This window comes from Thunnus thynnus, chromosome 4, assembly GCF_963924715.1.
Source record: "Thunnus thynnus chromosome 4, fThuThy2.1, whole genome shotgun sequence".
NCBI lineage: Eukaryota > Metazoa > Chordata > Actinopteri > Scombriformes > Scombridae > Thunnus > Thunnus thynnus.
In genome coordinates, this window is record NC_089520.1 from 6,685,545 (window position 1) to 6,964,017 (window position 278,473).

At 38.6% G+C, this 278,473-nt stretch overlaps 2 protein-coding genes and 1 long non-coding RNA gene across 5 annotated transcripts; 2 read left to right on the forward strand and 1 right to left on the reverse strand.

Annotated features, from left to right (window-relative positions):
• Positions 1-44,020: 44,020 nt before the first annotated feature.
• asip1 (agouti signaling protein 1) lies at positions 44,021-72,185 on the forward strand. Its single transcript, XM_067588548.1, has 4 exons — positions 44,021-44,390; positions 70,440-70,611; positions 71,038-71,087; positions 71,604-72,185. The coding sequence occupies exons 2-4, from the start codon at positions 70,446-70,448 to the stop codon at positions 71,766-71,768; spliced, it is 381 nt and encodes a 126-aa protein (XP_067444649.1). The 5' UTR covers positions 44,021-44,390; positions 70,440-70,445; the 3' UTR covers positions 71,769-72,185.
• Positions 72,186-90,963: 18,778 nt separating this feature from the next.
• Positions 90,964-238,529, reverse strand: raly (RALY heterogeneous nuclear ribonucleoprotein). 3 transcript variants are annotated; one of them, XM_067586317.1, is made up of 9 exons: positions 238,425-238,529; positions 157,619-157,946; positions 150,489-150,561; positions 148,660-148,707; positions 135,332-135,495; positions 117,720-117,839; positions 114,018-114,211; positions 112,960-113,007; positions 90,964-95,366 (listed from the first exon to the last, which is right to left on the reverse strand). In XM_067586317.1, exons 2-8 carry the CDS (start codon positions 157,872-157,874, stop codon positions 112,963-112,965), a joined length of 900 nt encoding a protein of 299 aa, XP_067442418.1. In that variant the 5' UTR covers positions 157,875-157,946; positions 238,425-238,529; the 3' UTR covers positions 90,964-95,366; positions 112,960-112,962. The 3 variants fall into 3 exon arrangements, with proteins under 3 accessions (XP_067442418.1, XP_067442416.1, XP_067442417.1); XM_067586315.1 differs by lacking the exon at positions 238,425-238,529 and having other exon boundaries at positions 157,619-158,406; XM_067586316.1 differs by lacking the exons at positions 90,964-95,366; positions 238,425-238,529 and adding an exon at positions 109,735-110,596 and having other exon boundaries at positions 157,619-158,406.
• LOC137182218 (uncharacterized) lies at positions 105,984-109,446 on the forward strand. The gene is made up of 4 exons (XR_010928283.1): positions 105,984-107,718; positions 107,882-107,936; positions 108,044-108,155; positions 108,314-109,446. It is a non-coding gene; the product is annotated as an uncharacterized lncRNA (long non-coding RNA).
• Positions 238,530-278,473: the final 39,944 nt, after the last annotated feature.

A 278,473-nucleotide genomic window follows, 5' to 3' on the forward strand; every position in this document is an offset into this window, starting at 1 on the left:
GCTGTATATCAGGTTCATCTCTCTGCAGACTGGCATCAATAAAAAACTTTGGACTGGTTTGTAAAACCAAAACCAACACAAATATTTGCTTGTGTTCTGTTTGCCTGCATTCTGATATTGTGTTGTGGAGTCTCTACCGTGAAAAATCAACAAGATTGCAATATTAGAAAGAAACACAGTGATCCAAAATGAATTGGCAATGTTTGTGGATGAGAAAGGTGAAGAGGGTTCTTATCCTCACTGCGGTTTGGTTATTTTTTGTAAAAAAATTTAAAAAAAAAAAAAAGAAAGGAAACAAAAAAACACTGATTTTCATAACAGCTGCTGTTCCTTGGTGGAAACATCAGCAACAGTTTCATTTAATTTTCGCATAAGCAGAAATAATAAACCAATAATGTTTATAAGTAATTTTCTTGCAGACTGGCACTAATACGACTGTGATTGGAAAATAGACTGCAGGTTTTACAGTATATCACCAATTATTGTCTTTCAGCTTCTAGTAATAAAATACCAGATGTTGAGTTTAGCAACAAACACGCAACCCGCTCTGACCCATCACAGCTCCAGCGCAGAACAAAAGGGTGTTATTGTTTTGTTGTTTTTTTTTTAAAAAGGTGGACGTTTCATACTGTTTTCATGTTAGTTTAGAAAGTGTTTTTGAATTACAGGTGAAAACTGAATTATCATTTCAAAGTAGGTGTGAATGACTGTAATTGCTCCTTTAAGTACAAATTAACTTTTAACTATCCATAAGAGCCAGAGTAGCCAAATATCTGCACTCCAAATATCAAATATTTGGAGTGCAGTTTCAAAGGATTGAGGTCTGTACATAAATTATTCTAGTATTAAAAATATTTTTTTTATACATATATATTTTTTTCTGAGTTACATGGATGTGGATATTAGAGCATGTCAGGAAATGTGATAATTGTAGCTTCATCCACAAGATGGCACTGGAGGGAGTTTGTATACGCTAAATTAACAATCCTAACCAGCCAATCCCAGCAGTCCGTTGGAAACGTCAATGGTTTTACAATGATGTCACTTTTTCAAGCTCTCTGAGTGGCTGGACAAATTTCCCCCATTTCTACCCTGAATGAAAAGAGTTGCCATATCAGTGGGAAACAAACTATATAGAAAAAGTAAAGCCCATCAGAATGCAAAATGATTTACACAACGCACCGCACATTCAATGGTCGACGGATGTTAAATTTGGCCAGCTTCCCTTATTTCGACACCAGGGAAGTGCTCTAAATGAAGTCTGAAGAAACGAGGCGCCGGGTCCTATTTCGAAGCAGGATTTGTCAGCATAATCAAAATCATAAGGACTAAAGTCATATAGTTGAAAGGCAGCTGGTGTGACTGTGTTGGATTAGTCCATATTGTTTTCTGAATTTCCCGGAAAACCTCCACTGAAGACAGTGGGGACACAAGCTGCGTCCCAGTTCAGGAGCTGGATCCCCGAAGTGTCATGAATGGGAAAGTGTCATGAACAAGTTGGAGAGGTTCAAATTCAATGGCTCCTTTAGATGAGGCAAAGAAACAGAGAAACAATTGTTTGTAGCCTTCAGCATCCTATAATTCACTGTACGCTGGTTATATGTCTAATGGAGTATTCAGGTAATCCTACTTCAAACATAAACTCAGGAAGCAGCATCTCACCACATTGTTTTTACCAGATGTTTGTGTTCAGGTGGGGAAAAAAACCCCAGGTAAACCCAGAAATGTTTTATGAGTTGACAAACTTGTAACCCGTCGTGCCTGAACGCACAATTAACATCGGTCTCTGTGAGGCCGCATTGTCTCATTTCTGAAGGTGGAAGAAATTCAGTCTGACCTGAAGGACACAATTTCATGGGCCAAGTCCTTCAGTACATCCGGTTCCTGTATTGGGACACAGCAAGAGGGAGGAAAATGTCTATAAAGTGTCACGCAATGCCAACGCCGCCCTCAGATGTAGATTTTAACGAGCCATTCAGGTCTGGACAGTATTCTTAGACAGCTCATTATTCTCTCCTCTGTGTCTGGCGTCCCACCAGATCTACATCTGCAGCCAAACTGGCGCTCTTCCTCACGTCTTGGCTGTCCTACATCCCTCCCCGCCCAAGTACAACTGTCAGTGAGCAGAGTCCATGTCTCATATCTGGTTATAGGCACAAAAAACAATCTTTCTAAATGAAAATTGAAGGCAGACTTTGGAAGAAGCTCAGGCGCATGGCTGTAATTATGATACGGGTGGAAATCCAGTGAGTTGTGTTTGAAAAGTGAGAAACTGAGAACCCCATTTTCTTTTTGTTGGATTGTCTTTTATATGATGAGCTGAGTGTTGCGCTTTACGTCAAATGACCTTTGTGTTTTTCGGATTTTAACAGTGTGGTTTCCTCCTCCTCCTCAAAATAGGCTGGTGGATTCCAAAATCACATACACTAAGCTTTGTTCTTCCCTTTTATGTTAACATATGGTTATGTTCAGGCGGCAAAAATTACTTGGTCACCAAAACTTATCTGTACAAACAAACACATTGAGCCACATTCCCCTAAAACATGTTTTGCTAAGGCTACATAGCTAAATTTGTATAATTGTATATATATAATTTAATTTTAGAAGTTATAGTCACATATTTAGTCACATGTTGGCTTAGATTTTTAACTGTGACAGTTTCCTTTTACATTTAACCTCATCTCCTATGAAGCTGATTCATATATAATTGAAATATATGTATAAATACAAATACTTTTTTCCTTTTTGTTTCTAGTGTGATAAATAAAATTGGTCTGTGGTTAAGTTATGATTAAAGTTAACCAAGTGGGTGTTTGGTCAGGTTAAAGCTCAACTATTTTTTTTCTTTATGTTCACAGTAAATAAAATGACTCTTTATAATATGTGGTTTACTTGATGTGAAAAACACTCTAATGAGCTTTTTAAAGCCTCTTTTAGCTCATAGTTTTAGTTTTAAGACACATTTACTGAGATGTTGGGTATCACTGCTTTCATCAGTCCTGTGACCTGATGGTGGCACGTGATGAAAAGTCAGGTGATCACTAAAGTGATTACAGTTTATTCTGAGAGGGACATGAATATCTGAACCAAATTTCACGGCAAACCATCCAATACTCGTTGAGACATTTAGCTCAAAACCTCAATCACAGGAAAAGTCACCAAAATCATTAGGATTCATTGTCTGGGCACCAATCCAATCCTTCTAGTACATTAGGGATGGGTGATATGGCCCAAACTGCCAGGTAAATCTCTGTGTATTTCACAGTATACCAGAGTCTTTAATCTGGTGTCGGGTTTGACATTCCTGCACTGGCTGGATAAATGCATGAATGCAGACTTCTGCCGGCCATGTGGTTAACTTGCGGTTAGCTTTCTGCCAACTTGAAGGAGGACAAAATAATTTAATTGTGTGCCTCTTCTAGACTTTCCAAATGTTATTTGGACTGCATGTATCAAATTCTGATAGAGAAACGAGTCATTTCACGGCGGTTGTGTGATGCTCAGAAACAATTTATTCACTGTTTTACAGCCACATCAGTAGTGACGGAGTAGGTTACGGCGGAGCCTATGATGTAAGCGTGTGTCGACATTGTTTTTGTAATTATTCTCACTGCCAGAAGGGGGAGACAAAGGTCCTGCACTCCAGCTTTAACTAAGCCCTCAATGCAGTGACGATATTCTCTGCTGCACTGAACACCTGCTTAGATGCAGTGTTGGTGGCGCCATATTGCCATTTGATTTGTTTCTGATCACATAACTTTTACAAGCAAAAACATAACATAAACAATAGGCCTAAAGTAAATGTGGTGAAGCAGTGATCATCTTGTGGTTTATTATATTAAAGAGAAGACGTCATAGTCAGCTGGTTTCAATACCAATATCATCAACCAGAATCCTGTTATGAAAATCCCAAACCAAGTGTTATGATTCAATAGAAATATTTTGATTAAGGATAAGCCTTTGTTTATGGAATCAATGTTTGAAAAACGAATATCATTTAAAAATGACCTTTTGAACAGTGAGGGTGAAATTATATCTTATGATGATCTTATTGTAGTATGCAATAATATTGTGACCATCAATATGTACAAAACAAATTGTTGCTCCTACATTAAGGATACAACATGCATTTCACAATTACTTTTGATGTCTCCATTAGAATTTTAAAACTAATCTACAGATACTTGTCTACTAAGAAAATGCTAAAAAAATAAAGTTGCATCTAACAATGTGACTTATGTAGATTTTGTAAGAAGGAAGAGGAGTCAGATTTTCATTTATTTTGGTATTGTAAGGAAGTTGCAATATTTTGGATTAGTTGAAGTTGTTGAAGTTGAAGAGTGTATCTCAGTTTACAACTCAAATTTTCATAGTTGTCCTTTAGCTACAATGTTGAAAAAGACCTGAACAACATCATCATTATGAAGGGAAAAGCAATTATATTTAAAGCTACAAAAAGACAGCCAATAAACACTGAATGTTTCAAGTATCAGTGGATTCTTGAAAAGGATATTAATAGGGATAAAGAACGATTAAATTTTGAACGTGGGTAGGATGTTTTGAGTCAAGATGAAGGCTGGAGTTCAAAAAATAAATAAAATATTGGAATATCAATAAAGGTCAACTAAAGGGATGCAAATATGTTCATTTTTTGGCTGTATAATGGAACAAATAATTATGTATGGGAGTGTGTCTATGTAGATATGTATATGAATATATGTGTGTGTTTATATGCAATGTATATATGTTTATGTGTAGATATAACTATATATATTTGCATTTGTACATATGGGTTTGGTTGTATGAACATAGATATTAACTTACCTTTTGTCCTGTGCTTCACTGTTACAACAGGAAGCACTTTTTTTTTTTCTTTCTTCTTCTTTCGCCGTCTTGTCTAATCTGTTGTTGTTGTTGGTTGTTGTGTTGTTATTAAGCCCCCTTTACGTGTATGTGTATTCAAAAAAGTATTTCAGCGCACACCAGGATACTAGGCCAGACACTATTTTATTGGCGGATTACATTAAAAAACAAAAGGACGGAAAATACGCGTTTTGGACATTGCTTCATTAGATTAATTTTGTGCTTGATTGCTATCAGGTGTGTCTTTAAATAGTCAGGTGCTGAAAAACAGAGGATCCAACTGGCTTACACACAGCGTCTCATTTTCTAATGCAAATGCACGAAAAAGTAAACAGGAAACAGTGACTATTATAACACCTTACAAAATCAGACGTAAACATTCATTTCCATAAGACTCATTTCCACAAGATAATGAGACGCAATTAATGTCAGAGTGCACAAATGCACAATAAGGCTGTCTCATCTCTAACACTTCAGAGGATTAGTAGGTTCATGCACACCTTTACATAAACACCATGTATCATAGAGTACAAAATACAAAAAAAACTTTTATTTTTAGTTTTTTCTACATAGTTTTATGTCACTGGGGTGTTACTGATAGTTTACAAAAGCAGTGTACCGGGATCAACAGAGTAATGCGGACCAGGTAGGAGGCAGGTTATCTGTGGTCATGACAGTGCACCGAGCAGATGGACACAATCAATACTTGACACATAAATAATGACTACAGTGTGTGTGTGTTTTGACTTGAACACACTCAGCAGAATGATCACCAGCTGTATAGAAAAAGTTTTCCCTTTTTCCAACTTCACTCCTCGGTTTCTTTTGTTCGTACTTGAACAAAGTTTGTGTTGTCTTAGTTTTTTACCACTGTGTGATAAATAACCGTTTATAACCCAAAACGTAGCCTGATCGTTTCCCCCAATGAACAACAAAATTAGCTCTGTGTCATAATCGTATGATTTGTTAACGGGCTGTGAGCTGTTATTGTTCTCTACTAAAAAAAAAACCCAACTAAAGCATTAATTAATAAGTAACAAATAAAAAAGTGAAAACGAACAGTGATCAGTGATTTGTGTGGAGTCATATGAGACTTGTTTCTGTCCCAGCTGCTCATTTTAACCACAAGAGAATGGACTGAGCTGGATGTTCAGATATTGGCAGTACGGTCGGTGTTACTGTGTTTCATAAGTAAATTGTTCTAAATCTTTGTTTAAACATCAAAAAACTGTAACACTGTTTTAGTGAGAAGTTAATTTGTTTTTATAACATGCTGCTGGTCGGACTCTGACAAAGAACAGAGCAACATGACTCTGTTAAACACAGTCGCTCACCACTTAATTACCATATAAACTTTGGGCGCGCACACACAGATACGGCTGTTTAGTAGCGGCGGTGTTACATTTGTATGTACAGGCGTGAGATTGTTCTTCAAAGAACAACAAAAGAATAAATTGTTTTAGCGAGTCCCCCAAAATGACGGGCTGTAATAAGTATTTCTGGAACGGAGGTCGGAGGTCGGAGTGGATGGACGGATCAACAAAACAACAAAATATTGAACTTCAACACGGGAGATCGCTGTTCATTTCCTCTTTCCAACTGCGAGTTTTGTTTGTTTTGTTTTTTTTAAACCCATGCCCACGATATTTCTCTAACTTTCACCACATGGTTGTTGTTATTGTAACCATGATGACAAAGATCCCTTAACCTTAACAGAGCAATCATTTTAATCCAAACTATGATGTTTCCTTAAGCTTAAAAGACAACCGCGGTCTACGGCACAGAGGAATAAGATCTATCAGGCTTTGGATACACACACACACAATACTTGTAAGTAAATCAATTCATTGTTGGTTTGGCTCTGCACATGATTTCTTAACAATAAGAAAAATGTGAAAAATTGCCAGCATTATACTTTAACAAAGTACTTATTTAAAGCCAAACCATGAACTTGCCCTAAACTTAACCAAACCTTAACCACATCATAAAACTAAATTATTTTCAATTGACAATGATTTGTAACAGTTTTGGAGGGCACGGATCAGAAAACGCTTATATGTATCATCCTGGAGTCCAGGGACCAACTATATATTTTGTTGTTTAATCTGGAGGATTTGTTGGAAGGCGTCTTCAGGTGCAACTCCTCTTTCCTAGAAATTATGTTTGTATACTCCTAACCGCAACAGCAAATACCTTTTTCAGGAAACGTCATGCTGGCCCTCGTCTCCTGTATGAAATACTGTGTACTTAGCGTGCAGCCATTTCCTACAGGGGACGATGGTATGACGTGGATCTGCTGATATGGAAAGCATCAGAAAAAAAAGTGCTGAAAACATAACTGGACAGTTTTGTCTCTTTGCACATCATTTATCAGTTTAAATTACCGTACTGGACCACACTTCATCTAAAATAATAGCAGACTGGATGTTCTCGGATTACCTAAAAGTTCCAAGTCTCTGCAGATTAATTTATACGCTGCGATGAAATGAATAAAAGCCAACAACTGCCTGGAGGGAAGGAAACTAAATCTAAAATGCGTTCTTTGAAAAATGGTCAGCAATATTTTAAGGAGTACATAGTAAATGAGCTGAAGAATGTCCCATGAAAACACGGTCCAACCTGCTGTGTAAGTAAACAGATCCATATGTCAGCTCCGTCGTGTCCTTCACCGCCTCGGTATAATGCACATTAGTGGTTGATGAGATGCGTGTCATTGTTTGCGTTCCCGCTGTGCCCTCACAGCAGCGGTCAACCCCACTTACCCCTCGCATTACAGCTCTGCTGGGTCCTCTAAGGTAACCGGAGTGTTTCAACATATGTGGTCATGTCTTCAGTCTTTTTCCTGGAACACAGTCGGGAGATGCAGACAGTTTATTCGGCCTGTGAGATGGTACTATAAAAACATCACCATCAATGGTAATAAATCCTACTAATAAACATTTTAGCTATGCTAGCGATGTGGCTCTCTAGATCAGTCCAGCACTTGGGTCTGGACTGAAATATCTCAGCAACTATTGATTAGATCGTCATGGAATTTTTTGGACAATCATGGTCCCTAGAGGATGAATCCTACTGACTTTGGTGATCTCCTGGCTTTTCCTCTAGTGCCACAATGAGGTTGAAATTTTGAGTGTTGAGAAAATATGTCAGCAACTATTGGATAGATTGCCATGAAATTGTGTACATTTGTTTCAGATATTCATGTACCCTTGTAATATCTTTGGTGATCCCCCTCGTTAAGCTCCACCATCAGGTCAATATTTTAATTTGTCAAATACGTTGGTTTATGAGCAGATACCTTTGGGTGTTTTCAAACCTACAGTTCATTTGCTCTGGTCAGAATCAGTGGATGAGTTGGTAAATAGGGTGTGTTTGTCCCTTGGTTCAGTTTGTTTTTACACAGAAAAAAGTCAAGGAAACCGAAATGCATCTCTAAAGCCACATGACAACATTCACTCCACTCACTAGTCAGAAATGGTTCCAAAGAAATTGTGGTGGACTTCATGCGATCCGGAGACATCCCTCCCCACTCTCCATGGTGGAGAGAATGGCTGACACCAGATTCCTCAGTGTAAACTTCACTGAGGATCTCACCTGGGGCTACTATGTCACATCCATGTCCAAGAAGATGCAACAACCACAGATGTACGGCAACAATGCCTCTACTTCCTGTGTCGCCTGAAGCGAGCAAGCCCCCTCCACCCCCTCATCCTCACCACCTCCTACCAAGGCACCATTGAAAGCGTGTTTACGAGCTGCATCTCCACACGGTTCAGGTCACGCACCTCTGCGGACAACACGACAGTAGGAGAGGGTTGTAAAACTGCTAAGTGCATCACTGGATCCTGCCATCCAGGACATTTTCCACAAGAGCTGCGTCCGCAGAGCCAGCAGCATTGTATTGGACAGTTCACACCCCTCCCACAATGTCTTCACCCCCTCCCCTCCAACAAGAGGTTCCACAGCCCGAAAACCAGAACCTCCCACACAAGCTGTGAGACTCCTGAGCACCCTGCTATCCCCCAGCACCCGACGGACGCTTTCAGACACACACACATACTCATACGCACAAAATCCAATTGCACCACCTCAACAACATTGTATGGTCAATTACTGGATCACTTGATCCTCTTGCGCTCTACAGTCTGTCTATTCTGTATTATAGAGCATTAGCCAAATGTACACATATCTTTTTTGCAACATGAATGCTGCTACAATTTTTCAATGCCTGTATCAATTCAATCTTGCATACTATATTCTTTACATTCTATATTATCTATTCTTTCTTTATTTCTTTATTTTTTAAAATATTTTTTAAACCTTAATTTTACATTTTACAAGTTTTAATACCTGTTGCATTAACGCAACCTTTTCACCAAGCCCGGGAAATTCAATTTCATTTCTTCAGACATAGCATGTGGAAATAAAAAGTATAAATGTAACTGTGGTTAGATGACAATAAAGGTCTTCCTTGAAATCAGGGGGGGCTGAGTGGTAGAGTCGCCATATTACATGTGTGCCTTTTTGTCAGTTTAGCCTGCTGTGAGTAGATACACTTGAAGTGCTCTAAAACAGTTTTGATTCCAGTTAGTTTGTGTGTAGTAGTGGTGATTTATTCACAATCTGCCTACATATTTTGTGACAAATTCCTCTTTTATGCATAAGCGTAGCCCTACATTGTTTATTTTATTTCCTTATTTGTTTATTGTGGATTTGATCCATGCATTTACTGTACAATGTATTCTATCCCTCCTTTATTATGGCCTGCATCTAGGCCTTCTATTGAAACCACCTTGCTGCCACGTAGTTGGAGTAACGGAGAAAAGTCTTTTATTTAATGCATTGTAAATGAACCAGGTTATTATTTTATTAACAAAAATTACAAAGGGAAAATTATGATTATCAGCCTAATTATCCAGCGTGTCAGCACCAACTGTGCCAACCAATCACACTCACTGAGGTACTGTAGATTATTTAGATGTCAGTAAGGTCACAAGTGGAAAATCACCCTGCAGGAAATGGCTCATCAGACCTTATTTAAACCACCTCCTGAACGGCCGAAATAGGATTAACTCACCAACATAAGATCCAGACCTTTTTCCTGTCTTACTGCATTAGGGTTAATTACAGTCAGCAGTCTCCTCCTACTACAGATGAAGGTAGTCTGTGTGAATGTGGAAGTTATTCAGTCTCTAATCACTAGTCTGAAATTAATTATGCAGGCTTTGTAAAAAAAAATAACATTAATTTACCGCAAACTGTCCGTCATCCACAGTCTGGATGTTCAAGTTCTGCATGGAGTCGCTAATTTAACCCAGCAGGGATGATTTGCTAGCTAGCTTACTGGCTCATGATTTCATTCATCAAACTCCATGATTTTTTTGCATTTTAATCAGCATGAAAGTATCATTTAAGCTGATAAAGATTGGAAACACACAATGCTGAAAAAACAAGTGGAATTTCGGGGTAGGAAATGTAATAAAGTCACCAAGCTAACAAGAGATCAGTGGGGTGTCAGCTCACTGTCAGCTCTGTGTAGGCGTCACTCGGTCTTTAGCCTGGTCGGTCAGAATGTGACTGAAACATGAGGATTTAATGGAGATACATGAAACTAAAATTGTTTTCATGGAACAGAGGCTTGTGACTCATAGTTCTTGTTTTTCCAAAGTCTCAGTTTCTTGTCAGAGCAGCTGATAACAGAACAACTCACAGCACAATAAAATACAGTCTGTAAAAACTAAACTGAAAAATTAAGTTTCGTAGATTATAACCTGTATTTTTATGGTATATGATGACTATATTTTCAACATAACTGCCTTTAATAGACATATTTCTTGACAAAAGCATTAAAACAGTGAGATCCTTTTACACAAGTGTTATATGTGGGTTTACAAGTGAGTTTAATACTTCTGTCTGCAATGCATATTCATCTATAGTAAAAAAAAGAATGGATGTATTAAGTGTCAAGGTCTTGACTATGTAATATACAGTACCACTCATTTGAATATAGTTGGTAAAAACAAATAATACATCTTTCTGAACAAATATGTTTTTCTTGTGCAACTCGAGGAGATGTTTTCATGTTTTTCGAGTTTCTCAATGACCGCGTTAAGAAGTCTGCAGTTTGCAGGGCAGCAGTGGTGTGAAGGGTGCTGACGGGGAGGCAGGGTGGTGTTGAAAAGCAGCTTTCATACTCACTTAAACTTCCTGATGATTAATCAAAAGGGCGTCTACATGCTGACATGAGAATCTGCTTTACACGGCATATTTGTCCTCCAGCTGTGGCATTTGATAGAGAGTGTTGGGACTTGGATGGGTGAGTTTTATTGCGGCGTCCATGTGTCGCTGAGTACTGCATTAATGTGTGAATGTTTTTATGTCTGCACCTTAACCACAAATAGATATTCCAGCACTTAGCCAAGTTGACAATTGGGTTATTTTGTCCAGGAAAATACCCATATTCTCTTTATTTATTTATTTGAATTTTTTCTCTGTGTAACTGTTGCCTTCACTGACTTTATCTGAGTTGCACAATTAGCACATAGATGCTAAAAAAGACAAATGGTTGTTATAATATACATCACAGCTCTAGGATGGAAAAATGGAAAGATAGATTAAGACCCACTTAAGTCATACTTTACAACTCTTTTACAGCAAAACATGAAGTGTATGTGTTAACTTTATTTACCTAATAATTGCTGTTTATATAAAAACTCACTGAGGATCTTCACCACTGCTTTTTTTTTTGCCTTTGAATGTCTCAAAATGAGTGTCAACAAATTCATGACATTTTTGTTGATGAGCAATATTACCATGGCAGTGATAGAACAAGAATGCAATGATCACTCAAAATAACAAATAACAATAAAAATTGTGGCAAAAACTATTTTTAAACCAACCTTAAAATAATAACTTATAAAATACTGAACAACCACTATCGGAAAAACAAAGCAATGAAAACAGTGTTGTAAGGGGAACCTGTGTCACAGTGTCAGTCAAGCATAGATGAGAGAGGCTGCTTTCCACTATGTATTTGGCTCTCTGCAGGAAGATAATATAAAACACACATAGAGTATATTAACAACTAGTTTGGAGCCAATTGCGGTCCAGTATTCAACTTACACAAGCAGAAACATGTAGAAACTTGAGACCTACAGTGCACATTCACTGAGAATTGGCTTTTCAGTGAAGAAGGAGACATCTTGTGTCCAGATGTAAAACTTGAGAAATTAAAAATATTTGTATATTCATAGATCCTGGAATTTTTAATGATGGAGAAGGTGTGATGTGATTGTAAGGATTTTAATGAGTTAATTGAACTGTTTTTGTATAAAAAACATATTAGACACAATTGAGTGTTTTATGCACATTTTTAAAAACATGTCTGAAAGGGATCCTTAAGATTCTTCCTGTAACAAATGTTATGATCTACCTAGCGACTGAAATGTCAGAGTTCGGGAAACATCTATAAAACTAGTACTATTATAAGTAGTGGTATAAGAATACAGGGTTTCCCCTAGGAAATTACTTTATGTCAGGGCTGAGCTCCTCGGATGATGTAGCATTTCATCTTATCAATGTAGTTACTAGATAAACAGTTTAAACAATTGCCTCAACTCATTTAATCCGTGGCCTTTACTGTGTGGTGTAGTACCACTGCTTTTTCCCCACTGCAGGTTAGTAACTCTGATATTCTATTTCAGAGACAGGTCTATAAAATCCTGCAGGAAACCCTGAGAATGGGTGCGGTCGGTTAACAAAAAAGCATTGTGAACAATACAGATTAATACACACTGATGTAACACAGCTTCTTATGACTGAATGTAATTGACAAAAAGACACTGGAGTGTATAAAACACCACAAAAGGTGTTGAAAGATGAAACTTAACCACCTGCTGCTGTTTGACCGTCAGCCGATAGAGATTCAGCATCATGTCTGCTGCCTTGTGCCACCTGCACTCCATTTTAGCTACTTTCCTCGCCCTAGCCACTATGTAACAAGCAGCATGGGTACGGCCAAATGGAGCACATCCAGTATTATGTTAGGCAAAATTTTTTAAAGGTTACAGCTTCTGTGACTTGTTTTTCTTGAAAAAAAAAACAGTAAAATAGAAACAGTATTGTTCCATGACCCAACTTACCCTCCTCAGTGCAAAGCAGCACTCAAGGGCTAGAGAAACAGGTACATTAAAGGGGTCATATTAAGTACATTTGCAGGTCTATTTTTTTTTTATGCTGGGGCTCTACTGGAACATCTTTGCATGATTCACAGTTTAAAGAATCCTCCTTATTTATCTTATATTGGCCCTTTATGCAGCCTCCTCAGTTCAGCCTCTGTCTGAAACAGGCAGTTTTAGCTCCTGTCTCTTTAAGGACCCCTTCCTGCTGAGAACAGTCTGTTCTGATTGGCCAGCAAACAAAAGGGTATCAGTAGGATTTCTTCTTCTTCTTTTTCTCATTCTTTACTCGAAATGGCAGCCTCTGAAACACATCCATACATGTTTGAGCCTGAATCTGATCCAGAATATGAGAGTGGACAGCGCCAAAAACCTCAGCAACTCCGTATCTGTTTCTGTTTGAGCTGTTAACCAATCAAAATCCATGTCCCACCAGCAGAAATTCCTGTTTGACAATTTCCATTTAACATTATGCAGTGTTGTTTGCGTGGCGATCAACCAACTGAAGGTTCTCAATTTGAGAGGTATTCTGCGGTGTTTTGTCAACTAAATACTTTGATATTTGTCAAGTGTACTAAAGTTGAGGACACAAAGAACCCAGAAAGTGCTTCTAGCGGTACACACAACACCCACATGGCGGCACAGAGCAGGCATGAAGCACGAAAAAAGATTTTTCCACTCAGATGATGTATTCTTTACTGATGTAGGACTGATACGGATGTGAGTGACCTGCTTTCCATCTATGGAAAGCCTACATGTATCTTTTGTCTTTTATCACAAGATAACTGACTTATATTTCTGTTAAATTTCACAAGTCATAAGACTGGAACTCTTAAAAGCAGAACAAAGACACCTTCAGACGCTGTTCACCAATCAAACAGACACTGCACACGGAATATAAAAGGATCAAAGATACAATCCTAGGCATTCGAACTAGAAGCATGTGTGAATGTTGCATTTCGGTTATTCAGAAAATGCTCCAAATAATACATAAGTGTTGCTTTATCCTGGCTCCAGACCTCTGAATTGCCACCATTCCCAAATTTGTAAGCAAAACAAAAAGGTCTGTTGTTGCTGTCATGAATGATGAACGGAAACTTTGTTACTAGGACAAAAGCTGGCAACATCACTAAGATCAGTACTAGTAGTAGTGCTGTCAGAATCAGACTACATCTACATTATTCCCTCTCTGCCTCATCTAACTGTAACATACCATCTACTCTAGTTACCATGAGCTAGACTGATATCAAGCTTTCAAAACATACAGAACAACACTGATGTACAATTTCTGTTACTGTTGACATTCACAATTTTCTATGGTTACACACACACACACACACACACACACACACAAACACATACCAGTGCACCAACTTCACAGTGCCTTGTGACTTGCTGCTAGCGAAAGATGCACACCTGTTGTCACTATCACTGATTAAGCAGATGATCTGCCTTACTGTTATGAAACTCTCAAAAAACATTGTGAAACACAAACCACCCAAATGAAACCCGTGTTCCATTATTTATGCAACATGACTGATCAATTACAGAAACATTGGACTGAAATTAATGATTTAACACAAAACACTAGTAATGTTGGGAACCAGGGCATAGTGAAAAGGGAGAGGAGCAACCTTTTCACACTGACTAAAATGCCATTTTCAAGCAAAAACGACAAGCGCCCACAGCAGGGGTTTCAGCTACTTTCTGACACCAAGAAGGGTAATTCTCCTGCTAATGGGGATGCACAGTGGACGGACGAAAAATTCAGCCACAGAAAACCAGTGAAGAAGAAATGATATACTATTTCTGTTTCTGTGGCGGCTTCCTGACAATGTCAGTGAGAGAAAGGTGGTAGATAGCCACATTTAACTCGAGACAGCTGTCAAAGGGGACAATAAAAGAGAACAACACCGTCAACACCGTCCACCATTGTTGTTATTGTTGTTGTTACTTCCTTGTCCTCTTCTAATGAAAAACAACAAAATGTCTCACTACTGCCACCATCTGTTTTGTTATAGATATGACAGCGTTTCTACAAAGCTCTGTTTTCCCCGTACACACTACAACGCCAAGCCGGTGTTTTCAGATTTACACACTCTGGGGGACATTCTGGGAAAACTACGTTTTCAGGGGAGAAAAACGCTGTATTAGTCCTGACGGAGGGCCAAAAACAGAGAGAAAAAGATGCATTTATGGATTTAGCCTGCTTAGTGTGGGCATAGTCTCAGACAGGTGAGGACACCTTAAGCGCTGTATTTTCGTGGAGGTGCAATGATGCTCTGACAGTTTGGTATTTTCCTGACCAGTAAAGAGAGAGGGTGTACTGGCGCAGGACATCATTCCTCCACCTGACAGAGGAAAAATGTTGCAGTAGCAGTCTGTAGTAACCTTGTGCAGGATTTTGGGTCCAGATCTGGAAAAGGACTGTCCAGGTCAATGTTCCCTCCCTGTTACTGTGAGAATAACACCTGCCCTGGCCTTCTTTGCCATAGGGTAATTTCAGCATAAATTGAGCTATATCACCAGCATATCTCAGGCTGCTGTCAGTTCAGCCATAAATTCGGTTACCTCTTGGCTTGTTCAAAAAACTCCTCAGTTCATCCACTTTCTGGTGGATGCTGTCACAGGTGCTGTGTCCACGTTGTCAGGCCAGGGAGGTGTGGAGGTGGACTGCTACTCCACTGTGGTGTTGAGTCTTTCCAGGCTGCTGCTAATTGAGACATGCAGTGGATGTGCTCAGGAGTCCATCCAGTGGAGGGGATTGTGAATAGAGTCCACGGCGTGCGTCAGTGCGTGCAGCTCTCGCTGCACTGTGGTGAAACCAGCCCGCTGGATCTCCAGAAAGGGTTGATGTGATTCCCTCACATGTCGCCAGCTCTGCTGGTGGCTGCCTCCCCTCTTAAGACTTTGTTTAATTCTGCATGTTAAAACATGTGTCTCAGTCTCTGCCTCAGTCTCTTCTCTCTCCACAGCAGTCTCTGACCCCATGACTGAAGCAGCTATGGAATTGTTAAAAAAAACAAACAAACACATTATATGGACAGCTGCATATTATTTCATTTTCATTTGTAATATTCAATGTTTGCTGAATAAAATTTCACTTTGGCTTCTTGTTTTGGAAATATGATTTATCCCAAATTCTGTCAGTGACACTCACCAAAAAGACCACCAAACCCCTCCACAGATTCCGCAGGCAGTGTTGAGGCTGCCAGATTTCCTGGTCAGGTCAGATGCTGGCTTTGTGAGGGACCACCTCCATTTGTCCTTCTCGCAAATTTGAGGCAAGCTTTTTCTTCCCTCTCCGCCTGATATCACTGAACTGCAGTTTATAAGGTATGTGAGGGGCACTATGATTGGAATAAAAGACAGCAATTCATTGACACACCCTCTGCATATATTCCACTTCATCCAACCCCTTTGCGAAGAGTGAACCTGAATGCACTTACCAGATATTGAACCAAAATAGCAGGTGTGCATGGAGATGCCCACACTGTCTGTGCACCTAAGACCTACCATGCTGTGCTTTTTGTTGCACTTAAAATAGAAATATAAGAAATATGCAACTAAAAGAAACCAAGTACTCCTCTTTCCTCTGATACAAGTCCCCCAAATAAATTTGTACTTCCAAAGTTGAATCATTTTCAACATTTCAACCTGCTTTCCATCAATGGAAATCTGACATTTTCTTTTATCACGAGATAACTGACTTATGTTTCTGTTAAATTTCACACATCATCAGACTGAAACTCTTCAAAAGCAGAACAAGAACACTTTCAGATGCTGTTCACCAATCAAACAGACACACTTTGCAGACGCAGACACTGCATATGGAAGATAAAAGGATCAAAGATACAATCCTAGGCATTTGAACTAGAAGCATGTGTGAATGTTGCATCTCAGTTTTTCTGAAAACCTTCCAAACAATCCATAAGTGTTGCTTTAGCCTGGCTCCAGACCTCTGAATTGCCACCATTCCCAAATTTGTCAGCAAAACAAAAAGGTCTGGTGTTGCTATCATGAATGACGAACCTAATGGAGCCTTTGGTTGAATCCAAATGTCTGGACTTCATTGAATGAATTGAATTTGAATATGGTATTGCAATAAACACAGATATAGGGTTTTTACGAATATATATTTCTTACAAATATTTTGGAAATGATTCGTTTTCGGAAAGAAAAAAAAAAACATAAGTAAAATAACAGCACGCAGGTCGGTTACATTGCTGTCTCTGTCTCCCTCCTCTGCTCCGCTCTGTGTGTAACAGATCTATAAACAGCTGCAGGTCAAGCTGAGCTTTAGCTGAGTAGTCAGCACAGTCATCTATGGCCTGGGAGACCCAAGTTTGAGACTCAGTGCAAGGACCAAGATGGCTACGGTCAAATCGTTAAACTCAAGGTCTCAAAATGGCAGTCCACAAACCAATGGGTGATGTCACAGTGACTATGTCCATATTTTTTTTACAGTCTATGGTTTCTACAAAGCTCTGTTTTCCCTGTTCACATTACAACATACTCTTGAGGCGGTTCTGGGAAAGCTCAGTTTTTGGGGGAGAAAAATGCTGTAGTAGTCCTAAAGGAAGGCCAAAAACAGAGAAAAAGTTGCATTTAAGAATTTTGCCTACTTAGTGTGGACATGTCTCAGACAGATAAGGACACCTTAAATATAATATCACTGCTCTAAATCCATATATGAAACACGTAACTAAAAGAAACCAAGTACTCCTCTTGTACGTTCATGAAGTGGAGTCTCCCAGATGAATTTGTTCTTTCAAAGCTGAATCATTTTCAACTTGCACAGCCACGACTTTGCACTAAATTTGCACCACATAATGGACTGGTAATGAAAGGGCAGTTCAGTCTGAATATAACTCAAAACGATTTCACTCTCATCATCGTGAACCACTTCTGCTGTGTCACCAGCAGTTCAGTTGACCATTTTGTTGCTAGTAGCAACTCCGACTGGCACAGTTTTACAGCAGCTCACATTGCATGCAAGAACCGCTTGTACAAACACATTTGTTGTAGAGACGCACGTACGAATGATATAAGAAAATTTGTGGCATTTATCAAATTTCTCATACTCTTAATTTTCAGTTCAGTTCAGACCTGTCGTCCGAGTCAGATGGAGTCTTTCTTCACAAGGGTAGATTTATGGTTCATGTTTTAATCTGAGTGAATTTGGAGTTTAAATATACCAGAGTCAACTAAAAATAAAATATATAACTAAAACAAAATGAATGCAAAATATTCTATTCACCATATTATCATCATCATGGCTGCCAGTTTACTGATTTTTTTTTCATCTAGATTATAATTTTGTGTATCCAGTTTTCTTTTTACTGTCCAAATTCTTTTTACAATAATTTTAATCCGACCATTGTTCTTTTTCTGATTTGTAACCACCGTCATTGAATTTGTTGTTTAGTTTCACAATTGCTTCCAGTAAAAACTTCAAAAGGGCAGCCCGCTGTCTTCAACCTGTGTGTGTTTAGCTCGCTGCATAGCGATGCACCTACACGCACAATGAGAGCAGAAGAACATCTTTCACTCAAGAAAAAGTAAACAGGCAGCATGGTTTGACAAATTCAAATGCAGGCATTTTATATGTAATTTTTGTATTTATTTTATATAATCTAATAATTAACAAGACAAGTGTGGCATGCAAACGTGGTCTTGTTTGAATGTTTTATGTATTTGTATATAAAACGTGCATCTATGTATGTATATGGGTATATATACTTATATGTACAGAATGTGTGTACTGTGTATATGTTCATATATACAGTATATAACACATAGCTTATTTTCAGTTGACCGTTAACCAGAACAAGTTTAATCTTAAAGGATAAGAATAATGATTTTCTATCTGCTCATGAGGTTTGTTGACAAAAAGAAAAATATAGAAAATTGCTAGACTTATCCTTCAAATACGTATCATTAAAATTTATGTCCATGGCTCTTCAATGGTACCAGAATGCATTAAAAAAAGGAATATGCAAATAACGTTTTATTAGGAGGACATGCATGAAAAAAATGAATCATCGAGATTAAGCGTGTGGTATTTTTAATGCAATGTTAAATCCGTAATAACCTGATAATCACATTCGTCAACAATTCCATGAGCCCATAAAAGACTCCAATTAATCCCTATTCCAGTAGATGTTTGCGAAGATGGTGCTTACTGCTTACCGCTGAGTCTTTTACTTAAATTTTAAGTATTCACGAACCTGATAATCACATCCTTGATGAGTCCCAGAAGTGTTGCAAAACTCTGTAAACAACGATGTTCCAAATTAACCAATTCCTTGTTAACAGGATTTTCCATTATAAAATCATGTTTACAATGTTGGAACAATATTCCAAGAGAAAAGCAACAGATGTTCAAGAGATTTTCCACGTTGTTTGCATGTTGACCAATGAGGGGCAATTACCGGCACTACAGACAGGAATGAAAAAACCTTTTTACAACTTATCCCACTGTTTTGGTGTTAGACAGAAGATTTGAGATGATCTAACCAGAATCCCGTTGTGGGATGTGGGAGTTCCAACAAACAAACACATTATAACAACAATGTGGGATCAGAATTCCAACAGCATGTAAATGAAATACATGTCAACAATGTTTTACATGATAAAGCATAAAAACACAGCAATAATACTAAATGTTTTTAATATATTTCTTCTCCCATGGGTTGTGTTCTATGCATTTAAAATTGCTGTTTCTAAACACCGGCCTTAAAAAGCCAAATCTAAATCCAACCATCCATAATAATGTCACAAATTTCTCCCTTGACAAAAGCCTCAACAGTCAGCGCCAAATCTTATCTCAGGGTCCTGGAGTTTGGCTCAGTGTTTCCAATTATAATTACGTCTTCCAACATAAATAAATTTTATAATTTTGGAATTTTCGCCTATTTGGCATACCCAAATGGAAAAGCTCATAACTGAAGAACTGTAAAGCCACAATGCATGTTTTAGGCTTCATTTGACAAGTGACATCTTCTAGTTTCTGGAAATGTGCTTGTTTAGCATGTGGCTAAAACACAACCAAAACTACATCAGTTCAAATATAGCTCAAAAAAGTGTTTTTGGTCATCATCTATAATGAGTCATATTTTACTGGTGTCTTCGCACCTCTCCAATCATCTTCAGTTGACCAAATTGTACCAATTGCTTTTACTCATTACTGTGTGATGCTGCCGCTTACAACTGGCTTAAGCGGGTCACTGGCGACCCAGTGGATGTTAAGAGGTTAAAAGCTTTTAATATGAAGCAGCAGAAGCAGGAAATGTTGGGTTTTTATCAGCAGTAACTTAACACAGCTCTAAAATGACTATAAAGGCGGTCAGTAAACAGTAAAATAAGGAAGATATATGAAAGTACACACAGGAACACAGGAGAGAAACTAAACCACAAAAAATCAGAAGCTACAAAAATACTGAGAGCTGAACATAGAGAGACTTTTAAAAACATCTTTCTCTCTGGTCTCCAGTACAAACATGAGTTGAGTCTCACAACACCACTTATTTGAGGGGCAGCAGGGGGGGTCATCATGGGTTGGTTGCAGTCTGCAGTCTGACAGTAAGCAGGACCACAACAGTGTGGCTCGCCATGGTTACCCCTTGCTGTGAGGCTGTAGTGGAAACACATTTCATCACGGATTGGCTTGGCATGGTGCGGCTAAAACGGACCAACTAGTGGAAAAACCCTATTAGGCTAAATTGTGCTAACATGGAAAGAATTGTAATCAAGTAACATTAATCTCAATGAAATATTCTGTGACAGCATCCTTTCACCACAAACAAAATAGGACTGTCTGTCTGCAGTCAAATCACTGTTTATTCTTTAAACAGAAGCTCTGAAAGTCCGACTCAGTGTGAGTCCCAAAGGCGGGGAGAGCAGCAGGCGAGCGAACTGTCAATCACAGCTGTTAATCAACACCCACACGGCCAACATCAAAGCCACTATGAGTCCTCCAATCTTATTAATGGAGCAATAATTTCCAAAATGATCAGCAGCACCTTTATTAGAGAGAAGTCCCAAAGGGGGCTAACTAGCTAGCTGCTTACAGAACTGAACATAGCTGAGTGGTGTTTCTTAGTCCAGTAAACTGTTTTTGATAAACTTTACAGACACTGGAGGGCTCAGTTTAAGTTTTCAAGTCTAATTTTCACAGACAACAGCCAAGTTTAATTTTGTAGTCACGGCAACATTGACATTTATTGTCCTGTGTTGTTACAAGTGATGTTGGTAAAAAAGCTGCATACTTAACCTGTTACACAACACCCATGGGACACTTAAGCCTTTGTAACATTGGTTCAGGATCACTTATACTCATTCTGACTTTTTGGTTGTAAAATTTAAAGAGTTGCCTTCCAAATGAAACCACAGTTAGGAACAGTAAACTTTTTGTTTTGGGTACATTATTTTCAGGCTGACGCACAAAAATAGGGGTCTTGGTAAGAAGTTAAACATCCAGCATAGACAGAGCAACATTATCGTCCCTTTGGTCTTTTTTTTCCAGCGGTAAGTCTAGTATTTAATCTCCTTTGAGCTATCCATTGTTCTCCACAAAGTCCCGAGAAAAAGATATGGTTTTCAGATTGAAAATGTATTCAAAATGCTAAATACTATTTTTTTCTCTCTGTTAGGTTCTGGGCAGGAACACTTGTCTGTCAGCATGACCTGCCTTGCAATGAAATCCAATCTCTGTGTTACACAATTACATCAATAAATTGACTTTTGCTTGGTTTCTTGTTCACGCTGTCACAAAGACACAGTCTCCCAGCTACAAAACTGGAGTCATCTAAATAATGGCCAACTCTCTTCTAATAGCCTGAAATACCTAAACGTTTAGATTTGCAATATGTCATCACTTTGTAATTAGCGTGTGCTAGCCCAAAATTGTTCACATGTGGTTGTGACTAAGTCAAGTCTGCATCAGGCATGTGGAAAAACAACTACAAAGAAAAAGAGTGAGAATTTCATATGATATGTCATTTTAAAAAGTGCTGTCATCCTGTGCTAATCTACTCTTTCTTCTGCGGGCTTAAGTTACGGCTGCACCTGTTTTATATTTTTTAATGTGGGGAAGAAGATTTGCTCTTACAGCAAGGTGTCATCACATGAGAGCCGAGGCCGAGTAGAGTGATGAAAACTCACTTTAACAGTGATTCATGGGTACATTACCTATGGCAATATATGTGCTGTATTTGACAGCCTTTTTATGTAGACAAAAAAGCTGAATTGTATAAAATAAGCACACATGCAATTACACACAATGAATGCAGTCATTTTATTTACAAAGAGCATACAAATGAAAAGTAGGATATTGTAAAGTGGCTGGCAGGGCTTTTTCATCCTTTAACTTTATTTAGTTGTTTTTCAAGCTTACTAAATATAACAGGTAGCAATTATGCAGTTTGTATCAATTATTGCAAAGCTTAAAAATATTTTGTTATTGTCACTTTTAAGTTGAATTTAGTCCCGATTCCAACTTCAAATTCCACAACAGGCAGAGCATTTTCTGTATTTTGATACCAAAGTATGCCTGGCATTAACATCTTGAAAATATAAAATTACACAACACATTTTAGAGATGGTCCACCTGAAGTACTTTATTTTTTCACAGTTGTCAGGACTAACAGAGTTTTTGCCTGTCCTACAGCTGCCTTCCATCCGCAGTGTGTCTCTACTTGCTTGAGGTTTTACTGAATTGCCATGTGGTTATAGTTTTGGTTGACCAACTCAGCCAACAGAAGGCTTTCTTTCACACACTAATGTGGTTTTAATTTACACTATTTTGCCATTAAGTGTCAGTATTTGCTGGTGGAAATGTGTCAGTTATTAGACCTAATAACTTGGAATTGCAAATTAGAAACCCATGTTTAGAAAATGTGTGCATTATTAGGCCTAATTACCATGGCTTGTAAACTTTTGAACTTCTGTGAAGAGTTCACAGAAAAATCATATTTTAAAGAAATACAGTCAATTAGCAACTGTGATCAAAGAGTTTAATGTGCATGTTTGGATCTCAAGGATACAACATGTTAACACAACAACTTTAAGCACCAAAAAACAATGGAAAATATTATATGTGTTCATTTACTCATTTGTCACCAATGTTTGAGGAAAGTTGAGGAAAAAATTACCTTAATGAGGTGTTTCCTCATAATAACATTTAGACATGTTTAAATTCCTCTGTCCTCACATGTCATTCATGAATCTGTCCCACATTTCATAGGAAGGAGAAACTAAAAAGCAGGAAAAGAAATGCAAGTAGATTTTTGCATTGCAAAAAAAATGGCATTTGACAACATAGTTGACAACAGTGTCAAGCATTTTAGTATTTTCACACGGTACATGCACAGATGTGTGTATGGGGGTCTGGTTTGTGTGCTGTTTTGTCATGTATTGCTTGATTGCAGCTCTGCGTAGCTATTTTGCCCAAGACAAATTTCCTTCAGGACATTAAAGTTTGTCTCATCTCATCATCTCATGCTACATTATGTGAGCTAACTTCTAGGCTACGTTATGCGACCTAACTTCTAGCTATCTAGTCGCCCATCTCACCCTGTTGCGATGGACTGTTTTCTGATCAAGAGAAGAGTGTGGGTAGAAAATGAAAATCCAGACCCAGAGCTTGTCTCCGAGGGGGCCAAAGAAGAAGAGGGAGATAAGAAAGATGAGTTATAATCACTAAGATTGTGATGATAGCCAGCTCGTTATACACCATGTGTGCACAGTTAACAGGCATGGGGTAAATCCACTTGTGGCTGCGCTTTGGATATTATTTCTTTCATTTCTGACGTTGTGATAGACATTTAACTCTTAACATTATAACTAGTGCACAGCAGGATGCATGTATATCATTGGCCTACAAGTTATTTTTGTTTGCAATACAAATTTAATCACTAAGATTGTGATGATAGTCAGTTTGTTTTACAAGTGTGTGCACAATTAACAGGCACAGGATAAATGCATTGCACTTCTCGTTGTGGCTGCACTTTGGGTGTTATTAATTTCATTTCTGACATTGTGATAGCCATTTCATCCGAAACATTATTACCAATGCACAGTTGTCTGATTATGCATATGGGATAAATACACTTCCTTGTTGTTGTCATATTTTTGGATGTATTGTGTTAATATCAGTTGTGGCTGCATGAGCGCTGTCCATCTCTGAAGTCTTTGCCTTTGCACATGAAAGATATTTTTATCATTGGCTTGTGATCACTTGTATAAGGCTTATAGCTATTTTGTTGAATATTCTTTGGAAGAATTCAATTAAAAATCTGCTTTTATTAGAAAAAGAGGATTTCCTCATAAAGTAACTCTTAAGTCATGAAAATCGACTATTTTTTTAGAACCCCATGTATCGGTCAAGCTCCCCCTTGGCACTGGGAGAGAAAAAGTCCTGGCGCAGGCCCTGGATGGACTGGCTGCAGCTTCTCATCTCTGAACATGATTAAGCTGGTCCAGACAATGACGGAATGGATAATTGAAACAACGTGAGTTAAGAAAAAGTGTTCACAGTTCATTGAGATGTATTGCAGTTGTCAACACATTTGTAGCTTGATAAATCCTCAAAGACTAAGTGAGGCTTGACTGCCAACAGTGTAAAAGGTGTTGAATTCCTAATCACCTTATAGAATTTATCAGTGGGATTATAGTGTTGCCATGAAAGAGGTTGTCTAATAGCTTTCATCTGCAGCATTACCTAGTTTAAAACATATGAAGATTTGCTTTGGATGGTGAAGTAGAAACCACTGGCAAAAAAGTTGATTGTCAAAGAAAACAAGCAGGTTTATTTGAAAGGATGATGAAAACATTTCTGACTGAGAAATTTCTGACACTGGAATTTCACAGTTAATGCTATTTGTATGAATGGAGCAACAAAGTAAATATGTGCTCAACTTTAGTTCAACTTTAGTGAAGTTTGAAATGGAAATTGACATGTCAACAAGTAGCCTAACTGTCTGTCTTGACTCTCTAGAGTCACAAGGTGGGGAAAGCAGTGGGTTTGAGGCATTTTTCACACTGTAAATTCTCATTTAAAAGTTTCCTTTTAATGATCACAATATGTCACAGCATGGGAGGACACAGGAGATTGGTGGAGGACATAGGAGGTGCTGACAATCTGAAGGATCAGACTCAGAGCTCAGCCAAATCAAGTTTGTGACAGCAGTTATTTAGTCCGTGGTTACACAAGAAAGTGGCTCAATGACATTCCTGTGTGTTTCATTGCAAAATTAGTTTTGCTGGTGATTAAGTGACGACGTGCTGGTTAGCTAATTGGTAACATGCTAGCTGGCTGGGAGCATGCTACTGCTAGCCAGCCACAAATAAAGCTAGCCAGTTTGCTAACTGCCAATCATAGATATAAGTAGATGCCACATTGGGTGCTGTGAGTCATTGTATCAATCAACACGGCAACCATATTGGAATATAGTAACAAAAAAAGTATAGAAGTATATCGTGGGAATATATACAACATAACTCGCTGAATTGTTGTACACATTGACATGTAATACAGAATACTTTGTTGATCAAAAATGATGGTTTTCATACCTAAATACTTCCATTTAATGCAAAGTAACAATAGGCTAATACTACTACAAAAAATTTAAGTTGAGCCTATGTATTGTAATTATTTTGTAAGTATATTCTGTTTTCATTTTGCATTGCTATATGACTACTATGATGATGATTTAAATAATACAAGATAGAAATTACAATGTTTTTAGTTTGTTACATTTAGTTATGTCAATGCATGTCAACATGCTTAATTATTCTATTTTAATGATATTCATATTTTCACACACACTCTACTGACATTTTCCCCACTATTTACATAACTAATGCATACAGTAAGTTATATAATCATTTAGAGCAAGTGCTTCCAATGTAGCCATTACAGATTCTTCTCAAATTGTAAGGCAAGGAAAGTTTATTTATAGCAACACAAGGCAACATAAAAAGACATTTAAATATTAAAAAGTGTTCAATTGGAAATAAAAATAGGCTAAGATAAATGTTTTAACGATGATAGAGGACTATCAATCAATCCTCAAGTGAAAGTGTTCAACGGTCAATAAATTCACATGAATTTCAAAATCAAGGTGGGGGTTGATGAGCTAGTCACACCATTGCAATGCAATACAAAAAACAGGACGCATCCATTTTCCAGTTCATGTAATTCAAAGCACCTTTACATTGGTAAAGGCGCAGCTGTGAGCCAAGTATGTTTAAATATGAGCCAATGGCCACTGAAGCTTTGACTTGTCAATTTCATTTCAATTTTATTTATATAGCACCAAATCACAACAGAAGTTATCTCAGGTCACTTTTCACATAGAGCAGATCAAGACCGTACTCTTTAATTCCAACATTCCCCCATGAATTTTCAATTCAATTCAATTTTATTTATATAGAGCCAAATCACAACAGAAGTCATCTCAGGACACTTTTCACATAGAGCAGGTTTAGACCATACTCTTTAATTTACAGAGAGAATTTAGAGAGAGACCCAACAATTCCCCCATGAGCAGCACTTGGCGACAGTGGTAAGGAAAAACTCCCCTTTAATGGGAAGAAACCTCAAGCAGAACCCGGCTCTAGGCGGGCAGCCATCTGCTTTGACCGGTTGGGTTGAGAGAGAGAGAAGGGGGTGGGGGGTTGGGGAAACAGAGAAGCAGAACAACAACAGCAACAACAACAACAACAATAGATACATGACTAGCAACAACGGCAGGAACAGCTGGAGAAGGACAGAAGAAGGACATCCCCACGTCAGCACAGTTCATGTGGTTTCCTGCGGATGAGAAAACACAAAGAACTCCGGGGAAGAAGTCAATTTAGTAACATGCATTAGTGGTAAATGAATACATACAGATGGAGAATAGGAGAGAGAAGTTTAGTGCATCGATGGAAGTCCTTCGGCAGTCTAGGCCTATAGCAGCATAACTAAGGGCTGGTCCAAGGCTGGTCCCTGACTATAAGCTTCATCAAAAAGAAAAGTCTTAAGCCTACTCTTAAACGTAGAGAGGGTGTCTCCCCCCGGACCAAATCTGGAAGATGGTTCCACAGGAGAGGAGCCTGATAGTTGAAGGCTCTGCCTCCCATTCTACTTTTGGAGAATCTAGGAACTACCAGTAAGCCTCCATTCTGGGAGCACAGTGTCCTAGTGGGGAAATAGGGTACTATGAGCTCTTTAAGATATGATGGTGCCAGACCATTAAAGGCTTTGTAGGTGAAGAGAAGGATTTTAAATTCTGTTCTGGGTTTTACAAGGAGCCAGTGCAGAGAAGCTAAAATGGGAGAAATATGATCTATTTTCCTAGTTTTTGTCAGTACACGTGCAGCTGTATTCTGGATCAGCAGCTGTATTCTGGATCAGCTGGAGAGTCTTTAGAGACTTGTTAGGGCAGCCTGATCATAAGGAATTGCAATAATCCAGCCTAGAAGTAACAAATGCGTGGACTAGTTTTTCTGCATCATTTTGAGACAGGACATGCCTGATTTTTGCAATGGTGAAAAAAGGCAGTCCTTGAAATTTGTTCACGGACATATCCTGATCAAAGATAATTCCCAGATTCCTTACGGTAGTGCTGGAGGACAGGGCAATGCCATCTAGAGTAGCTATACCATTAGATAATGTGTTTCTAAGGGGTTTAGGGCCAAGCACAACAGTTTTGTCTGAGTTTAGTCGCAGAAAATTGCAGCTCATCCAGGTCTTTATGTCCTTAAGGCATGCTTGGAGTTTAGTTAACTGTTTGGTTTCATCTGGCTGCATTGATAAATATAATTGGGTATCATCTGCATAACAATGAAAATTTGTGTACTGTTTCCGAATGATATTACCTAAAAGAAGTATATATAAGGTGAATAGTATTGGTCCAAGCACAGAACCTTGTGGAACTCCGTGTCTAACTGTCTAATCAATCTGATAAATAGGACTTAAACCAGCTTAATGCAGTTCCTCTAATGCCAATTAATGTTCCAGTCTCTGTAACAGGATGTGATGGTCAATGGTGTCAAATGCAGCACTAAGATCTAATAAGACAAGTACAGAGACAAGTCCTTTGTCTGATGCAATTAGGAGGTCATTTGTAACTTTCACCAATGCTGTCTCTGTGCTATGATGTGCTCTAAATCCTGACTATAAATCCTCAAATAAGCTATTGTTTAGTAGAAAGTCACACAACTGATTGGCAACTGCTTGCTCAAGGATCTTGGAGAGAAAGGGAAGATTAGATATAGGTCTATAGTTGGCTAAAACACCTGGATCAAGAATAGGCTTTTTAAGAAGAGGTTTAATTACAGCTACATTAGACTGTGGTACATAGCCTGTTAATAAAGACAGACTGATCATGTCTAGTAAAGAAGTGCTAACTAAGGGTAAGACTTCCTTAACCCACCTAGTTGGGATAGGGTCTAAGAGACAGGGTGATGGTTTAAATGAAGAAATTGTTGAAGTAAGTTGAGGAAGGTCTATTGGAGAAAAACAGTCTAAATATATATCAGGTTTTACAATTTTTTCTAAGGTTCCTGCGCTTGTTGAAGGCAGGAAGTAATGAATTTTATCATTAAAGAAGCTCACGAAGTCGTTACTACTGAGAGCTATAGGAATACATGGATCAATAGAGTTATAACTCTTTGTCAGCCTGGCCAAAGTGCAGAAAATGAACCTAGGACTGTCTTTATTCTCCTCTATTAATGATGAGTAATAGGCAGCTCCAGCATTACAGAGGGCCTTCCTATATGTTTTAAGACCATCTTGCCAGACTAAGCGAGATCCTTCCTGTTTGGTGGAACGCCATATCCTTTAAAATTTTCACAATGTTTGCTTTAATTTGCGGGTTTGGGAATTATATCATGGAGCTGACCTCTTTTGTTAGCAAGACTTGTGGTCTGCAACATGTCTAAGCCACAACTCTTTGCAAATAGGGTTAGCCATGGGACTCTCTGCTGGTCCTGCCCTATGTCACAGAGAGCCTATAAAAGTGTTTACAACGGGAGGTTTTACTTGGCTCAGCTGTATAATTTAAAATATAACGCATAACATGAAAGCTGCATAAAAGTGTGACAAATGCCATGTGACTTGCATTCACTTACTGTCTTTCATTACTGTGGATGGTTTTTCAAATTTTATCATGTTAGAGGATGTTTTGTTTATTTGCCAGACTCTATCCAGTTTTTTTAGTTACCCCATTGGCAACAAAGAAAACTAAGAAAACTGGATGTCCCTTACTGACTGGTAGGGATATTACATAATTTGTGATAATACCAGTATAAAGTATGTGATACAAATGTCTCACATCAGGATATTGCAACATGTTAATGTATTTACCTCATTAGTATTCACAGCAGCAACACACAGTAATGAAAGTCATGTTGCTGCCGTCTTGCTGTGGAGGAGTTGATTCCACAAAAGAACAGCTGTGGTAGTGTGGAAGAGGTTTGATAACATTAACCTTCAGGGCAGAAGAGCAGAAGCACTACATCACACAACAAATATGTTTAAATTTTCATATTTTAACTGAGGTGTGTAGTGATGGGAGGTGGGAAAGATTTATAAAGCCGTGTGTATGCATGGTTCTGTGTCATAAATCTCAGTCATTGTGGAACTATTTCCATTCCCAAAATTAGTCATAAATTGAAGAAGACATGCCCTTAATCTTCTGTTTCCATATCAATATGCTGCCTGCTCCACCAGTCTTTAGACCTGCCAATAAACCAAATAGTGTCACACCTGCGATGTTCAACAGTGCCAGAGCAGCTGCTGTCATTATGCACAACCATTAGGCACATCTATGCAGTTATTTATAGTATCAATATCATTAATTTACCACATGGACCTGTAAACCGTCATGAGCAATGATATCTCGTCATTATTAAATGTCAGAAATGTAATCAATGATTAGTTTGTAGCGCTCATATTGTAACAGACTTTACAGGGTGTGTCACAGTTAAGGGTAAAATAAATATTAAGTTATTGATAATAGAAACTCAAATGGACCTAATCTTTAGACCCTGTTGTAGAAGGAACCTTTTGTTGAAATCTACTTTTAATCACTTTTCTATATTTCAGTTGAAATTATGATTACATGGTGCACATTTGAACTTGCTCAACTAATAACCAAACCAAGTTGGGTAACATGGGAGCTCAACAGGTTCCCATGGCTCACTTTTGCCTCGGGGCAAGCTAGAAGATATTGAACACAGAGGATTGTTTTTCTAGCATCCCTCTATCTTTCCCCTTGACTGTCTATGCCAGTTCAGCCACAGTTCAGCCATGTTTATGCCTGATATACATTTGGTTGTCATCCAGAATTCATAGAATCGTACTTGCATACAAATTGCCATACTGGCCGTGCAATGGTTCACGTTTGACTGACACAACTTAAAGCATCCCTTGTTTGTAGGTGTGATATGACACAGTGGAAATGAAAAAATAAGATAAGAGACCAAATCTAAACCGAAATCTACCTTATTCTTTTAGGTTGAGTACAATGTTTTGTAGTCTAAATACCAAACAATCAAAATTATGTCCATTGAAAGTCACTTTCCTGGCTATTGCGTGCTCACTTGAATCACTTTTTAAGTTTTGTCTTTTCTTTTTTGAGTTTTAGCCTTGTATCCACATCAAGTTTACACATCTGGCCTGGTTTGCGGTGAGATCTGAAAGAAATCTTCTCAGTTGTGCCGGAGTAAATAAACTCTTTAAACTTCAGTAACTAACATTTGAGAAGTTCAAAAGCAACCTGTCTCTCCGCAGTTACAGGGAAATTTCGGTTTATTTCAACCTGTTGTATTTCCCATATATGTGGCCACTGTGTCTGTGTCATGCTAACTTTGCACTTGCCATCTCTGTTACAGAGATTTGGGAAAACGAGGACTCGCATTAAATGACGTATACTGAGGCAAGCTGGGGACCTCCTATAGCCTTGAGCCTTGATCTGGGTGGTGAGCCGCTGTATACATCTGCTTTTACAGGAATAAATAAAGTTGAAAAGGGTACTATGATCATGAACTGATGGGTGTGTCAGATACGAGCGCTTGTATGGGTTTTTAGGACGGCAATGACAATGAGTTTAGAAGATTTTTTGCTTTTGTGAGCTAGAATTCTGTAGTTAATTCAGGAGAGAAATCCACTACATTTGTTGCTTTTTAAAATTAATCAGAAGTCCGAAAAGTTAAAGGGGACATAACTTGCTTTTTGTGATTTCTGTCATTTATATACTGTTATAATGTCAGTGGTCTATGTTAAAGCTCAAAGCTTGAGGTAAACGTTTGTAAAAATGTTGCCTTTAAGTCAAAATCCAGGGCTTGAACATGCTTTGAACGCTTGAAAAGTTACCTCTCATCTCTCTCTCCTTGTCACCTTTTTTCCAGCCTCGTCTCCCCCAGTATTGCTCTGCTTGTCTGGTGTCTCTTCATCGTTATATCCTGTCTGTACATTTCTCTGTCCATCCTCAAATTTGTTCTCTCTCCTGTCCGCCTCTCTCACCCCGTGTTCACTGCCTGTCCCTTTCTTTCTGACACCTCATTGTGTCTCCTGCCAGAGTGATAAAAATAATGTAGTAAAATTAGATACATGTTCTTTATTTCATTCTTTTGTTTGAGATTGCATTGTGTGCCGTACCTGCTGCTCTTCCTCTGTCATCTCCATCGCCTTCTCTCTTTCTCTTTCTCTCATTCACCTCTGATCCCACATCTCCTCCCGTCCCAAAACTCAGCTTTGTCTGTCTAAATTTTTTCACTTTCTTCTCTGTCTCAGTGAAGAAAGTAAACAAAGGGTAACACGCTGAACTGAAAGAAAAGCATTTCACTTAAAATGTATCTGTCTGCCATCAGATGACTGGCTACGTTAACTAGCTAAATCACTCAGGTGAAACTAGCTGGCATTAAATGTAATGGATAGCCACTGTAGCACGACCACACAGAAGCTATTTGGCAAATGATGTCTGGGGATGAATGACACTGAACAGTCCACTAGTAAAATTAAGTAAAAAGTCAGTAGTTTGTCTGGTTACCCAAAGTATGCTTCAATTCAACGTGTCTGTCAACACACGTAATGAAAGAGGTGCCTTGCTGAGAAAAAATATTGTAGTAACGACAACAATATCCACTCGCCCCACGCACGCACACACACACACACACATACACGCACACACAAGCACCGCTCAGCTGAAGAAGTGAGTGATCATGGCACTGTGTAAAATCTTTCCTACACCAACGTTAAGTCATTTTAAGCAGTTATTTCACAACTCTTTTTAATATGCACATTGGAAAAAATACCAAGGTCCTGGCCTCAGGGACCTCAATGATGCATACAGCCATGAGTGTGCGTGTCCCTATTTCTAATTTTTGCATTGTGATATGATTTGTTCCTGATGATTGAATCGTTCATAAATAGGTCTTGACTACCAGAGATGATCATTTAGCTGCACAAATAAAATGTTCCATCATGTTCCCACATAAGCTTCCAAATTCTCCAGTCATGCGTCCATGGAATTTGTTTTTTATTTCTTGTCTTGTTTATGGTGTGTGTGTGTGTTTGTGTTTTGTGTGTGCATGTGTGTGTGTGTGTTTTGGGCCCCATGAGGCTGCACATGTTTCCATTTGTAGAAAATATGTGCAGGACAGCAATTATGTTGAGGATAAGAACTTCACTCAGAGTTATGAACTATGATTACGTCATTACTCTGGAATGAGAAAACCAATACCAATGCATGATACTCTGAAACTTTTACTCTCAGTTAATGTAATTCCCTTAATGACAAAGTACTCAACTAAGGCTTTTTTAATTGTATTTAAGTCTTTTTAGCCATGCTAGTGGTGTGGCTATATACAGATGGAAATGTTGGTCTGTTGATTGATCCACTACTTTGGTCTAAACTGAAACATCTCAACAACTATTGGATGGATTGTCATGAAATTCTATACAGACGTTAATGGTCCCCAGGGAATGAATCCAAAGCACTTTGGTGATCCCTTGACGTTTCTTTTGGTTGACATTTTTGGTTATTAGTGAAAAGTAACAATTTCAAAGATCTCCACATTTATACAGATCTTTATGGCAATAAGCAGTAAAACTGCAGGTGCGTTTTTGGACCTCATTTCCCAGAGATCTAAACAGTGTTGCCTGTGTGATGTCAGTCAGTTGGCAGTTGAAGAGTGAGTCTGTTGCATTATCTCTGCATACACTCTCTGGCGGACCGACCACTCCAGGGTGATGGAAAACACATAACTGAATGCCGTCCGTGATTGTTCACGGGAATGTTGCCACCAACACCCAGTTCGCAATACTTATAATACTGCAAATGCAAGGGATTTCATCAGTGGGCCATAAAGGCTCAGTCACCATTGTGTTACCTCATTTGGAGATAGATAATGATGTAACAGATGTTTATTTAAATGAAAATCTTCGAGATTATTACTTTAAATCTCCCAACAACTATTGGATGTATTCCCATGAAGTTTTGTACAGATATTCATGTCCCCATGTATAGCACTATCATCAGGTCAAAATTTTTATTGGTACTAAATACTTTCATTTATGTTTGTTGTTTCCATACACATTTAGACCATGATTAATTCTCGCGTATATGCTTTTGTTCAGATTTAAATGTCAGGTTTGAATGATGATTTATAGCTTAATAGAAGCAAATGATGCTGTAAAACTTTGTGTTCCAATTACATTTAAATGGAGTATTTTTAATATTCATGTGAAATCATGATATTTTTATATGATTGTTTGCTATAGTCAAACAATCTTATTGGTGTGAGATCCTTTCCAGTTAGTCAGACAACCCCCATAAAGAAAAGTTACGATGTCAAATACAACCAATAAAGCAAAATGGTATGTTTAATGGGCGTATCGGCATGGCAGGAACATCATGTCTGACCAACCAGACAGCTTTGGTGAAACCATCTGTTGTTTAATTTCTCTGTTGTGCTGCAACTCTTGAAAATTAAGTCATAAACAGCAATTAACATGTCAGCTTTGCAGTGAAGCTCTTGCGAAAGAGTGTTTGGCTGCTGCCCGGTACATCCCTCCGTCTTCCCGACACAGTTTTTGGCTCCTCTGACTCTCTCTCAGCACCTACTGCTGCCAGCTCGCTCATCAGCGTTTGATGTGGCTGAAAAAAAAGCCGCTTTGAGTTTGATTCACCAAAAAAATAAGCGCGCTAACATCTAGCCAAGCAGCTGTGATGGTCATAAATAAGTTAAAATGAAGTATTGGTCCTGTTTGGGGCTCCGAGCAAACATAAAGCACTTCGGAGAACTTCTCTGGAAAATGTCTCCATCCACAAGTATGACGCTGGCAATTGTTACATGTCAGAATGAACTCTTAGAGGAACGTACACAGTATCATGCAAGCAGTTTATCATCAAGCTTGACACACACTGGTAGAAGAGGTAAAAGAAAAAAACACAATCCTAACCAGGTCCTCACAAATGATTACGGGCTGATCTAATGTATACTTCACATGCTGATTTAAAGTAAGAAATCAATCATAAATGGTGATAAATAATAAAGAGCAATAAACTCAGTATATCCATAAAAGGCAGAATAATGTCAGATGCACTCACGTAGCAGTTTATGAAAGGTGAAAGGTCCCAAAGCGAAGCTGGCTGTGAAAAAAAAAAAAAAAAAAATGGAAATCAACAGATGTGATAACTTTATGATTTCCCAGATGCTCAGTCCCATGCTTTACAGACTTTATGTGATACTTACCACCAAAATATGCATTTAACTTATCAACCACTCATCCCCTGTACACTTGAAAGGTGGCTGTAAAAGTTTATGGTTTTCTTTCTTTATTCAGAACAGTTTTGGAGTTAAACGTACTCCAATGGTGACATTTTCACAGAGGAGAAAGTATTAGAACATCCATAGGAACCTCTCAAACCACTCATCCAGCAGCCATACGGTGCTGTGAAAAAGTATTTGCTTCCTTTCTTATTTCTTTTTAAATGATAATTTTATATATTTAAGCAAAAAGGTTATCCAACACCTGTATCACCCATGTGAAAAGTAATTGCCCCATAAACTTAATAGATGGTTGTACCACCTTTAACAGCAACAACTGCAATCAAATGTTTCCGATAACTGGAGATCAGTCTCTCACATCGCTGTGGTGGATGTTTGCTTTAATTGCTTTAATTCAGCCACACTGGAAGGTTTACGAGCATGTAACGTCGGTTTAATGTCCAGCCACAGCATCTCAATGGAGTTCAAGTCAGGACTTTAACCAGGCCACTTCAAAACCATAATTTGTTTCTTTTGAGCCAATCAGAGGTGGACTTGCTCTTATGCTTTGGATCATTGCCTTGCTGCATAACACAGTTGCGCTTGCGCTTCAAATCACTGTCTGGACATTCTCCCTTGGGATTTTCTGGTAGAGAGCAGAATTCATGTTTCCCTCAATTATGGCAAGTCTCCCAGGCATTCAAGCAGCAAAGCATCCCCACATCATTACATTACCACCACGGTTCTCGACTATAGGTATGATGTTCTTATTGTGGAATGCTGCATTTGGTTTACACCAGATGTAATGGGACCCCTGTTGTCCAAACATTTCCACTTTTGACTTAACTCTCTGTGGAACATATTACCAAAAGGTGTGAGTGTCATCAAGATGTGTTTTGGCAAAACTGAGATGAGACTTCATGTTCTTCTGAGTCAGCAGTGGTTTTCATCTCACCACTCTACAATGGATGACATTTTCGTCTGGTATCTTTTCAACAGTTGAGTCATAAACTTCAACTGAGGTGAGAGAGGCCTGCAGATCCTCGGATAATGATGACGGATGATGACTTCCTGGATCACTTGAAAGAATTTTTGAAGGGTGGCCACTCCTGGGAAGGTTCACTACTGTGCCAAATTTTCTCCATTTGGAGATAATGGCTCTAAATGTGGTTCTTTGGAGTCCACAGCCTTAGAAATGGCTTTGTAATCCTTCTCAGACAGATGCATTTTAATCACCTACTTCCTCATCTCTTCTGGAATTTCCTTTGATGGTGGCATGGTGTGCTGCTCGTTGAGACCTTTTAACCAATTTCACATTGCTGAAAAAGTGATGTCTAAATTGTGCAGGGCTGGCAGTAATCAGGCCTGGGTGTGTTTGGTCCAACTGAACCCAATTATCAGTGAGGTTTGGTAGAATAGTGGGTACGGGGGCAAATACTTTTTCACACAGGCCCTGTTGGTGTCGGATAACTTTTTGGCTTCAATAAAATAAAGTTATCATTTAAAAACCATGTTTTGTGTTTACTCAGGTTGCCTTTGTTTTATGTTAAATTTATACTAATACTTTTTTACGGCACTGTATATTCGCTAAAATATGTGGGATATATGTGGGAATACACTGATTCTGTGTCTCTCAATGAACTTCTTGCAGTTTACGTAATTTTTCATAGTCCCCAGAGCTTAATTCAATAAGACAACAACAAAATAGTCAACAGAAGTCATTCATATATTACTACATTAATGGATTTTTTTAAATTTTTTTATTTTTGCTGTCTGGAGGTGACAGATCAAGCTGGTTAAAGGATAGGTTCACAATGATTCAAGTCTGTCTAAAACAATGGACATTGAAACAGTTTTTTTCTGTAATAATTCCTCCTGCTAATACTGGCCAGTAAAAGATCCCTTCCAAATGCTTACAATGTAAGTGATGCAGGACAAAATCCAGTCCTCATTTTGTGCAAAAATGCATTTAAAAGTTTATCCGAGCACTATATGAGACTTCAGCAGCCTGAGTTAGTCAAATCAAGTGGATGTCTTCCAGCGTATCATACCAGAGGCTTAAAATGATCATGTTTTGAGGAAAATTATCATAAGCAAGTCATAACCAAGAGAACCAATAGGTGCAAATGTGTAATTTTCAGATTGACTTTTTGACACCATCTACAAATCTAGCCACATCGTTTAGAAAAAAACAATTACTGATGTATTTATATGATGCGTGTGTATGATGATAGTCTGATTGGCTGGAAAGACATCACGTCAGAAAAGATGCTTAAACACAGACGTAGGATTCATATTTTATTATCCTGATTGTGTTGGGAAATTAATTAAAATGAGATAGCCTAGACTGATTACAATTACTAATACTAAGTGTCACAAAATGATCAAATTATTGTACATTATGGGAGTTTTGGTATTGATCGTACATCTGGCAACGCTGATATCCTTTAGTGTAAAAATTCCCTTTTTGTGTTTCCCAGGACAGCATTTACCTGTTATAGTAATAAAAAGAGGGAATTTGGCAGTAAAAAGACTGTAACTCTGGAAGATATCCAATTGATTTGACTGAATTTGGATGGCTAAAGCTTCATATTAGCTTCAGGTAAACTTGTAAATACATATTTGATTTTGTCCCCCATCACTTACGTTGAAAGTGCATTATGAAGAGGTCATGGCCAGTATGAACAGCAGGAATGATTACAGTAAGAAATCCTATTTCAACTGTTTTTTTGTTTTCTGTGGAGGAATTTAACAGCAAATAATTTCCGAATTCACAATATTAATATACACAGTCCTTAAAATATCAGTCTCCTATGTTTACATGATAAAAACCAAATCATTAGTCCTTGCACTAGTAGATAAATTTGCCAACAGTAACAAAAAAAAGTTTTCACCATTAGTTTAAAACACAGAAATATTTTGGTAGAACCTTCTGCTCATTTAATAAACATTCCCATTACCAGTGGGAGTTTTCCCAATGGACGAATTGCAATAAAAATTTTTATAGGCAAGTGTTCGCTGGCACTCTGTGTGAAGGTCAGAGGTCAGCTACATTATACCGGTCTCCACACTCAGAGGACTGACCGACTACAAAACAAAGGTCACATCTCAGATCTCCTTCCTTACGATCCAGGAAACCACTGGTGAAAAGGTCAAAGGTCAAAGCCTGGATAATTATCTTGTGTCACCTGACGTTTCTTTCTTGTTTCGACAGACCTGTGAAGACCAGACCCAGGAATCTGAAAACTGAGGAGGTTTCCTCCGTCAGTTATCTCTCTCTCTCTCTCTTAGTCAATGAGGTTACTTTAAAGGAAAGACGAAAGACTTCTGACAGATTTCAGGGGACGACTTCAGAGAGATAAATCAGCCTGACAGTAGCTTTAACGTCTGTGTCACGTCGATTGTCTGATTTGTGGGGCTGCTCCAGATTGCCTGCCTTTTATCTGTTAATGGTTCCACAAGTGGCCATAAATTAGTCAAATCAGGAAAGTATTTGGAAGGGGGACTCCATTATTATTACAAAAGTTTGACATTTTGTCAAAAAAATAAATAAAATAGAAATGCTGTCTAATCACTTACACTCTCTAATATTTTGCTTTTTTTATTAGAAAACCTGCTGGGACTCCAAATAATATTTTATTTCTTACATGTCAAGATTTAGACCTAACTCTACGGGGTAGCTCAGATCTGGGAAAACGCTTTAAAAATAGAAGAACAACTGGAGGCCACATGAGGAGTTTCATTCCAAAATGGGATTTATCACGAGAGAGGGGATGAAAGCCTGCCAGAAATTTAAGGGCACACTACTTCATTATAGTCCAAAAAAAAATTAAAAAGCTTTTATTCACATGGTTAAATGAACAAGAACAAGATCAGTATGTATTGAATGCACAGAGTAGAATTATTCATCTTTGATCCATGACATAAAAACATAAAAACACTCAGCAGGCATATTGTAAGCACAGTTGGTTTGGCTTTATGTGGGATTTGCTTTTTTTCCCCTGAAAACTGAGGATGCTGCACATATGTTTAAATATGACTGAGTATTTGGGCTGAAAAAAATTCCAAGATTATTGAAAATTAAGTCATATAATTATGAGAAAATTTTTAAGAAATAAAATATTTTTTGGAGGAAAAAAAGTCATTAAATTTCAAGTAAATAGTCATAATTTTTTGAGGAAAAAGGCACAACATGATACATTTGTTTGCTTTGAGAGTTAAATGTAATCTGCTTGGATTATATTGATTTGATTGCATGTTTTAACATTTCCTAACCGTCCATGTACTATTGTGGTCAACAGTTACTTTAACCTGTAAAAGACTTGTGTGAGAAATGCAGTGTCACTGGTAGCTCTGTGTTCCTGCTGCCTGGGATAAAAACTTGTGTACACAAGGTTAAAATAAATTTTAAAAAACGTTTCGGATTACAGGGTTTCCACACATTTCATCTTCTCACAAGAGCAAATTTCATGCAGTCCAGGTTAGTGTTATTACAGCTAATAGCTGCTATTTTCTCACTGAAATGCCATGTGTTACATTAACCAGCTTGAGGTGACAATTGTCTATTATTGGGTTTGGACGAGTGTTTCATTCAAGATTTAAAAAAGAAAAAAAAAAAGAGCAGCAAAGGTCTGCGAGAGACTGCATTATTTATAACAATTATTTGCGGCACTCCTAAAGAAGTACTGGAGCAGCAGTAAAGTAAAACTGTAAAGTTACAGTCGCGGTGTAGAAAACAGTATGTACTGGAAGCTGTTTGTACCACTGCAGACCCTTCTCGATGGTGAACTACCATCAGAAGTTGGGGATTAAAGGTTTTTCAAAGGCTCTTAAATTAGACGTTTTTATAGGTACCGCAGTTTGTTTACATCAGCACTCTTGCAGCCTGCAGCTATCAATCAACCAATCCTCCAACTGGGAAAAAAAAGATCCAAAAAGCATCATTTCCAGTGTTTCCCCAAGGACATAGTTTCTTCAGTTTAATGATACAAAACTATTACCAATATGTTATAAAAACATGTTGACATTATTTTTGACTGCAAAGGGATTAATTGTGATTTCAGTTGGACTTTAAGGGAGGAGCCACAAGCTAATCATTGATCATTTCTTCTAGTATCTTACTGATCACTTTCGGAAACACAAGAATGATTGTAAGATAGATTTTACAATCATTTTAGTTATAAGATGCTATTGGCAAACAGGGCTGCAACTAAAAAATGTATCAGTAAATGACTTGGTCATTCATTGCACTTTGTGGCCCTCGAGTGACCTGAGACACTAACAGGGAACCAGCAGTCAGGTTTTCTGAGGCTGATTCCAATTAGTGATCCAACAGTGTTGTAACTTACCTACTGACTTTTCATTTGGAGGTCTGGCGAACAGTCAGTGAGACCTGATATGTCCTCTATGTGTGGGTTTGTCCACCTTCAGTTGGAACCATGTTTTAGATATAAGATATAACACAATATGTTTATCTTTGTGTACTATATAACTATACATACTGTACGGCAAATTCATTTAGCTATTTTATTAAACGGTCAGTGTGTAGGATTTAGTGACATCTAGTGGTGAAGTTGCAGATTGCAACTAACTGAATACCCCTCTCCAAGCATGTAGAAGAACCCACGGTGGCCATGAAATTCGTGAAAAACACAAAAGGCCCTCTTTAGAGCTCTAGGGCCAGTGTTTTGTTTGTCCATTGTGCGCTACTGCTGAAACATGGTGGGCTCCATGGAAGAGGCTCTGCTCCTTATGTAGATATAAAGGGCTCATTCTAAGGCGACGGAAACGCAACATGTCTCATTTTCAGGTGATTATACACTAGTTAAAACATACTTATGAATATTATATTCCATTTCTGCCAAGCCTGTTCCACTTGATGCCAAGTGTCTCCTGGCAGCAGGTAAGAGAACTTTTTTTGTCTGATGGATGAAAGAAGTCAACTGATCAACACTCCCTGCTTGTCTTACTGTAATATTGTAATTTTTTAACAAACATGTGAGTCAAATATTATGTTCGGGTGAATATCACAAAGTCTTATCTAAAAGTCCCTCATAATGTCAAAACAAACAGAGCTATTGTTCAGAAATACACTAGAAAAAATTGTGTCAACAAAGCTAAAAGAGAAACTTTAAAACATGCACAATAAAAAGTTTTGTTGTTCCATCTCCAAACACGTCTCTTGACACATGTCTCACAATGTTAGCAGTGTGTCTCTTGGGATGGCGAAGTTGTTCCACCACTTTGGTCCAGACTGAAATATAACTCAACAACCTTGAAATTTGGTACAGACATTCATGTTCCCCTTAGGATAATGTGTTTCCTGTAGTGCTGCACACAGGTCAGTACTTACAAAACTAATGACATTGGAGAAAGATGACTCTTTCTCCAATCATACTCTCAATCATCATACTCTCTTTAGTATTGTAGTTTTCGAACAGTTGCAGTTTGTAGAATAAACAATGGTAAAATTCAAAATGCAGGAAACAGCACTTTTTAAATGCAGCCTACAGCCTTTATGTGTTTAGGCAAATATTATGAAGGACTGATGTACTTCAAAAAAGAAAAAAAAAGAAAAAGAAAACATGTAAAAAAACATTAAAAACATAGCAGAAAGGATCTGTTAGAAGAGACAAATCAGATGAAAGAGATAAAATTAATAGTGAATAAATGACAATTAATACTGAGGGTGAGGTCAAAATATAGTAAAAGTTTCTAAGTACAAGTATGTTTGAAAAGATGGGGGCTAAGTGCAGTATCACCGTATGGGTTAACAGTTAATGTGAGAGCGCAGTGATGTGCTCGAAACATAAATCGTGCAAAAATCAGTGATGTAGTCTGGAGGGAGGCCATGAAGTGATTTGATACGTTGGGTGATGCGTGCACGCTTTTCGAGCTTAAGTTTTTGGTGAGGATCCCGGCTGCAGTGAACAAATTATTAAATTAACAAAACCACAATTTGCATGAGTGCAGCTTGTCTTTCCTAACGTCATGTTGAGTGGTGGGAAATGTGTGAATCTGCGCATAGCACTCAAAGTTTGATTTATTACTGCAAGATATTATTTGCGATAGAGCCAAATCATCACCATCTCTTGGCAACTGCTAACAAGTTAAAAGACCTCTGGAGATCAACTAAATATCAGCACTAGCAGCAGTAATAGGAGTAATTTTCTGCATTAGGAAAGCCGATAAAATGCTTTTACTCCAAAGAATGTGGCCCAAAAAATAACGTCACTCGTAAAAATTTTGGCCAGTTACGACTGATTTCCTTCTCTGATATGATTACCACACACACGCGAGCCCTCGTTAATTTAATGTTCTCCTGTGAGGTTGTTCTTCAAAAATGTGAAGGAATGAGACATTTGAACCACAGATTGCAGAGTCTCCCGCATATGTTCGAGAAGGGTGGGATTATCCCTTATATATAATAGAGTTCAGAATGTATATGTAATTATTGGGGGTGACATGTCTCCCAGTCTCCATGAAAATACACCCACATCTCAGCCTATCACTGTCGACCGAGCCGGTGGCGCCTGCTCGCCCCATCTTATCTCCACCCAGTATTGCCAACTTCAAAAAGAGAATAAAAACATTTAAATCTTATTTTCCTTTTTTAAAAAAAACCCCATAAAACAGAATGGATACATTTTTTGTTGTTATTTAAAAAGCAGGGTTGTTTTTCCTCAGGATATTAACGTCCTTCAAGTTCAGTAGGAAGCTTTTAAGTTTTGTGATCACTGCCTTACTTGATGCCGCTGTATGCACGCAGCACTTCTGCCAATGACAGATTGACAGAAAGCATTACAAAAGGTTTTGAGGAGCACTCAAACCATACTTCAGTTTGCAGCTCACCTCCGGTTTGGTGTTTTTTTGTCTAAAAGTCTAAAAAGTTTGTTAAGTGACCGGTTATGGATGCTATGATGCTCCACAAAACGGTTTAGAAAGTCTTTTGTTTCAGCAGTTGTGAAACTCATAGCTCATGTTCTGAGCTATGATTTACATTCTTGGCATAATTTCTAAAGTTTCATTACATATTTATTGTTTGTTATATTGGTCCCGTTTCTAGGTACATCTCTTGGTTGGCCTGTTATTTTAGTAAAAGATTATTGCATTGACATTATTTTTAAATTTTGTGGCCAGGCAGGCTTCTGAGCTACACTAGAATCCTTGTGTTTATGCGTCGTGTTAGTTTGTGTTGTACTGTGTTGTCACAGGATATCTTTCATAATATTTCACTTCTTTGCGGCTGCAAAATGCTCTATTTCCTTTGTGCATTGCATTGCGGGACCATAGATAGCACACTCAAAAATCCAGTGTTTTTTAGTCTGCATTAGTCAACCAGTCCACCACGTTGGTCCAGACTGAAATATCTCAACAACAAATGGATGGATTGTAATTAACTTTTGTGCAGACATTCATAGTGCTAAAAGAAGGACTACTAATGACAGCTTTACATTGTGTTTAGTGCTAACATGGTAAACATTATACCTGCTGACCATCAGCATTTAGCACTGTAACTGTTAGTATTTTACCAAGCTAAAGTTAACATGTAGCACAAAGAGCCCCCTGTGTCTAAATGCAACCTCAAAGAGCTGCAGGCATCGTTGTAAATTCTTAGTCTTGTTTGACGTTTGTCCATTTTTCAGTGTGATTAAACTATAAATTGTTACTCTTTACATTTGTACCGTTTTATCAGCTTGACGGTCATCTGTAAAGCACTTTGAAATGCTCTAACCTGTATGAAAGGTGCTACGCAAATAAAGTTTGATTGATTCAATGGTTGATTGGGTCAACACATGCTCAGAGTTTGTGTGTTTGTCAAGAATTGGGACACAGTTTACGTTGTATGTCCACATGGCCACTTGAATTAAAAGCAAAAAGGCCACACCCCTCCTCTCAGGCTTGTTGATTGGCACTTTTAGAAACATAGGAAATCAAAAACTGAATCATATTATAAGTGAGCATCTCAGGCAGAAATGACAGGTGAGGTGGATATGAAGCAGGATTCTCTTAGGAGGCCTCTCATATTGACACACGGTTAAAGTGGTAACATCTACCAGAAACAACACTTCACACGAGGGTCTGGTTCACATTTATCTGTCCATCCTCTGAATAATTTGACCTTTATCCCCCAACCCACTGCAGCGCTGGCCCCGCCTCCAGTACAAACCTTCCAGTATGTCTTCATTATGAACAGCAGAGCAAGGTACTTCTACTTAAGCAGTGATAAAAGAAGAACGGAAGGAGAGGGGGATAAAGGGAGGTTTGGAGAAAGAGAAAAACTAAGGAGAGAGAGAAACAGAGACAGAACAACAAAGACAGCGAGAGAGGGGAGAAGTAAAACTAGGAGAAAAAAAAAGAAGATACTTGGAGAAAAAACAATCAGAGGTAAAGTGTTGGGAAAGAGAGGGGGAGGAAAGGAAAGGAGAGGGGTGACTTTTGGACCAAAGAGGACCAAATAAAGACGTCTAGCGAGAAAGAAAGAAAAGGGGGAAAAAGAAGAGCGGAGAGCGGTATACCATACAAACGAGAGAAAGCGAGAAACAGAGCGTGTGACAGACTGACAGAGAGCTGGCCCGGGAACCAAAGGTAAGGTGAACGGAAATTTTGATCCTATCTTGTCTTGTTCAAACAGTTCCTGAAATGGTTTAAAGCAATGGAAAAAGCACGACAAGGAAAGTTCAGCACGGAGACATGTGAGGCTCAAACACTTGGAGCATGTATCAGAAATATCAAAACATAAGCTCTTTTATGATCCTCATGCCTTAATCTTGGATGTCAGAGGAAAAAACAACTGAATTTAGTGGAAATCATCTTCCAGCTTGTTAAAAAAATTCCTCAACAAAATTTTTCTGTGTTCCAGCTGCTTTGAAAGGATTTCCCCATCTGTGGCCTGTAAAGTGCAGTGGGTGCAACGAAAATGACACGGTTAAAAATGAAAATCAGGGCCCAAATGATGAAAAACTACTTTGTCACTGATAAGCTGTAATGTTGCAGTTTTGTCAAGCTTTCAGATCGATTCTGTGATGCGAGAGCTCCGGCGTGTTTATGTTCAATCACTGCAAAAAAAAAAGCGTGAAAAATCAAGTTGTAAAATGTGACTGAGCGCTGTCGTCATTTAAACTTCAACTGTAAATGACGGTCGAGTCGAGTTAATTTTTTTACATCTTTACGTGCGTTTATCGCAACATGTGTGGTAACAATGTCAGAGAACATGAGCGTTTTTTCTTCTTCTTCGTGATTCTGTTTATCGCAAAGCACCAATGCTGTCAACGCGCCATTTATTGACTAGACGATTTTAGTTTAGTCGTTATCAGCTGTCGTCAGGGATCGATGTTTCAACAGCCTCGTCGAAATTCATAAATAAAGAGGTTAAAAGTTAATATACAGGTAGCAGCAGAACAGCATGCGATTTCTGATTAAAGATAAGAACCTGCTCGCTGGAAGTCAGAGTCAAAGCTGCTGCACTGACTTATTTTCATCACTCAGGATTGATTTCCACGCTTGATATGAAGCCTCTGTCTGCAACACACATTATATTCATGGCAATTCATGGCACAATATTTAGTCATATTGCATTAAAAGTGTACTTGTAATTCCACTAATACAATCATAATGTTTTAAAATGATAATAAAACGTTATACTTTTTTCATGACCAGTAAAAATGAATGTCAGTACAACATGGTGTGCTTCATATGCAATAAAAGCTGCACAAAAACTGCAAGTTGAACAAAAAAACAAGCATTAACGTGATCACAGGTAGTGAGGATTTTCTTTTTTCTTTTGGGGGGGAGGGAGGAGGTTTGAAGTTATTTTTAAGGTTGAATTTTTGACACCTGAGCACTGTGATTCTGTGAAACTGTTGTCACTTGATTAAAGGAGAAACATGTTTTCAGCTCACAGTGACTTATGATACGTAAAATACTGTAAATTTGCCTCTTCAGTACTTTAACTGTAAGACATCACCTATAACTTCTGATAACAGCAATTCTTTAGATACTAAATAATATTTACATTGTGCGGCTGGTGTTTTACAAGCTGTAATTATAATGTATAATATAATGGCTGTTTTGTCATTATAGTATAACTTGTATAAATGTTGTCTGTAATTATAGAATAATTAAAAAATTACAAAAATTAAGGATTTAGCTATAAAAACATCAACATTATGAAGTGATAACTGTAAATGTATAATTAAAACTCTACCTGTAATTCACAAAAGTAAAAATGAATGTGATATCAACTAAGATTTATTGATAGTAAAGAGTCACCGAGCAATGTCTTAAACACTGTAAACAGTGATTATGATTTTACTGTCAGTGCCTGGAGTGCTGTGTTATACATTGTGTTGTCAGGAGGAATTCTGGGTAAACAACATAATTTCAGTCAGCAACTTGATGGTTGATTTAAATCGCCCTGCTTTTCCTTGAGGCCCTCATCCCGTTGGGGTGAAAAGAGATCCAGGCACTTATCTGCTGTTAACACACTTAGATGACCAAAACATATGTTTGAAATTTGTCTCTTACTAGTTGATCCTCATACACACACACACTGCTTCTTACGCTGTCTGCAGTATAAAAGATATGTATAGATGTATAGATAGTATAAATGATGTACGGACTCTTTGCATCCTTTGCTGTGAGCACTCTTATCATCCTGGAAATTCACGTCCTCATACTGTTCTTTGTTTGTGTGTGAGTGTGTGTGTGTGTGTGTAGTTAAAGTGCATTTACTGTGTCTGAATTTAGCTGACCTATTCAAACTTTCAAACTACTTAATGTCAAACTAAGTTTTAGCCAGATTTAGTACTTACTTATGTTGAATACAAGGGCGTATTGTTTTGTGTAATGATCTGTCTTTTCCTCCCACGGCTCTGCCCTCACAGCGATATTTTCCCTGTCTGAAGTTCTGGTCGTGCACACGTACGCAAAGACAGACAACTATAAAAACACCATTAGAAACCCTCTTAAATGTATACACTGACAAGAAATTGGCTTTCTCCTAGAGAAATTTAGCCGGGGGAATCAGGTTTCTCTAATCCCCTACCCCTAAAAAAAAACAGGTCTCTTGTTTACATGATATTTGAAGGAAAAGTGTGATGATGTTCTATATTTTTCCTCTTATCAACAAATCATATGAAAAGTAACCAATACCAAAAAATTAAATAGTAACCAATAATTAAATGAATACAACTATTAAACAACAATGAATTGATATTAACAAGTACAGTCTGTTCCTTCATTACCATGAAATTACCATGGTAATACTCACTAGATCACTGAATGTGGATTAATCCGCCATCAAAAATAGTCCCCAATACATGCCCTATTTCAGCCTGTCCTCACAAAAAAACAACAGTATTGGTCTGAAATTCAGCCGGCAAAAATGACCTATCGTTATGTTTATGCCATCTAGCGGCCATAGTAATTATGACCTGAGGTAGTGATGCAGTTCAGATGACATCTTTATAAGGTGACCTCCTTATTAGGTGGAGGTTAGCAGGGCGGGGGGGGATTGCTAGATAGTTTAGTCAGATGGCAGAAAGGCAGAAAGTGGGTGTCAGGTTTCCAACCACAAGTCAGGACATTTTGAACCCAAAGCTGTAACATGGTGTTAACTATTGCCATGACAACAAAGGTTGTCTAACTTTAAGGAAGTACTAAACACGTTTCAAGTGACCATTTTAGCCCAAACCATGATCTTTCCCTAAACCTAACCAAGTGGTTTTTGTGTCTAAACCTAACCAGACCTTAATCACAGCGTTGTCACACCATAAAACATCATTATTTTTTGATTGATGATTTGTAACGGTTTTGGAAAGCAGCATATTAACGTTACGCTGCTACCGGCCTTTCTGAACACACCATCCATACTATAGAGGGTGCTGAAAACACTCATATTTGTTGTTTTGGGAGTAATTGGAAATAGACCTATTCTGTCGTTTTGGTGAATATGTTGCCTGTTTACTCATTTATTAGTAACACTTGATAAAAACTACAGTACCCAGCTGTTTACGGAAAATACTGAGCATTTAAGAAAATGAAGCTATATATTTGTGAGCTGTTTTTAAAGATTTACACTTTTAGTAGGAACCACAGACAGAGTAGGGAAGTCAGAGTATTGAGAAATGGACTGAATGTTAGTTTTCATGAGATTTGTTGACAATAAAAAAGTATAGGCAACACTAACTCAGTGCATGTAAATACACTGAAGGCTTTAAGACTCCAATGTTGTGTAACGTTGGCCGTGGCAGATGTGTCAATCGCAAGCCACGCCCAAGCATGGTGGATTGGCTCGTCTGTTATTACTCACTAATTGGGCATACAGTTTTAATGACCACACAGCAGAAGTTAATTTATCCTAAAATATCCAAAACCTTTTGCTACGTGTCATTTCCACTTGTTCTGATGGATTGACTTCATTCATTCATGAGAAATGGAAACGCGGGTCAGGTGTGTCCAATTAGCAGATAGCTGATGAGTCATGAGTGTGATTTCTTATTGACACATTTGTCAGCACTGGTAAATGATCACACTACTGGAAAAACGGAACAATAGACGCTGCTCGGTGCGTTTAAACTGCTTAAGATGTCCATCAAATCAAGTTCAAACTCAAGCAAATTCATCACTCCAGTTATGATTCTAACAATTGTTTTTTATATTTATTTATTTTATTGAGGCATAATATATACAACATATAACATATGCGATACATACACACATGTACACTCATGTATCTGGGGGTCATGTAATATGGCCAAAGCTCCTCCTGGCCGCCAGTCTAGACACACCATTTGACTTTCATGTCCAAAAAAAAAAACAATTTAATTCCCCCAAAACAAATATCATAACATATACACATATATAATACATACACACACACACCGACAGACACACAGATAATGTAATACATAGCTTAATGGTACACACATTCATGCTGACACACACACATACACAAATGTAGTTGTGTTGAAAAAAAATAGATAAATAATAATCAGAAAGCGACAGAGCGAATCTGATGAAGCAATGTGAGAAACGCCTAGTTCGCTCCTTTTGTTTTAATGTAATTCCCTAATAAAATAGTATCTATCTTAGTATCCTGGTGTGCACTGAATTACTTTTTTGATGTTTTGTAATTTGCCCTGCGTCAGCTGGCACCCAGGAGAGAAGCGCTGCTGTACACGGGGTATCTTTTTTGACTAGATAAATAATAATATCTGTAGTTATAATGGTTGTAATAATAATAAAAGTACATAATTAGATAAGTCGTCATCAGTATAATGAGGTCCAGATGGGGTAAAGACGGGTCCACCGGGCACAGGGACAGCACCAGGGGTACGGGGGTCAAACAGACTAGGTCCGGGTACCCCACAACAGCGTAGCATATTAGTTACGCTGTGATACCTCCGGTTACACCTACGCACGTGCATACGCAGTCAAAAAACAGAAGAATACCTACATCTAACAGCCCCTTGGTCCTCCATGACCTTATCATCCGCAGCACTACACCAACAGAGGGCAGGGAAGGAGAGCATGTTTTATTTGTTCTTTTTTTCGGCAGGGTCTGTAGTTTTCTTTTAGACGTTAATCTTTCTATCATCCAGTGTGTTTTAAGGTTTTGAAATCTGCTGTGTGCATATTTTCTGCTTTAATATGAATGCTTTCCCAAACAGAATTACAATATTACTGATATCTGATTTGCGGCTACTTAAGTCTCCTAAAATTACAGTTTGTAAATTGATAGCATATTTTTTATTATAGTTCAGTATCCACTTTTGGACTTGATCCTAAAAAAAAAAGCAACAGCAGGACAATAGCGCATCAAACGCACGATCGCTTCCTCGTCGTTATTGCAAAACCTACACAAGCAAGTTTGTTCAAGGCCCCAGAGAGACAGCATCTTTTTGGTGGGTAAAAATGTATATATTTGTATTTGTATTATACATATGGATTGTAGATCATATAGATAATATTAAATACATCTTTCCATGGAATTATTATATTAATTTTATTTCCATTCATCCATGATAGGGCTCTATCATATGGACAGCATACCAGTTGGTTTTTTAGCTATAGTATTTTTCCAGACATTAGATATTGATGCAATAATTTTATTATACTCTAGTGTTCTTTTTTTCTTTTATCGTTCTACTGCGCACCATTGTCTCTTTCTTTTGTTTCTTCTCACACTATTGATTCCAGACAAGCTGTAACAGAATAGAAGACAAGGCATATTGTATCTCCAGGAAACTCCCAGTTGTTGCCCCTTGGCACTGTGACCAGTGTCTGGTTGTCTGTTATGGCATGAAAGGATGTGAGAAATTAAATATCAACAGTTTGTAGAATGGGATGCTTGCTTGAATATGCTGGATGGCATGAAAGAAACCCCAACAGTGGCATGTTGTTACTCAAATCCCTGAAGTCACGGAGATTATCTGCAATTTTGAAGCATGTTTACTTAAAAAACAGCAACATAAACATTGTAATTTAAGTATTTAAATTACAAACAGGACACCCCGGTAAGGTTTGATGTATTTTTTTTTCCAACATGAGAAGCTGCAGGAGTCACAAAAGGAAACTCCTCTTTCTCAAATACTTTGCTGATTAGAATAATTTATGTGTATCTGTGGAACCACTAACAGATAAAAGGCAGGCAGTGTGGAGCAGCCCCAGATGTCAGACGATAGACGTGACACAGACGTTAAAACTACTGTCAGGCTGATTTATCCTCCTGAAGTCATACCCCCAAATCTGCCAGGAGTCTCTTGTCTTTCCTTTAAAGTTGCCCTGCTGACTGACCAGAGAAAAGTGATGGAGAAAACCTCTTTACTTCTGTTTCCTGGGTCTGATCTCCGTAGGTCTGTCTAAACAAAGAAGAAAGGTCACACAGGGTTAATATCCAGTAGCTCACCTTTGACCTCTTCACCGGTGCTTTCCTGTATCATTAAGTAGAAGATCTGTCTGTGGAGGGATTATTTTATTTTTTAGTGATGTTTGTAGGGAGCGTTATCGCTGAAGAATGCGTAAATACGCATACAATACATCATTCGCAAGTTCCAACATTGGTTTCATGAAAAAACAAATGTATCAATCATATATCATTACAATAAAAATACACATGAAATTATATAATACAGGAATAGAAAATACACATTATAATTAGCGTACTATAAAAATAAAATCCTAATGATATACATCTAATTGTTTTAACAGCTTATTTATACATTACGATCCATTTTGGGTTCCACATATAGATGCTTTGGACACAAAGCTGTTTGTCAAAAGTGGTTTTATGCGCTGAGTTAACTTTGAGTTGCTTTGAGATCGTTGTGCCAGACAGACAGAAAAAGACACAACAGAACATACTAATAAAACTTTATTATAAATGAAAGATATTAAAATAAAAAATAATACAAAATACCAAAAATAATAGAGAAAACACATGTTAAAATATGCAAAACACAACAAATAATTACAAAAAAAACAATTAAAAAAAAAAAAGTGCCTTCAAATTCCAAAGGTTTACCATTATTCAATGTATTTCTTTTAAGCTGTTCAGATTTAAAATAAAGTTATTATCTTCTTCCAGATGGCATTTCTTCAAAGAGGGATCACAGTGTGAACATAATTTTCAACAATATCGAGACGCTTTTGGTAAAGCTGAACCTTTATAATTTGAAGACAGAGATTGGAGCGAGTGGCCAGTCATTTTAGTGTCAATCAGAATTATTTATAATCACTATTAATGCCTTTCTTTTAGCAGTAATCACATAACTAAACCGAACTGTGATGGAGAAAGTTGGCACTTCCCACAACTCTTAAGGAGTAAAACTGCTTCCCTTGAAAATTCAAATTAACTTTTTCAAAAAATATCATCTCTGATGAGCCAATTTAAGATTTTGAAAACAAAGCTTTCCCATTAAAGGTTGGCAGGGATTATAGTGCAAAAAAAAAGAAGTTCAGACTCTTTCACATTGTTAGCTGATTTTCTGGCTCAAAACATGAAAGAATTTAAATTTCTGAAAAGGCATTTTACAGTTCCCCTGAGATGCGCCCTGAATAACTAAGCCAAAAAATGTGTGAGCTTTCACAGTGTCACTGAACATCTCAGGAGCTCAGCTACGCACACATTCATAGATACTTTACATCTTTATTAAACGTGTGCTTGTTTTGCTCTTAATGTTTAATGACATTATTAAAGCTAAAACCTCACATTAATCAATATTTGAGGTTTTTTTTAAGTGTGAAAGGGGTTTTAATTTTCTCAAACTCTGCAGCTCTATGAAGCCTTTTAACCTATTTTAGCTCGTAGTTTTTCGTTTTTTTCTGTTTTGGTCTCATTGCTCTCATCAACTTGTATCTTGCAGCAGCTTTTTTCACCAAACAAGCTCTGATAAGCCCACTGTTCTGGTGACAAATGGAGGCTTTTTATTCAGCAATATTTTGGTAAAAATATGTTTTTGGAACATGCTGAGCATACAGATCAACAGTGGAAAAATTGATTACTCTGCAGGAGTGTTTAAAAGGTTTTTATGGACATTTAGATTAAAAAAAAAAAAAAAGGTCCTAAAACTGGGTTGTTATTGGTGTCCAGTTTAGCGTTAATCATTCTGGAGAAAGATTGATGATTTTTGATCTAAACACCCAAACAAATACACCCCTCCCTTAGTGCTCCTTCAGAAGCGTCACCCCCCCAAATTCATGGACGTGCATTACCAAGGCAACAACCACAAGAGAAAAATGGCGGAATCCACAGCGATGCGTCAGCTCTAAGTCACTTCTGTTTCCTCTCACACATTATCACGGGCAGAAAAAAAACATTTCGTGTCTTGAGCACAACGGTCCGTCCCGCACTCTGCGCCTCTCTGTGGCCTCTCCACTTCTCACTCGACCTGCGTTCAGCGTCTCTGTCCACAGAAGCAGCCGTCTGTCGGTTGCAGCTCCTGGGAAGCTGAGAGGACAACGGCCGGACAAACTGCCTTCGCTAGGCTGACTGACTGACAGCAGAAATTTACTGAACTTAAATAGTTTGCATGTCGGCTCCACAGGAAGGAATCGACAGTGTTTGACAGACTCGGTGCATAAAAGAACTTGCATTCAGTGTGGATTGATACATTTAATAAAATGGGAGCGTATCTGTTCGGTGAGAAAACACTTCCTATGTGAGCTTGTGAACTATCCACGGCTTCTCTCTCTCCAGTTCGCCAGCCCTTCCCCCACCATTCAATAGGGCGCTGGAGACGAGAGACTGTCATGTCCTCACACTGACAGCTGCTCTCATGACCTCCCCCTGTCCTGTGCACGAACATCAATGCCCTCTGTTGCTGATTGGGCGGAGTAGTGTTGTGTGGTTTGCGCTGAGCCACTTTTGTTGTTTCCCCATTTACAGAGCCAGTGCTGTGTATGAACACCAGATTTTTTTTCAGCACACACACAGAATGGACAGCTAGAGGACCCCGTGAGGAGATATTTGCTGAATTTGACAAAAAGTATATTGGATTAGACTTTACCTTTAACTGCTGCATATCAAAGCAGACAACAGTTGCTGTTCCCCATAACAGAGCAAGAACCACCTTTCAAGACAACAGGGGGTGAGTGTTTCACGCTCAAAATATAGATTTTTGGTGCTTTGTTGTGATGGCCCCATCACACCTGGAAAGATGACAGTGCCTTCCTGTCCTGTTTATGTCCACAGTGTCCCTGAACGGAGCTACAAAGAGATACACAAGTTCTGATGGTTACAGACAGACTGCTGTGGTGAAGAAGAAACATCAACAACTTACAATAGTTCTTCACATAAGTTAGGCCACAGATGTGACCACAAACAGATCCGAAAATACTCATTTAAGTTCACATGTGTACACATTTAGCAAATAACAAATTAGGATGAAATCGGTTGTCATGTTTTCAATAATTATTAATATATAGTCAATTAAACTATAATTCCTCGATTATTAATCATGGACCCAATTTAACATCATGTTTCATTTTCAAGATAGAGACCCAATTCTGTTGTATATGCATCTTTACTACAAAGAAAAGCATTTATCTTTGATTAATGTTCAGTTGTGTCTTTTTAGGAGAACATTAACTAACCAAAAACATGCATGTTTTTTTGGTACTGTAGTAGTACTGTAGTCTTCCTTTCAGTCTGCCTAGAGCCCCAAAAGCCTTCATTAGTAAAAATGTATGGATTTAAATGCAGTCTCGTCACAAGCCAGCAGTTTGTTTCGAATTAAGATGCACTGGATTAAACAAATAAATATGCATTGACATATTTTTTTAGTTAGTTTGTTTGCCTGTACTTGTTTTGATGTTTTCTATTTAAAGTAAAGAACAATTAAGAGTTATGTCTTACAAACCTTTTATATATTTTCAAGAGAGACAGGTTTGAAGGTTTTCTGTAACCAGTGTATCAACTACTGTAAATTATAATTTTATACTGTATATAAAATATAAATATTTTTGTACAGTGCACAGAGTTTGATTTACAATAAAACAAACAAAACAAAACCCTGATAAAAATGCTTTATGTTTTTATCTCTCAATCAAATATATCAATGAATATGTATTTTAAGATGCTCATTTTCATTGTTATGAATAGAAAATCAAACTTGTAGGGTGAAATATTGCAGGTCGACATGTGTTTTCCTGCGGTTTCTGATTCATTGCCTTTTAAACCAGATAAAAAACGGAGAGGAAATAATGTGGGCCTGTGTGTGAAAGTGGAGCCAGCAGCCTCTGCAACAGAGCAGATCAATTTAAAAAGGAACCCCATGCATTTATTGCCGACTTCCACGGCGATGGAAATTACTGAAAATTATTGCAAAATGAGAACCAGGCCGCTGAGGCGCTCTGATCACACTTGGGAATGCTACGACATTAGTTCCCCCCATGTGCACGCTGCAATAGCTGCTGCTGCTAGCTGGCAGTGAGTCTGGGTGGTGTCATGTAAATCAAAATACACCAGAGTTACCAAAGCCACCAGAAAAGCCTCCCCGGAGTAACCAGTTGTTAACATCGAACAACTGGTTTATTGTTATAATGCCCTTTGACGACTGCTTAAAAGCACAAAGAGACATTAAGAAAGATATCTGACAGCTCTCAGATTAACTGCAAGAAAAGGACTCTCTTTTATCCAATTTTATAGACACCACAGCCACACAGTACAAAACAATCTCAGTCATGAACTCAGCCATCTTGGATACTGCCCTCTGGGGCCCATCATCACATTGCGAGCCCTCCTCCTGTTACACTCCAAGGTCACAAGCTACCTGGTTGGAGGTGGTAGTCAGACATGGCAAGGCAGGAAGACTTATAAATCTCTAAAACCTCTCTATAAACCTCTCAAATCGCTTTGCTGGCTGATGCTTCAGCTCACCATGCTTATAGTGGCAAAATTTCAGGTCTTTGTTCCCGTCTTCTTAATTAAGCCACTTATGTCAATGTGGGCAGTAGAAAGGTTCTGACTCCTATCCAAGCAAACCAATGATCCACAGATGTGCTATGAGGCATATAACTTTTATAAGACTTAAGTATTGATGACATTTTATTTCAACTTTCCAACAGATTTCGTCAGGCAGTTCAAATTCTTTCTCTTCAGATATGGCAAAAAGAAACTGTGCTTCCAAACTACTTGCACATTGTCTCATCACTGACACCTGTCTTATCACTAAACCAAAAAAACATGTTCATGCGCAGTAGGATCTATATTAACCAATAAACTATCAATCACCACAGGAAAACTAAACCTTAATCCTCAATTCTTACAGATCAAAATACTTTGACTGTGCAAAAAATACTAAATAATACTATTCAAAACATTCAAAAACATATTCAGTAGTTTTGGTTCTTACATGGCTTATGTCCCCTTCCCATGTGGAACCGGACCCTGCTCCAGCTGGGACAATTCCTGCTGCCCCGGCTGTTACGGCTCCATAGTCCGAAATGTCTGTTTTGTAACACGGTCATATATTGCTTTCATGTAGCTACTACCCCGACATCCTGGAGAAACCCTAACCCAGGACTCCTGGATTCATTCCCGGCAATTATGAAAGTATTAGTCCACGTCGGCACCAATGACACTGCTCGTCAGCAGTCTGAGCTGACAAAAGGCGATTTTATTCGTCTTTTCAATCTCCTCAACAGTTCTGGAGAAAAAACAGTGTTGGGTGTTTTAGCAGGATTCTTGGTCTTCGTACTTGGTTCCAGTCCATGTGTACAGCGCACAATAATGGTTTTATTCACAACTTTGACCTGTTCTGGGAGTGATCCTCTCTGTATAGAAGAGACGGTCTTCACCTGAACATGCTAGGTAATCACATGCTTGCTGCTAATTTGCAGCATGCTGTTCTGTCCTCTACACGTGATTGACTATTTACATCACACAAATGCCTATTTGAACTCTTTTCCTTCCCCGTCCTATGTGCATTGGTGTACAGACCACCTAAAACTAACAGTAATTTCATTCAAGAGTTTTCTGAACTATCATTTATGGCCTCTCGCTCTGATAAACTGTTGATTGTAGGGGATTTTAACATTCATATCTGTTGCCCATCGAAACCTATATTCAACAAGTTTTTATGCTTTGTGGACTCTTTTAATCTCATTCAATCAGTGTCAGGTCCAACACATCAGAGTGGTCACAAACTAGATGTTGTGTTATCTGGTTTCTCTGTCTCCAACCTTGAAATTGTTGATACCGGTGTCTCGGCTATCTCATGTTGTCTAATCCCCTTCCCACCCTCTCCCAGCCCCACTCCCTTGTCCAATCTATAAACTCAACCTTAGCCACAAATTTCTGCACCAACCCTCCCCTCCTGCACCAACATTGAGAACCTAGTCACTCTCTTCAACTTATCCTGCTCTGACACTCTGGACTGTGTAGCTCCTTAAAACTAAAAAGACCCAAGGCTAACAGTGTTGGTACCCCCTGGCTGAGCAACTCAACCTGTGCTCTTAGACAAGGTTGTAGAAGGGCAGAGTGCAAACGGAAAAAAAAAAAAACATTTCTAGGTCTCATGCTAAATTTTAAGATATTGTTTAAAGCTTAACCAAAACTCTGTTAAGACAGCTAAGGTACAATATTATGCCGAACTAATTAATGAAAATGCCCATAGAACTAAAAGACTGTTCAACACAATTAACTCTCTTAAATCCTGTTGCTGATGCTACCCCTGCCTTCACTACTAAAGAAACCTAGCATAGACCCAATTGAGTCAATGGGGGCCCTTGGCCTTAAGATTTATTATTATCTCTTTTTTTAATGTATAAGTATTTTTGTTTTTAAAACATTTGGGTAAATGTGATTTTGAAAATGTAGGATGATAGCTGATTAGCTGATTAAATCACTTAACGTGGTAATGACGTAGGCTATAGGTCAAATGTCAATTTTGCGGTCAATAGGGAGAAACGTGCACCTAGTGGGTTGGCAAAGCGTAAACTCTGGTTATTGATGAGTTAATAAGCTGTCGTGGCAACAGACTTGATGCATACAAGCACCTATAATATCTGTTTGAGGTTTTGTTCATGCCAGAGACTGCGTCAGACAGTGAAGTAATTGCCAAAGTAATCACGCTTTCCTCTGCCTATCCGTCTGATTTGGACAGAAGTCTTGCCAATGAACTGATTCACTTCAGATCTTTCATAAGACCTGATGGACTGATGGACTCCATCAAAACTTCTGAAAACAACGCTCCATTGTGGATACAGCCAACATTTCACAAAGTATACATTACCTTAAGGCTGTATCCGATGCTTCCTGTTAGCAGCTGTGAGAGAGAATGGTCCTTTTTATAAATTTCAACTAAGGACAAACATCTGAACATGTTGTCACTCAATGGCCATTGAATCATAACTTGTCCGGGAGTTGGACTTTGACAAATTGATGAATGACTTCTCTTCAAGGAAGGCCAGAAAAAAGCTGATGGTTTAGATAGTATATTTCTCACTGGTCGTAGCTGTTGCTCTGTACTACATTTGATGATCATTTGTGTATTCTTTCATGGTTTGTTGCTGGTGTTCATATTTAAATTAAGGTGTGTGTTTTGACTCCTAAAGATGCATATGCTGTGCCAACATGGCATGTGTAGAATGAAACAGACCTAAAACATCAGTAATTTAACATGTCAAAGTAACAAATATAATTTAAAAGTAACACATGCTGTGTGGTTGTGGGTTGCCCTGTGCTACTGTACGACCAAACTACGTGTGCTTGGGGAGGGCACACACAGCGCCCGTGTACTATTTACATGTGTAGGTTGGGTCTGTGGCGTGTTTGTGTCCAGGGTCCATGGTCATGATAATCCATTCATGCCTAGACCCCAATGACCATAAAAACTACAGGCCCATCTCCAAGCTACCATTCATTTCTAAGATTCTGGAAAAAGTTGTCTTCTCCCAGGTCTCCTCCTACTTGGACACATTCAACACCTTTGACAAATTACAGTCTGGTTTTAGATCTCTGCATAGAAATTAATCCACTCTGCTGAAGGTACATAACAATATCCTTCTCTCTGTCGATTCTGGTTCTCGTGCCATTTTAGTCCTAATCAATCTCAGCACAACATTTCATACAATCGACCATGGAGGGTGAAGTCGGTCTGCAGGGCTTAGTGTTAAAATGGTTTACCTCCTACCTAAGAGAAAGAACCTTTTCAATCAGATTAGGAAACTGTCCTTCATCCCCTGCTCCCATTAAATGTGGCATCCCTCAAGGTTCAATTTTAGGGCCTCTTTTATTCTCATTATACATGCTTCCCCTTGGCTCTGTCTTTGAGAAATACAATATTCTGTATCACTTTAATACAAATGACACATAGTTTTTCCTACCAATTACACGCAGCAGCGCAAATGCTGTATGGCGAGGAACTTCCTTCAACTAAATGAAAACAAAACTGAAGTAATTCTATTTGGCCTTCCTAGCTCTGTCACTAGCCTAAGCAATGCGCACGGTCCCCTGTCTGCAAATTTGCACAATGTAGTACAAAATCTTGGTGTCTTCTTGGACACTTCATTGAATTTTAACAAACAAGTCAGTTATGCTGTGAAGGGCGGCTTTTACCAGCTTAGAACCATAGCTATATTAAAGGCATTTTTACCTCATAAGGACCTGGAAACAGTTATCCATGCTTTTATCACCTCTCAGCTGGACTACTGTAATTCTCTGTATATGGGGTTGACCCATTCCACCCTTTCTCAACTCCAAATGGTTCAAAATACAGCTGCTACACTTTTAACTGGAACAAAGAAAAGACAACACATCACTCCTGTTCTGGCTCACTTCCATTGGTCACCAGTAAATTCAGAATTGATTTTAAAATATTTGTTTTTAAAGCCTTTTTCTGCCCCCAGGTCACTTAGGTCATCCTCATAACAATTACTTTAATTTAGTTTCTCTTAACTTCCTATTTTATCACTTTGATTTTAAATTGATCATTTTAGTTGTTTTCAGATGTTTTTCCATTTTAGTCTCGCCTTCTATGTATTATATGTATTATTGTATTATATTATGTTATTGCCTTTTATTACTCCTTTAATCATGTATACCTGTATTGAGGCAGATGTTAATCCATCTGCCTCGACTGGAAAGCACTTTGGGTTAACTCCTGTTGTTTTTAAATGTGCTATATAAATAAAAGACTTGACTGTTATTATTCTCTCTCCAGTTCCACTACAGTTTCCTAGACATGTTTCTTCAGAAAATATGAGTGTGTGTGTGTGTGTTCGAACAGACAAAGCACAGAGGAGGATCCTCAAATTCTAGCCGGTGCAAGTCAGATGTTTTGTCTTGGTGTAGTCAAAAAAACCCTCACCTCATCATGTTTGACGTAAGAACTAGTATTACTCAGAGTGTCTCTGAGTACAAATGAAGTTTGTTTTCCCTTTTTTCACCTTGCAGGGCCCCTTCATACATGGACTTTATATAAACTGTTTATATTTTATATATACATACATACATATATATTATCTTATTACTGAGGTTCAGAAACTATATGCATGGTTCAAAGTTTTTATTTTTATCACTATTAGTAATACTATTAGAATCATTACACCAGTATGAAAACTGCTGTTTAATAGCAAGAGCCAATTATTCAGAAACACATGAGCTGAAACTGATACCATCTGTTTGATTGTTCTGCTTCGAAGACTTGTGTTTGCCTACTTTCTTCACTTTAAGCTAATAAAAGTGTGCCTTATCTAATGAAAGTATGAACCTCTTAAGCACACCTGCAATCCCTTTTCCCCCCGTCAAATCGGGGACAGTTTGACTGAGGGGGCTTTAATGCTCACAAATCAAAAACAGGCTGAGGTTCTAAATCACAGGATCAGGTTCAGGAACAGACAAGAACAGGTACAGGTGGGATAGGGACCGGGATTAGGATCAGAATCAGAGTCAGGTTGCCTAGAACTTGAGAGTCCATGAAAGCAACTATGACAAACTGGCAGGGAATGGATGATAGAGACTTGTATTTGTACTGAGGGGCTGCTGAGAGAATTGGCAGCAGGTGAAGACAATTCCTGAGTGGGAACAGATAAGCAAGTGGATGTGGTAAACAGGAAGGAAAGTCAGGGGGCATTGGGTGGACAGATGGAGAAATGGCACACAAGAGCAGAGAGTGCTGAAGGGCTGAAAGCAGGGACAGAGACAGAAAGGGAAAGGGAAACACACACAGGGCAGGAATTGTGACCATAACCCCCACCACATTCCTCCAAAAACAAAAAGGAGAGATCAAACTGAGCAGGGCGGGTGGAGGTGGTCTGGAGGCAGGATTCAGGGAGCAGATGGACAGAACAGGGGCAGAGCAAGGACCCTCAGTTTTTAGCCTGGAAACTATGACCGGAAGACTGGGCAGAGTGGGAAGAGAGTCATGATGTCAGATGGACGGGACTGCTCGGGAGGTCGACCAGGAGGCAGGACAGATGGGCAGAGTCGCTCAGGAGGGTAACCAGGAGCAGGACAGATGGGTGGAACACACTCGAGAATAGGCTGGACATCAGCAGGGGTGGCCAATGGCTTGGGAACAGGCTGGACTTTGGCAAGGGTGGCTGACTGCTCTCGAACAGGCTGGGCCTTTGTAGTGGCGCTGGGCAGCAGAGACTCAGTGGTGCTGGGGAGCAGAAACTCTGAGGAGCTGGGCATCGGAAACTCTGCGGCACTGGGCAGTAGAGTCTCTGTGGTGCTGGGCAGCGCAAAGGCAGAGGAGCTGGTCAGTAGAGAAAGCAAGACGAGGGTACTCCCCGAAAATGGCAAGGCAAGACCAATAGAAAGGAGACTGGGGTCTTTATGGGCAGGATCATGCAGAAGGCTAGCTTGAAGAGAAACTGATGGCTAGCACGTCCAAAGCTAGTAGGCTGAGAAACAGGCTGGTGGCTAGCAGGCCCAAAGCTAGAAGACCAGTAGACAGGTTGATGGCTTGCAAGCCCAAAGCTAGCAGGCTAGGAGACTAGCTTGCTAAAGACAAAAAAGGCAAGGGAAACGCACACAGGGCCAAAGCAGGAATCATGACAAGAACATAATCAGGGCTAATGAGTGCCAGTTTGGAAATGATCAGGAGTCTCATTTATAACCATTGCATACATACAAAACAGAGCCTGAAAGAGGTGTACGCCACTTCCAATGTAAAAGTTGTGATCTAAAAACAAACTTGACAGGAGAATGTATGCTTCTGTACATAAACTCTGACACATGTGTATGAACATTTTGGAGATGGGGGAAATTGGTGACGCAGATGGTGAGATGGTGAATTGAAGCCCGATTGTTTAATGATGCATTCAATTTTACATAATATCAAACGTTAATTATAGATCCACTATAAACAGTCAAACCAACAGTGTTATCCGTACTTGTAGTGAGTCATGAGTATTCCATAAAAATCTTTCAGTTTGAAAAGATATAAACCAACTCAAATCTCATATCAAAGTCCGCTCAACATTTCATCAGCGCTGTTTCATCTGGAGTGCAGAGGAGAGGGCTGGGCTGTATGGTGCTCACACTTGTGGTCAGTTGTGAAGCAGCACAGCAGCTGCTGAAATGAATGATGCCAGGATGATGTCAGGATGTCTCTGCTGTTCCCTGATATTACTGTAAGCATGAATATACTGATTCGTTTTCACCTCAAACGCGTTAAGTAACTGATGAAATTATCATCATCGGTTGTAGAAATCCAAGATGACATCAAATAACTTACATTATTTAAAATTACGTAAATAACGTAAAAAAAAAAATAATTGCAGGACAGAGGGCTAATAGATTTTTAATAATACCTTATAATACTGTGCATACATCAGCAGATATAATTTCAGTTTCCATATGTATTTATGTGTGTAAAATCACTGCAGTGAACATGACTGTGCTGTCAGGTGCACCGAGCGCTGCCACATTAAATTAGAGAAACACCTGTATGCTGTAGTAGGAGTAAATATAAATAAATAGAGTGCTTATTGTATTGAAGATTTTGAGTGTGTGATGTGAAAACTACCTAAAACTGTAAACTAGGAACGGGCCCGCTGCAGGGTGTCCGCTAAGAACTGAACCAGAGATGTCTGACTTTATAATCCACAGGTATGTTTAGTGCAGTTGTATATGGTTGTTTTTGGTTACACACATAATTTCAAGAAGTCCAAAAACGGGAAAATAAAACAGTAAAAGTACGTTCATGGCTGCAGCTGCCTGACCACTTGGAGCAAGAGAGTTCCATACGCTGACTCTCAACATTGATTGATCACGCGTCTTGAGACAGAAAGACTGATTGGTAAAAACACATGCCCATCAGTATTCATGAATACTTTTGCATTGACCATTTATGGTTGAATGTGTGCATGTAGAGGGTGGGATATGAGGCTGATCCACATGTGCACATTTCCAGGTGGACTGTGATTTATAAAGGGGAAAATATGTGCATTTGTGCATACGCACGGTTTTATAAATCTGATTAATTTTTGGCGCACGCCATTTTGGGCTTTTGTGTGCACGCACACTTTTAGTATGGATTCTACTCACAGTTTTATAAATGAGACCCCAGATGATTTACACTTTTAAGTGGAAACATTGATGCATCTCTGCTCTCTGTATTTCACAGCATTGGCAAACTGACAGACAAACAGAGGAGAAAGGAATGAGGAATAGTGTTGTGTCTCAAATTTTCCTCTAAAAACCACACTGTTAATGTGCTGTACAACTGTTATGATTTTCAAATCAACTGAATCCCATGTATTTATTTTGCTTTCTTATTATTCTACTATTTAACTTTTACCAAAAGCAGTTTCTTGTGGGACTGGTGTGTGCATGTGTGTGTATTTCATTTGCAGTGTATAATACATCAGTTAGTACATGAGCACACATTCGCATATATACATCCAGTCACATACACATCTAGGGAGTGTGTGCAATCCTGTGCATGTTTGTGTTGATCAGTTAATTGGTACATATAATAAATACATATATATATATATAATACATAATTACGTAATTACATAATCCAATAAGTATGTGATAAAACAATAACAAAGAGAGATGAAATGAGGAGCTGTTGACTAGTAATGTCTGTAGCAATCTTCAGTCATTTGTAGCATTTCCAAAATGCTGGTGAGAAGCCATAAAATGTATTTTTCCTCCTCATCTGCTTTTCACATCTCTCATTTTTAAACACATTTATTGGGGTTTGGTGCTGTAAAACTGTCGCATTTTTTCCATCAAAGAAAGGTGGAAAATTTGCATATTTATTAACTTTCTGTTTAAATAGAAGGTAGTGTGTAAAAAGTTTATTTTATTATTTTCATGTTCACAGATGAGTAAACAACACTAAACATGTTAATATGTTTAAGGTCTGTAGTTCTGCAACTTTGATGCATATTTGAAAAACCTCATTTAAGTCAAGCATCAACATGTCCACGTGCAAAATAAAAGTCCCTATATTGCCGAACAAACTAATAAAAAACAAATATTTTTAACAGATGCAACTGTGCTTGTACTAGGCCATACCTCCACCATTAGTTGGAAGATAATTTCAGAAAATGTCCTCGCACTTAAAAACTTGTTTTCAGAAACATTTCTTATTTTTTCACAGCTGTATACTGTATAAAACTATAAAGCATATATAGATCTTAAAATATACTAAAAATATACAAAATCAGAAAAACTGCAACACAAAGAAACATCTGGTTGATTTATTATTATGAAATAATTACCTCCTTAATGACAACACTGTAATAAACAGCTATTGCACAATGGCGTCACACAGAGTCACAAATACAATTTAAAGATGCAGCGATAGTAAGATGCTCTATTCAGCCTACATACAGTAAAGAGAGAGATAGGACTACAGCTGTACTACTATGACAGTAAAAACAACCTCTATGACAGGAAGAAAGAATACTGTATTGTGTATAAAGTGCACTTTTCAGGAGCTTTCCATTCAGCACCACAAAACTTCAACATAAGCAAGAAGACCAGAGATGCAGTACAGTTTTTCACATGAGAAAACAAATTGATTATTAACACATCAATTACAAAATAATTTCATATTTCTGCAGCTTTTCTGCAGCTGTCTTCTTCTTGGTGCAGACTGTGGTGGCAGACAGTAACAATGATTCTTCTTATGTTGTTTTTCCCAAATCCTTTCTTGGCTTTTCTTGCTGGCAGCATCTACAGAAAGCTGCAGTTGGCTGTGAAATATCAACTTTCCAAAGCAAGACTCCTCATCCTCGCTCCACATCTTTGCTCCTCCTAAGCAGAAAAAGATGCCTAGATAAATGACTCTATTTCCAGCTTCTAGTTAGGACATGCTAACAGTGTTGGAAGAACTTGAAGCCCAACCATAATTGTTGCTCATTTGACAAATAAAGACCTAAAACCTTGAACCCAAACATCTAAAAACATTCACTTTTAAACCAAATTTTACCTAAATTTTTTTGACCAGCAAATTGCCTGGAGATTGTTTGATGTTTCTACAGAGAAAATATGGCAATTATATGATATTTTCTTCACCCTGCACTGCTCTACAGTCTGCATCTCATATAAGGAGAACAGTGTTAAAATCAACTACATACACTTTATATTTTGCCCAGACATCTGCACATGTTTTTGTTGCTTGTTAACTTTCCCTCCTAGTTTTCTGTCATTGTTTCACCTCTTTAAATCATTCTGCTTTGAAATGGATCAATGCATCAAAGTGCGGTTTCCAAAAGCTCATGAAAAACAGTCACTCCGAGTCTTTGTTGACGCCTTAAAGTCAAACCAGGCGCTGGGCAGGATACGCAAGAAGGCGTTTTGAGGTGCTATTTGACTTATACAATGTGTTTGACTTTCTTGCTTGATGGCTCCACTGCTTTCAAGGAAACTGCTTAAAGTTTAAAGCTATATATTAAAATTGTGTATCAAACACCCCAGTCAGCTTCAGAGGTGTCTGTAAAGAGTTTGTGGTTTCCTGTTTCACAAAAAACTGTGAATGTGGTCGGTTCGGATTACTGTGAGTTACAGCTGATTCCAAAGTTGTTATGGAGGAAAAATGAATCAAAATGTTAAATCCCCTATGTGAATGGATACAGAGTCCATAATATGTCTCAGTTTTTGTTGTTTGTTTTTTTGTATTTTTGTTTTTTGTATTTTGTCCAATTAGTACCACTACATTTTCTAAATGTATTAAAAAAACATTTACTAACTCTTGTTTTGCAACAGATTGCAACTTGCATATTGTTTTTCCTAAACTGCTAGCAGTGCTGATAATGATCAGATTAGGAATCTCTACCATCAATCATTATTATTGCAGAAATCACATGCCAGACATTAAGTTGAACATGCTTGTGTTTTTAATTTGTTTTGATTGTTTTTTGTTTGGCAGAACAGATACAGATTTACAGGGTAAACACTCTTAAATTATGTTTTTTTTTTGTTTTTTTGTGATAATTACTTTTTTAAAATTGAGATTTGACACATGATATAAAAAAAGAAATTAAATGAATATTATCTCAAATGCATGCATTAGTCAAAATAAGATTCACAAATAGGCAGAAATCAAGAAATAGAAATACTGTTGTATTATTTTGAGAAAATTTCCCTTTTTTGCAGTTAGTCAAGGGGAGAGTCCAAAGAAAATATTTATATCTTGATTTTTTTTGTCTCGTTTTGTCCAAAAGTGACAGAAAATGTTCAGCTCTCCTCCCTACCCAAACTAATAATTTATATACAGTCTAGAGCAGCTCCAACAAGGCCAGACTCATCTGTGCCCAAACTGCAGCTGCAAAATGATTTCATTTCCTCAAAGGAAACAGTGTTGAAAATCATGATATGCGCCAAACACCAACTCAATGGTCTACTAACTCTCCAACCAAGAATAAAGTATGACAGACAGTATATTGGGGAGTGGAGAGATACAAAATACGACGACAGGATTGTGTCATGGCCAAGGAGTAAAGAATGTGTAGGGTGGTGATTTTAAAACAAAAAGTACAGATACATTTAAAGCTGAGATGGATAAAAACTGACTACATTTTTATGGAGTCCTGGATCTCCAGCCTACATGGATGGCACACAGGTTCTTTATAATCGAGAAAAGAGCCGCATAGCCCTCCGTTTAGCAGTGCTGATTGCCACATCCAACCTTTAAATTAATTCAGGTTTTAAATCCCTTTACATGCGGTGTTTTATTACCCCCTAATACAAAACAAGGACTGTTGCCAACAAGCCAGGAACCAAACTAAATTAAACACAGTCTCAACACAACTTGACTGTGAGGAAAAGAGTAAACAAATGGTCCCATTCAACAACTAAATACTAAATGAAGTTAAAATCATGGAAAAATGATGCTGGAACAGCAGAGAAACAGGTGAAAGAAATAACACACCCTGGATGAACCTTACATTTGGCCTTCATACAGTTCAAACTACACTTCCCACAGTGCTGCCCCTCTACTTAGCAACATCCTACAGTGTTATTACCATTAATTAGCATTTGAACAGTGGGAGAAAGGTGGTAGAGTTCTTCATAGTAAGCCAATTTATGGCCAATTTATCTTTCAGCTGGAGTTCTAGTGCAGACTGAAAAACATTATTTCTGAATGATAGTTCTGTATGTTTTGGCATTAAATGGAGATTGGATAAAACCATGTAATATGCCAACTCCCTGCTGACATAATATCATGTGTGTGATCTTATATTTGACTGTAATAACACAAACTGGTGAAGGAGTGCTATCCCAGATTAATGGCTCGCGGTTCAGTTAGAGTGCAAACAAGCGTAAAAAACTGGCATTGCTATATATTATGATGGTAAGACATGCCCCTAACAGCATGTAATTCATATTTGTCTTGTATACATACATATATATTGTACATATATATTTTTATTTATAGGTGGTAACATATGGCTCTTCAGTAACATCTAAAGGCAGCTGTGGGGACTGTAACATCTACAAAGTCACGTTTTGAAAGCTATTCTATATTGAGATTACATTAGCTAACTGTTAGCTGTGTACTTCAGCACAGTACTTGAAAGATAAGACCTGATCAGATGCTAAATAATGAATCTGGCAATTGGCTGCATAGCCTAACAATGACTAGTGTTATTACATTTTACAAGCTGCCACTGCTTAAGTGAGCACTAGTTGGTAAAGTTAACTTCACATTGAAGTCTCACATTTTTTTGCACTATAAATGGACAAACAGTCAGAAATGTAGCACACAGTGAGTTTTGTTGGATATAATGAGCCACTCAGTAATGTGCAAGGTGACTTTTACTAAGCTGCGTCAAAAAAAGAAAAACAAAGCATATGTGGCTGGTAGAGAAATTAAACCAGGTGCATAGCATACAGTGTGTTGTTCAGGGGACTTGCAGATTAGAGCATTCACAGACCTAAACAGACTAAGCTTAATACAAAGGCCTGACAATTTTAAGCAGCCATTGAGGTAACAGAAATTACATTATTATATATAATATATGCAAATCCTCACTGATGAATTATGGTCATATTGCAGATTGCACCTTTAAATTGAGATAATATCTAAAAGTGAATGAAATTTAGTGAGTACCTTGGTTGTAAGGTCAGTGTTCACTTTACTTCTTATTTAAAAAAACAACAACAAAACACTACACTTAATGGTGACTGGTGAATACACACAATCATTTCAAGAAATGTCATATGAGTCTGATGTTCACTGAAAAAATTGAATTTTTTTGCTTTCCTCTAATCACCTATCTAGTCATTGCCTTTTTAAAAAGGATCTTCAGTAAAACTCCTCTTTCCCCTCTCTAATATTATAATATGCAATATATATAATAATATTCTAAACAAACCCAAGTGTTTGTTAGACAGACAAATGGCTTCAAACAATAGAGTTGCTTAGTGCGATGATCCACCCTGATCCAGATACAAACTTTTCAAGATTACCAAATCTGGATTACAAGTGCTCTAAATGGGACTACATATCACATTGGAGGTTACTAGCTATTTAAAGAGCAGGAGGAATAGTCAGTGTGGGGTCACTTTAAGTGTTTTTATTTGAAGAGACAGAAAACTGCACAATAAAACAATACAAACATCCCTTTCCATTTTCAATTTCTTTTAAACAGTCAGATCCCTCATCTGACCCACAACAAATAAATAAAAACAAACAAATATACATTACATACATATTATATACATATATACTGTGTATATATACACAGTGGGCATATATATATGTATAAACTCCAGCGTTCTCTCAGCATGAGGGACTGACTGGCTGTGCAATAAGGGATGCCATTCTTAGGAACTACTTTTGACTGGTTCATCTCTGATGATTTATTGTAATTAATATACAGTGATAAATGAGAGTTAAAATGAAAATATAATAAATATTATTTTTGTTTGATATTGACAGCTGTTTGGGAGATTATTTTTCTTTTTTTTTGGTTTACTGTAATGAAAGGCATGATAGGTAGCCTAATGTCTACTATATCACTGTAATGGTTAAAAAAGTCAAGTGCAAAAAATATAAATTCAATTTAATTCAGTTTTATTTATACAGTGCCAAATCATAATAGGTTATCTCAGGGCACTTTTCACATAGAGCAGGTCTAGACTGTACTCCTTAATTTACAGAGACCCAACATTCCCCCATGAGCAAGCACTTGGCAACAGCAGCAAGGAAAAACTCCCCTTTAATGAGAGGAAACCTCCAGCAGAAACGGGCTCTAGGAAGGCGGCCATCTGCCTTGACTGGTTGGGTTGAGAGAGAAAGAAGGAGGGGGGAGAGGGGAGAGAGAGACATAGCAACAACAATAATAACAATAACACCGATAATAATAATAGAAATATGACTAGTAATAATAACAGCAGGCGTGGTGTCGAGGCAGGACACCAGAGAAAGCACAAAAACTCTGGGGAAGAAGCCAAGTTAGTAACATGCATTAATAGTACATGAATGCGTGCAGATGGAGAGGAGGAGGAGGACAGAGGAGCTCAGGGCATCATGGGAAGTCCCCCAGCAGTCTAGGCCTATAGCAGCATAACTAAGGGCTGGTCCAAGGTGAGCCTGGCTGGCCCTAACTTACAAGCTTTATCAAAAAGGAAAGTTTTAAGCCTTCTCTGAAATGTAGAGAGGTTGTCTGCCCCCCAGACCAAATCTGGAAGATGGTTCCATATAAAATAAATGTATATATATACTACACCATACAAATGTATTATTTGATCAATTTTAAAGTTTTATTACATTTTGTTCCTGGCATTCACCCTGAAACCACCCTTCTGCTGGGATCAGGATAATCCTGATGTTTTGGATCAAAGGTATCCCAATCCTACTAAAAAGTTTTGAACATATACTGAAGGTTTGATCCAGATCAAAACCAAGACTGGATTACGTGATCTGATCTGATTTCAGAATCTTTTTTTTCTTTTGAGCAACCCATTTTCAAGCTTTGATCCAATCCGATAGCTGAAATCCGATCAGATTACTTATGAACAACTGGGCTGGTGATCTGCACTTAGAGGCCACTGGGTCAGCCAAAGCAGAAACAATCACCTGTAAGACCTGCTGCCAACAGTCAGAGCTGTGTCCACAGGCAGGTCCTGTTAGCCCACAGGCAGCAACATCGCTGAAACCAGTGGCTATGTTGGCTGTAGCACCAACATCACCAGGCAACAAATGTCAAGGACAGAGAGAACTTTATAGTAAACATGAATAAATAGTTATCTACAACAAGTATTGAGAAGCATTTTGTCAGATTTGCAAAGAAGCACCAGGGACTGGTTATTTTTTTCAAGGAAACAACACCTGGCATGTATTACCCGAATTTTGCGAATGGCAACACATATTGGATCAATTCAAAAAGCAGCAGAAGTCAGACTGTCACTGTAAACCTGCTTCCAAAATTTCAAGCAAACAAGCAACCAATTTATGGAGTGTTCATTAAGGTTTTCCATTGCACAAATTCAAAATGTACACTAAATACAGGTGGATGGAAACTGATAATTTTGTGGTTGTTTTCCTGTGAGTGTCCAGTGACCAAATCTTGAACTAAGACAACAATTGAAACTCACTCACTGATTTATGAAAAGTAAATATATTCTAAGTGTATGATTTTTCCTTCCTGCTGGGAACATTGAGCCTCTAACTTGCCAAAATAAACATTAACATGTATCCATTGTTGTTACTTTTGTTCCAGAGAAAGATGCATGCTATCCTGATGATCGGCTGCTTTGTCCTCGCTGCAACAGACTACTTCCTCGGCTCTGCCCACATGATCCCTGATGAGAGACTCTCCACCAATAGGGTCGTTGTAGCTAATGCTCTGTCTCAAAGCCTTGACATGGGCTCACCGCCTGTTGTTATTGTAGGTAAGTCTGCGAGTTTCAATTTGAAACAGAAAAACAAAAGGGTTTGGTAACTTTATTTGTAAAGCCACAGTCCAGAATAAATATTACTGATTAAAATCATAAATTACAAAAATGCAAGATAGCTATTAATCTAACCAGGGATCTATGAATTAAATGGTGGCAACAAAAACTGTGGTAGACTAACCTCCACCACAAGTTTATTGCTAGAAAGCACATGAAAGTTGACTCACTGTATTTGTGAGATTGGATGATGCACCCTAGGATGGGCTTTTAGGATGATATTTAACAGAATCCCTGCCGTTGTGATGTATAATTGACGTATCAGTATCATTCCAGTACCATTTATCATCATGTATGCTGATGATACCTTTTTTTACTGCTGTGAAAGTTTCAGAAGTATCCTCGTTTACGAATGTTGTCTTTCAGAGTTACCTAAATCAGTGAAGAAAAACAAGAAAACAAAGAAACAAAAAAAGGTGGGCCAAAAATAAGTTTTGAATCCAATCAGATAATGATTGATAATGTGATAACTATTTATACATTGTGCTAGCTGTATTTATTGCATATTTATTGAAATGTGTTCCTTGTGTGACAGTATAATCTCAACTAAATGTTCAATTTACTAGCTTTTTTTAAACTTCAACTACTTCTTATGGTTCTGACCATGAGATGCAGTTAAAGGCCTAAAAAAAGCTAATAAGTGGACCTTTTGAGTTGAGATTATCATGTCTCACATACTGTTGCCAAAGTCAAGAATGAACTTCCATGTTTAAAACTTGTTTCCTTTTCTCTCATACATATGCACGATTTTTACCCAGAACACATTTTAATATTTCCATCTTTTTCTGTACTCATATTTTCTTTTTTCTTGCATGTTTCAGTCATTTTTCTGTCTTTGCTTTATCTTTTTTTTGCTTGTTTTTCAAATGACAGCGGCAAACTGTAAAACAATATGATCTCATGTATTGTTACCACTTCTCTCTTTCTCTCAGACCAAATTTAGTGTGAAGAAACGTCCTCCTCCTCCTGCTGACTGCATTGCCCTATGGGGAAGCTGTAAATCTCCAGGCAATGTGTGCTGTGATTTCTGCGCCTTCTGCCAGTGTCGGCTCTTCAGAACTGTCTGTTACTGCCGAATGGGCAACCCTCGCTGCTGAACAGCCGGCCGCAGCCTGAACCAGCTCAGAGCTAACAGAATAAAACTTCATGCTAAAACAAACAACTTGAAGTGAACACTGTGAGAGGTGAATCATTTCTAGTTCTCGGTTTGTAACTTTGCCTAAAATTCACTGCATGAAAGCACTTTATCACAGACGACTGCACCACAGTGAACTTTCCTAAAATCTTACAGGGTGTAATGCTTATAGCACTTGATGAAACTCACAAATAAAAAAAAAAAGTTTTTTTTATTTTACTTTGAGCTTTTAGCACGCATGAATACAGTATGTCTGCTCAAAACATTTATATATGTTTTATTTTTTACACAGATACATGAATGTGTATCACACTTAATTAACAATGGGCATCAAACATTTTTATGAAGCTCTGTAAGAATAAAGTTCCTGTATGTTTTATATGACAGTGTTTTTGTTTTATTTAAAGTTTCTATACTTAAGGGCCAATGTCAAGCATTTAACTCCTTCTTAGCTGTTGGCTAGAATTTTCTATTGATTTCTCTACCAAAGGGAAGTCATATGTATTTGTGAACTATGTGGGATTGAGTCAAAATTAACAACATTGTGTGTGTTCATGAAAATGAAGGAATACAGTACATGGAGTGGCTCACTGATGTGTTTTTGGACAACTTTTGGAGCTCTGTGGCTAAGAGTAATAAGATATATCAGATTTAGATAAGCAGACAATACCATCTTGGCTGATGGGGAAAAGAAACCAACTTTATATGAAGTGTAACATTCCTCTCTGCCATTCTACAAATGAATAAGATATGTTTAGCTCAATAGAAACTTAACTGAGACAAAGCAGAGGATGTAGGGCCTGTCTCAAGTTTATCCAGAAGCTGCTCCACTGTTTATTATCTTGTTTAATCAGTGCTTTAATTTTCTTATCATCTGTATTTTATCACTGAAGAATGTAAATTCTGCTCAGGAGTCAGCTACTTCAGTTTTAAATCACTGCCTGACTGTTTGGTAGATAACATATTTCCAGGGACTTCCAGGCTGTGATTTCCAGTAGGTCATTGCTACATTATAATAAACACATGAGTGTTCACATTCCCTTTGGAAATAATAATGAAGAATGATGAGATGTTAGTGAGAATTGTGGTCTTTAAATGATTGCTTGCACTGGATGTTAGTAGTCTGGATGATCATCAGTTTGGACTGGAGGGAAAAATCTGGCCTCAAAGAGCAAAAAGAAAACAAAGCTTCTTCTCCCTTGACAACCACCAATGGAGCAACTTTGACAAAAGCGGCTTCTGCGGCTGCTCAGCGGCCAACAACAGATAAGAGTTGTAACTACAGAGGTTTAAATGCTCAAAGAGTTTAAAGGCTGGCTTTGTCTCTAAGAATTAAGGTTTAAAGGGTGCTCATAGGATGCAGGACATTTAGGAAAGTACATTTTGTAAAATAAATATGTTACTTTTTTCCTTCTACGAAATGGTAACACTTTTTAGCTGAAATTACTGGCAAATACAGATAGTTTTTGGTGGCAGGATATTGCTTTACCAATCAGGAGTATACATGTTCCTTTTTAATTGTTGATAAAAAATTATGAGGTGATCAACAAATAGTTTTTGTTGATGAAATTAACTTGCCTTGCGAGGCAGCTGGATTCACAAGATCACATGAGAATCCATCTTGTAAGGCTTCAAGTTATAAGCCTGTGTCTGAACCACCAATGGTTCGAACCAATTGGCGTCCTATGAGGATTCTCAAGTGATCTCGTAATCTCATGATCTCGCGAATCCAGCTGCCTTGCAAGGTAAGACAATGATAGACAGTGAAAGACAGATGGTTCATCCATTCACCAGCCAAGTATTTTTTGAAAGTGCCTGCCCTTTTCCAAACAGTTTCCAAGGATGAGTTCTCAGATGGTTCTGTGTAACAAACCATCTGGTGCGTTAGGTTAAAAATGAACACTGATTAACATGGAATAAATTGACCTTTCGCTATTGTTAATGAGTTGCTTAATATATTGATAAAATACTGATATTTAACAAGGGTTTCAAGGTTTTTATTGTCATTCCGGCACATGTACATGTAAAGGAATGAAATTAATATTGCTCAGGTTCCAGGGCAATACAAAACTCAAAGCTCATTATTTTGTTTTTACATATAGTCAGTAGAGTTGAATCTCACAGCTCTCATCCACCCCTCTAAATAAAAACACTAGTTTTAAAGGTGCACTATGTAAGATTTGGCCACCTACACCAAACAAATAGAGAGGAGCATGTCACCAGAAAACACAGCTCTCCCCACCCCACCCTTCCCCTTACCCCAAAACACATCACCCCACCACCACAGAATTATCACTCATTGAGTATTGCGTAAAGTTTACTGTTTACAGTGAATCTGACATTAGAGCCAGCAAAAACTGCCAAAGAGCTGCACAGATCAGTTCATTGGATCATGCAGCTGATATGACCAGCTGTATCACCCGGCCAGTGGTTGCAGCAGCAACATCTCCCGACAACATTGACACAAATTTCCAAATAGGCATTATTTGGATAAACTGACCACATATTGGAAATCTAAATGGTTACTGAAAAAATATTAAAAGTTAATAAAGTGACATATTAACAGACCTACGGCGAAACTTACAGTAGCTTTCAACCTGGCTTAAAATCTCCACCACTGCTGCTGTGGTGGCTCGGGGCAGTGCTACTTCTTCTTCCTGTCATATTGGACTGAGGGCAGACTGGACACTACAGCGACTCACTATCGCCCTTGAGGTACAAAGTGGTATTACAAGATAGGACAGGCATGCTAACTTCAGTGGATACCTCTGCAACACAATATATAGATGTCTTTGACATAATATCAAAACTGTTATTTCATCATGTTCTGTTGACAATTTTAGTTAATTTTTGAGTGAGTTTAAACTAAAATTCTGACCAAATCTTACACAGTGCACCGTTAAGCAACTGTTTTCATCAAACAAGCCCATAAACCTATTGTATGTTACCTAGTAAATAGCATACAGGTAAAGTTAGAGACCAGTTGATGAAGAAAGTGGAAACCCTAGCAGCTAAAAAGACAGATATTTTTCTAAGGAGTTGGTGGAGACCAAAACAGAGCTAAAATGAGAGTGATTACTACATTCATCAGGACACAATCGTGACTTTAATGAGATGATAATGCTGCTGCTGTTTGTTATCTATGACAACAACAGGAGTATTTCTGCCACCTAGTGGTCAGAAAATCCTCTAATGTACCTTTAAAGTAATATTAATATATAAGACAGATAGTACAGCAACTTAAAAACAGATAAAGATGAGGGGAAAAAAACAAATTAATAGATCTGACATACAATTGGAAACAGGATGGATCAGACACGAGATATCATTCATCACATCACATTAAAACATGCACCTGCTCTTAAACATGAATAACAATAATAAAATTCACATGAGCTGAGTTTCCAGGAACAACAGCAAGTCCAATAATATCTAAGCAGGATCCAAGTCAAATAACCATAATAGCTTGTGTCAAGTAGAATGATTGATAACTATTAGGTAATATGTAAGTAAAAACATCAAAACAACCCATGATGTATTCCATCTCGCCAAGATAGTTTCATTATTTAAGAGGACCTCAACGTTCTTTTCAGACTGACCGTTTTAGGCCTGCACCTTTATGCTCTTTCTTGTGTTCACATGTGAATTGTACATTGTCAGTATTGGTATTTTTGTACATATATAATTTATATTCTCCAGTGTAAATGAACAAGAAGCTGTTAAATAGTTTGACTTAAGCAATATAACATAACAGCATAGCATTATATTAATCTTTAGATTACTGTCTAATTTATAGCAATGGCTTGAAATTTGAAAGATTAGCCCTCTACTTAAATTTGTTTTTTTTCCCATCAGTATGTGGTATGTATGTAAGATTGTGGAAGCTGTTCTCCTTTCAGATTGCCAGATTGTAAGTATTACTACCAAGGAGGATTTGCCCCAACATTACCGGGCTTGAATTTATTTGGTCGAGGCAATTTTGCAACATTCCTAGTCCTTCCTGAAGTGGGCTTAAGGCATCTGGTTTGGAGAGAAGTGGGACAGAGGAAGAAGGATTATCACAGACAGCTGGGAGACAGACAGACTTCTGAAAGGACAAGAGAAAGATGCTGAAATACTGACAGAGAGCAGATCACACCACATCAACTCAGGGTCTGCCATTTTGTGGATGCTTTTATTCAAAGCTCTTAACGGTTCAGCGAGAAGGAGGTCAGGGGAACTCCACCACGTTTACACTTCAAAGTCTGTTTACAGGTCTCAGGGAGCACTACTACTTTTGTGGCTCCAGAGTGAGGTGAACAAAATCTGATAAATTGCATCAAGTGGTGTCACTTGAGTCAACATCGGTTGGAGCTGCAGACTATAAATTAGCGGCCAGGTTGCATTGTGGGTAATGTAAGCCAACCCTGTCTCCTAGAAATTACGTTCATGTACGACTAAATAGCAACAGCAAATATGTTTTGCTAGAAACGTGATGCTTTTTTCTCAACATTAATTAACATATTTGGCGAGTTAGAAAGATTTTGATACTGAACATATGGGTGAAATTTTCCGTGACAATGTAGGTCTTTTTTTTCCATCAAAACATCTGATGGTGCAGATAAATATCTGATAGTAATAACTATGGTATCATTTAACTTTTTATGGTTATGTTTAGGCACTGGCAGCACTTCATTAAGTGTATGGAAACATTGTGGTTTGGATTTTAATTACCACATGTTAACACTAAGAGACCTTGGTCGTCACAGTTACAATAATAACAATGTGGTTAAGGTTTGGGAACAATCGTAGTCATGGTTTAAAAAAACAATACTGATTGGAAATTCAATCTTTCATGGTGAAGCCTGATATTGTTGACCCATCCATCCACCCTGACCTCTTTCCTACACATACTTTATAACTTTAAAGTAATCTGATTTCCTCTTTTGCTCCCATCATAATTACTACGACCACTAGAACTTTGTCACTTGAACATAAACATATGTCGCTCTGGACAAAGAGGCTTGTTTATTGCCACCCATAAAGTCATGTTAAACCACCTTCAATCATCTGCATGCTGAACACATTATTCAGTGATGCAATACCAGTCAGAAGTGGACATAAATACCGCTGTGCATTGAACATCTGCTCCCCCAAAGCAGTAATAAAAGCAGCCTGTTTTTCAAGGAAGACGCCCACGTGAGGGGAAGAGTCAAACTGGAGGTCTAATCCTGAGTATTTTTCCAAGCGGAAAAGCAGAATCCTTGTAGAGTCAGAGATGACGATGTGTTGAAGTACTTTGAGACACAAACAGTACACAGTCCTGCTGTCACCGGAGCCAAGGGCCAATTAACAAACATCCTATGACATTTAACCTTACTATTTTGTACCATAATATTTCCAAAGTTAAAGATTGTTTCTTGAGAGGCAAAGCTCTACATCACATCTGGGATTTTAATGAATCTTCGCAGAAGTAATAACACATAATACACTAAATTGTGAAACAATATTGTGACAGAGTTAAGATGTTTTTCATTCACAGCCTCTATACCACTTTAGTTGCTGTTAGCAGTGAGAGAAAATAAGAGTTGCTAGTGACGAGATCTGGCAAGACCAGCATATGAAGGAGACAAGCACAACCTGTTTTTGATTCACGCCCTCTCTACCTCTCTAGCTGCTGCTAGTGGTGAGAGAAAATAGGAGATGCTAGTGACGAAATCTGGCAAGAGCAGTATGTGAAAGAGACAAGCACAACCCGAAATATAAGGTGTAATGTCTGAAAGTATTTTTGGTCGAGTTGAACTTTTTTGCTAGGTTCCAGAGTGGCTGCAAATGGCCTGTCCAAAGCTCTGGCATACTACAAGGTATGTATTTGTTGTAATATAAGCTGTTACATTGGATTATGTTGTATGGTTATGGTGAATCTATTCTGTATTTCAGGGATGTTCTGAGCTCTAAGCAAGAGGCCCTTAGAAATCATCTAAATGTCATAAATGTATCCATCAAAATCTGTATGTGTACTGTTACTTTCCTTTTACATTTCTCACACAAGTGACTTTTGTCTTCATCAGGAGACACATTATTTCCAACACAATTCTTTCTTTTTCTCACCAGTTACAATAGTTCAGTACAATAGTGCTATAACCATGTACCACTAGTAGGGTGCGCTGAAGCAACACTGCTGAGCAAAAATAGACAATTTAACCTCTCTATATAAAGCAAGGAATCTCTGTCTGTCTGTATGTATGTATGTATGTTTGTCCTTTGCATATCTTGAGAACCGTTCATCTGATCGACTTCATACCTGGCAGGTGGATTGCTGTGGAATTGAGGAAGGACAATGTTGATATGTGAAGTTATTTAGATGAGCGGTTCTCAAGGAATATATAAAAAATACCTTATATATGAAAAATTTCTTCTTCTGCCCATGGAGTCAACGAGCAGAAATACAGACAGCGCCACTCTGCCATTGCAGTCCACATTGTGGTTGGATGTGGGATTGTAGTAGTGTTAATGACTTGAAAAAATATGAGATCTAAGCTCTACTTTTGAACTGTGTAATGTTACTGTGCATGAAGCTTGGCATGTATGTTCAAGACTTGTGCTGGATGTCTCAGGCACATTCAGAAATATATAAAAATACCTAATAAACAACTTCTACAACATTGATTTGCTTCTTCTTCTGCCCGTGGAGTCAATGAGTGGAAATGCGGACAGTGCCACGCTGTCATCACAATCCACATTGTGGTCGGAGGTGAGATTACATCTGTAGTGATAAGAGCTACCATAGAGAATGAATTGAAAAAGGTTGGAGAGTTCAGCTCTATTCCTGTTCCTCACACATGGATCTTTGTATGTAGACATAATGCAAGATGTCTCAGGCACATTGTGAATGGGCACTACAGTTCATCCAATCAACTTCAGCTCAACTCAAAATTGTAGTCTCCAGATATTCTGCATGTGAGGTGTTTAGGGAGCATTGGTAAATTGTAGCATCTACGGATAGCCTGCATTTGAGGCGTTTAGAGATATCGGGTCAATTATGGCATCTACTGATAGCATGGATGTATAATAAGCATTTTCTCCATAGACCACCATCATAAAAGAGACTGTAAACAGTTGACAAGACAGTCTGTAAAACTGTTGACCTTGAAATGCGAACAAGGTCAATTATGACTCTTTCTATTATAAATTTTTGATCCATGGAGGTTTTACATTTGTAAAACTTTCCTCGAGCTGAGAAAAGCAATTTCAAAATCTGTGATGTAAAGTCTATGGGCCGAGTGGGAGCTCAAGGGCAGGGCCAACGGGAGAAACACTACTGCGCATATTCAGTGGGCCACACAAAACGGAAGTAAACCCGGAAGCTACAAACTTTTTTTTGGCATATGCACCAGGAAAGCAATTCTCATTAGATCGAATGGGCGCCATTTTTGGTCCAGTGTCGAGCTCTTATAATACATCCATGACTGATAGCCTGCGTGTGAGGCATTTAGGGAACATCGGTAAATTGTAGTGTCTACCAATAGTCTGCATGAGAGGTATTTAGGGAACGAGTACTGTTCTCTCTAGGTATTGAGAAATCAGCCTGTTCTGAAGAGGCACGTTTTGGACGGGCACTTCACTAGTACTGTTAAAGCAGCACTAAAGTGCCGCCAATCATTGAAATTGAATTCTATGTGAGTTTATTATCAACAAAATTAAAATGTGAACACCATCAAACCCACACAAAACAAACAAAACGTTAACATATAACATATTCCACAGGGTTAGCAAACATGTACTAAGGTATCACACCAGTGTATTTAAATAAATGAAAATAAAAATACTCTGCTTGGAACAACAATGTGTGTCTGATATGGTTTTTCCACAAAAAAGTATAACTACCAAATTAAAATCCTTATAATCACATCTCCTCCTTCACCCTCATTAAAAACTCAAGAATCTATTTGTTTTTATTTCAGAAGTTTAACTGCAGACACAAGATTTCTAATACTTTATTGTAAAGTCCATTCTCAGTGTATGTGCACTGGAGGCTTCAAGTTTCCATATCACACTTGTGTAAGTTGAATAATGGACCAAAATTGGCTTCCTATTTGTGATGTCACAAATCCTGCTCATAGGCCCACCCCTTAAAACCAGATTTTCAGTGAGCCCAGAGAAACTTTCCACATTCAGCAGATGAATGTGAAAGGAGCTTTCTAGTGTCAAATTCTGCACATGGCGCATTTTATCATAGATGTAAGTATGTGATTCCCAGCTCCTCCTGTCCACATGTTGAAATGTCCTCAGGCAAGACACTGAAACCCATAGACTGTATATAAAGATGGATGTAGCGAGGTGTGACATCACCCATTGGTTTGCATTGGAGGCAGTTTGAAACCCAGAGTTGCTTGCTTACTGGGAACACAGAGCAGTGCACAATTGAGCTAACGTTAGCTACTTTAGCTAAATTGTGCTAACAGGGAAGGTGTCATAATCAAGTGCCATTAAACTTACCAAAATATTGCTACAATAGTCCGACTCAGTGCGAGTCCAAGAGCCAGGGAGAGCAGCAGGTGAGTGAACTGTCAATCCTAACTGTCAATCAATGGCTTCATGTGGACATCAAAGCTACTATAAGTTTTCAAATCTTATTAACAGAGCAATCATTTCCAAAACGACACCAGCACACTTATTAGAGGGCCTGAATTTATTATTTAATTTAGAGATCATAATGACTCATTGAAATAAATTATTGACCTAGTATTTCTAGAGAGAAGTTGATGCTTTTTGAATGGGAGTCAATTGGAGCCAGGGATTTTTTTTAAGATGACATCTAGTGGCTGTCGGTGGCATTACACTTTAAGGTACTTTTGTATTGGGTTTTGCTCCAAGCTGTCGTAATTGCCAAACCCAAATTGCTTTTGGCCAGTGTTTTGTAGTATACTTTCCTTGATACCTGTAGAGACAAATAAGAAAATATGTTGTTTTGAATGAATGGACAGTTTACTTTTAGTGTCTGAGTGCAGAGCCAAACAAAAGTACAAATGGTACACAGATATACAAAATATTACTTTGAAGCTCAGTTTTGGTTAAACAAGAAAGCTAAAAGCATGAAGTAAGAAAAAAATTAAGCCCAGAGAGACCGCATTTAAACCATTAAGGCCTGGTGGGTTAATTAACTACACATAATGTCTTTAGTTACGAAATCCACGTGTTTGCCAGTTTCAAGAACATTTCAAGATAACATGCAGATGAAAAGATTTTAAAAAAAATCTTTTCAGGGAATAAGGTCAGGGAATGACACTCAGTGGATCAGCTGTTATGTTCAGATTCTGTCTCTAATTTCAAGTACTTTTTGAGGTACTTTCTGAAAGCCAATATGTTGATGAAGGACTGCAAATAAGGTTTTAAAGCACTTAGTGGGTCTAACACCATGTGATGGTGTTGAGGTGCACTTTCCCTGTACATTTTAAAAATCAGCTAAGAGTGCAATGTCTGAAAAGCTCAAAGAGAATACATTTAGAAATAGAAACAATAAGTTCTTCTGTCATAATCTGTCATCTAGAATTACTTATTGGCCATGGATATCTCTGTACCCTGTTTGTACAGGATTATGATGAGAAATAAATTGACCAGAATGTCTGAAGGACATAAAACACCTTCAGAAAGTGTCAATACTCAACTTGTAATGTAGAGAGATAGATCTTTTATGCCTGAAGAATGGGAACAGCCACACCAGAAGGTCCTGTTTTATCTTAAAGTATTGCCTGTTCACCCCAGATGCTAATCATCTGGGGGGACCCAGAGGCTAATCATCTGTGATCATACACAATTAGCTGATGAGTTCTGGTAATCAGAAACCCAAAACCTGTCAGTCTTCCTTTCATATCTACACTGACAGTCAGCCAGTTTTTCGTGTCTAATTTCAACATACAATCTGCCAGATTCAATAGTGCATGCAGAACAAATTTTCCCCGATGGACTTTGATTAAAAGAACATCCACCATGTGTAAAGGCTTTATACTCAAGCACAGAGATACACGAGGAGCTAATTGTTGTACCTAAAAGTACATTCTTTCCAGATGTACCGTCACGTTCCAAGCCCCCACAAGATCAGATATGTCCCTTTTGATCCACCCTTCCAAGTTTTTTGTTCCAATTTGTACTAACACATTCTGAACTAAAACTACAACACAGCTTGCAGTAGTCAGACCATGACGGTGACATCTTTGTCATATTTAGGTTATCTGATGCGAGCTGTCATGGAAGGTGGAATGAGTCACACTTGATGTGAAGAGCAGCAGGTGCAAGCAGTTAAAGAGGCTGAGCAGGCAGCAGATGTTCAAAAGCATTACAAGTTCAAAAGCATTACTGTGGTTTAAAAAAATAGAAAAAAAAAACACTGGGGTAATGCTATTTTTATCACACAAGCATTGCTCTTACAATAAGAAGTATACAGCCCCAGAGATAATCACTTAAAAAAATTGCTCTGTCAACCAGGTTTCTCTTAAAGCTCCTGCACAATGTCCTGGAAATAAAACTTTCTGTGTTCTGACTTTTGGGAACAAAATCATGAATACAATAATAGTGTTGTTCAAATGGACTCTTCTTGTGATCAATGTAAACACGACCAAACTTCAAAACCAAAATTCATAGGTGACAACTGTTTCATGTCTTAATTTTAATGAATTAAATAGTTTCTTCACAAGCTAGTTACACAAGTCATGGCAAAAACTTTGAGTTTTCATTTGCCGATCTACAATTTTGTTGACTAATGACGATGATTGCAGCTGTTGGACAATATGAATATATAATACATAATAACTTTATAGTCCCTATGACAACTGTTATGTGTTCTGTGGATTATAGTAGGGTGTTTCAATTCTGTAGCTATAATATTACGGCTTTTCTGTAGTTAGTGTACAAGAACCCAACATAGCACGGAGTCTGGAAATGACCATTCGCTAAGCTTCACCACATTTTTGTTGGTCCTTGATTCTTCCTATTTCTGGCTGGCGACCTTTGATTTTGCTGTCTGTAATGAATGTTGTCACTTAGAGATTTAATTTTTTGAGCTCAGCATCTCTTACACTTACAAGAGAAAAGTCTTTGAGGATAAGGACTAACCAGTGAGAAGGCTACAGGAGTGTAAATCTCCCCAAATCCATGTTGGACAGGGTTGCTAACATTACCCCACACTCCCTCTGACATAGTAGCACCCAGGACTGGCTTCCATACAGTAGGGTAATAGACTACTAAACAGTGGATGTGCTAACTCTACTTACTTTTTAAGGCCACAAATGTAGGTATTTTGCCAAGGAAGTAGGCATGTGCTGCGTTATGTCACTACAGTAAGCTAGTAGCTGGACATGCTAACGTTTACAGCTTACTTTACAGTAGATGACCACGCTGTCTAATTCATTCCTACATTTCTGCTGTTGTGTTTTTGGTCTTTGAAAGGAAATAAAAAAGAATCGACCCCCAAACTCTTTAAATGCTCCTGCTGGCACTCTTGCCTCATTTACACAGCTTTAATTTGTGGAGAAATCCAAAGTTTGACAGACCTGCTGTAGCATTGCACAGTGGGAGTGGCTGCTGGTTCCAAAAGTATTTTTCCCCATTCTGTATTCCCACTTCAAATTCTTTTTTAGATGATATGATCAATATTAACATTGAAACAGTCTCCTGGATAATGTAACGATCCTTGGTTTATTTTATGACCACCAGTTTCAATGATTTCGACTTAATTTTTGAGAAATCACATTTTGTGCATGATGTTGGTGGACGACAGTCAGAGGTGCAAATCAGAGTGGTAATGAATTTAAAATGCTTTGTTATTGAAGTTGTAAACAAAACGCGTCACTGTAGTCGCTAAATTCACTCAAAAGAGGCCCAAAAGTGAACTCATTTAATATGCAACACCATAATCTTTAGCTTCTGCCCACTGTTAGTGGCACACATGACCAAGTCTTAAGCTTGGTGATGGTTACTAAGCTAAGCTATGATTGGATAATCGCCATTTTCGGAGAGGGGTTGAGCAAACAGTAAAATGGGACTCAGGTCTACTCTCCCTGCTGTGACAATCTTCTGGACTAGTTGTGGGACGTTCAAGTGTTTGAACTGTCTCTGTATTCAAAATGTTGAGTATTTCAAGTTTTCCAGTACTGGGTGCTGTGCACCTCTCAGCCCAATATAATGCGGGACTCCCTAACCAGATGTGTGTGTATCAAATGGTCAAACAGTAGATCAGAATGTATGGGATGTCTCTGTTGTTCAAGATGACGCTCACCGCAGTGTAACATGCGAAGCTACAGCATGGTCTGTAAGCACTGATGCTGTCGTCATTGTGCTAGGAGAATAATTGCAATCTGAAGTCTGTTTTGCCAAAATATGAACAATATATCACCTTTCTTACCAGGGGAAATAACGCACTGGACCAATGCTACAGTAATATCAAAAAGGCAGTCCCCGAGTTTAACTTTGGTAAATCTGACCACATAACCATCATGCTGCAGCCCCACATACCAAGGAGCTTAAAGCTGAACCAATCACAGTCAGGACTGTGCAAAAGTGGTGCAAAAGTGGTCAGAAAATGCATTGGCGGAACTCCAGGACTGCTTTGAGACAACTGACATAGGAGTGTTTAGGGAGGCCACAGACAACATCCACAAATGTACAGAGACTGTTAGCAGTTACATTAGCTGGTGTACATCCATGTGTGTGTCTCTCAGGACTATCCGGGTTTTTCCTAATCAGAAACTATGTTTAATCAAGATGTCCAAGTTAAGATCAGGGAATGCAACATGGCCTTCCAGTCTGGCAATAACCAACAGCATAGGTTTGCTTGTTATGCTCTGCTGTAATCTGCAGGAACAAACTGCGGGCCATTCTCAGAGACCCACATCATCCTGGACAATCTCTGTTTAGGTGGAGAAACTCCAGACACCAGCTAAGATACCACCGAACAGTGAGCATCAAAACAAACAGGAAGTGCTTCCACAACTATTTCTTCCCAATGGTCATCAGACTACCTGCAAAAGACATTCAAGCTGGTGTGAAATACCCTGCCTGCCTTTAGTCTTTATACTTTTTTATACTTTACTATGTACATCTTTTATTATCTGTTAATTGTGTTGTCTTTTTTATTAATATGTGAATATTTTATTTAATATTTTATTGTATTTTTATTACTTTACGTATTCATTATTATGTCTATGTCTTTATTGTATTTTTTATTACTTGACTGAGAGATCCGCACAAGAATTCCAATGCCCTTGTACACCTGTACCTGAGAAAATGGCAAATTAAGTCTTGAATCTTGAATTTTTAATCTTGAATTTTGTGTCGAGGGCAGCGAGTCTGTATGAGAGCTGCTATTAGTATCAGCAGCAGCTGAGTCGAGTTTATAAGTTTTTTGTACAGAACGGTCTCAGCACAGTAGCGAAGCATGTGCACAGTGTCATGTGTCAGTCAGTCACCACCTGCACTGCTTAAAACAAGCTAAACATTGTCACACAACACTCGACTAAGTGTTTGATAGTTTAAGGTTGTAATGCTTCAGGTTTTTATCACTGGCAGTTTGTCTGGTGACATATAAAACAAAGTATGCATGAGAAAACGAGGGCTTTAGAGTTTGAGTACGCAGTACATATCAGTAGCTTACAGACCTGATACATATGGAACCCACAAATGAATTGGCACTTTGGATTTGTTCGTTCATTTTATGCTAGCACTACTCTGGACAGAGATGTCTATCCTCTCCCTGCAGAAACTTGAGGAGTGGATAGTCTTCATAATTTGGACCACCTTGTCTGGCTGCAAGACTATAAAAGCTAATGTCAGTCAGCCATTCTTTCTCCTTCTCTCCCCTCGCCTTCACCCATTTGTATTATTTTCATCTGGTTTACTTTAACTCATTATGTCCAACCAAACTTCAGTCAGCTTAATTGGTGGAATTGCTGTGTTAGATGAAGCAATACACTACATTACATCGCATTAAATATTTTGGTTTAACAAGAGAAGTAGCAGCCAGAGGGAAAAAATAAGAGCCCAAAGAGACCAAGTTTAAACAATTAATCTCCAGGGGTTTAATAAGCTACATCATGCATTCAAGTATGGAAATCCATGTGTTTCCCAGTCTCAAGTACATGCAGATGACAGGTTTTAAAATATCTCTAAGATAATAGGTACAGAGGGACTAACAGTGGATCAGCTGTTAAGCGTGTACAGGTGTCAAGGTTGTGGGTTCAGATCCTGCCTCCAATTTGAAGTGCTGTCTGAAAGTCAATATGGTGATGAAGGACTGCAAAGAAATTTTGAAAACATTTAATTAGTTCAAGATCTCAAGTGTTTACAGATGCAGAGGTCGCAGGTTCAAATTGTTGACAGCCAGTATGCTTTCAAAGCTCTCAGGCACATGAGGGCAGTTTTGAGAGTGGAAACTCAAGCAAGTTTTTGTTCTATGTAGCCCTGAGATTTTGAAAATGATGGAAGTGTTTTAAGTAGATGCCATCAAGCAATCTTCCCACAGGAGTAAAATAGATATTTATCTTTCCTTTCTTAGAGGGTTCTGACACACAATACAATCACTGGGGCATTTATAGCTCTAATTTTGGCTCTTGTGTCTGATCTCACCAAGTTGCCCGTGAACCATTACTTTTTGAGTCAGGTTCAATTGCTGTTGACAGTTATAAAATCATACAGTGTCTGGTGATTAAAGATTCTAATTGCATGCTATGTGATCCAATCACTTGTTTGATTATTTCACACGTTACATTTTTACGACTGCAACTGTGTGTGAGCAGTGTGAAAGTGATCATAAAAGGCCACCTTCAGGCATGTTTTCGGACATATAAAAACAAACTGCTGAATAATTTCTATTGTTTTTCCATTAATAAAAATTATACAAATTCTTCAAAGCACATGAGTCATTCTCTCTCATTGAAAAGTGTATGAATATGCAAATATGCAAGTTGTCTCCCACTTCACTGAAATATTGCTTCTCAGTTAATGTGCACTGGAGGTTTCAACGTTCACACACTTGTGCATGTTGCATTTTGGACCAAGATTGGCATCCAAACAAGTAAAGATGCCACAAAATCATTCTTGGAGGTCTTAAACTGAGATTTGAGGTGAGCACGAAGAAAGTTTCGCCCTTCAGCAAATTAATGTGAAAACAACCTTTTAGTGACAAACACTGCACAGTGAAGGTTAAACATCCAGGAGGAGCAACAATAAGTAAAACACATCTTTTTGAGTCAAGGGGGCCAAAAACAGCCAAAGGAAAATTGAGCGGTGTGGCATGAATGAGGGGCTATTATAACTCAGGTTTTAGCTTCTAGCTCTCTCTCTGCAGAGTTTACAATCCTCTCTTTTCACCAATTTACCCAAATTTGCCTTAAAGGGATGTATTATGCACATTTCCAGGTCTATATTTATATTTTGGGGCTCTACTGGAATATCTTTGCATGATTTATAGTAAATAAAAACCAATGCTACCAATAGACGGCCATTTGTGGGCATGTGTGATTGACTGATGTCAGTTTGATGTGGAAGTAGAGGTACTGTAACTTTGCAAACATAGCGTTCACAGCAGGCTGAAGCTCTGGCTTTTGACTTTCAGGGAACATTTTTACATACATCCAACTCAAGTTTTGGGAATTTTGACCATGTTTAACATAGACATTGGACATCATAACAGTAGACTATATAAATGACAGAAAATTTTTAAAACGCATGTTATGTAGCAAAAGGAGACTTGTGGGTTTTGGCCCCCATCACTTCCATTTTAAGTGCATTATGAAAGGATCTTCTAATGGCCAGTATGAACAGGGGGCATGATTATGGCAAGAAAAACCTATTTCAATGTTAAGTTGGGCACCTGAGTAAGACATACTTGAAAAATAGTGAACCTGTCCTTTAAGCAGTTCCAATGCTGAAGATTAAATACATCTGTATATTTTTCTGTACAATCAACTATGAAGATGATTATATAAAAGCCAAGAGGTATTCAGCACCTGACAGTTATCTTGTTCCTCAGTGCTGTGTAGAGGTCACCTTATATGTTTTTTCATCCAAGCAGAACCAATATACATCGATAAAATTGTTCAGGTTTTCCTAATTTGGACCTAAAACCTACAAACTGTCACTCAGGCAGAGGCAGACACAGTGAGCTCAAAACTCCTGTTTATCACCCCCTTTATATAAGATGAGATTTATGAGTTGGCTCTTAAATAAGCATTCTGGTGGATTACAAATTGAGCTTATCTCTCTCAGCAACAGCAAAGCCCTTCTGTCAGCACCCTACATCATAAATTATTAATTCAAGAAAGCAGGTATGAGAAACAAGATTCTGTGTTTTATCAAGACACCAGCTCTCTACAAGCTCTGCTTCTCATTTCAACAAGCTATCAACTATGCCAATTGAAGAGGTATTCCAGAAATGTAGTCTTTCACTTTTATAAAGTTTGGGGAATTCGAAGAGACAGATTTTTAAAAAGAAAACAGAGGAGTGATCAAATGTAGAGAAATTATAGCTCTTATGGCTAAAGCTTCTTTCATTAAACCCTCCCTGCCTACTAATTGCCCATGTCTTTGTAACTCCATGCCGCACAAACTCCGCACCCCAGGCTGTTACAAATTTGTAGTGTCTAAGCTGTAGGTGAGCTAACCGTAATGATATTATATGGGGTTTATTTTCTTAGAAAGCTCCTCCAGAGCCACAGAAGATATTACAACTATGTTCACAGGCTGTGTAGTACTCCTCATGATGAAAAAATTATGACCTTCACATGTAAAATCTGTGGAATGCCCCTTTAGGTGTAGTGAATAAACAAATTAAATCCGCGGATGACCAACCATGTCTCCTTGAAATTACGTTCTTATACAACCAAATTATTTTCCCGGCTATGTTGCATTATTGAACTGCCTGGATTATGTTCACAGGCAATGTTTTTTCGAAAAATATATATTATATATCACACTCAAGTCGGAGGGAGGAGGTTGAGATGAGTGGGGGTTACAAGATACAGGATTCTGACACTAGAGACCTGGATTTGCATCCTGAGTCCTGCATGTGGTTATGTTTAGACAACAAAAGCGCTTTAGTGGAAGATTGTGGTTTCATTTAAATGTTAATAAAAATGTTGTGCTTCAAGTTATTGCAGACTTTTTTCTGTATTAAAGCAGATCATCTTTCTCTAACGTTGAAGGGGACATATTATGTTTTTTCTTGTTTTCTGTTATTTATATTTTATACTGTTATGATGTTGGATATATATGCTAAACATGGCCAAAATTCCAAAAGTCAGTTACCTTTTCCCTGCAAGTCAGAAGTCAGGGCTTCAACCTGCTCTGAACACTTCGTTTGCAATGTTGTTTTCTACCTGTCCAATGAGCTGATGTCAGCTTGTCACAAATGCCCATAAATGGCCTTCTGTTCTGTAGCTTTGGTTGCTTAACCCTCCTGTTGTCCTCGTGTCAATTTTGACCCGGGAGGACAACAGGTGTCATTATGTGCTGTCATCAAAAAAACTGAAATGGTTTTAAAACAGTATCCTGACTAGACTTTTATATATATCAGTCTACCATAATCCATCAACATATTTTCCTCTGATCTCAACTATAGTTAAAATAATTCATAATTTCTTAGTCAGGATACTGTTTTGTTGTCCTCCTGGGTCAAAATTGACCCAAGGACAACAGGAGGGTTAAAGTTCTTGCTAAGGTTTTTCAATGTGTTGTTTGCATTGTCCACTTTCATATTTTGGCATTTTATTCTGTGGCTCTACTGGAATATCTTTGCATGGCTTACAGTTTGAAAAACTCCTTATTTATCTCATTTATGCAGCCCATCAGCTCGAACATATATGGATTTATTTGAGTTGACATTTTGAATAAAGAATGAGAATAGTGAAATTCTACTACTATAGTTTCTTTCATGGTTTGTTGATGTAGCCTCCCGAGTGGCCGGACGTCGACCGTGACACAGCTTCCGGAAGCTAACCAATCAGAGCAGAGTGGGCTCATCGTGAGGGGGGCCTTAAAGAGACAGGAGCTATAACGGCCTGTTTCAGACAGAGGCTGAACTGAGGGGTTGTGCAAAGGGTCAGTATAAGATAAATAAGGAGTTTTTTAAAACTGTCAATCATGCAAACATATTCCAGTAAAGCCCCAGATCTAAAATATAGACATGTAAATGTACATAATATGTCCCCTTTAACCAAGTGTTGCCAGCAATCAAGATCAGATATTTTGGTGGGAAAAAAATAACTACATTGTCATTGAACATTTCACTCATACCCTCAGTATCAACATTTTTGCAACTTTCCAAATACATTTTCATAATTAGTTAATCATAGTTGTTCATATCAACAACATTTTTTCTAGCAAAATGTATTTGCTGTTGCAATTTAGTAGTGTATGAAAGTATAATTTCTGGGAGACTCATACAATGTGCTTTTTTTCTGGCCACACTATGGGTTAACAGGAATTTACTCATGATTTTAGAGGGCTGCAGTCTGAAACATAACTGGCAGTTAAATCAGTCTTTATGTCTGATAGTAACATTGACAAAGCATGCTGCTTGAAACATGTTGTTGGTAATAATTCAGAATCAATTTTGAATTGAATTGTGATGCAAAAAATGAACACCAATCAAATTGTAAGATTGTGAAATTGCATTTGCTACAATTCATGTAATGATGGGTTTTGTGCTATTGAAATAGTAATATAGTGCGACTTACTTTCTAAGCATAGAGGTGAAACTCGCTAGAGAGTGGTGGATTACAATTACAATTCCTTACTTTTACTTTATGTTTGTGCACAGAGGCAGACTTGTCGAAGTCTGTATCTGTCATTGATTTTAAAACCAAATAATCTCCATTAAGTAGTTTAACCAAGTTAATGACTGTTTCTATTATTAACTGTGCAGCTCTGTCAACCGAAGATGCATACCTGTTACTTAAGATAATGTTTGTGATGGACAAGTGTGAGAGTAAAGAAAGAAGAGTTGAGAAAAGATGTAGAGAAGTTGTTTTAAAGGGAATTAAAATAGCAGAGGAAGAAATAGAAAAAGGTTTGATTCATAGGATAGTTTTCAGGTTATGGCCTGTGATCATAAAAGGCGTTGGACAACGGTCACAAGTTCCAATTTTTTTATTTGGATTATTTACATGTGTTGTAAAGGCCTCTGGCACCTTCTCATTGGAGACAGAGGAGTCAGCATTATTACCTTCATCGCACAGTATGCACCAATCATTAAAAATAACAGCAAAGCTTATTTAACATCATAAAAATTAGACAGGGACAAGAGGGGGGAAAACAGGGAAAAGGCGGACAAAAGGAAGGAGGAAGGAAAAGTGTAAAGAAGAGGAGGGTGGAAGAAATAGGAGGACTGAGGAAGTGAGCTAAAAACAGAGGAGAGAGAGAGCCTACGGTACATATTTACCTTCAAAGGTAAAGGTGGTTAAACAATAGCCTTAAGGTTGGTTTAAGGAAGTCCAATTCAAGCCCAACATTCCTGAGCTGCTTATTTGGGAGGGAAAAGTAAAGTCAAAGATAAATCTGATCGTCTGCAGTACCATGTTTTGGTTGAACGTTCATCTGTTCAGCTCTTTTTACAGTAGCTCTTTACATAAACTGACGTGTAAAAAATCTTAGTAAACCTTCTGTAATGGCTGGTTGTGCACGGGATTTTAACAAGTATATAAATATAAATGTAGCACCATAAACAGATTTACTGTAAATATGGCAAGTCAATCCTAAACTGAACAAAAAAGTTTGGTTTATCAGTTATTTTCACTCCCTAATCAGGACAACTATCAAGCAGCTATTCGCTGGCTTCTACAAACTTTAGCTTCTCCTGGAGCTGTTAAGTTTGTGGGAATACTCAATTTTTGGGGGGAAATGCACTTGTCTTCCAAGTCAGTTTGACCCAGAAACATTTGAGCAATTTAAACACTAACCATCAATAGAAGATCAATATCAAGTAAGTTGGCCTCCCATTCTGTCACATTGGAAAGAGTACAACAGAAAAAATAGCGACGAGACTAATTCACATTATGAACAGCAGCAGCAGAACTCCTTCCATGTCTTCATCCATCACTTCAACCTGTTATTACTGAAATGTACAACACAGTGGCAACATACTGAGGACTTCAGCTCTTGCAAAATTACTCAACCCTGTCTCCTAGAAATTAAATTTATATACAACTAAATTGTAACAGCAAATACATTTTGCTAGAAACGTAATGCTGGCTGAATCAGATTTTCCCTCAACATATGAGAAAATGTTAATTAACGTATTTGGCAAGTGTATGAGTGAAATGTTCACATACAACATACCTAATTTTTTTTTCTCACCAAAATATCTGATCTTGCAGTAAAATATTCACTAGTAGAAACCATAGCAATATTAAACTTTTTATGGTTATGTTTACTGCCAGACACTGGCAGCACTTGGTTACAGTTAGGGAAAGATCGTGAAACTTAAGAGCGATATATAAATGTAGCATCATTCGTTAGAAAAAAATCTGTGAACATAATGCAGGCAGCAATTATGTTTGTCAGTGCAAAGTGATTGGGAACAGTTTCGTTTAGTATCTGAACCTAATTTCTAGGAGACAAGGTTGAATTACCTTACCTTACTGCCTACAAACTCGTAATATGCTTTCATAGTAATGCTATGCCACCCAACACCCTCAATTCAATGTCATGTATTTTATGTTGTTGTTGTTTGATGTTATTGTTGTGGGTTGTTCACTTAAATTAGGGACATTTGTGAAAACTGAACAGCAAAAAGACTAAATTCACTCCTGCGAGTAATGCTTTCAGCAAATGAGTTTCCATTTCCAGATGTTGAAGTATCCTTGAACACACCAACAAGAAGTTTGAAAACTGCAGCAAAGGCAACCTTAATACAACTTTAACCAAAATAAACCTTATGATTGATGACCTGTAAAACAAGTTTCATGTCTTTTAAGATTATTTTCATAATGTAATACACTGAAGTAAAACCAGTGGCTGCTTGGAAGGAAGCAAACTTATCTAAAAACTTATGGTATGTTTTAAAAAAAAAAACTATCAGCAGCCATATGAAGTTTAGCAGTTTGTAGACTGAAACACGCAAACTACAAGTATGATATTTACTGTGCATATGAATGTAGCCAATGTGGACCAATGTCTTGTGTAATGAGCAAATTTAATTTCACTGCTTTTCACTTCTACAACAACAACAACAACAACAACAATACGAATAATAATAATAATAATAACAATTAAAATAAAAACTAATGATATAATAATAGTAACAAAAAACAAACAAACAGGCAAAACAGGTTTTGCACAAGTGTTTCAGACAGCTTCAGAGGTCATTGAACAGAGCTTTGCATAGTGATGTCATCACATAAAACATTAGGGGTTTTGTTATGTTTGTATGAAAGCCTCATATTTCCAAAATTGATCTTTATTTTTGTTGATTTGAACCTTTTTCAAGGTTGTGTAGATTCATGTGTAATAAAACCCCATATGTTATTTGTTCATAACTCACTATATACTCAAATGCACAAGTAATCATTTGAAAACAAATCAAAGTTGTAACAAATGAAAATATAACTTTAAGACAATGAACATTTGTTCATAATAAATGCCAAATAAATTAAAGTTTTAGAAAAATCTTATGTAACCACCTCTGAATAACAAACAACTCCATGTGGGGTCCTGACTCCAAGGTTGAGAAATGATCCATTGTTGGACTGAAGTGATAAAGTTCCATCCCAGCTTAAAAATGTGATTATTACGTGATGGGGTCACTTATTTCTGATAATGTAATAGTATTAATAACCAGAGTGATTGCATTAATACATTACTATCACGCCATCTGAGAAATGTGACAAAAACAGGTTTTATTAACATTTTCAAATCATTTTGAAAGACGTATTTGGACGAGTTACCAAACATCCTGCTGTTTAATACACTACATTAGAGCTGGGCAATATTTCAATATTATCATAAATGTATCAACTTTTAGTGCAAAAGTATCATCATCATATGTTCCAATTGTAATTAATAAAATGTGTTCTTAAAGTTTTTGTTTTATACATGTGATTCATTGTATGATATAACAGTGGGAAATATAAATTGCATTTAAAGGTAATGCAATATTTTACATTTCCATAATGTCCTAATGATACTGTTATTTATCATATTGTTATTCTTAAAAGAGCAGCTGGAAAAAGCCCAAGTAATTTTAATTTGTCACTAGAAACAATTCATACATAGTATGTTGAATTATATAATTGCTTGTAGACAAATTTCACATATTTGCACAGCTGACTCGCTGTGCATGGATTAAAAGACTCTTATGCTACTGTAATTAATCAATTCAAAGACATATTTAATTCCAGGCAACTTCTTAGGAAAACATTCTGAAACTAGAAGAGTGCACTCAGTAAAGTGCAGATCTCTGCCAGGAGTGTACAGCCAAGATGGTGGCGAAGATAACAAAAACAGGGATTCATTCATCTCGTAACTTTAGTGGATCATAACATATCAGGTACGGAATTAATCTGCAGATGCTCCGGTTTAAGATGAGACCATATTTTTCTATGGATGTCAGTTTTTGAGCCATGATAAAGGCTAAAATATGGCCTGCCACAGACCAGGTAAGCCTCGTCTTTAGCCTAGCTGATTGCCAGAAATGCCTTTTGCTATGTCATAACACATATCGTAAAGGGGTGAGGGCTGCTGAAAAGACGAAAGTCTGAGCTTTATGATAGGCTCATGAGGAATGGCGTTATAAAATAGATTTTTCAAAAATTGTGACTCACCGCTCCAGGCTTATGCCCGGCAGATATAGTTTATGTAACCATAAAAGAAAATGTTTCCCATTCAACATTAATTTGATTATTTTGATTATCGTGACTCCGTCTTAATCCGCTAAATTGTGATGTTTATTTAAATTAACATTGTAAAAATTTGATGAATATCATGTTGTTTGTTTTAGCCCAGCCCTACAGTGCATTGTCAGTTTATTTTTGCAATTTGTTTTTCATTTAAAAAGAATCTGCACTATGAAGTTTTCAATCAACAACCAGCTCTGCCACAGTATGTTGCCTGTTCAGTCATGTTGTTTAAAGTCCTGTGAAGCAGCAGATAATGTTCTGATGAGCTCCGGCTTTCCTAAACGTGGCTGCCGTCAACTGCAGAGCTTCTGTGTGTGTGTGTTTTTGTGTGTGTGTGTAAGACCCGTCAGTTTAAGATGCATTTTGACAGCAGCCTGCTGTTTTACTATCTCCCTGTGGCTCTGATACAGCATCGAGTCTGTCTCCATTTTTTCATCTGTGCGTGTGCGTGTGTGTAACTCATCAGTTTATGATGTGTTCTGGCAGTACCCTGCTGTTTTAGTATCTTCCTGTGGCTCTAACAAAGTGTCAAGTCTTTCTCTCTGCTGTGTTTTTAGGGTTGTGTGTATGTGTGTCTGTGTGTGTGTGTCCCGCTCCCTGCTGTTTGATGGCCTTCCTGTGCTGTTATCCAGTTCTCTGTCTGTCCATGGCTCTCTCTCTCTCTCTCTCTCTTTCTGTCTCTCAGTTCACACTACCTGAAAGACAGGAAACAGACACAAGGTCATTATTGACAGAAACACAGATTAACTGCAAAACAAACATTTGCAATAATCAATCACAATCACAAATCAAGATTACAAGGACAGATTTTGTACAAGACTGCCGTCCTCTGAAAAAGTACAAACTGCTTGAAATGACATTCAGCAGCAAAGCAGGAAGTGGTGTGGTTTTTTATATAAGACAGCAAAAAAGATTTTGGGCCCACAAAGTGAAATGTTTTCTCAAAAAAAGTGGGAGTGAAGCATCATAACAGCTCCTTTCAGACATGCACTTTGACATTAATCAGATGATATATCACCTCTAATATCACTGTAATACATTTATTATCTCAACGTTCAGCAGCAAATCGGCTTCCTGTTTGTCAAAGAATTGATTTTAAAATGTGTTGTTGGTTTATAAAGCACTGCATGGTTTAGGACCAAAATACATTTCTGATCTGCTGCTACGTTATGAACCAGCCAGACTTCTCTGATCATCTGAGACAGGTCTGCTTTTTGTCCCCAGAGCCAAAACTAAACATGGAGAGGCAGCATTCACTTTTAATGCACCACATATCTGGAACAAACTCCCAGAAAATTTGAGGTCTGCTCCAACTCTCAGTTCTTTTAAATCAAGGCTGAAGGCTTTTCTGTTCGCTGCTGCCTTTTATTAAATCAAATTTGGGTCAGTCTAATCTAATCTTGCACTCTAATGTAATTTTTTATTCTCCTAATCAACCTATTTTATTCTGTTTTACCTTATTTTATCTTCTATTTTATTTAATTCCTTTCAAATCCTATTTATGTATTTTTTATTGTCTTTTTATATTGCATTGTGTTTCTTTTCTCAATGCCTTTGATGTTTTGTGTTGTTAAAAACTTGCCTTGCCATGTACAAATACAATAAAATAATTTTTAATACTCTATGAAACACTGTTAAAAAGCCAAATTAAAGTTGTTGAGCTTCTTGTCTTTTTTACCCCTTATGGTGTGACTCGGGCAAATAGGAATTAGATCAGAGTCTCATGTCTGAAAAGGGCTTAAAAGGCACATATAATGCTTTTTGTGATTTTCTGTCATTTATACAGCATACTTTTATGATGTCAGATGTCTATGTTAAACATGGTCAAAGCTCTAAAACTTGAAGTGAACGTACGCTCTGTTGTAGTGTTACCTCTACTTCCTACTCGTGATGGCATCAGATTATTCATGCGTGGCTACAAACAGCCGTCCGTTCTGTAGTCTTTGCTGTTAAGGTTGTTGCTAAAGTTGTTCCATGTGTTGTTCAAATTGTCCACTCGCATATTTTGGATCGGATTCAGGCTCAAACATGTCATTGAGAAGTTTCAATTTTTGAGTAAATAACGAGAAAACAAAGTGAAAGCCAACTACTATTATTTGTTTACGTATCATCCAGAGCCGGCAGAAGTCTGCTGAGGGGGCAGCTTCCAAGAGCTGGCCAATCGTAACAGAGTGGGCTCATCAGGAGGGGGGCCTTAAAGCAACAGGAGGTAAAGTTCAAAGTCATTAACAAGAGGCAGAGGCTGAACTGAGGGGCTACATACAGAGCTAGTATAAGATAAATAAGGAGTTTTTTGAACTGTAAATGATGCAAAAATATTCTAGTAGAGCCCCAGAATATAAATATACACCTGGAAATGTGCATGATACATCCCCTTTAAGTAACATCAGGCTACTGATCTGTCTGCTCAATCAACTTGTTAATTTGTCTACAAGGCAAGACAACTTTTTAATGGCAAATTTCACACACAAGGTTTACATAAAACTGAGACTGAAACAAGGAAATATATAAATGAAACAATAGACTGAAAGAAATGAAAAAACTAAAAAAAAAACAAACAAGACTAGAATTTTTGGCAGGCAGTTATTTATTTATTTATTTTGTGAATATTCACTGCTAAAGCATAATATCAACTGACATGGTATGGTCCTTAAGGTGGGTCCTACATTATAACTTGATCCTGTGGGTATTAAGGACTTAATTGATTCAGTTTTGTCTTTACAAGTTGTATATTCCTAAATAATTGTGTTTAATCAACATACTCCATGGTAAATCTTGAGCCAGGCAGTATTTCAGCATAGACAAACGCTATCCTATGCAAAAAGAGTCAGAGAAACGGGAAGTTAATGGGAGCCCAGCGGCTCCTTTCTGTCCCACAGCCTCATAGAAGGTCAATTTGGACAGGCACAATAAAATATGTGGGATGGGTATAAACATAAACAGCTGAAGTGTTTCAACAGCTCACTTCATCATTAACAGTTAGAGAAAGCTTTGGGAAGATGTTTTGAAGTTTATGGGCACAAAATCAGTTATTTTCACTGAAAACTTGTTTTGTGCTCTCAGTACCTGTCTGTTCCTGTTAGCTCTCAGGTCTTGATTTGCAGATTGATTCCAGCTTAAATAGTTTTTCTGTTTACAACAGTTTTTCTCATTAAGAGCAGGGTAAAAAAAGTCTCCTCTGTGTGTTAGAAGCTGTGAAAGTGAAAGGTGTAAATGTATATTATTTCTAAAATCATCTACTTCTCTTACTATCATCCTTATTATGACAGTATTGACTTTTTAACTGATGTTTATCATTTTATTCTTGAGAGTGTGAGAAACCAGCCAACTGTTTTCTCCCTAAAACTGAACATTTAAAGGATTAGTTCAACGTTTTGGAAAATAAACTTATTTGCTTTCTTTTCGGGACTGAGAAGAAAAGAAATACAGACAAACGCATAACAATGTAACATGTTAAAGTAATAGAGGTGTTGGTTGCATTTTTTACTTTAAAAATAGCCAGGGTAGCTGTTTCTCCTGGCTTCCAGTCTTTATGCTAAGCTAGGCTAACCATATCCTGACTCCAGTTTTGTATTTAACACACAGACAAGATTGATATCGATCTTCTCATTGAACTCTGGAAGAACCATACGAGTATCATCTAAAATGTTGAATTATTCCCTTTGATATTTTGCACAAAGAGAGACAGAGAAAAAGATAGATGGAAGAAACAGACATTTTGGAGGATCCTGCAAAGCTTGACAAAGTGGAGCTGAGCCATTTTCAAATATTCAGAGAATCCAGCTCAGATTTACAACTGTTCCTTTGGACATGATGAACTGTAGAAGGTGTGTAAATCAGAAATGCTGGGTTTAAAATATTTGAATCACTTTCTGACAGACTGACTCACTTCCACTCATTTCTCCTCCTGCTTTTAAAGAAGATGATGTTTAATGCCAAAATTAATCCTCCAACATTAAAAAAAGGGCAATGTTCTTATTTGAGATAAAGTTTTGGATCAATGGCTTTAAAATCAGTCCATGGTAATATTTAACTTGTTGAACATAAATTGATGAATTCCAAGAAAATATGCAGCTTTGTCAGTCAGGCCTGCAGTATGTCCACACAGTGTTTGTCCTGTCAGTCTATGATGGATGGAAAACAAAGATGTCTGATGGTCGCTGGTCTCTCAGTCGGTCTACCACAGTGGTCCAGACTAAAATATCTCAGCAACTATGGAATGGATTAAGATGAAATTTTGCACAGACATTCATGGTGCCCAGAGGACAAATCCTCATGACTTAGGTGATCCCCTGACTTTTCCTCTTGCATTGTCATCTGGTCAAAATTTGAATCAGTACTTTGGCTTGTGACCAAATCGCTGCAAAATGCTTGACATTCACATCATCCACAGCTGTCGTTTTTGTCTAGTGCTGATTAGCATTACATCCTAACACGCTAAACTAAGACGTGTTAGCATTTTTCTGCATGGCTGTTTATGTATTTCAATGTTTATTTAACAGGGACAATGCACAATACATTTACTGTGCCAGATAGCTACAACTAATTTCCATCTGTAGTCCCTAACTGGAGGCTATCTGTGTTGGTGAATTAAAACATTAACAATGAAAACTGACACGGTAAAACATCAGTATTAGAATCAGAAAAAAAACCTCAGAATAACAATACTATTCCCCAACTACAGAGTTGAACATCAGCAATCTCAACATCTTCAAAAACAAACAATTCATCATTACAAGACATTTCCGACTAGACTCATTGTACCAATGCTTAAGAGAGACTGAAAAAATTGCAAACCTATCCTTTCACCCGTAGTCAGCACTACAGGTTGTTACAAACTGTTAGGAGGTTGTGGTGCAACATTGGCACAACTGTGCTAAGCCAGCTGTTAAGTGTTTCTGGTTATTGGGATGTCATGGTAATGTTCTAAGACACAAAGTGACACATAGTGTCACATAATTTTAACAACCATGTTTTGAATCTGACAGGACCTTTGTTGCAGATAAGATAAGATAAGATAAGATAAGATAAGATAAGATAAGATAAGATAAGACAGACTTTATTGTCCCAGTGGGACCTTGGACATCATAATGTCTGAAGTGTAAAATCACAGCAAAATAACAGTAAAAAAACAAAAAATACATTCAATACAAGACTATTACTAAAAAGATAGTAATATTAATAATATTTTTATAACTATTGACAAGTTATAAAAGTGTAACTTATCGTTGGCCACAAATTGCGCAGTAGAGTTATACTGTTGCATCTGGGTGAAATATTCCTTCCTAGTTTATTCCTCTCAGCTCATCAAACTGGCAAAGCAGCATAAACGCAGATGCTCAGCACGCACAGGGACGTCAGACATGCAAATATTTGTAGCGCACACTCAGTAGATCATCCAAGATCAAAGCCTCCCCTCATCCATCAATTTAATCACTGTACCACAAACACATAAACAAAGAGGCTGGGTAAAATCATAATCTGACCTCACCCCATTCACTGCCTCTTCCAGCTTTTGCCCTGTGGGAGGCACTCCAAGTCCCTTTCTACCAAACACCATAGACCCTATTTACACAATGTGTTACTTGAACATGCAGTTAGTCTTTCTGCCTGGGAAATACAGTTTATCGTCTGGCATGACTGTGTATGATGCTGTTGACACTGTGAACTGAGCTGACTACTGTATGTGGGTGCTTGGGAGCTCAGGCTCCCAAGGGCAATTGTGAGCACTGATGGGAAACTGATACTGTATGGTGACCAGAGCAGGAAAGTAGTCTGTGTGTTAAATATGTGTCTATTCCTATATTTAGCTTTCTTTCTTTCTTTGTGTCATCTGACCTGACTTTTGTAGTAGTTGTTTTTTCTGTTACTTTGTATAGATACTTACAGGTCTGAAAAGTTAAACTAATGCACAAGTAACTTAAGCCTGCATTCTCTCCAATGGCCAGCAGGGGGCGACTCCACTGGCTTCAAAAAGAAGTCCAATTGTATGAGAAACTTCTCACTTCATTCATTACCTCAGTAAACACTTTCCTAATTAGTTTATGGTCTCAATCCCTAGTTTCAAGTCTTCTTCAATACGCTATGATGTTCATTTTGTAAATTATGGTCCCGTTTAGAATAAAATAGACAGGGTATGTTTTAGGGTGTGGCTACATTGTGATTGACAAGTCACCACCACAGCGACAACGTTGGTTAGGTAACGTAACCATGGCTTAACCACAGCTGTAGCCATTGCTATTTCAGTGTTTTTTCAGTTCATGAAAGTTGATTGTGACATTGTGGTCGCATAAAAAAGTCTTGTTCAGCATTTGGTTGTACAAAAAGACCCTCCAAGGAGTCAGATGATCAGTTCTGTTTTTCCAGTAAGTACATTTTGTTTTAATGGTTGCCTGTTTTTAGCAAGTGAAAATTAGCGTTAGCATTATCACAGTAAACCATAGACTTTAAATGCACCATGCTAACCAAGCTAGCAGCTGGCGTTACAGTCAGGTCCACCCTCTTGTCCAAATATGGTCACTTCTGGCTCCAAAAATCCAAGATGGCGACGGTCAAAATGCCAAACTCCAGGCTTCAAAACGGGAATCCACAAACCAATGGGTGATGTCACGGTGGTTATGTCCATTATTTTTTTGCAGTCTATGGTGCAAACCAAACATACATATATCCACTTGATTTGACTCATTTTGATGGCTGAAACTTCATATTACCTTCAGACAAACATTGGAGTATATTTTTATTTTTACACAAAATGAAAATTGTAGATTTTGTCCCCCATCACTTACATTGAAAGCAAATTTGGAAGGGATCTTCTAATGGTCAGTATGAACAGAAGGAATGACTACAGAGAGCAAAGTCTGTTTCAATGTTCATTTGGGCTCCACACTATTGAAAAATTGTGAAACTATCCCTTAAGCATGTCATTCTTCATCACATTGTGAACCTGCTGTCCAACTTAATCAACACCAGGAAATGCACGTTAAACAAACATGCAGTAGGTGTAAAACCAAGAATGCTGAAAAGTGAGTTAACAAGGAAAACAAAAGGTTTTTGATATGTTCAAGAGCCAGATATTTTTTTCAGCACTTTATGGAGACTAAACTAGAGCTAAAAGGAGAGAGATTATTGAACTAACATTCATCAGGTAGACACAAAACACAACACAACCACGACTCAATGACTGTTGGATGTGTAAAAAGGCAACTATTTGCCAACACATTCACCACATCAACTTTATAAGGTGATAATGTGTCAGGTGTTTTTACCCTGTTTCACTGCTCCCAAGATGCCAAAAAATCAGTTAGTGTGGATTTTAAGAAGGAGACTTTGTCTGTAGTCAAGAATCTGTTTCTGTTCTGTTTCTGCTGTTACTTTGACACTTACTTTACTTTGACAGCAGTTTGTTTTCAAGCTTTTGTGTTGCTGTTATGGCCCATGTGTGAACAGTATGATCGGCTTGATGCTTAAAATATAACGTGGCGTGTTATATCTGAACAGGGTGTGTGATCCTGAACAAATAAAGGCTTTGATGTGCAAGTGTGGAGAAAGTGAAGAAGCTGGACAATATAAAGATAACAGACTACTATGTGGAAAAATACTGACTGTCATCAGCAACATTTCTACTTAGAAGAGCATCAGGCTTCGTGATGCTGCTGCGTCTTCTGCTGGAGAACAAAGTATTTCTCTTTTGTGTCAGGAACACCACACAGTGCAGAAACACACTCCTGCTGGGACTCTCCTATGTCAAACTCACTGCACAGACGTTCAAGTCCTGTCGGAACCGGAGGGTACGAAGGCAGCAGTTTGTTTGATGCAATGTTCTTTAGGGCTTTTCCTGCTGCTTTTCATGCACAGAGAGTATAAATCAATTTCACCCTTCAGATAAAACTTCAGCTGGAGTTCATTCTTTGGCTGAATTTTTACACCTTTTTCAAATTCTACTTCACCTGAGGAGTTTACTGCCAGTGTGGCCGGTTAAATTCCTCTCATGCTAAAAATATATTAACTTGGTGTTGTATAGCACTTTGGATAAAAGTATCCTTAAAATGTTATGTAACTATAATTGACATATGCTCTCCATTACCACCATGTCCTGCTTCCTTCCTTTTGTCTAACCTACATGAAACTGCAATTTCTCTCACCTCACATCAGCAAAATCCAAACAGTATATCACCCTTTTGAACTCCAATGGATGCAGTTTGCCTGGAAAGGTGCAGTCATAACACAGTCAAAGAGGAATGCACATACATCATACACATTCTGCTGAATTCAGCTTAATTTACTCTTTAAATTGTATAAAAATACTTAACTTAATAATCATCATGTTTTGAACTTTAGTATCAATATAATCGATTGTTATGGTGCAATCAGGAACTGCTGGAAGATAATGCAGCATCACCTTTCATAGTGCAGATTTCTCAAAATGTAAAAAACAAAACAAAACAGGGCTTAGATGTAGCCAACAGCTAACTATACAGTATTTTTATGGAGACCCAAAATGACAATTATAAATAAGATATTATGAAATAAATAAAAATCAACATATAAACACAGACACAATAATCTAATAATGTAAACACTTTTAATCAAATAAAAATTACCTGCAACAAACCGTTATCATTGAAATGAGCAGGATGAAAGAGCATTTTGTAATTGGTCTGAGATGTTAAATTATATTGAATTACTACAAAAATGTCATGGTTATTTTGTATATTTCTTCTGCATTTACTCATATCATTATTTATTTTATAATGTCTTTTTAATTTAATATTGAACACTTTGGTCTCCATCTCTGCATCACTGACAATTCTCTATCATTCAAATACAAATATTTGCTGTATTTGAAATGGACATACAAGCAAAAACTGTCATGTACAATGCCACTGACAAGTCAATTGATGGCATATCTATAAATAATATGGCACAACTAGCTAAGATGACTCTATCATAGGCTGTAAATAAAGGAAGTGAAAACAATGGACTGTTGTCAGAAGAAATACTGTAATAATAACTGTGTGGATGGAGTCCAAGGACTTTTCCAACAACGGCTTTCTCTTTAAGTAGGAGAGATGTTTTCGCTCCTAAAACATCAGTGAGTAAGGGACGTAAAAGAATTGCAGAGGGGCAATTCATCACTTTGCTAAATAATAAGAAGAATCCATCCAAGTCCATGCCTCTGGTCTTAACTTAACTGAGGGAAAAAATTGGAGAAAGCAAATCTCTCCTTTAAACTCCACAGGAGTATGTCCGATGGGAGATCTGTGCTGTGATGTGCTGGTCAAACTACACAAATCAATGCCACAGAACTGATTTGTGATCAAAAGATGTCTAGACACCCAGATATTAATGTTAAATAAATTCTTAACTTGCATAAAAGAGTTTTGAGTCAGTTTGGAAAGTCTTTATGAGGGCGCCTCCATCAACTGAAGTGACAAAAATATCAGAAAACAGGTGTGTGTTGCACCTTTGACTTGCTTTGAGCAGACAGGCAGCAGAGAGCTCAAAACAAGGTTAATCTTCACACAAATATTGAAATGCACAGTTGACTGTGACACTCTCCCTGATTATAAGTTACCAATCTGCTGAACAGGTGAAGAAAAAAAAACCTGACTGAGCCTTGAGAAAATGCCACTTTGCCAGCTCAAAACTGCATCTCCAGTGTGTGAATTTATTCTTTTCAGTTATGTTATCGAGTATGAGCAGTGCTGTAATAGCTTATGTCTTGTAAATTGAATAAAACATGCAAAAACATTGGTATGGTCCTTTAACCTGACCTTTACCCGACTGTAACAAAAATAAGCCAAGGGTTCAGCTCACACGTCACTTTACAGACGCATGTAACTACAGTGTCCAATCCTTGGTATTATCATTAAGCCCTCTCTTGGCAGAGAAATGTATCCTTGACGTTATATTTTATCCCAACACATAATCTTTGTGAGGAAGTGTGCACTTTTGTTACAAACTGCTGTTGGCCTCTTCCTGGAAAGACCTTGAATCAAAAACAGACAATCTACTCTAGGAGGATTTGGACTGTATTAGGATTTTATTTTTCACCATAGATAAGGAACAAAGAGTGAAATTCAGAGAAGGAATGGGAGACTGAGGGAGTGTGTGCATTGTAGCCATCGCTGGAAGTTAAGCTGGGGTGTCAGTCAGAGTCTCAGTCTGACAAAATAGAATTTGTAGTTTACAGCCAGCAAAACCCCACAAAAGAATTGATACAGCCCCTTGAATTACCAGCACACACAAAATACGTTAGCAAACAAGAAACACAACATGGCAAAATTCAATGTTCCCCACAGTGTATTATACAGACACTGACAGTGCAAAATTCCACAATTACTCTGCAGAATTGGTGTTCCCAAAATTTAGACAAAGTGAAATCTTCTTGTCAGATTTGCACCTTTGAAATTTGCTCTGGGAATTCCAGAGTCACCTCCTGTCCTATGGTCCAGACGAGGTGCAAGGCCCCCAGGAATAAACAGCCAGGGAGATGAACGAATGGTTGGTGGTTAATGGCGCAGTGAGTGAAGAGAAGTCGGATCCAAACTGCAAGGATGGGTAGCCTAACAAACGGCAGAGTTTTCTGATGCACTGCCAGGGGTTGGCAGACTGGCGACAGACACTCTCGGATGGTCTGACCTCTTCCCTATGTGTGTTGGCTCGTAAGTATGCACCATACTACTTTTTGAGCTCAGTCATTCATCTGTCTAGGGGTGTGTGTGTGTGTGTCCTACAAAAGAGGCAATCATTGTTTTTTTAATGCTTGGTTTATTCTCTTTGTCATATTGGTTTGTGGGTGGTAGGCTGAGGTCATTTTTGTTTCACGCTCCATTTTTCACAGGTGGCTTTGAAGATGAAAGGGGATGAACTGGCTTCCCTGGTCCGACAGAAGGTAGTTGGGGACTCCCTGTGTGTTGAGGATTTCCTGGGTAAGTATGCTTGATATAGTCTCTGCTGTTGCTTTTCATAGGGGATATAGTTCCAACCAATGGGTGTAATCAGAAAATAGACATTTCCCTTGGAACTCCTAGGAAATCTATCTTTCCTAGGATAGGTGGTTTTATAAGGCAACTGTAGCTGCCTCCAAAATCGTGTTCTTTGTGGAGTCCGTTAAGGTGACTTCTCCCATGTCCATCACAGCCTGGTACAAGTACTGGCAGTCTTGGTCATCTTGCTGTGTTGCCCATATCTGGTTATCCAAGATGAGCAGATCCTTTCCTCCCTCCCCTTTGACTGACTCCTTTCCTGTATTCCGCCATGAAAGTAAATTCCTGTAGCCGGATGGCCCACCGTATGAGATGTGCACTGGGTCTCTGGATTTTAAAGACCCACTGCAGCACTGAGTGGTCGTTGGCTACAGTGAAGAATCTTCTGTCCAGGTAATATCTCCACCTTTCCAAGGCCCACACCACAGCCAAATACTCATTTTCAGTGGCTGAATAGTTGCGCTCTGCTTTGTTTAGGCTCCTGATGCTGCCATATGCCAGAGCTTCTTCAGTTCCAAGCCCGGTTTTCTGGGCAAGCACGGCTCCAAGGCCCATGTCACTGGCATCAGTGTAAATGTGACACTTAAAAATGTGACACTTAAAAATGTATGGTCACAATTGTTAGGTTGGAATTGCTATTTTATGTATTTTTCTGTGAAAAAGGGCCAGATTTAAACATGTTTTCATTATGGATTTAAGCTTTATCTAAAAGTAAAGTGTGCTCCTTCTGCTCCACCACAAGAGGGAGTAGCTACCAAAACAAGCCCTAGTTGTAGACTGCGTAAGGCTTCCTTCCACACAGGGAAGACAGGGAACAGCCTGCTGAATGAACACAACGGACATCTCTTGTCTCTGTTTTTCCTGTATAAAACAGGTTAGTAATGTGTGTAAACTTATCACAACTTATCCGTAAGGACTTTTTAAGCCTCTCTGATGTAGTTTGGACCAAGCGACGATAGAAAACTGTGTGTAGAGACTTTTTGAATTCAAATGGAGCAAAACAGAGTTTCACTAGCTCCCATGAGTAAATGATGACACAAAATGCCAGCCTTGCTATTGTTTTTTTCATTTGCTAGTACTGTATCTCCTCGACATCTGCCTTATAACAACTGTTTAGCCAAAGGTTTAGTGTACAATTTAATGGTGTATGTATTATTGTTTGTATTTTGTAGAGGTGTTCATGTCTGCAGTAAAACAGAAAAGGCTAAACAAAACAAACTTAAAAACAGTGTTACAGCAGCAGTAAAACAGTGTAAGTTTTAGTGTACTAAGATTTTACAGCAATATTTGGTAACTTAACTATTACTGGTAAAAGTAACAATGGATTGGTGTATAGAAGTTGTATGCTGCTATTGTAGCAGTAGCTGGTGACAATTCATCATTGGTGTATTGTGAATGGATGAATTGTGGAATTTCTTATGTGAAGATTATTGTGAACAAGAAAGTTCAAAGTTAAGTTTAAAAGAGAGAAGAAAGATGAATTCTGTTTAATAAAGACAGAGAACAGCCTGATGAACAAACGCATCTAACATCTCCTTTCTCTGCTTTTCCTGTATAAAACAGGACACATCATCTGTTCACAGGTAACTCATGTCTGAGGCCAGTAACATAAACAACAAAATGGAGGTCAAAGCTTAAATGCCCTTGGATGAGTGGGGAGACCAGACACATTTTCAGGGTTTCAAAAGTAGACTGGCACTCAGATATCCACTTGACTCTGGCTCCCTTGCACTTCAGTGCATTCAGGGGTTCTGCCAGCTGAGGGGAAGTTTAGGACAAACCAGTGGTATCAGCCAATGCTACCAGACATGCTTAAGAACCACTGGACTGCCTTAAAGTTTGTTGGCACTGGGAATTCCTCTACTGCCTTGGTTTTGTCTGGATCTACCTGAATACCTATGGCAGATACAAAGTCACCCAGGAACTTCAGGGAGGTTTGGAAGAACCTGCACTTTTCCATGTTGATGGTCAGCCTTGTATCTCTCAGTTTTTGGAAAACCACCCGGAGGTCACTAAAGTGCTGTTCCCAAGATGGAGAGTAGATGATGATATCATCCAGGTAAACAAAACAGATGTTGCCTCTCAGCTCTCCCAAGGTCATTTCCATCAGCCTCTGAAAGGTTGCTGGTGCATTTTTGAGACCAAAGGGCATGACATTGAATTGGTAGAGTCCAAAGGGACAGGTGAAGACTGTTTTTTCCCCTGTTGTTCTCATCCATCAGACACTGCACTAACCACAGTTACGGTTGATGGTGGAGAAAATAACAGAGCCAGCAAGTGAGTCCAGAATTTCCTGTATAGGGGCAAAGGGTAAATATCGGTGTATGTCACTGTGTTAAGTTTAATGTAATTCACACAAAACCTGGGCTTCCCATCTTTTTTAGGAATGAGTACCACAGGAGATGCCCAAGCCAAAGATGAGGGTTTGATGATGTCAGCTGCCAGCATGTCCACCACTAGCTCCTTCATCACCTTGAGTTTCACTGGGGAGACTCGGTAGGATTTTTTTTTTATTGGAATGTCCTGATTGACAAGATTTTATGCATCAGAACATTTGTTCAGCCCAGTAAGAAAGAGTACACATGTAGCAGACTGCAGATCTGACTCTTTTCTCCTCCATCCAACTGAGCTCTCTCCACTTCCTTGTGCAACAGCTCTGCATCCAGGCTGGAGAGGATAGGATGAGCAGCACTCATAAAAGGAAGTAAAAGTAAAGCAGGCCCTTCCCAGTCCATTTGGTAAAGTAATTAGTGTCCTTTTTCCTGCTGTTGCTCCTGAACCAGTACAAATTCTGTCCAACATCCATTTGCAGTCCACTGAGACTCAGGAAGTTCAGCCCCAGGGATGTGGGAAAGGCAAGGCTTTGGGATGAAAGCACTACCACTGGCAGAGTACAGGTATGATCCTGCAGTTCCACTACAATGTAGTAGTTATGCTACCCCGCATTAGCAAGGCATTATGTTTGTGAAAGAGACTTTTCAGATTCAATCACTAACGATGAAACCAGGAAATCCCCTGATATTTGAAACCTAGGAGTAGAGGCATTGTTGCTGTTTACCATCACCAGGGACAGGTAAAGGTGTCAGGAAACAGTTGCTCAGATTGCTCAGTTGCATCAGTTAGGCTGATGATGTCACATGGCTACACTCAGTGCTCTCCCCATCAGGTAAACAACTTCAGTTACCTAAAAGCTTTTAGACCACTGTTCATTGAAGGTTTCTATCTGCAAATTGTAAGTAGTTTTTCAATAAGAAGGTTGTGCGCATATTTACTTTGGTCAATTATCTCAGCTTTTTTACAGTATATTGTCCATAAGCGAATGTCTTATATACAAGATACAAAATATATTGGCAAATATTGGACATCTTCCTTCTTATAGATATTTCAGTCCAATAATCTGATATTGGAGATCTGCTAGGTTGTTTAAAAATCTGTCCAGTATCCACAAGAAACCAAATATAATTGTGACTGAGCAGGGACATGCACAGAAATTTTAAGAGATAGTGGCAACTGACTGTATTGTCCCCATACCCTGATGCTGGAACACTATATAATATATAATGATACACATAGACACAAAAATGCACCTGTTGTCCATAAATTCACAACTACTTCCAACTTTAATAAAAGATATGGAGACAAACCAACTTTAACCTCATTAACTAGTATGTCCCTTGCTCCCTTTATTGCCTCACTACATCACACCTCTTGTGATCTTGTTTTAATCTGAAAGACTTCATGTTAATAAAAATATGGAGTCTCCAGGTGTCTTTTTTGGAAATCTGCCTTGGCCTTTTCATTAAAAAACACTGTAAAATGTCCATACTGTGTTCTATCTTCTGTATGTATGTATGGAGATTATATCTACATACATTTATCTCATTATTTAACACTTGGCCACTGTTAATATGAACATCCAACATTGTGACATTATATATATATGACTGAAAATAAGGAAAAGCATAATAGGTCCCCTTTAATGAAAGCTATGATGTCCTGTTCAATAAAAGCAGCAGGACTGCTGAGTGATTACCACAGGAAGACTGGCCTCAACCACAGAGAAGAAAATAATTAGACTACAAAGAGCAATAGGAAAAGGGTTTATTTGTTTTAATTATGAGTGGTGTGATCAAGTTCACAAGCTTGACTTGTGACCGCATTTCTGGAAGAACTTGGTATCCTGTGTAGTCAAGCAGCAGCCAAGTTGTTTTTTTTTTGTCTTTTTCAGTTTTGCTCTAATTTCTTGCCAAAGCAATTTGTCTTTTTGTTTACTTACATGATCATATGTACAGATATTCCAATAACAGCATGATTCATAAAACCTGGGGGATCCTTTTCACCAAGATATGTGTTCAACTTTTGTTACATTATCAAACATGAGCTGGCAGGGTCAATTATAAAAATATATATCTGTGCTTGCGTTTCAGATATTATGCAAAGACAAGAGTCAGTGTTTGTTCAGTCGATGAGTTTCCTGCCAATTTCAGGAATCAGATACTTTATCAGCATTTAGATCCAGATGTAAGAATTTCTAAGATGTTTAATGACAGAACATCCACCGCAGAACAACAATACATTTGATGCCATCGATATCATTATGCAGTACACAGGGTGGACATATTTTTGGTTCTATTATTTATGTAGTTTAACTTTAATTTAAACATACTTTCAATTCATGTTTTCATGTTTCTTACAAAGTTCCCCAACAGTTCCTTTTTCAAGGACCTGTGAACATTAGATTAGACCCTGTTAAATTGTATTAAAAGGGTCTCTTTACCCAAATCGGAGGGTAAGATACATGCATCAAAAGCAAGTGCAAGGATATTAAGAAACAGCTAATATAAGATGAAAAGAATAACACCTACACAGTGCCTCCAAACCAGTGTTCAAATGACAAGAGAGCCAGAGGGGTTTAGCTCCTGTAAAAGAAAGAGATCCTGGAAGCAACAAATTAAAAGGATAAATTAAAATTATTGACAGTACTGCTCCAAACCACAAATTTTTTTAAATGGACAACATTTCAATCCCAGAGGGATCTTCATCGGGTCAGGTTTGTGTCTGGAGACAGTGTGCAGGTACTCTGTTCAATCAAATCACAAAAAAGATAAAAAATGGTATACAATGGATTTCAGATCTCTTCTGCTGAGATTTCTTTTGTTTTCTCTACTGAGTCTTCTGCTGCTGTCCCTACACAATAAGGTAAGATTTAATTTGTGCTGCTCAAATCATTAAAAAAGAAAATCTCAACAGCAATATTTCTCAGCAATCTCTGAAACTACTTAAATCATTGTGTAGTTATCTGAGCTGTTATTTGTGTTATTTTATGTAACTGTTTGATGATGTTCTTTCAATAAAAAACATAGATTTTAGAGCGCCCCAGGGAAATCCAGAATTTGAAGCTTTGTGATTGGCTGATCAGAGGACCCACCGCCCGGAAGTATTTTCCTAACTGTCACTGTGTTAAGGTTTTCTTTGAATGACATCTTTAACATTTTTCAACACAAAAACATAAAAGTGCCCTTGATAACTCAACAATACAGCTATATGAAATCATCTTTCTTAAAACATAGTCTTCCTCAAGTGTTGCACTATGTTCTTCTGTCGCTCTGGAGCTTGTTTTCTGCTCCTTTGTTGGGGAAATAATGTTTTAGCTGTGTGTGCTTGGGAGTGGGTGACTTGCATCACTGCGGGGGTGTGTTGTTGTGAAATGTGTAGCGGTTGACGGAGGCAACTAGCTGTCTCAGCTGGAGAGCTAATATCTGCAGGGTGTTTCTAGTCAGATAGCGCTGTTTTTGTTGTGGTAGATGCTGGTCGTTTGTTAACGTTAGCGGCAGAGAGGCAAGGCACTTGGGAATGTGCAAAAATGTAACATCTTTTGGATTTTTGCGGAAAAACTGGCCCAAGTCCTTAAAATAGAAATCAGACCACAAGCTGTTATGGATCACTAAGAAAGTCAGTGAAGGTCCCATTTTTTAAGTGATGTTACAACCCGTTCCCTCATTAGCAATAATACATGCAAATTGCTTCACGATTCTTACATATAGGACCTTTAAAGCTGTGGATGATTTGCCAGCCAATATCTGTATATTTACCAAGGCGTGCAAGAGATTGTGTGTACATCTGGCAGCATGTGAGTGTGTGTGCATGCAACCGTATGCATGGTAATGTGTTATTTTCATACTTTTTTGCTCTCAGCAAATTTCCTCCTGTGTGTAAAAACAGTTCCAGTTGGTTGGTTAAATTTTCTTGCTGAAGATTGCATTTTTCACCTGTTTCTGATGAATTCTGGCTGTTTTTACATACTTGGACTAAGATTAAATTCTCATTCACTGTCATTAAATGATAATCAGCGCAGACTAACAAACAAACTAATTTGTTTTAGAATATTTACTTAAAAAAACAACAAATTGAAAGAGACAAATAACTCACTATGGCTAAAAGATGAAAAAAAAAAGTGGTGGAAACAGTAAATAAAATAGAAAAATGAGAGGGAACCTAACAAACTGCACAGGCTGTTTTGAAGTGTGTGACATGTTGGAATTGCATCAACATGTCCTGATAAATTATGATGTTTGGCAAGGAATTGTACCAGAATCATCTGTGTCTCGGCTGCTTTAGCAAAGTAAAAAAAAAAATTGTGTGCAAATGTGGCTGATTTGGTCATTTTTTCATCCTTGAAGTCAAGGCTGATTTATGTCCGATTTGCCCCTTCAAAGCACTACAGAGAGTTGTGCTCAATGTTCTGAACAAAAAAATCTGGCAATAAGAGCAATCAGGCTGCCCCCAATAATTTCGAACCTGTTTGATATTTGTTTGAATATGGATATCACTGCTTTGCCTGCATGAGTCCCCATTACATTTGGTTGAGAGATCTACTAACAGGCCAAAGCTTTTACTTGGGAATTTTCAAACAGATCTGTCAGATCAGTCATAAGGAGCTATCTTTATCAGACAATAAACTTTGAACTCAATAAACTTTACTATGCCGTCATGTTTCAGAGAGCTGTCTCCTTTCATACTGCAATAGGACATTTAAAATGGCAGCTGCTAAGAGTTTGCACGTTTTATTGCTTTTTTGGACAGCCGGAGAAGGAGGAAAACCAAACTGAGATGTGTCAAGGACATGACTATAATGTATCTGAAGCAAAATACCCTAAATGTAGGGACAAAAAGAAGACCTGTGGAGAACTCACCTTGTCTTTGTATATAATATGTAAGAGAGAGAGATACATGTCTTGTGGTTTTGTGATTTAAGAGTGATCATTTGTGAATTTGTGAATTTCTCTTTGTGAATACTCACCTCTCATGGGTGAATGGAGTCCATCTCTGATGATAGGCGACTGTTCTCCTGGACAAACAGAAAAACAGACCAGAGTCAGAGCACACACACACATATACACACATATACTCACAAATATGTACTGTAAGTATCCAAGTATTCAGTGAAATTGGCTTCAGATTCAGATTCTGTAAAATTTTAGCTCACATAAGGGCAACAAGAGAAGGCTGCAATTCAGAATATGTTCATACAAATTTGTATGAAGAAACCCCCTTTAAGTTTTTATGCTATTTACTGCAAACCTCTAAGAGTCAAACCAAGTTTATCTGTCATCTGTAATCAACTACTGTAGAATTAGAGCTCATCAAAACACCCCAAATACCACAAGCAAAATACAGTGCGTCAAACACATTGGAGCATTAGGTATTATGATGGGAAAGTTTTATAAGCATTTGAGCCCTATAATTTAAAAAGCATTATATTATATAAAAAATAAAAAATAATGCTTTTTAGCCTGGTCTGAACAGCGTACTCTCTGTTATATACTCCCACCCACTAAGAATAATAAGCCAGAGGATAAAGGACAGTTTTCCTCTCTATGCAGTGGCTGTTGGACTTAGCCTCTGCAGGTTTTTAGAGGAAAATAAACTCATCATCCACTAGAAAATGCTGGAAAATTGAGGCTTAGCCCTGATCTTAACAATAACTTCTAAAGGGCTGCAGCCAACAGTTACTTTCAGTGGAGGTGTCTTCAAACAGTCCAAAACCCAAAAACAAAAATTTATAATAAGAAAAACAACAAATCAGACCATGTTTGGAATTTTTGCTTGATAAATAAATGATTAAATTATTAATCAATCCATCCCCTTATTCTCTTGCAAGCATGGCAGCAAGGGAACAGGATGACTATGAGGCATCAGGTTGTTGACGTCCGTTCTGAAAATCTGTTTTTACATCCAAACGTCCTCATAAAGCAGGAAGCTGACAGACGTCCTTGCAAGTCACAATTTTGCTTCATTAAACACTTTATTTCTCTCACTTTCCCTCACAGCCACACATACACACGTGTAAATACACACCATGTGGTCGTCGGTGTCGTCCTGTGTGTGTTCTCCCTCCTCCTCCTCTTCCTCCTCCTCTTCTTCCTCCTCTTCGTCTTCCTCTTCAGCCTCACTGTTCTGTCTCTGCTCCTCCTCGTCCTCCAGGTCCGAGCTCGACTCCTCCCCGTCCTGCCACGCCTTCTCGCTCTTACAGTCGTCTGACTTCCTCAGCTCTGCACGAACACACACACAAACAAAGACACAAAAAACCTAAACATTAGAACAAATGAGATGTGTAAATTGACATAGATGTGTCAAACTGGTGGCCATGAAAACAGCTGGTTCAATTCTCCAATAAGCATAGGTGGTGCTAATTTGGGCTGAATGAGGCCCACTAAGAATTACCAGACATTTAACATCCAAAATCCTCTTTGATTCCCTTTATCCGACTGCTGTTTCTCCCAGTTGATCCGGTCCAATTGCATGCCTAATTTTCATAGCAACCTTCTTTGCACCGGGATCACCTGGGTGAGTTCACATTTAGAACAACTGGGGTAGACCACCACCTGTGACAGGCTATAGTAACTCAAACTCACTCCTGGCAGAGCTGTTTGTGATGTTAACCAGCTACCAACCAGAGGAAGGACCCCAATGCCCAACAGCTGTCACTACAGATGTAACATTTTATATACATTTCCTTTATATGCATTTCCTATTTGTGTTGTTTGTCTGTTGAGATGTGAGTTGTGCAGTTTCTCTGTTATTCTGCCTATTTTTTAGGTTAGTGAAGTTAAAGTTAAATGTCTGCATCTGTCTGTTTTCTGTTTGCAATTTCAGTCTACGCTATCTACCAGTCCTATCATATGTTGTTTTTTTTTAAAGGTGAAATACCATTCACATTTACAGGCCTTTATTTATACTCTGGTGCTCTATTGGAATATCTTTGCATGATTTACAGTTCGAAAAACTCCTTATTTATCTTATACTGGCCCTTTGCAGCTTCTCAGTTCAGCCTCTGTCTGAAACAGACCGTTTTAGTTCCTGTCTCTTTAAGGACCCCCTCCCGAGGAGCCCAATCTGTTCTGATTGGTCAGCTTCAGGAAGCTGCGTCTTGCTAGACTTCACTTCTTTTTGTCATTCTTTACTCAAAATGAACAACTTCTCAAATACATCTGTACATGCTTGAACCTGAATCTCATCAGAAATATGCGAGTGGACAACATGAACAACCCATGGAACAAGCTTAGCAACAAAGGCTACCAACGGACAGTCGTTTGTGGGCATAGACGAACGATCTGATGTCATCACAAGGAGGAAGTAGAGGTAACATTACAAACAAAGCATTCAGAACAAGCTGAAGCCCTGGCTTTTGTCTTACAAGATGCCTTTTTTCATATGTTCACCTGAAGTTTGGGAACTTTTACCATATTCAACATAGACTTCCAAAAGCATGATATGTCCCCTTTAAAACATATATTTTTAAAATGTTTTTATTGTTAGTGAGTAGTGCTGCTTAATCAACAGAAGTGCCTGTAGTACATATATCTATCTATTTATCTATCTATCTATATATATATCTATATATATATATATGTGTGTGTGTGTGTGTGTGTGTGTGTGTGTGTACAGTATATAGTTGGTATTGACTTTCACTGATTTGTTTATTCATGTATTTACTACAAATTTTATATCTCCACCAATAAATAATAATAATAAGCCTCCAACATGTCCCAGAAAGAATAAAATCTGTGTGCCGTCTATTCAGAGACCTCTGAATTGCTTGATAAAGTTTCAGATGTGGGCAGCGATTCAGAGGTCTGGAACTAGGCTACACAAACACACACACACACTTTTTTCATACTTGGTTGTGTTCCCTAAGCTGCATCACAGGCTCTTGGTGCAGATACAAGTTCAGCGTTGAACACTGTCCAGCACCACATGCTTTCAGAGCCACTCGGTCACAATTCAACACTGTACAGGCTGCTTCTGCTTTCTTTTAATCTTGGACTCTGTTTCCATCCACTGGCTCTTACAGTATCTGCGGTTTTGTATTTAAAATTCATACACAAAATACAGATAACAAAACATGCCTATGATGCTACATGGTAACCTGCTCTTCAGAGATGCAACCCGCAGGTTGACACACCCCTCTCAGAGATCTGAAGCCTTCTGTTCATCGCAGCGGTCTGAACAGCAGCCTGACAGCAGATGGGAGAAATATTTCTTGGCCTCCCTCTGGGCCCTTCTGCGTGCTGTTATCCTCTGTTTTCACCATAATTGTACTTAACATTAGAGCCACTAAACAACATGGGCAGATGTCAGAGTGATGATTGCCCCCAACTGCATGCTTCTCCAGCAGAATTTGACCTTTTTGTGTGATTTCAATTTTCAGTTTTACTTCGGTATGTGGTTGTAACACATAAAGCATCCGTTCTTCAGTTGGTTTATCCGTAGCCACTCTTGGCTATAATGTTACTGTTCTTTTTTATTGTTTCGTTGTTTTTGTTATATAAATTTCTTTTTTGTGCAATGAAATAACAGCTGGTCCAGATGTTCTTTTAAATAATCCATTAGTTGGTGATTACTGTGGTTACTGTAAGTCATCATGATCATCATCCACTCAACAATAGTAACCTCAACAATATCATTGTTGGGTTCAGTCTCCCCAAAACCATGAAATGCTTTAATAGATGAGCTGTAGTTTCAGTTATAGGTTCATATTTCAACTGAATGTAACTCACAGCACCTGCCAAGATATGAGTTCAATTGCTTGCATGCAACAACAACAGAGTGCCTCTCAAAACTGCTGGGATTCATCCAAAGTGCTGTAGCTTCCAAAAAATGTCTTCTCCTCCCAATCCAGCAATTAGCTGTAACGATTCTGTATTGCACGTATCATCCTCACCACCAGATATGTTTTGGTCATTTTTAAGTCAAAAGATATCAAGATGTTTTGGTTAAAACAGGGCTATATTGTATGGATGAGCATGTTTTAGACAACTGAGTTATACTCTATATTACCCTTATTTCATAGAGCCCTTGAATGACTATATATTTCAATTAGTAGTTCAGACCTGCATCATAATGAAATATAATGTCTGAAAATGCTTTTTCATGGCTACTGTGGCTTTATCAGTCTTATATCACACAGTGTTTCAACACTTGAAGGTTCAGTTGGGCTGTAGATGAACCAGGCTGCTGAGCGAGAGACTGTATCCTGTGTCGTGCTTCATTTATGTACATAATATACCAATACAAGCATAATATAGCTTGGTTTAAGGCTAAAAAAAACCTTCCATAATGACAATGACCTTACAAAAAAAATAGCCTTCCACCTTGAACCTCATACCTGATTTTTGACCACAAGGCAACTGTTTTATAACCTCCTGGATTATGCAGTAACTGCATAAGCAGTAATATCTTTGTGTGATATTACCGCAAAATGAGCTCTAAGCTATCCTTTGAGTACTTTTAGCATGCATCACAGTTGGATAACAGTGTGTGCTGCAAAAATGTGGGTTAGGGAAACAGTAACAGCTGTATTGGTTGTATTTGTAGGTGAATGGGAGTCCCTCATATTTCTGACTGTGATCATGTTGAACTGCCGGCAATGAGCATCAGAGTATATTGTTTATATGGGCTCCACCATGCTCTCATTACACCCATTATGATTATATGATGATGATTTGTGTGTGTGTGTGTGTGTGTGTGTGTGTGTGTGTGTGTGTGTGTGTGTTTCACCTGTGGCGGTAAAGTGTGTGTCTTCTGTGATCTGCTCCAGTCTGCCCAGCAAAGCTTCGATGTTGGCTTTAATCTGAGTCAGCTCTGACTTGATCGCCTGGAGCTCTGTACCTTTCACTGCTGGTAGACAGACATAGACAGAGAGAGAGAGAGAGATGTTAGTGTCCATGTTCTGATTAAGAAGTCTGCTGAGAGCAATCCAGACATTTACATTTTCAGAATCTTGTTGAGCTGCCATTATCTGATGAATTAAAAATGTTGCAGTCCATAAATGATCCTACTCAGTGTCACATGGGGCTGGAGAGGTGTGCTACATCCCGGAGCGGTCACCAGTCCATCGAAAGGCAACATTCACAACTAAAAAGGCGCTTGACTGTCCAATGCAATATGTTGCTGGATGATGCTGCATTGCGTTTTGCTCTGATTTGAAGCAGGTTTAAATTTTTAACCACTGGGACTCCAAATACCTACATGCCTTTTGGAGCAGCCAGAGGACATACATGCACACACAAGACGGGCATGCCAACTCTCTTTGTCTGCATGTTCCTCTCGTGTCTGCATGCAGGGAGTTTGCACACTTTGGGAGAACATGCAAACTCCTTCTCATAGAAGTGTATCAGTCACCTGAGTAAGGTGTGAATCCAGGACTTTCGAGGCTAACCACTGAGAAACAGATTTTCCCAAAATAGTGTGGAGTTTGGTAAAGTTTTCTACTCTATTGCTTCTTGTTCTGTGACTGTTCATAGGTCTAATGGCTTCTGGGATAAAAAAACAAACTTCCTTTTTGGGGTTGTTGATAATCTGATTTATGTGATGAGGACTTGTTGAGTATATCGGTTGAACTAAGGATCTTTGTGTTTTTCCAAATTATAGAGCTGAGGGAAACCTCAGCACTCAGTTCTTGTCCTTATGAAGGATGAAAACAAGCAAATAAATGAAAAATAAAGGGATAAAAAGGGAATGGAAGATGCTGTCAGTATTCTCTGATCTACTCTAAGGGACTTTAGTTTACGTAGGCAATGGAGACCCTGCTGAGCCTTTTTCACAATAAACATTTATGTTTTTACTAAATCAAACACCGTTCCCAACTATTTGTAGGTATGGAGGATTTTAATACTAACACTGTGAATGAATGTCAGTTAGATTGTTGTCTATCATGAGTTCATCTTCATAGTGACTATTTTGATGCCTTTTGGCCTCTGTTCACCTGCCTGATCACTAACTTTCCTGTCATTACAGATCCTGCCCTGCAATCACCTTATTCCCCTCACCTGAGTGCCCCACCCATCTCTTCACCTGGTTCCCATCATCCTCATCAGTCAACCTTCATATACTGGCCTAGATCCACTTACACCTTGCCAGATTGTCTAGTGTTTCCCTTGACTTAGACTCTGCCTGTTTCCTGGTGAAGATTTTGTCTGTTACCTTTGGTTAATCTTCCTGATTTGCCTGCCTGCCTGGTTTGTGACCCTTGCTTGTTTTTTCTGGACTGAATTAAAGGAGAATGGACTCTGCCACTGTGTCTAAGCTTGAGCATTTGAGGTCTGAGTCATTACAATTGCCTTTGTGTTTTGGTGAGATTATCATTCCTTACATCTAGACAGCTTGTCCACTTTTGGTATGAAGTTGGCCCTCAAGGAAAACTTGTGCTATGTCCAAAATGGAAAAGGGTTCATCTCTGAGGAGCATCAGTGTCCCCCAATATGACTGAGATCCCAACCCCGAAATCCTCATATTAAGGCCTCTGAATGGTTAAAATGTGGCGACTGAACTAAATTCAGTCATGTTTCTGAGATGATGCCACACTGTAACCCTGAACATTTCTATTAGACAAAAGCTGAGATGGGCAACAGCATTTAGAAACACTTCAATGTTCAAACGATATTCTGATGTAACAGACAAGTCTAATAGAAATAATTTGCCACACCAGGACAAAACCAACAGCAGCCTGAATTTTTAACAGGCAGCAGGGATTTGTGGATCAAAACTGGATAAGGTTCACAGAGTTTTCCCTACTATTATAAGACATAGGCGCAGCGCCTAAGTATTTTTTCAGAGCACCTAAGCCGAATGAACAGGAAAAAAGTATGCTGAGAATTCCCTACCGCGTTTCAGCAAAACACACTCACAGCAGAACAGAGAGGCTACAGTGGAGACAGTGAACCAACTCCATGCTCGTTACTGTAAGTGCAATACAAGCTTTGCAAGTAAAAAGCAGTAAGTACTTTATCGAACCACCTGTTCAAAAAGCATGAGCATGTAGGAAAGCAATATTTATCGATAAGATAGTATCGATAAGAGAGATAAAATTCTAACCATACCTGGTCCTACAGCTGGTTAGTAGCTACACCCAGACTGTGGGTGGATGAGCAAATCACAGTTCAAATCCCTTCACTATAAGCCTTTTTTTAACAATGTTATTTTGTGAATATTATTTTTTATGGCGCACAGTGCAAAAATGTGAAGGATTACTTCAGGCCATAGTGCTTACTTCATTTGTTTTGTTTCTCTTCTTGCTAAAGTCTTCTTGAGTGTACTGTGAAAAACTACAACCTGTGTTGTTTTTAATAAATATTGTGATGATAACAGTCCAAAATTATGTGAAAATACATAGTTTTTAGTCACATGACATCAAAATTTCTTTGGGGAGGGCCACCAAACTCCCCAAACAAACTGGGGGAAAAAAAAAAGAGAGAGAAAGAGAGAGAGATGATGGATGAAGGGAGGACAGATGAAGTGATGAGTACATTAAGTGGCAGCAGAGAACAACTGGAGCCATGCAACACATCTGGTGGTTGTTTTTGTTTCACTACAATGAACTCACAATTACTCCCACATTTCACCAACTCTGTGTGTGTGTGTGGTTGTTGCTCAACATACATCCACCGCCATTCCTCCTCTTCTTCTTTTCTTCTCCTCTCTTGCCGCTTCTTCCACTTCCTCATTTTTGCTTTCTTTCCTTTCTCTCTTTCCCTGTTACTATACCTTTAATCTGCTTCTGTTTTTCACTCCTGGGTTTTCTCTCTTATTTCGTCTTTCTCCTCTTCTTTGCCCTCTCTTCTTCTTCCTATTCCTCCTTCTCTCTCTCTCTTTCATCTTTATGCATCTGTTTGCATCTTGTCTTTATGTTCACTGACTTTACTTTTTCTCTACCTCTCATGTCCTCACTCTATCTTCTCCTTACATCTCCCTGTTCCTTTTCTTGTCCCCGTCAGCTTATGTTTTTGACAATTTTTCTTCTGCTGTCCTGTCTTTCTTCTGCAGTAAGAGCCTTTCCCGCCTTCTTGTCATCTCATCTCTTTATATCCTCACTCTTAACTCTTTTTTTTTTCTTTCCCTGTTGCTGTTTTTGCACTCTCAGCTCATCTCCACGTCTCTATTAGCTTTGTCAATAGAAATGTCTCTCTGCGGGAAACCATCTGAGTTAAAATCAAACCAGCTGAGAGGCATCTGTGTCTTGGTGGACAGTTGTATACTTGCGCACACACACACACACACACACACACACAAACACATGGCTTACTGGATAACGCAATTCAAACACATAAATAATAAAATCTGAAATCTTTCAGTAAAACTGAGCACATAACACATGCCATGAAAATCTTTCATCTTACAATGAAATCACAGTACTATTGGCTGAATGTCTTGTTATTGAAAACCTGAAAAAAAAAGTCTGTATAACATGATGATATGATGGCGATTTGGGGTATCAGACACAGTATTTGGCATTTTGTAATAAAAGCTGTGATCCTGTCCTCTCATGACTTTTGTGCTTGTGCTTTTATTTATTTATTTTTTATTAAAGAACAGCATTTTTCTTTTACCTTAAAGAATATGACTGGAAATTTTCTACATTTTTCTCATTGTCAACAAATATCATGTGCAGAGCCTTACAAGTATTGTGTGTGTATCCAAAGCCTGATATATCTTATACCTCTGTGCCCTAGACCTCCGTTGTTGTCCAAAAACTATTAAAAACATGTCAGTGAGCCACACCGCTGCACTGGGTAAAATGTTCCTTCACCACTAAGAGTTTGTGTGTATGGCAGATGCCACTGCGCATGCACAGGAACACTTCCGTTTACAGTGTTTCACTAACTTTCTGTGCTACACATCACAACCTCTTGAATTTATACTAAAGTTCTTTGAGAAACTCACAATGTAGGATAAACTCAAGTGTGATATGTAGCATAACAAGTGAATCTTTGGAGCTGTTTCTAAACAAACTACTGTATTAGTAGTCTTTGGGATGAAGCATCATGTCACCTAGTGCAACGGTGTGGCTCACTGATGTGTTTTTAAAAGTTTTTAGACAACATCGGAAGTCTACGGTTTACTAGAAAAACATAAAATCTATCCAGACTCTGAATAGACACTCCTTGTGGAGGCTTGAAGAAGACAAGGGTGTTGAAACATGGATCTATAGAAAGACTGCATCTGACTTATGTGTGTGGTTTTCCCCTCTTTTTTTGACATCTACCTGTGAGACAGCACCTCACTAGATCAGGTGTGAGTTTTGCTTTAGTTTTTTATTGAAAACTTGGAGGATGAAAGGAGAAAATGATGCAAGTCCTACTGAAAGACAGGTAAGAAAAACAGGAATAGACGATCAATCCATCTATTCATTATATATATATCTGCTCATCCTTTGCAGGACTGTTGGGGGACTGGAGCCTATCCCAGCTCACGCTGGGTGAGAGGTGGGGTACCCCGATACATGTCATCATTTCTACTGCAGAGCTAACACCACACACTCCCACATTACACCTGTGGGCAAATCACTGATTCACCTAACTTGCATGCAGTACTGGAAGTAGTATTGAGACCTTTTATTTAAGTAAAAGTAGCCGCACGACAGTATATAACACTCCTTTACACATTCAAAATCTTACTAAAAGTACAGAAGTATTAGTTGCAAAATGTACTGAAAGCATCAAAAGTAAAATAACTCGTACAAAATGCCTCCGCTCAGTGTTATATTTATTATGTAAAAACTGTTAACCGCACTTAGAATTTTTCATGTTTTATTGCTTTACAACATGGACTCAAAGGAGTTTTATTGTTGCTTTTTTGACGCTGATCAACAGAACAAGACCCTTTAATCTCAAAGTGAAACCAGATCTCTTACAAAGTGATCTAAATGAATAACAAATATAAAACACATCTGTTTTATTTGTAAAAATCGAGATCTGAAAAGCAACTATAGCTGCTGTGAAATAAAAGGTAATGGAGCCTAAAGTACGATATTTCACTCTGAAATGAAGTGGAGAGAAAGTACAAGTATTGTATTGAGTAAATTTACTTTGTTGCATTCCACCACTGCTTGCTTGTCTTTGGACTTTAGGATGAAAGCCACGCAGACATGGGGAGAACACGCCAATGCCACACGGACAGGCCAGATGCAGAAGTTCTCGCTGCAGATGACAGAGAACTACTACTCTATGGGATGGAAATCATGCCGTGTTTTGAAACTGAAAAACAAAAAAAGCTTTGAAAGGTTGAAACTTGCTTGCTGAAGGTTGCGAGTTTGAAACTAAGTTTTGAAGGCTTGCAAAATGTTTTGATAGGTTGAACAAAAAAAAAAATCTCTGCAAAAATGATTTTGTATTTGAGTTTTCCTTTTTCACAGCTGCAGCTCTTTTTAACAGTGTTTCTCCAATACTGTGTTTTTGTTCTCTTGGTTTCCTGTGTTACACTTCTGTTGTCCAGTCCTTTTGGTCATTTGGTTTTGCTTGTTCATATTGTTTGGGTTGTATCTTTAAGGGCCTGTCTTGCATTGTTAGTTATATTTTTTGATGAGTTAATGTATGCTGGTATTGTATTGTATCGTTTTCTGGGTTTTGGTTTGCTCGGAATTTCTCTCCTGTGTTCCTGCAATCCTCCCCGGCCAGTTTTTCCCTCTACACCTGTCTTGCATCATGTTTGTTAGCCCTGCTCTGCTCTCAGTTTTTTTTTCCCAGCCTGATGTTACCTTCACACCTGCCCTGTATCGGTCTCGTCAGCCCTGCCCTGCTCCCAGTGTCTCCCCAGCCAATCAACTCCTAGCCTGCCCATGTGTCTAGTCACCTGTTCCCTGTTCCCTTATTAGCTCTATCTGTATTTAAGCCTTGGTTTGCATTTCACTTTTGTTGGATCCTCTGTTCAGTTCAGGCTGTTCCAGTCAGTCATGTCTTGTATTCTACTCAGCCCAGCCAGTTTTGTTTTTTTGCCTGCAGAAGCCTCAGAATAAAGGTTTTCTTCAGCCATGCTTTTTGGTCTCTGCATTTGGGTTCACCTGCTCTGTTACTCATGACAAACAAGTTTTCTTAGTTTGTTTTCCAGGTCTGAATCCTTGTAAATGGTGATGTGAAATGTGGTTCACATATGTTAGGGAAAGAAGTTTTGAAACCTTGAAAATTGAGTTTTGAAAAGGCACATCTTTATTTTGAAACGTTTGCAGATGCACATTTACTCTCGTATTACAGACTGTTCTTTTAGAGATGAGTTTGCAGGTTTACAACACTCACATCATTCAATTCAATTCATGATGTCATGATGTTAATTATGGCATGAGTTAAGCATGAACCATGTGTAATGTTAGTGGATAATGTTACCATCTCTCAGCTTTCTGTGGAACAAGAAGAATAAAGACAAACAATTTGCATTAATTAAGAAAATTTAATGTTTGAAATTATAAACAATAGAAAGCAACCAATGTACAAACTTAAAAATAAACATAAATGAACTGGGTTCTGTGTGTGTGTCTGCGCACTATTTACAACTACTTGCATTTAACACTAAAACTAATTAAAAATGTCAAAAATTGAAATTAACATTAGTTCATCAGCAGTAGGATGTATGTGTGTGCTCTATTTACATTGTGTGTTTTGTGTGTGTGACATTATGTATTTTTATGCAGACTACATTTATGGCAAAGCCAGTCAGTGTCTGGCACTTCCTCCACCCCTGCGCACTCCACATGAAACCATAAATGGCAGTGTTCCTCATCTTCCTCAGCTGGAGGAGGTGCCCCTTTCTTTTGCCTTTTGGCCTCCTGGACTTGTCTTCTTTCCTCCTATTTCTTTGCCATCTCCTCCTTTTGAGTTTTCTCTTTTCTTCCTTCTCTTTCTTATCAGCTTCTTTCTGCACCAGGAAGTCGAAGTATTCGCCACTGGTGATGACGCGGGCTGGCAGCGGAATGCGACGCCTCACCTTTTCCTCCAGGAAGTGAGGTCAGGGAGTAGCTGATATGTTTGTGTCAATAGGTGGAGTGCTGGATGTGTGAGTGAGAGTGGTGGGAGTGATGGATGACGTGGTTGGAGTGGCAGGAGTGCTGGATGGCATGGCTGAGGGACTGGCGGGAGTGATGGGTGTAGTGGCATCACTTCCATCTGCAGATGGGATCACTCTCACCACCTAGTAAGTAAAGCATTGTTAAAACTTATTAGCACACTTATAAAGGAAATGCAAGTTACTTAGATGATGAATTATCATTGTATTAATGGTAACATTACCTGGGTTGTGTCCACAGCCTCCCTGGACAGAGGAAAGATGCCTGCCTTGTGGAACCCAGCCTTAATATTTTGGGTGGTGACACATGGGGGTATACATGCTTCAGGAGCGGTGAAAACTGCTTCTTCCCCACCACAAGATCCCCTCGCACCAGACCCATCCTGGATGCCATGGTGGAGAAGACAGTCTTCAGTGGGTTGAAGACAGCAATGTTCATGGGCTGAAGGATGGGCAGGTAAGCACAGTATTTCAATTTGGTTTTCCCTGCAGTACATGATTACATCTTTTGACACATGTTTTGTATTGATCCATGATTAGAATAAGTGTTTCTCCTCAGGAGCATGTTTTACAAAGTGCTGGAGGCATTTGAGGAAGAGCTCCATGTCCATGTGCCCCCTCTTCTGGATGGCCCCTCCAGCCATATGCATTGCTTGGGAAGCAGCCGGGGTAAATAATGAAAGGTGGAATGCTTTCCCCAGCTGTTCACTGTGATGTGCTCTCTGGTCATCTGCTGCTGCTGGTATGTGTTTCCTCCCAGTCTCTATTCACAGGACTTTCTTCGTGGACCTAGGCTTGTCCCCAAAGACAGTTTCATCACAGTTGACGATGAGAAGTGGCTTGTCCTCCAAACTGTGCTTCATATAGAGGGCCTCATATAACTTAAAGAACCGTTCAATGGCCTCTCGTATACCACTGGGGACTCTGGCTCTGTCCAGGAAATCGGTCGTCCGAGAGCTCAGTTCTGGATGGCGGGCCTTGAACCTGGACACCCAGACGTCACTTGGCACCTTCTCCAAATTTACCGTCATGCTCTCAGTTCTGCCACTCTCCTCGATGATCCCAACGGCTAGCACTTTCTGACTTTGATGAAGACACAGTAGTGTTGAAATGTTAGTCTGTTTGCACAATTAAAGGCTGTGAATTAATCATTGTGCTCCAGTCCCCTTTGTTCCCTGGAAGGCTAGCACTTTGACTAGGGATCTAGTCACTGGGAAGCCACGGTCTGCCATCCAGAACATAAAGTAAATAGATCTTCCTTCGCAGGTGTCAGGGCTGAATTGGGATGAGGGTCGTGGGCATATCATTTTTTGGTGTGAGGTATGTTGTAATTTTTTGATGTCGCCCTCAAACTTGCTCCTGCTTTCATTTCCTCAACTGCCCTCTCTAGCATTTGTGTACTGCTTTTTCTTTCCTGATGTCTCTTTCTTCCCTTGCTTTTCCTTGTTTTGCTTTCCTGACTTTCCTTTGGAACAAACATGTTAACATTAGTATTCATGTTGATGTTTAATTTAATAATTTTTGATATGTTAATCATGTTTTTCAGCTTCATGTAACTTAACTAAAATCATTATAAATCATCATGTTGTATGAACTTTAACTTAAAACTGTGTGAATATAAATAAATCATTATAAACAATCATTTTATGTATGAAATTTTATTAAATCTGTGAATATTGTGTTTAACATTAACAGTTAAATACTTTTTACGAAAAGTTGGCTATGAAAAAACATCAATCAATTCAGTTATTTATAAGTTAATGGTTCATCTGTTAAAGAATGAAAATTTAAAATGTTAAAATATTCAATTGATGTAACTTAATTGACCCATTATAAATAACACTGCTGTGCTATGACATTAATATCAACGCTGCGCGCAGGATGATGTGCAGACCGTCTGTCGACAGACTTGCTGCTTTACTGCTGCCTGTCTCACTCTCAGTCTGAGAGTGGCGCCAAGTGGTCATCGCCCGGAATTGACGTTAAAAAAATGCCCATTTCACAGTATTAATTCAACAAAAGTCATATATTTAACAATTTGTGATAACGTGTTATAATCATTTCATACAGATTGTAGTACTGTGAGAAGTATAAATTAAATTGAAATGGACATTTTCGCTGCTCTAGTTGTCTCCTCACCCAAGCAGCAGTCTGGACTGGAAGCTGCCCACTTTCCATTTTCAAGCATACTGGGCGCACCTACCAAACTTACCGAAGTCTCACAGGAACAAATGGCAGGGGGGTCTCTGTCTTGGTTGGGGATGAAAGAGGGAGAAATGAAGATAACAATATCTTATTCACGGCCTGGAAGTATTTATTCAGCGATCGGTGGCAACAGGTCATCTGTACGGAACATCGTTGTGTATGGAGCATAGCTAGTCTACGTTACTGCAGATGTCATTTGACGTCCATGCTTGACACAGGCACTGCTCAGGGACAGCCAGACAGCACAGAGAACCGCGCATCCTGTTAGCATATCCTGTGCGTGTCAGTCATTGGTGGAACAGTCTCTAAATCCCACCTAACCCGGTAACTACGACGTGATTGGACTATACTTCAGCAGAGAGCAAACAATAGCTTAAGAGCAAATGCCTTCAGGCAGGGCCTTTTTTTTCCAACCGTCTGTTACGGAGTTTCAGAGTTTCAGTATTCAGAGTAGCGATATAACGTTGCCAGAAATCACATGACTTGCAGGCTTGCAACTGTGTGGGCAGATCTCTGAAAAGTGTGTGTTTTAAACTTGGCTCTGAGAGAACAGTCTGCAATACCAATGCAAATGTATATCTGCAAAAGATTTGCCCTTTCAAAACTCAAGTTTCAACGTTTCAAAACTGTTTTCCCATTATATGTGCACCTGATTTCAAATCACCATTTATACAAGGTTTCAAATCTGAAAAACAAACACTGAGAGAACCGACAAAATTAAAACTCTGAAAATGTGTTGGAGAAACACTGTAAAAAGAGTACTGCGGTTGTGAAGAAGGAAAACTCAAATACAAAATAATGTTTGCAGAGATTTGAGATTTTTTTCAGCCTATCAAAACAATATGCAAGTCCTCAAAACTCAGTTTCACTTTTACACTGTGATTTTAAGACAGTAATTTAGTCGTTGGACTGAAGTCTACAGCTCATCCATATACTACTGTTAAAAGACATTAAGTCTTATCCCACACTGGGAAGAACCTGTAAACCCTCTAACATCCTCCTGGTGTCCTCTATATCCAGAGCTGTGGGCCACCTTCACTTTTCATCAGGGGGCAGGAGGATGATTTGGCGTTTCACAATCCACCATAAAGGCAGCAGCTCATGGAACCATAATAATAACTGACTCCTCAGTACATGGTGTACACTGCTTCACCACAGCTGAACCATACACCACAGAGAAAAGTTTCTGTCACACCATCAGTGTATTTCCTAACAACACTGGAACTATGAACTGCACATATTTAGCTGCAAAAGCACAATGAATTTCACATGTTAATAGGCATATGATTCAGACCTAGCTTTTCTGGTTGTGACGTGCCAGGAGCTCATTCAAGTGATGGTTTTATTTAAAAGTGCACCACAAGTGCTCCCCTAACAGTTTGAAAAGAAAAACAGAGATATAAACACGAACAGAAGATGGCTAGAGTTAAGAGGTTGTCTCATGATCTTAATACAATGAAAGAAATGTGAGTCTTAAGTGTATTTCTGAGTTTAATGATGCAAGTAATACACTTAAGCATGGTCATGGTATATTGTGATTATATCACAATATTACAATATACCACAGCCAGTCGTGAAAGATTGCTTTTATAAAATGGTTACCAAATATGACAATATATAAATCAGACAAAATCCAATAAAAACAGTTTTACTCAATAACAATTACATGAATCATTTACGAGAAAGTAGTTCCCAGCTGTCTGTGGTTGCTATGCAATGTCAATAAACTAACGTTCAAGCTAGTCAGCAATCTAACCAGAGTTTATTTATTCACATCAATTTGAACGTTACCATTAATTGTACACCCATGGAAAAACTGTCACTGGGGTTGCGTTGCAAAGTGTTTACAGTAATGTAGGCCTACTAATTTGGTTAGGAGATGCATTGCTTAGTGTGACGAGGATGCTGCTCCACCTTCTCTGGACACTGAGCTTTGGTTGCCAATAGTTCTGGAGAGAGGTCTCTCATTTGTGCCCACTCACAGACATTATCTCTCTTGCTTCACGGCCCATATCTGAAAGCTTTTGCACCATGGTGCTGTGGAGACGGTGGTTGGTATAGCATCGTCCCTGCTTGCTTACAGATTGCAAGCAACATTTTAATGGTAGCCACAGAGTGATAATTAAAAATAGAACTGTAAAAGGACATTAAACGTCATAGCTGTAGTACACGTTAAATATACTATGGCTATCAACCAGATTGTGAGATTTTACCTACCAGTTTTATTATAATGTATAAATGTCACATTGTTACATGCTTCATTCCCAATCAGAAACAGATTGGTGTAGGCACTGATGCCTCTGGTTTCAAATGATTACAATTTTTCATTACACAACTCCATCACTTTAAAGTGCTTGTCCAGTTTAACAAGAACCACAGCTGCCAAGGAGCAAGTGCTGGCAGTTTAACTCTCCATGTTCAAACACAAGGAGGCATCATGGACTTTGCCAATGTAGATCCTGAAAATGTCATTTCAGCTATAAAATTGAAGAAGCGACAGGAGAGCCAGATAACCCTCATAACTCTGATGAAATCTTTTTATCTCAAATTCTAAAGATCAATGTTTCTGTACACTGCCTTCTTCATGATAAAATTCAACAGTCATCACTATATTGTGTGTGGCAGCTATAGAGCCTAGGAAGAGTTGATCCACCTTTAGATGTTCTAAGTTGTCTCCAAGAATCAAAGATTGTGAAAACAAAACAAAAACAAAAACAAAAAAAAACAGACTTATAGAGAAACCTGTATGGCTTGAAATCAGCAGCCAAAGTAGTTCTTAGACTTTGAAAGGGAGATATATTGTGATTTTCAGTGATTTTCACACTGTTATGATATTGGATGTATATTAAACATGATCAAAGTTCCAATACTTGAGGTAAGCATATGTAAAAATACTCCCTGTAAGTCAAAAGCCCAGGCTTTAGCCTGTTCCGAATGCTCCGTTGCACAGTAACCTCTACTTCCTCCTAGTGATGATGCCTACACACATGCCCACAAACAGCCATCCATTCCGTAGCCTTTGTTGCTAAGGTTGTTCCATGAGTTGTTCACGTTGTCCACTCGCATATTTTGGATCAGATTTCAGCTCGAACATGTGCGGATGTCTTTCAGAAGTTTCCATTTTGGGTAAAGAATGAGAAAAAGAAGTGAAATCCTACCACTACTGTTTGCTTATGTGGCCTCCAGTGTGGTTGAAAGTCTACTGAGCGGAAATTTATGTAAGCTATAACCAATCAGAACAGAGTGGGCTCATCAGGAGGCGGGTCTTAAAGAGACAGGAGCTAAAACGGCCTGTCTCAGACAGAGGCTGAAGTGAGGGCCTGCATAAAGAGCCAGTAAGAGATTTTTGAACTGTAAATCATGCAAAGATAATGCAGTAAAGCCCCAGAATATGTATATAGACCTGGAATTGTGCATGATATGTCCCATTCAAAGTTAACAGCCATTCTGAATTTCAACTAGTCAAAATGGTTTTCTTGAAATCAAACAGACTGAATCACTGCAGCAATTGCAACATATATAGTATCTTAGTAGAAATAAAAGACATTACATAATTAAGCTTAACTGAAGTGAATTACCAATGTGCTACCAATTTTCGATAGATGACAGACATTGAGGTACTAATTGTATTATTTTAGCATGGAGGTAACTCAAAACACTAAGTGATTAGATCAAGGTGAAGGACATGTATTCTGTATATGTATTCTGTAAAGTAGAGAAACACATCATCTGTATATAAGATAATCCATGTTTCCAGTACATAATTGATTTTTTAAACATTTATCAATTACAAATCTGTTTAGGGCTCAAACATGTGGCTGGCTGGGCCTTATGTGCATCAGGTTATGACAGCTCTACAGTATGACCATTCCCACACTCTGAATATACAGTGTTAAGAAGTGTTTGCCATACACAAGAAGGTCACCTGGGAATATCCTGCTCTGATCTGAGTGGATAATGGATATCAGATTCTTGTTTTTCCTGTTGGCCAGAATTTTAATGATTACCTTTCTATCAAAATTTTGCAATGCGTAGGGTTGAAAGCTGGGTCTGCTTGCTCCTTACATTTGAATGAAAGTCAGATGTTATAACACACTTGGGCTAAAACTTTATTCTCCTTGAAATTAGAAACCATTTGGAAGAGAAGTGGGGCAAAAGGAACAAGGGTAGGATTTAAGTGTTAATGTTTGACAACTTAAACTGTAAACTCCTGTGTAAATGCGGCTGCTTGGACGTCCCTGACAGGATCACTGAGTTTTAACATGTATACAGTCAACAAAATAAACAAGTATGGAAGGCCTTGCATTTGACAGTGATATGTTTGTATATAGGTCAATGTACTGTAGAATTTTATTTTAACTAGTCTTGAGGGATCTAATAAACTGACTTCTTGGTCTTGGGAGTTCCTTTAAGCTGCTATAGAAGCCTCTCACAATGAATCAACAAGATAAATCTGAATTTCACATATTTTTCTTTCTTTCTAAGCATAAAAATCTCAAACCTTTTTTGTGAATCTGTATTTATCCAGGACAAGTTTCTATAATATGTAACATGTTCTGCTCTTTTCCTGATAGTCATACATACAGTTTGGCAGCTTGAGTTATAGGTCCCTTTCACACCTACCTCATTTGGTCTGGACTTTTGGACTTTTCAGTTTGATCTGAACCAAAATTACAGGTGTAAAACCTCCCCCGGGCCACGGTAGTTATGTCAGTTTTGATTTTAATTAATTTTTAAAAACATTTTTATGTGGGAATCTGTGCAGGTATGGAAGCCGAGAACGGCCATGCTTTTGTTATCTTGAGAAAATTAGCTTTGCTATTTCGAGATACCAAAATAATCAACCAGTTATCATGAAATAACAAAAGGTTGTTTCCTCTTATTACTTAGGTTTATAAGAGATCAGGAGTGCCATGCCAGCATGCATAGATGGTGTCTTGACAACTGCAGCAACTGGTTTTAATTTGAAAATGTCAGATCAAGGAGTACCCATTAGTATTAACAGCACCTTTATTAATGATATTTGTGTCATGGCCAAATGGCAGAATGATTAACTCCTGGTCATAATATGATGGGATGTTTCATGTAGGAGAAGCACCAAACAATAACATTCAAGCATTTTCATTTTATTAGACTTAATGAGAGAGGAGGGTGGGGAAGAGATGGGGAATATGAACCAACTTATGACAGATTTGAACCAGTGTCCTTAAGAACAACCCGAAGGTTTCTTTTGCTTGATCTAAATAGTTGAGCTACCCATGAGAGGGAGACGTGGAGAGGAGAAGAAAAGAATGAACAAATGAGAATGAGCTCCACCCGTGATAAATTATCTTGTTATCTTGAAATAATGGCATTAAAAAAATCATTGTAAGCATGGTCATTCTCGGCTTCCGTAGTGCAGAATACAGTAATATAGCTTACTCATATATTTTTTTTCTCATTTATTCTAGACATGTATGCTCTTTTTAGCAACACCTTGCTTAAGATTTATGCAGTGTTAGGTATTAACACAGCCTGACAAGTAAAACCAACAATCAACAAGTTGAGTAAAGTGTATCTCCCATTGTTATGCAAAATTGTCCAAAAGTATAGAACTGTCATTGTTGTGATTCAGATTTTTAGCATGTAGACAGTGTAAACTGCATTTAATCTATAACCTCTTCCTGGCTGTTGACACAATGCCACTGATGACCTTGCGATGCCCTTTCTGTGACAATCGGTTTCTGACAGTAGACTGCAGATTGCTTACAGTCTAACAATGCAGTAGGTTATTGAATCATCTGTTTGTTTGTTTGTTTGTTTGTTGGCAGTTTGCACAATAAGACTGTAACTGGTGTGAAAGCTCTTTCCAGACCATGTTGACGGAAATTTCACTTGCAGTCCCGGTTGTGATTTCAGTAAAACCAGTTTTCTGTTTTAAGATGTATGCTCTGAGATTAAGGACTAGTTTTAAATTAAATATGGGTTTAGGCCTACCTATTTCAAGATGGACCAACTTCTTTCAACATTTTTTCAGTGTACATCTTTTGAGAATGCTAAAAATGTAATTAAAAGTATTATTTGCTAATATTCTATATATTTCACTTATTACTGTGCTGTAGCAAGCCTGATCTCAAGTAATTTGATTTGAAAACCAGCATTTTCTACTTTTTTCAAACCTTTGAACACTTATCAGAGGCTAATTGTTTCTAGACTGGATCCAGCTTAATTTCACTAGCATTAAGTCATTTTCTCCTTAAATTCAGTGTTTATTTCTTGCATTTTAGCTAATTTTTTTCTAAGCCTCAGGGTTAGGGTCAATGTGGATTTCATTTATTGAGTAAGAAAAAATGTATACAGTATATTTCTGAGGGATTTGGCCAAGAAAAGCAGATCTATAATGGTACCTGGGGGATACAAAGATAGCGAGGATGGAATTGTTGAGTCTTACCACATCAACATCATCCCACAAAGGTGAATTGTTTCATTTGTTACGTTGGCCTGTGTGATAATTTGGGAACTTTGCCTTTCACTTTATAGTTCTCATAAAATAAAATCTGAACTGTCATTCACTTTATGACTCCCATAAAATATAATCTGATATGTCATTCACTTTATAGTTCTCATAAAATAAAATCTGAACTGCCAAAATCAAGAGGAAGGCAGGCTGGCCAATGCCAGAACCAGTCGAAACAGCTGCAATCACCACCAGCCTTGACGTTGTGACACGTGGACAACACTAGGGTGAGTCCAGCTCTGTGCACAAGGGGCATGAAATCTGTTCCATGCAGGTCAGGAGAAAACAGACTGAACAGAGCCAGGCTTTCAGGGTGCATACCGGTACATTAAAGGCCTTGTTTACAAATCTCACAGTCAAAAAAAAATTGCTCTTTTCTCTCTTGATATTGTGTATTATTCTAATTTGAATATGTCTATTGTACTTTTTTCATCAGATTGCTCAAGTTATAGTCACAATATTGACAAAAACAAGGGCCCTGCTTGCACCGCATGTGTAAATGCAAGCGGGAAATTGAATGGTCATGGTTGATTTAAAATCAAGTGAAAAAATAAGTTGTACACAGGATTGGATTATTTCATTTGTTCACTACACAATTCATAATGTAGACCCCAGGGCCTGTGGTTTAAGGACTGTCTGTTGGCTGGGCTTGTGGTTACACACTGAACATCAGGGGAGAAAAGTGCAAACTGTCAGCTCTTTATTATGAGCTTCTAAAAAGTGAGTGGTGAAGTGTGTTCTGTTGTGATATTGCTTTTCAAAGGAATCTGAAATGCAAGTTTGACGAGTACACAGAAAGGCACTCAAATCAACGACATGAAAACTGCTTTGTGAGCAGTGAAAATTCAGCGGAACTCAGCAGGAATAAAAAACTGTATTTGGGAATGCGAGGTTCAGGTTGAAGTCAAATGTGAAAGGAGCTGACAGAGCGTCAGCATCCCTCCTCAGATCCACAATCCGAACATGATGTGAAATGAATGTTTCATGAGGACAATGCAAAAATAAAGTGACAACAGTTGCCCTGATGCTTGAACTTTCCGCTGACATGTAAATCAAAGACTTGAAAGATAGATGAAGGCGAGGTTTGGGTCAGAAGGATGGAGTTCATCAGAGTCAGTAAGATATAAGAAAAGACATAATAAACAGGAGAGAAAAAGAAGAGGGACATAAAAACAGTTCGATGACATGATGACATGTGGTGGTTTATACAGTCACTTTCCAGTCCTTTGCTCATTGTAACCCTATACTGTATTAAATTCTAATAATGCACAACATAAAAAACATGTATAGTTTTACTAATTTCTTAAAGTTTTTTTCCATTGTGATTTTTGACTAGCATCATCATTAGGATTAGAAAATACAGTCCAAACTTGGAAAACGGATTACAAATAATCTTTATTATGTAGTGGAAAGAATTTATATGATTCAGATGGCCTAAAAAGTCTTTGAGGATTTTGGAAATATCTAAAATTTGTGTTGTAAGTGCTGATAAATGACAGTTCGAATTTTTGAAAGTTTGCCAGGGATTTAGCGTTTAGAAAAACAGATGGAAAGCTCTTTGACTTGAATGTGAAGATAATAAAAGAGACACAAACTGGGGATTTACGATAGACAGATGGATGGATAGGTTGGAACTCACATCTCTGTTTGTTGCCGTTGCTGGTGGGGAGGACAGAGGTGTTTCGTGCCAGCAGTTTGACTGGCAGAGATTTTACCCGTCGTACCAGAGGCACCGCCAACCGTGGGCGTTTGACGGGCACCACCCGAGGGACCGGAGACACCCTGCCACGGTACTCAAACAACCTAAAGAGAGAAAGAAGAGGGCAGGAGGAGGGAACAGAGAGGAGAGAGAGAGAGAACAGGAGGAGAAGGTTGAAAAGTAGGAAAACAAGGGGGAAAGTTGGGAGAGGAGAAAAGAGGTCAGATGAGGAAAGGAGAAAGGAAAGATAAATCAAAGCAGTCATTGAGAATTAAAGAGAGGAGAAAGGGGATGGTTGAAAAGAAGGACCAGAGAAGAAATGGAAATCACCCTTCACCAATATGGAGGTATAAATAATTAGGAAATGTTAATACATCTGGAAAGTCAAAAAATATTGATACTGAACATATCATTAAAATGCTTTATTGTATTTTGTTGTTTTTCTTACAGTATCCTCTTGAAGCAAAGGCAGCTAACTTTTTTATGGCTACGTTTAGGCATCCACAGCACTTGGCTAGGGAAAGATTGTGGTCTTGGCCAACGGCCTTTTGCCTAACCCAACCACATGTGGGACACAGGACTTAAGTCTCGCACTGTATGACAACCATCCATCTCTCCCTAGGAAGTCAATGTGGTAAGTAAATGTTGCACTTCTCTCACTCAAAAAAATGAAAATGCAGGCAGCAGTTCCACTTTAACACAAAACGTATTCGGTAAGACAAATCAGTAGTAAATAAACATAATTTCATCATCTTTAACCAAGTCTCTAAATTCTTTTCTGAGAACAACCTGTACAATCCGAATCAGTCTGGCTTTAAGCAGGGTCACTCTACCGAGACTGCACTCCTGTTGGTAATGGAATCACTACACTCAGCTAGAGCTGCTGGTCAGCCCTCAGCCCTTATGTTGCTGGATCTATCAGCTGCTTTTGATACAGTTAACCACCCAATCCTCCTCTCCACACTCACTGAGCTTGTTATCTCAGGATCTGCCCTCCGCTGGTTCATGTCCTACCTCTAAGGGAGATCTTTTAGAGTATCTTGGAGGGGAGAAGTGTCCAAACCACCCAGCTCTTCACCCAGCTCTTCCTATCATTACCACCGAAAAAACCACACAGTCTCGAATGGGATCTCGTCATGCCTTGCTGATATCTCAGCATGGATGAAAGAACGCCACCTTCAACTTAACCTCTCCAAGACCGAGCTCCTAATCATCCCAGCCAGTCCCTCTATACAACAATAGATCAGTATCCAGCTTGAATCAATCCAACTTATGCCCACAAAGTCTGCCCAAAACTTAGGTGTCATGATTGATAACCAACTAACTGTTAAGATTCACCTGGCCTCAATTGCTCGGTCATGTCGATTTGCTCTGTACAACATCAGGAAGATCAGATTCTACCTGCCTGAGCATGAAGCACAACTCCTGGTACAGGCTCTCATCATATCACACATTGACTACTGCAACTCCTATCTGGCAGGCCTCCATGCATGCACGTTCAAACCTCTGCAGATGATCTCGAATGCAGTGGCACAGCTGGTCTTCAACCAGCACCAAAACAGCACTGCTATTTGTATCCCTCCACTGACTCCCAATGGCTGCCGGATCAAATTCAAAACCCTGACACTCACTTACAAAACAAAAAAACTAAAACAGTTCCTGCCTACCTTAATTCCCTCATTCAGGTCTATGCTGCCTCATGCTCACTACGTGCTGCCAATGAAAGGCGCCCGGTACAACCACCACAACAGGGCCTTAAGTCGCTAGTCAGACTCTTCTCTTCTGTAGTCTCCCGATGGGGGAATGAGTTACCAAACTTTGTTCAGTCCACAGAGTCCCTCTCAGTCCTTAAGCAAAGTCTACAGAACCAGCTCTTTCATGAACACCTCCGCACTTGATGAAGAAAATAATTCATTGCCTCTGTGCACTGCCTGTTGGCACCTATGTCCTATTGAACTTAGCTTTATGGTGCTTACTCGTGTTGTTCTCTCCTAACTAGATCCTGCTTGTGTTGTATCAACTCTTAGATATATGTTGCTTTGGATAAAAGCAGTGAAATTGTAAACTTTTGAAAGTTATTTCTAATTTCATTTTTGGAAAAATGTTTTACTAAGGATTGATTGGTTTATAACTTTATTTTCAGTGCTTTTGAACCACCATTGAACTTTGATTTAACCCTTTCCCAGCTGTAAGCTCCTGTATTTCCACTTTGTTCTCCATTGTGGTGCAGTATGTGTATCCATCAACATCTCACTTAGCGAATTGACTGCACCCACACAGTCCCTGCTCTTGACAGGTACTGAGGTTTAATAGCCAATGTTATGGTCATATGGTTCAAACAGAATGTCAACAAGTCCTCAAAATCAAATGATGAAATACTTTGTCCACTCTGTGGACAAAATCCACCTTGTTAATTCTCAATGTGGAGGTTATGCAGAAGGCTAACAATATTTGAAGTTATTGTGTTAGCCATGCAAATGCAGATCCCCTTTTCACTCAATAAACTGTATAATAAACATTGGAGAGACGATTTTGGGAAAGAGAGCAGTTAGACTGGAGACCACAAGGCTGCTCTGTGTTATTGTCTTCATGAAGATAAAGTTAGTCATTTTATAGATTTTAAAGGCAAAGTAAAGTCATGTTTCACTGTGAAAAGTTCTTATTGCTTCAACAAAACCTCCAAATTGCTGGGTAGTGGCTAAAATGTAAAGATAAACCAGAGAAAAGGGGCCAAATAAATATACAGCAATACAGTATTTTTTGGTGTCCCACATGTGAGCCTGTTTTCATTGAAGTAAACCCTCACAATCCAGAGTTGATGGGTCTCACAAACATTATGTTGGACTCATTTAAAGTAAAAAAAAAAGAAAGAGATGTTGCCAGAATTGTGCAGACACTTTACATTACAAATCATCATTTTTGAGGTTTTATTGTTGCAATAAGAATAAATGAGCACACACTGTGAAACTGCTGAGGCAAATTATATGGACATAAAGTTTCTCCAACTTAGCTGGAATAATGTCAAGTCAATTTTATTTATACAGTGCAATATCAAAAATCACAAACGTGCCTCAAGGGGCTTCATAATCTGTATAGAATAAAATATTTTCAGACCTTCGATGCGATTTGGGGAGAAAAATGGAAGAAACCTCAGGAAAAGCAACAGAGGAGGGATCTCTTACACTTTGTACACCCATTATCTGTTTAGACCACCTCCTCATGACCTCTGTGCTGTATGTAAATGGTGCTTTATTCACTAAAAAAAAGTTGCCAGTGAATGTAATCCAGACAGTGATTACAGTTTGTCACCATAATGTAATTGGGATACCAAATTATTGTGGTTTAGATGTGGTTTCTAGGAGAAAGGGTTGCATAATTTATGGCTTTGTATGCAAATTATATGGTTATATTTGTTCTTCAGCAGTTGTTGTGTATGCTCCCAATTTGACATCAATTTTAATGATGAAGGAGAAATATAATGTAATTGGATAGCGTTTAAAAAAACCCCATAATTTCCTAAATTCTACTTAAGTGGGCATGCTTTTAAAGTAAGTGCTAAGGTAAAATATTTTAACCACCAATTCAATTAAATTTTATTTATATAGCACCAAATCACAACAGAAGTTATCTCAGGTGTGGGCATCAAGCAGGACCACGTCAGAACCATTGTTCAGACAATTTTATGGTCATTATTTACAGATAGTGTATTGTCATAATTTGGACAACACTTCCCTCCTAGTGCATGCCACTCCTGTCCCACCTAACCCTGCACATGATAAGTGGAAAGTAGGTGACTGTCCAATCAATTTCACACCGCAAATCTGTAAACTTGCCTGTTTATGTTCAACGAGGGAATCTTTATGTAGGTGAAACTAATTTGCTTTGATTTTATTTAAAGGTACATCAGGGACAGTGGACATAACTTAGAGTAATAAAACAATAAAACTGTGCACATTAAAGCAATAAAAGTCATATAATCCAAATCAGATCACGCTATAACTTTCTCAGTATGTGGGCCTCCGTTTTGTCAGTGGGTGGGTGAGGAACTGCTGCACGTTGGTTCCAAGTACAAAAAACAAAAAGTTTCTGAACCCCTCTGTTAGAGTACACGTTTGGTCATAGTTAATAAAAAACATGCCTAAATCAAAAACCTCGTTCCTTCCCAGTAGAAAACATGTCATGAGTTGGGAATTAAACCCAGGTCATGAGAGGTGACAGCATCTTTGGAGACTTGTATGGAATATCAAGATTTAATTCAACCATTCTGACAACACTGACCTCCTTTTGGCTTTACTATGTCAAGCTCTATGACATATAGTTCAACACAGCCTGTTTTTTTAACCTAATGGGAATGTTTTCTTCAACCAGCCTAAACAGGGTCAAAAATCTCCACATCAGATCAATTTATGTTGGTACCAATGGTCATAGTAAAGAGGTCCAACAATCATTGCAAATAATGTGTCTAGATGACAAGGCGCTTTACTCCGCTACCTTAACATGCACATGTACTGTACTGTATACACAGGCATAAAAAGAACTAGTGTCTGCACACAATATGTAATATAACAAATTCAACCTCCTGCACAAAGAAAATAACCAGAGCACACAAGTTCTTTAATCCTCAGATTTACTGTATAGTAATAGTAATATATATTTCTGTATAGGCTTGGGGAGTAGCGGCATACATGTAACGGTGTTACATAATTAGGATACAAATAAAATGTAACTGTACAGGAATGGCAGGAAAAGTTAGCAAGTTAGCAGAATGCTTCTGCAAGGAAGGACGTCCTCCCAAACCAATTAACAACCAGACTACAATATCGACATTGCGTTGCGATGACAATTCTCTACCACTGTATGTGGTAAAGTGAGACAGATTCATACAGTAGCATATTAAAAAAGAAATTATAATGCGCAAATTGTGAACCACTTTTAAACACATCACTAAAAATGACATTTTATAGAGTCTTAATTTCCTGTTTTCAGATTTATGTTTATGCTTTTTTTTTTTTTAAACCAAGCAGTAGATAGACTTGTGTTGCCAATGCAACAGTTAGCTTGTTGTAGCATCCCTGAACGACTGTTAAACTAATGGTTGAGAATGGATTTCAGCTGTCTGGGCTGGAGCCTTGGCGGGACTATGGTGGTGTGCTACAGCCTGACATGCTGCTGCTCTGAAGTGAACGCCTCTCAACAATAGAAAGTTAACAGCATAATTTAAATTAAACACCCAGGAGAGTTAACTCATTTGTCATTGTTGCTAATGATATCAGACTGGTTAACCAGCAGCAACAAAGTTCTGTTAACAAATAAAATGACCAACAGCCACAAATGCAGTGGTACGTTATGATATGGATAAGTTACTTCATCTCCATGAAAGAAAGAAGACATCAGATAACGTGAGTCAGATACACCTTCTCTCTCTCTCTCTTTGGTGGCTAATTTCCCTCTGATGGTTAAATGTCTCTCTGTGACTATTGTGTGAATGTATATACTTAACAAGAATGCAGCAAAGAGATCATATAATGTGCTGTAGGTAGTGGAAAGAGCCTGATTCATTTGGAATTTATCCAGTTTTTAAATGAGTAGTTGTTCAGTCACCTGTTGATGTGTGATTTGTGAATGAGTGTGCAGGAGGTCTAGCTACTTGTAAGAAATTTCCTCATTCTTGTTTGTTGTTAAAGTAACTAGAATTAAGACTTTTTAAATATTAAAAGTAACTTGAATAACAACAGTGTTAACATGTGAGCTTTGTGGGCTAAATCTGTTGTCACAATAGAACAATAGTATAAATTTGAAGTTAACTTTGTCGGTAAAATGAGACATCTGAACCACTCTAGGGCTAAAATGAGCTCTTCTTTAGAGAAGCAGCCTTTTCACCACTCATGGTTTTTTTGTTTTTGAAAGCAAATTTAATATGCCATTCAGTAAATGGTATATTTATAGCTGCATATTGGTATATTTATATATCCGTTTGAATATGGGTTGCTATAATTCAGCAGGCTATGCTATGAATTATGTTGGTGTATGGTGTTTTAAAATCTTGTTCCATGTGCCCCTTTTTAACTCTAACCAAACTGCCCCTCTGAAGGTCTCTACACAACCCTGCATTTGAACATAAGAACATAACATAACTTGAACATAAGACAGTAGAAATAAGTATCCAACTCGTGTAAAATAACATGATGCTGTGGGTTGGTTTTCCTCCTGTCCTCCACTGCTATAACCTGTACTGCTTTATTCTGTAGGAGAGTGAGAGCCAGGTCACCATGACCTGTACCGATGCCGAACATGTCAGCCCACCAAACAAGCAGGAAACATCTGGAATATTGGGAAAGGCGCGGAGTACACCACACACACACACATAGTGCAGAGCCGCCCACTCACATTGGGTCAAAGTTCAAGATAAGTGAAATTGAGAAATGTCCCCCCCTTCTTTAGGATTTGGGATAGCCAAAGAGTCTGGTAAACAGGATGAAACCTATCCACCCAACAGACATGCCTGTCTTCAGTATAAAAAGGCATGTCACGTTCTGTAACGTTGAAAGATATCTCTGACTACGTTGTTAGTAGGGCCGCTGTGAATAAAGAGATTCCCCATCTGACACCTGTGTCTTGACCAACTGATTTCTCTTTTATCCACCTCTTTCTGCCCCAAAAATTCCAAATCCAATTTCTGAATACAGAGACAAAACAATACAAAATGTGTCAGTGTTGCACTGCTTATGGACTATACTATGTATACCAAGTACAAGGTGTTCTTCTAAGCGCACAAATGACTGGACCAATGTAAGGCTATTTCTTTGTCTTTAAATGTTATTGTTTCTTTTAAAACTCTTAATATGCTTCTGCTTTGTTTTAATCCATTCCAGATAACTTGGCAATGAGAGTGATGTCAGACTTAGTAGTTGTAATAATAGAAGTACATGATAATAGCTAGATTATGTGATTATTTACTTCCCAGTTGGTGACTTGTGAGTGAGGGTTCTTTCAATTGTAACTCAGAGAGTCATAGATTTAACACTGGATTCAGAGATTCATTTATTGGACATATTCCGAAGAATGAGCCCTTTATAACTGCATAGGGAGCAGGTCCTCTTCCATGGAGCCTGCCATGTTCCACTGCAATGTTTCTATAGAAGCCAAGAACAGACAAACCAAGCACTGGCTCTAGAGAGGGCCTTTTGCATTTTTGCGAGTTTTGCAGCCACTGTAGGTTCTCCTACACACCTGAAAGGGGAGGGGGAGGGGTATTCAGTTGGTTGCAATCTGCAACCTCACCACTAGATGTCACTAAATCCTAAACACTGGTCCTTTAAGAAACACTGCTCATGTTCCAGTGATGCTTCATTCATACTAACATGTTTAATGTGAGCCAAGAGATCAATTGCTCAGCAGCACCATTAACTTTTGACATCAAGCTAGAAAGATTCATAGACTGTTTACAACAATTTCTTACTTTGCCAAAATGGAAATGTTTCATCTTTTTGTGAGCATTAATGTGCTCAGTAAATGGCTATTAAAATGTCTTAATATTTCTTGTGCCTTTTAGGATATTTTGGTGTGATGGTGGTGCAACAGAAGTGTCAGGGGGTTCACAGAAATGTGACTCATCTGACACTTTCATGATATATTGTGACTGACAAAAGTGTCAAAGGGACTTCTTGATCTGATGACTGCAGTTAACAATAGGTCAAGGGGTCATCAAGGTGTCGCTTTTACTTTGCTCGTCTTAGTTGTATGTTGTAATTCTGCTTCTTAACATTGTAATTCTCGACTGCTACTTCTGTCTACCTTTTACATGTGACTATTGCACATAGTCTTGGAGAGCTCTCTTCTGTAGCTCGTCCTGAGGTTTCTCTCATGTTTTTTCCTAATAAATATTTTCCTTATCTGAGCCAAGGGTCTTAGGAAAAAAGAGTGTTACATGTTGTACAGATTGCAAAGCCCTCTGTTACAATCCTGTGGGTTTGGGCTATTTTAATATACTTGACCTGTTGTGACTTCTTTGGGAATATTTCACTGGGGAATATTAATATCTACATAACGTTTTCAACATGACCAGTACTTAACGGTAAAATTTGCTCCATGTTGGAGAAACAGTGGGACAACAGATGAATCGATGGAATGACTTACCATCCGAGTCATCAAACAAGACCACTGTCCCTCAGGTTGTACAACTAGCAGTAAAAATTAGCCTTAGTCTTCCCTAGAACCTGTATTTCACACCAAATGTCCAAACAGGAATGGTTTGTAGAAGGTAAGGGGCTAATTTTGATGTTAGAAACAGGATCAAAAATAATCAGACAGTCAGCGAGGTTGTGAAGTCCAAAAAGTGAAGAGTTTGGTAACTTGTTCCACCACCTGGGAACTACAGAAGAGAGAAGAAGTGGTGGTTTTGCAGGTCAGAATTTACCTTTGTTCTACTTTGACTGAGTGGATGTGCTTGTTCGGCCAATAGAATCACTGCTGTACTGTGCTTGGAAATGAAGTTAGTTATTTTTCTCATGTGTTTCATCACCATATTTTATTAATTTTATAAATTACCAGAGTACAAACTCTTTAATGTCACTCTCATACCCTGCATCATAAATGTGACATCACATCCTTTTTCAGAGCTGAGAACAGAAATGTCATGTGACCACACCTTAAAGAGATTATGTGCAGCAGGTGTGCAGGTGGAAGGGGATCAGGTAACAGGGGAATGGTGGGAAGGACTGAGGGTGATCGCTGGTCAGGTGAGAAAGAAAAACCAAGGAAAACAATGTAAGGTAGAATATAAATACAAGCAGGAAGATGGGTGGATAATAAACCTGTGACATTTAATGTCACAATACGCAGAGATCTTTTACCCAAGTCCCAGTAAGATTCAAAGACAGAGTTGCACAATGGCAGAAATTCAGAGATACACAAAATTAACATTCTTGTCTACATTGATATTGGTACTGCCATAATTTCTGCCTTTCATCAATGCCAGAATGCCGCTGGACATTCAGGGCAGTGTGGATAAGTTTAGTGTAGCGTCACCATCCAATGAAAATCTTTCTCTGCACAATGTTATACTTGCATGTTTGAAGTGAAGGTGAGGGCCCAAGTTACCCAAGCGGTGACAGAAAGGGATCATAATGGTTTAAGGAGGCATTCCAGAACTGGAAAGCCCCATGTAAGATCCAGAGGATAAGCCATGTGTCCACCAACACCCATAAGAGTTAAATTCTTTGGCTGTTCCCACTTTGTTCTGAATGAGCAGAGACAAAGTAACTGGAATACTAATGTATAATTCAGAGAATTAACACACACAACCACTCTTCCTCTCCCAGGAAGAGGAAGAAACCTTGATTACCCTTCTTCACCGCATTAGGCTGTTTTATTTCAAAACAGACAAAGTTTGATGTGTTCTGACAGGAATCCAAAGAGGCTTCGTAAAAGTTGTTTTTCTCCCACAAGCATGACTATCTTTTGTGAAACACAAAACGTCTGCACCACAAAAGTTTCAAAACCTCTGCTATAATGGCACTAAATAACCCTGAATTGTTGTATACTATTTTTTCTCAGGGTAAATGCAAAGATCCCATTATTAGATTGGAGACAGGCACTAGTTTGACATCTGGGATCGTCTGGATGCATCATGACTGATTCATGTGAGCCAAAAAAAGAAAATCAGCTAAATATTCTTCCATGACAGAGTTGGAGAGAGGAGTGCCAGGAGAAGTTTGGTGTGTTAGAGTATAGAAAGCGTAGCTTAGCGTTGTCTAAAAGATTGTCAAAGTCGTGGCTGAATATTTAGCTGATTTTGACAGCAACGCTACAGGGTAACCGGGCTACCTTGGCTAAGCTGGTTAGCATACACCCATGAGCACAAGTATATCCAGCTGGCCACATTTTTTTGCCAGGATGAAGTCATGACCTGCCCTACACTCCCTCTGATTAGCTAGTACTCGTTGCCTTCATTGATTGGGTTGGTTAGGTTTAAGCATAAGGAGTGAGATTGATTAGGGTTAGGGTAAGAATATCTGGGTAAGCCAATCAGAGTCAGAGTAGGGCGGGTCATGACTTCCCCATTCTAGGAAAAAAATATTGCATCCAGCTGCAGCCATACTATAGCTAAGTGGTGTGCTTCCAAAACATTCCAGGTGGAACTCGCGCTCTAGAATTACTGTTCCACATGTCGGAGTAAGTGGATTATTAAACTATTTTGACAGTAATTGTCACGGAGCGCATTCTTGGTACGACTACAGACACCGAACCGTAATATCCATACCATGACAGTTCAGGACGAATACACATACCATTATACCCCTATTACACTGAACTAGTTTTTAAGCTCTTAAAATCATCTTATGGACAATGGGAGCCAGCACAGTGATGTTACTGAGCTGAGGATGCTAAGGATGGCAAGCAGACTGAGCCTCAGTAACATCGCCGTGCTGGCTCCCATTTTCCGGGTGGGAACTAGTCAGTGTCTGCCATTGCTTACTGGCTGTTTAAGGCAAATAAACACAAATGATCCAGGGGTCAAACTCGCGCAAGTAAAGAGAGATGAAAATTTGCTTTGCATTCAGTGTGAACACAACATTAGTGTGAGCAGCAAGTTAGCAGCAGCAACGTGCACACGAACACGAGCTCTTACGTGGCCTATGTAGATAGTTGTATTGATTAAAATAGAAGAGTATCTTTTCCTTCAGACAGCATTAAGATTGGCGACTGAAAAATGCAGCTGAAATGATTTCTGTTTAGACATGGTATAATTCTAAGCTTAACCCTTAAACTGAGCCTTAACCCTGAAACAGCCAATGTGCTCACATTTGAAAAAATGCCTTCACTCTCAAGATATAAATCTATAATTGGTCCTCATACAGATAGAAGTACAATAGCACACACACACACACACACACACACACACACACCTACAAAGCTACAGCTAGTGCCCCATCCCCATTTCACCCAACTTCAAAGACAACTCCACAGTCTTTCCCAGAGAAAAAGAACCATCCATCCATTTTCTTGATCCACCTCTTCCTGCAGCTGGAAATGAGCAGTCAGTGCTTCTATTTTTTTTAAACAAATCATCAATAAAAAAAACAGTCAGTTCTCTTACCACTCCCAAAACTGTAATTTATTAATAATGATATTATTAATAATATTTACTACATGCTCACTTTGTCTTTTACTGTTCACCCTCCACCTCCAGCATCCAGAATTTGGACATTTGGTCTTCAAACTGTTGAACTCACTTACATCAAATCACCTGCACAAACTGAAAATATCTGAGCCATTGCTAGTGTTTGGAGTTAACCCTGTATAAGTAGCTGGATAATGTGTATTGGCCGCTACAGGGTTTGTATTAGAGAGCACAAAGTCACCAGGTGGAGTTCAACTTCTTTACTTTGTTATAAGAGGGTAACATAATTACAGTTAGTCATAAGCTGTACGTATTGATAGTAGTTTTTGAAATATAATACATAGAAATGGTACATTAATATTCCAGGTGTTAAATATTGATTATCTCTTATCAAGGAGTAAGCTGTTAATCAATAATTATATATTACTGAAATAAAATGTACGATTCTCATACTGTGCGAATGAAAATAAGCAACCTCTCCAATGCTATGATAAACAAAAGGCTCCAAAAATTCGTATCATACATTAGCTACAAACATTCATAGACAGGTACAATAGGAAGTTAGCTAGCTAGCCAAATACCGATGAATTAGCAGCTTCACTTTCACTTTTGAGTTGAGTAATAACATCCATCTTAGCCAAAAGAACCACGTATGTACACTAACATTCAGCAACAACTCAAGAAGAGCTTAATCCGTTGCAACAATAGCTATATATATATATATATATATATATATATATATATATATATACACACACATAGAGTCCACACATACATCGTCTCTGACTTCTGTACAGGCAACTGCCATAAGGAAAGGAAACACAAGATGCTTTCACAATGTCTTGGGGATTTATAATACAGAACTAATGTAATTGACGTATGTAATCCACATAGCCGGTGAATTCACAACAGCCGTCCCCACATTTGACTAGCAAATGTGCAGTCGAGAATTTTTAAAGTGATTAGGTGGACGACTGGTCTTGTGTAAACTTTACCCTTGATAAGGACTTCTGCTGATTGACTCATCAGTCTTGGCTTGCCGCAGTCTTGGTGATCTTGCCAAAGGGCAACTGAGCTCTTATTCACTGCAGATCAACTATTAGGACAACAGAATCCACAGTCAGGTTTCCTGAGGATTTCTGCCACTTCTGGTGGGTCTGAAGAGTGTACAGGTAATTCCATGTGAAGTGGACCAAGCATTGGTTCTGGCAGTGGTGCCACTTCCGCTGCCCCATGACAGCTGGGGTGTAAACAGCTTGAGGTAAAGCTGCATCCTGCCACCCCATGAGGAGGGGATAGGAGTGATGGGGTTGGGATCTGTGCCATCTGTTGAGGCGTAGCCTTGTGCTTTTAATTTTAAAATCCCTCCTACCTCCAGTAAGACTGTGTGCAGTATATCTTCAGAGACTTCAGAGGCTTCCAAGAATCCAGTACTGCCTCCAGATCTCCCCATATACTTGCTCCAGTCCTGGATGTAACAGGCGTTCGTCAAACTCTTTAATGAGGAGCTTTGTGGTTGGGTGCCCTGGATCCAGCACAATGGGATGGATCTCTTTCAAGTTGGTGTTTTGTAATACGTTGTCTCTCTCCGACCTGGACAATACCGTGTGTGGAATCCCATTCAGACGCAAGGCTAACTAGCCTAGGGTATATTTGCCTGGCTACCACTCACTGCAGTGGAAACTTGTAACAAATCAGGTTTTATTATGAGTTGCAGTCATGCAAATAACAAATGCAAGATGAACTTTGTCGAAAAACTCTAAAGGTTCGGGAAAAGAACACATAAGGCTCATCTGCCATACTGACATTAAACCCAAGACTCATATTTTGGATTTGCCAAATGTTTTTGATCAATGAGCATCACCTTTTTTTATTCATTCCTTGTCAAAAATCTGTCCAACTTGAAATTTAAATGTCATGTTGTGTCTAAATAAATCATGCAAAACTGAATTCTGATAGACTTGCTGGCATCAGAGCAATCATGTGTGGTTGTTGTTCCTGCATGAATCAGATTCAGTCAACAATCAACCCCCCAGTCATATCTCATCTTACAGTTTTTCTTTGTTTCCATGTTTACATTCTGTGTAATTTAACAGAAATCCAATATTGTGCCTTAAAGACCTTAAAGTACCATCTTTCCTCTTACCTGTCATAGAAGTCTTCTCTGTAGTAGTCGTAGTCAAACTCATAGCCACTGGGGGGAGCACAAAAGAAATGTGATACAATGCTTTACATAACAAGTCAGCATCAAACCACATTTAAAACAACATATGGGGACAAAAGCTTTTTGGGGGTTCAGTGTAGTTTATAGTTGCATATACAAATGGAAAAATGCACATAAGTGGCAATTATTACAAACTGTGTGGGGAGAGACAAAGAAACCACAACATACTTCATCTTACCCCAGGAGACAGAAAGAGAGAAATAAAAATGACAAAGACAACAGAGAGCTCTTCAAAATGATGTACAGTACACTTAACATTTACTGACACATTTTAAAATTGCTGTTAGCATGCATAAACTCTCAGCACACATGTCCTCCATAAACAGTGACTCAGTGATTTAGTGCAAACAAAGAGTGTAGGTTTGGTTTCAAAGGTGGGAAGGCAAAATGAAGTATTGAGGTTCCTAAACCAAACGATGAAAATATAATGAAATATGCATCAATCATACTTTTGATATTAAGATTAAACCAAACAACTTAATGTGAAAGGGATTGCTCATAATTGAATTATCAAATAACTCTAAAGCTTTACAGAGCTTTTTAAACTACTTTATCTGATTGCTTTGGTTTTATGGCACACTGACAGAATGGTTCAGTTGCACCGCTCTAATCAGCCATGTTTCCAGCTGTAGCAAGCAGCTGTTTGAAGGGGACAAGCTTTAAATAAACCCACTGCACACTACCTGCCTGCCACAAAATGACAAAGTTAATGACTAGGTGATGAAGAAAGTGGAACATTTAGCAAATTATGAGCCATGTATATGTGTATATATATATATATTTATATTTATATACATATTTTTTTTAATCTCAGGAGTGAATATTGGGCGTACAAACACAACTGATGTGATAATGTTGCTCTGTGTGCTGTATGTCTGCTAACATAAAAGCATAACAATTACATAAACCAAGGATGTATAGCTGTTAGAATATTACAGGAGAGAAGGTCACTTGCTTTGTTTTTTTTTCCTGGCTCCATAGTGATATTGTATGTTGTAAAGATGAGAGGAGAGTTTTGTGTATCTTCATACTACTACATACAAAAACTGTCAGAAACACATTTCTCACCATATTATTGTCTTTGTCAGGCATGAAAAGCTTTTGGAACAGTACTCGGACAACTAAAGGGCACAAGAAGTCTCTTCTTAATCTCTACTAATTCTTTTTTTTCAGGTTTAATAGCTTTTTAGAAAGGAAAGGAAAGGAAAACTCTTTGATTGATCGGTACTATAAAAATAATTAATTCTTTAAAACAAATAATGAAAGTGTCTAAGATAAAAATACATCTTACAGACAGTGTCATACTGCTTATATCGGAAATAAAATAAGCAAAAATGTCCTCCTACAATGAAAACGTCAAGACTAAACATGCATGTAAAAGTTAGACAGCTGAGACATTAAAAATAGACCTGTGGGTGTTTTATGAACGCCCACAGGTCTCAGCCTCGACTTTCTTCAGGGTGCTTTTGTGCAGTGTAGGTGGTTTTAAAACCTTGGCCCTCCTCAATTAATGTGGTTTAGATCTCCCATGAGTGTCTGCATTTGTTTTTGTGGTTAACATATTTGTGGTCATAATATTGTCTCGTTAGTCTTCTAATAAAATGCAACTAGCCTCCAAACACACCTGTGTTTGTTTAGCAGATCACTGAAACACTCTAACATCTGCTTAGAAATGTGAGTGACAGATTATTTGTGTGACTCACTGATCAGTTAAACAATTGATTTCCAATAAATGAAAGGGCAGCATGTACCTGTAGAGAGAAGCAGCTGATCGCTTCTGGCCTTTAGATCTGTTTGGCTTTGGTTCTCCTGCCATGTTGATATCTGAGAGAAGAGAAGAGGAGAAGACAGAATTCCTTGATTTTTGATGTTCTTTAAAAGTTAGTACGAAGAAAATTGTCTAAAACTTGCCCAATTAAAGGGATGAGTATCTAAGGCTCTTGCAACCTTGAAAAAAAAAGTCAGACCCTAAAACATTCATTAAAATATCTGGATGAGAGGCAAAAGTTTCAGAGAAAAACACAAGGGTAAAACATAATTGAAGAGAAGACAGTTTATTGCAGAAACTGTCATGTTGTGATACCTTGTAACCTCCACTAGAGGAAGCTGTTGAGCTATTTTACAACATCTCTACTCAGTTTGCCCACAGTACCTGTTGTCAGTACAGTCAGCTGTTCAGTCACTCAGTCAGTTGTTCAGTCAGTCAGTTACCAGTGACCATCATGGTCCATCAACTTGCATAAATAATCAGAAGGAAAGAAAGACATCAGATTTCTCTCTCTCTCTGTATTGTTTTTGGCTTTCCTCACTAATTTGGGGTAATGGAAAAAAATGTAAAATATTTCACCCAAGTTGGAGCACCATAACAGAGGAATACACATTAAAAGTAAATGTCCTGCATTAGTTGCAGGGCTGTAGTAAAGTTAAGAGGGTTGAAGTAAACTCTAGTTCATGTTGCTGCTGGATCCTGGCCAAAATCAAATCAGAGACTCTCAAATCAAAACATATTCTACTCACTGAAACATCTTGAACTTAAAATGATAAAAAAAAAAAACATAAATGATACAAGGATACAGAAAGATACAATGGGCTTTGTTGTGTAAACTATAAACACAAACTTCTGTGGAGCTGAGGATTAACAGTATAGTTTCTGTGGGAAATGTAAACCAGCAACAAGCTCAAAAACAACAGCTGGATGAACCTGTGAAAAAAGGAGATGTTACATTCTGAGTCAAAAGAACGTCAGACACAGATGATTGTTACTATTGTGGTCTTTTATTCAACAGACTGTTATGGTTCATTAGTTTTTCCTTTCCACCAAGCATGAGTGGGTTGAGGGTTAATGGTTGCTCTGCGCTCACACATGGAAACAACCAGCACCTGTGATTCATCCATCTACCCATCATCCATCCATCCTGTTTAGTACTGCTCTTTGGGGGCTGGAGCCTGGAGGCAGGGGACACCCTGGGCAGCTCATCAGTCTATCACCGGACAGTCTAGAGTCTTTGGATTTTGGGAGTAAACCAGAGCACCTGGAGAAAGCTCATGCAGATATGAGAACAGACTCCACACAGAAAAGGCAGTCTGCCAAGAGATTTGAACCCAGGACTAAGGAGGAGGCGTAAACACTCGAGCCACTGTGCCACCTGTCCTGAATCAGTGGAGGAAAAAATGAGCCTCATCAGAAATCCTACGAATTTCCAAGAAAAACTTTGTCCCTGGAATTTTATGTATCTGTGTTCACCTTACTGGTTATTTACTTGTTAGCTGGTTGAGCAGCTGTGAATGAGCCAGTGATTGTGAAGCATGAATGAATCAGCTGATGCCAATCATCTAATCAAAACTCAATTCTCTGCCTAAATGCGTTTCTCCATTTGTGTTTGTTCCAGTAATTCCTAGGGAATTCCTTGTTCTCCTGGGGCAAAAAATATGTTACTGAAGCAAACATTAAAAGTGTTTACAACTGGTAGTATCTAGAGTAAGAACCACACAGGGTGAAGCTGCTTTTAGCTACAATGCTGCACAGAGATGAAATCAACTTCCTGATGATCTTAAAGGTGCCCAAACTTTTTAGTCACTTTCAAATCTAACTTAAAACTCTGCTGTTCTCTCATGTCTTTGATAGATTGGTTTCTCAACTGCACATTTCTTTCCTTTGTTGCATTAGGTTCAATTTATAACTTCTTTTTGCACTGTAACTGTATTGTGAGTCTATTATTTATCCTGTATTCATGTCTCTATTCTTAACTTTTCAATTGACTGCTAGGTACTGACTTTTCTATGGTTACATTCATGCTCAACTCTGACTTAAATGGCACCTTTAAAATTTCTGTACTTTCAGATAAAAAAGTTTTCATCGCATCAAATAATTTCATCTGTGAGGAATTTTCCAGTAAATTACAGTAAATACAGTAAAAAGTAAAAAAAAAATATAGTAAATTCAGGGTCAAAGGATTGATTCCATTAAACATAGCAGGATGATGGAATTTCATGTCTTTAAAAAGTGCTGGAAGATGAAGAGAAGCAGAGGACGGATAAAAGGATGGATGGAAGGATGAGGATGGAAAGTGAGTTTTCAGCAGCCAGAGGCTGAAGATTCAAGCCTGTTAACTTCACCGTGAAGGGGAATGTGTGTGTGTGTGTGTCTGTGAGGCAGTGATCCAGAACTCTGACCGCAGCCAGGTGTGGAAATGGCAGGAGTCCAGTGGTTTGCAAGGGGGGGGGGAGGGGGGGACACATACATCTTCATTCAACCATAACTGTTATTGACCCTCCCCTTTATGACCTAGGGAAACATACACGCACACACACAGTCCACCTGCTGCTCCATATGCCTCAGTGACTTTACCACGTCTCCTGCAGGATCTTGTTATTCGAAGGAGAGCAGCACACCTGAACGCAGCAACATTGGGAACTGTCAACATTTGTCAGTAGTTTGTGAATCAGTTGTCCTCTCAGCTGCTGTCATTATCTCAGAGTGATGGCAAAAATAAAAGAGCTTCTAGATACTGTTCTTTAATTGGGTCAAAATTGAAAAATATCTCAAAAACCTAAAAGTTACATGATGTTATTCCATATTTTCCAGTGTTACTGGATTTTACCGTACTTTGTCTTTAGGGCCGGCATTGGGGGCGGACCAGACCAGGCTGTGCCTGCTCATTTGAAATCCTTGGCCACTGCCTTGTGATTGATGTAATTTTTGACCTGTCACAGGCTGTGATGCTCAAGTGATGCAATGCTGTGACTCAACATTTCATCACAAGCAGCATTGCCAGATGTATGATAGTTATCGTTCTTCTACGATAATTTTTCCCTCTGTACGATGTATGCTCAATAATGTACAATAATTTGATCATTTTGTGACACTTAGTATTAGTAATTGTAATTAGTCAAGGATCTGTCTAATTTTAATTAATTTCTCAACATGATCAGGATAGTAAAATGTGGATCCTACATCTGTGTTAACGCATCTCTTCTCATGTGACATCTTTCCAGCAAATCAGACTACCCCCTTCCACGCATCATTTAACTATATCAGCAATTTTTTTCATGTCTCGATTTGTAGGCGGTGTCAAAAAGTCGTTTGTCTCAATATATATGTGTTTTCTGAAAACTACACATCTACACCTATTTGTTCTCTTGGTTATGACTTGTGTACGATAATTTTCCTCAAAATACGGTAAATTTAAGCCTCTGGTACGAGACGGTACGATACCACCTAGCAACGCTGGTCACTTGATTCAAGTTTTGAATTAAGTTGGCGTGTGGAATTAGCAGCAGCTAACAGCTGTTGCTCCAGCTGTTAACTGGATCGGCCCAGAGCACCCCTGCAACGATCAGTAGCCCCCCAGTGATAATATGCACAACCAGGTAAAACTCCCAAGCCAACCTGCTTGCACCAACTTTCACTGGAGTACACAGGACATCCAGTATCATATGTGTACTTCACTATGAGTTTATAATGATTATATGACTATTCGATGCTGCAACAGTCACAAACATGCTGCAACATTGTGACTGTTGATATGATTTGTTTTATGACTTTATGTCACATCAGATAAGCAAGAACTTGAAGGTTTCAGACCTAAAGCCAACAAAGCTGTTGGAGATATATATTTTCACTAGCCTACATCTGTATAGGTGTATATTAATATATCTACAGTATATGTACAATATGATATACTATACTTCAGAGCAGTCTTATTTAGTATAGAGGATTTATTCAGATTTTTTTGCCACAAAATTTTAGAACTAAACTATTTTCCTTTTCAAAGAAATCACCACAATCCATAGATTAACTTGAGTTGTAGGCCTGGTAAATCTGTGCAAAATTGTTTGTATAGAGTTAAGCTTTTAACATACAAATTATTGACCTAGAGGAAACTGTCTTGACAGAGCTGTTTGTATGGAACAAAGAAAATCAAAGTCCAAAATGGATGAGGCTATCATATTAGCATACAGGTTGAACAGCTCCACAAAAGAGATGTTTTGCAGTTAGTCATAAGACAATATAATATCTTGAACTAATTGTTTTTAAGAGTGTCTGGTTAGCGACCAAGTTAGCTAGTTAGCATGCCAGCTAGCTTGGCAATCTATATTGGCTGGTTAGTGCCAGCATTTTACTGGCTAGCTAGCTAATTGCTTATTTAACAGTTGCCTGTTAAAATTCAATGAGTTCTTTTATGTCAACCAGGTGATTGGCAATTTTGAGTTCAAGAAATGCTAGATCATAATTATCTTTATGACCACTTTACTTTTATGTCTGTTTTGAGTCGTGTTTTGCTTTGCAACCAAAGCATCAGGGTAGTGATTATATGTTTAAAGGGTCAAATGTGTCTCATAAAATAAACTCTGTGTCATTCCAGTAAAGCACACAGTGGGCTGAAATAAACTGGAGAGCTAAGGATAGAGGGAGAGAGATAAAGAGACATAGAAAGAGAGAAAGGAGTCAGGTAGTTAAGTGGCACAGAGAAAGAACACAGATTTTATATGATCCCCATGGCAACACACACATGCTCAAAAGCGGCAAAGAGCATCACTTAGCGGCCTCTTAGTTGGGCTAACATACACACTTTCACAGACACACTTTCACTCATGCACGCGCGCGCACACACACACACACACTGATGAAACCCTCTGGGAATTCTACACTTTATTACTGTGTGTGTGTGTTTGGATGAGTGTTGTTAGTGAGATAGCAATTAACCCTTCAACATACACAGTAATGGACTCACACACACCCTTTCACAGACGCACTTACACACACACATACACACATGCTCAGATATACTCATTCATATATTTCTCTTCACACACACACACAAAGGCGTTACTCTGAGAGAGGCTATTAAAGAAATGTGCTCACGGCTCTGCAGCGACTGAGCATAAACCAGTTGAGCTCTTCACACCAGCTCGCTGACAGCTCGTCTCTTCCTGCTCCGCTGGGAGAACAGACAGACATAGGAAAACACTCCAGCAGCTTAAAGGCACACTCCGCTCAACTCTCATTTTTTCCTCTGATATTCTATTGCACAATAACAGAGAGGAGAGCTAGGAGGGAGACAGCAGATGTAAACACTCAAGAAGAAAATGGATGTAATTGCGCTCAGGGGTCGTCAAAGGTTTCTGCAGGGTTGTGCAGTCACAGCAAGCACACTGAAATGTAATTATTACTGTATGTTCTACAGACATGTATCAAACAATCAACTTCTTTTACAACCTGAAGTAATTTACACGCTTCTGCCAAAAATAACATCCAGCAGGACAGTCTGTAGCCATCAGGCAGTCCTACGAATCATGTTGAATCAATTCAGTATCATTCAGTATCAATGCAGGAATCACTGTGATGTTCTTACAAGGCCGCTAAATGTGAGGGTGCAGAAGTCGGGTGGGGCAGGTGATATGTTTGTCTTTAATATCAGAGGCCTCCATTTGTGTCATTTGTTTAGCTTTATTTTTCCTTCAAAAACTTACATGGGGAGAGATTTTGGTCAATAAGGATGTTTTATGTGGGGAAATAGAGATCATGCCCAAACCAAAATACACATGAACAAACATCCAGTGTGTCTAGTGATTTAAATCATGCTCTGAGGTATGGAAAATGTTTTCTGATGACACGGTGACCTGAGGCTGTTAATGCTGGGCTCTAAATTTTAAATGTGACTTCTTAACCTGAAAAGTCTACTGTACTTGTCTTCCTCAAAAACAGTAACTAAGTGTAGTGCTGGAATTATTAGTTAATTAATTCATAAGTCATTTCACAGAAAATTAATCAACAACAACTTTGATATGTCATGGATGCTGTGTTTTTTGGACTTTTTGTGCTTTGGTTTTGTTTGTTTAGAGGTTGTAGTGTTGTTTGGGTATTTGAATTCATGTGTATTCTGTGATGGTTCTATGCAGGTTGGTTTATTTATGAAGAGTCTCATGTTTTCTGGGTTTGGGATTTTTTTTGCTGTATTCCCTTCTATGTTCCTGTGTTTGCTTTGCCCAGCTACACACCTGCCCTGCATCTAGCATCATTAGCCCTGCCCTGCTCTGTGTTTCCCCACACCTGCCCCATATTAGCCTTGTCAGCCCTGCCCTGCTCCCTGTGTTTCCCTCAGCCAATCAGCTCCTTGCCTGTTCCCCTGTCCTGTCACCTGTTCCCCATTTCCTCATTAGTTTGTATTTTTGCCCTGTTTTTCTGTTCAGTCTGTGTTGGATCCTCTGTTCTGTTCAGTTTGTTCTGCTTTGTTCAGTCAGTTCAGTTTGTTCTGCTCTGTTCAGCATTATTCAGCGTAGCTCTGCTTGCACTCAAGCTTCAATAAAGAATTTATTCTTAAGCCTCACTCAGCCTTAAGTCTCTTGCATTTAGGTCCATTCCTGCTACTCTTCTTGACATGATAATTGATTTGCTAGTTCAAGACGTCACCTTCTGGGAACAGTTTTTTTGAGATTCTGTGGACAAATTGATTAATCAATTAATTGGACCTGCAGTGTCCAGTACTACCTGCACTATGCACCCACTTAGAGATTAGCTTCTTTGTAATTGGAAATTCCCTGATAGCTGAGTTCATGAGTTTTGGCATACACTGATACTTTTTAATATGTTAGAGCCCAGGAAAAAAGGCTTTTTTGTCTACTCATTTGTTGTTCCTAAACATGATTTTAAAATGTCTTAAAATGAAACAAGGCATTGTTGTTCCCAAAACGTAAACCACAGAACGCCAAGTATAATCTACGCTAAATTTTCCATATCAAAAATATGACTTCAGCATTTCTGTTTTCTATTATTCATCATTTCGGGTGGTTTGTGGGTAAATACTTCAAACTTAATGTAAAATTCTCAAATGTTATCTACCACAACGCCTTAACTGAGTTAAAATTCACAATGACTCACCCAACGTCTGTCCGGCCAGCACCCTGCCGTTCTCCCCAATCACAGCCCCCCTGGCGTGCCTCTCGCTGGCGTACTGGACGAAGGCGTACCCCTTGTGCACGGAGCAGCCCAGCACCCGGCCATACTTGGAGAAGATACTCTCGACGTCGGACTTCTTCACCACCGCTGTGTTCAAGTTGCCGATAAACACCCGGGAGTTGATAGATTTTGGGTCAGTCTTGTTGGTCACATTACTGGTCTGGACCTTCAGTGACATGCTGGAGAGACGGCGAAGGAAGCGAATGACAAATGGATGGATTGGGAGGGAGAGATGCAGAGAGACGGGGATCTGGAAAGAACAAACACAACAGATAACTGATGTTAGTCAGTGAGGTGGTGGGTCGCAGCTGTCTTCCATTATCTGTCTTTTTAAGACATTACAGACTTGTTTTCATGACTAAACAAAAATAAGCAAACCAGCTGGGGAAATATGAGTCAGTAAAGAAAAGAGTGTCTCTGTAGATGACTGTGTTCATTCATTGTTCACACATGTCAAGATGTTGGTGCATAGATACAAGTCATGCTTTTGTAAGAATGATAAGAAATGAGAATGCAGTAATAGCACTAGTACATAGACTTCTTGTGAAATAAGTAAAGTAACAGTCTTGGTGAGTTTGGACAACACTTTTCTGACCATGTAAAGTTCCCTCAGTTCAGATGGTGTGTTATATAAAAAGACTTATAGGTAAAGTTGAAGAAGGTGTGTTGAATGTCATCACTTGTGCTTAAGGTGAATCAACTATAAATCATAAAATGAATATATAATATTTGTAGCAAAGTAGAGTAAACATGATACTTTACATGCATTTTCACACCTGTTATTCAAAAACTGTTGCCTCACCACAAACAAAACAAGCCCTGCTTCTACTGTAGTTCTCAATCACAGAGCAATTTGCAGCAGAGTATTTACATTGAATATAGGCTAGTGAACACTGGTTTTGATCTTGGAGCATTGTTACAAAAGATTCATGAATGAATGAAGAGGAAAAAATAATTCTTGAGTGAAGTGGTTATCAGCACTGAAGGGACAAAGCAGATAAGAAACACATCTAATAACTGAAGTAGCACCTTCACTTCTGCACAAACCTCAGTGAAACATTGAGTTTTCCTCCAATTAGACATTCTGTTCACAAATTACATGACCCGTACCACATACGCTGGTCTTCTGACTTCTCAGCTCATCTCCATAATGTTTTTCCAGTTGAACAGGAAAGTTTAAACAGCTGCAGTCAAATTCAAATATCTTATTGCATGAAAGCAAAAAAGAAAAAGAACAACAAACAAGTTTGCTCTGATCAGGCAAGTTGCAGCCGACCAAACCACCGCTGCTTCATCACATGAGACAAGCTCAATTGATCACAGAGCAGGATTTGAAAACCAAATTTTTTCCCTTCATCCACATAACTGATGAACACAAGTTTAGAAGACACAAGGATAAGGAAGGGGAAGGATAGGGATGTGGACAAGAGGCAATGGAGGCTAAAGGGAAACAGATTACACAGGAGTAAGAGAAGAGAGTGATGAGGGAGATGAGTACAGAGGAGGAGAGGGGAGGGAAGGCATGAAGAATGTGGAGGGCATTAAGAGATGAAAGAATAGAAAAATAAAAACGAGAGAGGAGATGGAGGGACAGAAACAGAAACAGAGGAGAAAAAGTAACAGTTGAATTAAATTAAATTTCAATCAATTATGAAAATGCATTAAATTTATTTATACTACTCATTATACCCTAAAGTCACTGTTTGAGGCTTCTTAATGTTCACCCTTCACCATCAAATTTAACAAAACCTACATGTGACCCTCCTATCACAGGTTCTGACCTTATTGCCCACATGAACTGTTAACCAAAGACTGACTTTTTCACCTGAGATGTTTGATTTGAAAACTTTTTCGAGGCCAGAAAAAGTGACAGTATCCTGTATTTGACAAGGAAAACTAGACAAAGGAAACATAATTTACATTACGTGAGGTATGTATTTGTTTCTTATCCCTTTAAGCATCTTGTGACCTCTCAGATTTCTCTCCCCACAAACCACTGGCTCAACAACCAGAATGAGTGTGAATACCAACTGAAAGTTAAAAAGCTTTTTTTTTCTAACATGCTGCTAAATGTTAATACATCTGACCTCAGATATGGGCTAAACTCACAGTAATGCTAACAATGCTAGCCCTGGATGCTTCATGCTACAGGATGCACATGCAGAACAGATCATAGATCATAGATCATAGATCATAGTGCTCCAGACCAGAGCGTGCAGGGTGAGGCAAACTCAGGCGAAGAACTCGACTGCCGGATGAAGACCTCAGCTGCTCCCTTCTCAGGATGCTGTAAAGCTCAGGGGATTAATGACTCATTTGAAACATGTTTTATCACTGCTTCCTTCTTGGCATTCAGATAAAAACTTGGCATTTTATAGAAAGCTGAGAGACTCATGTAAATGAGAGAGTGACTCATCTAAAGTACAGATAGTACAGTAGTGGGATGAAATCTGACAGATGAGTCAGCAGAGAGGAGGAGGAACAACTTATGGTTTGTTGTTCTGGCAACAGGAACTTCTTCTTTACTTCAAGAGACAGAAAGCAGCACTGAGTAATGCAGCTGGAGCTGTTGAAAGAGTTAAACGTTTCTTCATTTTTAGTGTGTATTTATCTTCTGTTCTTTTTTCTATTTTTCTCATTTGTTTCCCATCTTTGTGATCTGTCATTATCGTCTGCCTCCTGTATGACGTCCTGTGGAGGGTGAAGACAGACATCTCTGATACAAACTGAGTCTCCCAGAGCGACTTGAAACTTTTAAACAAGTCAGACTTAATTCACAAAAATGAGGACTTGTGACTTGACATGGACCTTGACTACTTGAGAATAAAGACTTGACTTGATGATTTTGCTTTTTTATCTGGAAAAATTCTGGAACAATAAAAAATAAATAAGACAGCGACAGGCAGGTCTTACACACGTCTTAGCAGTGGTATTTGATTGACAGTTGACAGTCGAGCGGGGCGTGGTTTCAGCGCATTCAGTGGACACGCCCACAGCGTTTGATTTTTCACGATTTTGAAGCCTAATTTTATATACTTGGTGATTTTTTTAATCATTCAAATTTGGCAGGGTTGTTAATAACACACTTCCCTGTGGTGTGTCAAACTCAGAAGACATATTTATTGTTGCTTCACAGAGACTTTAAATTTTTATTTATTAGGCCTATAGAGGACTTTGTAATGTAAAAAGTTACCATTCACAGCTTGAATAAAATGAGAAACTCCTGCACACTAGCTTGCTCACTGCTGGAATATTTATTAATTTATGATGTTTCGATCTGTCCGACCTTCATCAGACAGTCAGAGGAAAACACAACTTTCCTCTGACACATCTGTGATGTATTCAGGTTTTTGGGGGGTTTTTTTTGTTTTGAAGGACTATTTACAGCTTTGAAATGTAAATGCTGTATCCTTCAGTGATAACCCATTAGAGACCTGAAAGACGTCTTGACTTAATTAAACAAACTTTGCTTAATTAAGTCAACATGTCAACACAACAACAACAACTTAAAATGCTCTGTAGTCCCCAGAAGCAGCTTCATTTTGCTTGAGGAGTTAATGTACATGGAAGTTCATGTCTTAGAAAATGCCTCTAAATTACAATGGAAAATTAGCTTTTAAGAAAAAGAAAATCTACAGTACCAGATTTAAAAACAGTTTGAACAGCAACACTTTTTTTCTGTTTTGTGTTTCAGGTTCTTTCAGGCACTTGAGACACAACTTTTGTGTCAGATTTTGCAGAGCAACTTTGATACTGACTTGATACTGAACTCAACAGCACTTACATAAGCACTGTAAAATATCCCAGTACATCTCAGCACCACTGAGAGAAAAAGAACAAAAACTCTACAGGAACTAAAACATATTCAAAAACTATCTCAAAAACAAAACAAAGGGAAATCAAATTTAAAATCAGATTTTTAAAAAACTCTGAATATCAAGATATCATATATATTCTGAAAATCATGCACATAGAAATACAATATACTGTAAATGAGTGGGGTATTCAAAATATGAAAAATATCATACATGTACACAAGATCTCTCTAAGGACACTTTCAAACCTGCTGCTGTCTAGTCCAGTTGAAGTGGTTCATTTTCTCCTCTGGTGCAAATCATTTGCACAAATATAAATGCAACAATCATACTGTTGTTGGTTGTGATCAATATCTGGGAGACCCATTAGAGGAAGTGGTCTGTTTTGGTCTGATCGCAAACTAATGAGTGATTTGTGTGGGAGTGTAATCTAACTTCAATCTGACCACGTAGCTGAGCACGCTTTGCATGCTGGGATGTGGATGAGAGAAATCAACCAGTTTCTAGCAGCTAGCTGTAGAATGAATTGAGGTCTGACCTGAACTAGTAACCATACAGTATGTTGTTTTCTTGATATTTGGGCAGAGAGGTCCTTCTTCAGGACCTTCTTCCTGTGTTTACTTCCTTGTTCCCACTGCAGAGACATCTAACCGAACAGAGCGAACGTTCTCACAGGACTTTTAGTGATGTAGTTTTGGTTCACTTTCATTTTTTCTGTGTGAAAAGAAACTGAACCAACAACTTTACAAACTCTTCAATGCTCCCAATTTTCAAGCAGGTTAAAAAAATCCCCTTACTCTCTTTCTTTGCACTTCAAAGTGTGTGGACACTAAAATATTTCACCCATATGTGGGTGAGATCGTCATTAATCTGCTGCCTTCACTCCTTTCAGGAGGCTTTTCAGATTTCAAGGATCCGTCCACATACTTTTATACAGTATTTCCGAGACCAGGAGCCTGCTTGCAGTGTGGTGTCCAAAATACTAGTCCCCACAATGTGTGTGTGTGTGTGTGTTTGTGTGTGTGTGTGTGTGTGTGTGTGTGAGTGCTTAACACAGAACTTAATACAGAATAGATTTTTTCAGATCTGCAGCTCAAGCAAAGGTAAAAAGTTAAAAAGTTAAAGCAATTTTCTTGCGTGTGTGTGGCTCGTCCTTTCTACCTGACCTTCCTAGTAACAAAGCCATCTTAAACCTGGTTGGTGAAACTCTAATGAATCAAATTGAGCTTGGCCCTGATGGACCTTTGTGTGTGTATGTGTGTATGTTTCAGAGGTCAACATTTAGTGGACAATATAATACAGTGGATCCAGCAAATCTGCTGTGTGTGTGTGTGGTGAGTGGGAGAGACACACACATGAAGTTGCGGGCTGGCATTTTCTAGTTTCTGCATTAAGAGTCGTTTATGCTGCAAGTAGGCTGCTCTCTCTCTCTCTACAATTCCAACTAAAGCCTCTACTGCAGTTTCATCTAGCACCAGTGCGCTGATGTTGGATTAATAATAGTTTATTAAATAATACTGACACAATGTCATCTCAGTAGCTTTTTTCTGCAGCTTTCAACTGCATCTCATCGTTCTCATCAAACGACAATTTAGTCCATACTTAGTGCCATACTTAGGTCACATGATGACAACTCAGCCATCTCTACCTGCGGGTAAAGACTGTGAGATGCAACTGATAACTCTGGAAAAAGTTATTGCTGGAGTTTTAATAAGGATTATTTTTAAACTAGTATTCATTTAAGATTGAAATCTACCACATGCTGTCAGCCCAAACTTTTATCAGGCAATAAAATATCTTAAGAAAGAATCTGTATGACAGATCAAGTATAAGATAGCCCACTATTTTAGGAATTACAGCTATATTAGACATTTTGTACTGCATGGTTTACATGCACTGCCAATGCAGGAAGCAGTGTGTCCTTTATATTGTGAGGTGGAAAGTGATAGTGCGGATGTGGGGTGGTGGGTAGTTATGTGACAAATCAGAACTGCCATACTTCCTGAACCTTAACCAAGTCTAACTATACCCTAAATCAGTGGTTCCCAAACCTTTTCTGCAGGGCCCCCTTTTGTAGATTAAAATATTTTCATAAACACACTCTCAGACACATCCTTTGCTTGCACACTCCTATAGAATTTATTTGAAACTTGTCCGTAATTAATACAGAGCTGCAACTTCTTTTGGAAAAACTAAATAAGGAACAAGTCACTTTTAGAGTGGAAGCATTAAAAGTGACACTGCAGCATGCATGTCCTAATGTTGCAGATTTTGACAAAATTGCTTCTCTGCACAAAAATGGCAAGTTAATCAACTCCCTGAAAATAAACACAAACTTGAACATTCCCTCTGCAAGAATTACACTTGTAGTTCTGCAATCTTTTCAGTGACTGGTGTGGGCTTGCTTTGTGCTGCGGATTTTCTCAAATCAGGGATGTTGCCGTGAGATTGCAACTCTTAGCTCACTTACATTGTCCAGCTTTGATCTGTATTTTGTCTTGATTGAGGCAACTGCAGAAAAACCTATCTCACACAGGTAGGATGTGACAAAAGGAAGGAGTGTGGCCAGGGCTCTCCTGCCTAGCAGTGGATCATCCTTTTCCACCCCAATCCAAACTGCAGCCTCAATGTTAAATCAGAGGTGACATCAATGAACTGTTCCTCTCCTGTGGTGCTGAAGTCAGCAGCTGGTGTTGCACTGAAGGAGTCTCTGAGTCATATTTTACAGGATCCTGCACTGGGAAATACCTCTGGAGATGTTTTTGTAGATCAGAGATATGAGTTTTAATACATGGGATCACTGTGTTCTGCAGCTTGTTAACCTTAATGAATGATTTCAAGGCCTCAAATGAGTTTACATTCCCCTCTTTCACTTGCTGCTCCCACATCTCCAGTTTTCTTGTGAATGATGCGATTTTATCTGCCAGCTGTGGAAGGTGTGTGTTGGTGCCCTGCATCTGCAGATTTAGTTCATTGAGGTTTTGAAATATGTCACTGAGGTATGCAAGTTTCATGAGGAATTTGTTATTGTTATACTTGTGGACAAGTTCATTACCCTCTTCCTCCAAGAAGATTCTGATCTCATCTTGCAATTCAAACACCCTAGATAAAACTGTGAAACAAAACAGCTGTGTGATCGGATCCCATTTCCTCGCACAATCCGGGCTTTGACGGGTCTTGTTTTGATGTATTTTACTGTGGCATTGATGTCTGTCATTACATCATTCAGCTCAGAACTCAGCTGTTTAGATGCCAATCCATCTTGGTGTAACATACTGTGTGTCCACTGCACATTGGTGGAAACATGCTTGACTTGCAGCCCCCCCCCCTCGTTTCCCAGTCATTGCCTAAACCCCATCTGTGCAGATCCCCACACAGTCCTTCCATTTCAGATCAGCCTCTTTCAAGTAAGTGTCAATGATTCTGAACAATTCGTCTGCAGTGGCTTTGTTAGTTACCCGTTTGCAGAAAAGCAAATCATCCGTCAAATCATCAACATCGGTGAATCATCGTCTGTTATCAATAAACAGTCTTTGTTACTGCATCCATCTGCAGAGCAAAACAGTTGTCTCGGATCTTGTCATTAAGCTGCACCTCTATATCTTGTGACATGTCATAAATGCATCTCATGATAGTATTGGCAGAGGAATAGCCTTTACTGTTGCTTCATCAATGATAGTTAGCAGAAGGAAGTATTAATTCCTCAGCTATAGTGTGGGGCTTTTTACACTGAGCCACTCTGTAAGAGGTGAGTTGAGCATTTGAAGGCACAGATGCTGCTTTAGTAAAGCGACTCTGTTGTGCACGACAGTTGAGTAGTTTTTTTTCTGAAGAAATCAACAGGTTTGTTTTCGGAATGTAAAGTCTCCAAGTGGCGTCTTAACTTGTTCGGCTTCATAGTGTCAGAAGCTAATATTTTGAGACACACAACACACTGTGGTCTGTCTTCATTACCCACCGTTGTACTGGTGAAACCAAGGGCGAGATATGCTTCGTCATATTTTCTTGTCTTTGTCTTGGTACTTGTGACGTTTTGTGTAAATTCATCATCTGCTTTACGTTTACCTGGCAGTCTTTTTCAGAAACTTGTCAATGCTTTGCTGCCAGTGCAGAACCTTGCATCATTTATCCTCGCTGCACCCCCCCATTTTATAATCCCCTCCCCCTCCCAGTTTGGGAACCACTGCCCTAACTAAAGTTCATTTGGCATTACCATGGTCATTTTTGAGAGAGATAATATTTGAGAGAATTTGAAAAGTGCTTGAATAGGATGTAAACAAACAAAAAACACATTGTCATTGACAGGGTTGTTGTAGTGGATACATGTTGCTGTCATGCTGCTTTTAATCATAGTATGGTACACATAGGTTAGGCAGGTTAGGGTACGCATATAATCTCTCATAGAAGGATCACACATACCAGTTTTTCACTGACGGAGAGACACAGTTGACCAGAATGCAATACTGCCACAGGATACGTTGGGTTTGGAGTGAGGGACACTGTTCCAGTACTATCAACACAATAAATCATTTACTCAACGTAATTGTTTCACCTACAACAACTCTGGGGATTCCTTTGAAAGTAACTCCTACACTGAGCATCACAAAATGAAAGTGATATTTATCTATTAAAGGGTGGATCTTCTTTGAAGAAATCCCACAATTCTGCTTTATGTAAAGGCATCTTCATCAGTATAAGAGGAGATACAAAGAACTTCTAAGTCATAGTAAATGCTTTCAGTATTCATTGAGCTTTACGCTGAGATGAGCGTTACATGTTATCACTGTAAAGCTCTAAAAAAAAAACCTTGTATAAGAAAATTAACCAATTTCCATAGAAAACAGCCTTTGGTGGAAAGAAGAACACCTCCTGTCTCTGAACTAACAGAGACTGTATACCCAAATGTTGAAGCCCAATGATCTCATGCTCTATAAGCAAATTAGCTTTAAAAGCTTACTCCTTTAGGGGCTTCATGGTTTGATCATACATGCATACATTAGCATAAAACAGGATAAAGCTTGTAAGCCCTACAAATGAATCAAAGAACTGACTTTGTGTGCAAATTGTAGCTTTTAAACTCAATGAGCTTCATGTCATAGGTGTATTGTTATTGTCAATTATCATCAAGACTTCCATTTCAGTTTGCTGCTGCTAAAATTTCACGTGATCATTTAGTAATATCAGTAGGCTACTAATGATTCTCACTCGCACACAATAACACCCAACGTCATCACGGCATTGTTTTGAGTCATTGACTAGTCCCAGAATCCTCCCTCTCCTTATTCTTAAAGGACATCTATATGAAAGGTACTGTTATAAGAGTATCATAACTCCTTTAAGGAATAAGGCAGTGTGTAATGTGTGTGTGTAGTAAGTGTGTGGTTGAGTGAGTGTGAGAGAGCAAGCGGCAGAAAAGTGACAGTGGATGCGAGCGGAGCAGAGGAAAAGGTTAGCAGTAAGTTGTCAATCTGGCAGTAAATGTACAGTACAGGCTACAGAAAAGTCTTTTCTGTTGTTTCCCCAACTGCTGGGAAAGTGAAGGGGGGTTAGCTCAGAAGTTAGCGACAATGGGTTAGCCTAACCTCCCCAGGCTCACTTAAAGTGGACTGACCTTTAAGGTGGACTAGCTATTCTCATTTTAATGTCAATCTCAGCTGCTCCTAAACAGAGAAGTGCTGGACTGCTGAGTCTCTCCTGAGTTTTGCTTAGAAAAATCCATTAGTGCACATCTGTGATGCTTCTAAAAACACAAACTACTTGTAAGATAACATTTAAAGAAAACTTGTCCAGGGATTATCCATTCACTGGACAAAGAATAAGAAAACATCCTGCAATCTGTCTAGCTAGTCTAGATTGTGGGGTGTGCCACCAGAATAATTATATACTTTTACAATGTTTAATGACACTTAATAAATTAATACATTTACAAATATTTTATAACTTGAATAGCTAAAGGTGCATTTGAATTATGCATTAACAAATAACAAAATATAATTAAAAAAAACAGAGCTGCTCTGTTTTAAATTCTATTTTTAGGTGGCAAACAGCTTACGCGTCTTTATATTAAAGCTATCACTGTACAGAAACTGTAAGTGTTAAAGCAGGAAATCTGTTTTTACTCTCCAGTAAATAAATTATTAATTTGGAAATGTAATTATCTTTGTAAACCATGACTTAATAACGTGAAATTTGAATGCAAATGTAATTAATCAATTTATAATAGCGTTCTGTAAATGTATCAATTTATTCAGTAATTGTAATTAAACTGTATAACTTTATTATTCATATCCAACAGTGTTTTGAATTCTTTCTTATTTTTTGTCCCAGTTAAAACATATACTTATTATCACAGTGAAATCTGTAGAGCAAACCAATCAGATCTCCACATCCACCTTTCTCAAGTGCCCTCAACTGCAAATCACCAAACCTGCCAGCTGAGTTGACCATGTGCTCTATCCAGCATGGATCAATGACGTCGGCAGAATCACACCACACATATTTGTGATATGCACTTATTCCAAGCTCTGTGTGTATATGATTAACAATCAGATAAACTCTCCAGGTTAAATGATATGAATGCAGTAACATTTCTATCTTCTGAGTCACGCTATGAGAAGAGAACTAGCAGCTTCATAGGCCTCGTTTTACATTCTCTCTATGATTCTTTCTTTGTAGGATTGGCAATTAAAGCTAACACAACACTCCATTGTGCATACACAATACAAATTTTGTCTTCAGCTGATTTCGGAAATATCACATTATGACTTCAGTACATGTGAACAAAATGACAGAGTTAACATGACACAGACGCCATAGAAGTCCAAGATTATGGTTAGATGCTGATTTTCACATTGATCATTCAAATTCTTGGTGCTCAGATTGGAACATTGCTGAATTTCAGTTTGCAGTGTGAGATTTAACATTAAAAGTAACAGTCATAAATTAGAAGCAATAATGACCACATGTTAAACATAAAAAACTATTTTGAGGTGAACATTTATCATTTAAAACACCTATTTTTTTCTGGATGAGTATCACACACATTATAATGAACACTTAAATGCAGCAAAAGAAGAAAAGACTGAAAAACGTACTTACTTCCTCTCTTTGCTGGGAGCAAAATGCAAAATAAAAAAATAGGTCTGTAGATTAAATTACCCGGCTATAAAACTAAATGACATCAACCTTTGTAAGATTAGGTTTTTAAGACAAACACCTCCAGGGCTTCAGTGATCCTGTCATAATATGAACACATGGTGTGATTTTACATATTTTACCAGAGAAGAGAGATTAGGAGGTAAACACAGTCATCCTACATCTTCCTGCAATGTTTGCTCCCTGCTGTGCGGTTATTTCTCTGTATTGCTTTAGTGTGCCTATGTTTAATTTATTTATACTGCCTGCTACATACAGCAAATTGCTGAAGCCCAGCTTTCAAATTTTAAAGTTCCACAGTTTGAAAGTTTGAAAGGGGATTATTTTCAATACACTGCTTATACAGATATTTTCCTTGACAATTCCCACTATCAGCAGATGGATTTAATGGTTGTTGAGCTATTAAATTAATTCTCGCACTGCAAACAAATCGTACTATGTCCAAATAGCTTAAAGTTCATTTGAAACAAAACAAATAGGTTAGGTGTAAAAGCAGCCTAAATTATAAACAATAATAACAGAATATGTTTTGATTCCAAATGTGACCAAATACTGATCATGTGCCTCAATGGAGTGTTAGATAAAAAAGGAGAGAGATGCTGTCAGGAGGATTTTTTGGAGAGCAGTGAGAGTGGATGTGACGCAGCAGGGAGACGATAATGTGATGTACATAATAAAAAGTCGAGTTTTCAGCCTGGAAGACAAGGAGTGACTCCGCCCTCAGCGAGGGAAGGTCATTCCACCTCCGGGGAGCTGGCAAGGAGAAACACTTCATAATAATAAATAGAATGGACGAGACAGCAGCAGCTTTGGGATTAGATTCACTTCCATGAACTGTGCTTACAACACAAGGTGGTAATACTGTGATAGAATGAATCATTACAGTCAATATTCTCACAGCCAATAATGCTGATGTTATACCACTGAGGCTCTGTTATATATTCACATATAGCGCTGACCTTTAAAACTATAAGATAGCTTCTTCTCCGTGTCCTCAGAGGTTTGCATTAAAAACAGAACAACTTCTCTTTTTCTACAACTAGCTTGACCTGATGATGAAAACCATAAAAAAAACAAGCACCATACAAATAGCAGACATACAAAATGTAATTTTACATATGAATATAATGAAAAAAAGACCTGGAAAGTGACTCAAGTGATTTGAAGGAAAAAAACAAAAACACTGAAACAACAAAAGCTTTCAGTGACAAAACAGTACATTTATTTTGACATGTGTAAGAAGCCCTGACCCGCATTTCATTCCTTGACCAACAAACTCTTGTTGATGCCTACTGAAATACACGTCCTAGATCTAAGCCGGTGCTTTGTTTGTGTCAAACTAATGTTCACCGTCATGTTGCCAGTGATAAACTCAAAGACACATACCAGCATCCTACATGCAGCGACCTGCAAAACTGCAGTATAAACCAACAGAACAAACCAACCACAATAAAAGCATGCACTACTGGGTCAAATATGTTATTTTAGCTCGGCAGCAAGGGTCCATATGATGAACATTTTGTCATCTGTCCATGTCCATGTGCAGCTTAAGATGTGCATGTCAGTATGCTGACAAGTGCAAGGACAAGCGATTAAACATGAATATTCCCAATGTAGTTCTGTAGAATTCAGTGCACTTCCACTGTTCACGTCTGTTTATTAACTATATCCATAACAAAGCATACAAGGTGTATATTAGTGTCTAATAGGTATATATTAATCCATTTATCAATCTTTCTATGATAATGAATAACAAATTTCCTCCTTGCTATTTCGCTCAAGTGCTGCCTCAGATCCTCATGTTCTGACTGTCCCTAAATCCTGGTTCAAGACCAAATGACCTGGATTTTACAGTCAGGGACCCAAACATTTAAAACTACATGCTTGACAATCCGAGGCTTTTAAATCGCTTCTAAAAAACACTTTTTAAAATTTTCTTTATTAATATTAACAGTAGCACTAATCACTATTCAATATTAGTCTATCTATCTACAGGGGGTGGGTGCAAGGACAAACACTGCAGTCTATTGCAATCTAAATCAATTTGCAATTGCAATAAACCCTGTAAAGCTTATAATACTTTTCTGGCGCTGTGTCAGAGAGCTATTGATTCAACTCTATGCTAATTTCTGAGGCTGTGTTGAAGTTGCACTGTATTGCATTAGATTGTGCAGGTGTTTGTATTTTTTTTGTGTTTATGTGTGTATCTCGTCCATGTATCTGGGAGGATCGTGGTGCAGTTTTTGGATACAAATAATGATTGTCAAGCTGCGGCAAAAGGAGGCCAGCCAGCAGCATGTTGAGCTGGAGCAGCTCTCACCTGGATTCACCTCATCTGTGTCTCGTGTGAAAGGAAGACATGTAACATCTTGCCCATTCAGAGCAGCAGAACAGAAAAGTACTGATCTGAACCACCAGGAACATGGCCTTCACCCTGTTCAGGCAACACTGTGTGTGTGTGTGTGTATGTGTGTGTGTGTGTGTGTGTGTGTGTGTGTGTGTGTGTGTGTGTGTGTATAAACGAGGGAGAGGGAAAGAAAGAAAGAGAGTCAATGTGTTTGGTGGAGATAACGAGACAGACCTAGACAAATGTGGTATAACGAGGAAATTATTTTCCTCTGCAAGAAAATGAGAGAGAGAGAGAGAGAGAGAGAGAGACTAATTTAGAGTCACAGGGTAATACGTTTGCCGTTGTTGTCATGGCATTTGTGTGCAATGTTGAATATTTGACCTTCAACTAGTCCAGTAATTACTATCTTCCGCCTCTCTGTCTCAAATGCACATTTGTTTGTACTTGTATACTTGCACTCACTGACAAAACACATGACAGTATGTATAAATATACAGAACAGCAGTGTCTGTATACATTTGTACACAACCAAGGCTGTTTTTCATGGTTTTGCCTTTGCCCCTTAGTTCCAATTAAGGGAAATTTTCAAGTTCAAGGAAGGGCCTCTCTGGTTTCAACACGACAATGCTGAAACAGATTACTAAACCCTGTGGAAAGCCTGAAAGCCAGAAGTGTGGAGGCTTGAGAGTGGAATTTTGGGATGAGATGTTCAGCTTATACAGTATATAGGTGAAATATTTGGATGTCTATAGTTTTGGCTGTGTAGCGTACATACCCCAGCCTTGAGATCCGACCTGGACTAGCACAGCGAAGTAAGTTGCATTTGGCCAGAGGACCTTCTTCAGGAACTTAGTTCTTATGTTCACTAACCAATGAGCGGAGTGGACGTTTTCAGATGGCTTTTAGTGATGCGTTTTGGTTTACTTGAATTCTTTCTGTATGAAAAGAAACCAAATCAAGGGGAAAATGCAACAAGTGTACCAACTTATCCACTGATTCGGACCACAGCAAATGAACTATAAGGTTTTAAAAATGCCTTAAAACCATGTCTTAACCCTCAAATAGCCTCAATTTTTCTTTTTTAAATAACACATATTTCATTACCGAGATCCAAATAATTCAGAACACTAGGTCAAAGACAACATGTGTGTGAACGTATGTGTGTGAAATAATTCATATATTCATGCAACACATTAAATTTTCACACACCGACACACAGCATCCCTTCGTTGCTACTTGAAATTCTTTTAAACCCTCATTTCCACTCTGATCTATTCGTGTTGCCCTCTGACGCACACACACACACACTTGCACGCACACACACACACAGAATTATTGCTTGAGGTAACAGCTGTGGCAAAAGGATAAACTCAGATCCATGAAACACACAGACAGACATACACACACACACACACACTTGGGTTCTTGGCTCAATGCATAACTGAAGAGTCGAGCTAGAAGCCCCCAAGCAAGGCTGCAGGCAGGGCTGGCACAAATACACACATCACACAGACACACACGACAGGCCTCACGGAACACAAAATTCACATGGAAATTTTAGTAGAAATTCACACACAAACACATATGAAAATCACACACATCAAGACTCTGATTCAAGGAAATTCGACTAGAATAAGAGGAAAAACACACACACACACCTTGGTGGAAAACTGGAAACAGCACATCAAATTTTATACTTTTGTCTGGTCTGACCTTATATGCATGATGGATACAATCTTCTACATAAACAACAAAATACTTTGGAAAAACTTGAACATAAATATTAATTAATATTTCTTCAACCTTGGGATATTACAATATTATTTCAAATAAAAGCTCTTATTCAGTTCTCACATACTTATGGCTATATAGTGTAAGTCAACCTGACAATTTCAAGAACAGTTTTGGGGGAAAAAACGCCTTCAGGCTAGTGCGCTGTAGTACATTCTCTATCTCTTGGTCTTTATCTTTAGCCCTGTTTTTTATCTGATCCCTCCTGGCCTTCCCTCGTCTCTCTTGTCTCTCTGGCAGATCAGTGCAAAGTCAACTGAGTGTTACCGCTTCAAATCTCTGGAGCCTGAGACTAGCCTGTATTCATGTCTAATCACTGAGATTTGGTGAATAGAGCAGAGAGATGTGGCTTTAGAGTCCAGAGCAAGAAAAAGGGAGAAAGTGAGAGATGATCCATCTGTTACTATAGTAAGAGTTTATAGTTGCTGAACCATGTGTCTCTATAGAAACATGCTTAAACCTGAGGGTGATAAAACTACAGTAAAGTCCATTAAGGATTTGTGAAACTCAAAATTTACTATTACAATCAGAGTCTTGAAACTTTTGCTCATATATACAAAAACCACAAACAGGTCTTTGACCACAATGACACAAACAGTATGAGCATTTTCTGCTCCGCCACCTCTGTGGTTAAAGTTTCGTTAAGATTAGGCAACTAAAACTACTTTGTTGATGTTAGGGAAAGATTGTAGTCATGGTTAAAAGACACCAACATTTGGGGGGGGGGTGCCCCAAATGTTGGTGGCTTAGAGGTGGTGTTGTGGCTTAGATGTTGAGCCCTTAACATCCACCAGGTCGCTGGTGACCCGATTAAGCCAGTTGTAAGCGGCTTGGCATCACGCAGTAATGAGTAAAAGAAACTGGCACAATTTGGCCACTTGGAGACGTTTTGGAGAGGTTTGTGGTGACACCAGTGATGCCACAAACTAAAAACTCCCTAGCTCCCATAAGGTTAGGCCTAGAGGTCTGGAATTTTAAACAGATGTGCTTCACAAGATGTAGAAGGTATGTGGTGATTTACATAATTCTGGCATAAAGCATGTCCTAGTTATTGTTATTCAAATATGACTCATTATAGACGAGGGCTAAAAACACTGCCTTTTAGCCACATGCTAACAGCACATTTCCAAAAAATAGAAGATGTTACATTTCAAATGAAGCCTAATACATGCATTTTGGCCTCACAGCTGTTAAAAGCTTTTCCATTTGGGTATGCCAAATAGTGGCATACATACAGGGCCTGTATGTATCAAGTGTCTCTTAAACGAGTAGGAAATCTGTCATAACTAGCCCAGAGGTATGCATATTCGGTCCTAGTTTCACTATTGGAATGAAATTACTAATATGCCCTGCAGGATTTCAGGATTTATGAGAACTGCAGAGCTGTAATTCTCAGACAGTTTCACAGTGTCAACCAGTTACTTGCTTTGTTTAATGTCTGTCTTTTTTTCTTTTCAGATCCTGCCACTCCCACCTGCCTCATAATCCCACCATCCCCCATCACTTGACCTCCCACTTCCCCTACCAGCCTATGTACTGAGCTACAACTCTTAGCTCCCAGCCATTTGCTTAGTCTTCCTAGTTTTTGACCCCTTGCCTGCTCCTTTGACTCCAGTTTTCCAGCCTACTTCCCTTTTGGACAAGGTCGCCTTTTTTGTCTCTGCCTGCCTAGTTCTGGCTTTTGCTTATCTTTTGACCACAGATAAAGCTCAACATTTTACCTTATTTGTCTTGTGAGTTGTGCTTTTTGGGTTTAAACCTGTCTTACTGAGTCTTTACAGAGAGGTATAAAATAAAGAAATCTGATATAACATTACAAAAAGTTTCTCAAAAGATATTCATTGGATTGAAGCCTTTTGCTATTGATTTTGTGTGGAATAATCGTTTCATCTACAAACTTGTGCACATGGACCAAACATTTCATGTCATTTTCATATCATTCCATGAACATGACCTTCTACATTATAGTTAGACAAACAGCAGATGAAAACCTGTTTGTGCATTATTAACTTACTTTCGATTCACATGTTTTAAGTTTGAAATATTGCTGTTTACACGCATGTTTCAAGGGCAGAGCTGCAGGAACCTTGTCTCTCAATCAAATCTCAAAGTATTATTGAAATGATAACAAGTCTTCCCTTTCTTAATAACATTAATAACGTCTTCCCTTCATCAAAGGTTGGATTAGGAAAAACTGACCCCTTACTGTCTCTTCTGAAAAATCTGACCCCCCCCCCCCCCCCCCCCTTTGTTTGGCTTCTACAACTCATTTCACAATATTAAAACTGGTGGAAATGTACCTTTCATTTCTGGGTCCATTTTGTTGTTTGGTTGTTTGTTTTCCTTGAGGCAAAGTGGGCACCGCAAGAAGTATATTACAGCCTTTCATCACAAAAATAACTCCTCAAATGCTTTGAATATCACACAGAGATGATGTACATTTAATAATGTAAAAGCAACTTGAGGCTCTACTTTAAAACAAGAGTCTTATTTCAATAATTTCCTCACTACAGGCAGTTCTTTGATAAATGTAACAATGCTATTCCACATGAAACCTCCTGAAACAGACACAATTATCTGCCAGTGAGGTGACACAAATTGATTTATAATACAACCTTTGCATTTTATCTTCTCTGTGTCAGAATGATTTTCAATAACAGTAGAATTACTTACAAATTCATGTCCTGCAAACAGTGCTGAAAATTGGGACGTGACTAAGAGGTCAGAGAAACAAACAAATGACTAAAATGTTGCCTGTTTGATTCTCAGACTGGCAGAATAAATCTAACTATGTATTGGGCAGTTTTAAGATGTAAATGTGTAACAGTGTGAGTGTGGAGATGCTGATTCTCAATGTTGTGTTGTCAATATTGAATAAGATGTATCTAGTCTTCTCACCAAAAAGCTAATTTGCCACCTTTGCATGAAGTAAATGTTGATATCAAAATATCAACTTTTTCTTGCTCCCATGGATTTATAACCTTGAAGAGACACGATTTGTATTACTCCACCAAAATAGTGTGGTTAAGTACAAATTTCTCCAAGATAAATACATTCCTTCAAAGGGGTTTAACGCTGGCATTGTGCCTAAAATTTGGTAATATGAATGTTTCCTCAGAATATAAAGAGTCTACGTGAAAGCTGTTCTCAGAGAACAGGCTTTGTGTGCAGCCAGAACCAAATGTGTGCGTCCACAGGAAGCCATATGAACACGTCCCTAAGAAGTTTCCTGTGGCATTCTTAACAAAGTAAGAGCAGAGAATAACTTTTTAGCCACACTTCGTTGATGAATGACTACTCGAGCGGACAGCAGATTGGAACAAGTCTGAAAGCAGACCAGCAGGGTTAGAGTGAGCAGAGACGATCAAACTCTGATTTGGACTCAAACAAACCAAGCAAACAGTGTGAAAACAGTGTTTCAATCAAATCACTGTGATTACTGGATTTAAACTCTGAATCGCAACATAAACTTGTGCTGTGCTTAAATTCAAGTTTGATCAATTTGGCATGCAAATCTGCATTGTTGACCAACTGCAAACTCTTGATGTGCTGACCTTTGAGGAAACAGAGAGCCAGAAAACCATATGAACATGGAGAAATCTTTCATATCAGCTGTCAAATATTTATACTGACTGAGAAGCAATGCCAATAGACCTTCCACTCCCGATCTATTTTGACGAAAATGAAACAAACCACAACCAAGAAATCACTCCACAGAGGTAGTCATCAAGCTTCCACAACCACCTATTTTGCAAGGACATGCACATTAATTTTGCTTTACCACTATTAATAATATTCACAGGCATTAAATAGAGTAAGGTATTAGGGGAGAGATGAAATCAGTCGGTGAGTGTAACTAAGATAATGTCATTTACAGAACTGTTTTTTAAAATATTACATCATTGATGATTTTGAGGATATTAGGGCTTTTATTGCTACCCGCACACCTGACAGCCCACTGTTCACTGTTAGCTTCATCCCATCTGACTCTTCCATTCCCACTCAGGGCAACATTAGCCGTCTCCACAGCCTCCACAGGTTGCCTATAAATCATTGCCACGCAGGCCAACAGGCAGTAATAGAGACAGATAGTCTCTCTTAGACTGCATTAATGAACTGTTGTTCCTGGAATCAGGACAGCGGATAGACGGATCGATACTGCATTGTTTTCTGCTCCGCAATCACTGCAGACCCGACATCAGCTCCCTATTAGTTCAGGTAGGCAATTAATAAGAGGGCAATTTACTGAATCAACGATTAATTAAATAACGATTTTATAGATCCACAAGAATGAATGTTTCCGCCTCCGTTTTGAGTTGAGTGGAGGTTGAGCTGGCTCCAGTTCAGCTTTTCTTTAGATAAAAGATCTTACTGCTACTTCCTGTGGTTATTTTTCCATTTGGTTTCCTTTGTAGCCACCATTCGATTTACTGTAGATCACTTGAGGATGGATAAATGTTTTAGGTGGTCTGAAATGTTTTAGACCACCTGGGTTTATGAAAAACATGACTGAATAAACTCTTATCTTCCTGGTTGATTGGTGAAGTAAGAAAAAGAAAGGTTGATATGGGAATAAGAGCACTTCCACACAGAAACTGTTTTAAAGAATCACACAAGTGGTTTTGCAAGTTTTCCTACAAATCACATAGTTTACATCACAACCAAACCATGCTGCTATATTTTAGAAATCGGGATGTATTTAATCTACCATTACTGGTCTCTACTGGCTTCTGTTAATGGAATTGGATCTATTGGAATTGCGGAAATTAATGGGAACAAATAGGAAAATTTAAAAAAATCTAAAACTCTACAGTCTTAATAGGAAAAGGCAGAAAATGCTGAATAAACATGATATATATAGTTAAGGAGCCATTTTTTCCACAGAGATAGAAAGATATTATCTGCAACATCTGAGACAGGATGGAGATGGAGCATTTTGACCATTATTGATGTGTTCAAAACTGTGAAAATGATAGAACAAAGATCCAGCAGTTGTAAAAAGCTAAATGTTATTATATAACACTGATAGTCCTGATAGGAAAATAAGAACACTGCAGATAGAAATGAGAACAAGAGCAATTGAATAGAAATGAATGTAAAGTCAATAGAGGTTTTATTCAGTGACCAAACTTCCAGTTTTGACAGTGTTAGTTCACATCACACTCTAATATTTCCTCATTTTCTCTTCCTTTATCCCTGTTTTCTTTTCTCTGCTTCCTCCTTTCCTCCCTCCTTTTCTCACTTTCTCATTTTCTCTCCCCTTCATTACTCCTGTTTCTCCTACGACTCCATTCATTTCATTTTTTTGTAATTTTATACTCCTTTCTTATCCTCCTCCATCTACATGTCTTCTTTATTACGCCTTTTCCTTTCTTCTCTTGTTCTCTTTCATCCTCTCTCATCTCACCTTAATACCTTTCCTCCCTCCTCCCTCCTTTTCTCCTCCTCTCCCTCTCTTATTCTGTACTTCTCACTTCTCTCTTCATCCTCATGTCCATTTTTTCTCAAACTTCTTCAGCTTTACTCTCTTTTCACCCCGTTTTCACTCTCCCCACACATTCCTCTGTTCCCCCCTCCTCTCTTTTTCTCATCTCTCCATCTCCTTCCCCTCTCCCCATAGTTCTTGTCCATCTTCGCGTCCTCTCTCTTTTCCTTTTACTCCTTTTTATTTTCCATCCTCTCTCCGCCATCTTCCTTCAATTACCTTTTTTTTTTTTTTTTTGCTTTTCACCAAACTGTTTCCTTTTCCTCTTATCTGCTCCTTTGCTCTCCACTTTTAATTCATCTCATCATCTTCACCTCCTCCCTGCTGCTTCCTTTTTCTCCTCGACCCTCTATCCACCCCTCCTCTCCTCCTCCTCCTCCTCCTCCTCTCCATCACAGTATTTCCTTCCTTCCTTGTTCTCCAGATGATGAACGAGTGGTTCTTCCACTCATCCATCTACTGGGCAGCCTCATCTATCTATCCACCGCCTGCCCACACACACACACACACACACACACACACACAGTCATATAACAAAGGAACACACTAACATGCGCATTGAAACACATAACAGCATGAAACCCATACACACACTCAAGGTGTCCACAGAGAAAAAAAAGATGAAGTGTAATTTGAATGTGCTCTGCCCTCCACGCAAACACACACACACTACACACACACACACACACACACACACACACACACACATCCTCCCTCAACGTGTCAGTGCAGCTTCTGATTAAAGAGCCTCTATAGAAAATCAATACCTCCTTCATTACGGCTTTACCTCTCTCTATCTCTCTCTCTTTCTCCACCTCCGTCCTTTTCTTTCCATCCAGGCCTCATCCCTTCAACTCCCCACCTTCTACCCACCCCACACACACCGCTCTCTCAATTTCAAATACGCTGTATTGTAAAAGCAATGCAACACATGAAGCTTAAGCAGGAATACTATCTGTTTGCATTCATTCATTCTCATTCCTCTCTCTCTCTCCCCCGTTTCTCCCGCTCTCATATCAGCTGATTACAGGCGTCACTCTCAGTTAACAAATCAGATTCCACCACCATCTCTATCCGCCAGTCACGTCTTAGCGGTAAAATATTAAAAACTGTTCCCTTCCCTGTTGCTGTCAGCTATCATTTCAGCGCAAATCGTCGTGACCCTCCTCCATCCCATCCACCTCCACGCTCGAGATCCAGAGAAGCTCGTTCCTCTTTTCATCATCCAAGATCTCCGCCCACTTCATCACTTTAGCGCCAGATCACCAGAAGCCCGCTCCTCTTCCACCATCCAAATATCAGCATCCCCCTTTATTCATCCTATTCTCTCTCTCGCCTTCACTTTCCCCCTTTATGAATATGATGACATCACGATGGGGTCTAATTGCTGAAGACCTCTCACTTTCATCTATCATGTATATTCAATAAAAAAAAAAAAAAAAGTCTCTCCTCATTGATTAGTTAATTCAGTGTGGACAAATCATAATGAATAAACTGTGACTCAACAGTTCAGCTGTGCAGCTTAATTGATATAATAGCAAAAGTGAAGAGAGGAGTCGTCCAAACTACTTAAAATACTGACAGCATACAAAGGCAGAAAAATAAATAAGTGTACAATTTCAACCAATGAAAACCAGCAGTATCTCTCTTTCTCTGGATCCAGACAAAGTTGGGCTATTTACCATAATGCATAAGTATTATTAAGTAAACATATGTGATTGTCTGTCATCTCTCACGGAAAAGAAGGAGGACAGGTGAAATCTCTCTTGATTCAAAGTAGATGTCTTCTCTGTCCATCAAACCATAAGAAGAATAAATATGTAAATGCACAATTAACACAAACTTTGGATCTCAGGGCTGAGGCCAGACATGTATTTCCTGCTATTAAAGAGACACTGTGCTCCTTTTAGAATTAAATAAAACTAACGGGCTTGTCTGATGTCAGCGATCTACGCATCCTTGCACTTTGAGCTGCTTTTATTGTATGAAAGGTGCTATACAAATAAAGTTATTATTATTATTATTATTATTACTTATGTTAACAAAACTTCTGTTGAGAAGTTTATGTCATCTTTGATCAGCTGTGACCTTTTTATGGAGCCTGTTTGCTCTCATACTTTTAATTTTCTTTACATTTCAATTCAGAAAACACTGATTTGGAGTTTGGTATTATACTTGTTTTCTCCACCTCCTTGTTTCACCTTCTCCTCTCTGCAGCTGTGGATTATGGGATCTAGATTTAAAAGTGGGAATGCTAAGAAGTGAGGAAGGGGCAGGGGCTCAAACACACAAACACACACATATACAATAACACACACACACATGCGGTGTAGGTTTGAGTCTGGGGGCGTGTTTAATTTATATTCCCTGAGCAGATTAAGGCCTGAGCTGTTAAAATCTGTCCACCTCGGGCTTGCCTGCTAAAATAACAAGCACTCCTACACACCTGGCATCAGTAGTGCACACTGTAATGTTTTCTCCATGTTTGTCACCATATTTTAAGTACAAAATGTGTTTTAGCAGATGAAAATATGTCTGGAAACTGAAATTCAGCAGCTTTTCGAGTACAGAGCAAAATGTTTTAAGCTGTGGCAGATGAGATCTATTGTTTTGTTTTTTGCCGAAGCTAAGTTTGTTCAAACATGAGCCTAAAAACTTTGCAGCAGCAACAAAAATCTCTCTTAAACCAGTTGTTTTTCCATCTTGGATGTTGATTTGTGCGATAGTGAGACGCTAACAAGGTTATAATCTCAGAACTACTGTATCTGAAACAGCTTGCTGTGGTCTGTAAGTCCATCCAGACGGCTCTGCAGTGTCATTAGCTGACATGTTGCTCTGATTTCAACAGAGCATCCAGTTCATTCAGAGAAAGCTCCATTTTCTATCCTCTCATGCACATAAAGCAAACCCCATAATATGAAAGGCCTCTTAAATTTAGACACAAACAGCCAATAATCAATTATTTGGTGATCTTTATCAGCAGTGAGCTACTGAATCCTCTCATTACGCTGTTGGTTGTACCTGACTCCAAGTTTAAAGCTAAAGGCAATCATAATATGTATTGATCTGACTTTTCTCTCCTGATCTTGCAATCAGCTGAGTACCGATGTGATACCTGTGTTTTTTCCCCCTTTTATCAATTCAAAAACTGTATCCTCAGTGTGTGGAAATGATTATTTTATACATAAGGTAACATGAGGATATAGGCTTACTACACATCACTTCTTAACTACAAGAGGAAACAGCCATTGTATATGCAAATTTTAATTATATTGTTTAAGAATGTGCATGAAATTACATCGCCATAATACAAATTCCTTTATCGTGACCCTGAAGTGCAACGCACGCTGGCAGTATCGCAGAGCAACTAATGTCTGCAGCACACAATGTGGATACTCCTTGCAGACAAAAGGAGTAATTATTGGTATTGTAGCTGCAGTGAGCCAATCCAGCGAGAGAATGTGATGAAATATGTTTGCATCAACACTGGAAAATATGACACTGGTTTATCCCGACACAATGACAATGCCATCAAGATGCCACCAGTGTGTGGACTTACATAGAAAAACAATGGCTGTGGTGTTTTGGCCCATGTCATGTGCAGCCAGTGGGTGTAGCTCTTGATCCTTTATCTTTTTTTCTCTGTTTGTGCTTGTTTCTACTGTATGTTTCTACATCCAATTGTCCCCCAATTCTTCCTTTTCTTAATAGAAACATGAATAATTTTGTGACGTCTGCTCTTGATAGATCTGACCTCTATTGTAGTGTGTATTATCCATTGTTTTCAGCTTTGGCTTTGTCTTTTACAGACTCAGTCTTACATCAGTATTACACACAGTACACAATCTAATGAGCTCCCAATCAACAACCTGTATATTATGGACCCACAGCAACATAAAGCAGCATTCAAATACTAGTGAGCGACTTAAAAGGCTCTGATTGGAAAGCCTGTTCAATCGAACTTCATTTACATGCACTTAACATACACGCACACACTCACACATATGCTAAGCCTGTGTCTATAGGCATGTATTCCACATGGGCATATGCTGGATTTAATTTACTCAGACTAAGCAAAAAAAACACACACATTTAAAAGCACAGGCTCTGCTGTAGTGCTAACTCAGTCCGATCATACACACACTGAAGTTGAACCAATACAAACACTCATTGCTTTCTCTCTTTCTCTCTAACTCTCTCTCTCTCTCACACACACACACACACACACACACACACATACACACACAGATCACTGTCCGTGTAAGTGAATTGTCATTGGCAGCCGATCCCCTCCCGGCCCTCCTAACCAATGCATTTGCAGTCTACTCCAATCAAACCGAGGCTGAGATGGACGTGCGAGGCTCTGCTCATCAGCTGCTTCATATTCACATCAGCAGAGTGTAACACACGTCTCGTTCGAATAATTCTCTAATTTTAGCTTTTTTTTTGTCTGGGCTGGTCAGGCCCGGAGAGGAAGGAAGACTTCAGCTGTAAACTGTTGTGGAGAAACTTGGTCTGTATCCAAAATAAGTTACTCTGACTCTGTTCCCTGTAGGATTTGGAGCTCAAATGTGGATCTAGATATGTATCCCGTTCATGTTTCCAATACAAACTGACAGGAAAAGCAACACAGTCTCATATAATCTCCTGATGTTAGAAAAAACTTTAAGATGTAAAAAGAAAAAAAGTATGTTGTGGTGTCAAGATTTCTCTGCCACAAACTGGGACTTAAATTGTGTAAACTACAAAGTTCAGATGCCTTTGGTTTAAAATGGCTATAATCAATATTTATTCATAATAAACGTGACAAATGATGATGTGTAATATCAAAGGTGTTGTTGTAATGAACCTACAGAGACTTATCAGTGACTCTGCAGCTCCCCTCAGCATTACAGAGCTTTATAGCAAGTTTCAGCTCATTGTTCAGCTGTCTGGCTGCAACTTTACTGTTTTGGTTCACTCTCAGTGCTCTCATGGTGTGTTTTTGGCTGCAGCTGGCAGCTGTTTTCAACCAACTGTACACTACCTGCTCAGCACCAAACAGACACAGTTAGCTGTAGACTAGCTGGTGAACATAGTGGAGCATTTAGCAGTGAAAAAAAACAGATATTTCCCTCAGGAGTTGATAGAAACCAATAACAGAGCTGAAAGAGAGTGAATATGGGACTTATATTCACCAGGTGGACAGAAACATGACTCCAAATGAATGATAATGTTGCTCCCTAACTGCTGGATGTGGAAATAAGTAGTTGTTTGCTAACAGGTGCAGCATATCAACTCCCAGCTCCCATGTGGCCAAAAAAACCAGTTAATGCAGATTTAAGTGCAAAGCACACTACTGCCAAATAGCATTTTAATTGTATCCTTTATTGTGAAGCACTTTGTAAATTTGCTATAAATTAAATAATTATTTATCTCGATATAACCACCTATAGTTATTTATAGGCACATGTTGGAGATGCTATAAATAGCCGCAGCTGTGCGTATTACAGCTGCTGTGGCATTATTGGAGAACCTCGCAGGTGTGGCACAATCAGTGAGGATTTTGCAACACATTTATGGCAAGAAATGTTGTAAAATTCAAGGCGCGTTGTGATGCGATACAGCACATTTGTGAAGATGCAGTGACCGATTTGAGAGGTTGTAATCACTGGTTGTACCGGAAGATGGAAACAAGTAAAAAAAAGTAAATATGAGTAAATGTTGGAGTACAAGTTTGCAGCTTTCATTGTATTTATGTAAATATCAATCTACACATTTGTGAATATCTTTCTGTGACTTCATATTCAGAGCACAGGTGTGTGAAAATTTCAACATACAAGTTCACATTTTTTCTACAAGCTGTTTTTTTTTCTTTCTGTACTTCAGATTCAGCTCACATGTGTGTGAATATTTTATACAAGTGAAAATTTAAACATAGATTTTTGTTCCACAAGTTCTCACATCATATTCTATAAGTTCTTACATCAAGTTTTCAGGCTCTTGCATTTTCCAATATATTTACCTTCATAGTCTACATCCATGTCTAGCTAGAATCTCTAGGTGGAGTTGAGATGACGGTTGTATACGTGCGCCCAGTTGCACAATGAAATATAACCATACATACCCACAGCTTCATAATTCTGATAAAACTGAAAGTGCACACATATTCCTGCTTGTCTTTGTGTGTACACAGAGCTTTAGACCCCATTTACACTTTGTCATTTCATGCATCTTGGGTACATTGGATAGCTTTCCAATCTTAAAAAAAGCAAAGTATAAATGCATACAAGAGGCATTCAAGACCTCAAAATTTTAAAAGGTTATGTCATCATTTTTATATTCATGTTTAACCTTTTCATTGAAGATCAGTTTTTATTTAATTACAGCAAGTTTTAATTTAGTTAAATAACAGGAAAAAACAACGTCATTTGAAAAAGGGCATTTTCAATACAAATGCAACAACTTCAATAAAATTGTGTCACTATGAATGTTGTAAGAATCAAAAATAAGACTGGTGAAATAGTATTTCAGTTATTGAATTATTTCATAATTTATTGCTTCATTTAAATATGTTACTGTATTTCAACATTATTTCATAAAGTCTCATTTAATTAACACACAGCAGCACTCCACAGAAACTGTACGACACACAGTCTTGGCGTTCATCATTAAACAGCATTGTTTGCATATTGCTTATACTGCAGCTTCCTTGTCATCAGTCTCTCTCTCTCACTACCCCCCCACCCTCAGTACCAAACTCAAGCTAATTAGACCCAAACAAACAAATAACAACAGACAAACGAAGCTGACGGGGGGAGGAGGGGGGTGGGGGGGCTGATGGGAGCTCACAGCCTGATGACAGCTCATATTTTAAGCAATTCTCTTTATAGACTTCTTAACATGAGGATGAGTTTTATGCAAACAGTGTCAAAGACAGAAGATAAAGGGAACTTCACACAGAATCAAAACTCAAGTGGTTTATGGTAACAGTAACAACACATAATCACACGACATCTCACCTTTATCTATTCAGAAAAAAATCTACTTTTATTTTCTATGGATCACATGCTAAAAATAATATCCATAATAAATAATATCTATATCCATAATGATGGGTACGGAGCACTGTGCTTTTGCATCTAAATTTAGAGCAATAACAAGTACATACACCACAATAAAATGTAATCACTAAACAAATATATGTAACTGTTTGGATCAGGCTTGTAATGGTGGGATTGCCTTGCTCCAGGGATCAGGGAAGAGCTTTCTTGAATGCATTGAGTATTTTTCTCCACTTTAATTCTCTATTTTGAGTTTTTCCATTTAATGATATCCTCAATGTTGGCGGATGGTGCCAAATACTGCGATTCCCCGTCAGAGGAACAAATCAGAAGAGCTGTAATAAATTCAGAAACCTTTAATGTTGCCGTTTGGAACATAACAAAGAACCAGAGCCCAATTTCATTCAGAACTGACCCTGGATCAGATCTGAGAGTAAAACAGATTCAACTGCTGGATGTTGTGAGGTTTCTACAAAGTGCATCATTACCGTAGTAATGCACATAAACAAATTTTAAGCTCGATGACTACATGTTTTGTACTTAGGGGTCACAGTAACTTCTTAGTTTTGTATATAAACATACAAAATATAAGAAAAAATATACTTGTAAGGATATTAGGATCAAGTGATTCTGTTAGCTTAGCTTCTAGCTTCTAAGCTAAGCTAACAGATAACATAAATTTACCAAAAGCTGCCTCACAGCTAAACCAAACTAAAATTGTGCAGTTTGCTTGGAAACATGGCCGTCTGCAGTGCTGTAGTGAATGATTGGCTGTAAAATGCAAAAGCAATCCATGAAATGTTTTGTTCAGAAAGGTTCAGGATGAAAATGTAATGTTCAGTTGACTGTCGGAGCTTTCAGCTTGCTGCCTTTTATGCTACTGGTTAGAAGTAACTTTGATTGAGACGTCCATCCATGAAAACCGACATCAGTCATTTCACCAAACGCCTACAAATGGCACATGTACATATGTGTGTAATGTATGTATGCTTGGTATGCATTCAAGCCCTCTCTTCTAGAGGCTGCAGGAATTATAAGTGTTGTCTGTCAAGAACAAAAGAAGAAATAGTGTGATGTTAGAGCAACAACGTCCTGTTGAAGGGTGTCAGATCAGAAAACACTTGTGTTTGTTGTTCTGGAGGCCACAGACAGAACAAGATATTATATAGTTTAATTTGGAGGACTTGTTGCTCACAAACCATAGTTATTAAATCACCATTGAATCTGATTTGACCCAGTGTAAATAATAATTATAATATTATACAAAAATGCAAATGTTCTGGGAGGGTTTTGCCATCATTTTTCTAAAAGAACCAACCAGACAATCCATCAAGAATTTGTATTTTTTTGACTGCCAGTGTCTGTCACCATACTGGCTACCTGTTTCTGCCTGTGTCCTTTCTCTTTATCTGTCCCTCTCCACCTTTCTGATTGTCTGTGTGTTTCTCTCAGTCTTTCTCCCTGCAGGAAGCAGGAAAAAGAAAACACTAAGATAGCGGGATATAACAACTCGGGCTCCTGCCAGCGGCTGCAGACTGGCATTTCAGCTGATTGGCACTGCAGGCGGTTAACGCTGCAGCACATACAGGATGTTAATGGGAACCACAGCCCGGGGATACACTCACACTGTGTGTGTGTGTGTCTGTGTGTGCATAATTGGTGGCTACTTTTTAACATTTGCGTGCAAGACTTCTATTTTTCATGCAGGCATTTGTGAATTACTTAAATGTGCCTGTTTGTGTGTTGTTTGTGCATTTTATCTATATTACCACAGGCTATAATTGTACAACTGCTGACATTTTTTTTTCCTGTGTGTGTATTTGCGTTTCTGTCTGTCTGATTAATTCCTGAATCAATCTCTGCGCTCTCTGTCTAGCCCAATTATTTATCAATTTATCACATGTGGAAGCCTCTCTTAATCAGTCTTTTGGCCTCAAGATCGCAAGTTCGAATCGTGTCCTGAGAAAATAAAACTGAAACGTCCTCTGTAACCTTCTGAGGTGACTTTGAGTCTTTCACACACATTTACTCAACAGTGGAAAGTAACCTAGTTACACATCTACTCAAATGCTGTACTACAGTACAGTTTGATGTACTTTTTTAAATTTCCAATTTTAGATCCTATCTTATACTTTTACTATACTTACACAGTGATGTTTTTGTGTACTTCTTTTGTACGCTTTGCTACATTTCAAGTCCCATCTGTTACAGAGTAAAAACAGAAGTCACATGGAGAAATCATGACAAACTTGCTGCATCAGAGAAGAAGCTGCTGTTGTGTCTGCAGCTGCAGGAGCGCAGGGCTCGATGTCCAGTGAGAAGGCTCTTAGCCTTCGGCTGACATTATATAAAAGATGTTCTAAATGTATACAATGGCTGGCGGCGCGTCACGGGGTGTGAGTGGTATGGCATCAGTCATTTCAGTAAATCGACATATGTTTATGTTCAAGTGACAAAGCGGTTGTTGTAATTATGACTCTTGTCCATCGAGAACATCGTAGGGAGCGGTGTGATGTTAGTATAGAGCCACAAAGTCAGCAGAGAACGATGTTGTCGTGCCGATAGTGGCTTTGGATCAGAAAAAGGCTCACATGGGTCATTCTAGAGGGTAGGGATGTGCAGAGAGCTCAGTATTTGTATTTGTATCTGTATTTGTTGAGGCAGCAAAATTATTTGTATTTGTATTTGTATTCAAATAAAAGTGGAGAGAGGCTTAAAAATCCTGTTTTTGTATTTATTACGCTTTTAATTTTAGAAAATTAAAGTGTTACAATAAGTGTTCATGAATAAACTACCTTACGAAGGAGGTCCCCACATCAGGTCTTGAACTGGAGTCTCGACTGCGCTGACTACTGAGCTAAAACTTTACTCATCGCCTCATGCAGACAGACCTCTACCTATTTATACACCCATAACACAGAGACAGCACACCATGTAACATATAGAAGAACTTCAAAGGTGATTCTTGCTTTGCACTTTTCATTTATTGCCTATTTTTTTACAACCTAACTTTGTGGAAAGGAGAAAGGGAACAACAGGTTATGGAGAGTCCCTTGGGACTTTACCCCTGATAGATGTAACAGCGGAGCAGAGGAGAGAGACTGAGATAACGATGTAACCAACCTGCAAACTGGTATTTGACATGTTTTGGGTTTTTTTCTTCCAAAAACAAATAATTTTTAAAATATTTGTATAAAACAAATATTCGTATAAAAGCCACTATTTGTGCTTTGCCGAATAATGTATTTGTATTCGGGCACACCCCTGGTAGAGGGCATGGGCACAAAACATATATTGTCTTGAGGACAGAGCAGCCCACAACAATTCACAACTCTGCACAACACAATTTACATCCAAAAGCCAATCCGTTTATTTATATTAATATATATTATATTCATATTTAACTCTGATGACAATCTTTCCGTTCAGAACCAAATTATGTTCCAAACACATAAAAAACATTGTAATGGTGGATTTCTACAAACAACATGAGTTTGTTTATTTTTCATGAATGGTTAACTCTTACCAGTGAATAAAGTGATGCTTATGCCTTATGCTTCCTCCTTGCCTCACGGTCAATGCCATGACCATAATGTGCTGCACAAATATTGAATATTACTTGTTCAAAATGAACATATTTTGGGGTTTTGCAGACTTGTTGAGTGGATCGCAACACGGTACTATTTCTTCCATCGATTCATCCCTGCAGCTCTGTTTTTTCTACCTCCCTTCATTTTTTCAGTCTGTCATTCATTCCCCTGTTTTTCTTGTTTTTCCTTCTCTTAATCTTCTTTTCATTCCTTCCGTCCCTTTGTCTTTTGAGTTTCTCATCCGTTGCCTTTTTTGTAGTCACACACACACACACACACACACACACACACACACACACATACAGAGGACAGAGCCTCAGGGTGAAGGATGCTGAATGCTCACTCAAGTAAGAAACAAGGGTGAGACCCAGTTTAACCTCTGCCTGTCTCTATCACTTCTTCTCTTTTTGTCTTTTCCTCTCTGTCCTAAAACACCATCCTCCCTCCTTCTCTGACTCACCTTTTCTACTCTCTCATCCTTCCTGTCTCCCCCTCCCCCCTCCCCCTTTCTTACCTCTTTCATCTGTGCAATCTAATTCACTCCAAGTCTCTTTCTCTTATTCAATTTAGCTTTATTTGCAGGATAAGACAACATAGGAGGGCCATTACAAAAGAATCTAATTTTTAACATTATAAATTCATATCTGCTTTGTGCATTTAGATAGCATGGAAATGAAAACAGTAAAATATTCATAAAAAGGTTTGACCTGTTCTCTCTGGTTCAAATATTAATCCTTCAGCCAGGAGATGCTGCAGTTTCTTTGTTTTTTTTATTCTGTGACAGGCTGCTTATATTTGGTCATATTTATTTTAACTAAAGGTTAGATGGCTTTTCTGTTTACAAATCATTTCTTGTATATAAATACACATCCTTGATTAATACATTAATCATCACAAGCACAACACGAGTGAAAACATGTGTCTCTGGATAGTGATGCTGCATGCCTGATAGACTCACCTCAATGGGATCATGGACATATTGTATCTATTATTCCTATTTTTTTTATTTATTTTGATATATAGGTGTTTATGGAATTTTTCTTTGATGTAACTACATTCTTTGTGCACCTGTGTCAATTGAATTTCTCCTACAGGTGATCAATAAAGGTTCATCTTATCTTACATGTTTAGTTGGTTTTCTGTGGATGAGTAGTTTAATATTAAACGAGAAGTAATTTGGAGCAGCAACAACAACCATTAAATGCTTAAATGTATGTTTACAAAGGGACAAATCATCCAGTAGAAAGACTTTTGATGTATTTCAATGCTAAAATGCAACTTTCCAGCAGAATCACATTGTTGTTCTTGTTGTAGATGAGCACAAGCTGGGAAAAAAAAAATCTATTTTTGAGGAGATGCTGCATGAATCACCCGTCAAACTGCAACAGGTAGCCAATAAGTGACAAGGGTAGTGGGGGAAAAATGATCTGTATTCCCTCTCATTTATAGACAAAACTAGTTTAGTCCTGGATGGGCTGCAGATAAAATGTCAGAATAAAAGTGGAATGTCATAAATGTCATAAAACAGCGTCTGGTCTCCGCCTGCTGTGAGAATCTGGGCGCTCTGCTGTGTCTGAACCACCGCTGCGCGCGGAGCCCGTTCCATATCGACCATGCTGATACGTGTGACACATATTGCAAATCACTGTCGACAATGATGTGAGCGCTCAGCGGGACGCTACCTGTGTGTGGATGAGAGTTTTATCCGATTTATCTTTTATTCATTAAAAACAATACAATATAGACAAAATAAAGTAGCTTCGGTTTCAAGTTTCAGCTTCTGCTTGGTCGCCCACTCCATTACGAGCTCAAGGCTTATTTGTGTGTTTGGAAGATAAATATTTACAGAACATCATGCAAGATTTCTGAGCAGAAATGTGAGTCAGCAAGCATCTGAAGCCATGAAGACTGTGGCGATGTGCGACCCTGTGCCCTTCGCGTGTGCCTACTGATGGGCTGTGTAGAGGACAAACAACACTCGGCAAACTAGTGGGCAATATGGAGTATTTACTAAAGATTTACAGCCCGGTTTAGGTGCTAAAAAGTCAAATTGTGTCTGTCCTTTTTTACTAAACGACAGCACTGAGGTTTGCACATGTACTGTAAGTAAATAATAAATTGAAGAAAAGATGTTCCTGTTCAGAGGCACAAAGTAAAGGTGGAGGAAATGGTCATTTAAACAAATACACTTGATCTATCACCACAGACTGTCTGGTTAAAACAGGTGTAAAATCTGCAGCACTGTTTTATTGGACACACAGGGAGGGTGAGAGACTATAGTCGGGTCAAAATAATGAGTACACGGAGAGAGAGAGAGAAATGTAAATTAAATGATGTATTATTACGTTATCAGAGCCTTCCACTCAGCATTACAACATATGACAACAGAGCAGCAATGCAACAACCTGTTTCACCTTTCTGTTTCTCACAGTTGCCTCCAGCTTATTTCTACAGTCTGTTAATGTTTGTCCAGTCCAGTGGGACATGATTGAGGAAGCCAGTAATACTTATTAAATAGGCCATCATATGGTGAGTGAAAAACATCTTCTGATGCTGCTGGACGCATAAAATGATGCATCCTTAATGGTAAAATGCCCGACACACACACATAAGCTCTGATTGGCTCGGTTGTTTATCCAAAAGAAGAAACAGCCATTAACAAGAGCAGCACCAGAACTTTTTGAATTGCTCAAGAAAATATATGGACAGTTAGCCAAACTAACATTTCCTTGCTCTCTCTTTCTTCCTTCTTGTTTTTCCTTCCTTGATCTCTCTCTCTCTCTCTCTTTCTCTCTCTCTCTCACACACACACACACAAACACCAGTGTGTGTTTAAACAGGATTAGCTCCATACAATCCCATAGCCTTATGCTTAAATAAAGGCCTGACTAAATACTTTAATGAGGCAATTGGATGCAAAGCCATGACACTGTCTCCCTGCACACACACACACACACACACACACACACACACACACACACACACACGCACACATAAACTGCTTATGCATGCATACTTGCATATACAAATATTTATGAATCCTGTTTATATGCCAAAATTTAAATTCCGGTAAATACACGCACACACATATGCGCACATGCACACACACACATACACACACTTTTAAAGGAGATAAGAGGACAAAATGAGTAGGGGAGGAGTGAGGAAAGAGGCAAAGAGAAGAATAAAAGATTGGTAAGGGGTTGGATTAAAAAGAGAAGAAGAAAAGAACAATGAAAAGAAAAGCAGCAAGAAGGAACAGGATGGAAAGCCAGAGGAGAAAAGGACCAAAGACGAGGGGAAGAAGTAAATGAATTAAAAGAGACAGGAGCAGATGACTGAAGGAGGATGCATTTAATTTGGTCAAACTGCCTGACATTTGACTGGCATTGTGTTGACATCTCCAGGGTAACCAGGTAACCAGATGAGCTACAGAGGAGACAGAGAGGAAGACTAGAGCTGAGAAGTGGAAGGGAGCTGATTCCCCCATTCTGCTCTCTCATTTCAAAATTTTCTTTAAGCAACATCCTCAATATTTCTTAACATAGAAACACAGAAGTCTCCTATAATGTAACAATCTCATAAATTTTTCCCATAGACGATGTTACGTGACTCATGAACAACTGTATTCTTTAGTAAGAAGTCAAAGGTAAAAGGCTGTATACATGAATATTTCAGGGTAGAAGATAACTACGACTCCAAGGTGCATTTGAGCAAAAAACAGCCAATCATCAAGCTTAAAATCGGTCACATTCACTGCTAACAGCAAGCAGAAGCTAAAGATTACAGTGTTGAATTCAGCGACAATGGATATTGTGTACAACTTCAGCGACGAAGCATTTTGAATTCATTATACTCTGATACGCGTTGGCCGAAACTCTTGTGTATCGTAGTATTTTTAGCTATCTGCCAAAATCACAGACAAAAACGTTATTTCTCAGAAGCAAAGTTGAAATAATTGAAACTGGGTGGTCATAATATAAACCTATAGGATCCTTACAGTACGGAGAGTCCTGAGGTTCAATCTTTAGTAACATCGATGACATCGTTTAAAGAAATATTCGAAATAGGAATACAGAATGGGGAAAAACACCTCTGGAACCAGCCTCTATAGGTTTATGTTGTGACCACCAAGTTCTTGTCCATCATTTTGGCATGACAGATGGCTTAAAATACTACAATACCCATGAGCCTCTGCCGCTGTTGCTATGGAGGAGAGGCCAGTCAGAGGTGTGAATCACAGTGGTGATGATTTCGAAACGCTTCATTGTTGCAGTTGTAAACAAATGCGGCACCATAGCTGGTGATTTCACTCAAAAGTGAACCAGAAATTAACATCAAACTGATTCATGCTAGAGGTCGTAAAATCAGTTTCTTGCTGAAATGCACCATGGGAGTTGTAGTTAACTTCTCACCCTTAAGTTTTTATGTACAAAGTCTTGTACCTTCGACTTTTTATAAAAAAACAAAACACAACAGACATTTTCTATAGCAGCTGTTCATCTTTTGTACTGATTACTTAACCGTGAGAGTTTCATGTCGATCCGAGCCGTAGAAATGCTCAAACTGTGAGTCACGCAATGCTGTCTATCAGAAAAATGAATGGGATCTTTACTTCGGAAACCAGGGGCGCCCAAAATAGCTCCTCCTACTTTGCAACTCTATAGATGCAGATACCAACAACAGTATAACAACAGCTAAAAGATCCACTTCATCCAAATTACATTTTCTCTCTCACTCCTAGTGATATCAAACCATGCAGATAGTTTTATTTGTCCAGGTTTTGAGATACCTCTCTCTGAGATTTCTGTTCTCAGCCTAATACAATGGAGATGAATGAAATTGTGTTTGTGGTCCTCGCAGTACTGAAGAATTACATTTAAAACTTTAAACTGCAGTGTGTCTTTCCATATGTTCCCATTAGTCTGGATCATCCACAGAACACACTCGACAGTTTTTCCTTTTTTGCAAGTAGTTCCAATGAAAAATGTTATTAATCTATATTTATAAATGTATTGACTAATATATTTCTGTTACTTCACTTAAATAACACTCAAGTAGAACAATATTTAAATCATGTAACATACTTGAAAGCTGTTTGTGTCCACAATCTGTACAATGATGGTGCTGAGACACTTATTGCAGGTAATATTGCAGGAGGAGATAAGTTCAGTGAGTTTTGGGTGTTTGACAGGAAGTGTTGTCGTGCAGCTCTGATATGAAAGCAGTACATCTGGGAGCAGGGGAAACAAAGTTTCTTAAGGTTACTGTGATGGATTATTTGACTGTGTAGAAGTTGTTTTTGTCTGTTTGCAGGTGGAGAGTCTGACTGAGAGACGTTCTGCTACATCCTCCTCCCTGGTTTCTGCACATTAGACGGTACAGGAGCATCGCCATAAAACTGTCAGCAATAAAGAGCTTTATTTTTGTTTAGTGCTTGTGTGTGTGTGTGCGTGTTCCTTTTACTGTGGTGTCACACAATCTCTTTTACCCACATAAAATCAGACGCTAATATGGTATGTGTCTCTGTGTGTGCGTACATGTCATGCATATTTTGTGTTCGGGATAGAGTACCTACTTATGCGTGAGTGTGTGTGTGTTTGTCTCATTGTTTTGTTTTTATTTACCCCTATAAAACCGCAGCTGCTCTCATGTCTGTGCGTGTGTGTGTGTGTGTGTGTGTTACAGGCTATTATATGTGAGGATCTATGAGAGATAGCGGTATGCTGTTGATAACATAATGGTGTTTATGTTTACAGCAGCAGAAGCGTATAATCATGTTCACAATAAAGATTCTACGACAGCAACACTTTATTAGAGGAAACCTCTGCCACTGTGTGTGCACGAGTGTGTGTGTGTGAGTGTGTGTGTGGGTGTGCATGTGAAGCAAAGAGATAAATATGTCTTGTTTATGATGTGGAGACAATATTGCCACTATCTATCATTGTACTAACATAAAAACACATAAAAATACATCCACCAATACACACTGAGGTCCATTATAATTAAGGGCTTCAGTATTAAAGTCACTATCTCCTCAACAATGCACACAACACACACGCGCGCACACACACACACACACACACGGAGAGCTCAAAGCACAGGAAGCTGACCAAGCCCAGATTACAATAATAATAATTTGACCCAAGGACACTTTACATACAGAAAACAAGCAAAACATTACATTAATGAAAAGCTTGGACCCAAAGTTCACAGCTGACATACAGACTATAAATCCTTATTCAATAACCCTTATTTTATTTTACCATAATTTGGGTAATAGCATGGCCTCTGCTTTGGCGCCACATTAAGGACAAAATTTAAATTTTTTGCCCCACTAGTGGAAAGGATCAAAAGTGCACCAAACACATCACTCATCATTGAATGTTGCATCATTTGACGAGTGTCAGCTGACATATGTAGGACGGACCAGCACTGTACAGACAGAGGAAGTACCTGTAGCTGGGATGTGCCAACCCAGAGAACAAAAACGATAAAACTGCTGCTTTTCGGGGGAGCCGACTCGCGTCGTTACTAGGAAATAGGACCCAAGGAGATGACATGCATCAGGATGCCCCCCGTTTGTGGTCTTACACCAAAAGCAATGGGTGCAGGTGGTTTGACGTGCATCATTTAGTGCCAGTGTGTGCTTAATAGCAAAGGTGTCTGTCCATTTTGTTTTCTAGTGTATAATAAGCTCAGTAGGTGTGAGTGTGGCTGCAGACTTTAGTTCTCATTGAGCTTTAGGGATAAATTGTTCAAGTTCCAACATCATCTTTTCAAAATAAAAGCAGAAATACAATATCAAATTTGTACTTGTTCAACTAACATCTATGTTATTCTTGCAAGTGTAACACGCTCCCTCCATGACTTTGATTACATGAAAGCACTTCGCTAGTAGGAACAGATAAGCCACTGTGCTCATGAATATGTCACAAAGAAATATTTCCAATAAATACATCTAAATAATGTCAAAATAAAATAAAATAATTAACCAAAGAAAGAAAAATCCCAAACTGTAGTTTACATGTTTGCTGCTGAACAAGGGTGTTTTTTCAGTTTTGACAAACAGACTGAAATACAGCTTTTTCCCCAGAGCTGTAGCCTCCATCACCCCGTAGCTGTTGAGGACTGAGGACTGTAAATATTACCACCCACCCCCGACTCCCCAACTGCTGCTAATGCACTGCAACACTTTATTACATACATCTAACTTGTTGTGCAATGCCTTTTTTTAATTATTTATTATCTTATAGCTAGATAGCTAGACAAGATTTCTTGCTATCTTGTTTTTATCTTGTTCTCATTACTGCTGGTCACCTAGAGTTACCAAACGTAATTTCATTGTATGTCTACAATGACAATAAAGTGTCTTATGTCTTGACAAGGACAAGATCCCTAAATGCTGAAATAAAGCTGGAAGCAAAACACATAACCCATCAGAACTGAAATATAATGCAAGGCCTGTGTAGTAAGTCATAGGTAATAAAATATACAATAAAACAAACACACACACACACATATTTTGCCTTCTCGGTCATTCTATCGAACACGCATGCATCCACATACGTACAAACACACAAATACAGCACCAGCAGGAACAATACCAGAGATGTCAGGATGATTGACCATCCCATAAGCCTCTCTGATATGAGCTTCTGTGTCTCACAATGCACTGCAGCGAGTATTTGAACCACCGCTAAGAAGTTTTCTGGAAATGTCACCAAGGTCCAAACACCAAATATCCACACGCGTAAAACACACTGTCGGCTAGAGGTCGTCATTAAATGTCTGCTGGGGTCAGTGTCTGGCACATTTTTGAGTGTTGGCAATGCGTGTTACACACATAAAGTTTATCTTAAATTCATGCTAAATCCAAGGCAAAGTAGTTGCCATGGTGACATTAGGTCATTATTTGTTGTACATTCTGTTAGCAGAGTGACGGACAGAGAAGCTGGCACAAGAGTTGAGTAATTCTCACTAAACGTAGCTTTTTCTTGATTGTTTCAGGGATTATGTAAAAGAAGTATTAAGGGCTTGAGTGGTGATGCTGGCGGTGAAAATGTCTCACTTCATGGATGATTGATCGAATTAAATGCAGAGATTTTGTAGTGGCAGGTTAGGCGAGCTACACATAATGTATCACTGGGTTGCTTGAAAGAATAACTTAACACCAGGCTGGAGAACAATGTTTCACTGCCCTCTCTGGTTGAATGTTTCAAGCCTGTTTCACCTCTGGGTGAGGCCAGAAGCGTGCTCTGTTGCAGCTGAAACCACACTCGATAGTGATGTCACAGGGTCACTGGAGTACACCGCTACATCCAGCCAGTTCTCATTCCCAGGAGATCAAATACTGACACCTTGTCACACCCCCTCGGCTTCTGAGACCTACGCACAAGGTACCCTTTGGCGTCTGTATGAGACACACTAAATCCAATGTAAATCCGTCCGCGTCATTATTAGACGCCATGAGACTGATGTCTATGTATGGTGACATTTTCCTTGTTTGGAGGAGGCGGGTTGGGTGGGTGGCTAGATAGATAGGTGGTAAAAAGTGGATTTTGCTGCAGGAGACCACCTTCCAACCACAAGTGTTATGTCTCCAACCGCGACTGTTGCCATGATGACATTTCAAGTGATCATTTTAACCCAAACCACAATCTTTCCCTTACCTAAACCATTTTGTGCCGAAACCTAACCATATCACACCAGCTCTAAGTGTGTAATATCGCTGCGGATGGGTCTACATTGGATATTGTTGAAAGCCCGGTGTGCCTCATACAAGTAGCCAAAGGATGCTTTGTGCATCAGTATGAGACACCGAGGGGCGTTGACAAAGCGTTGGTATTTGACAACCTGGGATGAGAACGTGTTGGTACATCACTGCAGCAAGATGAGAACTTAAAGATCCTTTTAGACCCTCTTTTTGGAATAATAATATTGTGTTTTTCCTAAAGATACAATTGTCTTATCAAAATCCTTAAAATTCCATCTTTTCCCCCTCTTTCAATGAATAATCCAGAATTGATGAATATGCAAATATTGTTCATTTCAAAAGTTAAACTGCTGGACCAAAGATGTCTCCTACTTCACTGAGAAGTCCATTTTTAGTGTTTGTGTATTGGAGGTTTCAAGTTTTCATGTCACATTTGTGTAAGTTGCATACAAACCATTAAAAGTAGTTGTGATGTCACCAGTCATGCTTGTAGGCCTACAGAGTTTTCAATGAGCACAGAAAAACTTTCCTCCTTCAGCAGATGAAAGTGAAAACAGGCCTTCAAGTATCAAACTCTGCACATACGTCATTCTGCACAGTGAAGCTCAAACATCCAAGTGAAGTAATAATAAGCAAAACGCATTTTTCAGTAGAGGGGGACTTTATACAAGACTAAAAGCAGCCAAAAGCTACAATTGTTATCACACACTAAAAGACTAAACTTTTGGATGGAAGAAAACTGAGACAGCTTTGATGATCTTTGATCTTTACAACTGAAATGTAGAGTTTGTCTTGAGGGGAGCAGCAGAGGAAAGACCAAACCATAGAAGCAGCTAGCAGCTAGCTAGCTATCCTGCTACATCCAAGAAAAATGGTGACCGAAAATGGCCACAAAAATGGTGACAAGAGTGTACGAGGTTGATGGTTGTAAGTTGACTCAGAGAAATAACAACTTTTAAATTTACATTTTCCTTAAATCATAGTTAATCCTCAGAGCTACGGTATCTTTCATGTTCATGTCACTGTTGATTGGTTAGGGGAAAAAAACAAATAAATGAAAATGTTTCATATGAACATCTACCTGCATGTTTCTGTACTAAGTATGGATTGGATTCTGAGTGACGATAGCATTCAAAACCTTTCTGCTGATTAACTGTGAGACAGTTCCACAAAAAAACTAAAAATAAAAAAGACATGATGCCGCAATACCTCCTGGAAATTATTGAACATCACAGACGATGATGATACAGAGCACAGGAAGAGGATCTGAGGCTGGATTTTTCCTTTATATTTCCCAAAACAAACAGCCTCCATATTTACAACAAATCCACTGTTTGCCTCACGTTGTTTCTGATTCAGCTATTGTTCTTTTGTATGAAACATTCAGAGCTCTTCTTTCACAAACTGTTTTCATTCCTGCCACCTGCTAACACCGCCAGCCTTTCACTTTGGTTTGTGGTCACAATTAATCCCAACAACCCTGTTTATCTCACCATGACAACAACGAGAACAACAACAAAAAAAAAACAACAACAAAAACTGGGTTTATTCAAGCGAGAATGCGCAACGTCCTGGAAAGAGGGCAAAGGAAGCGAGTCTGTGCGTGTGTGTGTGTGTGTGTGTGTGTGTGTGCCAGCGCACTGAAGCGAGGCAGTGTCAAGTCATATGAGCGGCACACGCGTTCATTTCCATAGATGCACAAAGAAACACACAATAAAGCTCTATTCTGCTACAGTGAAGGGGTTAGGCCACATCACTATCACACACACACATACCACTCACAGGGATTAGGCCACATCAATTTCCACTGTCAAAAGAATTCAGTATTTTTGAGACAAAGTGAAAGTGAGCTACAGTACAATCTGAGTTTCATCTCAGTATCACGGTGAGCTAAGTCAGAGGGTCAATTCCTCCAAATCACACACAAAAATGAATGCTTAAACTTACTGTTATCTATATATTTTATTGGTTTTATTGTGAAACAATGAGACTTTAGAATTTCAAGTCCCCTCAGTAAAAAAGAAGCTAATTGTAGTTGGTTTGTTGTTCTCAAAATGCCAACAGATTGCAGCAAAACCTTCAACAATCCTTTCATAATAACACAGTCACACTCATCCCTTATCTAAATGACAAAGGTCCTCAGGCAGACTTGAACTGGGGAACTCATCAAATCTGAATAAAAAAAAATCTAAATCCAGAATTTTAAAGTAAAGAGTACTACAACATTTGTCAAAAAAAAGGTTGTATAAAGACTTCTGTGGCTCCAGAGGGAGCTGCATAAAATCCGGTTAGGGCTGAAGATTACAAGTTTTTGAAAATGAAAAAAGATCTGGGGGTGTGGAGAAAGAAGTGGGGTTACTAGACCTCTGTAACCCTCATCTCTGCTTGAGGCTAAAGGCTTGAGGCTACATTTGCTGCTACAGTACTAACATAAAACACCTGAATCTCCGGTCGAACTGTTGGCAGTCGGGTTGCATTGTTGGTAATGTAGGTGCCAGGTTTTGATAAGGAAGAGGAATGGAATAATAATAAAGAAAAAAACAATATCTCAGGTTCTGCTGCATCAATTTTGTCCATTGTGAGTCAGAAAATATTATAGGAGAGCAATGCTAAACGGAGTACTTCTTTCAACCCTCAGGCTACCCCACCAGTTTGATGTTTGACTGTGTGCTAATAAAGTACGCTCTACCAGCTGTCTGTCTCAGAGCAGGAGGAAGTATGACGATGCCCGTGGCTGAGACGACGTGCATCCTCAATGACACAGATGTGGATGTTTAAGGAAAAACTGTCGTTTGAGTATCAAACTGTCATCTCCTGTCATCTTGAAAGGTAGCTCCAGAAGGTATGTAGTTTGCTCACTTGTAGCTTAGATTCACAGCAGTTACAATGGAAACTTGGAGTCTTGGCAAAAAACATTCATATATCCATTTATCCACTGACATTCTTTTTATCCATTCAGCTTTATTTTCATCCATTTTTTTTTCTTTCATACATATTTTTTTCCCCTCTCCCTGCAGAATAGCTTCAACAATGTAACATGAGCCAGAGTAGTTTCTACTTCTCTAGGTGTGTATAATTCATTTTCTTATTTCAGCTCGGTGTAAATGGACTCCACCGAGAACTGGCTATGAACTAATGTCTCAAACTAGGATCCAGTGGTGCTTTTTTCAATGCCAATACCCACATTACTGTAGGATTAAACTTTCAGCATGAAGCTTATAACTTATTTAACTAGTATTTATCCAGTGAAGGTTTGTTAAGCATGGGATCTCTGTGCCCAGCATCATCCTGCTTCACATTCATGCCTGGAGCTGACAGTTCCCACTAACCCATCCGTTTGGCTGGTAAGCAGCTCCACCGGAGCAGTTCGGGGGTTAAGAGTCTCGCTCAAGGGCACCGCTTCAGTTGTTTTTACAGAAGCTAAGTAAGAATGCAACTTCTGTTTGAGCTAGACGATATAATACTAACACTGCCCTCACTAGAGCTGCAATTAATTACAGTATTCATTCCACATAATAACACAGAAAGTGCTACTTTTCTAATTACAGCCTGGTGCAAAAGTAACAGATCTCACTTATTGATTTGTAATCATTTCTTTTCAGCTGTATTCTAAAAGATGAAACTGAATAATTGGGAATAATTCAAATTCTATATCACTTTTCCCAACAAAATCAAATGGGCCCTTGTTATATGTACGCTACCCTCAAGAGGGAAAAGCAAGCTCTTTGGAAGAGACCTTGGAAGGCATCACACAAGGATGCCTTCGAAGGTTGGTGAGTGCGTAATGGGCAACAAATCAAAACCTTCCATGATAGTAACATCAACAACAACAACATATGGCCCAGTCAAGTCAAGCTGCCATGCAGATCAACAGTGAAATGTGAAAAGCCAGTGAAACTGCAGTTAAAGCATCTTTAGCTTCCATAATGTGAAATTTTACTGAGTGGAACAGACTCGCAGGCTGTCATTTTGAGAAAGATTTGATCAAACTGTTCAGAGATTTGATTTAATCACTCGAAAGCCGGTGTGACTTAACAACCGCAGTGTCTCAAGACAGCTGTTTGGAGCAAGATATGACCTGTTATACAGCTACACATACCGGCCACCTGCCTCGCCCACTTTGTTAGATCAGGATGATGACAAGGAAGATGTTAATAAATTAGTCCACAACCACATTTTTTTTAAAACATCCAAACACAAAACTCCAACCCATTACATTGCTCCACAACTACTATGACCCACAAGCTAACAATCAAATGCGAGCACCCTGACTCACATTGTCAGGATAAATGTATGTATGTCTGCCCTGGAGTTCATTTGGGATATACCAAAAGAATTATTGGACACATGATGGTCAATAAAATATAGGCTATTTTATGTCGTAGCTCGATGAGAGGCTTGATCTAAATTCTGTATTTTATCAGCCTACTTTTTTTCAAATGTCTTGTAAATAGTAAATAAACTGCACTCATATATATGTATATATTGCTGTTCTAGCTCAACAGATAAAGCTTCTAACAATATTGCCTCTCATTCACCCACTCATGCACACACTCAGACACTGATGGCTACAGAGCTGTCATGTCTGCCCATCAGATGTAACTTGGGGTTTAATGTCTTGCTCAAGGGCATTTTCCATATGTGGACAGGAGATCCCAGCATTAGTAGGAGTTAGTAGTTCCACATGAACTTTTGGTTGTTTTGGGAAATGTGGCGGGATAGTTAGCTCAGGCTAAAGGAGCTGGCACTTCTCTACAACTCAGAATAATCTCTAGAAGGAACTACGTTTGAAAACAAACATACCCTTCAGGCAATACATCTTTTTAGATGTTTGGCAGGCATTACCACCTCCTGACATGCTGGACGGACTCGCTGCTGCCCCTCTCTGCTGAGCCTGTGGCCCTAAACAGACTGCTTAAAGTTAAGTTAAGTTAAAATAATGCTGTTGGTTTATAAAGCATTGAATGGTTTAGGGCCAAAATACATTTCTGATCCGCTGCTACGTTATGAACCATCAAGACCTCTCAAGTCATCTGGGACAGGTCTGCTTTCTGTCAAAACTAAACATGGAGAGGCAGCCTTCAGTTTTTATGCTCCACATATCTGGAACAAACTCCCAGAAAACTGCAGGTCTGCAACTCTCAGTTCTTTTAGATCACAGCTGAAGACTTTTCTGTTTGTCGCTGCCTTGTATTAAACCAAATGAGGGTTAATATCTTACACTGCACTCTAACTTTTATTATCCTGTTTTATCTGTCTTTCTCTATTGTAGCTCCCTTTTATTTCCAATTTAATACTTTTTAATTGTTAATTAAATGTCTTATATATTGCATTGTGTTGTTTTAATATTCTGTCTTGATGCCTTTTATGTTCCATGTAGCGCACTTTGAATTGCATTGTCGTTGAAATGCGCTATACAAATAAACTTGCCTTGCCTTTACCAACATGCTTTTCAAGCAGATTAAAGGTCATCAAAGGACAAAACACACAGCTTGTTAGCAGCCACAGTTAGCTTCAGTGAGCCTTTTGAAAGTTGAATGCGTAACATTAATTTTAATAAAGCATGCTTCTGTCTCTCAGCTCCCTAACCTCGACCCAACTTAGGCCTATGTGTCTACGACTGAATCCTGCAGAGACACAAAAACACCACATCAAATATTAAGTGATAAAGCTGTTTACTGCGCAAGGACACTGCGGCACATACAGATGTTTTCAAGTGAGAGTTTCTGAAGGAGGAGCCACGGCTGGAGCTGCGCCCTCGCTGTCTAATTCAACCTTGGTCACAAGCTTTGTCACTTTGCAAGAACTAAAGATCGTAAATTATTTAGATTTGTGCAACAAGGGTTTTTTTTTTTCCAACCGCAGTCTGATAAGAAAATAAACTTTAAGAGCAAGTCTCTGCTTCCTCCCTTCTATTGTCCTATTATTTTTTTAAGAAGCCTTTTAAGGTAATAAATCTTTATCTTTAACTACTTTTTACTGCACAAGAACCTCTGGTGTATTTTGGAGAACAAAGCTCATGAAAAGAAATTGAGAGGTGAATTTTCAGTTTGTTTGTTTGGTTTTTTAATCTTCAGTTTCTCTTGTCATCTTCTCCACTTGCTTTCTTCTTCTCATCCCTCTTGACCTTCCCTGCCTTTGTTTTCTTCTCTATACATTTTATTCCTCTTTCTTGGGCTTTATCATCTCTCTATTTACATTTTCTTTTCTTTATCTCAAAAGTAGCTGTGACTTAGCAAACATGCCGTCTTGGGACAAGCAGTCTGGAGCAGGATACCATCTGCTACACACACTTCGCCCCCACCCACAACCTCACCCCAATTATTTATTTATTTATTAATTTATTTATTTGGATCCCCATTAGCCACTACCATCAGAGACAACTCTGTAACCGGGATTTATTAGAAGTACAGGAATCAGCAGGGGGTGGTGTTCTGTGTCATTAGGCATTTCTTTAAACTCTTTTAAAAAACAACTTTACTTGTTGAATGTGTAATGTGTGATAGCAAACTATACCATACTTTCATTCCTCTGTACATAACGTTCCCTCGCATTATATTTTGAGACAGGAAGTGAAAAACAACCTTTTGATGCATGCTTAGTATTAAAGTTATGTTCATTACTACTATATGAAAATTGATGGTACAGGACATTTGGGATTTTATAAAACAGAACACGGAAACAACCAACCTGTCCTTTACTAGCGGCCGACATAAGTTTATGTGCATTATGTGCTGGTCTTTTTCCTTCTTCACTTAGTATCTTTCCTTCATAAGCTTTTAGTCTCATCCTTATTTCATCACCTCTATCTTTTCTGAAACTATTTTACCACTTTCATTTTTCCCTCTTACCATTTTTGCCCTGAAGGGCAACTCTTTTTAATTATTTCCACTCTTTCTCTAGATGAGTGTGCTGTTAATCTGTTAAATAACCAGCAGGATGAGGGAACTTCCACAGCAATTTTTAATTCAATTACATTTTTTCCAAACCAATTTTCCTTATGAAGTCATCTGTGTCTGGGGAATTACACCTGACCATTACCTTCACTTAATGTTCTTAATGCCTGGCTCGGCTCTCTTGAATGCTTAAATGACATCTTTTTTTTTGCTCCTCAGAAATCCCTGGAGGTGAAGGTGAGAGATGGTTGGATGGCATGTGACCTTTTGACCTCCAAGCAATGGATTCTGGGTATTGAGGTGAGGTGAAAAGGTGAGCGAGGAGAAATAAAAGAGAGAAAAGGGAAATGTAGGCGTATTGATGTGTGTGTGTGTGTGGATGTTAGTTAGCGACAGAGCATGGCTGAACGAGGCGGTAAGAAAGTTTGAGCATATGGTTAAAGTGTGTGTGTGTGTGTGTGTGTGTGTGTAAGCAAGTCAGAGTCAAGGTTCTGTGTCAGATCAATTCATTGTGTGCAGCACAAAGATGAAGCGTGTCGTTAGCATGCACAGGAGTAACCGTCATGAATGAACAGAGAACAAAGCTCCACCTACAGAAACCCAAGTGACTCCATCAGATGTACCAACACACCAAAGGCACCACCCACACATGGTGACAGGTTATCCCTCCGAACACTTTAGTGATGATGAGAGCTTGACAAAAAAATGAGGAGAAGATTTTGAGAAAGTTAGCAATAATTCTAAGCTGGCTGGTCATGAATACTGTGGAGTTCCTGCCCAGACTTTGTTTCCATGGCAACGTATCTTCAGCCAATCCATCCCGCTTTATTTCGATGAACACATAGCAACAACAACTTGCCATGCTAACGTGCTGAAGCTAACCATAAAGATCCCCTCCAGGCATGTTTTAAGATTATTGATCTAATTAATTAAAACTTAAAATGGCATCTTCTCCTTCATTAAAAGTTCCAGAATCTATGAATATGCAAATGTTTTTAATGTCAAAAGTTAAACTGCTGGATAAAAAAATGTCTCAGTGTATGTGCACTGTAAGTTTCCAGTTGGGGAAATGTTCCCCCTCTTCAGCAGATGAATGTGAAAACAGTCAAGTGTCAAACTCTGAGCTTCTCTGTGCAGAATGATGTATGTGCAAACATGCAACTGCAGGAACAAGAAGAAAAACACATTTTTAATGGAGGGGGACTTGTTGTTGTTGCAGGCCTGGAGTCAAAGGTAGTGTTGAGGAGATTATAAAGGTGTGAGTATAGCTGGTAAAAAGACAAGTCAGAAGGAACAGTATTAAATTAAATAGTTGTATTTATTTTATTTTAATTTAATTAAATACATGTACAAATCTATTTGTCATACAATTCTTAACCATCCTTAAAAAAATCACTACATAATATGTCTACATGATGGCTAGTGATGTGCAGTTTAACAACACACTGAGTGACATTGAGTGAGGTCAGATTGTTGTCCACTCGCATATTTCGGATTAGATTCGGGCTTGAACATGTACAGATGTATTTGAGACGTTATCATGTTGAGTAAAGAATGACAAGAAGAAGTGAAATCCTACTACTAGTGTTTGTTTATGTAGCTTCTGGAGTCAGCAGAAGTCTGCTGAAGGGCAGCTTCCGGGAGCTGGCCAATCAGAACAGAGTGGACTCATCGGGAGGCGGGCCTTAAAGAGACAGGAGCTAAAACAGCCTGTTTCAGACAGAGGCTGAACTGAGGGGCTGCATAAAGAGCCAGTATAAGATAAATAAGAAGTTTTTCGAACTGTAAATCATGCTTAGATCTTCCAGTAGAGCCATAGAATATAAATATAGATTTGTATATGATACGTCCCCTTTAAGCTCAAACAATACAACCAGAATGCATCCTTGGAACAAAATGGCCAGGCACTTAACTGTCTGGGACGTTTAAGAGAACTCATTTTTTTCCCTCCTACAAGCCTAATTAGCACAGAAATACTCGACAGAAGGTTTTTTCCACTTTGATGAATTGCAGTTTAAGATTTGATGAGATGCTACTGATCTCTGTGAGCCATAACAACAGTGATCAATAATAACAGACAAAGTAAAGTAGAATATGAATACAAACACAGTAAATTGGATGCTGTTAGATATGGGTTTTTTTCAGTAGATAAAGCTTTTTTTCTTTTTTTTTTAAACATTATTTCTTTTCTAATTTGTGACAATACAACAAAGATCCCTGACTGATATCGGATGAAGGACGTTGTGTGTGCTTTAACAATTCTGTTTTCAAGTTCTAACACTATATTATGTGGAAATCTATGAGTGTAAAGACTGAAGATAATGAAAAATTTATTAGGTTATGAAACACATTTGCAGCAACATCCTGAGACAATGAACAGCAGATGAAACGAACATAAAATATATTAGAATTAAAAATGAAACAAGAATATATCAAGATATATAAATGATATAAAAGAAAATACAATGAGAAGAAAATAATTGCAAGACTTTGCAGCACATATACGCAATGCGCTGCAGATGGAAACATTTCATTTCATTACATCCAGCTGGTGCCTCCCTGTCAGCTCTCGTCACCGCTGTGTGTTGTTACACCGCTTGCGTTTTTAATTTGTATTTTTATGTTTGTTTTCTGTGCCGCTACCGCCAAAAAAAAAAACCCTGTTTGCAAACCAAATGCCCCCCCGACTGCGTTAGCAAGTTTAAATTGAATCCTGACTCCAACCTGGGGTTCTGAATAAGAGAAGGCAGGGCAGCGGAGGAAGAAGGAAAAACAAAAGAACAATATGGCTTGCCAGGTGGTTGAATGATTGTTGGTATAAATCAAGAACACACACATACACACACACACACACACTCACACTGAAACACTTATCTCTTTCTCTTTGTTGCTCTCTTTCTTCTCCGTTCTCATTTTATCAAAAGCCAGCATGGATAATCTTTTCTTTGTTATCATGAAGATCTGCACACACACACACACAAACACATACACACATACACATAGACTTCAAAAAAAAGGAGATGAAAGCAGTGTAATTATCTTCCTATTACCCTATATAGTTACCAGTATGGACTGTGTGTGTGTGTGCTTTTAAATGTGTTTGTGCATGGGTGTGTGTGTAAATCGCTTGGCATTTGATCATGTAAGAGTGTTTCCTGGCAACACACACACACACATAAATAATGGCTGGCCAGAGCCAGTTTCTCCTACAACCAGTTTGGATGGACAGGACAGCTGGCGAGACAAAGACATGCAGGTCTATTTTAATTCATTCATAAATAATCTCCGCCCTTGATCGCTTCTTAAAAGTTCTTAAAAACCGCTTGAACATTATACATTAGCTCTTGTACACATCTGGGCCAAGTTCTCTGCATCCTTGTGACAAAAAATTTTTCTTGGAAGGGACAAACTTCCTCCTCATGAAAGCAGGAACCATCTTTTCAGTCTGATACGGGCTGTAAGTTTGACAGTATCCACAAAGTCAATTAAGACACACAGCTGTTCGTTTCCCCCCCCTTTTTTTTTTTTTTTTTTCTTTCGAGGCATGATGTGAATTAATGTTGGGGTTTCTTGTTTTTGTTCTTCGGCCTCATCACACTTTGATGCTTCCTTGTTTGGCAAGTTAATTTCCAAGGATCTGGGATCTTTCATCTGTCCTTCAGCCTTGTAATCTATTTTGAAATCTAATTTAGTCATCTGAGATGTAATGGAATTACGTTAGAACGCAGGAACTAAGGAAATGCTGCGGTATGCACAGAAAAATCCTCCATGCCCAATAACATACAGGTAAAAACCCAGGACTCTGGCAACAGAGACCAGGGTTCGCATTCTGACTCCCATTTGTGTTTAGGTTTAGGAAGCAAAAGCATTTTGGTTGAAAGATTGTGGTTTCACGTTAATGTTAAAAAGCAAGTTGTGCTTCAAGTCATTACTAGACCACAATCTTTCCCTAACCTTAACCAAGTGCTGCCAAACGTAACCAAATAAAGTTTAATATTGCTGCAAATAGTTGATATTGTACTGCAACATTCAACATTTTTGCAACTTGCTAAATATGTTAATGAACATTTTCTCAGAGAAAACATAATTCAGCCAGCATTATGTTTTTACAAAACGTATTTATGCAATTTAGTCATATATGAACATCATTTCTAGGAGTCAGGGTTGCCTATTTGATGCACACTAATGCTGGGAAAATAGGACAGTGATGTATCTTGACAGGTCAAAAGGTACCAGTGTGTGGGCTTAAATAGAAAATAATGCTTGCAGGTGTTTTGATGCACGTCATACACAGTTGATGAGTTTTGCCCTTTCAGTCGCTTGAATAAGGTGGCGGAGAGTAAATGTAGTGTATAGGCAGCAAATAAGGAATGATTTCAGAGGTTCAAGGACACTTTGACGCTAAGTAGCATAAAGTGAGAACTTCCACCGCAGCCTCCGTGATCACCGACCGTTAAAGAGGCAGAAAAAAGGTGCATAGAGGCACGAGGGAGAGCACGCACTTAAAGCACCCCAGATAACCATCACTCTGACAAAACACTCAATGCAGGGTGAAAAATGAGAGACATCTGCAGAGTGCAACAGATGAAAGAGCAGGGGGAGTGAACAGATTATTAGAATAATTAGAATAATTAGAATTGAAATAAGTTCTCTTTCAAATCAAACATCTCAAGATATGAGTGGAAAGTATTGTTCTTGCAACAAATATTACTAGGACTGGGAACATTTAATATCCAGGAATTCATTATGTAGACACTACCACTGACTATCCCTGTAACAAATTAGCCACAGTTTCACATATTGAACACACACGGTCCAGCCATATACTAGGTTTTTAAAGGTCAACTTATAGTTTTCACAAGTAATAGGTCTGGAACAATATCAGCACAACGCAGCACCATAAAAATGTCATACATTCAACTGTTTGCCTCCAACCAGTGACTTGAATCTTGGTCCAAACTTTGAGAAGCCCCAATATGAAGCATAGACAATCAATACGTTGTTTAGCGTATACTAAAATAGCACATTCACCGTCTCAATGAGCTCCAAAAGACCACAACAACAAACCACCAAACCCAAGTTGACTAGATAAGAAACAGCTACCTTAAAAACCCCTTTAGACATAGTGAAAAAAAATTTAAGTAGGAAAAAGATGTTCTAAAGAAGAAAGTTATAACAGTATACAAGTAAAAATCCAAAGCACAAGGGGTTTGAAATCCACCAATTGGATTAAAATCAGTCTAACTCTAATGCATGCACTGATACTAATAAATCCAAACAGCGCATTTCTACACGTCTCCTCAGGTGATATCAGGCTCTCTGCAGTTTAATATGATGTGACAGCAGGAAAATCTTCTTCTCTGAGCTGAGCTCCCCTCCGCTGACATCTGAGCAGCACTCAGGCAGAGACGAGCTGTCAGCGGCGGCGCGAGCGCGACAGCCCGCATAGTCAACAGACCGACGCCGACGGGAGACAGCTCGTTAAGGAACCTTGTTAAGAGACCCCTCGTTAAAGGGGAATTTCGACTGAAAAACACATGTTGAAGTTCAGCTCAGAAACGATACGATACACGCAGGAACTGTGACATGTAACAACAGAGAATCTGTCATAAGTTTAAGAGTTGAATAACTTAGTGTCTGTACCTCTGTGCTTAGTTCTTGATCATCTGTGATCACAGGATCATTATCAGTGAGGCTCTGACACCATTATCAAACTTTTTTTCATAGAAATGTGTTTCTGTGTCACTGTGTAAAACATCCAACGCTGCCTGAACAAATTTAAGGCTTTTTCACTTATTAATAACATGGATTCTGGAGTTTATGTATGTATATACAGATGGCTGACATGTGAAAATAAAAAACGACAGAGTGAAGTGTATAAGTAGTATTTATGGTACTTATAAATCTTTTGTACAGGAGGCACAATTACCATAATATGTTTTTATTTATCTGCTTTTTTTTTTCTGGTTGTGAAACTCCTGACTTCACTGTGCGTCCAGCAACTTTCAAAGCCAAACCCTCGCCTAGCCTACACACACACACACAAAAAACACAAACACGCTGATGAAGTGAAGCCGACAGTAATCAGATGCATCCAGAAAGGTCGAGGCTTTTCCATTTCCATAAGGAGTCTTTCACTGCCTAAACACATTACTCAGTGGATTAAATTCAATAACCTCATTCCCACACACACACATGATTGAGCAATCCATATTAATATCATTCACACCATTATTATGACCCCACTTTCATCTGTGTACATTATTCACAGCTCAACAGCGGGGTTTGTGTTTCTGCATATTCGCATAATCAGAGTCACTCTGACCTTTGGCGAAAGAGCTGAAATTATCCCAGATGACGGAGAGACGAGATTAATCACTGAGTTACATGATACAACCTAAAGACAACAAGATATAGACAACACGCAATCTTCATATCAGCCTTTATAAAGTATAGACAGCAGTCAACAGACACTTTTGATTATTGCAGGCAATCGCTATCAACACAGTCTCTATCACTGGACACAAAATTTAAACTTTTGAAGCAAGTCCAAGTCTTCATAATCAAAGTGAGTCAAGATCTTCAGGTATTTTTAAGTCTGTTAAGTCTCTGAAAGACCGCGGCTCTGAACATTTTCTTTTTAAAACTGTGTTAATTGATAGTGTTTTTACAACTGAGACAAAGACAGCCGAAGCCTAAAATTAAACACTCACCCAGGTGCCATTATTTTCTCAGTGTTGCAATATTTTACCAGTTTAAAACTTTACTGCTTTTGCTTTCAGGTGACAAGTTTTGACCGTTTTGGCCATTTTCATTCATCATGTTGCCCTGAGTGTTGGCAGTTTGTTGGGGGCAGTGGTGGCCTAAAGGTTAGAGAAGCAAGGTTGTGACTGGAGGGTCGCTGGACCCCCGGACCGACATGATAAATCTGGGTGGGGAGGTGAAAAGGCAGCGCTTGCCCCTCTCTCTCTCTTTTGCCCTTGAGCAAGGCCCTTAATCCCAGCTGCTCCAGTAGAGCTGCTCAGTGGCTGGCGGATCAGGCTGTGGTTGTACTGGGTAGCTTCCAGATATGAATGTGATCAGAGCTTTCCTGAAAAAGAGAGCATTGACAATTCCCCTGAATAGATAAAGAAAAATAAATAGCCTACAAACATTTAGCAACCAAATATATGAAAATTATATGTTGTATCACATAAGAAATAGAAGAGGACACTAACCCCCAACTGGTCACTGAGAAAACTTAATCTGAATCACAGCAAAGATGTCCTCTTTCCTTTAACCACAAATAGCTGTCATTTATTTGTTTAATCACACACACACGCAGACACATGCAGACACACACACGTACATTACACGTTATCTTTCACTACTACACATCTGCCCTCAATCTGTATTCTTTGCTCCGGGTGACAAACCCTGTTGTGTTAAAAGCACATTAAAAGCAAATTTGACTTGACTTGGATCAAATTAAACCTTCTGCCCCCTGGTTTGACCTTTCAGTAGAGTCCATCCTCTTCTAATCTCATTAGTGAGAGCTGCATAGCAGGATGCCAACGCAGGACAGAAACAGCTCAATAACTCAGAGACGCTCTGCACATTTGAAGAGTAATTCAGCCTCATACGATAATATTTAAACTTTTTGGTTTGTTCTTCTGATCCAATGAACATGTAATGATGCATCTGAAGTCCCTTAGTAGTTCTGTATGTCTACCACAATCATCTTTTCCTCTTTTATTAATAAATATTTATTAGATAACTCTCATCATTTATTAACTATAAGCTGTCAATCCATCAATATTGACAAAACTAATGGTGGAAGCTTTGAGTTTATGAGTTGTGCTGAAATCGATGGACCTTCGACACTTGTGATAATTGTTTAATCATTTTTTATAAAGGAAAGGAAAAAACTTTATGGATCTAGTAACTTTTGATAGGCACTTGTCATTATTTTTGACACTTTATTGACTAAAAGGTCAATTAAATGAAAATAGTACTTGTGAATTTAGAACGACATGGAAAAATTGACAAGCATAGGGAATTTACAAATGTTACATTTCACAAATATTACACCAGATTATTCAGAAAATATCTGATTATGATGAATTCAAGGCTCGTCCTTGGCTGACTTGTTAATTTCATACCCCTTTAGTGCATGCAGTGAACTGAATGACTGCAAATGTCCTTCTGAGGGTGAGATAATCATAAATGTCACCAGAATCTTAATATATGGATATACGCATTGTTTCTGGTTGGTTGGTGTTGGTGTCAGTTGATCTATTCTAGTGCTGACTGTCTTTGCTGAATCTTAAAACCTTTTTTTAATGCTATAATGGCACATTTTCCATATAGGAAAAAGAAAAGTCTCTTTAACCTAATTTCCATTTCAAGATTGCAAAACGCTTTTGGAGCCTGCTCCCTTTCACTTCCATCAGGGCAGGAAGTAGATTTTTTATTAGCAAAATCAATAAGGGATGAGTGACCTGGTCAGACAGTGTATTTAGTAAACCTCCTCCCTGCGTTAACAGAAAGCCAACAAACTAAGCATTAGTGGCTCGGTTCGACCTTTAAGCAGAGCCAAGCGCTTGTGTATTTAATCCCTTTATGAAGTGCTGCGGGGGTTAAGGCGAGCAGAGAGATCCTGGAGTGTTGTGAAGTGTGGAAACTGTGTGAAAATGGCTGTTGGAGAGACAGACCACAGCCCTTCATGAATATGGATCACAGCTGAGTGTTGGAATATGGAAATCATGTGGGTTTCATATGAATTCGAGAGAAGGTTATACAACTCCATAGGCCTGTATCTACTTTGTTAATAACATTAAAATGATTAGCTTCCCTTCAGCATTCAGTCAATCCTTGTTACTTTCAAATTATAGTTTGTTTTAATTGTAGACGTGGACGGGCGGGGCCACAGACAGTCTTTTCATGGGATTTGTTGGCTGTAAGTAAAACGATTTGCACCGACAGGCAACAGAACCAGAGTAAACTTATATATAAATGATGTGACTTCATCAAAATATCAGACAATCAATACAAACTCCAAGCTTTTGGCCTTGCATGTCCCTAATGAAGGGATTGTGTTGATGTAATATGAGTCAGTCATGCAGTAAGAGCGTCAAAGTTTAAAAACAGAGTGTCCTTTAGATGAAGTTTTTTTACATTGTTAATTTTGACAGCATTGTCTTCAGTTCATTTCCCAGAACACCACAGCACTGTTTTAATCAAAGAGCATCTCCTTTAGTATAAATACTGTTGCTGTGTACCACACTGTCTGACAGCCTGAACTATTTTTCATGTATTCTAAATTGAAATGTCACAACAAGGATTTAGGTTTCCTATCAAGTAAAAGGCTGCTGGTAAATGCTTTTGAATGAAATACAATTTGCCTTTGTCAGGACAGGAGATAACTGAAGATTTTTTTTTTTTTTCAGCATACTGGATACAGCTGCATTTGCCTTTGACAGCGAGGAACAAGATGGGAAATAAAATATTCTCTTTCACCCTAGAAAGTGCAAGGGATGGCCAACGACATCTCCTTTGACAGACAGGACTTTTGTGTTACATGACAACTAAGCAGTTTCTGCTGACAATATTCAAAAGAACAGGTTGCTGTAGCGGCTGCAGCAGAGCTGAGAGGTCAGAGCCAGATGCATACACACAAAATCCCTGTACATGCTAAATGATGTGCAGAGCAGAAAAATATAAAAAGATGCAGGAAAATGGAAACAGAAAAGACAGGATCTGAGGATTTAAATCATTAAGTAGTTCTGTATTCATGTATATATTACATGTGTAAAACTACCATAGAATATCACATGCTTCCAGATCAAATACTGTATGATCATAAGTGATTCTGCACTGCATTCATGAGTTCCTATCAAACACTAAAACTGCAAATGTGCACATATTTTCTGTAGCTTTTTCTGATGTTTCTGGTTTTACAGTACATGATTGGAGTCTGATTTAACCCTCAAAACACACACACACACACACACAAACACACACACAGAGACTCAAACCACACACCGCTCAGCATGAAACATGAGCTCATTTGATGTGGAGTGGGAAAGACGTTCACACATAAAAGCAGCCTAAAAGAGAGGGAATGAAAATGAGCAGCGATTGTATTTTGAAAACAAATTACAAATTTACACATGCAAACGTTGCGTCACACTCTTGTAAATGTAATTATGTGCATTCCAAACCGATTTTGCACATTTGTGTTTGTGTGGTTAAACATTAAACACACAGGATCTTCTTGACTTCAGCAGCTGAAGTCTTCTCTACACTTTCTTTGATGCTTTGAGCCCGACTGAGTATTCATGCTGCTCCGCAGTAATACACACACTCTCACACATTATACATTCAAGACAAAACGTAAAGAAACTCGCAAAGAAAATTAAAATACAAAAAAAGCTCTACCAGCAGCCTCCGGCGCTCATCACAACCCCAAAGTATGAAGGTCAACAGTCTGTTGAATTTGCTTTGAGCCTGGTTAAAAACTTTTGAGTCACTGCACACATCTCTGATTGTTCAGCAATTCAAATAATTTTGATGTTGCTCAATGTTCACTGCTTTCTCTGACTGTATAAACAATAAATCAACGGGAGCTTTGTCCGAGGCAGGATTAAGAAAGGAGACATCACTTCCCACATGAAAAATCAGTGGTGAATTTACAGAAATAACAACTTTTGAGTTAACTGCAAACCGCTACCACAGCTTCTGCGTTGATTGAAAATGCCATTGGTGGAACAAATATGCCAGTCAGTACTTACTGGTTGGGGTCAAACTAAATTAAATAACGACCCTATTATAATCAGAAATCGGCTATCATGAATGAAGTTGAAAAAAACGTCCTTTCAGTCTGATTATCAGGGTAGCAAGTTGGTCTCCAGGGTGGAAAGACAGAAAAGACATCAATATAAGATACATTATTATATATTTCTTGTGTGGAGAGACTTTCATGTGGAAAATCTGACCCAATGGTGGTTTAAGTGGTGAAGTAGGTCAAGGTAAAAGGTATGAATATCTACTGTAAATACGTAAATTTGACCAGATGTTCCTGAGGTTTTGTTCTGGACAATCTGTACAATCTTACATGCATGTTCAGACCAAAATAAACACTGCATTAAAAATGTAAGGGTCCTCCTCGGTGAGAGTACGGTCGTACAGGTAGCGCAGAGAAGATGAAATACAATGCAGGACGTCCAAATCGAGTAACAGATCCATGAGTCTGAAGACTTATCAGATGCAAAAACCATTCAATCTATGATGTCATTTATCAGTCTGAAATCATCCCCAAAACACCTCTCCTTCTTTCTTGCATATTTATATTATATATACTGTATATTATAATGTATTTTGTCTGTTAGTTGCAGGATGTAGCACAAAACTACTGATTATTGTCACCATGTTGCTATCTATAATGGTTCATAATTTCTGAATCATCAGACATGGAATTTTTTTACTGGATTTCTTGTTTCAAAACAACCTTTCATTTGAGGTCACGCCCACTTCCTGATGGTGGTTTTGGTCGAGGTAAAAGGTATGAATATCTACTGTAAATACGTTAATCTGACCAGCTGTTCCTGAGGTTTTGTTCTGGACAATCTGTACAATCTTACATGCATGTTCAGACCAAAATAAACACTGCATTAAAAATGTAAGGGTCCTCCTCGGTGAGAGTACGGTCGTACAGGTAGCGCAGAGAAGATGAAATACGATCCAGGACGTCCAGATCGAGTAACAGATCCATGAGTCTGAAGACTTATCAGATGCAAAAACCATTCAATCTATGATGTCATTTATCAGTCTGAAATCATCCCCAAAACACCTCTCCTTCTTTCTTGCATATTTATATTATATATACTGTATATTATAATGTATTTTGTCTGTTAGTTGCAGGATGTAGCACAAAACTACTGATTATTGTCACCATGTTGCTATCTATAATGGTTCATAATTTCTGAATCATCAGACATGGAATTTTTTTACTGGATTTCTTGTTTCAAAACAACCTTTCATTTGAGGTCACGCCCACTTCCTGATGGTGGTTTTGGTCGAGGTAAAAGGTATGAATATCTACTGTAAATACGTTAATCTGACCAGCTGTTCCTGAGGTTTTGTTCTGGACAATCTGTACAATCTTACATGCATGTTCAGACCAAAAATAAACACCGCATTAAAAATGTAAGGGTCCTCCTCGGTGAGAGTGTGGTCGTACAGGTAGCGCAGAGAAGATGCAATACCATCCAGGACGTCCAGATTGAGTAACAGATCCATGAGTCTGAAGACTTATCAGATGCAAAAACCATTGCATCTGCAACCATTCATAAATATGCACTTCTTTTGATTGACCAGTCAGTGTTTTGCCTCATTGACATGAATCAGAAGGCTGCAACTTTTAAAAGCACTGATAATGTTGGTCTGAATATGGCTAAAAAAATACACAGCACTCCTTAAACAGACACACTTAAGATGGTTGTGGAAGTAATAATCACAGAATTGCAGGTGTGTCTTAAAGAAACTACTCCTATAGGAAATACCACATTAAAAAAAATATCACGTCTCATGCTTGCAAATGTAATTTCATGGATTTGAAACCCATTTGGCACATTTGTGAGTCCCTACTTCTGTGTTCAAAATGGGCAAAAACGAGCTGATAGTTTGAGCCTGATTGAACTGTCACATTATTCTACACACACACACATACACGCAGGTCCACATTAACACAGATGCTGTCACATAAACCCCGATCCTACATGACCATCCTCCCCGTGTGTGTGTGTGTGGAGGGAAGCTGACACCTGGATATGGTCTGTGATTTGTGAGGCTGTTTTCAGTGTAGGAAGCTGCAGGACCAGATTAAACTATAACTCAGCACTTCGCTGCGCAGATATGCATGAAGCATGGTGGCTGAAGACACGCATCACACACACCTGCAAGAAAACACACACACACACACACACACACACACGAGCTGCATCAGATTTCCATTTATGTACAACAAACTGCTCCTAAGCTAAGCTAATTCAGTCTGAAGACTTTACTTCCTTCCTTCCTTGTGTCCTTTCTTGCTTTTTTTTATTCACTTCACACCTCCCCCTCCTTCCTTTCTTCCTTTCAACACACCCTAATACAAGGTATAAATCACAGCAGCCAAAATGCAGCGCAGGCAAGGCGGAAATTAACAACTTAGTGCCTTATATGGTATAATCAGTCACATGATACATGATCACACACGTGTGTTGGAGCAGATTTGTACTCATGGAATCTGATAATAATTCAGACCATCCTTTATTCTTCACTTAGCCATTCCTCCACTTATTTAGCTCCCTGTTGTCAATCACTCCTCTTTTATCTCTTCTACATGAAGATGGACAGCTGGTAAATGCAGCGTGTGTCGCAATTTATTAGCTTGAGGAATATAAAAAGTCTGAAATCGTCCCCTTTCCTTCTTTCTTGCGTATTTATATTATATATACTGTATATTATAATGTATTTTGTCTGTTAGTTGCGGGATGTAGCACAAAACTACTGATTATTGTCACCATGTTGTTATCTATAAAGGTTCATAATTTCTGAACAATTAGACATTTTTTTAATGGATTTCTTGTTTCAAAACAATCTTTCATTTGAGGTCACGCCCACTTCTGCTTACACTGATTGTCCTCCATTTTTAATCCTTACAAAACAAAGGTCTTAGCAACAATGCTTTAGGGACAGTAATGTCAGCTGGTTGGTCCGTCTACCACTTTATCCCAGACTGAAATATCTCTCTTTATCAACTATTTGGTGGCTTGTCTTGACAGTTTGTACAGACATGTATCAGATAATGTATCCTCATGACTTTGGTGATCCCCTGACTTTTCTTGTAGTACCACCATTTGTGATTTTGAGTGAAACCTCTCGACAACTATTGGATGGATTTGCCATGAAATGTGTTACAGACATTCATGTTCCTCTCAAGATGAACTGTAAAAACCGGTGGTGGTCCGTTCACTTTTCCTCTCAGGCTGACACACATGTACACTCAAGCGTAGCTGCACATACAACCTTTATTTTCAACTGTATCACCAATATAACTCATCCATGAATAAATCGATAGCGGTCTGAAGGAGCTGGACTGGTAAAAGAGGGTAATTATGTGATCAGTCCACTTCTACTTTCTCACCAATGTGTGCAGTCAGATGTGACATAGTATAGAAAGACAATTGTTGAGACTGTTTAGCACCTAACCATAAATTAGTCTTCAGTCTGAGTCAGTGAATGTGGGCTGCTGCAATAAACCTTCCATTTATGGTTGAAAGCACTTTATTGAATCTCAAGGCCTCGACATAAAATAAAGTGCTTGTTGGCTCATCAAACAGCGTCTGAAACCCTCTTTCTGATGGCAGTGTTTGGAAGAGGTGAGCTTAGTCCAACAATTTTTGTAAATTTCTGAAACGGACACACAAACACAACTATTTCTGTCACTTTTTTATGTACAAACAAGTGCAATGCCATTGATGCCTTCAAGGAGAGTGGAAGTGCATGCTTCAGACACAGGATTCGACAAATACAGTAATAAAGTCAGCCAACAAAGGACTCTGGATGTCATGGGCCACCTGCTTCTATCTGTGAACTCACAGACAGGAGCGACTAACAAACACAACAATTGCCCGGTTGTCACGGGATTATAGTTCAAAGAGAAGTCCTCACGGTGCAAGATGTCCATGGCAACTACACAAACTCCATCTGGTGATGAAGATCCACCAGAACCACTACGAAATGGACCTTTTTTGTTTTTGCTGCTGTGACACCTTGACTTTTATTTAATTCAGTGGAGAGTTAATGTTGATCTGCAATGAGCCCATATAATGAATACAGATATCTACTGCCCCAACTGTACAGCAACATCCATACTGGTAATAGAAAACTAACCTGATCAAATCACTGTCTTTACTTCAATTTCTCTCTCTCTGCTGCAATCACTTACTTGCTCGCTGTTAGTGAGGATATTGACAACCCGGCAACATGGTTCATTCAGCCTAATTGAGGGGAATTTATTCAGCCTTTCCTTCCCTCTTTCTTTTGTTCAATCAATTAAACCGACACGGCAAAATGACTCTAATAATAATGTCCTTATGAAGAGCTCTTGCTGGAAATTGGCTTCTCTGACGCTGTTCCTATTTCTGAGTTGCGATGACGTTCATATCTGATGGTCTTTAATTAAACAAAGCAGAATAAAATAACCAAGAATGCCTAAAACACTCAAGTCACACACACATATAGCATAATCTACAGTAGATTACATTTTATTGTAGTTAAACTCTATAATTCAACATAGAATATGGAGAGAAGACATATGGGTATGTGAACAAAGTTTTGTCTTCACAATGTGATGAGTGCAGAGCAATCACACATTCTTCAGGCAATACATACTTACAATCCCAGATTATTGTACTGTATTTAAATCAAATTATATTTAAAAATGTATACCATGTCCAATATAGAAAATGCACGGAATTGTGTCATGTGTCACCTTACCCATAGAGACTATCAAGACTATCAAGCTGCATCATGGAAATTGAAGGATCCAGTTATTTTAGAGCTTGATCCATATGAGGGAAGAGAAAGTCAGGATATTTCAGCCTGTTTCATGTCCCCCTATTGAATAAAAAACCCTTTAGGAGGCCACAGACACAGACATTTTCTTTTTTTTAATCAAATATTCTTACCACACACAGGGGGAGTTGACCAATCAGGCCTCAAATGTCAGTTAATTCAGTGATTAATTCATCCAATCCTCCGCCTCTTATTTGTTAGCTCCTCTAATTAATTACTCATCCACATCCTAACACATCATGATGTCCTAGTTTATATATAGTAAGGAAACTTCTTTATGCAGTCTTCTCTGCTTGTATCCATCAAAACAGCCAAAATAAGGCTTCGGTGGTGGATGCTGGTCCACTCGGTCTCCTTAGGGAAAGAGATTATTCATTCATTCGGAGAGGAGAGAAAATATATAAAGTGAGAGGGAATCTATTCAAGAGTTTTGCTGACCAGCAAATTTCCACTTTGGGATTGGGAGAGCAATCTTTCTCAAAGTAAAAAAAAAAATCCTCAGTTGTCATTTTTTATTTGAGGAGCGTATGAGAGTCCACTCCCTGAGGTTTTTGTTTAATTGAATGAGAATCCATTTATTCTCCACTGAGCAGGCTGCAGAGACCAGCAGAGTTCACTCTGCTTTCAGCACCAGATTCAGAGAAACAGAGTTTAGACACTAAAACTACTCTGTGCTTCGTCAGTGACAGCTGACTATCTGTTCTTGAGCAAAGCATCTAAACCATACTGTTCTGTGACACAGTAGCTTCCCAAAATCTGTGATTTAAGTTTATTGAAGAGATTTTTTATGTGTGAAGACATCATGACAGGAGAGTTGGATGTTGTATATTGATATTATACCACACAGAAATTCTTTTCTGACATATCGAGCATGTAAACACTGATAATTCAATGGATAAAAGGTAACAACATTGAAAAAAATGATTATATATGTAGATTTAAGATACACAACAATGCGAAACTGTGCTGAACAATGTCAACACAAAGTTTCTGTCCACTGCTCCTTGTTTAATATTTCTATAGATTACTGGGAAGCCATAATATTCCCAAACAGGGCCATAAACAATGGAGACTTCTCTAGCTGCAGATCCCTGTTAGCTTGTGAGGTTTAGCTAACCTGAATATCACGGTATGACAGTCAACAGCTGATACTAAGCTTTCTGTGCGGAACTAAGTTTATGTTCTGTAGGTATCAAAGTGTAGTAAACTGCACTTTAAACATTCCTGGACAAGAAGTTCTCATACCAAGATGACAGAGAGCCAGTGCCATCCAAAATATCCCATGTGACTGTGAAGTGTTTTTAGATCCTCCATCACTATACTGTATGTATGGTCTGCTTAAGTTTAAGCAAGTAAAACCATGTGGTTAAGGTTGGGGGAACTCACACTTACTGATTAAAATAAAGACTTTTTGCAGCAGTATAACAGTGTCACTGTACTTCTGCATTAGCTACTGACAGAGGACAGGTATTTGCATGCAGATTGTTTGTCAGAAAAAGCAGTTTGCTGAGGTATAGATTGTTTTATGTTTTTGAACCATTGACCAGTACCGTCTTTTCATGTGGAGACAGCTTCATCCTCGAATATCAACACTTTTCACACACAGCCCTGACTTGAAAAGCTCCTAAGATTGATAGGTGAGGCTGCAAATTTAAAAGGGGCTTTGGAGAGACACAGGATGTGATCATGTGACACACCACAAGAGAACACATCCCTTAAGGCCAAAATACACCGCTGCCGAGGAGCGCGTGTCAAAACATAAACCCACACCAGTGGCAGATAGGCGTGTGCTGGCGCTCCTCAATGTGCCACCCCCAACACTTCACGCCACTGCCCTATTTCCAGCCTCACCACCCATGAAACAATGCACTTTTTTCCAGAGAAAAAGCTGTTTTTTTAAACTTCAATACAATGTTGGACCAATTATAGACGTTATTTACTAGATTGTTGCTTGCTTTTCACTGTTTTAACTATTTCACTTGTGCCTGTATCTACAAGGCAAAAATTAAATAAATAAGTAAACTCCACTCACTCCCGGCTCCCGTAGCAGCTCTTCTTCTGCTCTGCTCCTGTAGCAGCTCAACTTCCTCTCCTCACCTCTTGCTGCCGCTGTCTCTCGTGAGTGTATAACAATGGATGAGGTGAGACTAGTTGTTGAGATCGAGATATATCCCGAACTATACGACCCACAGTCCCATCAGAAACTACAATAGGCAACTCTCACATGGCATTTCGTTGTCCCGCGCTGTGTGTGGTCTTCCTGTTGACATGCTGCGGTGCGATGCTTCCTACTGATGCTTGGGAATTCTTTGAAGAGAAGTCATTGATCAAGTCATCAAACAAGTTCTGATTCAATGGCCATGAGTGACAACGTGTTCAGGTGTCTCTGTGTCATCCTTGTCCTAAACTCATTTTTACTCCTGGACATTTGCAAAAAGGACCGTTTTCCCTCGCAGTTGCTGACAGGAAGTGTCAGATACAGTATCAACACAACGTATACATGAGGAAATGTTGGCTGTAATCCACAATGGAGCGTTGTTTTCAGAAATTTTGATGGAAGCATGTTCAGTCCGGCAGATCTGATGAAAGATCTGAAGTGAATCAGTTCATCAACAAGACTCAGACAGATAGGCAGAGGAAAACGTGTTTGTTTTGTCAATTACTTCACTGTCCGATGTGATGAACACAACCTCAAACACATCACATAGGTGCTTGTATGCATCGAGTCTGCGGCCAAGACAGCTGGATAACTTATCAAAGTTTACACTTTGCCGACCCACTAGGCACACGTTTCTCCATGTTGACCAAGCCAAGGGCCCCCATTGGCTCCAGGGCCCTGGGCACGTGCCCACTTTGCCCATGCGGTAATCCGTCTCTGCTTGACGCACCACGGCGCTGCGGTGGCAGTGTGTTTTGCACTTTAAGGGTTCCTGCAGATGGATTAAATGTTTCACGCAGGCAGATGGATAAATGATACACAGTCAGACAGTCCTGGACAGTCTGACTAGCCTGAAGGATCGAAAGGATAAACCTGGAGGGGTTCCAGAGACTGGGCGTGGGTGGCTGGATGAGAAGACCAGGTTTTAGGATGAATGGATAGATGATAAATGGAGGAAAAGGAAGCCAAAGCATTTGGCAGCAGTTGAGCAGCGGGTATCAACAGGGCAATGCTTTATGGGAGATGCATCACTAATGCAGCCAAGTGGAGAAACACACAGACAGCCACTGGAATTAAATAACTGCAAGTGATGAGGCTGGTTGATGATTATCATTATTTACAACCACACCTCACTCTTCCTTTAATGAGACAATGTTAGTTAGTATGAGTAAAATCTCGAAGAAACGTCTAATAATCCATTTTTCTCTGCATTGCCTCTTACCTGCACTTGCAAGGGATCAGCTGTCAATCAAACTGTGTGGGTGGGAGGTGTCACTGATGGTAAACAAACCTACAACAGTGTAGTTTTCTACCATTTACTGAGTAATATTTGTTCAGCAAACCACACTGTGAACATGAGGCAGCATTTATGAACAATGACAGTGCAAATAAATGTGATACCCACCAAAATAAAAATCTGTTTGGTTGGACTTGGTATCTGTCTCATGATCTATTTTTTTAACAGATTAATGTATTTATTGTGTATATTATTTGATATTTTGTAATGGCACAATACTGATGTATCTTAATATTACATTATCCTTCTAATTATGTTTGTATTATTGATCATTATACACAAAATGCATGTGGCAGCAACAGTGTAGTTAAAGTCAGGGACACTGGACATGCTGAATTGTCCAATATGACCACAGTTCCTAGCATATGGGGCTCAGGATCAGGATTAATAAGGGAGATACTTAATCAATTTTATTATAAGTCTATATTTTGTATGTCCGTATTATTTTGTTCTGTGAGACACTTTTCTGCTTTAATAAAATGATCACAGGCGAGTGTTTGTTCAGTGTATAAAGAACTTTTTTTTTTGGTTTTATCCTGTTACACTAAAATCCTCAGAGCTGTGTGTTATTAGATCTGGAGTCTAATTTAATGCTCAGCGAGCAAAACATTAAAATAGAAAGTGAAAGTGGCTTTGTTTGTTTTCTTTTTTCTTATTTTCTTTAAAACCGCTACGTGTGAAATGTGTTTGTGTAATATAGTCAGAGGAAAGCCAATTTCTTTCTCTGCATAGTGTAATTCTTAAAGTGTGGCCTGAAGCTAAATGCCCACTATGATATTTTGTATGAAGCCATGTTCCATTTGCTGAATGTAATTTACACCTTGAAGCCTGTTTGTGACCTGGAAAGAGGAGTTCACATACTACACATACTACTCAAACACTATGTATGTTATGGCTTAGGTATGATCTTTTTATTAGTTTTTCTTTGTCAATTGGCTTTGATCATTATTTGAATGGGGTTTTTTTTTATATTTTTCATTGTAATAAATTATATTCCACTTACATGTTTAATTATGATTTATTCTGTGGGTGAAATCATGTGGAACGGCAGAGTTTCCAGCTAATTAGCTGGTTATCTGAAGAAAAAAAAACCACAACACAACAGTCAGAGCTAAACAGATAATGACTGTACAGTGTTGTTAAATGGAAATTAGCCTATAATGCCTGGGGAGTATAATTAGACCACATACACACTTGACCATTTATTTCATGTTCCTGCCCGGTTCTACATTACATGCAAATACAGAGAGCTCTGATATGCATGCGCACTGGGGGCCAATTTGCTTTGTACTTGTGTGTGTGTGTGTGTGTGTGTGTGTGTGTCTGTGTGTGTGCGTGTGTGTGTGTGTGTGTAGGAAGGGTCATATTAATTACCTGGTTATCAGTTCAACAGCAGAAGGTCAAAACAGAGCAGGTAATGAAGCTGAGCATGTGTGTCCTCTGCTCTGCTACAGAGTCACAGAGCTACTGGGAAATGAGCCTGAACCCAGTCAAGAGTGTTTCTTCTTCTTCTAACACACTCGTTAACACTGCTTCCAACTTTCTCCGGCTCTCCATCTTTCCTTTCTTCTCTCCCCTCGTCTCGGATCTCGGTCTCGTCCGCCTCAAACGAGACGTAATCGTTACGCGGACTGCAAAGTAAGCTGCCGCCAACGAGAGAGAGTCCTTAACTAAAGACCAGCAGAACATTTTTAACTGATTTTCAAGACTGGTCAATATTGCAAATTAGTAGAAAAACAGTTTCTTCCACAAGCAAAAGACCACAGACTGTTGACACTTGTGCAACATAGTTTTACAACTACATTTTCCTCTCTCTTTTCCTCAATTTGTGCTCCGTTGGTGCATCACATTGGTCCAAACTGAAATATCTCAACAACTATTGGATGCGATTTAGTAAATTCATGTTCTTCTAAGAATGAGTTATTATCACTTTGGTTAACTTATCAAGCTCCATCATCAGATCAACACTCATGCATCCCTCTTTCTCCATCACATCTATTTCCTTCTCTTACTCTCTTCCTTTTACCCCTCCGTCCCAGAAAGATGACCCTCTCTCCTCTCTATACCATCTCTCACTTCACTTTCTCCAACCCATTCCTTCTACCTCCTGATCTCACTCTCTTTCTCTCACTCCTTCCTTCTTCTCACCTCTTCCATTCTACTTCCTCTCTACCTCCAGCCTTTATTTATGTCTCTCTGCATCCTTCCTACCTGTCCGACTCCTTCTGTCATTTAATCCTCGCTTTCTTCTTTCCTTATGTTCTGTCTTCCATTTCCTCTCTATCCATCTTCCCTTCCTTTAGTTTCCTCTTTATCTTCCCCCTTCTCTCATCCTTCATCCTCTTTCTCCTCCCCTCCTCACCTTCCTTTTCGCATGCTACCTCTTCCACCTCCTCCACCTCCTCCACCTCCACCTCCTCCTCCTCCTCATCCCTCTCACGTTCAGGTCTGAGGTTGTTTGACTAATCTTTGAATGGCTTAGTAACATTTTCATGAAAATTTCACCTCGGCTGCATCTATAATTCAATGCCACCCTCGCTTTATCAGTCATTAGACACGCACACACACTCGCACAAACACACCGACTCTCCTCCTCTGCACACCTCTTACACCCTTTCTCTCCTCCTCTTCTTCGCTTCCTTTCATCAGTTTTCTCTCCTCTATCCTCTACTCTCTCCACATCTCTATATCCTGACTTTTTCCTTATTTTATACTTTCTCATTTTCTCTTTGTTTTTATTCTCTCCTTTGATCTCTCCCCTCCATCCTTTCCCCGATTCATCTTCTTTTACAGTCCACTATTTCTTTCTCTCGTTCTTGACTTTTTTTTCTTCTCACATTTTCCCTCTCCTTTTTCACCTTTTAGCATTTCTACTTATTCTCTTCTCTTATCCTGCTTCCCTGAATCACTCTTTTCTATCTTCAAGCTGGTTATTATATTGTTTTCTCTCCTTTGCACTCTTTGTCTTCTGTTCTTTATCCTTTTTCTTCCTGGTCCATTGTTCCTTATTTTCCTTTTCTCTCATCACTAATTTCTCTCTTTCTTTCGTGCCCTCCTTTCCTCATCTTTCTGTCCGTGTTCTTGTCCTGGTTTTCTTCTTGTCCCGACACTCCTTATTCCGTTCCTGTCTTTCCTGTTTCTGTTAGGATTTCTCTTCCTCTAACTTAATCTCTTCCTTCCTCTTCTGCTCTAAGAATCCTCTTTGCTTATAGATCTTTAGTTTTTTATTCATTTATTTTATTTTCTCTCTAACATAGACTAAACACTGACTCGTGGGCGGGGCCAGCGGGAGAAACACTACTGCGTATATTCAGTGGGCCGCACAATGCAGAAGCAAACCCGGAAGCTAGAAACTTTCTTATACTCTATACATCCATGGCTGCAACTCTCTCCAGACCCCAACCTGCTAGACTTTTTATATTGTTGACTTTACTAAGATTTAATATATGTGTTTGGGGGGGGTGGGGGGGTTAGATCTCCCAGCAGGATCTTTGCCGCTGCTTGGATTCTTTGAGAGTTTGCTCAAAGAGATTTATCTGCCTTTTTGATTTGTTAACGTAAGAGTCTCTGACTGACATGAATGAATCCTGACAAAAAAACATGAAAACTCAACATGCTTTTTACTTTTTTTTCACATTGAAGTGAAAATCATATTGTAGACTGTAATTTTTTTCTAATTTTGGACACTAGAGTTGTGCCATATTGTATTGTTCATGATAATAGTTACGCTATTTTTATTATTACATTATATATATTATTATATTATTATTTTAGGGCCATATCACCCACCCCTACTGGACACTACTGAAACACCTTCACACACTTTATTGTCAGCTCAACTCAGTTTTTATTTATAGTATATTAGCCCAATATTACAAATCACAAATTTTCCTCAAGGTGCTTTACAATCTGTACAACATCCTCTATACCTGAACACATCCTTCGAAACTGATTAAATGCACTTTTTCTGGCAATCATTCTGCACATAAGTTTTCACTTTTAGTGGGTTGCACGTGGAAAAAGCTTTTAGAGTTATAAGGGTTTACTTGTTGCTGTATTGCAGTCGGCCGCTGTCGTCTGAACGCTTCTGTCTCAGATGCTCTGCAGCTGAATGAGTCTGTCACACTAACAAAACCGAGGAAATTAAGGTGAACTGACAGCAACATTAACCGAAATGAATTACAAATAAGACGGTGCAGACGGAGAGAAGTACAGGGAGAAAGAGAAGGAGAAGAAAATCAAGAGAGAGAAAGCAGATGAAGAAGAAGAGGATGATGATGATGAGGAGGAGGAGGAGGAGGAGGAGGAGAGGTTTCCATCTGTTTCTGTGTTTCTGCTGAATCAGGGAGGTGGCTTAGTTTCTAAAATGTCAGGACTCTTCTTGACTCCTGACTACACACACGCACACACACACACACACACGCACACACACACACATGCACAGAGGAAGGCTTGTGAACGTTGGAGCAAGGAGAGAGAGAGAGAGAGAGAGAGCAAAGGCAATTTGCATTAATGAGAGTTTAGTTGAATTTTTTTTGGCAAAGCCAGAGAGAGTGATCGAGAATAGAAAGGCGAGTCGGGAGAGAGAAAGATGCTGACAAAGACGGCGAACAAGTCAGTCAGTCAGTCGACTCGTCAGTAAACAACCAGCCGGCCAAATATATCAGCAGTCAGTCAAACGGTAGCAGAAGAGCATATTCATGAGCTCTGTTGTCAGGGAATCAAACGCCGAAGACACAAACAAGCAAACAAAATGAAAACAACGTTACTGAAGAAGAAGCTGTGAATGTTTTTGGCATCATAACATTTTTTTTTTTTTGTCAGGCAGCTGACAGTGAAACATCTGGTGTTGGAGCATCTTTAAATACACCACAGGAGAGATTCATACATACATACAGTCACCGCTCCTAACTGCCTTCTCATGAAACAGTAACGTAACAATTAAACATTTCTTCATCCTGGGCAAGTTTCAAGTAAAACTGAAATAAAGTAAAACTGAAGCAACCAAACCATAGCGTAGTCACATCATAAAATATTAGCAGTATTTAGTAATGATTTTTAACAGTTTTGAAAAGCACAGACTATGTTGTCCGGCCGATAATTGCCAGTAGGGGCATCAGATCATAAAACACTTCCTCTATGTGTTGTCATGGAGAGCATGAACCACCGTTTTTTGTTGTTAAACTGGGAGGATTTGTTGACAGTCACATATAGTATAACGTAATAAAAGATTGTATCCATATCAGCAAATTTTAACGATCTGTCAACCAGTAAACCAGTCACGGCTGTGAACTCACAGGAACAAGAAGGATGTTCGCGTGTCACACCTCCATTATCTGCACCAGTTTTCCCCACAGATATATGTGTGTGTGTGTGTGTGTGTGTGTGTGTGTGTGTGTGTCTGGTCTCAGTGTAGGTGTGAGTCTCTCTGGGCAAGCAGAAGCTGAGCATATGTGTGCGTGTGTGTGTCACCGTTAACCTCCATCTGCTCTCAAGTGATGCTCAGCTGGCTGCTGGCTTGTGTGTGTGTGTGTGTGTGTTAGTTGATCATGGTTGATTTCCTTGGATGAGTGAAATTGTGGTTGGTGTCGTGAGTGTGGTAGACTAGTGAGCCTACTGCAGTGTGTGTGTGTGTGTGTGTTAGACTGCTGGAGGTTATTCTCTGGAAGATATGAAGCCCTTATCTCTTTGTGTTGTCAATTCAGAGAGAATCCTTGCAACACCAATACAGTTATTTTAAATAATAGAGTCATGAGTTCATACACAATCTTAACCTTTTAAACTCCTGCGTACCTTTTTATTTAAAAAAAATATCGCATAGTCTTTATTAAAATCAAGATCGTGTCTCTGAGATGAACAAGGGAAAAAGCATCTGTCAATGCAGGTTTGGAGCCAGGACCCCTCTCATGGTGGCCTGGGGGTAAAGGCCCTGACCATGAACTGTTCCCGGTTTGCTTCCGGCCATGGCAGGAAACCATTCCTCAATTCTCTCCCCTAACATTTCCTGTCAGCTCTCTACTCCAGCTATCTATTTAAAGACATAAAAATACACCAAAAGTAACAAAATAAAAATATATTTTTTTCACCTTTGAACTCATGTGTTTGCCAAAAAACGGCTGGAAGTCTTTTTGCCGCAGTTATGAATCAAATGTGGAAAATACAGAAAAATCATCTCACTGGCTCACGGTAAGGGAGATTATTCAAAGGTCAATTGATGGTATGGTCTTTATCATGGTTGTAATGAGGAAGGAGATCTGTTTTTTTCCTATTTTGTCTACCTTGTATGTTTAATGTCCCTCTAGGAAACGCATTTTTCAGTGTGTATTCAGTGACGTTGGGAACAATTTAGCCTTTACAGACCTGTGCTTTTGCGGTTATGCTAGATGATAGTTGACTGTGACAGTGTTAAAAGAAAGATATATTAAGTTACATTAAGTAGATGTCTCCACTTTCTTGTTCACAATGTTTTTCTCCTTTACTCTGTCATTTTATAGATGCCATGTTAAATAGTGTTCCTGTGTTCCAGTTATCACAATTTATCTACCTGCCATTTGCGGCTGCTGCTTTAAACAGGCCTTTCATTCATCTTGATTATGTGCGGCACTTCCTAGAAATACTCTTTTTTTTTTCTTCCAAATTACATCTCTCATTTCGGACACAAACTCCCTCTGCATTAATATAAATTGCTCGGGCCTCATTGAAACCAACCGACTGTCTTTACAATCAGAAAAATTGATGAGTTCGGTCTTTGTATTCTCCACCGTGCGCTCAAATTGCTGCGAGCGGCTGAAATGCCTGTGGGAAAATCAGCAAAACAGAGATTAAGCATGTCAGTCATATAGTCTGTGCTGTCGACTGTGTTTCATGTATTTGTAATAGCTTTTAAATTATTTGTGGTTGTAATATCTTTGAAACAATTACCTCAAACTGACTCCGGACCCACAGATCTAATATTTCTTGCAGTCTTTTAATTATTTCTAGTTGATATTCAGTTTCTCCTGCAGAGCACTTTGCATAATTTTGGTTGACATGCTGATTGCCTTTCCAGGACTAATTCAGGAAATTTTAAAAAACGGCTCCTATTTGGATATTTAGATCATGACATATGGGCAATTGTGGTATAACTGCACAAGATTTTTTTTTTATTTTTATCAATTTATTTATTTTTTATGGATATCTGGCAGCGAGGCCAGATAATGAGTTTCTGTTATATATACATTTTTCAAGCTATGGGGGCAATTTTCCAGCTGTCAGAGCCCCCCAAAGCTTAATGAATTGAGGTGAAAACAGTAACACAGATCATCTGAGTAAAACACTGTAATATTAGATTTGTTTTGAAACGGCTGTGATTTTTTTCTTCTTTGCATGTATTAATAATAACTCAAAGTAAATTGCTTCGTTTCTTATTATGCGCAAGGTCTTTGTGATAACAGGGTGCACATACATACAGACGCTTGGTAATAGCTTCAGGTGTTCATGGAGTTTAATGGAACAGAGCTGGTCCAATCTACTTGAAAGATCTAACACATACTTGTTTGCTCTATTATAGATTTATATCTAAAAAAAAAAAAAAACAACTCAAAAAGCAATGAAAAAGAAAGTTGATGGATAAAGACTTATGGACTCATTGAGGGGGAAAAAAGACCAATTAGGACACTTGGCCATGATGAAATCAAGATTCAGAAAAAAAACAAATTGGCCTTCAGAAACTTCAAGCATGCGATTCTTTGAATCCATGAATGAATTAATGTTTTACTGTGTTATGTTCGGTCTGTTCAAGGTGTTGTAAAAGAGATTTTTCTTCACAAGGTTTCAAGTTTCAAATAGAACAAATCGCCTTCAGGCAGAGCTGAACGCTGTTGCATCAGCTGCTTGACTATGAGTAGATAGTGACATCCAATCATATTTTTATAGGTATACGGTTCTTTTTAACCTGACAGTTTTCTTACTATAACTCTCCTGATGCTGTCAATGCCATTTGCTGCTGCAGGTGTCCTGCAATGATCTGCTCTTCAGATAGAACATAGCCCTGCATTTAAGAAAACCCAGTGGACTAAGTTGGCAATAGCGGATCTTAAGTTCTGGAAAGAGATAACAGTTTGTTGATCCCCATGAGGGAAATTCAGGTGTTACAGCAGTTGAGAGAGTGGGAATAAATATACATAGAATAAAACTAAAAAATGTAATAAAATGTAGAATGAAATAAAGAATATAATAGAAACTAAAATAGAAAGTATGCATGCGGTGTGCAAGAATAAAGTACAGACAGCGGTAGGAGAGAGGCGACAATGACATTAAAGATCTGATATTATAGCCTTTTTTGATTCATTTTTATAAATACTGAGTCTTTGTTGAACATGTCTGTGACATTTTATTCATAAGTTGTTTAGTTTTCTCTAAATCCATCTTTCTTCACAGCCCAGATATTCCCCTCTTGTCCTCCAGCAGTCTGTTTCGGAAGCTATTTACATAAAATCGGCATTATTAATGAAAATCTACACTGATTTGCTGGGGGTGTGTCCCCCGCCGCAGCCAACTGGGATACTACCTAATGAATAATGCACGTCCCCTTACATCACGTCTTCACCTGAAGTAATGGCTGCAGCTGGGGACGTGAGACAGTATATATAACGGCCTATGAATCAGAGTCTGATCATGAATGAAGGGGAAGAACCTGCTGTTGCACAGTTGAGATTTCAGAAGGATGTTTCAGAACGGTAAGATCTAAGTGTCTAAGTTTCCTCAAGTAAAAGTAATTTTATCAAACATAGCCGGAGGTCACTAGCTTAGCTTTAGCACAGATATATATCCCTTTAATGTAGATGAGTAACAGGAATGTTTACAAGTGCGGTTGTTTTAAAACTTCATCCAAACGCTGAACATGAAAAAGTTGAAAATCCTTCAGCGTACTGAGTCTCATTAAGCAGACAGTCAACTGTAAAATATGTGGAGCACAAATACAAAAACTTGACGTGAGGAATATTGTCTTCATAAATGAATTTCAGCCATTCCTGATGTAAATTTCCATCCTCTGGAATGGTGTAGAGACGTTGTAGCTGCTGAACAACCAGCAACTCTTACAGCATCCTGCTTTGCTCGAATGCTGCAACAAACATTCACTCTTTGTAGAAAGTAATAATTATGCAACAAAAATCTATATAAAAAATCAATTCTGCAAGTTAGAGTCTACATGTTTATCCACCTCTTTTTTGCACTCAGTGTGCTCAGCCAAACGAAATCACACACAATGCTGCAGAGCACAAACTAATGAGTTTCTACACATGACGTCAAAGTGCAGCAACATCTATTCATTATCAGCGCGGAGACGCTAAATAATTAACATGACCAAGTTTAAATCTGAGTCATTATTTATTCATCCCTGTTTTCATTTTTCTCTTTTCTATCAATACAGCAGCCTGAGCACACACAGTAGTAGGATGATGAACACACTGTGTGAAGAGCGAGTGCAGGGCTGTAACTCTTAACTCTAACATTTTTTATCGTTGTCACTCAGCTGAGCTTGTTCTGTGATATACAATCCAGTGTTATATCATCACTGTTGTCAGGTGAAACCTTTCATCTCCAATGTTCTTGCTTTCAAATGATTTTACATGCACCTCCATGGGTTGAGACGATTTTTCATCCGCTAAAGCCATTCAGAGAGACATCGGTAACGTGTGGGAAAAAAGCTGCCCACTCATTAATTTCAATGGAAATGGACAAGGTGTGGGTGTCAGCATGTGAGTCTGACGCAGGGTATTTTGCCTGATTAAACCTCTTCTCATGTCAGATTCATGTCATATCAGAGTTATTGTAATAACGCGTTTCACATCAACATCCAATTGAAACTTTCCCAGTTAAATCATCAATACAAAAGATGAACCACTGTGTTAGAAAATATCTGATTCTTTAGTAGAAAGTCAAAGGTACTAGACTGTGTACATGAAATTTTCAGGATATAAGTTAACTACGACTCCCATTGTGCAATTCAGCAACAAACAGCCAATCACCAAGCTTAAAATTCAGTCACATGCACCACTAACGGCGTGCAGAAGCTAAAGATTATGATGATGAGGAAACTGATTTTACAATCTACAGAGAAGATTCGGTTTGTATACATTGGATCACTTTTGAGTGAATTCAGTAACTACGGCTATTGCTTACAACTTAAGTGACAAAACGTTTTAAATTCATTACACTCTGATGATTTGCTGATGATCTCTGATTTGCGCCCATGGTTTCTTCTCCATAGCAACGGCCGAGGCTCATGGGTATTGTAGTATTCTTGGCTGTCCACCAAAATCATGGACAAAATGTGATTTCTCAGAAACAAAGTTGAAATTATTGATACTGGTGGTCGTAATATGAAACTAAAGGATTGTTACAGTATCTGGGAGAGTCCTGAGGTTATACTCTGTTTAAAGAAATATTAGAAATGGGAATACAGAATGGGGAAAGCGGCCCCCCTCCACTTCACACCTCTATAAACAAGGATGAAAACAATTAATATTTACTGAATGAGAGGCCAGTCCCACCCAGTTACTCCAACTGGCTGTTCATTGGAAGGCTTTGCAATGTTGCATGTCCAAACATAAATCTGACTGAAGTCTCCCATCTGGTACATTTGCAATCAGAAGTAGGCCTGTCACGATAATTACGTCACCGACTTATTGTACCATATATGGACATGACCTCGATCATTTCTGCTGACCTCGATATTGCCTGTTGTGTTTGCATGCATGTTGGTTTACATAAGAATGTCACCATCATTTTAGCCAACATGATACCAGCCACGCTGATTCCTGAATCAATATTTAACATAACAATAACAGCTAGCAGCTAACAGTTAGCCTGGGAGATAGCTGGTTAGCCTGTAAGCATTGGCGCATGAACCGGAGAGCTTTAAGTTTCTTCCGGTGGCCGGAAGTCGTCGGTTTCCAACCCACAGTGAATAAATCCTCACGTTTAACAGCACCACTCACCAGTAAGCGACTGCGAACAGTTTGACTTTCCGATAACTGCTAACTGTTATTGTCCAACCATCTCTTGGCTGGAAGCTATAAGTTCACAGCAACTACATTAACAGTACTTTATTTAACTTTATTGTGCAACTATGGCATAAAATCGCAATTATTTCTGGGACAATATATCATCCAACAAAAGTAATTATCGTGACAGGCCTAGTTGGAAGCAAGTACATCTTGCCCTGTTCATGAATCAGGGGCAAATTTCTGTCTGGCTGCACAATAACTTTCAGCGTAGCTCCACCCATCTTCAACCTGAGTAGAGGTATAATCACCCACAGTTATTGGAAACATCGGTCAGGGTATGCAGTAGTATAATTTAAAAATATGAATTTGTGGAGCTTTTGGCAGTATCTGATCTGTGTGACAGAAGTTTGGACGATTCAAAAGATTCAATTATTAGTGTTTTGCCGAAAAACTGGTTTTTGGAAACATCTGTAATTGAAATGTGATTTACAACTAACAAACAAAATCTACTTCTATACATTAGCACATACTTCTCATCAACAACAGGCAGATGGATAGATGAAAGAATCATAAGCCAACATACATGCTGTTTTAGAATAATAAAGATGAAACACCTTCACAGAGTAACCAAGAAGCCACAGCAGCAGCCTGCAGCCGCACTGATGATATCCTGCAGACTCTTTTCTTCCCCTGAGTCTCACAGTCCTGCCTGTGGCTGCGTCTTACTGCACAACACCAACTCCACACTGTATAAATGCATTTCACACTGTGCACATTAAACACTTACACACACAAACATGTTACTACGGTACTGTGTGAGCCAGAGAAGCGCCACAATGCCACAATGGGACTGTTTTCATGCGTGTGCCTTTTTTTTCATACTTCATTCCCCCTCCACATTCCCCTTCAACAGCTGCCTTTACCTTTGACAACATCACTCATATAAACCTTAATTTCTCATGTGTGGAGACTTTTTAGGAGTGTAAATGTAATTTATCCAGGGATAATGGTAAACATCTTGGTCAGTCATGAAAGTGAGCCTGTGTCTTTAAATTCAGATGTTTTTTTTGTGTGTGGAGGAGGTGGATTTCCCTCCCAGAGGTGTCAAACATTTCACTCAATTATTTCTTATGTTTTCTATTGTTCAGTTTGTCTCATATTTTCAACTATAATAGACTTCTATCATTTTAACTGTTTAAAGGATCCACTAAGTGTCACATTTAACAATCAGCTGTAAAACATTGTGTAACTGTGATTTAAGGAGGCCATTTTCCCACACTATGTGATGTACTTTAATGCACCACTGGAGCCTTCAGTCAGCTAAAACTCTGACAAGAAATGACACAATTTAAAGCATTACTCTTATCCCTGAATATGCCTACTACTTTTTAAAATGTTGTCTTTATAAATGAGTGATAAATGAGTATGATTAAATACATCCCATTTTCCATCTGTTTCACTTCTTGTCTACAAGTCTCATATGCCAAAACAAATCTTGAACCAGCCAGTTTCAGATTGAAGGTTTACAAGGGCACAACAAGTCATAAAAATATTCTCATCATGCAGTGCAGAGGCTTTGATGTGCAAAAAGAAGGATCAACAACCAGTCTGTTGATATTACAGATCAGATATGCATGACAAGACAGAGTATGACAGAGTAACAAACCTGACCTGTCAACTCCTCCTGGTCTGCTTCATGAGGACCGACAGTAAAAACAGGCTGCTGAAGTGTGTGTGTGTCAGGTGCGTAGCCAGTAATGGGCCTGGGCAGCACTGGTCCGCCCAGCCAAATTTGATCAAAATACATTTTGTAACATAACATTTTGTCCATCAGCTTGCAACCCGGCCGCTCGCTCCCTGGCGGTATAATGCTTTCTCCCGGTCAGCTTGATGTGGGTTCACCCAACAGCTGTGGAAAGTAGGGGTGCTGGGGGTGCAGCAGCCTCCAGGTGGCTGCCAACCTATAGGCCCATATGTGTTGTCGCAATCATTTTTTTCTTTCTGTCGTGTGCAGCCGGTCTGGCAAAAAATAGACCCCGTGTGTAAAGATAGTGGAGTGGAGAAAAGAACCGGGCTTGAGACACGTGGCTCACGGACAAGGTTGACACATGCGGGTAAGAAATGTCTCCAACAGCCTAACTACTAAAAACTGTAGTTATCAACTTGACATGACAGAAGAAAGTCTCCAGAGGAAACCGAATTAAACTTTTAGCTTCTGAAATAAATTTTTTAGACAGCTCTGATGGAGCGCAGGATTTATCAGGAGGACGGCTGCTTTACTCCAAACAATCTCACAGTGTGAACCTGGACTGTGCGTGTGTGTGTGTGACCTTCTGGATGTGTAGAAGGACACAGAACATTAATTAACGTTAGATCCTGACTGATCCTGTCAGCGTGGCAAGAGATTTAAATAATCAATGAAGTTACGCTGCCGTGCGCGTCTACGCACAGCAGCGTCCCTCAGCAGGGAGACACTTATCGTTTCTGCTGCGGCGGGATCACTGCAAGTAATAAACTCAAACATTTTTTTGGGAGGAGGGTGTTTAATAGTTAGCACGCCCACACCCCCAACTGAAATCATGCTATGGGTTCACCCGCCAATTCATGTGCCATTTATGAACCACATGCACAGCTAAATTTGTACGTATTTCCCTGCACAGTCAAGAAGTGGTGTGGACAGTTTTCTTGATAGAATAGAGTGTAAGGATGCAGTTTTCTGTACAATCTGCAGTTCTGGTTTTTCATGAACTGACCAGTACTGAAGCAACACTGGCTGTAGGCTATAATGAATGCATGCGGGATATAATACATGTGCAATTTCTGTCTAAGTTAACACCACTGCTCTCCGGGTTTTTGTTTAGTTGCCACTTTATGCAATAAAATGGTTAATTAACAGTGTTGTGTGCTGTAGAGTCGGTGCACAGCCAGTCTTGCCAGTGCAAATATACTGTATTTTAGGCTGGATAGGCTATTAAAAATGGCTTTTTGTCTATACTGTTTACTGGTTATACTGGTTGCTTGTTTTTCAGTTTGTCTGTTTGTTCTTTTTTCTTATTCTAACTTTTCATAAGTCAGTTTTACGGGTAAAAGATGGCCCACCCACTTTTGTATTAGCCTATACAATTTCTGCCTATGCCACTGGTGTGTGTGTGTGTGTGTGTGTGTGTGGAGCTGTTAACACACATTCATAAACCCACACTGACCGAGATATTCACTACTTTCACTACTGAGATTACCATTTAGTCCAAACAGAAACAGTTCCTTGGAAGAAGATTAGCTGTCCGTGCAACACCTGCCCATCATCATCATCATCATCATCATCACCATCATCATCATCCTCGCTGCGTTCTGTCATGCTGCATGCGCAACATTCAAGTTTAAGAGAAATTTCAATCCCCTTTGGTTTTTATAAAAAGAAGAAGAAGAAAAAACGAATCTGCAGGACTGAGATAGAAGAAACTGAAGAATAAAATACACGAAAATCAAAAGAAATCTTGTAAGATCATAGAGAGGAAAGACATGTTTCAACATGAAAGAGAAAGAAGCGAGAAAACATCACGAAAAATAAATAAAAAGACACTGGAAACAAACACAAGAAAAGCCAGAAGATGAGTTTCCCTCCAACATCAATACATTGATAGAGGTTTTTGGTCGAGCAGGTAAAGCAGCGGATAAAAGCTCCGGTAAAGACTCGCAGGACAACAGAGAGGCAGAGAAATCCAGCCAGCCGCTGAAATTCACTGCAAAAAAAATGAAAATAAAAAGATAGGAACCAAACCAGCAAGAAAGAAAGGAGGGGGGGAAGAAAGAAGAAAAGAGGAAGAGAGAACTGACCTACCAACGGAGAAGGCAAAAACGTTCAGAGGCTGAAGCGAGAGGAGAAGAGCAGAGCGGAGCTGGCGGGCAGGCGGCTGAGACTCGGTGTGCGCGCGCGGTTACTGTGCAGAAGCTCTGACTGTGCCCCGGCCAGCGGGGCGGTGATGAACAGCAGCTAAGTGGAGCGAACCACTGAGCGCTGCAGGGAGGGGGGGAGGCCGGGTAGACCGAGGAGCAGCGGCGGCTGGGAGCTCCGTGCGTAATTTGGCACTTGGCTAAAAAGCGCACGGACAGAGACGGAGGAGCTCTTAATGTTACATTCTGTCCAAAAATGTGTTCACCAAACAAGTCAGATTTTTCAGTAAGTGGCGATTCAGATTAGTTTGTAGTTTCTGACACACACCTCTACACAGTAACATGTGCTGCTGTTAATTAAGTCTATCTAGAAGTCAAATATATATGTATGTGTGTATGTGTGTGTGTATGTATGTATATATATATATGTGTGTGTGTGTGTGTGTGTGTTTACCTCCAATACTATAATCGAGCCAAATATAGTTTATTCTGTGTCTGAAGGAGTACAGGTGCAGCACACACACACACACACACACACACTCACACAGTCATTGGTTTGCTTATTTTTTAAGTCCATCGTCATTGTTTAGTTCAGTGGATCACCAACACTTTCCATAGAGTAGTTAACTTGCACCTCCAATCAAACAGGCGCTGTCCAATCAGTTGTTCAATTCAGTGCTCATCCAAAATGATGCAATTGTCACGTGACTTAAAGTAACATCTTTTATGTGTAAAATAGATTTAACTGCAGATCAGTGAAGTTAGTAATGTTAGTTATGTAATCAATTAACCCAGTGAGATTTTTAAAGGGAAGCCTCGAAGGAGGCAGTGTTACTCTGGGGGATTTTATGCTGTATTTATGTTTTGTTGGCAAAACTGAGTGCTTTAGCAGTTGTTGTTGGGGGGAGGAGGGCGTTGAAGGGGGGGTTGGAGGTTTTGCTTGTTCACACAGAGGCTGACGCCTGCAACTCTTCATCTAACAGCTTGCAAAAAAAAGGGATCCACTAACTAGCACTGAATATGACATATCTTGTGGTAATACCTTGAACATACAAAGAACACAAAGTGAGCATCGGACAGAATGAATTATAAATCCATAGACTAGTTTATTAGAGAAAAATATTGTAAATATCGTTGACACACCACAGCATCTCACTGATTCCTTCCAACAGAAATCAGATGTTTACTGGGCATGCACAGTAAACATCATCATTTCTTGTACTATTATTGTTGTTTCCTCTGCACAGCGGCTGTAAAGTTGCAGGCGAGACTTTACGAACTCAGAGGTTCAAGTTGTTTGTTTCCTTGACATCAGTGAAATTTCAAACTCTTGACATTCTTTTAAAGCCAAAGGGCGATCTTGTACACACACACACACAAACACACACACATAGTAATCTATGAAAACAGTTCAGAGCAGACAGAGAGTTGAAGTACATGAAAAGAGGAAGAGCAAGGTTGTTAATTTTGTTGTGCTGCTTGTTTCTTAGTTTTCTCCTTCAAGGGATGAGAGAGGAGCTGGAAAAACAGTGGCGAGTGAGAGAAACAAACACACACACACACACACACACACACACACGCAGAGAAAGAAACAAACCCTCTGATCAGACAGAGAAGAAGAAAAACAGATGAATAGAAGACATAAATCCCCAGTGGTTTACACAGTTAGGTTCAAGTAGCAAATAAAAGCAGACAGTTGTAATTAGACTGATGAGGGCAGAATGTAACAAAGTGTTCAGCTAATATTTTCAAGCTGCATTTACTGTCAGCTGGGGTCAGCCGTTACCCATGATGCACAGCAGCATTTTTAACAGCTACATTTCAGACCAAAATCAGAGTTCAATCTTGGAGAGCTTTGACATTTTGAGCTGTTCATCAATTGCAAAGCATCTTGACAGTGCTGATCTCTCAGGGAACAAAAAATCGACTACTCCAAAATGGATCTGCAACCGAGAGCCCCGTAGTCACTGCGTATCCGAGACTCCACCATCACCGCAGACTTTGCAAGGATCTGCAGATTACTTTTGCTGTGCTACGTTTTGGTCTAACCAGAACCTAACTCAGTCAAGTTTCTATTACAGTACAATCTCACCGGTCACCCTTTCAAGGAGAAAATACACAGAAAGCAAAAAGTCTTCAAAATTAAATAACAAAATATATTTTTGGTCCATACATACCCACATACCCTGGCTCCAATAGACTCCCATTCAAAAAGCGTGAACTTCTCTCATGAAATACTAAGTCAATACATTTTTTCAACAAGTCATCATGGTCTAATAAGTGTGTTAGTGGTCAATTTGGAAGATATAAAGATGAATAGTAGCTTTGATGTCTTCTCACATTCTGGCCAATCTCACAGCAGACTAGTATATTAAAAAAAATCACTCGAACGTTCAGTTGACTGACTGTTGAAACCATCACAGTTGATAGCTAGTCAACACTTTTTCACTACATTCACTGTCAGCTGAGGTCAGCTGTTAGCAATGATGCACTATCACTTGAATGGCAAAGGGCCCAGTCGAATCAGTATTCATAACAGCAAAATTTCAAACCAAAAATCAGCTCATTTAAATGAACTCAATGGATTCACTCACAGAGGAGAAGTAAATTACTTTTAAGTAGAGTTTGACAGAACTTTGAATGTAAATGTCTTTTTCATCTTGACCCTTTGCAATCGGTCTTGACAGTGATGAGCTTCGGGGTAATGGAGGGCTGGAGAGTCCAAAAATGGAGGAAGCTATCATATTACAATAGCTGTAGTTATAACCTTGCTCTGCAAAATGAGAAGCAACGCCAACAGTTTCTCCCCTTGTCTATTTACTACTGCATAGCCCTGCAAAGTCACTATGCCAACAAGCTTGTAGCACCTATTTCATGAGGATGTACAAATAAATTTCATGGTGTGAAAGTATATTAATACTTACTGAGCATATACAGAAGCCTAAAGTAGCATGATAGCAAATATATTTTAAATCTCCTTATCTCAAATTAACAGTGTTTTCTCTTAAGTTCTTGAGAACTGTCAAATCTGGCTCTATGAATCATGTAACTGGATTAATGTCAAGATTCATTTGGCAATCAGAATTTTGGGTTGTACATGTAGTGTTGGGACATAATGATAATATTCTGGCTTGTAAAACAACAGCATGTATTTTAATCATGTGAGGTCGATGGTGATTGGCTTTTGTGATATTGTCAGTTTATCATTCATAAGTCGATAAGATGTCACCAGCACTAAAAAAAAACAGAGAGGGAGGTTTTAATGTTTGAAGTCTCTTGAACTTGAAACTATATTCTGTTCCTTCATGCTCATATTAAATTATTTTTTTTTCTCTTCCCTCAGTGCTGCAGTGAAAAGAGGGAGTGAGCATGGATGAGACATACAGAGAAGACACAAGTTATTTGATTTTCTTCAGTGAGGAGTCTGATGGTAAAGCACAGAAGAAAGAGAGAGAGCTGCTTGTCTGAAGCTGTTCTCCTTTTGGGGCGAGGGGAAAGAGCTAGAGGAGTGACAGAGAGAGAGTCTCTTAATAAAACAGCTTACTTTAAAAGACTGATTGAAACTGAATTCATCTGGAGGCATAGAAAGTGAAAAGAGACATCTGAATTTCAATGTTCTTAAATAAAATGTCTCACTTTAAAGCTCTGATCGGGTGTCACCCACGTGACCCTTGACTGAAAACAATCTTCACACGCAGAAAGAGAGCTCCTTTTCTGGGCTGTGATTTATCACTGAATTATGATGTAAGAGAAAAGAACACTGCATGTTTTCTCATGTTTCTTGTCTGTCTGGGCTTAGAAAAAGAGAAATAGAGGGAGCTGTGGATAAGCTTCTTGACTTGTGACCCCTTAGGTGCAATGTCTATTTACAACCTCTTGTCACTGCTGCATATTTTATGGATTGTGACCTGTTTAACTGAAGACAATTTTTTTTCTCCCTCTTTTGAATAATTTTTAAAAAGGCCTGAAGCTGTTACATTATTCTGCTATTTGGCAAGAAAAAATACTAGGATTAGAGCAATGTATGAAAAAGAAACTATAATTTTGTTGAGCAGATTGTTTTTTTTTCTGCTTTCCTATCTTGCTAATCATCTTGCAACCCCTCAGATTCATGATCCCTTGGGTGGGTCACGACCTACAGATTGGGAATCACTACACTAACATCTTGTGTGTGACTAGAGGTGTTTTCAGACAGAGAGGAGTTGCCGTCGCAGCCACCACCTGACAGCATCAATGTTTTATGTCTTGAATAGGTGGCAGCAGGGCACAACGCCACTGCGGTGGCTCTTGGCTACCTCTGATCCTACCTGCTGCTATCCACCTATAGTACAATCTCATAAAAAAAGAGCAGGTTATGACTTAAAGTAGAGGGAATGGTAAGCAATACATTAGTAGGTTTTGCTAATTAGTAAATGTTGTTTATTTTCTCAAACTGCATAATAAGACTTTAAATACTGTTTCTCTTCATTGATCTGTCTGTTCTCTGCTGGTGAAAAGGTGAATAATTCAGGAAATTCTAGCCTGCCAGTAAAATCAACTCCTGAATCATTTCGTTGCCATGGTCACACAGCAAGTCGCTGTGGCAAGTTGAAAAAGTTCACCCATCAGGAAATGCCAAAAGAGACAGTTCCTCTAATGGCCTAAATAAATAAATTGATGGGTCCAAGAAAACTTAAAATGAATGGGAAAAAACCCCATAAATTTGTATTAGAGTTAAAAAGATGCAGTATTGTTCAATTACATTGAAGTGGTTATTTTTCATCTGTTGTTTATCTGGTTTAGAGCTCATTTCAGCACCAGGAGCTGTCCACAGGCTGACCACTTACATAGACTCATATCACAGAAAAAGTATCAATTTGCTCTCCACAAGGGATTAAAATGGTAGTCAGTGTTTAGTCAGTTGTCAATTGAGATATTTATTATGTAGCACAATTACTTTCATAGGCTACTAGGTTGGTTCAACAACAGATTGAAATGGATTTTGTTTGCAGTTTTGCATTTTGACTGAAAATAGCACTACATTAAAAATGCAGATTCCAGTAATACGATGACATACAAGTGAGGAATGCTGATCGGAATAATAGATTGTTGAGTTTGAAGCCTTATCAGACATCAAAACACTATTCAGCAGTTTACTATGAGACAGGTTATCATGGTGACAGTTATTATATCCTCTGTGTTGATGATCATAAGGTAGACAGCAGGAATATCCTGTTCATATTACAAGGTAATCTACCAGGAATGTACGGTGGCACATATTTGATTGGCCGATGCAGTGAAATAAAGGAGGGAGCTACAAGTTGGAGCGCTGAAGTCTGTCTGCACTGACCTAACACACCCTACTGACATAATATAGAGATGTTGCATCTTATCACTGAGACTGACACTGACACACTGTGCTGGATAAAGATATCGAATATAAGCAGAAATACTGTACTTATTTATTCATTCATAATTATTTTTTTAAAATATCAATTAATTATCGAGTATTGGCCTTTAGAAACTCCATAACATAAACACAGCTGTGGGTTCAATCAATCTCATCAAAAGTCAAAACATGGTGGGGGTTTTTTGCCAGCAGCTGTCTGTTGAACCACATCTGTCTCTGAAATCCAGCTGTCTAGAAAAATATGCAAAAAAATAAATGTAATTTTAATTTTTGTTGAAACACGCACATATTCCACATGATGCAGAAAGAAACAGCACCCAGTCCTCCAACTGTTTTAAATGACATCTTATTGGGTGCGGTAGCAGATGAGACAGGTGCGGGCTGGAGTCCTGTGAGACATTTAACAGACTGTGGGTGTCAGTTCATCTACCTTCATTTACAAGCTTATAGCACTGTCCCTACATGTATTATGTAGGCATGCCATATGCTGTTATTTTCATAATACATTTGGCTACTCATCAATTCTATCAACCATATTCCTATACATGTATATGATTAGGGTTCAGTGTCAGTGCTCGAGGGATAAAAACCAGAGATGTAAGAGCCAGGGGTTTTTCCTTTTCTGATGTTCTTAATTTTTATCATTTTAGAGTTCTGGCACTGCAAGTCCCATCAAGCACTGGGTGCAAATGGGATGTCCATGACAAGCCATGCTGCAAACAGTTCCAGTGCAGGAAACAATCACTGGATTAACTTTGATACTGAAGAGGAAAATCTAAATATGATGATTTTAAGATAAGGAGTGTCTTTTATCCAAAACAATGTGCATATGGAACATAGTGATGCTGCAGATGGACAATTTAGTAGTGGATCGCAGGAGGAATTGTTTTGATACTTATTTAAAACTGTGAATCCTGTCACCATTAGAGTTAGTATATTAACAGTAACAGTTACATTTTAACAGACAACTTTAGAGCCTATAAGAAGTACATGAGGTATTTTATACTCAAAACAAAGATTTTGGATCGACAATCATTTTAAACCAGCAATCGTGTGTTCTTAAGTCAGTATTTACCAGATGTACGTTATCTAATTCCTGCACTATAGTGAAACAGCAGATGCGTCAAAACACAACAGATTTGGATAGAGAGATAATTATCTCCACCCCTTAGTTAGCACCAATTAGCTCGTTTTACACCAACTGTGAAGATCAAGCGGGGAATCCTACATCTTAGTTTTCTCCCCTAAAAGCTTCCTAACGAGTTCCTGTTCCAGAAAATAAGGCTGGGACAGCAACTTTGGCACTTAATGAGCTGAGGAAGTGTTGTGTAAGCAAGTGGGCTTCGTCTGGTGTGGGGATAGTTTCTCACTTTATGGCTTAAATCCACTTTAATACCCCATAACCGGTTTCTTCTGCGAGATGTAACAGGTGTAGGAGGTAGTTTAGATGAAGGAGGAAAAGAGTAATACGAAGTACACACAAAACATTGCCATGAGCTAATATATTTAGGCATATAAAAGGATATGCAAATAGGTGGAAGCACAGTGAAACAATGAAATCAGAGAGGGATTTGGGAATACTTTTTGACCATGGTGCAGTTGATGGCACTGTTAAAATGACCCACTGGTGATTTGGTCTGGAAGAAGGGAGAAAATAATGACCTGTGAGACAGTTTGATCTGACAGAAGATCAATTCTAGTGAGCCATGAGGTGGTTAGATCAGGAGGGAGGTCATAAATACTGACCTATGAATCAGTTTGATTGGACAGTATGACATTAACTTTGACCTATGACCCATATTTGCCTATATGGCAGGTCAGTTTGCCTCAAGCAATGCAGTATTGCAGCTGTAGAGCAATACCAGGTGGTAAAGTCTGTCCTTGATAGCACTATGGATCATGGTGTTATGACCATCATACATTATTGTTAGTTTGAATAAACATAAGTAATCATAGACATAAACCACCACTATGTGCCCATGACATATATGTTTAACAATGTCCTACAACAGTAAAATGAGACACAACATTTAAATAACCCCCAGGAACACTGAATTGATTGTTTTTACTGTTGTATGCTGGGGAATCTTGAGGTACATTATATTATAATTTAGAATAATTGGCCTGAGTCAATATGTTTTGGACATTCAATATTAACCTTTTAATCTGTTTCTGATACCATATCCCACTGGACCCTGTAACACCACGCTGGATATTTAAAAAAATACAACCTTATATCTGTCTAAATGATCAGATACAATAACCTTATCCCTTTTTCCATGCTTATCTGCAACACAAGATATAATATTTTATTCATAAAATATATATTCCGTCCTCATTCTGTGTAGAGTAAATATGGGTACAAGCTTTTAGTTAATAATTTCTGTTAGTGGTTTGCTGTATGCTGTCTTTTGGCTGTAGGTGTGTCAGCCCTTTGAGAGAGATTTTTTTTTCTTTTCTTCTCTTGTTCATCTCCAGCCATGAATCCACCCCCTGCATGCTAGATTGTCTACAGACCACAAAACACACATGAGTGACTTTTTGTGACTCACGAGTCACTGGAAGGGCAGAAAACTGCACCATCTACTGTGCCTGGTCAGTGCCTAAGTACTGACCTGCCATAGATCAAGAAGTATTCCTAAACCCTATTGTGAAATTAAGTAAATGTGTTTGGTCATGTCAGTCATCTTGCAATGATACCATCAGTTTGACCCTGTACTGGATCTTTAACCTAATCTTCACCGAGTGAAGAGGGTTAGAAGATCGAGGTTGTGATGTAAAACTCTCTGTGTTGTCAGTTTTCCTCAGAAAACGTTCACTTCTGTAATATTTTGCCCAGATGGACTGAATGATGAAATTAATTTTAAATACTTCCTTTAGAGGTTTAAAGATTAAATTAATATTCTTATGAGAATGAACTCTGTGTGCCTCCACCGCCCTCTCAAAACGTCTGCCATTTCAGTCAGTGTTTAACAGAAAATGTATGAAAACTCATATGAATTGCTTTGGAGTTACTTAATATGTTAATCATACATTCTCAAATAATGGCCTTTATTTACTTCAATTACAGAGAGAACCAGGACTTTATTTAAAAAATGTAGGGTTTTTGTTGTGTTTTCATAAGTATATTTTATTACATCAGTAAAAACCCTGTTTGTTTTAATTTGGTATTGATGTTGTTTGCTATTAATGCAAACTCATAACTTCATCCTGGTTTAACTGTTCATTTCAGTATAATGCACATTTCCACAGCACTAATGTAATCAGTACAACAGTCATGTTATAGTCACCACTAATGTAACATGTTCCAAATATATTCTAGTATTTAAATTTTGTAATTTTAGTACATCACACAGTAACTTACCCTGAGAAATCTCATATGTATTCATTAATCTTGGCAGAACTGGTTTCAGGTAGCCTACTATGCACCTTTTAAATGGAATGAACTGCAAACTGCCCTCAAACTTTCTTCCAAGGAGGTTTTAAAGCTTTATTTTCTGATGATTTTTATGACTCTTGTAACTATTTTGATTAATTCTTTGTTGACTGTGACTGTCTCACTTTAGTTGTGTCATTTCTGTTTGCTGATTGTGTGTTTATCTCATTATGAATCTTTGTTGTTCTCAGGTCTCTCTTGAAAAAGAGATCTCAATCTACCTGATTAAATTGTTGTTTTTTTTAAAAAGAGCCAAAATGTAACTTTCCTTTGGTCTTGCCAATCAATCTTAACAGTTAACAACCTGAAAACATCTTTGTTTTCCTGTGAAGACGCCTGACAAAATTCTCCAACATTCCCAAATATCACCTGTAACTCTACCTGTCTGGAATTAATCTCTATATATTTAGTGACATCATCCCAGGAAAGCCGGGAATGCTGAGTGTTGGAATTTGGGCTCTTTCATGATACCAAAACAAGACCCCTGAGACTAAACCCACTAGGGATCTATTTCATGGATTTATCTATAAATGGCTTCAATAAATCATAGTAGTAGAAAACATGCAAATACACACACATAGTGCACTCCAACACACACGCACACACAGACTGAACACATTATATGTCAACATACATCGGATGTGTGCAAGATTTTTATTGTCTTGGCGTGTAGGTGAGCCTCGACTCCATCGACGTGACAGTTTAATTTTCTCCAGTTGACCTTTCCATGCAACACATTTGCTGATAAGCTCAGGTAGAAAACATACACACACACATACACACACACACATACGCACACACTTCCCTTCCCAACCTTTACTCTGTCTTCTCTCTCGTCATCTAACCTTGCAGCACACCAATAAGTACCCCACCAAGCACGCAAACACTCAAACCATTTATAGTATTTATAGTCCTTTTATTGTCTTTGGCATAACTGTGAGTGAAAACATGAAATACTAGTCTTAGTATCTTTGTATGTTCCCTTTCTCTACTTCTAAATACTAAAAGGAATGTAGATTAAATAAAGGTACAAAAAGCGAAAAATCAATATAACAAAATGTCCTTCCAAAGAGAGGGAATTCATTTTGAAATAAATTGGAGTTACAATTGATTTGCAAAGATAGAAGATAGAAAAGAGAAGACACAGCAACAAGGACAAGATCCCTCACTGGCTTCCCACAAAGATGTTGAAGTGTGTTCTGAAATACATTACCAAGATAAAGACGCCTCTACTATCAAGCTATGGGACATGGCAGCGTTATTTCACCCATGCAACCTAAATTCAAGGAAGTATTCAGATAAGTGAACACTGTGAAAATACTTGATTACAAGTAAAAGTCCAGCATTGAATATGTTACTTAAGTAAAAGTATGTAAGTATCATTACAAAAATGTACTTAAAGTATCAAAGTAAAAGTATTTGATGCGGGAAAATGGATCACGAGTGTTAAATTGTTAGTGTATATTGTATATTCAATTATTACTGCATTACTGATGCAGTAATGTTTAAGTTGCATTTTACTGCCATGGTTCATCTATGTGGAGCTAGTTTTAAGTACTTTAAATTCTGTTAGGTAGAATAATGCATCATTTTTATAAGATTATACATAAAATCTTATTTTTTAAACAAGTAACTACAGCAGGAAAATGTGGAGTAAAAAGTGCAATATTTGCCTCTGAATTGTAGTGGAGTAGTACAAAGTGGCATGAAATGAAAGTACAAGTACCTCAATTATTGTACTTAAGTACAATAATTGAGTAAATATACTTAGTTACATTACAATACTGTTAAAGAGTAACTGTTACATTCCCCCATAGATGGACGTGTGACTGTTTGAGTGTAATGATGATGTGTTGTGTTGCTCCTCAGGCTCTCTGGGCCTCAGCTCTTGATCCTCCTCCTCACTTGTGTTATTGGCTGATGCATCTGGGGACCTTCAGCCAACCACTGCCCATCGGTGGGATGTTTAATAGCTGAGGAGCTGCACTTCCAGGTCCCTTCGCCACTTTTTGCTGCCTGCTTACACTCAGAGTTTTTGTGTAGAGCTATTTTGTTCACAGAGTCCATAGCTCTGTTGTGTGTTGTTGCTGTTTGATTTCTGTTTATCAATTCATTATCTAAATTTATTGTTTTTTATGTCTTACCTTAAGTCCTTGCCAGGAAGCTCTGTAGGGGGGAGCTGCCGTTTTTGTTTCGTTCTTGTTTTCGTTTTGTTGACAGCTTAGTTAGTTTTAGTATTTTAACATTTTCCTTTGGCGTAGCCTATCTAGTATATTGGTTTTGTTTGTATCTAGGGCTGATTGGTTTGTTATTTTGTGCCGGGTCTCTCCCTAAGTCAAACCTTTGCTTTAATATCGGTCAATAAAAGACTGAAAATCTGAACAAAATGTCCTGATATTCTTCATCTAGTTTAATGTTACTACCCTCTCCTCTAGATCACCTTGAAAAAATATATAAAAAAGACATTTTGTTACTCCACTTCATGATATGCAGCCATGAACTATGGCTTCAATATAATGACAATAATAAATGTAAAAAAATAAAATGTCCTCACTCTCAAGGTCTACATACGAAATTGGTCCTCACAAAGACAGTACAGTACAAAAACACTCACACAGTAGCTGTTTTAAAATCTTCAAATGCCGGTACTTAATATTTATGACACAAACCTTGGAGAAGACTTGGCCAGTACAAATGGAATAGACCTTGCTTGTGTATGAGAAAATGTATGAGTGAGTAAGACTGACACATACACACACACACACACACACACACACACACACACAGCCTGAACCACCTGCTTATGTGCTACTGTGTGTGCAGGTGTTTTCAGGCAGCGAATGGTTACAGTTGTGGCTGAGGGGGGAAACTCACACACAGTTTCCCCACAAATGAACAATGTTTAATATTTTAGATTGCGGGATGCAGAATGTGTATTTAGGACATTTACACAGATTTTGACTGAGTGTTAAACTAATCACAGCCCAGAGCGACCATACACGCAGCAATCTGAGAAATCTAAATATTTACCATGGCAGAGTCCAGACAGCATCATCAGATGCCATACCACAAACAATCCCGATGACAGGATGTCAGCAAAAACCTAGAAGTTTCACTGTTTGCATGTAGCCTACTTTAGCAGCTTGTGTCTTTTAATTTCCTGGAAAACTCTGAGAAACTGTATGAAGGAGAGACACTTGTCTCTGGCTCTCCTCCCCTCTGCCACCACTCTACATGCACAGTGAGAGCAGAAGACTGACAGCCCGACACTTTGGTCCATATCTTGACAGTTTTCTTTTACATTTTTATGTGCTTAACTGGGTCATATCATGCATATTTCCAGGTCTGTACTTTTATTCTGGTGCTCTACTGGAATATCTTTGCAGGATGTACAATTAAAAATGTATTTATTATTTATTTTATGTCTCAAACAGACTGCTTTAGCTCCTGTCTCTTTAAGGCCCCCCTACCGATGAGCCTGCTCCGTTCTGATTGGTTACATCCCAGAAGCTGCCCGAGGCTACATAAACAAACAGTAGTTGTAGGATTTAACTTCTTTATCTCCTTCTTTACTCAAAATGTCAACTTCTTAAATACATCCGTACATGTCGGAGCCGAAATCTGATCCAAAATATGTGAGTGGACAACGTGAAGAACACACTCAACGACCTTAGCAACAAAGACTACAGAACGGACGGCAGTTTTGTCGGCGAATGATCTGATGTCACTTTGATGGTGACGTAGAGGATGGTAACTTTGTAAACGGAGCCTGGGCTTTTGACTTTCAGGGAGCATTTTTACATGTACGTTCACCTCAAGTTTTGGAACTTTGACCATGTTTAGACATCCGATATTAAAACAATGATTATAAAAATGACAGAAAATCTCCAAATGCATGTTATGTCCCCTTAAAAATCTAAATTCAAATGTATCCTACAAACCTCAAAGTCTGATTTAGATTAATAACTACTTGAATTTGTTTTGTGGTTGCTCAGTTAGTTTTGTTGCTTATAAACTCCATTCATACCAACGTGTGTGTGTCTGTCTGTAGAGAGAGAGAGAGAGTGCTTTGTTCTTTATTCCATCTCTCACACTGACAAATACAGTATCTGACGACAGCATGCTATGCAGTGATTGATCAGGCGCACACACACACACACACACACACATACACACACACACACACACACACACATACACATACACAAAGCTATTATGACTGTTTTTTAAGATCTTTAGTGTAATGGCTCCTGCTTCAATAATGACACTAAATTACCTCAGACAGTCAATGAAAAAGGTTTTCAGAGCAGCCATTTTTCCCTGACACAACCTTACATCTCCACTTTTATCTACAACTATATCTAATTTAGGTTTTCTTTGACATTAAGGTGTTTGGTTCCTTTCCAAAACGCTAGTATTTCAGTTTTTTCAAAAAGAAAGAACTATAAAGAAGATTAGGATCTCACATTTTTATGTTAAACACCGTCTTAGAGTTAATTTAGTTAATTTGCTGACATTTTCGGTTGTTGCAATGCCCACTAAATATAGTGTATAATGTATTATGTGGCTAATAGCAAACATTACCAATCGGTACACTAAAACACACACTACAACCTTTATGTGTGGCAGTGGGTTCCATTATTTACATCCTGTGGTAGCTTTTTCATTTCTCCACATCAAATAATGTATTAACCAGTGACTGATAAACACATGAAGGCAAATACCATAAAAACAATGTAGTAAGATGATATTATCTGACATTACGAGTTAAAGTACGCATTAAAATCTTCTTTCGTCCATCACTCAGACTCTTTATTGTTTACTGTAAATGACACACTTCCATTAATATACAATTTAAAGGATGTTAAAGTACAGTTTATTACAACTTGGATATTATTTTCATAGGTTTAGCTATTGTTTCTATCAGTAATAATAACATCATACACATCATGTGTATTGCTCAGATCTTGGAACATGATGACGTCTCTAAAAAGACAGATCAATACACAGGAGCACTCAGACAATCAGAAAATGAAGGCAAACAATAAAAACATCATCTAAACTGTCTGTTGTAAACATCCATCACAGTTTACTGGCCGAAACGCTTCTTCAAATTTGACCTACTGTACTTGTAGTTGTGCGCACACACAGCTTTCTTGTACAACGAGGGGTTATCGCCAACATTTCATATGTGCTCACTTCTGTTTAGATAACCTGTATAAACTGATATTGGCTTGTTTACAACCTGCCTGATCGTCTGACTGATTGTTTTTCTTGACCTACTGGAATGCACATTAGCGATGTCCCCATGTACCCAAAACCATGAAGATCCAAGTTCTGATAAATTATCCTTTTAATGTGAGTTTCCTTTTTTCTCCCCTTGTTCCTAAATGTCGATCAAAACGCATCTGCACAACAGCCTCCTTGGACTCTGTAGACAGAAGAGCAGCTGTTTGTGAAATTCAGCTGTTGTGGGTTTGAGGGACATTTTGGGACAAATTATTCATGCTATTGTAGATGATAAGTGGTGTCAGTAAACTTTGGCTAAAGCAGTTTTACTTACCTAAACATAACTTATCTACATAACTCTCTCACAACTCTGAATATTACACTTACATTTCAACATTTTGCCGCTCACTTGTGTTCACTTTTTATGTGACTGTGATTAATCTGATTTATGTGATTTGATTAAAGAGGTTGTTGCTCTGAGCTTAACAAGGTTAGATTACTTTATAGTTTTTTTTTTCCTTCAATATCCTCCAGCACTCTACAATGTTAATCTCTTGGGTATTATATAATCACTGAGTTGCACCGAATAGTATATCAAAGAAACCCATTGCCATTCTGCAAATCACATTTTCTATATTCCATTCACAACAGAGACTGTACGCCTCAACAGCCAACATAATACTCTGCTTTCATAACTCAACAATGGAGCATTAAAAAGACTAAATGCTATATCCATTCTATATTTTCACTCTCTAATTGAATTCTTAAACATATGCAGCTGCAAAAAGCCCCGTAAGAAGCACTAATCCAGGCGCCTTTCATTCAGTTTGAAATAATTGTTTTCTATGTAGTAAATATCCATCAAGCTTAATCCTGTCAGAGGTAGGAAATGTTGCAACAAATGGTGGAGCAAAAATTTCTTTTCACTTTCATTTGCTCAGGGAAGGGTTGGTCTGAAATCTCAGGCTGATTTTAATGCTTTTGAAAAATGTATTTATTGTTTATTTAACCAGGTAGTCTCTCTGAGATGATAGGGCTGTTTGTCAGAGCAGGTTTGGCCTAAAAAGCAACATCAAGACAAATACAAACTGTTACAGACATATGAACCACAGTAATCTCCGCCAGTAATGACAAATAGTTATGAACAGGACCAGCCAACATTGGAGGAGGAGATCTAGAATTTCAAAAAAGAGCAAATATGAAAGATGTTGTAAGAATAAAAAACAGACATTGCAACACAATAAACACCTTGAAATATGCAAAGTCTCAGGTGTTACCACATGAGTCTGTGTGATGTTTCTGCAACTCCACTAAGGGTTCAGCCTCTGCAGGTATCAATGGAAGTGATTTAACTCACCATACTGAGTTAGTAGTTTATAAGAGCCTGAACTAGAGTTCCCATCACACTGTGACTAATAGTTAACAGTTTACTAATGTAGCCACTATAGGAAAGATTTTTTCCTTTCCATTTTTTATTGTGCATATTTAAAATGCACCACATGCAAAAAAACTTACAAACATTAAGGTTAACCACATCTTATGCTACATTTATGTATTCTGTATACATTTTATATTTTACATTAAATTTAATGATATATTTTCTATTATTTCTATACATTATTGCAGGTGCTGGGTAACAAAAGTCTATACATAAGAGTAGAAAAAAGTACCCACACACTGCCATATAGTTCCCAGTTCTTCTTTAATTCCACATGCACATGACAACATTTCCACCACAACGAGTCTTCGTCAGGTGTAAATAAAAAGAAAAATAAAGAAATAAAGAAAAAATAAGAAAAATACATCAGATTCACAAATCCCTGTTAAATATGCATTATACCTTGGCATGGTTGTCATACTGTAGTATTGCAACTGATTTTCCAGCTTCCTGTCAGTGCAGTACCTGTTCAAAACAGGGCAATTGCTTGAACTCCGGCCACTATTTCAACGCATAATAAAAAAAATAGGTACAGTTGATGTGTGAACATTCTATTATACAAAGATGTTATACATAATAAGTACTTAAATAGTAAATAAATGTTATTTTCTCATTTCAAGTAGCCTAAAATAAGGGCTGCATTTAAAAGTAAAATAATGTGCATCCTAAAATGTGTGCCTTCAGTTTGGATTTGAGTGGGTATATTTGCTCCAAAGATTTATGTTTTGTCTGTAGTGGCGCTTCACAATCGCCACAGTCTCTGAACATATAAGACAGGTTTTGAACTGCCCACGGGAAGTATTTCCTTTGTCTTACGCACTACAGTCATTGCGTATTGAGCTCTGAGCGCTTCCAAAACATGAGTGACCTACGCTCAACAATGTACCTGAACACCTCCTTTGTAGTCACTTGCTGCTGCTGATCCGCTAAACATGCTGCTAACGCTATGCTTTCTGTCTAGAAATAGGGAAAGAGTGTCCATTCTTGATTAAAAGCTTTGTTTTCGCTGTCTACTTTTCTGACTCGTGTCACACCTTGTCTCTGGTCTCACGGAGCAGAGCGACTCCCTGATCACTGGTTTATCAAAAGTTTATTATTATTGAACATATTGTGTGTCCAAATTGCACCAAATTCGATACTGCACTACTTTGGGTCCCCGGCCATACACCCACTTCCCTTAGTTGAGAGATAGTAACAGTTAGAGCAAATGATGCTAAGATTGTCACAGTACATACTGTAGAGCTAAAAAAATGCTGATATACAGTATCTTAGCCCTCAACATGGTCTAATCTTGCCAAATAGCTAAATTCAGACTGTTCACTGAAAGCTACTTGGCTTACAGCTTTATGGACATAAATATCCATAGCTGTCTGATGCAGTCAGTATGTGACTGGCACGCCCAACATGGCAGTCACAGGTCTACATGAAAAACTAGACAAGGAATTTCAAAATCAGTTAATTCAGCAAGTGCCCCAAAACGACATACCGTATGTTTAAGTTCAAGTGACATTGCCCTCTAGTGGTCATAGTTATTATGACGGGAGAAAAGGAGGAGATCTGATGACGTTATTGTAGACCCTTTAAAGTTAAGCACATCGTTGTTACAGCAGCGGAAATCCCCTACTGTTAAGACTGAGAGTGCTTGGAAAAAGTCTCAAACAAAAAACAAAAAAGTGGTCGGTGGCTGAGTTTTTAAATCCTGGGCAGACATCAGGCAACACATTGAAGAAAAGTTGGCTTGTAAGAGAATATCTGCCTTCCAAACAGGTGGTGGTTTTGTGAATGAATTTCCCCTGAGTCAGCCCGAGGAGCAAATCCAACTTTGCATAAATGTCGAACAGGTGGAGAGGTTTCAGGGAATTGACTACCTTGAGAAGCAGATCAACAAACAGGAATTCTCTCAAATTAAGGCTGTCATGGTGAAAATGATCACCTTCAGACTCACGTTAATGTATTACTTTTCTCTTACTGAAAATAACCTTTTTGTGCTGTATTTCTAGATAGATATGTCACAGGTAAGCTCCATCCACCTCTGGAGAAACTATGTGAGGGTGTGAGAGTAAAGATGTGTCATTGTCTGCATGACAGTAATGTAAAGGGCTGAGGATCCTAACATGGCATGTTTTCATAGGCAAGGTGTGTTTTATAGAGCCACAAAGAAATGTTCTTGACTGCTCATGTCAGTCAGTCACATGATATTGTGTCTTACATTGTTTGGCATCGGTTATGCCAATGATCAACTCTGATGAACATTCACCTATGCAAATAAGCAATTTATGACATTTGTGGTTGTAAATAATACAATTTAAGATGAAAAATAGCACTCATAGTCATATGCTGAGGCACAAAGAGAAATAATGTGTCACTTTTCCAATGAGTTGTGTTGATTTTCCTCCTTCCTCTCATAATTACTCTCCATCTTCTAGACAAATGCTGTTTGTTGTTTGTAAATACATGTAAACATGGAGCCTTGTATGATCACACAAGTCGGGACAACATGTCGGTAATGAGCACTGATGGAAGTCCAACTTCAATTAACACGGGAGTATGGAAAGTATGTTTGATCCACAGCCAATCTGATGAGATTTTAATTAGGTTGATCATATTGTCTTTGTTCTGACATTTTAACAAAGCCTCATTGTACAACTGAGCCAAATTGAAATATATCAGTCGGCGTGAAATCCAAACAATCTTGATACACTTGGCAAAATATCAAGCGGACCTTAATAGCTCGAAGGTATGAAATACTTTTTTATATTGACAATATACATTTACAGGAGTTTCATCACACTGGTGCAGTGTAGCTCAGAGGGAAAAACTCAAAGGTTAGGGATGTGAGTTTCATTGTGCTCTTGTGCTAACAATGTGTGATTTCAGGGAACACCAGTGCTATGCACAAAAAGCAAATATGCAAGTTGTGGCATATTATATAATTACACCTGATTATTACTAAATAATACAAAAATAAATTGTAACTGTGTTGAATAATGGTAAATGCAGCAGTAAATGTTTAGACACGTTATTTCAGTGTGCATTTCATATACATTATTTCCACTGCCAAAAAATACACAAAATACATACACAAAAATACAGTCACCCATTTCTTATATATACTACGTGATTGTACTTCCACTGTTAATCTCTAGATTGTTGCCATTGATGGTAAATGATTATTGCTGAGATACCTTTCAGGAGTTGTAAGATCCTATGCAGTGTTTTGGCGTGTGAAATGCCTTGAAACAGCTGATTTTGAAGTGACTAGATCTGATTCAAAGAGCAATCTACCATGTGTTTTTCTTGTGTTTTAAAAATCTGTACACTGTGAGGAATACCGCCTTGACATACATACTGTACAGTTCTGAATGTATTCATAGCTGCAAGAAAATAGAAAACCAGGTGTTAAAAAGATGTAAGAAACATCTCAGTACTGGAAACCTCTCTGAATACTTTCAGCACAAGTTGTATGAGACATCTTTTTCACTTGGCAGGAAACTGCTGTTACTCTGTTTTCCTGTGAAGAAAATAAAACTTTTGTTCCCAAAGCTTGTTTGAAAAAAAATCTCAAATCGTAAAATCCCTGGGGTCAAGCTTGGAGAGATACCTTTAACCAGAAACCTGCCTGTCAGTGGCATATCTTTGATGCTTAGTTTTTGTTTTTTGCTTAAAAGCTCTTTGAATTCCCTCATTGACTGATTATTGTCAGAAAATGTAGCACAAAATCTAGGCCAGATCTGCTTTTGTCAAACAAATCACTGCAGGCGTTTTCCCTGCTGTGCATCAGCTGCCAAATCAAGAGATTCTCAGTTTAAATGTGGAGAGTTTCGGATCAAAGATTAACGGCCTTCAATTGTCCGGTCCAACCTCCTGTGTTCCCATTCTGATATCACCTCCCCAAATACATCATTCGCTTACATAACAGTGTCAGCATCATCTTTCAAACCACCACAAAATCCCTCTTTTTGAGAAAAACTATCATGTAATGGAGTAAATAATTATTTTTGAGGTCCCTTTTTATATTGTCACCTGTGCTATTTTCACTGCTGTTTTAGGTTGGTTGTAAAATGCTTTTTTTAAAAGGTGATTTGAATTAAATTTTTGTTTTTTATTCAGTGCGCTACACTTCATACAATTCAAAACACCAAACCAAAAATCCCTTTGTCCTTGCAGGATATATTCCTCAGTTAGTGATTAAAAATTAGAGTTATTAGTGCTGATATTTAACAGTGAAGCAAGAACATAACCATTAAATATCTACAGAATATAACAATGTATTATAAATGCATGTATGTAACAGGTCAGCAGTATGTTGAATGATGAGCAGAGCAGAAGTGGTATGAAGTCAAATTATTATTAATTATTAATATTATTAATTATTAATATTGTGAAAAAAAGGATGGATAATTGTACAGCAAGACTAAACTGCTGATGTTAATAATTGTTCATATTAATACATTTTATGACTTAACTACGGTATATGTGCATACACTATGGCCAAAAGTCTGTCCACATATGTTTGTGTACTTTTGTTCTGTGTTCTGCTGTTGTTCATGATTTGGGCTACTTAGTTACAGTGAAGTAAAATCTTACTGCTATGTAATACAATGATATTTTAGACAAAAGTGTGCATCCAACTTTGTTACAGGCCTGTTTCAACATGTGCACAAAGCCAGGTCATGGATGTTTAAAGAGAACTGGATACAGTGTTGGAGGCAGGGCCCTGTTCATTCCTATGAAAGTTTCTCAGTGGTGCATGAAGCCAAAAAGGCCACTTCCCACTGTAAAGAAAGTACATACTGTGCCATAAAATTTAATTCTCACTTTCACTTATTGTAGGTTGGTGGAAGTCTGGTTCTTGCTGTTTGGACTTCTGAGGAAGAAGTCATCTGGAAGTAGTTTTGAAGGACCCAAGCACTTCAACCACTTCTTTTCCCCTCAAGATGTCATTGATGCTTTTATTACAGAACAACAGCATTCAACTGAAGAGGTTAAGTATGACTATATTTAATACTTCCCTTCCTCTCTACTGTAGTCCTGCCAACACTCCCGTATTTTCACCCCCTCTCCCGCTGTGTTCCCATTTTGTTGTTTCTCCCAGGAAACTCCTGTAATTTGTATGGCCCTCAACCTTTATTATGAATGATTGTCACACACACAGATTCATAAGTTTTGTATGTTTGTGTTGCCAGATCATCTATGAAACACAATCTCCACACACAGCATACAATTTCAACCCATCTGTCACCACAACCCGATTAAAGGGGTGTGTGCACAGCTGCTCTCTGTGCAGACAGTCTTTCCTCCTTCCTCTGATGCTGATGTGATTCACTGCCTGCAGGTAATGCTGGTCGAGAGGAGGGGCAGGGCTCTTAACTAACTTTTTTCACCATCTTCGAAATACAATCCAAGTCATCCCGAAGTGAATGTGGACCGTCCCACACTTAAAACCTTTGTCCTCTACATTATCATTAGTTAAAATTATTTAAAGTTACCTTTAACATAAATAAAACATCATACAAATGATTAGATGATCAATTATCAACCTCTTTTATATAAATTCATCTGAAAAGATTAGATTAGAGACCAAGGTAAATCAGTCACACCACAAACGAAGGACTCCTGCAAAGCAAGGAAAACAGATGAAATAAAAACTGCTTTCAAGTAACTGTTAACTGTGGTAAGTATAACACGTAAAGTAGAACCTGATAAAATATGTGAATGGAGCTTAGCTGTTGCTGCCGAGCCAACAGCGGGGTGGGTCCAGGCCTAATTAGTCTTGGAACTGGGCTTTTCTGGTCCTGCAGCCACTACTCCACCATTCGGTTTCTCTACTTTGAATTGCCTGCAGGAGGGCCATGAACTGAGATGTGCAGGGGGAAACTAAGCATCTCGTTAGACAAACAAGACCTCCAGTTTGACTTAATTCTCTTCATGCTAGAGAATCCACACCCGAAGCAGGATAAACTCATGGGGAACACTTGTGTGACCTCCACTATGACCTTCATGTGCTTAAACTGGTCTTCCCTTCCAGCAGCACCCTGAAGTAGCCGCTGCCACAGCACCTAGGGTTCAAGGTGCCTGTAGTGATGCCGAACCAGGACTTTCAGGTCAAGCCACTCTCTCTCAGCTACCCTTGCAGAAGTAAAGTCCCCACATGCTGCAAGGGTGGATTGGAAATGCTCCATGAATTCGATGAGCTCAGCATTGCCAAATGTTGCCAGTTCAGCTGTGCTATGCTGCAATGCAAAACAAGTTATACATCTGGTTATCTGGTTATACAATAGCCACATGGTATACTAGATTCTGAATGAACCAGGGAGCATGCATTATTTCATATATTTACACCATAATTTACCACAGTTATCAGTGGTTGTCATTAATATTGGCATTTCCGTTGTGACTTGTAGTAGAGATTGGGCTGTCTCCATTGAATTGACTTCTGGATCTTGCTGTGTTCCTGGTGAAAGAGAGACCACATTTAAGAAAGGTGGCATTAACTCACAGTAATTACAGACTTAGCATTTGGCTATGCAATAGCCACAGACAAATCTGGACTCTGAGTGGCCCAGGGAGCATACATTATGTCATGTATTTATATCACAATTCATATAGAAACACAATTAGCTTTAAAAAAGGCTTCCTAGGCATAAGGTCATTGGGCAGAACTGTAACTTGGCTATTAAGTGTCTGGTTAACCAGTGTCTAATAGGGGAACCTTCCAGAACCACCCACTGCCACTTTAAAGTAAAATAAGACAACAAGTAAGACATATATACAATAGAGGTGCAGAAAAAATAAAGGTTATGCATTGAGGTCACTTTATGTACAACAAATCATTATTTTTAAAAAGTAAAGGTCATCATGATTGAGAGCATTCTATACAATACAATGTACAAAGTCAATAGACATTCACATGTGAAAGAAAAGAACAGAATATAAACTCACCAAGCACTTTATTAGGAAAACTTTTACACCTGCTTATTCACACAATTATCCAATTAGCCAATCATGGGGCAGCAGTGTAATTCATAAAGTCCTGCAGATACAGGTCAGGAGCTTCACTTAATGTTCACATCAAACATCAGAATGGAGAAAATATGATCTCAGTGTCTCTGAACGTCGCATGATTGTTGGTGTCAGACAGGCTGGTTTGAGTGTTTTAGAAACTGCTGATCTCCTGTGATTTTCACCACAACAGTCTCTAGAGTTTATTCAGATTGGAGCAGAGAGAAAGGCTATGGTAACTCAGATAACCACTCTTTATAACTGTGCTGAGCAGAAAAGCAGCTGAGAATGCACAGCACGTCCAACCTTCGGGCGGATGGGCTACAACAGCAGAAAACCTGTTAGGTTCCATTTCTGTCAGCCAAGAACAGAAATCTGAGGCTGCAGTGGGCACAGGCTCACTAAAACCGGGCGGTTGAAGGAAAAATGTAGCCTGGTCTGATCAATCTCCTCTTCTGCTGAGGCTGCAGATGGTAGGGTCAGGCTGCTGGTGGTGGTGTAATGGTGTGGGGAATGTTTTCCTGGCACATTTTGGGCCCTTTAATACCAATCAATCATGGTTTGAATACCACAGCCTGAGTATTGGTGCTGACCATGTGTATCCCTTTATGGCCACAGTTTACCATCTTCTCATGGCTACTTCCAATATGATAATGCACCATGTCACAAAGCCAAGATCGTCTCAAACTGGTTTCATGATCATGACAGTGAGTTCAGTGAGTTTCAGTGGCCTCCCCAGTTACAAGATCTGAATCCAATAGAACACCTTTGGGATGTGGTAGAGCAGGAGGTTGGCAGCGTGAATGTGCAGCTGGCAAATCTACATAAATAATGTGATGCAATCATGTCAACATGGAGCAGAATCTCAAAGAAATGTTTCCAACATCTTGTGGAACCCATGACACTAAGAACTGAGGCTGTTTGAGAGCAAAGGGAGGCCCGACCCAGTATCAGTATGATGTTCCTAAAAAGTGTTCAGACAGTGTATGTGATATTTCAAGACTCAAGTATCTCAAATGTATTCCTGTGTATTGATTAGATCAATTATAACATCATACACATCATATTATATGTATGAAGCGTGAAAGGAATGCATGTTTCCTCTGTTCCCCTTTCCTTGCATGGTTTTGTACTTGTCTCCCTTGTGTTTTTGGTGGGAAGAACTGTGTGAGAAATAAGCGAGGGAAAGAGGTTTTGGTTTCTGATTTTCTGTTTAATACAGATAAGAGAGGTTGTGGTGTTGCTTGTGTATTCGAGTTGTATTCTGTGGTGGTTCTATGCATGTCTGTTTATTATGAAGAGGACTGCGTTTTCTAGGTTTTGGGTTTTCTGATGTGTATTTTCCCCCCTTTGCCCATCTACATCCCTGCCGTGCTCACTGTGTTTCCCCCACCCAGTCGGCTCCCTGCTTGTTCTCCTGTCTGTTTCGTCACCTTACTCCCTTTTCCTGAGCTTCTCCAGCCATCTCCCCACCTGCACCTCATCTCCTTGTTAGTTTAGTTTGTATTTTAGACCTGGTTTTCAGTTCAGTTCTTTGTTGGATCCTTTGTTCAGTTCTGTTCAGTTTGTTCTGCTCCTCCCGTATTCTGTTTTGAGCAGCCTGCTTTTGGTTTTTCCTGCACTATCCCAGAATAAAAGAAGTTTCTTCAGATTTGCTCTGCCTGCTTTCCTACATTTGGGTCCATTTCCTGCTACTATCAGTGGAATATTCATTTTCATTAGGCATGTAAACAGCTTAATAGGAATATTGTCCTGTTTGAAATAAAGGCAAAAACTGGAATATTTTGTGCATGTAAACTTAGTGTTTCCAGGGCAGGCCGGGTGGGCGCCGGGTCTTACCTTCAACATTGAGGATGTAAACTTCAATCCAGTTGCTGTATCATTTTTTTAAAAATCTTTCTGAGGATCCCAACAAATTCATCACCCATTTATCAATTTGATCAAAGGAAAGGGATGGTAAACAAGACAAGTTTTTCAACCTTCTTGCAGTTTTGGCCAGGTTTTTGACAGTGTTCAAGCTTCCTACCCTAAGCATGATGTCAGAGAAATGGCCACTGTGTGAATATGGTGAATGAGCACTTTAAAGCTCTAACAAACTTCTAACTTAAGCACACTTCCAGTGTCCTGCTTTTCTCATCATCCAGCTGAAATGCAAACTCCGACATCAGAGCCCACTCAGCGTAGCGCTGGGCAGCAGTGGCCTCGTGCCAAAGCTTCCTGCATATTTGATTTGACTGTTGGGTGTGATGTAGTAATGAGTTCAGCCTCAACACTGCTCACTCTTGAGCCATGAATTTCAAAGTTTCAAATATCTTAAAGAGACCGAGGAGATAGAAATGGGTCATTTTACAGCACAGGAGGGTCATCACCCTAATCCATCCCGAAGCTCATTTTTCTTCTTTTCCACAATACCAGCCCTTTAAACATTGGCCATATCACCCAACATCAATGACCGGAATAACATGGTCAATAGTGTCATTTGGGTGTAATGTTTTGGTGTCCATACACTGGCCACATAGTGTAAATTTAATTTACTAAGTGAATTTTATTTACTCTGGAATATTACTTTAATAATAATTGAATTTTCTACATCTATCGATACATTTTTCAAAATGTTAAACATTATGACATTACAATTTAATGACTTGTTACTTCAATGACTTTGACAAATTGCCAAAACATTTTTAGGCCTGGAAAACTAATTTTACAGTTGTAACTTTTTCAGGATTTCACTGACTGCAGGAACCGTCTGTAATGAAATGTTTACTGTCTGTGGATACAATAATTAAAGGCAAAGTCATAGTTACGTAGCAGCCATTTATTTAAATCCTGTCGTGATGGTAGACACAATACTAAACAGTGTTAGAATATCCTCAAGGATAATGTGTCCTTAATCTGTGGGCTTTTGACTGGTATGGATTTGGCAGGGACACAATGACCTTGGACCCATATGTGTGTGTGTGTGTGTCCTGCCAGCAGTAAAGGATACTATTCGTTCAGTCCTCTACACTTGTGATGATAATATTAAGGGTAAAGGTGAAAAATCAAAATTGAGTTAAGGTGAACAGCAGTGAGGCATAAAGTGAAAGGTCAGGACTCCTGTAGTACACAGCTGCTAGCCAACTTCATTCTATAGCTCTCTCTCTTCCTCTGTCTCCCCTGTACCCTGATGCTACACTCAATCACTGTCTCCACCACAAAAACACACAGTGTACTACACCTTTAACCCTTCTTCCTCTTACAGTCACAAACACACACACACAAATACACACTTTTAAGTAAGCGTGTGCATCACCTGCCCTCCATACCAGTCAAAAAGCTCTGAAATTAAGGGCACTTCAGTCTCTAGGGTAAAATGTCCTTACAGTAAGTGGAATGAAAGGATTTTGTTTTATTTTCTTGAAAGTCTTAGTATTTCCACCCCTTCTGAATAGAAAGTTGCTAAAGCCTGCAAGTTAGTTGAGGTCATCTGACAAAATAACATAATAAAAATAAAAACTGCACGTTAATGACAACACCTTTATTGTGTGATAGGCTTTAGTGACATTTAAAATGAGCAAATTACAGAGAAAGAAGCAACAAAAAAAGTGGTTTATTAACTTTATTGCTTCACAACCCTCCCCTCACTCTGTTCCTATCCTATACTTAATGCATATCAATGTGCGTGTGTGAGAGAGAGAAAGGAAGGGAAATTAAGATATTACTCATCCTATTATCATTATATTAATTCACCCATCATATAAAAGTAGGTTGAGCACAGCACTGTCCTTAGAACAGCATTCAATCTAAACAAACTGTCTTCACCATCTGCCTCACGGAGGTGAAGCTGAATGTCGCGGATTTACTATGTGGTTTTTTTTTTTAAACTGCAGTTAAAAGCAAACTCAGAGGGCCTTCAGTCACAGGGGTAGGAAAAGAAAACAACCTCCATCATAAAGCTGTGGATGTCTTCTCACTTTTAGGATTAGTCTTAAATCCGCAATACATTTGGGTTTTCGTAAACTGAGAGTTATGTGGCGAACAGGTAGAACTGAGCGGGTGCTGTTATTGCAGTTTAAGATAAGATAAGATAAGATAAACCTTTATTAATCCCCAGGGGGGGAAATTCAGGTGTCATAGCAGCAACAGTAATGCGAATGAAACACAGGAGAGACCAGAAACAAACCAAGATAATAAGAATGAATAATAAAAATATGAATAAGAATAAAAATATATAACATATATTAATATGAATGAGAATATGAGTCCATGTCCAAGTGCACCAGAGTCTATGCAGGATACAGTGGTTAAAAGTCAACAGTAAGTAGCAGACAGTGCAGGTCTTAAGGTTCTCATGTGGGGGTCCGACAGACTCAAGGATGAGTCTGTGGTGGAACGTGCTCCTCATATAAATAGTTTTATTACTGTTTTTCAATGCATGTTGTAATGACAGTTTGCAACTGCTGAGCTGTAGTTTATGATGGGCAATTTTCCAATGTAGGTTGAGAATGCAGTCAGACAGGAAAAGACAGGGATATCATGTACGGATGTGCGCAGGAAGTGGAATGCAGGCAACAAGGAAGAATGTAGAGCAGAGTGAAACAGATAAATTTCAAAGTCATAAACCAGACCACATTCATCCAGGCTCATCATCATCAACGCCAGATTCTATAAGCTCCCCCAAACGTTTCAAGGATCACACAGAATTTAAAACTTATGTGAGTTCCTCTATGATGGCCCCACTATTTCAGCTGCAGACAGATGGTCTCCTTCAGCGGTGTTATAGATCAGATGTAGAGAATAGTGAGTCTTCTCAGAGCCAGTGTAATCTACAGATACACCATCCAGAACACAGCACAACGCTAACCTGTAAGAAGTGTCTCGCTTTTTATGAGACCTACAGACAGGTAACAAATTAAAGAAAAAACTGGTACAGGTCTGAATGCTTTACCCCTACAGTGAGGGGACCTGGTGGCTCTGTTATGCTTTGGGGGCGTTTTGCTGGCATGGTTTGAGTCCACTTGTGCCCTTAGAGGGAAGGGTCACTGCAAATTAATACAAAGTTGTTTTGAGTGATCACCTTTATCCTATGATGAAACATTTCTACCCTGATGGGAGTGGTCTCTTCCAGGATGACAATGCCCCAATTCATAGGGCGCGAGGGGTCACTGAATGGTTTGATGAGTATGAAAATGATGTGAGTCATATGCTATGGCCTTCACAGTCACCAGATCTCAACCCAGTTGAACACCTATGAGAGATTTTGGACTGACATGTTAGACAGCGCCCTCCACCACCATCATCAAAACACCAAATGAGGGAATGTCTCTTTGAAGAATAGTGTTCCTCAGTCTTGGCATTGATTCTACAAGTCTCTGGATTTCTTCTGGAGGGATGAACTTCTCACCAGAAGTTACACCCATAATCATTTCTACAGTAGAAAAAGGTGGATAGGCATCTTGCACAATGTGACATGCAATAAACTTACACGATCACTGTTGTCACATAGTCTACAGGTGCCTTTGTCAGGTGTCCCTAATCTAGGCAATCAGTGCTCATCACTTGTACGTGAGAGACCCTTTACTGTTTTCCTCCAGCTCAGCGTTTAATTCAAGATTCAGGATTGTTTACTGTCAGTCTTCTGTTCGCCTGCGCAAAAGGGAACTAAAACCCTATCAAGAACCAACTTACCTAAACCTCCTTGTCACTCAGACATCACTCTACAATCACAACTTTTCTCCAGAACCTTCCCTTACCTTTATATAACACACACTTACACAGATACATGCACACACCAGCTTTTTCCCATGGAGTGATTAGTAGCTGAAAGTCCCCCAGAGACCGCCTGGGCTTGTTAACACCTCGTTTTCTCCTCGTTAGGCTGAGATCAAAAACAGGGGGGTAATTAACGAGATTCACACCACTGTAGGCTATTGTACAGCCCCAATCCCTGCTCTGCTGCAGAATGGCTTAGACTGGCACATACACACATACATAGACACACAGAGCACCTGCTCACACATCACCTGGCACAACTGCAAGTCCACTAAAACAGAGTAATATACACACTCACACATTTGCAGGACTGTATCCCATAGACATACACACACAAGCTAAACAGGTAATTTCGGGTTTGCAGCAGACTTACATGACTCATTCAGGGTTTATCTATATGAACATTGTCCATATAGATACATTGTTGGACATAAAACAAAATACAGTTTTTTCATAAACTGTATTTTGATGCACAGGGACTAGTTATTAAGTGGCTCATAAATTAAGGGTCAGGAAAGAACTAATTTTAGATTTTTTATTAACAAAATTTAACCTCTTTAGACCTCTTGAATTTTACCAAATGAAACAATCTGAGAAGCAAAAATCACTCTACAATTAGGTATTAAGTACATCACCAACTCTGTTAACATCCAACCTTTGCTCAGTGATATTAACATCATGCTCAACATGTTGTTACTGCCAAGCCAAGTATGTTATAATCAGTAACAAACAAGCAGTAAACTAATTACTTTTACTTGTTACTTAGCAGAATACGATGGGTTCCTCTCACCTCTTCATATTCTCCTATACACTGTACTGCTCTCTCTTCCTTTTATAATACACACACACACCTCTTGCTCATTAAGCAGGTTGTCATGCAGATGTTAATTTCCTGTCATGCTCATTTATTTCAACATGACCAATCAGCACTGTAGCATGCAATAAGCAGTGAGTGCGTGTGTAGATGAGTCAACGAAAGAGAGATTAACAGAACAAAAAGATGACAGAAAAATATGCAGATTTTAACGGACCATGTTGAGTTGTATCATAATTGTGTTCCTTTAAAGAGATTCAGAGGGAAGGCGACGGTGTGTGATGAGGAAGAGAGGGATGATTTGAACATGCATCACCTGCCAGGTGAAGTATTGATATCCCATGATCATTCATTCACATACAATCAGGCCAGACACACAGATTTGGGGTTCTACTCAGCGTGTAGACCCAAACAACCAACGTTGGACCGGTTTATATGAGACAGCTGTCACTGCAGAGAGTCCAGTCTGCAGGATACATACTGGTCACTTCATGATCAATTCAATTCAGACTTTATTAGGGGTCCATAGCACAATAAAAATGACAGAATTACAGAAAAATTACACTGAATAATTAATTACCTGTTTTTGGCTAGGCGTTCCTAATTCACTCCTGTCCGGCCCATTCCTAATAGAAATGCTGGTTTACCAAAGCCAAGCAGGCTCCAACACGTCCAACTCTGGTTGAGAGGAGGGTCTTGAAAGGGGGGTCGGTATCTTTACCCTTACAGATAGACCCCCGATCTGCCTCCTTGAGCAAGACGCTGAATCCCAAATTGTTCCGTTTTGTTAGGTCATCACTTTTCATGGTGGCTCCAGAGCCACTGGTGTGTGAGTGTGCGTGTACATAGGTGAATGACAGTCAAATTTTAAAGCACTTTGGGTATAAGGGCTTTACATATAGGGTGTTGGGAAGAAAGAACAATATCAGGCAACAGTTTGTTGTCTTACCCCATGGCGTGTGTCATATTTATAACTCAATATAACTCAACTCCCCAACAGAAAGACCAGCATGTTTTTTAAGCTTTCTCTTGCCTACATTGAAAACATTTACAACATATTCCAATATTCTCTGTAATAGTTTGGAGACAATGGCTGTTGACTTAACAATCTAGAAAGTGTCTCTTCACCCCTTGCTACCTGGACAACAATGTTTTCTTGTTTCTTTCTTGTTTGAACATCACAATGCCGCTGTGCACAAAGCCAGATGGGTAGAGAAATGTTTTTCCCAGTTTGGTGCAGAAGAACTTGACTGGCCTGTACAGAGCCCTGAACTCAGCCCTTTTCAAGACCTTTGGGATGAACAGGAACGCCGACTGTGAGCCAAGCCATATCACCCAACACTACTGGTCTAATACTCTTGTAGCTGAGTGGGAGTAAATCCCTGCAACCAGGTTCCAAAATCTAGTAGAGAGCTTGAAACCAAAAATGTGCACATAAGTTTATGCTATCTGCCTCCAGATCCTATTAGCTCCCAGTAGGAGCAGCATGTAGCAACATGTATGTGATCCCTCACCGGCTACCCAAAGGCAACACTGCAAAATTTTTCAGTATTATTTAATTCAACTTATGCTGTGCCTACTGATCAGTCGAAAAAGGTCTATTATGTAAACTGTTGTGCAAAGCCAACGTGGAGGTTTCAAAGGTAATAGGAAAGCGACAGAAAGATATAGAAATAACAGGAGCGAGCGAGAGGCAGGGTGAGATACTGGGCTAAGATTCTGTTTAATGATCTACTTAATTGTTATTTGACATCTTTGATTTGACTGCGTCCTAAATGTCATTGCTTTGATAATTTTGTTTTCATTACACTCAATGACTACCTGAAAACAACAAAGGTGGACGACAAATATTTTTTTAAATATGAAAGACAATAACATTTTGAAATTTTCTGTAAAAAAACCCCCAAAACATTCATCCTTCCCTCTCTTTCACAAGCCGTCCTCAGTTAAAAACACCAACTGTTGATTTACTTGATTTTTTAATCCTCTTAATGGAAACACTGGGCTGCTGGAACATTTTCTGGACTCTGGATGTTCAGCATTTAATTTACACACACACACACACCCACATACTGCATTGTGTTTGTTACGGTGGACATTGCTTCTCTTTTACATTTCAGTGGCAGTGCAACAGCTGAACATGAATTTTATATGAATTTCTAGTCTGCAAATAATTCCACTGAAAGTGGGTATAAACATTAAAACAAAGCATTTGAAGGCAAATCAACAGTACTACTATCCAAACTGAAACAAAAAGATGTACCTAATTTATCTATAAGACAATACATTGCCACAGATAACAACTCCAAAGAACACATCACATCACAGCCCATATTCATACCTCATAGAGACACTTAATACTAACTTTAATTTGCTTTAGACTGAAATGTCTACCAAATTAATGTGATGCAGTGGGAAGGAAAATTATTCATGCTCTTCCACCCTTTCGGCTCACACACAGCTGATAGTGAAGGCACAAATAAACTAACAATATCAGTTTTATGTATGCTGAGTCTTCTAAGTGACAACAATGTCTTACTTTTTCTGCCAGCCTTTTTTTGAGGAAATGGTGAGCATTTCCATGGCAACAAACTGTCCAATCACACATCGCGACAGTCCTTGAACATCCTTTTCAACAGACTTTTTTTGAAAATGCACCCTGAGCAACTATCGACAGTATCAAGCTACAACAACCATGAAATAAATGTAAAGCTATAAATGTTTCTGATGATGACAGATGGTGAAAGGAGTAAAGAGCCAACTATGTTTCTTAATTGCACTCTGTTAAGTATTCTACATAAACCCAGTTTCCTCATCATGTTCTGAAAAGGCATTTGCTTTGGACTCATGCCATGTTTACATATTTCACCTTTATTTTTTTTATCTTGTGAAGTGTCTTTGAGTACATTATAGTAAAAAGTGCCATATAAAATGTATTATTATAAGTATTATTATTATTTCAAGTAAAACATACAGTAGATGATTGCTATCAACATGACTCTTCCTACACCTAATTAGTCAAAAAGCACCATTCTCAAACAAAACGTTAAACAAATCAACATTGAGCCATTGTGGTTGTATTTAGATAGACTCCCTATCGCTCAAAGAGTCTTTATTTTATCTTTCATGCATTCCTTCCCCCATGTTCTGTAGTAGGCTACTCATCCAAAGAACACTGTGATGCAAATACCACATGCATATTCAATGTCACATGCTAAATACCTCCCTGAATGCACACACAGCATTCCCTGCACAACATCGACATCACGTATACCCCTGTGGTGGAGTGTGTAGGCAACACAAGGAAACACAAGAGGTGTTCTTCATGTGTGAAAGCAGGCTAATCCTCGGCAGCGTGCTATTAGGTAGCTGCCCTGAAGCTACAGGAGCTCAGCGAGACTGCAGCTGTGCACAGATCAGCATGTTGCAGGTTTAATATTGCAGCAGAGCTGGTACACAAACACAAATGGATGAGTGGCTTTAGTGCAGTGGTTCATAAAGTGGGATCTTAAAAGAGATCCCAGGGGTTCTTGAGGACGTTTTAGTAGTCACTGTAGAGGTCCCAGGGCTCCTATGGGGGTTGCAGGGTCTTTTAAGGTGGTTCTAGGGATTTTTTAAAGGTTCTCAAAGATGCCTTAGGGGTCCTTGAGAGAGTACCAGTGCTTATTGAAGTGGTTCTAAGGGTTCTTGGGTGAGTTTTCAAGGTCCTTTGCAAGGTGTGTCCCTGAGGGGCACTATTAAAGGGTTTATGAGGATCTCGGAGATCCAAGTGTCCTTTAGGCAGTTGTAATTACTGAAAAAGGTCCAGGGATTCTTTAGGGGTTTTCAGGGTTTCTTAAGGAGTTTTCAGTGTCCCTCAAGAAAGGCATTAAGCACTATGCTATTAGCCAACACACACTGCAGCAGTCCTTTACAAAATTCTATTTGTACACAGAAAATCCTGAACAATGAAACTTCAGATGTAAGTCAAAAATGCATCATTTGTGTCTCAAGTTGAGTAACCAAATGTAGATCAGGTTCAGTTCCAGTGATACTTGGGGGGTTCCCAATGTCCCTTAGTTTTAGCAGTCCTGAAAAAGGTTCCTCTTGGAGGTACATGCCTGAAAGAGTTCAAAAGGTTCTTAAAGATAATTCTGAGAGGGTTCCAGGTGTTCTCCTGAAAGAGATAGAGATCCTAAGGAGTTTCCAAACATTTCTTTGAACTTATTAAGGGCATCTGACTAAGTTCTAGTAGTCAATGAATAGCCCCTTGAGCTGAATTTCAGGTTCTAAAGATTTGAGTTGGGGTTTCAGTAGTCTATGGGAGACTTTCTGAGGATCTTGAAGACATTTCAGAAGTTACTGAGTGCCTTCATTAGTCTAAATTATGTGGGTTATTGAGGAGGTGCCAGGTGTGGTTTACGTGGGGTTTTTGAGTATTCTCTAATATAGAGGTATTTGAGGGATTTGCAGGAGGTCACAAGGCTTCATGTTTTGATTCCAGGGGTCCTTGAGGAGGTCTTACGTGTTATTGAAAGATAACAGAAAACCTGCAGTACAAACATTGGTGTCAAGATAGATAACTGCCAGTGTGCCACCTCTAAAGATCTAAACATTAAGCCTTTTGTCTATGATACTGATACTTATCTGAAAATTACCTGGATTTGCCCAGATGGAATTTATTTATTTATTTTATTTATTTGTTTATACATTTTATAGACATATAATACAATCAAATCAGAGAACATTAATATGTTGTATAAAGAGGATGTTAGCTTTAAAGTTCACCCTAAAATGTAATTTTATTCACTGAGAGAAAAATCTGAAAGTCCTAAAAAAAATAAAATTTAAAAACAATTAAAATTCTCTATCTCTAGAATTTAAACCAAAATGCAATTAATGTATTTTCCCTTTTTTTCCCCATTGTTTTCATTGAAGAAAATCCCTCCTGTTCCATCTCCGTAGTTCTGTATTTCACACTGCACTAGTTTACTGAGAAGCATTTCTCTTCCCCAGCTCCAGTCTCCTTCATACATAACACGCTGTATGAAGAATGTGTTTTGGTGTTGGAGCTTATATACATTATGAATGGAGCTTGCTGCTTCCAGCTTCTCTTGGGAGGGAAGAACAAGCTGGAGACTGTGATATGAACTGTAGTAGTACGGAGAGGAGAGGAGAGGAGAGGAGAGGAGAGGAATGGGAAGTAGCGTTGCCAGATCTCGCGAGAGAAACAAGCAACTAGTTCTATGGAAACAAGCCCAAAAGAAGCGATTTGACTCTCCAAAAAAGAAAAAAAAAGCCCAAAACAAGCAACCTTACCTACCACAATGTGTAAGAGAGAGGCCACTCGATCAATTTATACACAGTATATATGGCCTATGTAACTTGTAATTTTACATCTTTCTTTTTAAGTCTAAAGAAGTTGAATAAAACCAAAAACAAAAAATGAGGAATGAAAACAAGCCCAGAAAACCTCAACCCGCAACTACCAATATTTGTAAGGGACTTTACAGAAATACAAGCCCAAAGTCGCTTATGATAAGCAAACTTGGCAACTGTGATGGAAAGATGAAGCAGACGACTGTCAATATTCTGCTCACTTTTATGTTCTGTGCGTGCAGCACTTCCTGTTAGACGACGAGAGTAGTGAAGCAAAATTAGGGATCCTACTAGCATATTAAGGGAGGGACACACATGGCGACTACTGAACTGATTATGACTATGATTTTGGCGTGACACCTGAACGACCGAGTTGGAGCAGGTCTGTTCCCGTCTGGGTCAGTTGGTGTTTACATTCAGCAGATAAACACTACACGGGGCTGGTAGCCGTCCATGTTTGTTTTGGCACAAGAACACATGATAACTGTTGCTCTTGCTGTATTTGTGGGGTCGTTAACCACCAGCCGTTACTGACCAGTAGTTCAGTGTGTTGTTTGTGTGATTACTCAGTCATCAGGTTTATGCTCCGTCCTGACTGTCAAAGACTAAAACCAAATGGGTGCCAGTTGGTGGAAACAATCTTTATGTGTTGTCTTTCCAGTCTATGTATGTTTGAGCTAGTCTTCAGGTTTGTCCTCAACTTTAGGCTGAACTTCTGTGATTCATCCAAAAATGGAGCACCAAGTATTTCCTATTCCTATTTCCTAATTATCAAACCAGATTTTTTGCCCAACTCATATCTTGACTCAAGATATTTTTGCCATGTTTACCATTTCTAGTCAAGTTAGCAGGGACTTAAAATTCTATTTATTATCGTAGCTGGGTAGATTCTGTTTTCGGATCCTGTTGGATAAATGTCTCCCTTTGACCATAACCCACAAACCAACTTCTCTGAACACGAGGAAAAACCCTGTTCAGAGAGCAGACAGTGAACCAGAAGGTGAGATGAGTAAAGAAGTATGGTGGGTGGAAAAAAATGAATGGTGGTGACGCAATTGGTGAGAGATGGAAGAAGAGATGTAGAAAATGTGGGAAATGACAGGAAGTACAGGTAGGAGGCATAAGAAATGAGAGGGAAATTGTGGGAATGGGGAGAGAGCAGGGACGAAATAATGGGAGAAGGATAGGAAGCAATGAACACAGAGAGCAAATAATGTGGAAGGAGGGAAGAAAGGCAAGGAAATAACGACGGAGAGAAGAAAATGAGAGGAATAAAAGAGGGGAAGCAGAATGGGGAAAATAAAATGTATGAAATATAACCAAGAAAATACATACTAAGACACAAAAACACACTGTTAGATGAAGAAGCATACACACACAATCAGATAAGCGGATGGAAACACAAACACACTCGCAGATGCAACATATAGTCACACACAAAGATAAAAACATTTAAGTGAGGCAGCAGCTGGCACACACTAGCACACACTAACACAGTTTAAATTTGGTTTCTTTTATAGAAACAAGCAGTGCCTATCTTTTAGCTGTAGGTTGCAAATTGTACAGGCAACATTTTTACCAAAGCTTGACTATGCAGATGTAATTTACATGCAAGCCGCCGCCCATACCCTTAAACTCCTTCACGTTTATTTATTAGATTTATTACGACAGTTTTAGTACCCATCATTGTATCCTCTATGAGAGGGTCGAGTGGCCATCATTTACCACTCGAGGGTACCAACACTGTCTTGTTTTTATTTATAAAGCCATAAACTACCATTTTATTTCTCATCACTTTTAAGACTTAGAAATATAGGATACCCTACCTGTTCACAAGAATGCACTACCTTGGATATCCCTCATAGGAATACAGAATTGTGAAACACTGCATTTACATATTAGGCTCCTCACAGGTGGAATAAGCTTCAGGACCTCCTTAAATTAGAGAATATTTTATCCCTAGAACATTTTAAGATTCTGTTGGACGATGTTTTATATAATGAATGCTTCGGTTTTTCTTAATGTGTCTGTTTTAGCCCTGTGTAATATACATATATTGCTGTCATTCTATTTGTGTTTTATAAGTCATTTGTCTTGTGTTTGTGTGGTATTCATGTTTGGTATAAGATTGTTGGTTTTACACTTTTTACAGTTTTTGTTATATGACTTCTTTGGTTGTCTTTTGTTGCGTTGCTCTCAATGGGTTTCGCCTGAGTAAATAAAGGTATCTATCTATCTATCTATCTATCTATCTATAACTATCTATCTATCCATCTATCTATCTATCTACACACAGTAAATGGGACTATAGTGATTGAGGGTTGCAGAGGCTGACAGAGCAGCAATCAAACTTAAAACTGGATAATGGTACTGTAGTGCACACACACACACACACACACACACACACACACACACACACACACACACACATTCATACACACTTGCTTCTTGCCAGCATGACACAGAGGATCAATAGGAAAGCCTGTTTCCTGTTAGCTGTTAATTCTGTTACTGCAGTCAAAGAGAACTGACTGCAAGCAACAAGTTCCACAGCTGCTCTCTTTGATTGCATCATATTAACACTATACTCGATAGATATTTGCCTTAACGCAGAACATTACAGAAGCAAAATATAGTATGTTGAACTACAAGTTCAAAATTAAGTCATTTTTGAATGCATAGCATTAACACACACACATACACACACAGTGCTTCTGTCTGTACCTGCTGATGTTTACTGATGTTTCCCTGCTGAGCTGCTTCCTAATTATTCAATTAGAGCAGGAAATTCCTCAGAACATCTGCAGCCGGGAGAACCTTCTGAAACCTCTTTTATCTTCACACAGTATAGAGTGTGTGAGTGTTTGAGAGAGAATGAGATGGAGATGGAAAATGTGTGCAAAAGTGAGAAATAGTGTGTTTAAGTGATCATAGTGAAAACATGTGTTTGTGTGATACTGACTGTCTTTCTGCAGCTGTGTGTGTTAGAGTGTGTGAGGTAATTAAGCATTGTATCACAAATACACAAACCTATGTGTGTGTGTGTGTGTGTGTGTGTGTGTGTGTGTGTTGCTGTCACAGAGAGGCCCACCTTCCCCCTGCTCCCTCTGGGTTGTTAAGCAGGCTGACTGATCGTAGTGAGTCTCATTTGACGTCCCATGATTCATTTCAGGAGGCTGAGGAGGGAAAGAGAGTGTGAATGTGCCAGATACACTATATGAGTGAAAGAAAAACCGCGTGTGTGTGTGTGTGTGTGTAGATATTTTTCTCTCTTTAACACCATATTACATGATGGATAACCACATCCAGAGGGACACTTGATGGATAAGTCTCACACAGACAAACAAACAGATTATCCTCACACACACACAAACACAAACACACATACATACTGAGTTTCTACATGAAAGCTTGTTATTCTACTGTAGTTGTGGAGACACTCAAGAATTAAGAGCAGCACAACGGCATCTAGTGTGCCTTAAATCACCGGCACACCTTTAGTTTACAGGTTAACGTATGTCGATGCTGGTAATAGTGTCGAATCCTCATACTGTCGCATCCTGGCTACTGTACTTTGACTACTTTTTCTGTCTGTGTTCAGTGTGTGCTGCAGGTGTCAGCTGATGTTCAGATGTGACTGTAATGTGTTGCCCTTCAGTAAAAACACATAAATAAAGTTTGCTGATCGATTTGTTTGTGAGGCACACAAATGCTGAGATCAGCGTGATTTTCTCACTTGTGGTGTCTACCTGTCAATTGAATTATTAATGTTATGTCTTAATGAGTTTCTAGCTGAGACCATCTGCTGTCTGAGAAACAATGTTTGTTGAAATTGTATTAATATATTATAGAATTGTATGCGATCAGCAGATTTTCATATGGTAGGTTTGTGTAGACCTCAACTTTGGTGAACTTTGAAATGAATTGAATTTGAGACATTGACCAATTGTAAATGTTTGAGAGAACAGACACAATGGGAGAGTCCAAAATGAAGGATGCTATCATATCTGCATCATATTGACAGTAGTCAATGCACAACCTGCAATTAGCTTCAAGGACCACCTATTGTCCCAAGGACATGCAAATGAATTTAATTGTGGCACTTATGGTGTGACCATGAACTTAAGTGGAACTGGATATAATTCATGGCCACAAATTATTAATAAATGTTTCTCCTGATACCTGTCAGGCTCTATAGAAATCTCCCTGGATAAATACGAGGTTGAATCAATAGTTGTTTTTATTCATGCAAATGCAAAAAAAAAAAAATCACCTATTCTGATAAATGGTAAAGCATATATTATTCATTACTATCATTTATCATCTGACCTTGATTTAGACAGCAAATTATATTTCTTAGGGCTGAATTATTTTGCTTTTTAAATAATGACAACTTATGAAACTTTTTTTCTTAAAGAGATTGTGTTTTAGTAATGAAACTGTTTATTTGTTCCTCATAACCTCCAACCTCCTGCGTTTGACCCGACTGTGACTGCTTGTCTTCAGTTGACAACTCAAGACAAAATGAGACATCCACATGTGACAAAGATCATCATCTATCAAAACTTCAAACAAATTCTGGTGCTTCTGTTGTTTAAAGATCTTAACAGATAAACATTAGGTAACAACTTTCTCCTGGGACAATAATACCAAAATATCATCTTATTTACAATTCGGGATGATGACTTCGTGCCTAAGTATGCCAAGAACAGTATTTTACTGTTTGACCCACTTAGACAAACTATTTTGTGTCTTGTCTGTCATATTTTATTACCACAACATCCATTTCAAATCAGCATTTGCTATTTGGGGAAATGGTTCAAACTTTTTGTATGGTTGGCTCCACTGAGAGTCAAAACCCAAACACTGGCTGTCACAAAGTTTGTTCAAATTGCACAAGAAGCCTATTTTAGCCCTGTTGAAGCTATATTTATAGTTGTATCTACACTGCAGACGCTACACGGTCTGTAGGTATGCTGTACAGGCAATGTTGGTCTGTTGCACGGCCCAGTACTTTTGTCCAGTGTCAAGTGTCTCAACAACTGTTGGAGAGATTGCCATATTTAGTTTATGACTAAAAGTCTCAGTTGATGTACTGTACTTTATGTTTAGTACTAATTAGTATGTTTGCATGCTTACACACTAAACTAAGATGGCAAAAAACACAAAAAAACATTATATCTGCTCAACATCAGCATGTTAACATTGTCATTGTGAGCATGTTAGCATGCTGACATCAGCATCGATATGTCTGTACAGCCTCACAGAGACATTACACTTTGGCTGTAGACTCTTAGTCTTGTTGAGCAATAAAGGTTTTTGAAGACACAAGTTGAATATTTTTCAACAAACTCACAAAAATTATCAAGGTATATCTTACATTTTACGTTCCATCTCAACACTTCCATCAGTCACTTTCTTCAGGAAGCACATCATATAGTATTTGTATATATTGTACTGTACAGGAGCGTAGCTTTCATCAGTAAGCATATAAGTTGTTCTGTAACTTCTGTCCTTGTTTGTGTTTGCTTTACATTTCTTTCAGTCACCAGAAACTTACTGATGACACTTACTGG

Bases quoted from the DNA above. Each gene is read 5' to 3' on its own strand.
- raly (XM_067586317.1), bottom strand. From the start codon at position 157,874: ATGTCACTGAAGGTCCAGACCAGTAATGTGACCAACAAGACTGACCCA. The intron at 148,708-150,488 runs GTACATGCTGCC...TGCTCCCCCCAG, and splicing joins TCAGCTGCTTCTCTCTACAG to TGGCTATGAGTTTGACTACG. The intron at 135,496-148,659 runs GTAAGAGGAAAG...TTCTCTCTTTAG, and splicing joins AGAGAAGACTTCTATGACAG to GTTGTTTGAGTACCGTGGCA.
- asip1 (XM_067588548.1), top strand. From the start codon at position 70,446: ATGCATGCTATCCTGATGATCGGCTGCTTTGTCCTCGCTGCAACAGAC. The intron at 70,612-71,037 runs GTAAGTCTGCGA...GTTGTCTTTCAG, and splicing joins ACCGCCTGTTGTTATTGTAG to AGTTACCTAAATCAGTGAAG. The intron at 71,088-71,603 runs GTGGGCCAAAAA...TCTTTCTCTCAG, and splicing joins AAACAAAGAAACAAAAAAAG to ACCAAATTTAGTGTGAAGAA.